This window comes from Mirounga leonina, unplaced genomic scaffold, assembly GCF_011800145.1.
Source record: "Mirounga leonina isolate KUSES-001 unplaced genomic scaffold, KU_Mleo_1.0 Mir_127, whole genome shotgun sequence".
Lineage (NCBI taxonomy): Eukaryota > Metazoa > Chordata > Mammalia > Carnivora > Phocidae > Mirounga > Mirounga leonina.
Genome location: NW_023270316.1, coordinates 73148856 through 73354154, shown reverse-complemented (window position 1 = coordinate 73354154; position 205299 = coordinate 73148856). Strand labels below are relative to the sequence as shown.

At 41.7% G+C, this 205299-nt stretch overlaps 3 protein-coding genes and 2 pseudogenes across 7 annotated transcripts; 4 read left to right on the top strand and 1 right to left on the bottom strand.

Annotated features, from left to right (window-relative positions):
• Positions 1 to 44237: 44237 nt before the first annotated feature.
• On the bottom strand, positions 44238 to 123807 carry LNX2 (ligand of numb-protein X 2). 5 transcript variants are annotated; one of them, XM_035003637.1, is made up of 12 exons: positions 123611 to 123807; positions 116805 to 116954; positions 115378 to 115417; positions 78569 to 79082; positions 67026 to 67273; positions 65596 to 65795; positions 60345 to 60713; positions 56697 to 56837; positions 53056 to 53233; positions 50047 to 50278; positions 47006 to 47164; positions 44238 to 46532 (listed from the first exon to the last, which is right to left on the bottom strand). In XM_035003637.1, exons 4-12 carry the CDS (start codon positions 78973 to 78975, stop codon positions 46397 to 46399), a joined length of 2070 nt encoding a protein of 689 aa, XP_034859528.1. In that variant the 5' UTR covers positions 78976 to 79082; positions 115378 to 115417; positions 116805 to 116954; positions 123611 to 123807; the 3' UTR covers positions 44238 to 46396. The 5 variants fall into 5 exon arrangements, with proteins under 5 accessions (XP_034859528.1, XP_034859530.1, XP_034859531.1 ...); XM_035003639.1 differs by lacking the exon at positions 116805 to 116954; XM_035003640.1 differs by lacking the exons at positions 115378 to 115417; positions 116805 to 116954.
• LOC118009623 lies at positions 70056 to 70924 on the top strand (annotated as a pseudogene).
• LOC118009558 lies at positions 111484 to 112004 on the top strand (annotated as a pseudogene).
• A 1302-nt stretch (positions 123808 to 125109) lies between the features above and the next one.
• On the top strand, positions 125110 to 126830 carry LOC118009559 (DNA-directed RNA polymerases I and III subunit RPAC2). Its single transcript, XM_035003644.1, has 2 exons — positions 125110 to 125295; positions 126253 to 126830. Exons 1-2 carry the CDS (start codon positions 125270 to 125272, stop codon positions 126626 to 126628), a joined length of 402 nt encoding a protein of 133 aa, XP_034859535.1. The 5' UTR covers positions 125110 to 125269; the 3' UTR covers positions 126629 to 126830.
• Positions 125199 to 170093, top strand: LOC118009560 (protein POLR1D-like). Its single transcript, XM_035003645.1, has 3 exons — positions 125199 to 125295; positions 152651 to 152725; positions 168330 to 170093. The coding sequence occupies exons 1-3, from the start codon at positions 125270 to 125272 to the stop codon at positions 168595 to 168597; spliced, it is 369 nt and encodes a 122-aa protein (XP_034859536.1). The 5' UTR covers positions 125199 to 125269; the 3' UTR covers positions 168598 to 170093.
• Positions 170094 to 205299: the final 35206 nt, after the last annotated feature.

Below are 205299 nucleotides of genomic sequence, written 5' to 3'. Positions count from 1 at the left end.
TCTGTGGTGGTATTTTGTGTGGCCACCCGAGCTGACTAAGAGGTGAGATGAGGTGGCATCCTGCATGCTGGCAGAGGCATGTTTCTTTTGGAGGTGGCTGTGCTGAAGGTTCTGGAACCTAGCCCTGAAGTCCATCAGGAAACAAACAGCAGAAGTGTTGTTGCCAAAAGAACAGCTGCGATGTCGCCGGGCTTTGTTCCTAGTTGTGTGGCTCGGAGCTTGGAGTTCCAGCCCTGCCAGAGACCCTGGAGCTACCCAACATCCTTTAACAAGTCTCTTTCCTCTTTCAACACCACTGTGATTTGCACCTTTGAACCCCAGCCAATGTAGTGATTTTCTGGAGAAGCCAGTGTCAGAGAAGACCTGACTATAGTGACTTAACCATGAGAAGTTTGTGTCACGCACCAAGTAGACTTGAGGTGGGGAATCCCCAGTGAGTCCGGTGGCTTCATGAAGGACTCTCCCTGCTCTGTGGTCCTTAGTGTGTGGCCTTGATCCTCATAGCCATGAGGGGCCCTCTGCATCAAGGGTCAGCACACTTCTCCTAAAGGGCCAGAGAGAGGCTTTCGGTCACAGCTGACCCACTCGGCTAGTGTCACACCGAAGTAGCCGCAGACATGCAAACCAAAGGGCATAGCTGTGTTCCAGTGAAACTCCATTTATAAAAACAGGCGTCGGGTGGAACTTGGCCGACAGGCCGCAGTTTGCCTATCCCCTGATCTACAGCTGCGCTCCAGGAGGAAGGAGGAAGAGCAAGGGTCAGCACCGGGTGATGTCTGCTCGGGCTCATCAGCCAGAGCTGCGTCATGGGACCACCTCTAGCCGCAAAGGCAGTTGAAAGACTGAGCATTTGTTAACATGCGCAACCTTCAGGGCCGCGCTTCCCAAATGTCTCATGCCGTGTGATGCATAGAAGGTAACATTTGTGTAGTGTACTTGGTCAAAGCTACTCATGGCCAGAGCACACAGACCAGAGGCCAGAGCTGTCCCAGGGCCCCCGCCGCCACCTCCAGGGCTGGCGGGATCCATTTTTTAGGCACATGTGTAGCTCATTTGCAGATACTGCTTGGAAGGCTCTGCTCGTGAGTTATCCAGGCAAGGAGGAGGGTTGCAAGACGGAGCACCTTCCCTGATCTATGCACAGGCCCAGGGGCTATATCTTTAAGAACCTTGCAAAATGGAAACCCTCAGCCACTGTGGGAAAACTGGTTTTAATCAAATACCTATTTTAATTTTGATCGTAAATATCTTCATAAGTGGAACCACCTTAAAATGTTTTGTGCTATGGTGTGACGCTCTCCCTGTGGTGCTCACCAGGAGGTGGGAGGTGACACTTCAAGCTGTTTCTTCACCAGAAACAAGGACTTCTTTGTGCACTCGGTGAGTGACAGACACCCCAGGACTGGTCCCAAACCACAAAGCTCCATATTTTTGGACCAGTGTGGCTGTTTTAAAAATAATTCCAAACCATACCACAAAGCTCCATATTTTTGGATCAGTGTGGATATTTTAAAAACAATTCCAAACCTTAAAAGTCTTCCCTCCGCCCAGGCCCACCTCCTGGTAGGTCCTCTTTGCTGTTTGGTGCTCAAGTCCCTTGCTCTATTTCCCCTGTGGGCTTCCTCCTTGTACTGGCCCAGTGGGAGCAGGTGTTCCTATACCATAGCTGGAGGCCTCTTTCCTGGCACACCTGTGAGGCGTTCCGCGTGCCTCACCTGTGTTTGCATTTGGCTGCAAATAGTAGAAGTCTTTGTTCAGTGGTGCTTAAGCCAGAAGGATTCGTATTGTTTATTTAACAGGAAGTCAGGAGGTGAGCAGCGTAAGGATTGGTTTGACAACTCAACAATATCATCAAAGACCAGACTCTTTGCTGTCATCCTTAGTAGGTCAGGTGTGCTTTTTCTTTGTGGACACAGCATCGACTTCGCATGACAATGTCCAAAGCATGAAGGAAGAGGATGGGGTTCACGGGTTTTCTCTCCCTCCTCCTCTTTTTTAGAGAAGCCCCCGCTGTATTTCTCCGTATGTCTCATTGGCCACATGTCCAACCTTAGAGAACACGATGGCAAAGAGAAGAGGCGATTGGGAAGAGACCAATCACAAGTCAACCCCCATGACCGAGCAGACCCCACGGACCAGACAAATTGGGGTTCTGTGGGCAAGAAAAAGGAGGAAAGGCTCCTGGGTAGGTAACCAGCAGCACCTTGTCCCTTCAGCGCCGACTTGTTCCTTACAGGTGGACCAAGCTTCCTGAGCTCAGCAGAGGTCCCGTCTTCTGTGTCTTTGTTGTCCCCTCTTGTAGTCCTCTAGAGCGGTCTATCCAAAGGGAGACCAAATAGATGCTTTTAAACACATATTTCTGTTCTTGTGGAATACTACTCAGTCATAAAAGAGACAAATTCCTGATCTACGGAACAACATGGGTGAATGTCAGATGCTGTTGAGTGAAAGAAGCCAGACACAAAGACTCCCACTGCATGATTCCATTTATATGAAGATCTAGGACAAGCAAAAACATTTTAAGGTGAAAAAAATCAGATCAGTGGTTACCTCTGAGGATGTGGGGATTACCCGCAAAGGGATAGGAGGGAGCTTTCTGCAAGAAGGGAGATGGTCTATTTTGTGATAAGGTGTGGGTTACGAGGTGTATCATTGGTCAAAATTGTCCTTCCGAGCTGTGTGCAGTCCAATGTGTATGTTCTGCAGTGAGTAGGGAAGAGAGGGTGAGCATACAGAGGTGAAACAGCAGAAAGTTGCTCATTGTCAGAGCTGGTTGATGGGAACATGAGGTTCATTGTTTTCTTTTCTGTTTATTTTATATTTTGAGTTTTTCAAAATTAGAAAAAAAGCATTTTCTCCTATCTCCTTCATTTCAGTTGGGTCTTTAGGTTGCTTCTCCTCACTCTGAGGCTTCTCTCCAGAAAAGGACCTGGTCAGCTGCTCTTTGCTGCATTCTGGCACGAAGGGTGGGAGCCTGGTGGTCTAACTGGAGGCACCTGGGTCGCTGAGCAGAGGTCCAGGTGCAGACTGCCCCCACCACTCCATGAACTCTGTGGCGTGCACGTGAGGCCTGCAGATGGTTCTAGATTTCCAGAAGAACATCGCCAACCTCTGCTCACTGGGGCTGGGCCAGACCTCGAGCAGGGAACGATGGAGGCCTCTCCCTCAGGATACTGAAGCAAAGCTCTCTAGGAGATGGTAGGACCCATTCCCTACTGAATGCCTACCATGTGCTGTGCGCTTGAGGTTTGATATAAAAACGATCTTGTATTACTCTCATGAATTACCTAAATATCCCCACTTTACAGATGGGGAGACAGAGGCTTGGAGCAGGTTCTGCATGGAGATAATAAAGTGCATGAACTCACTCAAGATACCCAATACCCAGTGTCTCAGGGTCAAAGCCCTCAGCACCGTCCAGGTGACTGACTCACTCTGGCCCTCCAGCTCAGGGACTAATACACTGCAGCTACAGCTGTGGAGGCCACAAACCCCATCCCGTGGTCAGCCAGCCTGTGTGAGGCGAGAAAGTCTGAGCACATTATTGGGTCGAAGTGCCATCCCCCCGAGGAGACCCTTGTATCCGTTTCCTGAGGCTGTTGTAACACATCAACACAAACCAAGTGACTTATCACCACAAAAATGTACTCAGTTACAATTTCAGAGGCCAGAATTTGGAAATCAGTCTCCCTGAGGTGTTGGCAGGGCTAGTTCCTTCTGGAAGGTCCAGAGGAGAATCCGCTTCCTTGCCTTTTCTGGCTCCTGCAGGCTCCTGGCATTCCTTGGCTCTGTCTGCCCATTACTCCAGTCTCTGCTTCTGTCCTAGCATTCCCACCCCTGCCCCTCCACGACTTTGACCTTCTTCCCTCCCTCTTCCAGGATACTTGTTTGTGATTATATTTCAAATAAACCAGAAAAAGCTCCCCATCTCAAGATCTCCAAGTTAGTCACATCTGCAAAGTCCCTTTTGCCATGTAAGGTGACCTTTGCATGTTCCTGGTTTCAGGAACCGTGTAAGGTGACCTTTGCATGTTCCTGGTTTCAGGCCATGAACATCTTGGGGGACCATTATTCAGCCGACCCCACCCAACATCGCCACCAGGACCTGGTGTGAGAGGGCTTAGTGGGCAGGGCCAATATGGAAGCAAACAATTCACTCGAAAATGTAAACTTCAAAATATTATTTGTAAAAGTATGGAAGAGAAAAACCATCCCACTAGTTACCCCTTGAACAAGTTGACAACTATTCTTTTTCCTGTTCTCCCTCCTGTCCTTGGCTAAACGCAGACATACCATCATGTAATTGCTGTCATAAGCTTAATGTGATTTCTGTGCTGCCTTTTTCACTTAATATGTATTTTAAAGTTCTCCATAACCGAGAACATATTTTAGCTTATTCTTCCATGCCAAAGAGGGTGTAGTAACAGACTTCTATAAAATACCAGGGGACTACTGAGATTAACAGGTGTTCCTAGGTGGGATTTACAGCATGCTTCTTTCCCCCAAAGTCAACATCAGGGCCCCGGTCGCTGGTCCCCTGATGCCTCACCTCCAGGACAGCTTAAGATGTTTTCAGTTGACCTCAGAAATATATCTGTCCCCTAACCCCCCTTTTTTTTTTGTCATCTGCAACCCCCTTGCTTTCTGCTGGATGGGAAGGACCTGTGGGAGCCACAAGGATGGTGGGGAAGATGAAAAGAGAAAATGAATGTCTGAGAGGACCCATTGGACAGACACTGACTTGTGTATCATTCCAAATTTATTCCCTCACTCACCCCCACCCAGCAGCTGGGCTCTTAGAAGACAGTGTTGGCTAGACATTCAGGCCTCTCTTATTCTGGAAGGATTTCTTGCTGAAATAGCAGCTGCGGATGCCTCCCACAGAGAAGGGAAAGGCAGCCAGTATGAAAGTTTATTCAATTCCCAGGTCCAAAGGTTATTCTGATTCTGCCATCTTTTCTTTTTAAATCCTATAAAGGTAAAGCAGGAGCAAATTTTACTGTAATAGGAAAAAAAAAAAAACCAACCCTTGGGCCTGTGGTTTCAGTAATTAGCTCAATGTGCTAATGAGAGTCTTCAGGGAGAACAGCATTAATTAATGGGTGAATTTCACTTTAATAAATGTATAGGCAATTTTCTAAATGCAGATGGCAGAGTGCGCTCTGATGGCCCTACCTAGAGCCACTCAATATGGTAAGTGTCTGAGGAAAGTGGTTAATTTGTAAAATGCTTCATGATCCTGATTAGAAGAGAAATAATGCTTATGTTTGCTTTCCAATGTATTATTCATCTCTCCCAGGCTGAGAACCCATCTTTCTCCCACCTCCATGGTGTCCTTTTAGTTGCTCCTATTGTCCTGAGTGGGAAGACACCTCCCTCCCTCCCTCCTGGACGCCCCCCTCCTGAGGGCTTTCTCTCCCAAGACCAGCCCACCATGTCTTTATCTTCCCAATGTCTGAGTACCAGAAAGGGCCAGAATGTAGTCCAGGCAAGATCAACATCACTGTCTCAGCGAAGGAATCTTCTGGGAAATGTGACACGCCCAAGTCATCTTTCTTTAAGAATGATTAGCTAGTTAATGACATTGGAAACCACCAGCCAGCCCTGACAGGGAGCTAAGAGAAGTGAATTCCTCTCTTCTTGTAATTAACCCTCTGGTTGGGTTCATCCTCTTACTTCATGGTCATGTGAACCTGGGCTCCAATTTAAGAACAGGCTTCCAGGCCTTCGGAACTGGCTCTCTCCTCAGAATTTCCTAGGCACGTTCATGGGCACTCCTATGGGGAAGTCACAAGCACGATAAAATTCAACTGCTCTGAATCAATAAACTTGAACACTTGTAAGAAGTCAAAATTCATCACAACCATTATCTTGACAGTAAAATCTCAGCTTAACAAATTCTCTATTAGCTAGAATCAAACTAATTGGAAAGTCCAGTTAAATGGAAATGACTTGGCCTGTGATTCCACGTTTTAAGAGTCAAAACACTAGGGGCGCCTGGGTGACTCAGGCGGTTGGATGTCCAACTCTTGGTTTTGGCTCAGGTCATGATCTCAGGGGTGGTGAGATCCATCCCCGAGTCAGTCTCCAAACTCAGCAGGGAGTCTGCTTGAAGATTCTCTCCCTCCGCCCCTTCCCCAACTTGCATGTGTGTGTCCTTGCTGTCTCTCTCTCTCTCACTCAAAAAAATAAATATTTTTAAAAAATAGAATCAAAACAGGAAACTGCTCCAGGATCATTGCTCACGAAAAAGGGATAAATGACAAGATCACCTGTCTGCACGGGATCAAACTCCTCCCTCACTGGGCATTTCCCACACTCACTGGAGACTGTCACCATCATGGACCCCATAAAGCTGTATTGATATTTGGGAGGTGACTCCGAGGGACAGCAGGAGCCTCAAAACAGAGCCCACCCTGCCCACCTTTGGATGGCATCTCCCGAGGGCGAGGTAAACTGCCACATTCCAGGGACACTTATGTTCATGAGGTGGGATTGCCTCCCCCTCGACCCATGATGAGTAGTAAACTAAGTTAATTGGACATTATGTTCTCATAAATAGATCTGGAATCTAGCACAAAAATCTAGGGCGCCTGGGTGGCTCAGTCGGTTAAGCGTCTGCCTTCGGCTCAGGTCATGATCCCGGGGTCCCAGGATCGAGCTCCGCATAGGGCTCCCTGCTCAGCGGGAGGCCTGCTTCTCCCTCTCCCACTCCCCCTGCTTGTGTTCCTTCTCTGGCTGTCTCTCTCTGTCAAATAAATGGATAAAATCTTAAAAAAAAAAAAAAAATCTAATACAATCACAGAATCTGTACGGTCCCAAAATCACAGGGGTTTTTTTAGGAACAGAAACGGAATGTGGGATTATTGAGTGTTCGCAGCCCACATAAGAAGGGCGAGTCCTGCAAGGGCAAGGGTCCACGCTCAAAGCCAGCCAGGTGGAGCAGAATGAAGCACAGACCCAGCCATCAGCCTACAGATGAAGGCACCAGTCTCGAAACAAGGGGGCGCCAGGATCTGCCTGCTTGCTCTTTCCTCGCCAACCCCTCAGTCTGCACACTTTGACCCGGCCAATTAGTACACTGGCACCATAGCTCTAGGCTTGGCTGGATTCTAGTCTTTGAGTAAATAGGCTGCTAAATTTAGACAAGAGGAGCAGATTTAGCAAAGTCAAGAAACCATCATTGTCATGTCAGGATACACAGCAGCCTTACCAGATGCAATTGCTGTTATCTGCTGGAGATGCCCTCCTAAGTCATGGGCTCTTGGAAGGCAGGAAAACAGTCCCCCCCCCTTTTTTTTAAGGTTTATCTTTTTAGAGGGTGGGGAGCAGAGTCTCCAGCAGACTCCGTGCTGAGTGTGGAGCCTGACACAGGGCTCAATCTCACGACCCTGAGATTACGACCTGAGACAAAATCAAGAGTCAGACACTTAATTAGCTGAGCCCCCCAGGTGCTCCCAACAGTCCCATTTTATAAGCAAGCTGAGAAGAGAAATGCAGAAATGCCTGCCTGACTCCCTTCCATGATATCGGTTATGGAGACTTGGACAGTTTTATAGAATGTGCTTAGAAAATTCTTGCTAAGGGTTAGAAGAAAGAGTGTGTGAAGGGCCAGAGACATAACAACCCCTCCTCACTCCAGCTGGACCCCATTCAGAGGCTCCAGCTGACACCAGGCATGTCCCTTCTTCTCTGCTATGAGAAGGCAAGGACGGCTAACAGTTGGCTTCCATGGCTGAGGCTGTGTCATTGTTTAATGGTCTATTCTGAAAAACCCACTGGCCCACATGAGCACTGAGGGACACTATTTACTGATCCACTCTGAGGGCAGTGTTTGAAAGTGCCAGGGGAATGGTGCCTGGGTGGCTCAGTCCATTGGGTGTGTCTTGGTTTGGGCTCTGGTCATGATCTCAGGGTCGTGGGGTAGAGCTTTGTGTCGGGCTCACACTCAGCACAGAGTCTGTTTGGGATTCTCTCTCCCTCTCCCTCTGCCCCTCACCCCACTCACTCTCTCTAAATAAATAAATAAATAAAATCTTTTAAAAAGGAAAAGAAAAGAAAGGAAGAGGAGAAGAGAAGGGAAAAGAAGAGAAAGAAGAGAAGAAGAGAAGAGAAGAGAAGAGAAGAGAAGAGAAGAAGAGAAGGGAAGAGAAAAAAGATAAGACCAGGGGAATTGCAGAGACCGAGAGACCAAGAATGCAGCCTCAGCTGTGAAGCCGGGTTTATTGTCTGCCCAGTAGGGCTACCGTGGGCCTCCAGTGGAATGATGCGCATACAAGTGCACAGCGCTTGCTTCACGCAAAACGTTCGCTGTGGGCTGGCCAAGAGCTCTTGGCCAGAGATTCAGATTGTTGAGAGCAATTCCGTGTATTTGATTAACAATAACAGTGATATAAGCAGGGCGCCTGGGTGGCTCAGTTGGTTAAGCGACTGCCTTCGGCTCAGGTCATGATCCTGGAGTCCCGGGATCGAGTCCCGCATCGGGCTTCCTGCTCAGCAGGGAGTCTGCTTCTCCTTCTGACCCTCCCCCCTCTCATGTGCTCTCTCTTTCTCATTCTCTCTCTCAAATAAATAAATAAAATCTTTAAAAAAAAAAACAAAAAAACAGTGATATAAGCAGCACAGAGGGCCTGGGAGTCTATCGTAGAAATACGGAAGCAGAGTTCAAAAAGTCAGGCCGATCTCAGGCAGAAGGGTCCTGCAGGTCAATGGGCTGCCGTAAATGGAGCTGTGGCGGGTTGTGACCCTAGGGCTGACCCTAAGGCTCCGTCTTACGTTTCCCGTGGCAGCGAGATAGAGATTGTGGGAGGATACAGACTGCGCACGGGATCCAGGGAGAACTTTTAAGAGTTCTGAAGTTAGAAAGTTTTCCTAAATTTTCCGTCTCGCTCACCTTTATGCCGGACAAGCTCAATCGAGGTCGCGTTCGCTCCTGCTTGTGAGCCCAGCTGTTCAGAGGGAGACGAGACCCAGTGTTGTTCTCTGCCTAGATTTTCACTGGAAGCCTGAGAAGTGAGGATGCCTGTCCTGTGCATGTATGCAGGAGAGTTTAAGTTCATAGTTTAGGTTTTAAAACTGCAATTTGAGCCCATTAGAGAGATTGGGCTGTGCTGACATACACGGGAAACAGTGCATTAGCCTATTTCCTTCCTGTAAAGACCTGTAAAAGCCAGCGTGATGTTTGCAGAATGAGGTTGTCACAGCCAGTAATCGGCTCCGACAGCACCAGGAGCCCTGAAATCAACCAGCCACGGGGTCACAGAGAGCTGGGCTGGCCCAGGGCTGGAGCGAGCCTCCGCACCTGGTCCGGGAGGTGAACCAGCTTATCTTAATACTCACAGAAATCGGATGGGGTCACAATCAGCCCAACTTTATGGACGGGGAAGCTGAGGCTGTCCAAGGTCAAAGGGGAAGGAAGTCCTAGAGCCAGGATGCTGCTAACTCCCATGAGCGGTGGAGGAGGCTCAGAGAGGGAAAGCCTCCCCGGAGAGTCCAGAGCCTCTCAAGCAGGACAGACAGACCCTGCTTGCAATCCCACCTCTGCGCCCACTAGCCACATGGTCTTGGGCATGTTTCTTGACTTGTGTGCCCTTGATTTCCTCATATAAGTCAACTTCCTTCACAGCGCAGTGGGGATGATTAAAACAGACAATGCACAGTGCGCTTAACCCAGCGCCTGGCTCTTGGCCTGTTGAAGGGAAAAAGATCAGGTGTCTCAGAGCCTTCTCCCTGCCACCAATGACCTTGATGAGAAGCTTCAGGCTACCCCAGGACTCTCTGCCACCCACCTCCAGCAACTCTGCACCACCCCATGCACCCTCTCCTCTGCAGGCACACGGCTCAGGAAGCAGCCCCTGGCTCGTTCCCTGGACTTTTTGCCTTTTGGGTCACCCGGCTTCTGATCACGTAGAGGTCATGAAGTGGCCCACCCTTTGGGGACACTTTGAGAATAGTTGATATGATGATTGAGAGAGCTCTGAGCTCTTGGAGGTTAAGGTTTGTCACTATGATGATCACCACTGGGTTAGTGGAGATACTTACTTCACCTTATACCTTCCCCAAGAACCATGTCTTTGAAAAGCAGTATTTGTAATTTTACAAATTGGATGGCCCCATCCCGCTCAGCAGCCCGCCAGGTGACTTTGCAAGTAAGCCAAGGAGGGTCCTGGCCTGGCGTCTCTGGGCCTCCCCAAGGGCAGAATGGGGACATGCCACCTCCTTGAGGGTCCTTCCCTCCTACATCAGCAAATGCCACAGCAACACAGACTCCAGAATCAAAGAGGGATCCCGCAGAAAGTAGCTCTTCCTAAGCTGTCAATGTCCGACGGCACGGCATTCATAGGAAGCCCACTCCCCTCCTCCTCCTGGGTCCATGGCCCGCCTGCATTTCCCCCCAGGTCACCGCAGCCAGAAGACCCACCTTGAGGCTCTTTGCAAGAGCATTTATTTATGGAATGCTGACTCTGTTCTAGGTGCTGTGGAACATAAGGAAATTAGATATTCTCTCTCTCTCATAGGCTGTGGTCACAGAGGGGGAAGAGCAGACCATTTGAGGTGGAAGATGGGGGGCTGGGGGTGGGGAAAGAAGGGAGGGGGGACTGTGATGACTGCAATGTGGGTTTGAAGGGGATGCTGAGGGCCATCTTGCCTTTCTTTTAGGGTCTCAGTGGACCCGTCAGGCAGGAGTTATGCCTTTTCTTAAAGGATTCCCGATTTTGCAGTCCCAACGCTGAATAAGTCTACCAATGACTATGGTTTGCAGTTAATGAATGTAACGGGCCAAGGGATGCTCACGGGGAGAGGGAGCCAGGACCACACGCACGCACACACACGCACACAGTCCCTGCGGATACCTTCACTGGTGCGGAGGAACAAAGTGGTCCTGTAGGAAGGATATGGGTGAGAGAATCCAGATATCAGGGATGGGCTCTCACCTCTGCTACTTGGTCTCTGCTTCTCAGCTGGCCATTGGAAGGCTTCATGTCTACGATCCCTTTTGGCTGATTCTGTATTTTACCCACCTTGGCAGACATGACGTTATGAAGCTGATACAAATCAAAGCTCTTGTGTAAAGGGGTTTCTGAGACGCCTCCAGCATTGCTGGGTACGCTGCACCTGTTCCCCTTTTGGACCTCTTTTTTGTCTCTTCTTAGTAGTTCTATTGTTGCCTGAACTCCTCATGTATTCCGGGGTCTGTGGAGATCCGGCATATGGGCATGAGTCTCATACCTACTGAGAGCCTTTGTGTTTCCTGTGGCAGCACTGAACATCGGCACCCTTGTCCCAGCTGGAAGAGGGGAAGGACAGCTGGGACTGGCCACCAGGCCATTTCTGAGTGGTATCCACAGAACAGTGTGTTCACATTCCCCTAACAGGGGGCCACACGGCCCTGGGAGCACTGAGCGCTCGCCTGAGAGGGCTCCTGAATCCCCCGCCTCTTTATTAACTGAGCCTACACAGCTCCAGGCCGGGCTGCCGCCAGATGCAAAGCTTACAACGCCATGAGGAGCTCACGGGAGCAGGATTACATGACTATTTCTTCTTAATAAATCACTCACTGCCTTGTCAGGGGCCATGATTTCCCACTGATGTCTGATTGAGGGAACGCAGACCTCCGCTGTGGACAGTCTCTGAGTCGTTGGTCCTAGAACATTAACCCGGAGGCAATCAGTGGTACAGCCCTACGGGGGAAATGGGGGCCTTCCATGGTGTGGCTTTGAGCGACTCCGAAATCATGGACCCGAGCACTGGAAGAAGAACACCCAGGTTCAGGCCAGCAAGGTAGTCCTAACACCTCTGCACGGCACCACTCTGGGGGGTCCAAAGATGCAGCCGCCCGAGTCTTGCCCCGCAAGGCTTCCCCCCGGGGAGGGATGCGCTCCAGCGCTGTCCTGTGGGTGATTGTCCAGCTCGTCCGAGGGTGTTCTCTGCAGAGCTTTTCACCTGTGCGGCCTATTATTCTGTCTCGAGCTCCTTTAAATTAAGACAATCCATGTCAGCATGGTCCTGTCATTGTTGCCTTTGGTCTGTTTACTCCCAGCTCTCTTTAGGGAGAAAAAGGCTGGAAACTGCACCCTAATGGCTCAATTAGTCCTAATGCTGCATAGTGTTGACTGTTTAGTTAACACCATATTGTGTACAGAACTAATTGTGGTGAAAGCAAATGAATGGTCAGGAAACAAACAGGCTACTAGAAAATAATTACTTGGAGTGTTTCTCTTTAGTACCTGTGCAGCGGATTTCATTATAGTCAACAGCCTCTAAGCTGCTCGAAATAGTGGTATTTGTCATTTTCATAGAAACTTGATAATGACATTAATTTACCTTAATGGCCTGTTCTATTGTTATAAATAGTAAAATTAGCTTAAATTGTCTTGCTTTTGCTGGTTTTGGATGGCTGCAGAGGGCCCTGAAGCAGCCGACGAGTAGATAATTTGGTGTGCTTGACAGATTTCCAATAATTTGTTATGTGGGGCATGAGTAATGCTAGTACCATTAATGTTCATTTTCCTCTAAATTCATTACTGCCCTTTTCCCTTTTATCTTTTTTAATGTCTGGGCCATTTTTCTATATTTCAAGTGGAGCCACAGAGCCTATTCAGATTCAGCCAGCTATTAACATTCTGCACATAGCGAACATCCTGTAGAAAACAACTCTTTATGAAATGATGAGCCTGGTCGCTATTTATGACAGAAAAACAGACAAAATGGGGGGCTTGCTGGTATCAGGGCCTGGGTATAATTAAGTCAAATGTAATTTTAAAGAAATTTAAATGTTTTCATTTTACGGCAAAGGTAAAACATACTCAAGGGAGACTCGAAGAAGGTGTAAATGCATTAATCACACTCCCACCTCCCGTCCATGTCACTCGTATTTCAACCTCACATGGTATTTTATCAAAGGTTAGCTTGCCACATTCCCTATCTATTCGATTCTAATTAATCCCTAAAAAATGTTACGATTAATTTCATCTCTGCTCACGGATATGTTGCCATACCATCTGGAACCAACATAAAGGCTATTTATCATCAGGAAAACTGCTAGGTTTTAGTTTATTTACTCACAGGTCCCAATCTCTGTCCGTGTTGCCCCAGGGATTGGGAAAGCCCACAGAGTCAGCGGCTTTGGCCTCTCAGCCTTTTCTAAATACAACTTCCCTTCCGTCATGTGATATGAAGCCTACCAAGTAATGGAGAGGCTGATTAGAGCCTTTTATAATTTCAACGATGTACACATTCGGGCTAAAAAACATGAAAAAGTGTGCAATGTTTATCCTGGACAAGGGAGAGACCACAGCAAGTCAAAGCCGCTTTCTTTTGATAACCTTGGGCTGAACGATGGTGAACGCTCAGTGCTTAGAGAATCTTGTTCTTAGCCTGAGTGCCACGGCTCGCCCACCCTACCAGCACCACCACCCCAGGTGAGAACGTCCATGTGGGGTGCAGTGAAAACATAAGCAAGTATGGTGAGAAATAGGCTCTTTTGTCAAAGTTGTTATTCAAATTCCAGTTAGCTAACCATATGGTATAATATTTGTTTCGGGCGTACAATATAGTGATGCAACCCTTCCATACATCACCCGGTGCTCATCACGACAAGTGCCCTCCTGAATCCCCATCACCTATTTCCTCCATCCCCCCCACCTGCCCTCTGGTAACCATCTGTTTGTTCTCTGTAGTTAAAGCCTGTCCCTTGGTTTGCCTCTCTCCCTCTTTCTTTTCCCCTTTGCTTGTTTGTTTTGTTTCTTAAATTCCACATATGAAATGGGCTTTTAGATCAAAAACTGCATCTTTTAAAAAATGAACTTAAACATAAAGAAAAATTGACTTTGTCATGATGTTTTATTCTCAAGATAAGGGAGATGCTCCTTTTGGGACTGTGCAAAACTTCTCCCAGTGCTGATGGTCCCACTGGGCTTGTCAAGGAAAGAAGATGCACTGAATTTTTTTAATGACACCCTGAACACTTCTGTCAAACCAAAAGTCCTCAAATGGTGACTTTCACACTGAAATAGCAAATCAGTGTTTAAGGAACTTTTCCTATTCACGAAACAAAAGTATTTCTTTTTTTCCACTGATACAAACAGATTTTAAAGGCAGCCTGTTCAATAAAATCACCCAAATGTACTCCTGAGTGTATGCCAGGCCCTTCAAACCTTGGGGAGGGATGAAGGATAATGTACTAATAATGTGATGTATCAGAGGGGCAATTCATAAAATATTTATCCTAAAGCAGAAAATGTGTCTGTCTGCCTTGTTCATTTATAAAATAATAGTTTAGGGGAATTAGGTACCAGCTAAATCCCTTAGCCAATGTGGTTGGTTTCACCCAGAGTCCATTAGACTAGGTTATGTATCTGCTAAGGAAGACGCAGCCTGTCAGTGGTGCATAATGGATCATGAAAGATAAATGGAATTAGGCAATTGAATAATTAGAGTAGTGCCCACCGGAGAGGCTCTAAGTAAAGGGCTACAAGGATTTCCATTAGAAACCTCCATTTCAATGGTTAGAAATCCATCTGGGAAAATTTGGCTGGTGCTGCAAGTTAGTGCCTGGTGGGGAACTCAGGGGAAAGAATCTACCCAGGGGGCATCCTGGTACCCAAAAGCCAGTGTTGGGTGATTTAGGAGGGACTTGAGCCCTGCCCCCCTCCCCCAACTAAGTAAGTCTCCCAAGCACTAGATTTGATGGAATTGAACATTTCCCTGGACAGGTGGAAGTCTGATCTGCTCCTCTGTCCTCAAGCCTGGAGCACTCAGCAATCCCTTAGGGAAAGGCTGTGCTATGAATGGTGTATCCTCAGATTGTGCAGTATACAACCTACACAACTGCTCCAGCCCCTTTCAAGGGCCACATCTCCAAAACAGCACAGCACCTGGCAATTAGTGGCTGCTTAACAATACCTGATTAATGAACAGATTACTCTGACCTTAACTGAATCCAATGAGAAACGAGAGAAGACAAATTGCAAACAAAGTTGGCCCCCGGCTTGACAGACAAGGTTAGAAGAATAGGTACGGCTTTCTAGAGATGCATTATGAGAAGAGAATAGTCTCTGGGCCATTGGTAAGAAGGGCAGGATGCATTTCTTCACTCAGCAAGTATGTATTGAGCAGCTACCACGCACCAGGCTGTGTTGAGTGATAGGAATGCAAGGATGGGACACTGACTCCTGTCTCGAGGAGCTTTGAGCGTCCCGTGAGGACATCATACTGGAAGAGAGGATTGTTCCCAGTGTGGGGAGCATGCTGAAGGAGGGCCCAAGGAGTCTAAGCACATGTGTATGCAGTAAAACCCGCACATTCGAGTGCCTGTTTTAATCCGATAGGCTCTAGCTCCATCCTGAACACTATTGCTGGAAGCAAAAAAGGGTTTTGTTCAAGGTGTCCCTACATATAGAGGGAAAAGCAAAGTCACCCGGCCCCAAGCTTGGCGTCTTATTAACCAGGTAACCTTGGGCAAGACTGAACGTCTGCAAGCCCGTGTTATCAACATTCATGGTATTAATAATAGCCAACTCCCAGGGCCCTGGGCACGACGTGAGAGGCGATACACCGAGGGTACTGTGAATGCGAGTGTACTCAGCTCAGCTGTGGTCATCAGCACCTCCCGGAAAGGCAGACAAGTCCCGCAGCTTTCATGCGAGAAACACATATGCATCTTGTCGTACACCGCACACGTTTGAAGTCGGTCATGGGGGCCCTGTTCTAGAGGGGAGGAGACTTCAGAGGGCTCAGGAATGTGCTCTACTTCAATAGCTGGTGACTAATGACGCGGGCAGGACTCAAACTCAGGTCTGCCTGCCCAGCACACAGGCTTTGCTCAGCCACGCCCAACAGGAACATTCTGGCCCCCCTGTGCCAATCCCCTTCAGACGGGATCTCCCGTGCAAATCCCTGCCTTCTTGAGATATTCCGAGGGACAGACGCTCCTGACAGGATGCTGCTGGGACAGGTGTGGGACCAGGCCTGGCTTCAGAGAGCGAACCCCGCCCGCTGGAAGCTTTCTGGGAGGACCCAACAGCCCCCCTGCTGTCCCAGTATTTGCTTTATGGATACCTTTTGCCCAGAGTCTCCCATGAATGATTCAGTACCTCTTAGGTTCTGTTCGATAGAGACATGCTCACATTCCAAGTTTCCTCCATCTTCAGTTCTCCTTGTCCCTTCCCCCCTCCTCCACTGGGCCCTCCCGTCACCACACATACTCCTCTGTCCCCCACCCCGACCCTCCGCTTCCCTGCACCATCGACCATTTGTCTCTTCTCCATCTCCCACGGGGCTCTTCCCCAGCTCCTGCATGGCAGCTTAAACACAGCCTGTCTACCCAATCCTAAAAATGCATTCCCTGAAGGACAATCATTTAGCCCTTCTATTCTGTGGGTCCCTCAGCTGCTGCCCTAACTTCTTTATCTCCCAAGACTGTTGCTTTCTCACGAGAATCTGGTGTCGTTCTGCTCCCCCTGCCTCCCTTTCTGTCCCCTTCAACCTGAAGCATGCCCAGTACTCGGCAGCATCCATTTTTGCTGTGGTTGTTGACGACCTCCTCCTCCAGATCCACTGCCTTCCACCCAGCTGCAACACAGTGGTCCCCGCCATTGTCCCCTCTCCCCCAAAGCTCTCTTCTCCCTCAGCCTCCCTCCGACACCCCTTGGTTCTCCTCTACATGCCTGTCTACAGCTGTATTGACTCCTCTTCCCCCTCCTCCGGCCCTGGAAGATGTGGTATCGCCAGGACTTTGTCCTGTGGCCTCAGTGCTGCGTGCTGGGCAGGGGCAACCTTGTCCACGTGCCATGTCTCCTGATGACTGGTCTGTGTCCAGTTTCCATTGCCCTCAGGCTCTCCCTTCTCGCACTTTCTGGCCTCCTTCTTTCTTTCCCCTCCCAACATTTATTCAGCACCTGCCATGTGTCTGGTCCTGTGCTTGGCTCTGGGTACCAAGAAGGACCAAAGGAGGGTCCACTCTAGTTCCAGACCTGAGTGTGCCTTCTGGCCCGGGAAACATGGGATCACCGAGACACCGCCCGGACCTGCCAAAGCCTCCCCACTTTCCACCTCTCCCTCACACGCCACATCTAATCCACCACCAAACACAATCAACCTTATCTCGGAAGTAATTCCTCCCTCTGTCATTGCCCTCTTGCATTCTTCCCATATTCCCCAAACTTGGACTCCTGCGAAGTCTCCCAACTGGTCTCTCTGCTCCAGCTTCACCCTTCATTCTGTTTTCCACACTCACCGCCCCCCGCCCCGCCAAAAAAACCTTTCTAAAATGTGAAACGCATGATTTGTTACTTCAAACCTATGTGTGTGTGCCTGCCACATGCCAAACATCACTCTGGGGACACAGCGCTAAAGGAGCAGGTGAGGGGTCTGCCCTCACGGACCTTACGGTCTGCTGGAGAGGACACCTTAGTTAGCGGCGGGGGATTTCACAGGGGGAAGTGCTTGTCTGGGAGCCCTCGATGGCGCTGACCAGTTCAAACCCAAACTGCTTACGTGACATCCACGCCCTTCACGATCTAGCCCTGCCTACATTAGGTGAGGTCATCTGCTGCCATCCGTCACTTGTGTCCTTTGCACTCACCACACTCAACATGTCACCATTCCCTGAAAACACCAGGCTCTTCCAAGTTTCTGAACTTAGGTGCACCCTTTTCTGCCAGGAAATTCTCTAATTTTTTTTTTCAATTGTAGTGAACTGCACATAATGTCTAGTTGACCATCTTAAAGACGGTTAAGTGTACAGTTCAAGAGTGTTAAGTACATTTCTGTTGTTGTGTAGCCAATCTCCAGAACGCTTCACCCTGTGAACCTAAAACTCTGTGTCTGTTAAACAACACCTCCCGCCTTCCCTCTCCCCACAGCCCGGGGCGACCACCATTCCGCCTTCCATCCCTACGAACTTGACTACTCCAGGTACCTCATATCGGTGGAAATCATACAGTATTTGTCATTTCATCAAGCGTGACGTCCTCAAGGCTTATTCATGTTGAAGCTTGTGTTGGAATTTCCTTCCTTTTAAAGACTGAATAATATGGCATTGTATGGCTAGACCGCCGTTCGTTTGCCCGTTCGTCTGTGGACACTTGCGTTGCTTCCGCCTCAGTTATTGTGAATAATGGTGCTATGAATGTGGGTGTACAAATACCTCTTCGAGACCCTGCTTTCAGTTCTTTTGGATATATAGCCAGAAGTAGAATTGCTGGATCGTATTCTATCTCTATTTTTAATTTTTTGAGGAACCTCCCCACTGCTTTCCATAGGGCTGCACCATGTTACATCCCCACCAATAGTGCGCAAGGATTCCCATGTTTTCACATCCTCACCAGTATTTGCTATTTTCTGGTTTTTTGATAGTGCCATCCTAATGGGTATGAGGTTGTATCTCACTGTGGTACTACTCATCTTTTTTTTTTTTTAAGATTTTATTTATTTCTTTGAGAGAGAGGAAGAGGGAAAGAATCCCAAGCAGACTGTGCTAAGGGTGGAGCCTTATTTGGAGCTCAATCCCATGACCCTGAGATCATGAGATGAGCTGAAACCAAGAGCTGAGTGCACAAGGGACTGAGCCACTCAGGCACCCCATGGTTCTATTCATCTTTTAAGACCTAGCTTAAACCTCTTCTCTCCTGCCAAAATTCCCCCAGTTTCCCCAAACAGAGTTAGCATCCTGTGCAACCTATGTGCACCATAACACCTGTTCCCGACTCCATCGTGCTTTATGAGGTTCTGTATTTACATGCTTATCTATGTTCCCTGCAGGATTTGAGTTCCTAGATGGTGTCCTATTCAGTCAGTGAGGTGTCCTCAGCAACCAGCACACAAGTGGTACATTACAAATGTTTGTTGAATGAATGAAAGAAATCTGTCACTCATATTTAGCTTAACATTTTTGTTGGTTTACTGGTTTTACTTTTTACAGAGCTATAAGCCTTACATAAATTGCACAGCTCAGTGAAATGTAAGTTTATACTTGTGTAACCATAATCCAGAGCAAGACAGAACATTTCCAGTACCCTAAAAAGTTCCTTTGGGTGTCTTACCAGTCAAATGCCCACTCCCCAGAGTGACTCCTTAGATTTTTTTTTTAACCCTCAATTGCTTTGCCTGTTCTTACATGTCATATAAATGCAATCACCAGGTACTTACTTTTCAGAGTTTTACTCCTTTCACTCAACCAAGTATCTGGAGATTCATCCATGGTGCTGCTTATGTCAACGATTCCTTCCTTTCTCTCACTGAGTAGGATCTCATCGTATGAATATATCATGGTTCATTGAACCATTCCCTTGTTGATGGACACTTGGGTTGTTTCCAGTTTTTGGTTATTGTGATTAAAGCTGTTAAAAATATTCTTGGCCACTGCAAATAAACATGCTGTGTCTTGCACACGTCTTATGAGGGATCTATGCACTCATTTTGTGCTTGGTCATATGCTACATGCATGTGTAGCTTTAGTAGTTCGCAGTTTTCCAAGAGACTGAGTGGATTTACACTCTCCCTGAACAATGTGTGGGAGTTTCCAGTGACTCCCTATCCTCACCTACACTTGATATTGTCAGTCTTCTGATTTCAGCCATTCTGGTGATGGAACACTGCTTTTTCATGATCTTTTATCAAATTTCAGATTTTTTTCTTTGTAGCAAAATTGTGTTTTTATATTGATATTTAAAAATCCATTTGTCACAGTATTTTTCTTTTTAGTGTCAATTCCTTCTGCATTTGAGATAGATATTTACATATTTGTTAGAGTTTTCTTTTCTTTTCCTTTCAGGGCTTTTAAAGCATAACTATTTGAGCAATTAGCTTAAAGCCCTGGCTTTATAATGTGAGAGGAGAAGTAGCAGGGTGTCGGGAGGGCGGACCTGAGACTGGGTGCTTGACCTGGTTCTGCCGCTTAAGTTGCTCTGTGGCTTTGGACAAGTTTATACAGGCTCTTGGTAACTCAGTTTCGTCATCCATGCAATTGGGATGATAATAGGACATGCCTCGTGAAGTTGTTAAATAAGGTCTTGCACTTAGAATAACCCCTGGCACAGAGCTAATACTCATTATGTATTAGGTATTATTGTCACTCAGTTTCGTCAATGACATTTATTAAAAGTTACTTCCTTTCCAATCTTTTATTTTTTTAAGATTTTTAAAAATTTTTATTTATTTGAGAGAGAGAGAGAGAGAGAGAGAGAGAAGGAGAGAGAGGGAGATAGAGCATGGAGGGTGGGGAGGGGCAGAGGGAGAAGGAGAAGCAGATTCCCCGCAGAGCAGGGAGCCCTATGTGGGGCTTGATCCCAGGACCCTGGGACCATGACCTGAGCTGAAGGCAGACAACCCACTGAACCGCCCAGGCACCCCTTTCTCATTTTTTTACTTATTCCAGGTTAATCCTGGGACTTCATGAAGTTTAGGCATATACCTGGAATCTATGCTTTATTTTATTTTATTGGCTGTTTTTTCCTGTTCTTAAGCCAATGTCATACAGCCTTATTGTCATTTGATAATATATTTTATAATTATCTGGGAAGTGAGTTCTCCTGAGCTGCTTTATTTTTCTCCCTCAATGCAATACTCTGGCCAATTTATTTGTCCAGGTGGATTTTTAATATAATTGTTGTGAACATTTTATTTCATTTTTGAGCTCTATCTATAAGGAACTGCAGGAGCTTTTTGATCTTTATCATGGGTGTTGGGGCCGATGGGCCATGCTGCAGATACATCTTCTTTCACAACCTGTATGGGACACCTTGGGCAAGCAACCATCTTCCCGGAGCCACAGAGTCTTCGCCGGTGATGATGACATGGGGTAATAATACTAGCGAGGACTTGTGCGGAAACTCCAGAGCTTCTTTCTTTCTTAAAAATCATATGAGCCGCTGGGTATATGCTCAAAAGAATTGAAAGCAGAGTCACAAAGAGTTATTTGTGGACCCACGTTCATAGCAGTCTTACTCAGAATAGCCCAAGAGGTGAAAGCAACCCAAGTGTCCACAGATGAATGGACAAGCAAAGTGTGGTCTATCCATACAATGGAACGTTATTCAGGCTTAAAAAGCAGCAAAGTTCTGACATGTTCTATAACATGGATGAACCGTGAGGACATCACACTAAATGAAATAAGCCAATCACCCAAAAAGAAATATCATATGATTCCACTTACATGAGGTACCTACAGTAGTCAGATTCATAGAGACAAAAAGCAGAATGGTGGTGGCCAGGGGCTGGGGGTGGAGGGGGGCCCAGGGAGGTATTGCTTAATGGGGACAGAGTTTCAGTTTGGTAAGATGAGAAGTTCTGGATGGTGGTGATGGTTGCAGAACTGTGTGAATGTATTTATTGCCAGTGGAAATGTTGCACTTAAAAATGGCCAAGATGGTAAATTTTGTGTATATTTTTATCACAATTTTAAAAAGAATATTTTAGGGGCGCCTGGGTGGCTCAGTTGGTTGAGCGACTGCCTTCGGCTCAGGTCATGATCCTGGAGTCCCTGGATCGAGTCCCGCATCGGGCTCCCTGCTCGGCAGGGAGTCTGCTTCTCCCTCTGACCCTCCTCCCTCTCATGCTCTCTGTCTCTCATTCTCTCTGTCTCAAATAAATAAATAAATAAAAATCTTAAAAAAAAAAAAGAATATTTTAAAAACATACAAGCTGGAGTTGGCATTCTGGAAACACATCCTTAGCAGATGGGAATTATCAGTACAAAGGAAACATACGCTATGCCCCCAAAACTGTAGTGCTCAAAGTCATTGACAAATGTGGAATTGTGCACATTGTACATCTCCTGATATGCAGTAAAGGGGATAATAATTGCTCCTTTCTTAAGTTGGCAAGTTAAGGGGGAAATCAATCCTTCTACAATCTCCACGGCGGGCGGAGGGGGGGTCGCTGTGGGGGAAGGGGAGACAATACCAGGGGAGAGAAAGGAGGACGCCAAGCCGCAAGTGTGGAATAATCTTATTTATAACATTAATAATAACAAAATTGACAGTGAGTAGTTAGTCTTTGTGCTAAAACATTTTGTAATTGTTATTTTATTTAATATTTGTAGCAACCCATGAGGTAGGAATTATTCCAATTTTCCCAACATGAAAACTGAATTTTCGGGAGGTCAGGGAAGAGAGAAGCGGCAGTGTATTTTGCCGTTCCTGCAAATAGGCTTCTTCACTCTGTGGGGGGAACTGAGGTTGTTATTTCTGGGGGAATTTTCTTATTTTTCCAATCAAAGGGGAGAGAATGGGTTATTCTGCCCCAGGTTCAGTTGGATGGATCCCACTGAAGAACACTGGTGGACCTGTCTTGGGTCACATGTCCTTTCTTGAAGCGATCACTACGGTCAATGGAGATGGAGCAATATGATTGATTGACTCAGTGAGAGAGGAGGCCCTTAAATCAAACACACACCCTTGTCTTGTTCCTGATTTTAAGGGAGATGTGTCTGGTCTATCACCATTAAAAAGCGCCAGTGACAAAAGAAAAGAAACAGGTAAATTGAACTACATCACAGATAAAAAACTGTGCTTCACTATCAAAAAAGTAAAAAGACAACCCACAGAATAGAGGACAGATGTTTGCAAATAGTACATCTGATAAGGGACTTATATCCAGAATATATAAAAGACTCTCACAACTCAACAATAAAAAGACACATAACCCAATTTAAAAATGGGCAAAGGATATGAATACACATTTTTCTGAAAAGGATATACAAATGGCTAATAAACACGTGAAAAGGTGCTCAACATCATGAGTCGTTAGGGTAATGTGGATCAAAACTACAGCGATAGCACTTCACTCCCACTAGAGTGGCTATAATAAAAAAGACAGACAATAACAAATGTTGGCAAGGATGGGAGAAACTGGAACCCTCATATATTGCTTGTGGGAATGCAAAATGGTGCCGCTCTTTTGAAAAGCAGTTTGACAGTTCCTCTAAAAGTTAAACATGGAGTTACCATATGACCCGACAATTTCATTCCTAAGTATTCATCCAGGAGAATTGAACACACGTGTCCACCCAAAAATCTTTACATGAAGATTCAGAGCAGCATTATTCGTAATAGCCGAAGAGGAAACCGTCTACATGCCCATCAGCTGATGAATGGATAAACAAAGTATGGGACATCCATACAATGGAATATTATTCAGCTGTAAAAAGGAATGATGTATTAATACATGCTAAATGGAGGTGAATCTTAAAAATACAATGTTAAGTGCAAGGAACCAGTCATATGAGATTGCATATTGTATGATTCTATTTATACAAAGTGTCCAGGATAGGCAAATCTATAGAGATAAAAAGTAACTTAGTTGTTATCTGGGGAAGCAGAATCGGGGATTGATTGTTAATTGATACAAGGGCTCTTTCTGGGGAGACGAAAATGTTCTGGAATTAAATAGTGGTGATGGTTGCACAACTTTGTGAACACACTAGACTGTACGCTTTAAAAGGACAACTTCTATGATTCGTGAATTTTCTCAATTTAAAAAATTAAAAAACCAATTGGATTTCCATGCATTAGCAATAAACTTAGAAAATATAAAAGTATATTATTTACAATATCAGCAAAAGCATCAAATATGTAGGAATAAATTAACAAAAATAAATTTTTTCTTTTTAGAGAAAAACTTTAAAGGCATTGAGACATTTATTTATTTATTTTTTAAAGATTTTATTTATTTATTTGAGACAGAGAGAATGAGAGAGACAGAGAGCACATGAGAGGGGGGAGGGTCAGAGGGAGAAGCAGGCTCCCCGCCGAGCAGGGAGCCCGATGCGGGACTCAATCCAGAGACTCCAGGATCATGACCTGAGCCGAAGGCAGTCGCTTAACCAACTGAGCCACCCAGGCGCCCAAGACATTTATTTTATTTATTCATTTTAGCGACTTTTTAAAGATTTATTTATTTTATATATAGAGAGAGAGTATGTGCAAGCGGGGGGAGGGGCAGACAAAGAGGGAGAGGGGAAGAAGACTCCCCTCTGAGCAGGGAGCCGGTCTTGGGGCTCTATCTCACGACCCCGCAATCATGACCTGAGCTGAAACCAAGAGTTGGACACTTAACCAACTGAGTCACCAGGCGCCCCTCATTGTAGCGATTTTTAATCAAAGTTTAGGATTACTTTATTCCTGCATCTTCTCAATTGTTTCTTCCTTATATTCGCTCTTTTCATTTCCTCTTGACAAGATTTGACTTTACGTTCAGGGATCTTTGGGGGGTTTTTGTCCAGTTTTGGTCTAGTGTTAACAACCTTGCGAGGATGAATGCCACATGGAAAGTCGTGCCATTGGTCTTCTCCTGCTGCACCTGTTCAGTGTAGAAGACGGAGCTCTTGTAAACCCGGACTATGTTACCAATTTGCTGACCTTCGTGCTGTCTTGCCAAACCTGAATGTCATCATCCTTTTAGATGGGCACGGACTGAACACTACTTCTGCCTCCACTCTTTGGGCAGAGAGGAGACATCCTCTTGCTGCAAATGTGGAAATTGGTATTGAAATGCCCTTTTTGGTTCTTATTCCGGTCAGAAGTCACAAAGGAATTGAACTTCATTTTGGCTGCTGGTGCTTTAACAGTGGTCACAAAAGGGAAGACTTGAGATGTATTTTAAAAGACCAAAATCAATGTAGAAAACATGAAGTTCATGGATAGCAGATATTGACATTGTAAATGCAATATTGTGAGGATGTCAATTCTCTCTGAATAATCTCAATGCAATTGCAATCCAAATCCCAGCAGGCTTATTCAAGGAATTTAGCAAGCTGAATCTAAAATTTTATGTAAGGGTAAAGAACCAAGAAGAGACAAAGAATTCTTGAAGAAGAAAAAAGCAGAAGGACTTTCATATTCAATATAAGGTCTCATTATGCAGCTATTTTTATAGGTGAAAAATGAAACTGGATCTCCATCTGACACCACGCACAAAGTTCAGTCCTCGTGGAAGAAAGGCTGTAATGTGAAAGGGAAAACCTAAATATAGGAAAGCATCCTCATGACAGAGGCACAAGGAAGAACTTCTTAAACAAGTTCCCCAAGGTACTAATTATAAATGAAAAATGCAACTACATTAAAATTAAGAACTCCATTCACCAAAAGACAACACAAAGGGAATTAAGGCAATTTACATGAAACGCATGGTGGTATCCTGCAGGGACTGGCTCCTGAAACAGCAAAAAGACATTGCTGGAAAAACTGGTGGAATCCACAGAAAGTCTTGAGCTTATATTAATAGTAACACATACCAATGTTGGTTTCTTTGTTGTGACAAATGCCCTTGGTAATATAAGATGTGAGCATTAGGGAAAACTGAGTGAAGAGTAGATGGTAATTCTCTATACTATCTTGGCAACTTTGTAAATCTATATTATCCCAAAATAGAGAGTTTATTCACGAGCTGAGCACTGGTTTTTAGAATATATGTAATCAATAAAGGAATAATTTTGGAGAACAATAAAAATTCAGTAAGATATAGTCATGCCATCCAACAATAAAATGGGCCAAAGTCACGAACAACTATCTATCAGAGGAGAAGTAAGTGACAAATAAACTTAAGGCAAGATGACAATCCCATCTTAGGAAGCAGGTAACTGTAAATGAGCACCGCAATACCATCCCATCTCCATCAACCCTCTAGGGAACTCTGCTAGGAGGGAAAATGGTACGGCCACTCAGCAAATAATTTGGAGGGGCAGCAAGTTTTTTTCTAGGTTCATGCTCTATGGTCGCTCTGGCTCTCGCACCATGGTGCCAAGGGGCATCTGGAAGAATGTTCGCAGCAGCACTGCTTAGAATAGACAAAAACCAGTGACAACTGAAATGTGTCCATCCTGGGGAAACGGATAAGTAAATCATGATGAGATCACCCGATGGAATATTATACCATGGTGAAAATGGATGTCTGTCAGCCACATGTAAAAGTAAGGATGACTCTTAGAAGAAATGCTAAATCAAAAAAAGTCTCAGAAAAGCCAACATAGAGTATGATATTTTATGAAGTTCAAATCATTCAAAATTAAACTTCACATTACAAAACTGTAAATAAAAAAACAAGGAGCTGATACAGAGAAAATTTAGGAGACTGGTTACCCCAGGATTAAAGATGAGGCAGGGGGATGGATTCAGGGAGGGATACTCTTGTTCTTGTGACCTTGGTGACATTCTTGGTGAGCTTAGTGACATTCCTGTTCTTAGGCCCGGGTGATGGGTTTGTGGTGTTCATTTTATTATTATGCCTCTATCTTATACGTATTATTTTGTATCTGTTAAATGTTACAGAATCTTTAAAAATAGAAAGATGGGTTAAAAAAAAAAAACAATGGGCAGAGCAGGCATGTTTCCAAAATTTATGAGAACATGTTTTTTAAACTCTAGTCTTTTTAGAGGAAAATGGAATCCTTTAAGGTTTCCAAGAGACAATAGAAGCATCCACATGCCTTCTCAGCTGGAATTTATGCCAAAAATGGAGCAAAGCCTGCTGATCTTAGTTTGTCTAGAGTCAGTTTGTGGGTGGATTACAGGTGCAATGCTGAGTGGCCCCCCAGCAGACCTCCACCTCCCAAGTTTGGTGAGCGCTGCCCCACTGGGGCTCTGGGCCATCCCCACAAAGAGCTTACAGGGAGCAGCAGACCTTGCTGCATGAAGAACATATCCAAGAAAGCCAAAAATGATATGTTTGGAACACATGCAGATCATGTCATGCCCTTTGCCTACCTACATCCGAGGGCTTTCTGTTGGCCCTGGGATAAAGCTCAGCCCAGTTTCGGGCAACGGAGTCCCTTCTCTGGTCCCAGCCCTCTGCAGCCCCAAAGCTGGGTAGCCACACTCTGTCAGTTCTCCCTGAGACTCTTACTTTGAAGTCCCTTTGTCCCTGGAACATGCCCAAGCTCTCCCTTCCCTGGGCTTTTCCACACTCTCTCTGCACGGTCTCCTGCCATTTGCTCTACCCCGATGAGTCCTCCTGACCTATGCAGTCTCCTCAGAGAAGCATTCTGTGAACACTGGACCCCAGTAACCCGTGGCTGCACGTGTCTGTGGGTGCCCCATACTCCTGTCAGCTCCAGTGTCAGTCTTGTTCACCATGGGGACCCCAGCAGTGCCTGATCCATGTGCGCTGGATTAACTGCATATATCGTAAGCATTCCATCCAGATTACAGAGCCGGAAGCAATGAGTGTGTGTAGAGGGCAGAGGGGGAGGGCTTCCAGGAGGAAGTGGCGTGGACTGTTGGGACACATCCATGACTTGTATCAGCTCTCAGTTACCAAGATTTGGCCACACTGCGGGTTGTCCTCGTTGGGTGGGCTGGGTCTCCCTGCAGTGACAGTGGCGCTGGGGAGAAATGAGCCTTCTCTCCAGGCCCAGTTCATTAGCTCTGTCTCTGGGATTCTGGAAGCGGGGAGCTCTCATCTGCCCCATGTGCTCCATCCTTTCCCGGTTCTGGCACAAGGTCACCGTATCCCAGGGGGCCTTCCAGTCTGGAAGGAGCTCTGTGTCGATCTGGAAGGACTCGTGGCCACCTTGTGTTCCAATGGCGGTGCTCTGTCAAACCCAAACCAGAGCTACAGTTTCCCTTCTCAGCCCGGTCAGGCCTGGCGCGCCCACAACAGCAAGTCCCGGGGAGGAAAACCGGCCTAGTTGGGACATCTGTGCGCTCAGGAAGGAAAGGGGCGTATGTGTGTGGAAAGTGCACAAACTCGTGAGCTCTGCATCTGCGAAAACAAGAGAAAGTTCTGTTGTGGCGTTGCCTTCAGGTGTGGTCTTTGTGAAGTCCAGCATACATTTATGGTCTGGGCATTTTTATTTATCAATATTATGTTTACATTTTTTAAATGTTAGAAAAACGTCATGCTCGATTGTCAATCCCCTCTCTAACTTAAAACACATTCAAGAGGTTGGATCGGGGGGATGGTCTGGCTGAAAGTCCTAACTTCATTGACACCAAGGGATGATGGGCTCCCCTGGTTGAGCCGGCAGGTGGCACCTTCCTTGCTCACTGCCTGAGACCCTGCCTTCGGGGAGGGACACACTCCCCAGTCAATGGCAAAAGTAAAGAGGCTTGGCATTTTTCTGTCGAGCCATGGAGCCAGCCCCGGGCCAAGAAACAAAATATGAACTGGGTCTCAGAAGCCCTACGTTGCATGTCCTCTTCCAGTATCTTCTCTTTAAAGTTTTGGAAAACGTCCACTGTAAGGTGAAAGGGGTAAGGAGATTCCTGCACACGGACCACCTGTTTCTTCATGCCCCCAAGTACTACCAAGACACACATTGTCTCAGAGCTCCCTCTGGTCCTTGGGACCGTTTTCCTGCGCCCCACTTAGCTGAATCACCATGCTTAAGATGCTATAAAAATCAGAGAATGTGGGAGTGCCAGAGCTGCGTGGTTCCTTGGAGAGCACCTTGCTCAAGAAACCGTTCTGGACCTCAGTATGAATCTCAAGCAGTGTGGGGCTGGACCTGGGTCCTACCGGCCCCCAACAGCCCACTCTGCATTCAGCGACACCATGCTGACGGCCTGCAGTTGGCCACAGAGGGACTATTTCCACCAGGGGCATCGGCAGATGCTCCCCATCAGGGCTCCCCCTGGCATCCCCAGCCCCCACCCCCCGCCGGGGGCAGGGTACCAGCACCCCACGGACAAGTCGAGCTCCATGCGTGAGTCAGAAATAAATTACCCTTGGCGGAATGTCACTGGGGTGACTCTCGGAACGAGGCTGTGAAGTAACATTTGCTTTTAAACTGAGGTGTGGCTCAGCACGCTCTGCGCTCGGAGGCGTGTTCTCCGGTGTCTGTTTCAGCTAAGTAACAGAAGACATGTTGGCTCAGAAAGAGAGGCTAATTTGCAGGCTGTACCAAGAGACTCTTTATTCACACGTGCTAGCACAGGCGGCTGGCTCCCCAGAGCCCCAGGCCAGGGAGGGGGCCCACTGTGGTGGGGAGACAGCCAGGCAGACTCCCCAGGATGACCTGGCATCCCCAGAGCACTTGTGGGTGTCTCTTGCTGACTTTTGTCAGGAGGCCAAGTAGGCGGCCCTCTGCCAGGAGGAAATCCCATTATGCCTTTGGCCATGGGGCTCTTCACAATCATTGTTTGGCTCATGGGATTCTTACACGGGACCTGTCAAGCAGGTGCCCTGACCAGGCAAGGAAACTGAGGCCGAGTGCAGGAAACGGCTGCCACGGGTCACGTCTGGCTCCAGATTCCCTTTTTCCAGCTTCAGCCCCTGTCCGGCCCAGCTGGTGCTCTGCTCCTGTTCCCTCCTGAGCAACAACAGTACTTACACCATGGGTAAGCCCAGTGCAGGGAAAGGACGGTAGGTAACCAGCCCTGCGGGGAGCGGACGGCGATGGGAATGACCAGAGTGGTGGCTAGCCCTCTGACAGCCCAGCAGTGCTCCCAGCCCTGCAGGAGCCAGCATCGGGGCTCCGGGCTGGAGGAGAAGCCTCCCCACTAAGGACGGACATGCACTTGGCTTCCTTCCCCTTCTTCTTTTTTTTTTTTAATCATCTTAATTGGGACCCCCTTTCCCCTAGGCCTCACCACCCCGTTTCTTATCTGTCAGCCTGTGTGGCGGGCACAGTGAGGACGTGGGGACGACATTGGGCTTGAGATCGGGAGACAGGATCCTGGTCCTGACTCTGCCCAGCTCTGGGAAGTCACTCACCTCTAAACTGGTGGTTGGTCTTCACCTCCTGCTAGGATGCCTCAGTGATCCACAACTCCCCGCTCCTTCCTATCCTGCCCGCCATCCCTCACCGGGGCGCAGCACTCCCGGCCCAAGGCTCCCTTACTATTAGCCAAGTTCCACTAATAAAGGCAACTCCAGCCCAGAAAGTGCAGAGGGACCCCACTGTAGGGACCATCGGTACAGCGAAATGCTCCGTAGAATAGAGCTATTCTCTTGTCCCTAAAACAGTCCCCATTAATAGTGCTTGGAGCTGACTGCCAGGAGGGCCCTACAACAGCTAACTTGGTTCTACACATTCTTTTCTCAGTCAGTGCTACCCTCCTTCTAGAAAGACTGGGAGGCGGAGGAGAAGCCTTTACCCTCGTTGATATGACCTCAAGCACTAATGGCGCTCCAGTACTCTTCCCTCAAATATTCCCCTCCAGAAACCCCTCTGCAAGCCCCAAATGCTACCCAAGGAGCATGGAGGATGAGGCTCGGTCCCTGACAATGCCCCCTTGGTTCCAGTGGCACCAGCCAGAACCTCAGAGTTGGAAGGGTCCTCCGAGGCACCTCGTCCCGCTTCTCCCCCAGTGGAGGGCCCCTCCCTACATCCACCTGGTCTCCACAAGAAACCTTCCAGAGATCTGGCTACATGCTGAAGCGCCTGGCATTGGGAGGAATTCCCCTCACCCTGAGTGCCGATCGGCCTCCCTGTGTTTGCCGAGACCAGCACCAGCTCAGCCCTCCGGAGAGGTGCAGACTACGTCCTCCCTCTTCCAGACGGCAGCCTTGCAAATTTATGAAGACAGCAGGTGTGTGCCCTGGGGTATTTCAGGGTAAACATCTACGGTTTCCTCAATCATACCTCAGATGACAAGGCTCTCAGAGCTGCCTTCTGGACACAGTCTAGATCCCACAAGAACTAGATGCCATGTGCCTAGAACAAAGGACCACGGGGGCCACTCCCTCCCTTTCTGTAGACTCTGCTCCAACTGGGCTAATATAGCTGAAAACTGCCCAAGCCGCGAATGACATGTTAATTCATATGGGATTTGTGGCTGTCTAGAACTTCCAACTCCACCCCCATCTTCTCTTTACGTCTTTAATTATCTGAACTGAAATGAAGCACTTTACCTTTTAAAAGCTTATCCTTTCCCTATCAGCTCATCGGGATCTTTTTCCGGTCCTGATACTCGGTCATCTAACCTATGAGCTCCCCTACGTAGCTTTGTGCCGTTTGGAGGTCATAAGTCACGTGGGGTTACCCCAAAGACAGAGCTCTGCCTCGTGACGTTATAGTCTCTTCTCAGTTGACCCTGGAGCATTGAAAAGTAGTTAATGTCACTTTCCAACTACATCTTAACGGCTCTGAGTGTAATAACATTTATTCCACATCTCAGAAATCTTTTGTTTTTTTAAATCACATTTGCCATGGAGATCGTGCTTGGAGGCCATTTCATCCCCAGTTCGGACAGGCTGGGGTTGGGGAGGTTCTTACTAAAGTGTTTGCACCGAACCTAATGCCCACTACGGCCAAGCCTGTGGGATGTCCATCACCGCCTCTCACTAATTTTTCCAGAATCTTCTACTAGGGTTCTAGGTGCAATGTTTCTATGCCACTTGCTCTCTTCCTAGTGTTTCATGGGTGGATGAAATAAGGCATGAGTGTGAACAGATGCGTATGCAATGTCACAAGGAGACACAATTGTGCCTTCCACAGAGGAATTCCTGAGTGAGGAGAGGCTGAGAAGAATCTTCTCTTATGCGTCTTTCTTTCTTTCTTTTTTTTTTTAAAGATTTTATTTATTTATTTGACAGAGAGAGCACAAGCAGGGAGCGGGAGAGGGAGAAGCAGGCTCCCCGCTGAGCAGGGAGCCCGATGTGGGGCTTGATCCCAGGACCCTGGGATCATGACCTGAGCCTAAGGCAGTTGCTTAACCAATTGAGCCACCCAGGCTCTCCTCTTATGCATCTTTCTTAACATTACTTAAAGTCTTTTCATCTTTATTCTTCTTAGTTTTTTTTTAACCACCAGTGCCCTGACTAACCCAATTTTGAAATTTCTCCCAATGCCTACACCTTCTAAAGATGAGATCTATGCCCATTCCCTCCTAACCCCACCCCTCCCAGAAGCAGGCAATTTGAATTTGGTGGGGAAGGAGTCAAAATTAAAGGTCCTGAGCTGAAGTGTCCCTCAAGTCCCTTCCCAGCCACAGGACCAGGCAGGGGTGGGAAGTGCCAGCTGATGGGGGGAAGAATGGAGACACTCCCATTCTGAGACTGTATCTCCCTCCAGGTGTCTCCAATGGGGAGGGGCTGCCTGGCTGGAGGAGGTATGCTGGGCAAGTTACTTTACTTAATTCTACATCTGTAAAATGTGAATGATAATACTCACTGTGCAGGGTTTGCTTTGCTCTTGGTCAGTAGGCTGGACCCCACTTTTCTCCCTCTCCCGTCCTAGGTTAGTGTCCGTAAAGGACACGCAATCTGGCCGAACATGTTTCTTCCTTGTCAAACGAGATCTCTCGCAGTATTCAACAGCATGTGCTAGACGATTTACCTGAATTCCATTTTCATCAGAGTTGCATGCAGACTGAGGTACAGTTAATCATTTGCGAAGTAGTTCAGTGTTTATTTCAGAGAAACACCTCCTGCACAGGGTGTGCATGAGAAAGGTTTGCATTGTATGAATTATTTTCCCATTTGAAACCCAGAATCTCACTCAAATGGCTTTCCAACCCATATTGTACTGAAGTATCCTGTTTGTTCCATTAACTATTCACAGAGTCAACTGGGGAACCGTTGTTATTAATTTCAATGGAAAGCTAAAATGCAGTTCATTTTCTATAATTGCAGGCCCGCGGTCTAAAGAGCCAGCAAAAGCTTTTAATCTGAGGCATTTTTAGAGGAGTATGATCAGAATTACATTGAACATCTTTTGAAGGTACATAATTATGAAAACCTCAATAACATTGACATTCAAAGAGCCCTATAGCATAGATGCTAAACTCACATGCAGTGAGGAAGCCGGATTGCCGTCTTACTCTTCGTGGAGAAATGCCCACGGGAAGGTCGACAGTGTTTGCACACCTTGCTTTTCTAGCTTTTTCAAGCTATGCGAGCTCTTCATACCACACGGGTGGGGATCTGCCCACTCCTTTCTACACGTAAGATGTTTGTAGCTTCGGAGAACCTGCACCGGGCAGGGGGCTACAAACACCAAGGCGCAAGTAAGGGTGGGCACAACCTCCAGCCACCAGAGGGCGTGAGAAGGCGACACAGCGAACCACGGCTCGTCCGGAGCGCATGCAGGATGCCCCGAGCCCCCCGGGGTTCTGATGCTCGGCTACTCCACTTGGCAGAAAAAGCTAAGCGGTTCCTCCACTTGCTACCTTCCTCCAGACTACTCAGGAGTCACAAGTGTTTGGTCAGGGCTGTCATCCCGTGGGTCGCAATTCCATGAGGATGGAGCCCTGCACCTCCTCGTCCTCCCCTGAAAGGAGAACAGTAACAGAGGGAAGGGGAGTGACCCTGAGCAGCGACCGTGAGCCACCTCGCCCCCACCAGGCAACTTAAACATCATCAGCACCACGACAGGTGGCCCGGAGGCTGTGGGAGACCAGGTGCAGGAGAGATGTCGCTTTCATTCCAAACTGAAGTCCCTTTTACAGACACACCCGCTGCTCGGTACGGGGAGTGCGGGCAAGAGGGAGGCACATCAGCCCTGTTTCAAGTCCACACCGACACCTTCATGGAGTGAGGGTTAGTGTGCTGGGGAAGCAGGGACGAGGGACACAGGCGGCCAGGAAAGGTCGCAGGAGGCAGCTTTGGCAGAGAAGACGTCCAGGGTGCAGGACTTCAGAGAACGGCAGGAACAAACGGAAGAACGGAAGAACGGGGACAAGTCCCAGGGGGAGCAGGCAGGTGGGGTAAAGCGTCAAAGGCGGGTGGGGGAGTGGGTGGCGGGTCCTGTAAGTCGTAAGGCAGACCGAGGAATCTGGGTTCTATTCAGTTGGCCACGAGAAACCGGCGGTGTTTCCAGAGCGTGACACGGTCAGATGTCCGATTTAGGATGCCCACGCTGAGCCTTTGCTGTCACCACAGCTGGCTGGGTGAGAGGGAACAGTTTAACCCCGGTGAAGCAAACACACACGCCCCACCGGTGCTCCTTGCTGCCCCCACAGTCCCTGGGGGGCCACCCTTGTCAGTCTCTTTGAATGAGGGGGAAAATATTAGAGTTCTATTCACTTTTTCCTTAAAACTAAAAAACTTAAACAAATAGTTAAAATACCGGCACTGTCATCCACTCTGCATGTCAAAGACATGTCATGTGGTAGATGAGAAAAGCCATTACAAAGAGGTGATCCTCAAAGAAGGGTGTTGGGGGAACCCTCACCTCTCTATTCATTTTCAATACATTGTGACTTATTGCGGGGGGTGTGTGTGTGTGTCTGGTTAAGGGGACTAAAGATACTATTATTTAATGTTAAGTACACTGAACCTGGAAAGAAGTGATAGGTAGCTTCAGAAAAATCACTGCAAAGAAACCACAGACGACTATATTAGTACCGAAGACACAAGTAGACACAAAGGGGCCGCCGAGACTTCTGCTTCTCCCGGGAAGAGCCCTCATCAACCACCTGGCAAAGAAAGTGGGGAGGGCCTCAGCCCATCTGGCAGGCTCAGGCCACCAGCGTTTATTTTAAAAAGCCAACAAATCCATCATTTCAAGAAAAAGATGCTTTAGCAGTAAGTGGAAACACAATTCTTTTTTTTTTTTTAATTTTCCCCCAGAAGAAATGATGGTATTGGGATAGCGTTTAGAAAATGAGATGTTTGGAAATGTCTTACTGTCATGGCATTTTTGTTGTCGAAAAGGTTAGATTTGGGGCGCCTGGGTGGCTCAGTTGGTTAAGCGACTGCCTTCGGCTCAGGTCATGATCCTGGAGTCCCAGGATCGAGTCCCGCATCGGGCTCCCTGCTTGGCGAGGAGCCTGCTTCTCCCTCTGACCCTCCCCCCTCTCATGCTCTCTGTCTCTCATTCTCTCTCTGTCTCAAATAAATAAATAAAATCTTAAAAAAAAAAAAAAAGGTTAGATTTGTAGTTGCAACCTATCAAAACACTCCTACGTGCACACTTCAGGTTGAAACAGAGTGACCCTGAGCAGTAATTTCTAATTACATGAGAATCTCCTGTACAATGTTTTGAAACCATTTGTCCAAAATGTAAAATTGCAAGAGCTTCTAATTAGCATGCAAAAATAGACTGACATCAGAGGAGATGGAAATTTCCATAGCTGAATTGAAACAACAAACTGTATAATTGGTGGATGGACGCGGAAGTGAGGATGGGGATAAACCGGTCTCAGAGACGTGTGACAGCTGAGTACCAACACAGACGAAATTCTAGAACCAGTTCTTTTTTTTTTTTTTTTTAAGATTTTATTTATTTATTTGACAGAGAGAGAGAGAGAGATAGCGAGAGAGGGAACACAAGCGGGGGGGGGGTGAGAGCGGGAGAAGCAAGCTTTCCGCCGAGCAGGGAGCCCGATGCGGGGCTCGATCCCAGGGTCCTGGGATCATGACCTGAGCCGAAGGCAGATGCTTAATGACTGAGCCACCCAGGTGCCCCTAGAACCAGTTCTTCTAGATACTGTATCACCAAATACAAAATTAAGGTTTAAAAAAGAATGATGTATATCCAATCAGATTATTTTCACTAAAACTTATTAATAAATACTTCGGCTCAGTAGGTAGAGCATGTGACTCCTGATCTTGGGGTTGTGAGTTTGAGCCCCACGTTGGGCGTGGAGATTACTTAAAAAAAATTAAATCAAATCAAAAAATAGTGAGGGAAAAGATTTTTTACACTTTTAATAAACTCAAACCATTTCACTATTTTATCTTTTTCTTCTATTTTCACATTTTGTCTTATAATGAATCTCTATATTAGTTGAGTCATATATATATAAATAATAGATTAATGTATATGTATTGAGGGGGTGAGTGCTCCTAATTCTTTACTGAGGGGATACACAATCTTAAAAGTCTGAAGAAACCTGCTCTGATGAGCAAGCATGGTTTGTGTCCCTTCGCCTCTGGGCAGGCCTGCCCGATCCCCCAGGGCATAGCCATCCCAGAGAAGGGCTATGCAGGCCACTCCTGCCCATCCCCCCCACACCCCCCCCTCCTTTGCTCTTTGTGTTCTTGGTGGGAAGAATCTTGGGTGCCTGCCTGGGGTCCGTGAGGAATGCTCTCAGCTGGGGAGGCTCGTGGAAATTTTAGAATGGAGAAGGCTGTCCTGGACACAGAGATGGGCCGGGAAGAGGCACAGGTGTGGGAGGGGCAGAGAGTCCATGGCTGCTGATGGGACCTGGACCTCCAGCCACCCGCAGCTGACGCATCTCCTGCTGAGGCTCGGCACTGATCTGTGCCTTCTCTGGGGCAGGCACCTTGGAACCCTGAGAAACAGCAAAGCCCTGGCGCCGGGCCTCAAATTGCCCAGAGAACTTTCGCCCAGGTGAGAAGGTACAGTACAAGATAAATAAATAAATAAGAGAACATAAAAAGAGAACCAAAGCTCAGGTGGAGCGCTAATGTGGGCCTTCCCTGGGGGCGGGGGGGGGGCGGGTTTCTGAGGAGCCTGAGAGCCTGAGAGCTGGTGGGAGGGGTGCTGGGGGCAATGTAAGAGGAGCACTGGGGGTAAACTGAGTGGCCCCACAGGGCTGGTGTGGGGGATCAGATATGAAAGAGAAGAGAGAAGGATGGAAATGAAGGAACCAGGGGCTCCCGTGTCCCCCAGGGGGAAAGTACACAGTCAGACCTTTGAAATTCAGCCACAGACACCTTGAAAACCCTGCCAAAATGCAACAGAAAAGAGCTGTGGGAAAGAGATCCAAGATACAAAGAGGGTGTGGTTCAAAGCAGTGTCGTTTTCAGGCTGGGGAAGCAAAAAAGAAACAGAGCAAAGAAAGCAAGGACCAAAGTGAAGGAAATGAGGGATGGACACAAAACAGAGACAGACAGGACGAGGCGGGGGGAGTGGGGGGGGGGAGGAACGCAGTAGGCCGGAAACCCTGGCTGAGGATTCTCTCATGATCTTGGGGTTTTGTTTGCCTGTTTGCTTTCTTCTTGGGGTTTTACTTACACTGAGCTGTGTCAGTCCTTCCCCCGTGTATCCACAAATCACCCGGGCAAGGCCTTGACCAAGAAAGGCACTGATGCTGCCCGCATGGAGCCTACACACACGTGGGCAAAGGAGAGTGTCCGCCGGCTTCTGGCGGAACAGCCCTGAGCCTTGACGGAGAATGCCTTGCTCCTTGTTCCTGCAGGCCAGACCCCCAGTGTAATCAGACCTGCAGGAGCGTGGCCAGCCGGTCCTACCTTGAGAACAGGCATTCTTGTCAACGATACATGATGTTTCTAAGAAGCTCTTTTTCACATTTACTTCTTGACAATAGGAAATCCCATCTATGAATTTACATGAAAATAATCGTGCCTTGAGTATAGTTCTCATCATCAAGTAGCTGGGACAGATCATACCTTCTTTCCAGCAGAAGGAACCCTCCAGGGACGGGCTGATGCAACTCAGGTCTGGCCCGCTGGGCTGCTGCTGGTTCAGTCTTCCCCTTGCTGCCTGGCCACGTCAGATGTCGGATGGTGACAAGGGAAAGGTGACAAATAGGGAGGCAGATGACAGACAGGAAGACGAAGGCAAAGGCCGGGTCAGAGTGCAGATTTCTGATCCCTGGTCGGGGCTCACACAGAAAGCCCAAGGAGATGAACCCTGGCCTGGTATGGATCCAGCATGGTTATCAGTATCAGTGTGGGATGGAATAGAGCTCGGTGGGCTCATCGATCCACCAAGGCTCCGCCCTGGGAACTCAGCTCCCTCTGCCTCAGCTTTCTCGGCCGTGGAACTGGGATGACTGCAGTATTTACTTCGAAAGCTTGTGAGGAGGGAGCAGATAAATGCGTGTGAATAATGCTTGGCATAGAGTCGACTTTCAATAAATGTTAGTTCTTATAATTTCAACTCCATCACAGAAACCAAAGGGATTTTCTTTAGGTGGAGATGCTGTATTGATGGAGTTCTCCAAATCTCTTACTGAATTTCAATGTCAAGTTCTCAAGCTACTGTGTCTGAATCCTGAAGTATACTTGAGAATTTCTGCCAAGATACATAATGTCAGAGCCAGGAGCAGGAATTGAGAGGGCACCTCCGATGAGGTTCCCTGTTCAGAAATTAAAATGGAAATATGAAAGTACACAGCTAAGATCAAGAGGATGGGCTGAAGTAAGCTGGTTGGGCATTACAAACTAAGAATGTCCGTCTTTTTCAAAGTCAAGGATAAGAATAAATCAGAATATAGACTTAACACAGTTTGCAACCTTGCAAAGTTCCTACTCAGTAGAACGTTAACTCCTAGTCTCACCAAAGGTCCAGCAGAGGACAGTGACCCTGTTCCTGAGATGACACTGCAAGCCTCCCAAGGGACAGGGCTGTCCTACTCATTTTCATTGTTTGTTGAATGAACGTTGACTGTGGCACAGCCCTCCTCCTGGGGAGGGCAGATGCAAAAAGAGGAGGGAAGCAGTTCTCTCCCCTAATTTCAGGACGAGCCTGTGCATCAGGGCACAGACGGAGTGTGCTGGGGTAGAGGCTGGTCCTAGGCAGCCGGGTGTGGGTCCTGGTTTCTGCGGTGTATTTGTCCATTTGTCAGTTACATGCAAATAAGTCCCTTAACCCCCCTTTTCTTCATTTATCAAGTGGATATATCTACACCCAACATTGTAAGGTTATTATGAGAATCAAGTGAAAAATTTATGACGAATGCAAAGCGCATGCAAAACGATGTTAGAGGTAGTGAGATAAATGCATGGCGTGGGCATGTTAGTCATTTGTCACTTGCACTCCTTGAAACACGTGTAGAAGATGAGAACCAGCAAACTTGCCTAGGAATTACACCAAAATAGGTAAGCAAAAAGAAGGAAATCTCAATCTTGTGTTTTCCCGTACTGATTTCAAACTACAGAGGTCTGGCTAATGATGGCATTTTTGCTCCCTTCCAAACTTTTTTGTTGCTTTGTTGCTATTGTGCTATTTCTATTATGGAAAATTCAAAGATTCTCTTAATCCCTTCTTTCTTCTTTTCCCTTACTCCCATTTTTCCTTGTTCGCTGGAGTGCTTGCAAGCCCGTCCCAGACATCGTGTCATTTCATCCACAAAGACTCGCACATTCTGCCAAACTTGTTGTGAGAACGGCCCAGAAACTCCTCAGCTGCTCCGCATCCACTCCTTTACCCCTTGGCCTCTGGTCTTCGCAGCCCTACCCCGCTGCGGGATCTATTCTCTTAAAAATCACCAGTGGCGCAATCCAGAGGTGTTCCTCAATTCCCATCGTCGGCTTCTCTGCAGCCTTTACACACTGTTGAACGTTGCACAACACCACGTGTCAGGCGCTATGAGGTGTGTGGGTGGCTGAATAGCCAGACCTCGAAGGAGCTCGCTGCTGCCGAGGGGCACAGCCTGTGCGGGCTGCAGCGGGGGGCAGGGAGCAGTGACCGAAAGGCAAGCACGCGGGAGGGGCCGAGGGGGGCAGACGGGGCAGACGGGCTGGGAGAGGCAGGGGGGAGGTAAGAACTTGGGCGAGCAGCACTGGGGAGCTCTGTGGCAGCTGACATTTGGGCTGGGCTGGCAAGGACTAGCAGGGCTCAGTGGGCTGGGATCAGGCATTCCTGGAGGGGTGGAACAGCATGAGCAGCATCCTGGCCTTGGGAAAGCTTAGCACCATGTTTGGGGAAAGTGAGTCACTTAGGTGATTAAGGTGCATGACAGAACCTGCTGGTTAGTGTACTGTGTTTGGAAAAACACGCACAATACTGAGTGCAAACAGAAGTTTGAGTTCAGAGGAAACTCCCAAAGTAGACAACTCACTCACTTCTAGTCATTCTCGGTGACTCCTGGGGATGCGGAGCCAGTGTCTCTGTGTCTACACGTTAACTATAGCCTATTTCACACTATGTGTCAACCACCTTATACGCGCAGTCTCTCAAACTTGCACCTACCTAGCGAGGTAAGCTCCTTCTTCTCATTTGCTAGATGAGAACACTGAGGAGCTGAGATTAAATGAATTGCTCCAGGTCTTTCAGGCTGGTAAGTGGCAAGCACAGACCCCGGCCTGGTTGGTTCCATCCACCAGGCCATCCAGGTGGCCTCCCGCTAAATTAGTATCACGTGCGCCCCAGCATACATCAGTGCTCTTGTTGCAGAGTGGCAGGAAAGGAGGAGTGGAGGTCCGGCCAGCGTGCCGAGAGCCGATCACGTGGGCACAGCCGGCCCAGGTGAGTGATCACCACCACGTGATCCGGTGGTCTCTAAACAACCCACAGGTGCACAATCCAACGGCAGCAGTGAGCCTGTATTCCGCCTGTGATGCTTTCCCTGACCGCCTCTCTCGCACAGCTCCCTCCCCCTGCATGGCCTCCCATGGCCTCCGTCCACCTGGCTTTTGCTCCTTCCTAGCATTATCACCACCTAAAAGTAAATGATTTCTTCATTTTATTGTTAAGAGATAGCTGGCGACTTTGTCTTGGTAACTGATGGGTTCTGAACCCCTAGCACGGTGCCTGGCATGTAAGCAGATGCTAAATAAATCTTTGTTGAGCGAAAGGAAAAAAAAGTATCAGTATTTTGTGTATTGTGCCTGCCTCATATTCATTTAAATATTAAAGATAACATGAAGAGCTATCCCCCTGAGTGTCTACACTCTAGCTGGGGAGAAAGGCAGGGGCAAACTATTACCGAAAGCAAGCATTTACAATTACAAACGGAGTCATGAGGTCCCTGTCATGGAAGCATTCAAGCAGGGGCTTGATGACCATATTATAGAAGTGATTCCTATATCAGAAAAACACGGATAAGGACTTCCTGACTAAGGTTCTATGATTTGGGGTCAATGGGGGAGGAGACTATCGAGGGTATGGGGACTTGCATGACACAAGGTCATCGCATCCTTTGGAAGGACTTGTAGGTGAGAGGAGACGAGAACTTGTTTTCCTTACACATTCACTAACTCTCCGCAGGGTGAGCTTTGCTGCTGTGAGCACCCCCCTCTCCGCACAGCGCTCGCCTTTGTTAGCACAGGCTGGGACCCCAGGAGCAGGAAGAGAGCCCATGCTGTCCCGAGGGCAGGCAAGACCTGGAGGCTTGCAACATGGAGGAAGAAAAGGGGCACAGAAGGAAGGGGGCAAATCTGCAAAACTGCTCTGGGGTGTCGCTTCCCCGGGAGGGCTGGTGGTGGGAGGGTCGCAGTCATGGGTATGTGACTCAATACCTCCCATGACCTTAGACATTCTTGCAGAGTTGTGGGTGAGAGAAGACTTCCTAATAAAATCTCAGCAAAGATGTCCGTTATTTATTTCTTTTTCTTTTTTTTTTTTTTAAAGATTTTATTTATTTATTTGGCAGAGAGAGACACAGCGAGAGAGGGAACACAAGCAGGGTGAGGGGCAGAGGGAGAAGCAGGCTTCCCGCCGAGCAGGGAGCCCGATGCGGGGCTCGATCCCAGGACCCTGAGCCGAAGGCAGTCGCTTAACGGACTGAGTCACCCAGGCGCCCCTATTTATTTTTTTTTCCAGCTGCCTCCACCCTCAGGACCTTGACACTGGACAACCGTGGCTTCCCTACATCAGAGTCTGAGCAACAGATGTTTCCCACATGACCTCTCCGCAACTAGTGGTCAGTTTTTGGGCAATTCAAGGAAGGGTTGTTGTTGGATACACCCTTAAAACTGAAAACTTTTGAGGAACAAAGCGAACGTACTGGTAGGAATTTGCAAAACAGCCCAACTTCAAAGCATGACGTGCAGGCGAGTCGTTAGGGTTCAAACGGAAATCTTGGAGCGCTCAGCACCTCCGCAGGTCACCCTTCTGGCTGGAGGCCTGCCCTTCTGCTGTGTGCGGGGAGGTGCTACGTCTTCAGGGGCTCCAGTGTACTCCGCACTTCAGCACCTCTCACCTTGGGTGATTTACAGCCCGTAGGCCCTGCGCCTACATGTTCAACTTTACTTCTAAAGAGCTTTTGTGTTGCCGTAGAAATTGCTAGCATCGTTCAGTGGAGATTTACACTGTAAAATGGCCAGAGCTTTCTAATAAGGACCCTGAGGAGTTGAAACCTTCCATTCAGCAGGCAGAGAAGAGAGATTTCAGAGAAGGAGCTCGCTTCCTGACTTCCTGGCCTGTGACCGGGCAGCAGTTCACTCTGCCATGTAACCTACACGGTTTTATCACTGAATAGGGACAAATGGAAGGTGTGAATTATGAAAGATGAAATCAGGCATTACAAAGAGGTGATCCAGAGCCTAGGTGTCATGCACACAGTAGGTGCTAGGTGGACTCTTGTTTACATGACTACATGGGAGAGAGAACTACCAATCACTGGAACGGGCCTGGGTATTCAAGTGCTTAAGGCGACTTGGAAACTGTATACTTCAGATGCAGCTTAGATATCCCACTCTCACTTTTTAAATGTTGACTTAAGATACTCATTCTTTATATAAAGTGCCAAGGTAACTGCAACTCTGTTTAAGCTTTCAAATTCCAAATTAGTTAAGTCTGAATTAATGGGACCTTGATGTATTATCGCATGGGTGCTTTCGGCATGATGTACAGGCTAAAGTACCCTTAGCAGCTGAAATTCAGGTTTGTTAACTTCAAATTTAAACCATCCGCTTATCTGACTAAGGCTTCAAACACTTGAGGAATCATAAAGCAACAGCCTGCTTCAATATACAAAAAGAATGGAAACCAAGGTTGGAAGTTACAGCAATAGAATCTGCAGACCACATTGTCTTTTCGTGAGAAAGCGCAGTAGCTGGTTGGGAGTGTGAGGGCACAGGATCCTGAGAGAATAAACCCTCTAAGTCCTCCGGATTCCCGTCTTTCCACCCACAAGGCCTCCCTAAGCAGCACCAGAGACCCTCTCGTTCTGCTGACCAGCTCAAAAATAAGTGGAGCATATAATTGTCCACACCTGTGCGGGCTGTGCAGAGTGACTTCTGTCCAAAGACGACAGTGCGGAGGGAAGAGCAAGCAACTTTACTGTGGAGACACCCGACACACACTCTACTTATGGGCCAGGTGGACAAGGTCAACACCAACAGCCACAGGTCATGCTGATGGTAGGCAGCCTTGCTGTACATGAGGGGAATGGCACTTTACCTGCAAACGCATCACCCCAGTCTAATCATGAGGGGGGAAGAGCAGACAAATTCCAATAGAGGGCATCCTACAACATCCCCGACCAGTGCTCAACATTGTCAAGGTCCTCCTCAGGAAGGGAAGTCTGAGAAAATGGCCCTGGCATGGGGAGCCCAAGGAGGCGTAACTAGATGTAATGTGGCATCCTGGAGGAGATCCTGGGACAGAAAGGACACCAGGCCTACATTCTCCCTCTAGAATACCCGGGCTCTTCAGAAGATATAGAATCTCTGATATTTAATGTCCAATTTTAAAAACTGCTAGAGACAGTGATAATCAAGCACCTACCTGCAAGTTTTTCTTCTTCCTAGTATGCATCCATGACCATAAAAGTATAGTTTAATAAAACCTTTTAAAAGAGAGGGAAAAAAAGGGCTAGCCCCAGGAGGTTTGTGAAGATTTCCCAAAGAGAGGTAACGCCACTTGAGCCAGGTCAGCCCGCGTAGGCACAGGCGTGGTGGCAGTTCTTAAATGAGGCAAGGAGTGGGGAGGAGAAGTTACGTAAGAGATGGGGGTGGGGGCAGATGGTGAGGGGACTTTCCTGCAGCGCCAAGATCCCTCAACAGTGAAATGCCCGGAGCAATGACCAGAGTTAGGGTTTGTTTTTGTTTTTGTTTTTTTAAGATTTTATTTATTTATTTGACACAGAGAGAGAGAGAGAGAGAGAGAGACAGTGAGAGAGGGAACACAAGCAGGGGGAGTGGGAGAGGGAGAAGCAGGCTTCCCACCGAGCAGGGAGCCCGATGCGGGGCTCGATCCCTGGACCCTGGGATCATGACCTGAGTCGAAGTCAGGCGTGCAACGACTGAGCCACCCAGGCGCCCCTAAAGTTAGGGTTTAGAAAGGCTGCCGATAAGAGTTCAGAGTGAGAGAGAGTGGAGATAGATAAGCGCGTGAGAAAACACAGAGTCGGGGTGCAGAAGTGAGGTTGGGTGCCTTCAGTCTGCAGACTGTGGGAGCCACAGCACCAGGGCATGAGTGGCCTTCAGAATTGCAAGGTGGCATCAGACGGGACTTACAACTCTGAGGGTACTTAGGTCATAGCCATATAAAGGCAGATAGAGGCCTGTGGAGATTCACCCTCACACGGAGGGGAATTCTCTCGAAAGCGGGGAGTATGGGCCGGAGAAAGCTAGATGGGCAGCGTTCAAGCTACGCCTCCCACCCCATATGGCACACCCTGGCCACGCACAGAAGGGCGACTACAGGCGTGTGTGGAAGCAGGACTGAGGGTGTGGGCAGCCTGCTGGGCCATGAACAAACATAAAGATCACGTACTGAGTCAACGTCTGCTGCTTCAGAAAAGAGACAATATCACTAGTATGGAAGGATGACTTTTATTTCCATCCTAAATGATGATCACACCATTATTTAAACACATTTGAAAAATCCTGAAATAATTTAAACCGAAGGCACAGAACAAATCAAAATATTTGAACTATTTACGTTAAGATGAGAAAATTCAAATATTTCAACAGTAACAATAAATTATGAACAAGTTTCCATCACCAAATATCATTCTGACCAAAAACTATCATGTTTTGTAATAAAACCAAATTAGCTTAAGCTGAGTCTGAGATTTCCATGATAAAAATAAAGTCGAAAAAAGTGTCTTCTTTCAAAATACTCATTTTATCCCCAGGTTCAATGTAAGTATTTTATATACAACAAAGTAGCCATTGGGATATTTGTTGATGGATGGCCACGCCCCAAGAAATGATACATTCTTACAAAATGTTTAAAAAAATAGCAAAGTAGGATATAAAATTTCTATTTGGGGAGCAGGAAAAAAAAAACTTGTTCCACATCAATTAGAATATCAAAGCATTTCAATACCAAATTGCTTCAAAAGCCAATCACGTAACAGTAATATACTGTATGGGGCATTCCACTGCATCTTGGTTATATGTTGGCCGTACAGTGTAGCTAAGGGGTTGGACAAATCAGTAGCAATTACTATTGCCATTTCTTATTTATTCAAAAGCGGTATGTTTAAAAAAAAAAAAAAATCACTAAAAAACTAACAGGAATAATCGGTGACATGCTGCAGACACAATAAGCCCCAGCAATACAACTGCCAGTTTGAAAACAAAGTGGTCATGCTTCATAATATACTGTAGTGTTTTGGAAATACATTCTCTGATAATCAATACCATTTATTACAGAGGGCACTTGTCAAGGAGCTCAGATTCTGAACTAGGTTTCTAAGTGAAACTCTTTTCAAGTATGCGTAACATTAAGAAGGTAAAGAAATTTTGATTTTATTCGCTTCTTTATGCGTTCTTCCAAGGGGCAATCAAGTGGAATGAAGGACTAACAAAATGGGCTGGCTGTAGTTTTCAAAAGCATTTAGAAAAATAAGAAATAGCCTCGTGACCAAGAACTGACTGAAAGATATTAACATCTAAAACCTACTATTTTAGATAAAAATCCAGGACTTTCCAGTCTTTTTCTTGAAATAATTAAGTTCACAAGAAATAATGGGGAAAAAATAAGGATTTCTAGAACACTGAAGGCTCTTCTCGGAATGAAATAAAAAAAGTACACCTTCTCCTACACTGAGCCGCGATATAGGTGAATGTGTGTGGAATAGCAACACGGTTTTATCTTTAGTTTAACTACAGAAATCACAAAAAGCATGTCCAGCCAAGACTGCTGATAAGTACAATACAGACTCTAGAAAATGAATTTTAGCAAAATCTGCTTCAAAATTTCCCTGCATAACAAAACATTCCTTTGGAAAGGAATCTTTAATGCTTCTGGACTTCTGCAAGCAAGTGTGGCTTTTACCATCTCCAGCACTAAACTATAATTACCTCCCAAATGCCTCTGTCAATGGAAAACGTGACCTTTGATTATCTAGTATTCTAATTAATGGTACATTATTTTTTAAAAAGCTCTTTAGTAGTGTCAGACTTCCTTAAGAAATTAAAGGGGACACCAAACAGTCAGAAATACCACTTTATAAACAGTATGAAGTTCTGAAACGTTGGCACTGATGGGGAGAAAACGGGAAAGGGCTACAGCTAAACGAAGATGTATCCATTCGTGGCACTGGCCGCAACAGGGGCAGCGAGGGCCACAGCCATGGGCTCCACCGGCTCCCGCGCTCGGGCACCCGGCTCACTCTGTGATTCGGCCGGGAAAACCAAGGACCACCCCAAGCCCTCTAAGCCAGCTGGCTGGACCGCAGCCCGCGCACACTTCTTTCATTATTTTAGGTCACATTCTGACAACGGAGAGTCTGAATTTTGAAAACACGAGCTTATAAGGGTTAGTGGAAGACCAAGCTCAAAGAAACGTGGCTAACTGGAGGAAAGCCGTTTTACTAATAACAAAAGGACAATCTCAGTGGTTTTGGGCCCTGCAAACATCAGCTGTGTCTGTAGCTCCTAAGCAGAAACACAATCCAACGAAAGGGGTTTCTTTCCAAAGCCTAAAAAAGGAAGATGTTCGACTCACAACCGATTTCAAATCCTACACCAGGCTTCCAGGCCAGCAGGTAACTGTCAGAGTGACTTTGTTCCTCTGCTCCTTCAACATGGGAACTAGTGCGGAGTGGCTCATGCCCACCGTTGACAGGCCGTTGACGGCTACGATCATATCTCCACATCTGGCCAAAGACAAACAGAAATGGACTGTTAACTATCTTCATGCGATTAGAAAACATTATCCTAATGGAGATTTGTCTAGCATGAAATTCACAGTTTCACTTAATCATCAGCTGTCAATGGTGAGGGTGTATTTTCTACTTTGCAAGACATCTGGGGCTATTTTTAAGCAGCAAGATAGTCAAAGTGATGCTTCAGTAGAGATCTGGCCGGCACATTGTTTCTGTAAAGGGCCAGTTAGTAAACAAGTATTTCAGCCTTTGTGAACCGCATGGCCTCCATCACAATGACTCAACATCACCACTGTGGCTCACAGGCAGCCATGGAGGATGTGTAAGCAGATGAATGCAGCCATGTTCCGGGAAAACTTGATTGACGAGGAAGGACAAAGGCTGGGTTTGGAGCTGACCCCTGGTCAAGATTGTGTCCATCACAATAAACATAAATCACATTATCTGATTATCACAAGACTCACTTTAATCTTCCATCATAATAAGCAGGAGTCCCCAAGACGATGGTTTTAATGAAGAAAGGCTGATTGGTGTGGTTCTCTTCATATCCACCAACAATACTAAAGCCCCAACTTCCCAAGTAGCTTCTTCGTAAAACGATATCATGGCAGCTATGAAGGGCACTACAACGAACACAAAGATCCAGAACTAGTTAGTGTGGAGGCCTTTACACCCTGTTCACCTTTGTTGTTGTAACTCCATACTGATCACTGCGGGGAAACGAAAAAGGGCTACTTTATTTCCTTCTGAACACATTACTCTGACAACCCATTTTCTAGCACAGACTCAGTCCAAGGTAGACTGGAATTTCTCCAACATTTTCCGGTCTTCTTTTCCCAAGTGAACACACACACACACACACACACACACAGAGCTAAACACACCTGGTTACAGGTTACACCACAGAAAGTCGTATAAAATGATTCTGTGCCTACGTTTGCCCCCTGCACTGTCAACAATGTCCTCAATTCGGATATCCGTCTGTATCTACAGAGTTTGTATCTACAAAACAGTGGTACAGAAGGGATCCAGTCTGGCTAATCTCAGCACTCAAATGAAAGAAAGATAGAAAACTTTCTTTTTAATCTATGCGAGGAGTTATTTGTTGTTCTTTCCTCCTTCCCTTAAAATGCACTCATTTTAAGGGAGATGATTGACAAAATAGAGAACTCAATCTAGAAAACACTAATGAAAATCACCTCTTCCTTTCCCCCTTCCCTTTTTTATTTTTAACCAGGGACACTGAGACGCTTCAGTTAAAATGCCACTGTCAGTTGGAGGATGTGACACATTAGAGCTTGATGAATAAAAACTTAAAAATAAAAATAGAAAAAAAACCCCACCTAAATGATATAGAAAAAATATCTCTTTATATGAAAGAAGTATCTTTCATTTTTAGATGAAATTGGATCTAGTCATCTAAGGCAAGGTTTCCTGCTTTTAATCTATTAAAAAGATTTCTTAATAAAGCCAATTCTGTAAGCGATATATGAAATGCTAGAACTTTTAATCTGGTCCAGTTTCTTAGCTCACCAGTAAGAAAGGGCTTTTAAAAAGGCTTCTGGCATAGAGCAGGGTCAAAGGCATCAGCCTGGTATTTTAGAGACGATATAGGTTATTTTCATGATTCTGAATCTTCTGCAAAAAACAATCAAAACAACACAACACAAAACAAGTAACTGTTTTGTCTGGTACGGCCCTAGCCAACTGCAGAGGAAGAACCTCCCTTTTCAGAAAGAGCAGAGCTGCTACCGTATGTGATGTGAAACCTGCTTAAAGGAGGTTTCTGACACGTGGCCCTTCTGACATGTGGTTGTGAATACAGGTCTGCACACAACAGAAGACCCCCAAGACTCCACAGAATAGTGACCGTTGACTGACAGATACTCTTTTGATATGGGTGGACCCCAAAATTGATTTTATTCTCCTGTGTATTTTTCATCTGAAATATTCATTAGTCTTCCTGGTACACCCGAAAATGCTCTGAAGACAAGAGGTAAAGTGCTAACCGCAAAGCTAGCCTGGAAGACGAGGTAATGAGAACCAGAGAGGGAGCCCCAGCGCGGCACAGCGCCAGGGTCTGCCTGGCCACCAGCAGCGGTGCGCATGTGCGCGGCCACTGCGCAGCAGGGGAGACCACTTCTCACCCACTGGTGTGGGAGGGGGCCTTCCTGACACGCTAGGTTTCAAGGGACAGGTCAATGTATTGGGCTGCGTACTTAACAAGATAAATGAGTTCCCTCTGATGGCTGACACCTCACCATTAGGTAGCACGTCTGCAGTTTCTTAGCAACCATTTGAATCGATCCCTACAGGTCCCTGAGACATGAAGTCTATTACAGTTTTAGGCCTTTTTAGTCTTTTTCAACCAAGAGGACAAGTCAGAAAGTTAGATGACTGACAAATGAATTCCACTCATCCTTGCTTTCTCTGCTATTCTTTATGTGAAAGTACTTTTCTTTAGTAAATCATATAGAACTATACAACTGCTAGTTATTACAAATTACATCCAAATGAAGCTAGATGGCTCAGAAACTGGCATTCCTACTGTGTATTTTTATTTTAAAAAATCAGTCATTTTCATACTTGGCTCAAGAGTCAAAATGTTTCATCATAGTTCAGTTTTAGGATTCCTCTACACATTAAGAATCTAAAGTGATCTGGAAACAAAGACAGTAATACACATTCTTCCTATCTCAATACCAAATTACACAACCCTCAGGAGGTTGCACTTTCAGGACCAGACAATGACCAATTGCAGAATGTCTTGGCAGGTGACAGTCCCGAAGCAGTGAACTCTTCACTAAGGTGGTGAGGGGCACCTATTCTTGAACACCAATGGTTTCGCTTAAACGTCCAATAAAAACCGAGTTTTACATCCTGCCTTTTTAGGGAGAGTTAAAAAGATTAAGAAAGGGGTTTTGGAAAAGCTTCTGGAGTAGGGAAAGGCCCCACACTTTGACCTGGTTTTTCTGGTGAAAAGTGCACATGAAGTCTAAGCACGTATCAGAATGCATGGTGGTAAATGACAGCTTTTCTAAAGCAAGAGACTGCACATGGCTGGTCCACTTGAGAACCGTAATAGGAATGGACAGAACGGCTTTATTCATTTTTACAAACAGATACAATAAGTCTTCTTAGCCTAGTTCTTATTATTAAACTTACCTTAACTTACCTTTATTTTTTAAGAATGTTTTAATTTTTTAAAAATTAAAAAAAAATTTTTTTTTTTTTAAATTCACGACCCTGAGATCAAGACCTGGGCTGAGATCCAGAGTTGGATGCTTAACTGACTGATCCACCTAGGCACCCCTTAAATTTACCTTTTAAAATATAATATTCTAAGAAAAAAATACCATTTTCTTTTGTAACTTGATACGCCATTGCCACTTTTATCTCTGACCAGGGCCTTTTTCCCCCCTGGATGAGTGAATTTACCGTGTTACACACTGAGAAAGGTTGTCACTACGATTATTCCATGAAACCACCAAAACGTTGTCAGTACCTTGGAAGCCCAAGCCACATGACCCATGATGGGGACCAGGTGGCATCATATTCATTCTCACTGAAGGTGCCGGGCTGCTCTTCGGTGGCCTGGGATGCCTCCTCAACAATCTGGACCTCAAGTGCTTTCAGGACAACAGCAGGGGATGCGGCACTGGCTTTCAGCATAGCAACGGCCTCACTATGACTTAAATTGGTCAAATCAATGCCATTGATATTCAGCAATATATCACCTGTCCAAATGAACAAGAAAAATGAGATGAGCTACCAAGTCATTATCTTCCCTGTACATCCTGTTATTTGTAATTTTTTCACTTCTCTGTCATTGTTACGATACCGAGGGAAAATCCAATTCATGGAAAACATTCCAAAACAACTCAAAACTTTAAGATAATTTCATCATATATAGGAAAAAGTGTAGCTTGAGGCACTGTGATTCGACAGGAAGTCCAAATCATTAGACCTAGTTTTGCTATGTGTAGGACCTGGGCATGTTCACTTCTCTTCTTTGGGCTTCAGTGATTTCTATAGTTCTTTTCTGCTCAAAAATTATTTGATCCTTTGCTCTTAGAAATGAATTTGTAATATATCCTGTCTTATAGTTACGCAGTTTTATACATAAAGATAGCCCTACATAGTTTGCTCAGCGCGAACATATAAGAATACTTAAAGAGAAGAGATCCTTGGGCCTACACAAAGAAATGAAACTTGTGATTTGAACATCTTCTCTTGCTTGAGGAAGAGAAAAAAGTGTTTGTTGCCCTGCCAAGTAATATAATAAAAAAAGGGCAATGAGGATTATATAAAAGGTTAGGAAGGAAAAGATTAGTTTTGTAGGTACCAAGAAAGTCTATGGAAAGTCCTTCTCTCCCAATTCATCACTGATTTTTCAGATTATGAAAACAAAACATTCTCATTGCAGAAAACCTGGAAAACAAATAAAATTACCCTAAATTCCACAATTGGGCAAATAACATTTAAAAAAAAAAAATAGCCTTATGAAGGTATAATTCATTCCACTCATTTTAAAGTATACAATTTTTGGTTTCTAGTACAAACACATTGTTGTGTAACCGTCACACATCATTTTTAGATCCCTCCCCCCAAGAACCCTGTATTCATTAGCAGTCACTTCCCATCTCACTGCGCACCCCCCGCCCCCAGTCCTGAGCAAACTTGAACTATTCTACTTTATGTCTCTACAGATTTGCCTATTCTGGACATTTCATATAAATGCAACCAAACATGGTCTTTTGTGACTGGCTTCTTTCACTTAGCATAATCTTTTCAAGGTTTATCCATATAGTAGCTTGTGTTAATACTTCATTCCTTTTTTTTTTAAATACTTCACCCCTTTTTATGGCCAAATAACATCCATTGCATGGACATAATAATACACTGTGTTGATCCATCCATCAGGTAGTGGACATATGGATGATTTCTACTTTTTGACTATTATGAAAAATAATGTATAAGTTTTTGGGTGAGATGTACATTTTCATCTCTCTAGGAACAGAATTGCTGGGTCATGTGGTGACCCTGTTTTTAACTTTTTGAGGAACCGCTAAACTATTACCCAAAACAGTTGGACCATTTTATGTTCCCACTGGCAATGTCTGAGAGTTTCAATTTCTCCACATCTTTGCTAATATTACAATATTACTGTCTTTTTTATTATGTTCATCCTACTGTGTATGAAGTGGTTTTGATGTGCATTTTCCTAATATCTAATGACACTGAGCATCTTTTCATGTGATTTTTGGCTGTTTGTGTATCTTCTTTGGAGTAATGTCTATTCAGATCCTTTGCTCATTTAAAAACTGGATTGTCTTTTTTATTACCGAATTGTAAGAATTCTTTATGTACTCTAGGGCGCCTGGGTGGCTCAGTCGGTTAAGCGACTGCCTTCGGCTCAGGTCATGATCCTGGAGTCCCTGGATCAAGTCCCGCATTGGGCTCCCTGCTCGGCGGGGAGCCTGCTTCTCCCTCTGACCCTCCCCCCTCTCATGTGCTCTCTCTCTCTCTCATTCTGTCTCAAATAAATGAATAAAATCTTAAAAAAAAAAAAAAAGAATTCTTTATGTACTCTAGATAGGAGTCCTTTGTTAGATATAATGATTTGCAAATACATTCTTCCATTCTGTGGGTTATCTTTTCACTTTCACTATCTTTTTGCTTTCTTGTGGTGTCCTCGGTAGCACAAAAATTTGTGATTTTGATGAAGTCCAGTTTATCTATTTTCTTTTTTGTGTTGCATGTGTCTTGATGTCATATCTAAGAAAACCACCGACTAATCCATTACCTAATCCAAGGTCATGAGGATTTATGCTCGTGTTTTTCTAAAAGTCTTAGCTCTTACTTTTAGGTCTTGGATCCACTCTAAGTTAATTTTTATACATGATGGGAGGTAGGGATCCAACTTCATTCTTAGAAAAATAGCTTTTAAGACTCACTTTCCCATAGGAACAAACCAAGTGTATGGAGAATGCTCTTTTCACTACTACCACCCCTACCTCTACAAATTGTACAGTACTGGTGGGGGTAGGGGGGGCAGGGAATGTGAAATTATGAGTGAGTTAATCCCTAAAACTACGCCTTTTTATTAAGATTGTCTTCCACTCTACCTCTTCTGTGAGACCCCTCCTACATAGGTACTTTATCATATAAGTAACATCTGTTATTTTAGTGAGATAGTCCTTCAGAGTATCCAGTCTGCCAGGATATGGGAAGCGTTAATCTTTTAGAGGGTCTTTTCCAACATAAAATAACCCAATGATCTGAGTAAACATTAGAAAATAATGGAGACCTCATCAAACTGCAGCAACTTTCCTTCACATTAGGCCTTTTCCTAACCTTATAGAGGGGTTTACACTTACATATGGAAGGGACATTTTAAAGGATTAAAAAAAGTCCTGTTTAACAGCAAATTTTGTAGATACTTGTTATTTTTTAAAACATGAACTGAATGAAGGGAGAAGAGGTAGCGAAACTGGTCCTGACCCTATCTTACCTCGCTTGATGCGGCCATCACGAGCAAGGCAGCCATGAGGTGGCACACTGGTCACAAAGATGGGCAGTTCACCACTCTTACTTCCTCTGCCCCCAGCCACTGTCATTCCCAGGGACTCGTGTGGTTCCTTCTTTACAGTAATGTGTTTTTCTTGGCATGTAACACACTGGGTAAGATCCTAACACATGAGAGGAAAATTTATTGGATAATACATAATACATAGCTGAAGTAAAGTAAAGTAAACTGAAGGAAAAAGTACCATGGCAATGATAAAGTCATTTTTAAAATCACTTACTATATAAGTAATACACAGTTCTTCATGGTGCAAACACGACACCAAACACTGGGGATCACAATCTCAAACTTTGGACTGCTGTATTTTCATATGACTATTTATGGAACGGAAAAAACTCAGGACTGTTGACATATGGAAGTCAAAATAAAATAAGCACATCATTTGTATAATTATCTTGGGCTCCAAGATATGATCAATTCTACGAAAGTAAATAATGAATTTATTCTGAATGCATTCTGATTCTGAAGACAAGCCAATTAATTTTATTTCCATCTCTCTCTTCCATTCTTTGAAAGAAATGTTGACAGAATAGAACAAAAGTAAAGTGAGGATTTCATTAACTGCCAGAAAAAAGCTACAGATCTATCTTCTGTTTCTTAATCATGAGGATTATCAGAATGCTCAATCATGAAACAGGTGCAAATTGATCTTCAAAACCTTCATGGAAAGCTATAAGGATATGAGATAACTGAATTTTTTCATTAATGAAGAGAAAAAATTCCCAACAAACTATGCTCTCAGGAAAAAGCAATTTTTACTGACAGTTATTGTTGCTACTTATGGAGACACTCCTAGAAAAAAAGGAGAATTTAAAACATCACCTTTCTTTTTAATTAGAATGCAATAAAAAACAAGGTGTACATATGCAATATCAACATTAAAACAGCAATAGTAACTATCATGTATTGAAGATTTACTATATGTGTAAAGCGAATGGCTTTACATGCATTATTTCATTTTAATCTTCACAATGGTCCTGAATGTAAATCCTATTGTTGGCCCCATTTTACAGATGAGGGAACAGCCTTAGAAAGGCTGTTTTGTGATTTGCCCCACACTATACAGCTATATGTGACTACACTCGGATTTGAACTGATTCAAGTTAAAAAAATTATATACGCACGCATATATAGTATGTGTATATACATATACATGTATTCATATATGGTTTCTGTATGTGCATACAGCACGATGCACTACGTATATACTGGTTATATGCATCCACACTACAAGGGCACTAACCCCTTAAATGTAACATGGAAGTTAATGTCTCAAAAGGTTCCTAACACTTATCAACTATAAGAGCATATTACAGATAATAACTATTAACACGATTAACAATATCAACAATAGAACTAGATGAATTCTATTTATAGAACTATAACATTTCCTTTAGTGACACTACTTCAGAGCGGACAGGTACCTGTCTGTTAATCAAGCCCTGGAGCTGTAGGTGCACCTGCTCTTCTCTGGTCCTGGAACCTATACTCTTAAAATTTTATTAAGGGAACTACTTATAGTCAACAGCCTAGAGTTCCTAGAATTTTGACCTCATAGAAAACCTGTAAACAGCTAAAGGCGGTATGCTAGCCTTATGACATCTATGTTAGCATCCTTCAAAATTGGGCAAGACCCACGTTATTATGAAGACAATCCAGGTAAACTCAGTGGTGAGTACATTTATTTCAACAGTTTTGGCTGTCAGGTATTTAATCAATTAGAGGTGGTTGTTTTATTCCTCTATATGGCTGAGATGTATGCATCTTAGCCAAACTTCACAGATTACACTTGGTACACTTCACGGAAACTTCTAAGGGCTAAACACTGTATGAATGTTTATCCAAGCAGTTATGCAGAGGCTTAGTAGTAGACTAACGTGCACTTTAATTTTTAACAATGATTATCCTCTGAACAGGCTCTTTTGGTGAATCTGTGTTTGTTTTCCCTAGGAGACCTTTATTTTTCTAAATCAGGACTTGGCATAACAAATGCTATATGTTAACATTAAATTGTTAAATTAATGCTTAAAAGTACATTTCATGTGGTTGTTCCAACCAATCAGGTTTGTAGAGTACCTAGAATAAGAATTCAGCATTGCTATTTAAAACACTGCCACATAAAATTAAAGAATAAGAATTAGTAAAAAGAAAAATATATGTGCCTAAAACAAATAAAATGAGATAAACAGTTCTCTATATGAATGTTGAAATGATTAGTTTTTAAAATGTCTTAAAATTATAGTGTCTTCGGACACCCATATTTCAAATTACTGTAGAATTCATTGATATAAAAGATTCAATGATCAACTTTTGCCTTACATTATAATTCTTTAGGAATATGTATATATACGTAACTTGCAAAGCAAGGACCAGCTATATGAACAACTCCTATTCAAATTCCTTTTCGAAACAATAACTGCTTTTCATAGCCATCATTGTGAAAGGAAAATTAGAGGTTTCCTTCACACATTTCATCTTCTGTTCAAAAATAAGAACAAGTTTGTGGTTATAATTTCTTAGAAGTATTAAGTGAACCAAAGACCAGTGACAAGTCTATACTTCAGCTCAGAAAACCAGATAAACCCAATGGGCCGAAAACACTTGTGCCTTTAAGCGATGCTTTCTTGGGCACCTGTGACATTCCAGAGGTACTCTCTCAAATTGTACTTACATTAAGAATCCACTTTAAGCTAAATATGAGCTTCTAAAGTCATTCTCCTTAAGTAAAATTAAATTGCTTTACTACATAAAAACTTATTTATTGGTCTACTTAAAAACTATAGGAAGTTTCCTGTGTGCAATTTTCACACAGTTGGTAAACAGCATTGTTTTAAAATGTCTGGCCTAGTGGAAGTTGAGTTCAAATGAAAGATCAAATGAAGGAAATAATACTGAGAACACAGTAAAGTACCCCTGTTTTTTGATTTCTACTGATTTCTACATCTGAAGTGAGACAGCATCAAAATTCTTAGCATAGATAAATGACCCAGGAATATATTATAAAAGTAGTGCAATAGTAAAGATGCAGCAAAAAGCTCAACATAAGGGAATTTAAAATGATTTAGGGTAGTATTCCTATAAGCTATAACGTAAAGAGAAATGCTTTACATGCTTTGCATGTACCCTATCAGAATGTATGATTTATGCTTAATATTCACATAGAGAATTCTGTTGTTGTGGGCAACCTGCCCAACTGCTAAGTATGGACTTGTCGATCATTGTCTTCGTTATGCTTTTACAATCACATAACCAATTGTTGCATTTGAATGAGCAAACCAAGATAAATCCCACTTTAAAGGAGGACCAAACAAAGAAGTTCTTCTAGAAGACCAAATACTTCTCATCCATCACCTGGCAGAGGGAACTTCTTATTAAGAAACCACCCCTACTGGCTGAGGAACTGAGACCGTACAGTGACTCCCCAGGCAGCCCAATCCACATTTCACCTCCCAAACACTTGAGTGCACCTTTTCCAACAGAGTAACAGCCCTCATTTAAATCTTACCAGCTTGTAACAAGGACCCTTGAGGGTAGATGAATGAAAACATGCAAACACAACGCCTCACCTTATGTGAGCTGGGTCTGTTGTTATACAGCGGCTGTGCATGATGCTGGCTGCTACTCTGAGCTCCTGCGTCTCGGACAGGGTTACCAGGCTGGGATTTCCCTGGTCTAGCAATTGTTAAATCCACCCTCTCTCCACTAGCCTAGAGAAAACACACATACATAACCACCAGTCATTAATAATGCTTCTCACTTAGAAAATTATAGGGAGTGTAATTTTCAGTGCACTTTCATCACTGTACCAGAGCCTCACCTGAGTGGTGACTGCAGGCACCTGCTGGGTGTGGGCGGGGAGGGAGTTCATTTCAGGAGCTTTAAAACTTCTGCAGTTAAAACACCCACACACAGGCCTCTTGGGTAGGCCTTGCCTAACCCTGGAAATACCAAGGACATAACCAAAGCAAAGCAGTCAAAGGGTAACTGAAGGGTAACTGTCTTTCCGTACTTCTTTCCCCTGCAAGACTGACCTTGGCACTGAGAGAAAGAGAGCAAAGGAAAGAAGATAAAAGGAAGAACTGATTCAAAACTGGATTAGAACCCTTTGTGACTTCTGAAATAAATTCCAGGGTGGCTGCTTTGAGAGTGATAATCAATGAAACTATGTACAGCTTTGTTTCTGCTTGCTACAGGTTTAAATTAAAAATAGGATATCAGCTTAAACAGTCCTGAAAAGAATGATAACAAAGGTCCTGTAAAAGGAGATTAGTATTTATATACACTGCATACTGTGTGCGTATATATATCACACGCGTGCACACACACATAAATGTTATGTTAAATTATTTTAGAGGTTATGACTACCACCTTGAATTTAGAGGTCCATTATCTGTATTTATAGATCTATATCTGAAACACAGACTCACATCTATTGTATTTTTTAAAGCTATTTTATCTTTGCTTTTAATGTACAGCCCTGATCTATTTGATGCTAATTCTTGGTCATGACTACAAGTTCTCAAGTCTACTATTATTCCTACGGTAAAATCTGACAGCCTGCTTTCAAGAAGCTGTGGTGGAAAGTAGAACCCTCCCCCATGATTATAGTCAATACTGTTAAGAAAGCACTCCCTTTTCAGTTCTCAAGTTGGAAAATGAGTGAAAACCAATTTTTTTAAAAGATTTTATTTATTTATTTGAGAGAGAGAGAGAAAGAGCAGGGTGGAGGGACAGAGGGAGAGGGAGAAGGCAGCTCCCCGCTGAGCAAGGAGCCCAATGTGGGGCTCGATCCCAGGAGTGACCTGAGCCGAAGGCAGCCGCTTAACCGACTGAGCCACCCAGGGGCCCAAGTGATAACCAATCTTAAGGCCCTATTAAAAATCATTTACTTATTCAAGCATTTCATTAAACCAGTTTCAGATAATTCTTCAAAATAACTGAAAGAGTAACACTTCACATGTGGCCAGAGTCTGGGGACTTGATCTAACGGGTAAATGCCAAAGTAGAACATTTAGAATCCTGATATTTGAGATCCTGACACTTCCAATTATTAGATCACACAGTGTGAAGGGTGAGGAGCCCCTTTGTGATCTCATTTCAATGTACAGAATTGTTTGCTTTATTGCGTTAACACTCACCACCACCAAATACTCTATAATCAGTAATTCAGCTTTGTTGGAAGGCCGCTGCTTATGCAAACCCATTAACATTAACAAACAAATCCCTGATCTTTCTTGATTTCCTGAAAGACAAAACTCTGGGCATGTGATGGAAGTGGACATATAAGCTTTAAACGATGGTTCTACATTTCGGTTTAGGCTAGTTTTAAATAGACAGCACATCTAACACTTCAGGGTTTCAAATACAACAAAAGAATTCTGTTAAAGTCAAGATTTTGAAAAATGCAGGATGCCTAAATGACAATACCTGTATTTCATAAAAAAGTGGCATGCCCTATTGCTGGGAGTATATATTGGTATGATCTTTCTAGAGGGAAGTTTAGCAAAATGTCTTAAACTTGAAAACAAAACATTGAAGTCGGTCAACAGGGGAATGATTAAATAAGTTTTAGTACAACATGCCTACTATACAGCTCTATCACGATGAGTCTATTTTCAAGGTAAGAAGTCCACAACACTCCTGATGTAAAGAAAGGTTGGCAAACTGAGAATGTGCAAGATGCACGTGTCAGTATCTATGTAAATATGTACCTATTTATTTGCAGGCCTGTACAGAAAAATGTAACAATGTTCTCCAAAACATTAACGTCACTTTCTTATGAAGTTTAGATTGAATGTGATTTTAACTTTATTTTCTGTATTTTGTCTTCATTAGACATCCAGTACATGTTACTTTTAGAATCTAAAACAGTAAGATTTAGTTTTTTTCACAAAGAAACTTGAGCAATATATTTGATATTATATATATTATAAGGAATCTGTATCCTATTTTTTTAAACCTCAAGTCTGTGACATGAGACCAATGCCTGAATCTCCCTCCTAATGCAATATGGCTACTGGGTGTGTGGGGGGGGGTGTGTGTGCGTGCACGCGCGCAAGTGTGTGTGTATGTGTTCTTATGGTTATAATGAACCAAAAATTTGTGAAAAGGAGTAAGTTAAATGGGATTGAGATTGGGTTTTCTTACACAGTAGCTTAAATCTTGTTATTCAATTCTGTCTACTACACACATTTCTCAGTGACTATCAACCTACTTTAATTCCTGATGCTCGATTATGTTAATGCTTGATTTCCTTTATGTAAGAGTGTTTTCTTGTGTTTACTTAAAAAAACAAAACAAAAAACCACACACATCTTTGTTTCAACTTTATCACCGTAGGAGATACCCATATCGTTAAATGCTGTGGCAGGTTACAGAACCAGAAGATCTGCTCTGGATGATTTTCTACTTTATCTATATTAATGCTCTTATTGAAAAAAAATTTTTTTTCCAATAATAACAGTATATATACTGTTGAGAACACAAGTTACGATGTGTTTGAAATGCTCTGAATGCTTTATAAAAAAGGTGGGGCGCCTGGGTGGCTCAGTTGGTTGAGCGACTGCCTTCGGCTCAGGTCATGATCCTGGAGTCCCGGGATCAAGTCCTGCATCGGGCTCCCCCTGCTCTGCAGGGAGTCTGCTTCTCCCTCTGACCCTCCTCCCTCTCATGCTCTCTGTCTCTCATTCTCTCTGTCTCAAAATAAATAAATAAAAATCTTTAAAAAAAAAAAAAAGGCACTATAAAGAGTTATTCTTAATAAAAAATTATTTTCCCCCACTTGGATGGAGCTGAAGCAGAGAGGGAAATCTTTGTAAGATTTACAAGTAAGTAAGTACTTGTAAGTACTTACAAGTAAGAACTTTGGAGCCACAGCTCCTTCAAGCTTCGCTTATCTCACCTGTTAAATGTGGACAGCCCCGTTTTTATGTCCGGGCCTAGGCGGAGCCCAGGGAGCAAATGAAAAACCCATGTGAAAATGTAGAGCCTTCACTGTATGTAAAGAGCAAGGCTGAACGTCCATAGGGATACAGTTTTCCAGAAAGGATTCTACCTGCAATGAAGTTATACTATTGTGCATTTTGAAGGATTTCGGAGCCATGTTTGGCTTCCCCATGAAATATCAAATATCCCGGGGACTCTCATGTTATGAAAACAGACATCGATATACGGTAATAAAGGCTGAGCATTTGGAAAGAACATCTGGCGTGTACCTGAATGATCTGGGCGGCAAGCTCAGGGGTCCCATGCTTCAGGTCATGTCCATTGATGGCGAGCACTCGGTCATTGCTGCTCAGCCTTCCGTCCTGTGCAGCCAGCCCCCCCTCCAACAGGTCAAGAATAAAAACGCCTGCCTCATCGGTCCTTCGTACGAGTTTAATGCCAAGCTGTTCACCAGAGTCCCGTTTGTGAAGGACCACGTGGAAGACCTCTTCCCGTGGAGAGCTCCCATCGGGGTGGCTGTACGTCCGGTTCCCAAAGCGCCTCTCTCGCAGCACGGTAAGGTGCAGCGTGGTGCAGGGCTGGGAGAGGGCGGCTCTGGCATAGTTGTGAGATACATTGCTGATGTTACAGTTGTTGACCTGGAAGACAAGAATTATGACCGAAGTGTGACGATCTTTTATTTTCTCAACTTGTAGAAATGTTTATATACTATTTCCAAAAGAAACTAACTTTGGAAAAGGACACACAGTCATTATTTACAAAGAAAAGCACTCCAAAGATGTTTTACAATACACAGTTCCTAAGCTTCACTCACAATGACTAGCATGAAGTAGAGAACGGCAGTTAGCATCTCAGGCTTCAGTGATAGTGTTGAATCAGAGTCCTTGGTTCTGCCACGTGCTAGTGGGACGGATGTCTGAGTGTCCCCTCAGAGGTGAGATGGGTTTACTCTCCACTTCACGGGACCAGGAGGAGAATGCAGAGACAGCAACAGCATATGGCAAGGGCTAATAAAATACTAGTTCTAGTAGAACAGAAACTGAAGTTCTATTGGATTGAAGTGGCTTTTCCAAATGAAAAACACTTAAGCTGGAAAAAATACACTGAGTTTTATTTTAAGGACATTCCAGATACACAACCTGATCTCAGATCAGTGATTTTTTACTTCAAAGAAAAGCAGGTAATTACAGTTTCACTCTTAAGTGTTCAGCACTCAAGTGTAATATCTAATACAATAAACGTAACTCAGTACTCACAGAACATTTATTTACTAAACCTTATGGCCCTGAAATGAGTACAGTGACTGACCTTGGACATGTAACATCACTAAGAAAATACACCCAGCTTCCATTATTCATCTAGTCAGAGGAAGGGGTTGGCACAATTCTTAGTATTTATCACAATTAGAATTCCTCTCTTCATCTGTCTGAAACAACAGTGAGGGGGAAATCAACATTCTCTGAGCATTGGTTATGTGGCAGGCTCTGGGTTAGGTGTTTGTGGTCACCCAAATCCTTCAATCTTTTTCACATGAATCTATGTTAAGGAAGGCCTTCCCCCTTCCTATTCATCTAGGGTTGACAGTTTTGAGCACTACTAACTTGAATTTTGTTGATTTGGGCCTGTTGACATCTTTTAAAATTCAGGCATCAACTATCATAGCTATCACACACAGACTTGCTATTCTCCCAAGTTTGCAACATCTGTGCATTTGGTCGCCATCCAAATCCTTGATTAAAAAGTTGAATAACACAGGGTCAAGAACAGAACTTCAAGGTGGCTCCTAAAAAACCAGCCTGACATGGATCTGTTAGTCAAAACTCATCATTTCTGGTTATTCAGCTAAAAAGCCACTTATCTCTAGGGTTTTATTTTTCTATCTTAAATTCTCATCTATCAAATGACTTTACAAACATCTGGCCGAAATCCAGCAATAGCCATGTGCAAGTATGTAGCTTCATATCATCTCTGTGATGTGGGTTGTGGAATATCCTACAATTAGAAGATTTTCCCTTCACAAATGTGTGGTTGCCAGTGAAACTCAGAGAAAGCAGAGACCAAATAAAATACTGTTGCTAGATTTTGTAAAAATAGCACCAACATAGTAAACTCTACCAAATCTTTAGCTAAATATATTTTGTACCAATGCAGTCAAGACATGACTGCAATTCTTTTCCTTCAAAACCAAAAGGGAATAAATCACTGACAACTCAGATCACACTGAAAATACCTACTCTTTTTTTTTTAAGTATTATGTATGTTAATTACCATACATTACATCATTAGTTTTTGATGTAGTGTCCCATGATTCATTGTTTGTGCATAACACCCAGTGCTCCATTCAGTACATGCCCTCCTCAATACCCATCACCAGGTTAACCCATCCTCCCAACCCCCTCCCCTCTAGAACCCTCAGTTTGTTTGAAAATACCTACTCTTAATAATGTTCTAAAATTTATATTATTTTTAATAGTGATATTGATGTAATCTCTTAGAGTATTTCTCTTCAAACTGCTCAAAATGCTGCACAGCAAAAGGCCCTGAGGGTATATGGTTCTCCTTTTCAAAGAAGTTATTTAATAGAATAACGTGTGTGTGTGTGTGTGTGTGTGTATCAGGTGGGAAAACCAAAGCTACACACTGTTACTGCATTTAGTTTGCTAAACTAAAAGCACAAGCTAGCTAGCTCTTTGGTCTGTAATTAAACCATTTTAATGACTCTAAGGTATTTTCAAATTGGCTCACAGTATTATTTATGCAGCTTATACGAAGTGGAAGATAACCCGGCAGTAAAAAAACACCAAGTAGCCTTCTTTCCAAGTGTTTCCTTTTGAATGACCATAAATACTTCATATTTGGACAAGTGGTGTGGCTTTACTTATTGGCTCCAGCATACCAGCCAAAGGCCAATGAGAAGTCAGGCCCACAACAGGAGAGACCCTTTGTGAATTCACTAATCAGGTTATGTGCTCATAGTTTTCTTATCAATTTGAAATCATTAAACTTGATTTTAGATTGCCATTGTTAGAGTTATTAATATGTATGCCTCCATAAACAATAATAATGCACTGGAATTACTACAATGCAGATTTATAGCTTTGAGCTAATTCCCCAAATTACAGCCAACAATTTCAGATAATTAGATTTTTATTTGAGGTATATGGATTCAGTTATGTTATTAAACAATTCTCCAGAGCAGACTGGTAAAAAAGCCTACAGACGAAATATATTAGCAAACAAAACCCAAAAACTGACCTCAATTATACTCAAAGAGATGCAAATAAGAACAAAGCATTTATTTTTACCTTTAAAATTCAGAAAAAGAATGAGAAATGTGTAAAAATGTTAATATCCAATGCCGGCACACTGCTGGTAGCAAAGAACAAAACACACAAAAATAAATGTATACTCAAATTATAGCCAGAAAGGCCAGAAGTGGAGGAAAAAAGAACACTATGTAAGCTGCAGAAAGGGCAATCTGGTTCTTTTGGTCTTGGCCACCAGGGTGTCAAAATACAGGGTAAGGTGTCCAGAGAGCTGTGCCAACCTCAGAGTACTAATATAATAAAATGACATCAAATACAGTAATGCCGTAAATAGCTAGCTATGCTTGGATCAGAAAATGGATTTTATATAAGCTGGATTAGTTAGGCTTCCTGTATTCTCCTATTTCCTCTTAGGATTTAGTAAAGAACAAAACACTGGAAGTTCGGTCTGTGTCAGCCAGACTAAGTGCAATGAAGGAGGGGAGTGTTGAAGCGGAAATAAAATACTGCAAGAGGCAGAACACAGATGGGAATGCAAAGCCAGGAGCCCCGAAAGGAAAGGTCAATCCTTGCTGCTCTGGGAACTTAGTCTGTCTTTTTTCCCCATCTGGACATTTCTTTTGAAGAGCTAAAAATCCTAGAGGTTCTAAGTTTTGTTTTGATGAAGGAGACAGCTATTCCCGACAGGATATTATATCCAAATCCACTCTTTTATTGATTCAGCAAGTACTTCCTGGGCACCTACTGCAGGCACAGCACAGTGGGAGGTCTGTACCATAATATGTACCATTAAGGTGGCGGCAATCGCCATAGAAAGACAGTGCATTTGACTACTTCTCTGTGACTGATGATGTGTGAGGTGGTGAAGGGAAAAGCAAGGAATGTTGTGGGCACCTAAAGTGAGGAGAGGTCTGAACCGGTGAAAATGGCAGGGTGGGGCTTTCAGGATGAAGGTGGCGAAGCTGCAGCACAGTGGGGACAGGCTGGAACGTGGGAATAAGCTGTCTGGAGAGAAGCAAGGAGATCGCTAGGTCCGCTTTCTCTGCTAGATTATAAATTCCATGAGTGCAGGGGCTGCTTTCTGCGCTTAATTATATCCTCAGCTCCGAGCACCATGCCTATAACGTTTCAGCAGTACACAAATGGCTATGGCTGAAAGAAAAAGCAAGGGTTGAGGTTGAGGTGACAGACCACAGATGACCCGATTAGATTAATCAGTCTAGACTTGATCCTCTGGTCAAATCTTCCCAAGGAAAGCAGAGTCACAGATGTATTAATCTGGCAAGGGTCGCGCCGGAGTTCAGAGCAGAGAGCAGGGAGGCAGGGGTGTTGATTCTGCTGGGTTAGACGTGAAGCAGTGAGGGCGCAGACCAGAGGTGGCTGGGAAAACGGAAGGGGTGAATACCAACAGACCGTGGGGAAGGACTGAACGGTGAAAGAGGCAAGAAGTCCTTGAGCTTGGGTTCCTAGAAGACACCTTTTCTCATTCATGACTATTTCTTCTCTCCTAAATATCCATTTTTTTTTTAACTTCAAGTATCACACTTATCTGGGTCGTATATGCAGGCCAATTTTCACATAAACTCTCGTCCTATATAGGAAAATTCTGGCCATCCCCACCCCCTCAGTGTCAACATGCCCTCTAATATAACAGCATCGTGTCGTAAGCTAGATCTTTTGTTGGAGTAGCTTTTTCTCCTTAAAGAGTAGAGGGAGAGGGTAGCATCAAGGGTTAGTGCAGAGTCAGATCTCTTTGAGAGTCACAGCCAACGAGAGGTGGCCATGATTTCTCAATTCTACCTTAAGTTCAATGGTGTAAGTTTTAAGTCACTTGTGCTGCATGATCTGTCTTTTCTAGATTACAGTCATCAGTGGAGAGAAGGGTAAGTTAGACAATGAAGCTAACGGATGGTACACTGGACTAGGGATACAGCCAAGGGGACAAGAGAATTTAGCAGTGAAGGTGGCCCTGAAATAGCCAACCAAGCCAGGAAGAATCCAGCTGGCCCAAAGAGCCAAGCACTGAAGCTACACGTGGGATCAAATTTAAGATAGGGAGAAAAAAAATACATTCCATGTGCTTGGGGAAGTAGAGGAGAAATTACAGATAAATTCTGATCTGTTTTGCATATAAAAAACAGTAAAACTTACCTTTATATAATTCAGATTCTGCAGTACCACAATTTCCTAAGTTTTAAATTTATGAATAAGAGCAAAAAAGATGCAAGTTAACAAAATAATTTAAAATTGATACCTGAAGAATCTGGTCTCCAGCAAGGAGTCTTCCGTCTCTGGCGATTACCCCATCCCGATAGACTTCCTGGATAACAATGTTAATCAGTGGCGTTTCATTGCCGCCCACAATGCTAATTCCTAACTGAATATAAGGATTAGACCGGTGAATTTCAATCGTGGTAATTTCGCCTTCCGGTAAACTAACTGGCTGTTGCGTAGCTGCCAAGTTAAAAATGAGAGAGAGAAAAATAGATGGAAAGAAAAACGTTTTATATTTTGATGATCTTCAGGTAAGTAAGTTATCATCTATCATTAGTTATCAACTTATGTTAATAGATGATTAATAACAAAGCAATACCACTGGATAAGAAAAACAGAATGACAAAAAACATCTATAGGTTAAGATTACCAAAACATTTCCTCTTCTAAAGGTGATCAGTAAATAATCAACAAATAACCACTATGTATCAGATCACTAGGGATGACACAGTGACCTGATAAAGAAAAATACAGACAATGTCATCTTGTTCTAATTGATCAGAGAAAGTTTGACCCATGAAACAACTGTAAATAATGCAAGGCAGTACATTAAAAAAAAAAAAAAAAAAAGACGAACTCTGTGGTATACAATCACCATAGTGGTTGACAAAGTAACCACATTAAGCTCTAAGGAGAGGAGGGTCTAGATCTGAGCATTAGGAGATGGAAAAAGTGTTATAGCCGTGGTCGGGAAAACTTGGATTTGTAGCAAAATTTCGAATGTTCATAAGAGAAAATCATATTTAAAAGTAAGACGTAGGGCCAACTATCAAGATATGCCCAAGATCTATGACTACAGACTCTCTGCCTATTTGCTGGTGGGTCGTGCAGACCGATCAGTGGCTGCTACCAAGGACAGCAATAGTCAGAAGCATGGCCGTGGAGTCAGACACCCACGCAGCCATTTCCTGGCTCTCGGACTATGACCATTGATTTCTCAAGACTCAGTCTCCTCACCGTTAAAAGAATCCACTACTGGTACAAGCATTTAATCAGTTAATATATGTCAAGTGCTTGGCACAGTGCCTGAAAGAATAAGCACCTAGGCTGAGGTATTACTTTTGTTGTTCTCGATGTTGTGGATTTCTTAGTCAAGAAGCAACAGGCTTCAAAACAAACAAGCAGCAGCCTATTAATGGCCAGTGAATTCATGGACTACAACGGAAGAGGGGCAGGGGGGAGGATAACCAGCCTCGGGGTAAGATTCACCTTCTGTTTCTAAACTGGAAACTGTTAGAACTGTACACTTAAAGGGTGAATATGCAGTATGTGAAGCCTATCTCAATAAAATTATTTTCTGCAGAGGAAAAAAAAACGCATGTCGGGAAAGTAATAGGGAGTAGTGGGAAGAAAGGAAATGTCTGATTTGCAAACAGAGATGAAAGCCAAAGCAAGGTGAAGAGCACATACTGTCAGTGGCTGCGTTCTCCTCGAAGGCGGGATTGTCCAGGCCAGGCTCCTCAGTCCACGCAGGAAGAGACGCCGACGTCACATTGCGCTCAGCAGGCTCCGTGCCTGTCCCTGAACAGTCCGTTTCAGGTGATAAAGTACCTGGTAGATCTATTATAGTGGTTCCGTTTTCATTCTCAATCTCTGTCTGAGTTTTACCAGTTTTCCTCCTCTCTAGGGCAAGTCTCCGATGAGAAGCTCCAGGACATCTAGAAAGAGACCATCAGGTGGTTCCCAGATGATTTGAAAGGAAAAATGACTAATAGCTTGTGCTACAACAACAGAATAGCCATGGCTTCGAAGCAAAACTCACCAAGAGGTAATCCACAAGTAGTACGTAATTCTGATTTTAACCTCTGCTCAAACGAAGTTCCTACCACACTGCAGAGCTAATTTAAAACAAGGCATAAGGCACAGTGGCTTTGTGCGTATTTTAAAGAATACTTCAATAAAAAACTGTATTCAGATATATACTAGTACTAGAAATATACCAGTACCAATATTTGCTACACTGCAAATATTATTCTGACATTCTGATTACATAACCCTCTTTTCACAGGTGAAACGGCTTAACCACAGGAGTGGAAACAGCAGACTTCTTCCACAACGGGCTCTTGCATCCCGACTTGACCTTGAGTGACACTGTGTCTTTCCGCTCTCACGGCCAAGGATACACGTTCATTTATTAGTGAGTAGCAATACTCACTAAGCTCTGCCACTTGCAGGAAAGCATGGCCAAGGCCCAAGAGGTTGCGTACAGTGGGTGGTGGTCTTGCATCTAGCGCTGCAGACTTCATTCAATGACAATATCTTTAAAAATCTAAAATTTCATTAAAAATTAAGTACAGGATTAAATTCAATGAAAACTGAAAGCTATCCCTTAACTGTAAAAGTAATATATTTCCCCTCACAAACTAAGATAAGCTGTGGGTTTCAAGTTCTTCAGAAAGATCATTATAGAATTTCTTTATTCAGTTTTTTCTCATTCCTTGTTTTCTCATCGCCTTGTTAAGAAAGGGGACAACTGATGTTTCCTTCTACACTGTTGTGCAGTACTCCAGGAAATGTTCCTGCAAGGACCTGACGAGTATCTTGGAAAATTGTATCTCTGAGAAAAATGATTTTTGTCAAGTAAGCAGATTTAATGAGAAATGCATTTTTAAAATATTTCATTCAATAAAAAAGTGGTGACAAAAACTGGATCATAAAAAAATATTTGAGACTAAAGATATAGGTAAAGATTCAATTCCCCAAATGCATATCACACACTGGTATCCACATGGGTGGGTAACAGCTAGTCTTTGATAGGGAGATGGACTAGGAACAGGAAGCGGGAAGGAAACACAAGCAGAATGTGCACAGCTGGGAAAGAGCCTAGCTAACATCTTATGCAAGAATAAATTTAAAAAGGGAAACCTGAAGTTGTTAGAGAAAGGTAAAGAAACAGGTGTACTTCCATCCCAATGGGACAGCAAACTGCTAAGAGGGACTAAATAAAGGTATTTAATTGATATCACGTAGAAATATGGAAGAACGTGCTCATCCAGCACTCGAGGAAGGTTACAGAGAGCTGTGCAACACCCACCTTTAAACAGATGGGCTAGCTGCTCAGAGACAGAACAACTAGCCAGGAGGAGACCATGACAGAAAGACCTCAAACTAAAAAAAGGAGGCTACAAAAAGAGTGTCTACAAAGTGTCTACAAAGAAAAAGTGGCCAGTAGTGTAAATGCCACAGAAGAGGCCAATAAGGTAAAGAGCAAAGAGCGTTTCTCTGATTTGGCGGTTAAAAGGTCATGGTAACCTTAGAGAGAACACTTTCGGGGATGAGCGCAGAAGCCCAGACTACAGTACAAGCATTTCTGTTCACAGAGTGTATGCCTTCTATAAAAACTGCACACTAAAACTTACCGGGCTTGAGGGAAAACGAGGATTGGGACAGATGATTCAAAACCTGGGCATCTAGGGAATGGCTGCTAATGGGTATGGGCTTTCTCTTTGAAAATGTTCTAAAAATTCGGTGATGATGGCTGCATGCTTCAGTGAATATACTAAAAGCCATTGACTTGCACATCTTAAAAATAGGTGAATTTCACGGTAGGTGAAATATACCTCAAAAGAACTATTTTTTAAAAGACTGTTAGGGAATGAGTAAATCAGAGCAGGCCTGGAGCCACAGACAGCTCAAAGCCATCGTTCCTCCAGTCTGTAAACACTTGGAAGTGAAAGAGAAAGGAAGAATCATTTTTTGAGTGTCTAATCTGTGCCAGCCACTGTGGAAAGACCTCTATCTACCATATTTCATTGAATCCTCACAACCACTCTGTTATCCCTATTTGACAGATGGGAAACTTGACACTTGACTAATAAGGCAACATCACACAGCTGTTAAGTTGAAGAGTCAAAATCCAAATAAACTCAGATCTGATACCAAAGACATCTGCTCTTTCCACTACATCATGCTAAATTCATTCTTTGTTTTCTTAAAGATTATTTATTTATTTGAGAGAGAGAGAGAGAGAGCAGGGGAGAGGCAGAGAGAGCAGGGAAGGGGCAGAGAGAGAGGGAGAGAGAAACTTTAGCAGACTTCTGTGCTGAGCGTGGAGCCTGATGCGGGGTTTGATCCCAGGACCCTGAGATCATGATCTGAGCCGAAACCAAGAGTTGGAAACTTAATTGACTGAGCCACCCAGGCACCCCTTTGCTAAATTCATTCTTATGGCGTTCTTTTTCTAGGCCAAAGTGAATTTGTTCCACAAAGTGGTGTCCAGAAGCACAATCAGAGAGTATGAGAATGAGAAAGTCCTGAGTGAAAATTAAAAAGCAAACAAAAATCACAAACAACAAAACTGATGCATCCTTTTAAATGGAGCATTTAGTAAAAACACCACAAACCTCAACTGGCATCAGGGGTTAACTTGGCTTATTAGAGCAGGTAGGTCAATGTAGCAGGAGGCTAGTATAGAAAATATTAACAATGAATAGAACCAGGATGGCTGGTAATCACTGGAGGACTGGTGGCAGGGGGCGCAGAGCTCCGGTGTCTGGTTGTGGGTGGGAACTGAAACCGCACTGCTACCAACAAGACCTTGAAAGCTGCACGTTACCAGTCTTGAAGGGGGCCACACTGCGGCCCGCGAGCCATAACAAACCAGTCAATTACTCGTAGTTTGAGGACTCTGACAGCAGTGACGATTTTGTTTCTGCAACTGCACCTTGAAATAAGAAGCCCAGAACAACACCAGAGGAGTTAAGAACTAGAAACACCAAAACCTAACACCGAAGAGTCTCCAGAAAGAAGACATTCCATTACCAGAGAAAACCCCTAGAGAAGGATGGCTTTGGATGAAAAGCTCTGCCAGAGAGACGTGGAGTCATACTGGATCTATCAGTGAAGCAACTCCAACAGTCACCGTGCATGTGGAGGAAGCTCAAGATAAAAGCAAAGGAAAATGGGCAACAGTGAACAGAACAATGAAGACGTCTCCCCACATCTCCAACTGCTGTGTAACCAGTGATTATTTAGATCTGGGTGAGATTCCAGAGGAAGGGGATTTTCACGGTGTTCCCGGAAAAGAAAAGCAGCAGTGCATGCCAGGGTACGATAGAGGAAGACCCACAGTGGCGGGGGCAGGGCGAATGACTCTGAACTAGACTCTGCAACCGGTGAAGAGTCTGAGGGCGATTCTGATTTTAGTGAGAGTGAAGACATGATGTAGATTTCCCTATGAGAAAGAGTAAAGTTAAAGAAATTAAGAAGAAGTGAAGATAAAATCCCCAGTTGAAAAAAAAAAAAAGAAAGCTAAGTCCAAGGGTAGTACGTTGAAGGCCCGTAGGAAACCATCACAAATAGTCTGTTAGCAGGAAGCAGAAACCCAGGTGGGTCCCACCAGTGGTGTGCAGAAGTAGCAACAACAGAAGGAGCCCAGGTGCAGGAGTGCCTGCTAAGGCTCCAGATCAGTCCCCACCTTGGCTTGTACAGATTAGCAGGAGTTAAACCTCTGCATCCAAAGGCAGCCAGGAGCTGAGTGTGGTAGTAAAGAAATGTTTCATTAAGAGAATCAGTTTTACAAGTGTTTATACTTGATGTGTGTTTCTGTTTACGGAGGGTATCTAAAATAAAGGAATCCTTTAACGTCATATATATGACCTCTGCCCGTTCTGTGATAATGTTCTCTGAAGCTATTCAATACTTTGATAAGAGACTTGTTTACAAGAATTATACTGTAATATCATTTCCTTCTGAAGAACATATTCTATTTTTCTTATGATTGGTAAGTCATTGTCATTAAGTGGTTGTCAGTTTGACATGGAAGAAGTCCACATTACATGATGTTCTTTTCTAGTAACATGAAGTTCCTTTCTAGCTTGGTCTAATTTATGGTACCTTAACTTGAACTGTTTAGAGTTTATCTAGGAAAAAGGAAACATTCCCATTTTTTTCCAGGGGACACTTCTGAAATCTTACTTAAGTTACATTGCCAATTTTGTTGCAAAGGTGTTTCATATTTTAGCCACATATTTTTATAGAAAGAATTCAGAATTATTTTACACATTAAAATGGTTGCTCTAAATGGCATGTGTCTCCTACTTAGAAGTGAAGGTTTACTGTATAACAAATAGAATGTAATGACATTTTATAAAGCTCTCATTGTCAAAACCTTTAATAAAAGCGAAAAGGTTTTGATACACTCTTTTCCTTGATACCATTGTATCCATGTCTGTTATATGATTAAATGAAAGCTTTGGGGGAAAGAAAGGAATAAAAATAGAAAAGAAATGCATGCAACATCTAATTAGATCAGAGTAAGCATGTGCTGACACAATGCAGGCGGAAGGGGCGCTCTGAGACAGTGGGACCTGTTCTACAAAAAAACACAAAGGACACTGTGACCTGCCATGCGCTGAGGGCCATACCACCCTATGGAGGTATCTCTATATGCTGGTGTGTCTTTTAACTGTCTTAAATAAAACCAAAAGGCTCTTACAGCAAGCAGAGCCAACCTTTCCTTTCCTTTCCTGCTGAAGGTTTTATACCTCTATTCCCACTATTCTGGCTCTCTTTAGGAAGAAAATTACATTGAACTAACTTGATTTAAGATATAGTAGCATCCAATTAAAAGAAAGAAAGAAAAAGGTATAGTAGCATCATTTCCTGATACAACAATGATTCTAGGAAACATGCAGTGTAACAGAACACACTGTATCATTAGTACTGGTGGTGGTGTGGGTGGTGGTGGTGGTGGCAGCAGAATTTAAAAAAAAAATGATTACAGTAAGTACCAGCACAATGCCCAGGTACTTAATGAAACTCAAAAGAACATGAGCATCTTAAAACCAAGAAAAATGATAAAAATTGTTACGAATTAAAATATTCAAAAATCAATTCAAGTACTATCAGTGAAAATGGTAGATTAAGAATGTCTGTGGAGCTAGAGTGTATTATGCTAAGCGAAATAAGTCAGTCAGAGAAAGATAAATACTGTATGATTTCACTCATGTGGACTTTAAGAACAAAACAGATAAATATAGGGGAAGGGAAAAAAAGAGAAGGAGGCAAACCATAGGAGACGTTAACAATAGAGAACAAACTGAGGGTTGATGGAGAGAGGTGAGCAGGGGGGATGGGTTAAATGGGTGATGGGGATTAAGGAAGGCACTTGTTGTGTTGAGCACTGGATGTTATATGTAAGTGATGAATCACTAAATTGTACTCCTGAAACCATTATTACACTATAGGCTAATTAACTAGAATTTAAATAAAAAAATAAAAAATAAATAGGTGATGGGTATTAAAGAGGGCACTTGTGATAAGCACAGGGTGCTGTACTGAAGTGCTGAATCACTATATTGTACACCTGACACTAAAATTATACTGTATGTTAACTAACTAGAATTTAAATAAAAATGCACAAAAAAGAATGTCTGAAAATCCTCTCCTCCATAAAGCAATGAGAACTCTGGCAAAATTCACTGGAACCAACTATTTCTGAGCTCTGGAAATTAGTCAAAGTTCTGCAGCAATCTGGAGTGCATTTATTCAAAGAAAATGGTGGAATCTCAGTAGGAACAGTATGCCCAGAGAGCTTATTAAAAATGTCTAGCGTTCAATATAAAATTAAGTAACATGCAAAGAAACAAGGAAGTATGGCCCATATATAGGAAAAAAATAGCAGAAACCATCCCTGTGGAAGCCTAGACATTGGCCTTAGCAGACAATGCCTTAAATCAGGCATTACAAATATGTTCAAAGAATAGACAAAATCTTTCCTAAAGAAGTAAAGGAAAACATAAGAGTGATGTCTCACCAAATAAAAATGTCAACAAAAAAATTTAAGTTATAGTAAAGAACCAAATAGAAATTCTTGAGTTTAAAAGTATAATAAATAAAATGAATTCACAGCAGATTTGAACAGGCAGAAGAAAGAATCCATGAATTTGAAGATAGGTCAATTGAGATTATCCAGTCTGAGGAATAGAAAGAAAAACAATGAAAAAAAAAAAAAAGGACAGAACCTCAAGGACCTCTGAGATACTATCAAGAGTATTACTAGTAGTATGCAGAATTGGAGTCCCACAAAAAGTCAGAGAGAAGAGGGCAGAAACAATATTTGAAGACATAATGACCAAAATCTTGCTGAAGTTGATGAATCTTGAAAGCAGCAAGAGAAAAGTACCTCATATCACATACATCTCATCCTCAAAAAGACTGACAACTGATTTCTCTTCAGAAACCATGGATGCTAGGAGGCTATAGATAACACAAAGTGCTAAAACAAACACTGTCCACCAAGAAGCCTATGTCTAGAAAAACCATCCTTCAAAAACAGGAGAAATGAAGACAGTCCCAGATGAAGACTTTGTTACTATCAGACCTGCCCTACAAAAAAACACGAAAGGAAGTCTTCCAGGCTGCTATGGAAGGAACTTAGTACCTCATACCCACACGAAGAACTGAAGAGCACTGATAAGGGTAACTATATAAACATAAAAGCATAAAAGTAGTTTTTGGTTCATAACTACTTTTTTGTCCTATCTGATTTAAAAGACAACTGCACAAAGAAATAATTATAATTGTTTTGATGGGCAAATGATGCATAAAGATGTAATTTGTAAAACAATAACAGCACAAAAAATGGGGAAGGAACAGAGCTATCTATGAGCTGAGTTTTTATACTCTAGTGAAATTAAGTTTGTATTAATCTGAACTAGACTGTTATAAATTAAGATGTTAATTATAATCCCCGGGGCAACCACTAAGAAAACAATTAAAAAATATATATATATGAACAGAAATGACAAAGGAATTAAAAGGGAATACTAGAAAATACACATTAACACAAAAGAAGTAACAGAAAAACAGAGAAACAAAAAAAATGACAGAATAGCAAAATGGCAGACATAAATCCTGCCTGATCAGTAATTACACCAAATACAAATAAATACTCCAATTTTACAGTGATGAAAGGTTCGATCTATCAAGAAGCTGTTAACAATTATAAACATAACTAACAACAGACCCTCAAAGTCCATGAAGGAAAAAATGACAGAATTAAAGGAGAAATAGACAATTCAACAATAGTTTAGGACTTCAATACCACACTTACAATAATGAATTGAACAAACCGACAAGAACAGGAAAAGAGAGACTTTAATAACACTACAAATCAACCAGACCCAATGGACATCTGTAGAATAGTCCACCCATCAATAGCAGAAAACACATTCTTCTTCAGTATACATGGAGCATTTTCTAAGGGTAGACCATGTGCTAGGTCATAAAAAAAGCCTCAATTAAATTTAAAGGACTGAATTACACACAGCATGTTCTCTAATCACAATTAATTAAAAATGGATCAAAGACTATAAAAGTCTTAGAAGAAAACAGGTGTAAGTCTTTGTGACCTTGGATTAGGCAGTGATTTCTTGGCCATGACACCAAAAGCATAAGCAAACAAAGAAAACACAGAGAAACTGGACTTCATAAGATTAAACCCGTCTGTCCTTCAAAGGGCATAGGAAAGTGAAAGGACAATCAACAGAACAAGAGAAAATATTTGCAAATCATATATTTAATAAAGCTCTAGTATCCAAAATATATACAGGATGCTTACAACTTACAAAAACAAACAACCCATTATAAAAATGGACTACTGAAGGGGCGCCTGGGTGGCTCAGTCGTTAAGTGTCTGCCTTCGGCTCAGGTCATGATCTCAGGGTCCTGGGATCGAGCCCCGCATAAGGCTCCCTGATTGGCGGGAAGCCTGCTTCTCCCTCTCCCACTCCCCCTGCTTGTGTTCCCTCTCTCGCTGTGTCTCTCTCTGTCAAATAAATAAATAAATCTTTAAAAAAAAAAAAAATGGACTACTGATGCTGAGCATTCATTCACGTGCTTATTGTCCATTTAAATAATCTTCTTTGGAGAAATATCTATTCAAATTCTTTGCCCATTTAAAATTGTGGATTACTTGCTTTTTTGTTAGAGTTGTAAAAATTCTTTTTATATTCTGAATACTCTCATCAGGTATATGATTTGCAAATATATATCTGCTTTTTACATTATACATAAGAAAAGTATACTGGTAAGAATGTTCCAAACACAAACCCAAGCCAAAGGCAGATGCTTAACCGACTGAGCCCCCCAGGTGCCCCTGAAATTCTATGAATTTTAATGAAACTTATCAATTTCTATCAGATGAGTGAGACTGTGTGCAGAGATGGCACAGTCAGAATAATCATATTCTGTGACTCATGGTACCACTCAGTAGCCTGTGTTGGTTTTAAAACATGGCTGCAAATGTTTGACCCCCTCCCATCACAAAGTGAAGCCCAGGTTCCCTCTCCCATTGAATCTGAGTGGATTGCTTCAAACACAGTGACATAAGGGATGCTATGTGACTTCAAGGCTAGTTCATACAAAGCCATGCAGATTCTGCCTTATTCACTGGAACACTGAATGCCACGTAAAAACTTTAAATACCCTGAGGCTGCCATGCTGGAAAGGCCACCTGTAGGCTCTCCTAGCTGAGCCGGTGCCTCTGGTTATCTCCATCAGGGTGCCAGACATGTGAATGAAGAAGCCATCTCAGAAGTAGATTCTCCAGTTCCAAATGCTGTAGTCCCTGGCTTTCAGTTCTTCCCTGCTGTGGCCCAGATAACACATAACAGGGACAAGTCATCCCTGCTGTGCCCTGAATTCTTGACTCACAGAATCCATGAGCAGAATCAAATGCTTGTTTTATGTCACTATATTTGGGATGGTTAGTTTCTCAGCAACCGATAACCAGAACATAGGTTAACAATTTAATTGAAGAAACATTAGCTGAGTGTCAGTTTTGGGCAAAGGGATGCAAAGACTAGTAAAGACAATATACAACCCAGCATTAGATTCTAATTTGCTCTCAGCTTGCAGAGACTACGTAACATCAACATTTTTAACTGAGAAACTAGAGAAAGGTCAGGCTGTTCCACCCATGTCTGTTCCGATGGGATATAAAAATTATACTCTATAATTTGCCTTTTTATTTTTCATAGTCAATAATCACTCTTAGCTGTTTATATCAAGCAAGTCACTTACCTTTTCAAATCATCCACCTTTTTCAATTGTTCACTTTTTCAATCATTCACTATACAGGCCTAAGATGTTTTGGAAATGATTGAATGAGTAGCTCAAATATTAACAAGCTTACTTGGAAAATGGAACTTGCAACTGGGCATGACTGCTTAGCCTTTATCAACCTACAAATGAAAGAAGTTTGCTGTCCCCAAGTTTTTACATCACCAACATAAACTGCTTGATCCAAAATACTAATGATACTTCAATTACATATTAAATTCTTGTAGGCATTTTAGTTAAGTGAATGTTCCTAAAAATTTGTGCAACATTTACCTCACTGCTCTCAAAATAATTGGTAACTGAACATTACCATAATTGGTAACGAGACTTTGTTCAGTTCTTCTGACATCCTATAACTGATGTTCATAAGAGTCACAGAAGAAAACTATCCCCTAAAAAGAATAGTCCAACTGAGAGAAATAAGGCAAGCCTAAGATATTCCTCAACCTCAGTAAGTAGGCCCCACCCAGAAGACCACATTCACAAGTCCAGCGTCGATTTGCACCAGGTCTCTGCTGTCGTGCTCAGATCCTACACCTGCTGGTGACTGAGGACACACGGAAACCTAAGGCCACATGCACTTTCACAAGTCTCTGTACCTACCCTACACGTTTTCTTACCTCCTACTAGACAACACAGCTTAGATTTAAACCTTTTCTATAAATCTTCCTGTTTCTGACGATGTAATAACATCTTGTTCTTTCTCAAATATCTTAACAATTTCTAATGAGTATCCTTGTTTTCTAACACTGATATTTAGGAACAGAAGGACCACATATACTCATGTCTATAGGAAACTTACTACCACAGAGTAGTAGGGAACATGATTTGACCTGTGGTCAAGTCAGCGCGATATATTAGAATGGTAAGTAAGAATATTAGAAGTTTAGGCCTAACTATACCATTAACTAGCTCTAAATCTTTGTGATTCAGTTTCCTGATTTGTAAAGTGAGGGGATAAGATTAGATAATCCCCGGCAATTCTATGATACCCCATATATTGTACTGTGAATTTTTTCACAGCAATCCCACCTTTCTACTGCACAAGTGGCTGAACTCTGAAATCTAGAAATCAACACATTTATTTCTGTCATATTATATGATTCTTCATACATAAAACATAAGAGATGTATTTTAACCCTTCCTAAGGGTATAAATAATTCTAAAACTCAAGTCTTTCACCAAAGTCAAATTATAAAACTCACTAATCAGCTCAATAAATTACTTGACCTTTTAAAATGCTTTGTTAGAACAAAAGTCTCCATTGAATGCTTTAAGGTGTCTAACCCCTAGTTCTTAGTCAGTCTAGTCCTTGAACACATATTCTTTATAAGATCCTAGCAAATAAAATCATGTACCCTCATTTCCATATTGCAACAAAATTACCATTTGTACTGTTTGCATAATATCCCATGGAGTTGATGTACTATGGTAGTTTTAACCCTTCCCTACTGTTAATTAGATCGACTCTGATTTATTGAACGATGCACAATGCTGCAGTGAACACACCTTTATACATAATTTTTCCTTCTTTTGGATTATTTCCTTAGGGTAATAAGCTACATAAAAGGATATTCACATTCACAATTTTTGAAACAAACTGCCAAACTGCCTTGGAAAAAAGTCTATCCCTATACCCTGCTGCCCATATGAATGTAACAGCTTCATATCATACCAGCAAAAATTAATAGGTACTTCTTCACTGAAGTTTTTGTATCTACGTTTTTGAGAAATTATCATGTAAAATACTGTTCCACACAACTTATTTATTGTCTCTCTTGTATTTGATTTGTCCATTTACTTACTGATGCCTTGATACTATAAGTTTTTGTCTGACCAACCTTTTTATAAAACCTAGCATTTCTCTTTCCTTCATATTTTTTGCTTACCTGTTTTTAAGATGTGCTTCCAGATCACAGCGTTGCATGACATCTTGGCACACTGAAGAAAATGGACACAACACTAATAATTTGTCCAGAAGCTTATGAACTAGAATACTAGACTTCTTACACAACTTAAAGTGGAGTCTTTTCCGGTCCAATGGACAGAAGTCCTTCTCCTGTAAGAAGTTTCTGAGGCACTTGCAGCAGAACGTATGTCCACAGGGGGTGTCTAGTGGCTGCAACAGAGGCTGAAGGCAAATATGGCAGACCAGGTCGTCATCTACTTCATTCTGGTAATTGTATAAGTGGTTCTCTCTTGTCCAGTGCTGCTGGCCACATTCAAAACACAGAGGATTGAAGGAGGAGGAGGAGGTCTGCTCCACAGACACCATCTCATCACTTGCGGTTCCCATTCTGAGTCAACCAAAGCAGTTTCTGTATCCTCATACGTTAGACTTCCACTTCAGGTATGGTTTCCTTTAACGGGCACTGATGTATTTGACTAAAATCAAGGTTTGTTCTAGATAAACAAAACAAATCAAAAATGTAATTAATATCAATCAAGGGGGGTTAAAAGTTATCAATATAGAATCACTAGTTAACTTCTTTTTTAGGTAAAAGATAAAATAAAATTTAGACCAGGTGATAAATTAGTCATAAAAACCTAACTAATTTGCTAGCTGGCTAAGCTACTTGGCTGCATTGCCAAGTTCTTGGTGAAAAAAGAACTTGTGATTAAAAGCAAAAGATGCTGCATATGGTGTGACATAAGAAAGAATCAATCTGTTTTACTGACTGAAATCCTCCAATACTTCACTGCTCAATGGTAGTTTTTAAAGCCAATTAATCTACATAGCATGCTAATAATGCAAATTGAGGTATATTATGCAATACATTTGCATCTGTCATCCCAGTCATGGTTCTTTGCTTCTGATTTTATGCATTTACATTGCTATACCCGTGTCTTTGAAATGTTGTCTCAAGGATAATTCAGTATCTATTTAAAAAATGACCTTCGCCCTGTACTATATTTGGAAAAAATGGATTTCAAAATATGTATGATTTAAATATTCTCTATCTAGCACAGATTATAGAAAGATAAACTACACAGCATATACAAATAACATCTGTGCAAGCTCCATAAAGTGCAATACTATTTTAAGGCATTAAAGGAAAAAGCCCACTGTAATTCAATTAAATCAGTAAGATGTGTTATAAATAACAATTCCACCTCATATTATTCCACACTTTGATCTGTTCTTGCTTGCTCAAAACAGCAATTTGTGTGTGCGTGTATGTCTGTCTCCTCTCCAACTATAAGACTCTCAGAACAGCCTCTCCAGTTTAGTGCAAGGCTAGCAAGGAATGCTCCCCTCCAGTTCCCCCAGAAGCACCAGGGGTTAAAAATCAACTCCAGAGGCAGCAGCTGTCTATATCTGCTCTTCTGTAAATATTTATAGTCTCTAGTATGTGCTAAACATTGAACAAGGAGACAGGAGAGGTAGGGAGAGGATACTTAAGAAAACCTATCATTAAAATTCAATGTACTCCAAGAAAGCCATGTGCAGGAGGCTATTATGTGAATACAGAGAAAGATGAGGAGAACTGGCATCTAACTCAAGTTTGGCTTTATAGCTGGAAATACTTTCAAAAGGGGAAAAACATGCACTGCTGAGTTGTGACAGGGTGTGTCGGTCAAACGGAAGCAGACAAGGGCCCCTGTGCGGAATCTCAGGGGCTTCAGAGCACCTGGCACACTCAGGGAGTATGCAGCAGGTCAAAATATCCGAGGCACAACGTACTCAGGGTACCGATATCATCAAACCTGGGTCTCCCTGCCACAAGAACAGAGAGGGTAGGATACCATGTCAATGCTCCCAACATCTGTTTCAATGAGAAAATTCTCCTCCCATCACACATACGTATTTATTATTTTATTTATTTGGAGTTTTTATTAGAAAAACAATATTAACATTTTAACAAAGTCAACAAGAAGTGCCATGAATTACGAGCAGGTGGGACAGGATTCAGATGGGATGGCTGACCTTCGATAAACTGTTTTTAAAAACTACTTAATAAAATAACAACAGCAGCAGCCTGTGATCTAAACTCCTATCAGTACCAACATTAAGAGAGCAAATGCTTCTTGTATTTTGTAACTTACAAGGCTTGTTCTTTACCCTCTGGGCATCGTAACTTTTCAAACATCAGTGCAAGATATGTGAGATTAAGAAGAGAAACAGCATTTATCCCACACAGACAGACTAGGTATTTTAATACAGAATGCCTTCAGACTCTTATTCCCCACCCAATTAGCAAGAAAATTCACATATCCTTTGCTCTTCTTTCTTTGTGATAGTGTTTATTCTAATTTTTCTTTTCGTCAAAAAAAAATACTGCAATTCTAGCCTCCCACATAATGACTAAGAAAGCATTTCTCTTAAGACTATTATGTTTTAGCTCTTTTTTAAATCTCTAAATAACTTTTAGTTTATTTTCATTTTATCACAAAATCTTTCCATGAGGAAAAATAACACGTTCCCATTTAAAATACCAAATAACAACTAACTGCATTATCTTCCACCCCCGAAATACCTCTGTTACCATGAAACAAACATTAAGGGACAAATTCTCATGTGTAGATCACTAGCATGTGCATGTAAGTACGATTAAAGAACTGCAAGGCTGTATAGCATAAGTACTTAAGAGCACATACTCTGGAGCCAGTCTGTGAGGGTTCAAATCTTCGCTCTGTCACTTACTAGCTTTGTAACCTTACTAAACGTCTGTTTCCTTCTCATATGTAAAATGGGGGTAATCATAGTGCCTATTTCAAAGGTTTGATATAAAGAATAAATGAACGTATAAAATAAAAAATGAGTGTATAAAATAGTGCCTGGCACATAATAGGTGCTATATAAGTATTAGCTATTATTACCATTATTAAAGATAAAGAAACAAAAGTTCAGACAGATGTTACGATTTGTATAAAGCCAAACAACTTATAATTACTTGGTAAGAGATAAGGAAATCTAGTTCTTTCTTGCTTCAAAATTACTCAATAGTAAATTAAGTAATTATAAGAAAGAGGAGACGTATTTCATGAAAGCCTTGGTTGTATGAATTTTGTAAGGACCAAAGGCAGCCTGATCCTGTCTTTCTAACCCCTAAACCCATCCCTCTACTCCCAACCCAGGCAGATGATTTCATTCCTTCTTAGTGTACAAGTCTAAATCAACACCTAATACTACTTCTCATACTAAACTGTGAGCTCCTTAAGAGCTGGACCCTCTCACAGAAGAGCAGCTCAGTAAATGCTGAATGACCACATAGGTGACAATTTACTTGTGTACTCTTACTACATTTAGGCGGCCAGAAGTACACCTATGTTTATAGGAGGATATGCCCATGTTTATATATAATTTTGATTTCAGATATTCTATGAGCAAAATCTGAAATATTAAAATACAAGTTAAATAAGCAAGTCTTAAATATTTTTCATAATATAAAGGTAAAATGTAGTATAATGTGTATCTTTACAAACTACATTGTCTGTTTAGATAATATTCCACTAATAGTAGATATGGAAGTTATTAAATTGGCTGAGAATATTACAACACATTTTATTATTTTTTTAAAGATTTTATTTATTCACTTGAGAGAGAGAGAGAGAAAGAGAGAGCAAGCTAGCAAGCAAGCATGCAAGCATGCACAATTGGGGGAGAGGCAGAGGCAGAGGAAGAAGCAGACTCCCCGCTAAGCAGGGAGCCCACCACAGGGCTGGATCCCAGGACCCAGAGATACGACCTGAGCCGAAGGCAGATGCTTAACCATCTGAGCCACCCAGGTGCCCCGTTCAACACGGGGCAAAGATATTTAAATAATATCTTGAAAAATAGCCAGTACAATAGAAAGGGAGTAAGAAGACACTGTTTTCTACCTAACTCTAGTTATGAGTAACAGGCTTGCTCCTCCTGGTTTATGAGATAAGAATACCCTGTTGCATCATAGAGACTCTCAGGAAGAGCTATGGTTTTTCATAGTTAGTTTGCAAATTCCAAAACTATATATTATTCAGATCATTTCTCTTGGGTTGTTTTGTTTTTTAAGATTTATTTATTTATTTGAGAGAGAGAGTGCACAAGAGAGCAGGGGGAGAGGGAGAGAGAGAATCTTATACAGACTCCCTGCTGAGTGTGGAGCCCGACTAGGGGCTCAATCTCACCACCGTGAGATCATGACCTGAGCCAAAATCAAGTCAGTCGCTTAACCAACTGTGCCACCCAGGCGCCCCCTTCAGGTTATTTTTAATTCAGATTGAAGGTGTCCTCACGGTCCCTAACCCTGGAGATCCAGCTCAGAAAAAAGGCCATGAGCTAAAGATTCCCACCAAAGTATGGTTAGATGGGAAACCCCTAGGGTTCCTTTGACTCATCAACATCAAGAGTCTCAGGCTACTCTCTCAAGTGTCCTCCTGGCAAATTCCTACTCAAACTCTACTTGCTCTGTAGAACCCATCAGCCTCCCTCCTACTCTTGGGTACATCTCCCTTCCCTTATGCTCTTGCTGCTCTTTACACATACCTTCGTTTCAGCAATTACTACATTTGCCTACTTGCTTATCTGTCATTGCAGCTCTTTGAAGGTAAAGATAACATCTTCTTTATCTTTTGTATTCCCCATTCTTGGCACATAAAAATTTTTTTTTGTTCTCAGGCTCATACTTGAGCCTGAAATGTTTCAGAGTCCTGAAATGTATAATATCACTATATAAACAGATAGGAGAAAATCTTGCAATTTATGGCACTGCAAAGCAGTCGATATACTGGACCTTGCTCTATGATAACAAAGAATGAGACGTAACTTCCTTTAGTCTTCAGAAGTCTGAGAATTTTAAAGTTATTTTTTTACTTGATATCAATACAAGAAAACTCTCTTACTGTATATGTTACACATCAGCTTTGATAGTACCTTTGTATAAAGCAATGGATGTCAAACTTTTACACCTAATGATCCCTTTATCCACTCTGGACAAGTTTGGCAGTTCCTTAAAAAACTGGCATGCAACTACCATACAATTCAGCTACTACACTCCTGGATATTTATTCCAAAGTGAAAGTCACGCATAAACCTACAGCTTTATTTGCAATGGCCCCAAACTAGAAACAACCCAGACGACCTTCAATGGGTGAGTGGGTAAACAAATCATGGTACATCTGTACTGTAGAATAGTACTCAGCAATAAAAAAGAATGAATGATTATTGCTACACACAACCTGGATGAATCTCCAGAGAATTATGCTGAGTGAAAAAAGCCAATCCTAAAAGGCTGCCTACTACACTATTCCATTTAGAGAACATTCCTGAAATGACAATGGAATTAATTGTTTAAATATTCATTTGTTAATGAAACAATAAACCCATTACATGCCAGGATTTTTATGAAAAATAACATTTCTTTTTCCAAAATAAAAATACAGTGAGAAGAGAGGCCATTGTTTTACATCTTTGTAAACCTGGAGTCTCAACTCTGCTTGTTTTCAATCTGCTGTGAGATCACATGTATCTTCTGGAAACTCCACTGGGCACTCATGAGAGAACGACAGTGAGAAAGGCAGATAATGTCTTAGCATTAATGGGAAAACAGTTTTGACCTTGTGGACCCAACAGAAGAGAATAAGGGACCCTGAGTCACACTTTGAGAAAAACTGGTACAGAGCACTAAAGGGTTCTGATACCCTTTTTTCACAAGAAGTACCAGTAATAACTAACACTACTTTTAAAAAAGACAAAAACTGAAAAAGGTAAAATGTTGAGATGAGCCTGTACTGAAGAAGTCTGTCTTTCCTGGAATAAAGTTCTTTCCCCTACTGGAAGAAGCACGTCTAGGTATTTAGCTGTATAGAAATAGCGTGCTAGATTACAGTCTTAAATAAATTCTATTCCTTTTTTTTTTTTTTAAGATTTTATTTATTTATCTAATAGAGAGAGAGCGTGCACAAGCAGGGGAAGCAGGAGAGGGAGAAGCAGGGAGCCCGATGCGGGGCTCGATCCCAGGACCCTGGGATCATGACCTGAGCCATGACCTTAACCAGCTGAGCCACCCAGGTGCCCCAAATAACTTCTATTTTTAATCAAAACTTATTTCCTATTGCATGTCACTAAGAAAACTACCAAAGAGCAGTTTCCAACAATTCCACATATATAATTCTCTCATTTTTCTACATAAAACTGTAATTCAGCACACTTAACTACTTGTCTATCCCTTCTCATGGTGTTTGAAAAACCATTTTAAAATTCTTAAGATGCTACTTGTAGTAACATGTACCCTACTTAATAATCTAGACAATTAGTAAGCTAAGCAAAAAATGCTAGAAGCTATGAAACTTAGGCTCTAAGCTCTACGCCAGCTGGGTAACTAGGTCACTATGCAATTAACTCTTTCATTCACCAAATGTTTATCCAATGTCTGCTACGTGGTAGTGTATCATATATATTCTGGTGCCTTGGCTTCCTGTGTATAAACTATCAGCTTTGCCTAAATACTAATTGATCTCTCTCTCTCTCTCTCTCTCTCTCTCTCTCTCTCTCACACACACACACACACACGGAGTTAAATGTAGTTCTAAAATTTACGATTCTTTCTTTTTAAATTTAATGAAACACTCAGTGATATGTCATATTTACCTGTCAGTCCGAACATTTGTTGTTGTTTTTGGTAACTTCAAGATTTAAATATTCTACAAAATGGAGGTTAAATTGTGGTGAGCAGAGAAATAACCAATCTGAAATGTCCTTCTACCTTTAATCTTCTAATTTTGAACCACTAAGCTATGATGAAAAACTTTTTTAAATGCAAAAGGATAAAGGCCAAAATCAAATTGCATTACCTTCCCATGTCTCAGAGGTTCAGACAGTGATACTAAAGCTGTATTTTTAAAAAATCATACTATATTATGTTACCTTAGAGTAATTTAACAATAGAATTGATATAAAACTATTTCGAAAAAGAAACATACCATATGGAATGCTAAACATGTCTAGACAGCTAAGTATCCAGACAAACCTCTGCCAATAATTAAAGACCTCTGTGGGAAGAACTTTATTCCAGGAAAGACAGGCTCCCGCAGCACGTGGTTTCTTCCCAACAGCACTCCTCACCAGCCAGCTATGTTGGGGCAATTTTTAATGTCTTAGAGAGTGTCACAAATTCCTAGGTGTTGCATATACCTAAAAGATACAGGGCTGGTGGTGAGAGAGAACTACAGTTTTCACTGGTTCGGTTTTATTGCAGAGGTTTACCTGCTGGCTATCATTTAAATGCTTCTATTACATTCAAAGGCAAGGGTTCTCATCTTAATAAATTAAATCATCTGTTTTCTTCTAAAGGATGAAAACTTTAACTTCTTGCACAGTACATATAGAAAACATTTGTTTCCAAGTGATAAGTTCTTAATTTTAAGGTCTTTTAAAAAATCTCTAGTTTCAATGATTGTAGATCACAATTCCTCCACTAACTCAATTATCCAAGGGAGTGAAAAGCATCGAAAGAGCCCCTAGAGTTAGTTTGTAGAATTTGAGACCTGGGTTCAAAATTTGGCCCTGCCCCTCCCTCCCTCACTAGCAATGTGACATTGTGATGTGCACAGCACTTAAATGTCCATAAATCTCAATTTCCTTATGTGTAAAATAACAATGGTTTCTTGCTTACACACAGGATTAATGTGAAGCTAAAAACGTCACATGGTTGGAAAGAAAAAGAAAGTACAACAGGGAAGACAGTACTGGGAGAAGGGCAGTTTTTTAAGTGGGGTGATCAGGAAAAAGCTCACTGTCAAGGGACACTTCACTTAAAACCAAAAGGAGTAACTAGAAAGCCACACAGGTACCTGGTATAAAAATGTTTGTTCCAGACAGGTGCAATAGTAAGTATAAAGGCCTGGAGGAGAGAATGTGCCTGGTGTGTTCACTGAACAGTAAAGTGGCCAGTGTGGAAGAAATGCACAAAGCAGAGGGAAGAAAACAAGTCAGAGCGGTAATAGGGGCTAACTAAATCTTGGCAGGGCTTATAGAACTTTGGCTTTTACTTTAAGTACCTTAACAGGATCACCGTGTCTGTTGTGCTGAGAACACGGTGAAGGGGGCAAAAGCAGAAGCAATTAGGAGCCTACTGAAATAGTCCAAGCAAGAGAGGACGGTTGAAAGAACCAGTTGGGCATGGCTGAGATCATGAGAGGAGACTCAATTCTCGATGTATTTTGAAGACAGACCAATATGATCTGCTGATGAATAAAATGTGTGCATGGGCTGATGGTGGAGGGGGGGAAGTCATAGATGATCCCAAGGTTTTTGGTCTAAACTAGAAAAACAGAATTAACATAACCGAGATGCAAAAGTGTATCAGAGAGTAGGTTAAATGGCTCTGCTCAAGTTTGGACATCTTAAGATTGAAATGACTATCGGATCTCCAAGTAGAGACCCTGAGCAGGCAGGGAAATATACAAGCCCAGTTCAAGGGAGAGGACTGAGCTGGTCATATAAATTTAGGAAGCATCAGTGTGGAAAGGAAAAGTGTATAGATAGGAAAAGATCACCAAAGGAGAGAGGATGAGTATAAGCAGAAGAGAGGTCAGGGGACTGAGCCTTGAGACAGTCCAACATTATAAAGTCTATGAGATAAGACGGGACCAAGCTAAGGCGGAGTGGACACTGTGGTAGGAAGAAAATTAGGAGAGTACTGTGTGCAGAAACCAAATAAAGTGCTTCAAGGGGGAGAGAAGAACTGACTGTGTTAAATCCTACAGGCAAGTAAAATAAGATTAAGACTGAGAAATAAGCCTTGGATTTAGCAACATGGAATTCACCAGTGACCTTGATCTAGAGTTTTGGTGGAATGAGAGGAAAAGCTTCCTGGAAAGAGTTCAAGAGAGAATTGGAAGAGAGGAATTTGAGCACAGACAATTCTTTGGAGAAATTATGCCATATGGAAAAGGGGGAAATCTTGAATTCTGGGAGGAATTGAGACTATCAGAGGTCAAAGCAAACCCCCCCACACTTTAACAAAACAACATTTTTCCCCTCCACATGTTCAAGTTTATTATTGTATTTATATACATCCTTAATTCCTTTCTTCTTGCAACAGATCTCCCCATTCCCTGTCTGAAGGCGAATTCCCCACCCCTGACCTGGGCTCAGTGTCCCATACCTTTTGGCAACCTCTGTCATGTTTCCTATCTTTCTTCAATCTCTCTCCCCTCCACATGAAGTTCATGTCTTGACAGCTTTAAAAATGAAAACAAAAGATTTGTCTACAATTATTACCCTTTCCCCCACCTTCGTTTCAATATTTCTGACATGTAAGACCATCAGTGCAGTCTCCAATTCTTTACCCAAAGGGCTTCCATCTCCATCAGCCTAAGACTGGTTTTGTTGTGGCCAGAACTAACTGCCAAATCTCACCGTCACTTCTCAGTTCCAGCTTCTGCTTTACTTCCAAAATTCTGACTCCTACCAGCAATGTGTAAGCATGCTAACATCTCCCAAACTGTTCTAATCCTGGTTAATTTTATTCTTTTTAATATTTATAAATCTGACCATTGAAAATACAAGTGTAATATCTAATTTTTCCTTTAGTTTGCATCTCTTTGACTCTATATGATTATTATACTTATTTCTCTTGTGCACCGCTATATCCTTGGCCCATTTTTTTTCTATTGTAGTGTTTTTCTTGACATGAACTTAATATATTGAGGATCAAAGCTCTTTATCAGATTATAATTTTTCCCCAGGCATCCTGTGTGCCTGTGTGTCCACTGACATAGAAAAGTCCATTTTCATGTAATTGAATACATTCATTTGTTCCTTGAAAAATTCTTCCACTACTCTGCTCTTCCATAACAAGATGATAAAGATGTGCCTCTATTTTCTTTATTTGTATAGTTTTTAATAAAGTGATTATCACATTGTTTTGGTCAGTATATGAGAACAGATCTACCTTTATTTTTCTCCCAATAGGTATTACATAATTGTCCCAGTTCCCATATATCTGACTCACACTGATGTTCAAAAACCATGTCATTATTTCCTTCTAAATGATCCTAGTACAGCACTTCCTAATGGCACTTCTAGACTCACAGCACCCTATAACTAGAACCAGAGATAATCCTGTTTCTTTCTCACTCTCTTCCTCATTTTCCACACCCAGTCAACAAGTTCCCACCAACTCCCCCTCCAGAACATGTTACTTGTGTCTTCTACCCTCCATCTATCCCACTACTACTCCCAAATTAGACTGCAGTTATTTGTTGCACCTGTTCTTTTAGCCATCACTCAAAAGGGTTTCCAGGCATGCTCCTCCTCTCCTAGCTACCCTTTACAACACTAGCATCCCCAAAACAGTGATATTATTTTCTTCACATTCTTCTGCAGCCCCCAATTGCTTCTACAAAAGGAAAGCCAAATTCTTCAACCTGGCACTTAAACCTTCCAGATCTGGCTCCTCCAGTTTCATTTCCTGACACAATTCTACACATTCCACCCTTTGGCTATGCCAAACTACTTACAACTTCCTGACCACAGCATGCTAGTCCCTCTGCTTGGAATGTCCTCTCCTACCTTGTTGGTCTGCAGATCCCCTGTCCATTTAATGGCCAGCTCAAGTGAACCCTCTGGCTACAAAGCTATTTCTCATCCACCCAAACGAAATCACTCATTCTGTCCCTTGAGCCACCATTTTATTATTATTTCATTACGCCCCTCACTGCTGTAGTGCGCAATCACTTGCTCAGATGTGTCTTCCCTACTGGGCATCCCTTAAAAGCCAGGCAGCATGTCTTACATTATTCATAGGCCCAGCATCTTGTAGCATGCCTGACACAACACGTGGTTAATAACAATCTCAAGAATGAAAGAGAAATTGAACAAATGAGTCCTCCGCTTTCACTTGCCTCACCAAATCTGGATTCTAGCTCTAGAATTTTTATTCCCACTGCCTCTGTTCTAAATCAGGTTCCTGTTACTTCTTGATTACCTCTTGTCTCTCGTTTCACCTCCCCATCACAAAAGGTGATCTCATGACAAACAACTACGATTCTATCATTTCCCCCCAGGGGGGAAAAATCTGTTAATAGAAGAAAGGCCAAGTATCTTAAAAGGATATGTCTGACTCTTATTCCCACCTCTAAGGCTCCAAACCCTGTGTTCTGGCCAGAGGCTGCTTCCAACCACTCCCTGAACATAGACCTCATACCACTCTGTTTCCAGGGACTGCTGGTTTGTCACTCTCCTCTGATAATATCTTCCTGAGTCTCTCCTTCCTTTTTCTCCCTACACTGTCCCTCTGCACCCCCAATATTATACTCCCATTACTCTTCCCACCAATTTCCTAGGCTTATTCCCTGTTACATACTTATCTTCTTAAACAGAAAATATTAACCATAAGTTTTTATCTAAAGATTATTATATATATATATACCCATGATTCTTCCACATAAAGCATTACAGTTGAGTCAATATGTTAGTTTTTCTGTCACCTCCCTTAATGTTTGCCACCTAATGGCACTTCTAGACTCCCAGCACCCTGTAACTAGAACCAGAGAATGTTTCTCTCTCTCTCTCTCTGTCAGATACAATACACACACACACACACACATAGTTTGTTGCTGCTAATCTGCTCTAGGCTGGGCATTCCCATATCCAAACTTGTTAGGAACTTGGAGCCAGGAGCTGGGCTTGGTGAGGCTTGGAAAAAAAATCACAAAGTGTGTGGCTTCCATGAAGCAAATTGGACACAAATGGTTATGGTGCTCGCCAGTCTTTTTCATGTCTGGTATTTCACCATTCAAGGTGGCTTCCTTAAAAATGAACTCTAAATGAGAGTACCCGATGGAGTAAAAAGTACTAAGATTGGTCAGGACTCTAGCCGATCTCAAGAGTGACCCAGCACAGTTGAGTTACCAGAGCTGCGTTATAGCCTTGCCAACGTAAAAACTCAACTGGATTTGTTTACTCAAGAATGGTTGGTTCTCTCTCTACCCCTCCTGCTCATGCTCTCTCTAATCAATAAATAAAATCTTTAAAGAAAAAAAAAAAACAAGCAGAAGAATGGTTGGTTCCAGTGAACTAAATCACCTTATCCAAATGTGTAAGTAGGTCATTCATAAACCAAAATGTCATCTTAAAGTATCACGTGAAATGTAACTGCCAAACAGATCAGGTGTAAGGGAGCAAATTTTCACTTGTTTGGTGAGCCTCTCCCTCTGAATTTTATATATATGGACATATATCTTATCTGGAATACATACATATGTATACCCCTTTGATGGTGTTTACCAAGATGGCATCACAATGCATCTCCTCAGCTTACCTTTATAACATTTTACACTTTACCAATTTACAGGTTTTACTTATAAATTTTTCCTATGAGGGGCGCCTGTGTGGCACAGTTGGTTTAAGCATCAGAATCTTAGGTTTGGCTCAGGTTGTGATCTCAGGGCCCTGAGACTGAGCTCTGAGTGGGGCTCCGTGCTTAGCAGGGAGTCTGCTTGAGACTCTCCCTCCCTCTCCCTTCCCCCCACTCGCATGCACTCTCTCTCTCTCAAATAAATCTTTAAAAAAAATTTACTATGAGATTTACCATTTTCAGATACAATATAGGGAGAGGAATTATGGGGAAATGAAAAAAATCAAATCATACTGTAGAATAGGGTTACTTCTGGAACATTTTTTGTAGAGTATTCTTAAATATGGGATGTAGATTCTTGTTCAATTTCTCAAAGACTAACAGTTCTTGAACATGTTCTTAAATTGTGCGATTTTTTTGTCCTGTTGGGGCTTCTAATTTAAGATAAATATTATGAGAAGCTTTTGAAAATTGGCAATAATTACCATTAGATAGTTCAATGGTTTTATCATTAATATTAAGAGACCTATAGACAGAGACAATTTAAGAAACAAGAGATTTCACAATTCTTATTGGTTCCTATATCCTAGTCCTAAGTAACACCTCCACAAAAATCTAATGGTCTTGTTGAAAAAAAACCTTGAAATTTAAAATAATTAATATATATACACACATACACATATATGCTACTATTTGACATAGTCATTTTCTACTCCAACATCTTGTACTGTTGCTTCTTTCTTCAAATTTATTTATTAAGAGAGTGGACTTAAAATTTTTTACTTTAAAATAGCTATCTGTTGCTTAGTAGTCCAATATGAGAACTTATCCTGTTTCTAGAAGCCATCTGATTGAATCTGAATTAATCTATGAACTATTCCACATACACATACATAAATCTTAACACTTTCAGAAAAGAAAACCATAAATTAGGATAGATGTTCAGCATAAGCTAATACAAAATAATTAAGAAGAACAACAGTTTTTCTACAATTATGGAGCCTTATACTATTTCTCTCGATGTACTAAATATATTCAGAGTTCATCATAACACCTTAGAAATGTTTCTTCACTTTTAAGAATGCCTAAAGTGTTTTGACCAGTAGGAAACCTAGTTTAGGGAATATGAAAAATATCCTTAATTCCCATGTTTTTTTACTTAAATACAGAAATTTAAAAATTACACTTTCCTTTAAATTTAAATGAATTCACATAAATAATTAAGCAATTATAAGTTACCAATTACCTTATATTTACAACATTTCTTGTTATTAAGTACATCTTAACATATGGTATAAACAGCTCAGCACCATATGCTTATTAATCTTCTGAATGATGACTATGTCCTTCTAGCTATATTTCTGCAGTGGCTGGAGACATACAATAATACATATGAAAAGCATTGTGTTGCAACGTATGTATTATGTATGTGGGGGAGTAAAATGTACAATATGTAAAATATTATTTCACCATATAACAACTTATAGTCAGGCTTAGTCAAATTACATTAAGGATATGCATACTATTTTTAAAGTAGATGAAACGCTATTAACTACTCAACTGTAAACAGCAAATATTAGCTGTAGTGCGCTTAATAATTGAAAAGGGCAGTTAGATGAGTCAGTCTTTATACCATATAATTTACAAATGCCCCAGACTTCTAATACCAAATTTCGAAGTTAAAGGAGCAATGAAAAAGATATTACCGAGTATATTAACTTCTGATAGAAAAGGAGTTAATGTAAGTTAATTATGGATTTTAAAAATATTTTCCCTTAAGCACTATCATCTTCTATCATCGCCTACGCAATTGCCTTTATTTTTTTGGCAGGGGCTGGGGGGGGGGGGGAATAAGTATGTTTATCATTTAAAAATATTGACTTAAAAATTTTAAAGCCATATATTATTCTAATTTACATCAGTGAATTATAAATCATTGGCAAACTGGTCAAATAAAAAAATGGCTACATTAGACTTAATATATTTGTCCTTTAACTTAAAACATAACATACAGAACATTAAAAGCAGTACTAACTGGGATGGGGATCACAGGTGACTACTTTCTTCTTATGCTTACCTATATTTTCAAAGTTTTCTAAAATGGCCATGTACAACTCGTATAATAAAAATCAAGTTCATTTGTTTATTTAAGAAGCAATACATACTCTCCGAATTAACAAAATAGTGTGTGAAATTGATAAATGAAGGGAAAGAAAGAAAAAGAGGACCTACATAGGGATGGGGCATGTGAGAACAGGTCCCTACCTTCTTAGCAAGTTCTAAGGTTCCCTACAATTCAATGGTGGGAGCATGACATGGATGGAGTATAAAGATCTTCAGGATCTCTTTGGCATTATTATTTCTTTTCATATGCTAAATATAAATGTCTGGATTAAACTTTCTTAAAAATGGGAGGATTTCGGTAACATATCCCAAGGAGGTGTTAAAGGGGACTGGTTAGACCAAGAGGATTCCAGAGGAAGGGGATCAAATAAAACAGCAACTTCTGTTACAGGAAGCTTCCCATCTCCGTAAATGCACTCACTCAGGGACTACCACCCCCATGAAGCCAGGCATGTGAATCTGAACAGGACCTATCCTTCCATGCCTCCCAGGATAAATAACTGTGGAGGCCCAGAATTCGGCCAAACCCCTGTGGAAATTAGTGAAGGGAAAGTTCACTAAATAGAGTGGGGAGGCTAGAAGTAGGAGCCATACCACTCAACGATCAATTACAGGAAGAACCGTCAATTACAGACTACAACAAAAGAATCCTTAACAGGAAAGACTCACCAATTACAGGCCCCAACAGGAAAAGATGGACATTGCATCTCCTACAAGGAATCAGCTGCCCCTGGCAACTCAACCAATGAGAAACCATCATCACCCTGAACTCTTGCTTTTCTCCAAGGGACTTTTGTTCAAAACAACCCCTCCCAACTTCCTCCTTCTTCTCCATAAAATAACATTCCTCTCCTTTGTGGGGCTTGCCTATTGTTTAGCCAAACCTTGCATGTCCTACATTAAAATTCACTGCTATTCCCAAATAAATTCATTTTTGCTGTTAAAGTAACTTTTATTTATAAGGTTAACACACATAAATAAGTACAGAAAGAGTTCATTCAGTTGTATCTAGTCTTTTTGCATGAAAAGGGCTTATTAGCCTGTAGAATTCTACCTGTGAAGAAGTCCCAAGGACCAAAGGGTCCTATTTTGACCCTCTCCATCCCAACGAAGAGCTTAATAATCTAACAGTGTTTGATCAACTCAAAACCAGTAAGCCTAGTTATTCCCTGCCCCTATAGTCCTCTATACTCGACCAACTAACTTTTACATCTCAGGTATCACTGCAACCCCCTACTATTACTATTCTTGGACCATTCATTTAGTGCCCATCCCAGAGATCCAATGACCCATAATTTGCTCCCTCCCCACAAATCCTCTTCAAATACAGGTTTCCCCCACTATCTGAGAGCAGAGCATTCCAATGAAATCTATTGCTAAGTTGAAATGACATAAAGCAAAGAAGCAATCACCATTAATTTATATGGAAAAAATTTTGAGCATTCCCAGACCCCAAAAATAACCTCTCTTAAGCTTTTCTGATACCTTAGGACACATCCTGCCAACAGATGCACAAAATAAATGGAGACAAAGCACAGATGCTCACAGACACAGTTCAAAGCTGTAGTGGCTTGATGGCAAGACGCTGAGCGCAGCTCTCCAGGAAGGGCTGTGGGGCCGCTCTGGCCACTCTGGCCAACCCGGATGTGCGCTGCCTCTGTTCACTGCAAAACAAACACTGAAGGCTGTTTTTGCTTTTGGGTTTTTTTGGTTTTTTTGGTTTTTTTGTAAAAGCAAAAATCCTCTTTGGATTTCTTTCAATTAGTGAAAACAGGTACTACTGTAGGTCCTTTAAAAAAGCAAAGTGGCAGAACACACACTTTTGAAAAGCAGGGACACCTGTAATTTTGCCTGTGTAACTACTCTTAATAATAAAATATACACATATATAAAATACCTGAGAGCTTCAGTTAAGCATGAGAGCCAGTTTTTCAAACGTAGAGGTGTTAAAATGGTGGCTGCCTATTTTATTGAGTTAAATAATTCTACCAACATACAGAAAACAAGGAAATTTATGGCTTTTGAGAAATTTACTCATCTTTTCAAAATATTATCTCAGGATATTGCTTCTGAATGGATTTAGAATTTCACGGCCATAGATATTATACTGTAGCCTTTAATGTAATTTTTAATTACATTAATTACATTCATCTTTAATATATTAAATTGCACCCCATGAATACTTACTGAATGTCCAGGATGTGCTAGGCTGGGAACTAGGCAAATAAAATTGAGTACCTAATACACAATTCTATTAATTGAACACATTTATGTCTCCATTTTCAACCTGTGTATTTAACAACAGTTTTTAAGAGAACAAATTTGATCAAAATTGGAAATAATAACAAAAGAAAAATTCATTTTAATTTGTGGCTCTTGGCAGATAAAATGTTTTCAATGTACATTCTCTTCATTTTAATTCATTTCACTGGAATTTGAAAAGCAGATAGAGGCACACGGTAAATGCCCATAAAAGGAAATCCTTGGCTTAGAGAACAATCTGAAAGCAGGTCAGAAATCCATTACACAAAAATAAATATTTTCAACTAAATATGACTTAGATAATTATTTGTACTTAGAAATTGTGAGGGTGACTTTTAATCTACATGAGTACTGAAGTATCCAGTTCACAGAGTTTACAGATTCATTAGTTAGCTAGATGAACTTTACTTCTAAAAACAAATTCTAACAGAAAATATGGTAAAATGGAAAGGACCCGCTGGAGGGACATTAAACTTAGAGGTGGGGCCAGCCCTCAGATCAATGCTATGTCATAAATTTTATATCTTAATCTTTTCTCTCATCTATGTCCTTCCCTTTCTCTATTTCAATATTACATTCTCTACCCTTACCTGCCTTTTCTTTTTTAAACAAAACCTACGGTAATAAATCTCAATAAACTGGTTTGGATACGATTTATGAAAATTTATATACTACCTTGTTTAAGGACATTTGTTATATACAGAAGACAAAATGAAATATTAAAGGAACAAATATTTAATTAATTTAAGATACTGCCAAAGAAAGATATCTGAGTGGAGCTGACTTAACAAGGAGATTTTCCCATACCCCCATTATCACAAGACATGGATAGATGCCTCTTTGTAAAGTTTAACCTGCTGGCATGAGAGTCTCTAACAGAGGGATTCAGACCTTCCTCCCCTAACTAAATATGCATTTTCCCCTCAAAAATGATCAGGCTTCCTGTCAGCCTTCCTGTTTTTTCCATTATCAATAGTAAAACTCTCTATCATTAGATAGATTATTGCTGGAGGGAAATGATGTGAATAGGCCTGCATGTTGGGGAGAGGACTATGGCAGCAGGTTTGGTACAGGTGAGGAGGTATGGCAATAATGCAAGAAGGCAAAACAGGAAGTTCCTGCAATGGTCAAGATGAATGGTAGTGAGAACTTGAACTAATATAATGAGTAGGAATAATCAAACGAGGGGTGGATTTGAGCAACACTGTAGGATGTTCAAATAATAAAGAGAGAAACAAGAGGGCAAGGGGTCAGCATATCAAAACCAGCACAGATATATCAAAAAAAGAGCTGTAAGTGAACTTTCCTCATATTTCCCACCAAAATACAACTACTTTCCCTATAATTCAAGATTAGTTTCTCAATCATAAATATAAGAATTTCCTGATATTTCCTAAAGCCCAAATTTAATAACCCATTTACTATCGTACTGTGATTTATCCTCTGTGGAGAAATAAAATGCCTTGCAAGATTTACAAAAAATGCCCATCGTCTGGAGGAGTTGTGTCTCAGGCTCTAACCTTCTGCTTTGAAGAACAAAGGCACTGGGCTAGACAATCAGCAAAGCTTCTTCCAGCTCAAACATTCCAGCATAGCACTGGGCAGGGAGTCGGAGGAGCTTAGAGGAAGGAAGTCTCGCCACTGTTCAAAAGTAAAACACAAAACAGCTATGGTCAACACCTATGGCCCACCCTGTCTGAAACATCGATGCCCAGTTAGCTAAGGAAAAACACAGTGTAGCCAGAAAAAAATTGAGACGCAGGCAACTAAAATGAGAACCAGTGAAAAGAACAAGACCATGGGAGAGGACAAAATATTAGGATGTTTGTTGTTAGACAACGGCCATAGGACTGATACCATGAAGAGACAAAGGGTGTAAATTAAACAGGGATTAACTCATGAGAGCAATTTTAAAATATAAAAGGAATGACTGAGGAGATAATTATAATCGCTGATATGTACTAAACTGAGATGGGGAATGAACAGATTTAATCCTCATGAGTTTGATACATCATTAGCAGCAGCAACCTCATTTTTCAGATGAGGAAGCTGAAAGTAAGAAACATTAAGTAACTTGCCCAAGATGCCAAAGCTAATAACTGAGTGAACATGATTCAAATCAGGCAGTCTGAGTCCAGAGCCATAATTTTGTAAGTACATACACTTACAAAATAAATATGTAGAGGTTGCACAAGCCAAAATATGCACAAACTCATATATGTTCATATAAATAAATGGATGATAGACCTGCAGGGAAATTATTTACCCTCTGTTGTTAGTTAGCATTGTAGAGGCTCACTTCCAGAAGAAAATAGATACTGCTATTTGTATAAAAGGGCCAAAATACTAGAGAGACCTCATATTTTTAGTCTCAAGGGAATTTCCAGCAATTTTGCATTTTCATTTTTATGTTTACTGTGATAAAATGGGGCCTTCAAAATCAACATTCCTCTTTAATTCACAAAATCCAAATAACTTTTTGCTTCTGCATTCAAGATCAAAATCAATTTGAATGAACATAAAACTGTATAGCATCTCAACTTTTGAGCTGTCCATCAATCTCTAAAAGCTTCTTGGAAAACATTCACTTATATTTGCCACGGGACATAAAGTTTTTACAAAGTTCTGAATGTAACCTTCATATATAAAAGGTCATATAAAAAATGTTTTAACCATGCTTACAGCTTTCTTCCTGGGCCTTTAAGGTATAAAAGGAAACTTTATGCTTCTTCACTGCAACAATGCTGTCACCCAAGGCCATCTACTATTACCTCATAAATCAATGTCTCAAGATCTGGAATCCCACCTGTTTTTTCTTGTCAGTGGCTCTGAGTTATAGAAGTAGTTTTGGATATAAATGCCTCTATCTCTACTAGCATCCTCAATGCAAAATGAACTTTTTGTTTTTTCCCAAAGATTTTATTTATTTGAGAGAGAGAGAGAGAGAGCACGCACACAAGTGGGCAGAGGGGCAGAGGGAGAGGGAGAAACAGACTCCCTGCTGAGCAGGGAGCCAGGCTCAGGTCATGATCCCAGGGTCTTGGGATCAGGCCCTGAGTCGAAGGCAGACGTTTAACTGATTGAGCCACCCAGGCACCCCAACGATCCTAACTTATGATTCCTAATAAGAGAGGTTCACTTATATTACAGACAATATAATTATGTTCTAACCATGTAAAGGTTTATTAGTAATACTTATTAACAAAGCATTCATTAGGAAAGAAAATCAGTAAGTGATAGACAGTAGGATGAAAACAAACAACAAAGTTATCTAGCAAAAACAGAACAGCATTCATGCTTACCAACACCTAGAGGTCAGCAGCAAACTATTTTAATGGAAAGGAAGACCTTCAAAAGAATACTGGAAAAAAGTGAATATTGAACAACTCTCCCTCAAATTAAATTTTTATACTTTGGTTCTCAAACTCAAGAAACCTCTATCTGAAAATTTAAATTTCTGTGTCTTGGTTAACAATGGCAGCAGCAAATATCACCTACAGAGTATTATAGTAACCCCAACAAGCTTGGTTGTCATTTCCATGGAAACAGTCCAAATTAAGAAAACCTAACAGTAAAACATAATGTATTTTAAAAAACAAAACACTTTGTTTTTCCCTTCAGTTAACTAACATGGCATATAACAGGTACATAAATTAAGCACTAGAAAGTTCAGGATGCATTCAACAAACATTTGCTAGTTATATGCTGCGTGCCAGGCACTGTGCTAGGGGAGAGGGTTACTGTGGAGAGATAAACAGACAGTCCTTGCCCTCACAGATCTTAATCTAGTACAAAGGTCTCAATTAGCCAGCGACACAAATATACATAAAACAATAAAAATACATGATATATCTTTAGAAGAGCCTAACAAGGAAGTTCAAAGTAAAGCTTCCCTGAGAATGTGACATTTTAGCTGATATTTGAGGAAGGTCAACTGAAAAGTCCTCAGAGAGCATGAGGAAAAGCTGGGAAGACTGCAGGGGTGCGAGCAGTTCACAAGGCGCTAGGGACAATGTTAAGGATTTATATGTTTGTTCTATAAACAAAGAGAAAATATTGAAGGGTTCTAAGGACAATGACGAGATGAGATCTGTAATTTCAAAAACTTATTCTGGATATATCGTGAAACAAGAATTAAGGGGAAGTTTGAAAGAATGGAGGGAGTCCAGTTAAAAAACCATGAGAGTAGTCTGAGAGAAAAAAAAGAACTTGAATTAAGACGCTAGCGATATAGAGAGAGGATGATTATCAGGAGGCAGATAAGGACTGAAGAGACTCCCACATTATATTATACCTACAAGATAAGGAGCCACAAAAGGAAAACTATCTGGGAGGAGGTCGCATCCTTCATAGAATGATAAAACAAAACACATACCTGGTTGTTTCAAAGACACCATAACAGACTCAAAATCAAACCCAAGATCATTTCCACCAAAATTTGGTCCTCCACTGGAGAATGGGCTCACTAGCACTCACCATATAGGCACGTAAGCCAGAAACTCAGAAGTAACCTTTGATATTACCCTCTCCCTTACCTCCCACACCTAACCCTGTATAAAGTCCTACCAATTATACTCTGCATAATTCTGCTCTGACTTCACTCTCCAACTTTTACTTCTTCCACAGTCCTCAGTGATTTCACTTCTCTATTCCACAGATTCTCTATTTGTTCCTTTAAAGTGTCATGCCCTGTTTTGACTCAAGGCCTTTGTAAATGTTCCATCTGCCTGTAATATGTAATACTGTAATACTCCTTCTCACTATCCTCTCCTAGATAACTCCTTGTTTTTTAAAATGTGGTGTCTAAAAAAAAAAAAATGTTCCATATGGCACTCAAGACTAAGACAGATCCCCTATTACCTGGTCTTAAACACCCTTGTGTTTCCCTCTTAGTACTTATCACAGCAATTATTTATCTGTATGATTATTTAATACGTCTCCCCCACCAGAATGGAAGCTCTGTGAGTGCTGGGCTCGTGCTCTGTTCAGCATTACAGCCTTAGCACCAAACACACCACCTAGCACACAGGAGAAGATATTTTTTAAATCTGTCATTAATTCAAAATTACTGATAAATTACCCAGGATATATAAAGGAGAGAAAGAATTTAGGCTAGGTTTACATATCTGTATGAGAATGGAAAGTGTATTTAACAGGAGTAAGATAGTCTTTTCCCTCAAAGAACTTCCAATCTAACCAGCAGACAACCATTATACAAGCAAAATACACATACATAGAGACATAGAGGCCTAAATGGAAGATCATACACTAAGTAAAGAAGCCCCTAAGCAACACTACTTATAGATACAAACTAAATGAGCGTCTCTGTAAGATTCTTCCAGTTGCAAGTGATAGAAAATCTGACTGAAACTGGCATAAATAAAAAAACAAAAACAAACAAACAAAAAAACAAGTCAGGTGACTGGACTTAGGACTCTCTCTCACTCGCTTCCTCTGGACACACAGGCTGTATGAACCTGAAGTTGGGAAACTTTTTACCACTCCTTTCCTCTTCCCCATCAGTTAAAGAAAAAACAAAAAGGCATTATATAAACAACATGCAATAAACTCCCAGAGAAACCACACAACTTATAATAATCTATCTAAAGACATTGCCACTCAGTCCCACTTTTTTCTTTTCTTTCTTTTTGTGAGGTGGGGAGGGGCAAAGGGAGAAAGAGAATCCAGAGGAGGCTCCATGACGCAGATCTCAATCCTACAACCCTGAGATCATGACCAACCCAAAACCAAGAGTTGGAATCTTAACCAACTGAACCACCCAGGCGCCCCCCACTCTTTAAAAAAAAAAAAAAAAGGAAAACTCTGACAACAAGCCCAAAGAAAGACAATTGTATTAATGAGCTAAAATTACTTCTCTATACTCTGACTCCTCAAATAAGGCTATGATTTAGTATAATTAAAAATATAGAATAAATATCACGGAAGCAAAGAGAAATAAAGTTTATATAACAAATCATGCATGAAAAAACAGGCCATAAATAGTTCCACTATCAATTAATATTTTTCCAACAATTTACTATGAAAGTTTTCTAAGCTTAACATTTTTTACAGTGAATGCCTATATCTTGCAAGTCTACCATTAACATTTTATACATTTGCTTTATCTCATATCTACCCATCCTTCCCTCCATCTTATTTTCAGGTACTTCAAAGTATAATGCAGAAGTCAGTACACTTCTCTCTAAATATTACAGCATAGATTATCATTAACTGAAGTTTGATATTTGTTGATATTTTTGAGGTAAAATTATTATTTGTGCATTGTTTGAAGTGTATATTCACTGAGTTTCTGACAATTGCATACATCTACATAACACAAACCTCTATTAAGATATGGGACATAATCATCACCCCAGAAAGTTCCTTCATATCCCTTCCCAACCACTGCCCTGATTTTTTTACAATAGATTAGTTTTGCTTTTTATAGAATATCATATAAATGGAAACACAGAGTATGTACTCTATTGTGTAAGACTTCTTTTACACAGCACCCAAGTTGTGGTATGTATTTAGCAGTCTGTTTCTTCTCATCCCTCAGCAGTATCCCACTTTATCATGCTGCTTATTGGTGGACAACTGGGCTGTTTCCAGCTTTTGGTGATTATAAATAAAAGCTTCTATGAATATTCTTGTACAAATCTATGAGCATATGTTTGGGTAAATACCTGAGAGTGGAAGGCTTGGGACCCAAGACAGGTATATGCTTGGTTTTATTTAAACACACAGAGGGGTGCCTGGGTGGCTCAGTTGGTTGAGCGTCCAACTCTTGACTTTGGCTCAGGGCATGATCTCCTGGTAATGGGATGGACCCCAGTGTCAGGCTCTGTGCTCAGCATGGAGTCTGCTTCAGATTTTCTCTCCTTCTTGCCCACTCACTCTCTCAAATAAATAAATTAAATATTAAGAAAAAATAAAATAAACACACACACACACACACAAACTGCCAGATCTTTCCCAAAGTGATCGTACCATTTTAGGCTCCCACCAAGAATATACGAGTGGTTGCTCCATATCCTTGCCAACATTTGATATTGTCAGCCATTTTAGTGTTAGCCATTGTGTCGTATGTGATTAGTTAACACTTTACTTTTGAGTTGCAATGATTTGAGACTATAATAGCACAAGAATAACTGAGAGGTTACATAAAATATAGGACAATATTAAGAAAAATTACAATATTATAAATTTTATATAGAACTTTTACATAAACCTTTTTCTACTTTCTAGAAGTCACATGATTGAAAGTATACTTTCTTCTATAAATTTTAATTTAATTTTAATGTATTTTTTATTCTAATTCTAGTAGTTAACATACAGTGTTATATTAGCTTTAGGTGTACAATATGATTCAATTCTATACATTACTCAATGCTCATTGTGATACTGTACTCTTAATTCCCTTCACCTATTTCACTCATTCCTCTACCTTTAGTAACCATGAGTTTGTTCTCTATATTTAAGAGTTAATTTTTTACTTTCTCTTTTTTTTTGTTTTGTTTCTTAAATTCCGCATGAATGAAATTATATATTTGTCTTCCTCTGATTGACATATTCCACTTAGCATTATACCCTCTAGATCCATCCATGCTGTTGCAAATTACAAGATTTTGTTCTTTTTCATGGATGAGTAATATTCCATCACACACACACACACACACACAATCTTCTTTATCCATTTACCTATTGATGGACGCTTGGGCTGCTTCCATTAATTTGGCCATTGTAAATAATGCTGCAATAAACATGGGGGTCTATAGATCTTTTCAAATTAGTGTTTTTGAATTCTTTGGGTAAATACTCACTAGAAAATACACTTCCATTTAGTTGTCTTAGGAAACAATTATGCTGTCATATATTAGCACTTTTACTTAGGAAACTGGAGTCAAAATACTAACTTTTCTTTCTGCTCATCTCCTACTACTTAATAACTTCAACAATTCATGGCTCACCTAACAAGCCATAATTCAGGATTAATAATATGAATTGAAACACGTTTGTTAAACAGAATATTGCCCAAGTCTTCCTTTAAAACATAACTCCTGTTTTCTATTACTAAAAGAATGTCTTCACCTTTCCCAACATAATTCCATTTTGGAATTGTAGTTAATGTCTTTCAATTAAGTTCTAGGGGGACAAGAATAGCATCTGATGCCAACCCTTTAAAATAAAAACAGGGCACCTGGGTGGCTCAGTTGGTTAAGCGACTGCCTTCGGCTCAGGTCATGATCCTGGAGTCCCTGGATCGAGTCCCGCATCAGGCTCCCTGCTCGGCAGGGAGTCTGCTTCTCCCTCTGACCCTCCCCCCTCTCATGTGCTCTCTCTCATTCTCTCTCTCTCAAATAAATAAATAAAATCTTTAAAAAAAAAATTAAATAAATAAAATAAAATAAAAACAAATACACACCTTGGTACAATTGCATATTCTGAATTACCTTGTAAAAAGAGCATGACTATCCTAGAAGCAAGAGCACATCATTACTTGGATATATTATGACCATTTCCCATAGGATATGCCTATGTACGTGACGCCATTATAGAACTCAGTATATGATTATCCCAGTTAGTAAACTGCCATCCATCTGCCGATGACAAAGAAATACTAACAACAGCGGCTTGTGGAATCCACCAGCAATGCTTGAACAGGTGACCAGCTTCAGAAATGGCGAGATTGCTCTTTTTATGCATTTGTTCCTGCACGTATATACCAAGCAGCAGCCAGAGCCTACACAGCTATTTTTTTATTTTCCTTCTACACAAATGCCAGCAATGGGGCACAAAGTTTTAAGAAATGCTTCCTGACTAGCCTAATGTCACTACACCATACAGTGGCAAATAAGCTTTTGTTCAGTGAAAGAAAATGACAACTCAAATATCCTTCCACCAGAAACTAGATGTCCAATTGCAATTTTAATACACACATATCTTATTAGTACCACTCTGCAAAGCACAGATTTGTTTCTCTTACGTTTTCTGAAATGTTTTCCTTACTAAAAAAATACATAATATAAAAAGAAAAAGCACAGAGTTAACCACTTTTGGCATGCTATGCTACCGGACAGGCAAGGAGAGCAAGCCCGGCCAGGGGAGCCGTACACGGGGCAAAGTCAACTGCACACACAGTGCAAATGCTCTTCAGCTAATGACTACTCTATAGGGCCACCCAAAACTGAATGTGTTCTGCAAAATGAATTGTTTTCTCAACTTTGGTCTCTCTTGCTGCTTTTTATTTCAACAGTCATCATCCGTATGACTACCAAAGGTATGCATATAATAGTGCTGAAAATGAAGGATAAGTATCTCCCTAACTTTAAGTGAAACCTTTACTATATAGGCTGAGGCACTTTCAAGGAAACAGTGGGTAAAGAATAAGAAACAAGTGAGTAAGGAGGAATTAGGGGACGTCTTTGGAGACTGTGAAAAATTATCATCAATCTCACCATAAGTTTCACTGCAGATTAGGAAAACTGCCCAACAATAATAAATGGGGACAAGAACAAACAGGTATATACCTGGTAGAAGAAATTACACATCATATTTTTCTTACTCTTGCTTGTCTATTTTCCAGATTTTCTATGAATATCTATTATCTAGTGTTCTACCATTTAAGTATTTTAATAATATTAAAGTAAAAAAACTCTATTATTCCACAAATAAAACTTTTTAAAAAAAAGAAAGCCTAACACTCCAAGGGTCACTATGAAGAACATTAAGCTATGAAAATGTGACTCTTTTTTGTAGTAACCTATTTCTTATGCTTGCACCTAAACTGCCATTTTTTAAATCAAATTTTAATGCGGAGGTTGGGGGGGGGGCAATTCCTTGTCCAAAAACACCATACAGAATAAATACACAAACCGTGCAGGTAAACATCTCACTAAGTATCGTTATGAGAAAGATTTGATAAAACAAGATAAAATCAGAGTCCTTTTACTGATAGCTCATTACAAAAGTCAAGGTAAATACACTTTTTAGGTGCCAATCTCGGAAAAGAAGCAATTACTATCTCCCAAAAAAACAAAAGTCCAGGACCAGATGGTATCACTGGTACATTCTTCTGAACATTCGAAGAAAAGTTAATACCAATCTCAACTCTTCCAAAAAACAGAAGAGGATGGAACACTTCCAAACTCATTTTATGAGGCCAGTATTACCCTGATAGCAAAACCAGACAAGGACACCACAAGAAAAGAAAATTAGAGGACAATATCCCCAATAAACATAGATGCAAAAATCCTCAGCAAAATATCAGCAAACCAAATTAAACAACACATTAAAAAAATTATACATCATGTTCAAAGGGGATTTATTCCAGGTATGTTAGGATGGCTCAACTCTACAAATCAATCAATGTGATAGATCATTTAAATAAAATGAAGGGTAAAAATCACCTGATCATCTCAACAGATTCAGAAAACGCACGTGACAAAATTCAATATCCATTTATGATAAAAACCTTCAACAAAGGGAATATAGAAAGAATGCACCTCACCATAATAAAGGCCATACATGACAAGTCCACAGCTAACATCACACTCAGCAATGAAAAGCTGTAAGCTTTTTCCTCTAAAATCAGAAACAAAACAAAGATGCCCATTCTCGCCACTTTTATCCAACACAGTATTGAAATCCTGGCGAAAGCAGTTAGGCAAGGAAAAAAAAAAAGCCCCCAAATTGAAGTGAAGAAGTAAAAACTGTCACTAAATGCAGATGACATGATATTTTATATATAAAACCTTAAAGACTTCACCAGGAAACTGTCAGAATAAGCAAAATCAATAAAGTGACAGGATATAAAATCAATGACAAAAACCTGTTTTGTTTCTATATACTAATAATGAACTATCAAGGAGACATTAAGAAAACAATCCCATTTATAATTGTATCAGAAAAAATAAAATATCTAGGAATAAATTAAACTAAGGAGATGAAAGCCCAGATACAACTAAAACTGTAAGAAACTGATGAAACAAACACACAAATAAATGAAAAAATATTCAATGCTTATAGATTAGAAGAATATTGTTAAAATGGCCATACCACCCAAAGTGACATACAGATTCAATGTAATCCCTATTGAAATTCCAATGCCATTTTTTCATAGAAATAGAACAAACAATCCTAAAATTTGTAACCACAAAAAATCCTGAATAGCCACAGCAATCTTGAGAAAGGAAAAAGCTGGAGGAATCGCACTTCCTGATTTTAAACGATATTACAAGGCTACAGTAATCAAAACAGTATGGTACTAGCTTAAAAACAGACAGGTAGATGAATGGAACAATATAGGGGGCCCAGAAATAAACCCACGCATATATGGCCAATTACTTAACGACAAATGAGCCAAGTATATACAACAGGGAAAGGACAGTCTCTTCAGTAAGTGCTGTCGGCTAATAAGACAGCCAAATGCGAAAGAATGCAGATGAACCACTGTCTTACAGCATACACAAAAATTAACTCAAAATGAATTAAAGACTGGAACATTAGATCTGAAATTCTACAACTCTTAGAAGAAAACATAGGTGGTAAGCTCCCTGACATTTGTCTTGGTGATGATTTTTTGGATCTGACACCAAAAGTAATGGTAACAAAAGCAAAAATAAACAAGTGGGACTATATCAAACTAAAAAGCTTCTGCACAGCAAAGGAAACCACCAACAGAATGAAAACATAACCTATGGAATGGGGAAAAAATCTTTGTAAATCATGTATCTGATAAGCAGTTAATAACTAAAATTATATAAAGAACTCCTAACAACTCAATAGCAAAAAAACCAAACAATCCAATTTAAAAATGGGCAGAAGATCTGAATAGAAATTTTTCCAAAGATGACATATAGATGGCCACAGACACATGAAAAGATGCTCAACATCACTAATCATCAGGGAAATGCAAATAAAAAACACAATGAGATACTACTTTACACCTGTTGGAATGGCTAATATCAAAAAGATAAAAAATAGCAAGTACTGGCAAGAATGTGGAGAAAAGGGAACCCTTGTGCACGGTTGGTGGCAATGTATACTGGTGCAGCCACCGTGGAACAATATGGAGGTTCCTCAAAAAATTAAAAATAGGAATACCATATGATACAGCAATTCTACCTCTGGGTATTTTTTTTTTTTTTTTTAGATTTTATTTATTTATTTGACAGCGAGAGAGGGAACACAAGCAGAGGGAGTGGGAGAGGGAGAAGCAGGCTTCCCGCTGAGCAGGGAGCCCGATGCGGGGCTTGATCCCAGGACTCTGGGATCATGACCTGAGCCAAAGGCAGACGCTTAACGACTGAGCCACCCAGGGGTCCCTACTAACACTAATTTGAAACTATATATGCACCCCATGTTCACTGCAGTATTATTTATGATAGTCAAGGTATGGAAATAATCTAAGTATCCACTTAAGGATGAAGGGATAAAGAAAATGTGTGGGCACGTGTGCGCGCACACACACACACACAGGAATACTATTCAGCCATAAAAAAGAATGAAATCTTGCCATTTGCAACAACATGGATGGACCCTGAGAGTATTATGCTAAGTGAAATAAATCAAAAACAAATACTGTATGATCTCACTTATAAGTCAGCAATCAACTTTTCTCTTTCAGGTTTTAGAATTAAAACCACAATTTCTGTAAAATCATTCAACTGCATTATAGCAAAACAATCCCGCTTAGTTTCTTTTGAAAAATCATCTCATTATGAGTCCTAGAATAGGCCTATGACCTTTTTACACTTGAACTACCTCTTCTTTGGTCAACTATATGGTTGAAACAAAAATGATCTATGAAATACTCCACCAAAAAGGAAAAAACAATTAGGGCTCTATCAGAACTCTATCTTTTCAGAGAAACAACTTAGTAAAGAGTAATGGCTTTTAGATCAAATAAGTATGATTTCCAATCACAGGTAACCCCTTAACCTTGTCCAAATCATATATTAGCTATGAAACTTTCTGAACTCCAGTTCCTTCAATGCAAAGTGGTGACCTCATGGGATTACTGTCACACTTAACAGCTGAATGAAAATTTAAAGCTCCCAGCAGAGTGACAGCTAGAGTAGTCACTCAGATGGCAGTTATTATAATGATTAATATTGGCAGTTCTACTATTCTGCCCATTATGTTTCACAGCCAAAGGGAAGGCAGTTTAACAGTGAAAAAATTAAAGCCTCTAGGGTGATACACTTAAACTACTGAAAACAATTTACTTTTTTGTCCCTCCAGATCAATATCATATTCTAATTGGACTCAAGGAAAAGACCACCTTTCCCCTTCCCCTTTTTAGAATAAAATGGATGCACTCAACACTTCTCAAAATGAAAGCTATCCTAAGAGTGCCCACTACAAACATGAATACAGTAAAGGTACAACCTGCAGAATTGATCAACACTGTAAAATGCACCAAGACATTTCTGGTGCATTAGCAAGAAGATTTGTTAAACAATTATTAATTCAGCGTAATTTGTACTACAATATTCCCTAATAACCAAGCTTTTTAGCAAAATTTAAAATGAACTAAATAGATATTCTTCCATGGTTGTACTGTATTTGCTAGATCAAAGGAACCTAGTAAAAAAGTTATCATCAAGATGACTAAATTTTTATTATGTTTAGCTACCCCTTTAAAAAAGCATAAACAACAGAGTCATGATTTATAATTTTAAAAAAAGGTCAGATAATCCTTTTTTCTATAATTGTAACCAGCTGAGGAAACCCCTGCAGGGTAATACGTGTTCTTCAAGAGATAAACCTTTTTTTAAGGTAATACAATTCAGGTGAGATCAGCAAACAAATCAAAAACTGAATTTCAAAAAGAATAAATTAAAACAAATTCTGAGCTAATTTAAATCAAGATACAGAACAGTATGTATGTATTTATTATTATTTTTAATCCGAGGGGCTTGAACTCAGGACCCTGAGATTGAGACCTGAGCTGAAATCAAGAGTCAGACACTTAACTAAGTCACCCAAGCACCCCAAAAACAGTATGTGTTTAAAAACATCTGTCCATTATAGATCCACACATGAACTTTTATGCACAAAATATGTCTAGAGGAATATACTACTACTAACTACTACTACTAACAATAGTCCACTCTGAAGGAACTGAGTGGCTGGGACACAGGAGTGGGAGTGAGGCTTGTTTTTCATAAAATATCTATTTGTGCAGATTGACTTTTTCTTAAAGTTCATTTATTTATTTTTCAGTGATCTTTACACCCAGTGTAGAGCTCAAACTCATGACCCGAGATCAAGAGTCGCATGCTCTTCCAACTGAGCCAGCCAGGTGCCCCTGGGCAGATTGACTTATATGTGTATGGAAGTATACCATGGCAGGAGCATGTACGAAAGGAAATAAAGTAGAACACAGCCAAGCTTGGCTATGATTATACATGACTAAAATTAAAAAGCAAAGTAAGCCAACAAGACATGGTCATCGAAAAGCACAATATTATGAAGCACTAAAAATGAAGTGTTGTGCCCAAGTGTTGTGCTTTTTCTTCATTGTCTCATCTCTTTGTTTCACAAATAAGTAAAACACAAGCCTAAATATTAAGAATTGTATTTATCGGCAAAGTGAGTGCATACCATAAAGATGGGAGAAATGCAGTTACCACATAATAAAAATAGTAAGAATTTTGTTGCAAGACACGTACACAGTTTATACCTATTCTATTCAAACTCATTGAAATGTCCCGTGTTGTAACACACTTCCAAGAATCAAGTTAACATACAACTGTAATAACACCCACAAAGATAGGCACATTTGTGTTTTCTTGTATTCACTTCCACTACTGCTGCTTAAGGGAAATCTGCCGTTGCATTCTTTGTTTCTAAAAATGTACCACAATGTCAACTGATGAGTCATGAGTCACACTCCAAATTCTTATGTACCAAAGAAAGCAGGGCACAAGTCTTACACATCAACTGTAGAGATGTTTAACCAGCTAAGTTACAAGTCAAGAGTTCTTTATAAGATGACACAGATCATAGTTTTTTGAAGAAATATGAGAAACCTGACAATAAAACTGCGAATTCCGTTAAGGACTGATAAAATCATTTGCCCTTGTTCCCTCCTAATAATTGGTAGGGTTTGTTTTTGTTAACTCAGAACATACGAATAGTAAGTACTGCTGAGATACTGACAGGTACAAACTCAACAAACTCTCAGCTTCATGAAAAGACAAATTATCTGAGAAATGACTTGCCAGATGCCTTGCTTCTCCTCTAAATTCCTTCCTACTTTTGCTGTTTAGCAATTTCACTGAGTAAGAAACCTCCAGGGAAGGATAAGGCAAAGGGCAGGAACCAGAGATGCCACTATTTGTTTCTCTTTGGCAGTATTAATTAAAAGTTCTCCTGGTTGGGCGCCTGGGTGGCTCAGTTGGTTAAGCAACTGCCTTCGGCTCAGGTCATGATCCTGGAGTCCCGGGATCGAGTCCCGCATCGGGCTCCCTGCTCGGCAGGGAGTCTGCTTCTCCCTCTGACCCTCCTCCCTCTCATGCTCTCTGTCTCTCATTCTCTCTCTCTCAAATAAATAAATAAAATCTTTTAAAAAAATAAAATAAAAAATAAAAGTTCTCCTGGTGAAGAAGACAGACTAATGGCTGAAAGGAAATGTGAGGACCAGCTGTAGACTTTAGTCACCAGTATAACAGACTATTAAGATCTGACCGCATCATCTTATTTTCTTCCTGGCATGTCATTATCCTTTTCATTAATCTGCTTACCTGTTTATTGTTTCTCTCTCCTCCCCGCCCCCACAGCATGTAACCTCCTTAAGAACAGGGATCCCACTTGTCTTGTTCACTGCTATATTGTTGCCATCTAGAACAGCCTGGCACATAACAGGTATTCAATAAAGAGCCAGCGTTGGGGTGGGGGGGGATACATAATCATTACTTAACTATCTCAGGCCCTGCACAATCACAAATACACTGAAATTATTTTTCACTGGAGACTATTCTTTACCTATAATGTATAATAATAATTCCACTACTGCCTTGCCACAAGATTCTATGCCTAAGTTTTACTATTTAAATATCATATTTGGATCTTGCTCTTGCCATGTGCTGTTGTTGGAGGACCCTCCCTGCTTCAGATTTACCCACAGCATGAATCAAGAAAAGTTAGCCAAACTTCAGGCTCAGGTCCGGATAGGGGACAAGGGTACAGCTCGCAGAAAGAAGAAGGTGGTACATAGAACAGCTACAGCTGATGACAAAAAACTTCAGAGTTCTCAAAAAAACTGGCTGTGAATAATATAGCTGGTATTGAAGAGGTGAACATGATTAAAGATGATGGGACAGTTATTCATTTCAACAACATTTCAACAAAGTCCAAGCTTCCCTTTCTGCTAACACCTTTGCACTTACTGGTTATGCAGAAGCCAAACCAATCACAGAAATGCTTCCTGGAATATTAAGTCAGCTTGGTGCTGACAGCTTAACAAGTTTTAGGAAGTTAGCTGTACAGTTCCCTCGGTAAGTGTTGCATAGCAAAGCACCAAAACCAGAAGACACTGATGAAGAGGATGATGATGTTCCAGATCTCGTAGAAAATTTTGATGGGGCATCAAAGAATGAAGCTAACTAAAATTTTTTCTGGAGTTTGGAAGCTGGCATGGACTAGATTTAACAAATCAGCTATGTGGTTCCAAACTTTTACAGACATGGAGAACATCAACTGTTACTAGTTCAGTAATATAAATATTTTGTATATTAATAATGCTGTTTGTTCAGCATTTTTTGGTCATTTGATTTTGCATTTTGCACTTCCTCCCAGGATCTATTCTTTTGGTCAAAATATGACGTATCGGTGCAGTTTGAGGATGTTTTGGTGTTTGATTCTCAGTTTTCTGTTTTGTTTTTTTGTTGGGGTATTTTTGGTGTGTGTATGTTTATGTATGTGTGTGGGTATGTGTGTATACAGTGGAGAGCAAATTGGAAAACAGTTCTATTATCCTCCTTCTTCCCCCAGTAGAAAATAAAACAAATCTTTACATTTGGAAAAAATAAAATAAATATCATATCTGTCTCAAAATATAATAATTGTGATAAAACTATTACCTGACTAGTCTCAATTTCTGAGAACAAGAACTTTTATAATTCACTTTCATATCCCAAATATGTAGAATGGTACACAAGTACAGATATTCAAATACGTGAACAAATGAGTTTAAAAGAATTTTAACTGGGGCGCCTGGGTGGCTCAGTCGTTAAGCGTCTGCCTACGGCTCAGGTCATGATCCCAGGGTCCTGGGATCGAGCCCCGCATCGGGCTCCCCCGCTCGGCAGGAAGCCTGCTTCTCCCTCTCCCACTCCCCCTGCTTGTGTTCCTGCTCTCGCTATCTCTGTCTCTGTCAAATAAATAAATAAAATCTGTAAAAAAAAAAAAAAAAAAAAAAAGAATTTTAACTGGTGGCATTATTAGCCATTTTCTATTTTCTTTGCATAGTTTAGGATTTCCTAAATTTTCTACACCTAGCATTCCTGTAATTAAAAAAAATACAGTGTTAGAAGAAAAAAGGAAACCACTGTACCCTTATGCCCCAATGTTCTTGATAATGTATGCAACAAGGCAAATCAAACAGATTTACTGTTTGCTTCCTAAGAGTTATCAGATAGAAAAATATTCTTTAAAAAAGAAATACTGCGATATTAAAAATGAATTTGAAATATTTTTAAGAACATTAAGCTTTATCTTCCAGAAAGATATCCTTTCATAAACCCTAGTATACTTCAAGAGTAATTTCTTTGTTTTTTATCTTTTTATTTTATGTTTTTTTAAGATTTTATTTATTTATTTGACAGAGAGAGACACAGCGAGAGAGGGAATACAAGCAGGGGGAGTGGGAGAGGGAGAAGCAGGCTTCCCGCCAAGCAGGGAGCCTGATGCGGCCCGATCCCAGGACCTGGAATCATGACTTGAGCCGAAGGCAGACGCCCAATGACTGAGCCACCCAGGCGCCCCTCTTTGTTTTTTATTAACAGAACTATTTTCCTTTCAAATAACCAAAAGAGTAATTTGTTATGGAGACATAAGGAATGCTGTACTATGAATAAACATTTTAAGAACTACTTAATAATCTACTTTGCTTTCTCCAGCACCAACTTTGATTTATTGCCTCTGGTGAACCCAAACTATACTAAAGAAAATTCAGTCACACTGTCATATTTAGAAAGACTAAAAAATCATACTGAACAGCTTCATAACACGTAAACCCTTTACAATAAAAAAAAATTAACACAATATACATTAGTTCAAAGTTAATTTTGATGTTTAATAGATTTTATCATCCTTCTATATCCTGCAAAATGGATTCACTGAAATTTTTAGTCCTTTCTGTAAATAGCTGCCATCTATTTAAAAAAAATCCAGACTCACAGAATAAATCTTGAAAGCTTTCTTACTGTTATTATATGCCTTTCAAAGGTAGAAAAATCATTCAAATGTGTTGACAAATGTACTCAATATACCAGGAAAAAGAAAAGGTCAGAAACCCAGAAAAATTATTTTTAATTTTTTAATAAACTCTGAAATTAGTCTATTGAAGTCTCAATTAATGTATCTCATCTATAATGAAAGCACAAAGCCTAAAATTAGAGAAATTAATGAGGCTAACAAATATTTCATATGAGATTTAATTGCTATGGATACTTTTGAAATCTTTTTAAATGGCCCTGACAGAATGGCCTTAAAAGTTATGCTCAGCAACTGACCACATGCATTACATATTTGTAATGAAGGGGCACAAAATGCAATCACCTGCACTCTGATAACTTGGCTTCTTCCCAATCATTTTATGTTTCAGTTTCAGCTAACCCTAGACTACTGATTGTTTCCATATTGGTGTCTCACAACTGTCAGAAACAAAAAGGACAGAGAAACTCACACTAGAATGTATTACTAAGTATCATTTGAGAACTGTGTCCTAGCCTAATTACTGTCATCAGTCCCTCCAAATTAAATTATTCCATATATTTCAGCCCTTTTCCTCTTGTTTCCATAAGCAAAGTCTAAGAAATTTTGTTTGGACCCTTATCTTACACCATATTCAAACACTGACTTAGGTAGACTAAAGAACTGAAACTATAAAACTCCTAGAAGAAAACAGGGGGTAAGCTTCATGACACTGGATTTGGCAAGGATTTTTTTTTTGGCAAGGATTTCTTGACTACAACACCCAAATTATGAGCAACAAAAATAGACGACAGGACACACAATCACCTATATCACATCAAAGGACACAATTAACAAAGTGAAAAAGCAACTTAAGGAACAGGCGAAATATCTGCAAATAATGTACCCAATAAATGGTTAATAACTAGACTACATAAAGAACTTGTACTAATCAACAACAAAAATCAAATAGTCCAATTAAAAAATGGGCCAGGACTTGAATAGACATTTCTCCAAAGATGATCTACAAATGGCCAACAAACATAATGAGAAGATGCTCAATATTACTAATCATCAGAGAAATGCAAATCAAAAGCACAATGAGTTATCACTTCATACCCATTAAGATGGCTATAATCAAAAGCTACAATCAAAAAATAGAATAACAAGTGTTGGTGAGGATGTGGAGAAATTGGAATCCTTGTATACCACTGGTGAGATTGTAAAATGGTGCAGCCTCTATGGAAAAGAGTATAAGGGTTCTAAATAAATTAAAAACAGAATGGCCATATGACCCAGCAATCCCACTTTTGGTATTTAAAGAACCAGAATCCGAAAGAGTTGAAAGCAGGTGTCAAAAAGATATTTGCACATCCATGTTCATTGCAGCACTATTTGTAATAGCCAAGAGGTAGAGGCAACCCAAATGCCCATCAACAGATGGACGAATAAGCAAAATGTGGTATATACATACAATGGAATATTATTAAGCCTTAAAAAGGAAGAAACCCTGCCACATACTATAATAACATGGATGAACCTTCAGGTCATTATACTAGTGAAATAAACCAGTTACAAAAAGACAAATACTGTATGATTCTACTTACATGAGGTATCTGAAGTAATCAAATACATAGAAACCAGGCCCTAAGGGAAAGAGGAAACAGGGAGCTTTATTTAGTGGGTATAGTCTTAGTTTTGTAAGATGAAAAAGTTCTGGACATCTGTTGTACAACAATATGAATATACTTAACACTACTGTACACTTAAAAATGGTTAGGATGATAAATTTTGTTATATATTTTTTACCATAATAAAAACTGAAGCAGTGTAAAATACTTTTGTTAAATTATCATTTTTTATAAGGATTTTTTATTCATTTATTTTGACAGAGAGAGACAAAGCAAGAGAGGGAACAAAGCAGGGGTAGTGGGAGAGGGAGAAGCAGGCTTCCCGTGGAGCTGGGAACCCGATGCGGGGCTTGATCCCAGGACCCTGGGATCACGACCTGAGCCAAGGCAGATGCATAACGACTGAGCCACCCAGGAGCCCCTAAATTATTATTTTGATAAGATTCTTTTTACTTTACTTTAACCACTGAACATTTAGTGTCTGCATTGAGATATGCTTTAAGTGTAAAATATAACCAGATTCCAAATACTTAATAAGAAAAAAATGTCAAATACCTTACTTTTAGGTTGACTACATGTTAACACATTTTTAATATATTGCTTTAAATGAAATATAATGTTAAACTAAAAAACTATTGTGTTATTCTGTAAGAAGAATAACTAGAGGGGAATGTAGGGTCAGTGGAGCTTTGTTTTAAAGGTTTAAAAAGACTGGAGCATATTTAGGCTGGTACAGAAAAGCCAGCAGGGGGAAAGAGATTATAAACACAGATGGGAGTTAACTAACAAAAGCCTCTCCTGAGAGAGACTCTGAAGGATGGGATCAAGAGCACTGTGTGGAAAAGCTAGCCTTCCACAGATCTGAAATGTACATACATAAGCGGGTAAGGGAAAGGACAGAAACCTGAGAAATCAAATCAGATCATCATTAAGTGACCAGATTACTTACAGACTATAGAAATGGGGCTTGGACAAAAGGGTTTGTCAGTAATGAAGGTCTGGAATAACCCATGAGTGATGAAGAACACGTTCCTTATTTAGGGCCAATAAGGCCTCTATGATCTGGCCCTGCCTTCCTCCCTGGCCTGATCCCAGGCCTCTCTCTCCCAGCTCCCTCATTCATCTTCTCACCCTCCTTCAAAAGGCCATCCACCTGACTGCTTTTCTTTTCTTTTTCTTTTTTTTAAGAGTTTATTTATTTATTTGACGGAGAGAGAGCACACAAGCAGGGGGAGCGGCAGGCAGGGGGAGAAGGAGAAGCAGGCTCCCCGAGGAGCAGGGAGCCCGATGTGGGGCTCGATCCCAGGACCCTGGGATCATGACCTGAGCCGAAGGCAGATGCTTAATGGACTGAGCCACCCAGGCGCACCCCCCCAGCACTTCTTCTTTTGAGGAGAGTTTACCTGTGTAACACCTACTCAGCCAGGTATCTGTTCAAAGACAACTTCCTCAGGGAAGGTTTCAGGGACACGGAGCTCCCCAGAGACTAGTTCCCCTCACCAGTGCTACCTCACAGAAATAGGGTATGCTCCACACAGGTCATTTTAAATGTTCTTGTAGCCACATGAAACAAAACAAGAAACAAGTGAATGAGTTAATATTCTATTTAACCCAATATACCCAGAATTTATCATCTTATTTCAACATGTAAATATAAAAATTGAGATATTTTATCTCATGCTGATGCTAAATCTTCAGAATCTGGTGTGTACTTCACACTTATAGCACATCTCAATTCAGACTAGCCTCATTTGCGGGCACCTGGGGGGCTCAGTCAATTAAGTGTCCGACTCCTGGTTTCAGCTCAGGTCATGGTCTCAGAGTCATGGGATTGAGCCCCAAGTCAAGCCTGAGTCCAGCCCCGAGTAGGGCTCCATGCTCAGCAAGGTGGCTGCTTGAGATGCTTTCCCTCTCCCTCTCCTCCTTCTGCCCCTCCCTTCCCTCGCGGTATACACTCCCTCTCTCTGAAATCAACCAATCAGTAAAATCTTAAAGAAAACCAACCAACAAGAAGACTAGCCTCATTTCGACAGCCACGTGTGACTACAGTATTGGACAACATAGCCCTATACTATTTCTCCAGAGCACTTTGTTACTATAGTGGGTTTTATTACTTGATGAATGTCTATCTCGCCGGGAATGTACGCACTATTAGGATACCCCAGTGTTCTTAGCTCAGTGTCAGAGCACTCCGTAGGTGCCACATAAATATAACTGACTGGGGGAAATGGTAGGGAGGGGTTGTTTGAGAGACAATTAATTACCTGCATCTCGGGCCTGGCCTTTCACTGGTGTTACCAGAGCAACTCCGGAGAAAAGGCAGAGTTAATCAGAACAGGGATATTATCTGGCAGACACAGCACAAAAACAAGTTCAAGAGAGGCAGAGGTACCAGTAAAAGCATATTCCAGGTGCTTAACAAGGGCTGGATAGGGAAGACGACCTCGAGGCCAACAGATGTTAAAACAACAGGGAAGGGGAGGTGGGGTGGAATTAAGACATAGGCAAGCTGTCTCTGTCAAGAAGAAGGGCACTGTAATAGAAAGTGTGGGTGGGAGAAAGCGGGAAGGACAGGGTAGGAAGCTGGGGTCAGAGAACTGGATATATAAACTCAGGATTTCTGATGTGAAAAATTTGGAGGCATGTTAAAATACAGTGGAAGTGAAGATCACTGGAGGTGAGCAAAGGTACTAGAAGTGAAAGGCATTAGCCACCCTGCTTGGAATGACTAACTCCTTGACTGAATGTCTTTTAAGATTTTCAGCTGTACAAAGGCAGGGACAGTCTTTCATGGTCCACACAGCCCAGTGTTGATCACATCAAGTATGCTTACACGAATACAATTCAAAGCTCAAACATTAAAATCATGTGGAAGAAAAGTGGCAATGGTCACAACAATGAAGATGTAAGTGAAGGACTCCAATTTATTTGTTCAATATTTATGTAGTTTGATTGAACAGTATTAAGAATTCTGAATGATGCATTAATTTTTTAGATTGGTAGCCAAACTCTTAATTTGGGGGGTGGGGGATAGGAGGGCGGAGGAAAGGGTATAAATATTTCCCAGACTTACTTTACTTTTATCTATAAAACAAAGTAATAGCCAACAGAACCTTTAGAAGCTTTATTATAGTCAAGTACACCTTATTTTTGTGAGAGATACAGGTCCTCATAACTTGGTTATAAACATTTCTTACAATGGCTCCTATTACACACTTTAGGGCAATTTGTTATTTAAAAGAACTCTAAGATTACTGTTTCAATAAAGAGAAAAAATTAAAACCTCATTTGTTTTACATATGGAAGTGGTATGCTTTTTAAGTGGACACATGACTGTTTATAGCATATTTATATATATATAAAAGCACATCTATACTTGTGTGTATATTGTATATAGCTTTACTGGCTTATTGCCTATTTCCTGCACTTTTTTTCTATTTCTCATTTCTCTTACCCAGTCCAATTTTGAGCAAAAATAATTTTTCCCCCAAATAATTTCTCCACTGAGGGATTCTGATTGTCAGAAGTAATAGTACTAAACCTCAAGGCTGGAAAGATAAAGGTGTAAGCTATGTTTAAACCCTCTGCCCAAAAGACTTCTACTATTTTTTCAGCTTTTCTAATCAAGCAAGACTTCCAGAGTTTTGCTAATAACCGAGAGGACAAAGTTATGACACAGCTATTGTCTGTTCAACTCTGAACCAAACAATAACCCTGCCTAAGTCTGTTCCTCCCACCACACCCCTCACAGCTGTCAAAGGAAAATGTGAAAAAGGAGGGAATCATGTAAATAATTACAGTAGTAGGTACTACAGTCACTGAATTGGAAGAGCCATAAATTCTATTATAGTTGCTATATCTTCCTGTGGGTACATGAAGCGCTTTAGGCTTCCTTGCTGGCTCAATTCTCTTTTGTTTTCCCTCTGACCAACGACTGTTCCAAAGATTCAGAGAAATCTGTGAGCCAAGACTGATCAAAGCCAACGGATCCATTTCATTCATTCATGCATACATTACTATTTATGATTCTAAGCACTTGGGCATTTTTCAGTGAACAAAACTGATATGATCCCTGCTCACTTGAAGCATTCTCTCTAAAGAACAGATCCTACGATACCTGCTTAAAAGCATACTAACCAGATGATAATTTATTATCATGATGTATATTATGAGCACTTGCTTTTTAAAAAATTTCCTTCAAATTTTCATTAGACTAATATGCAAAATAGCCATTTCTTTTAACTCCAACCAACCAAAAACTTACATAATCACAGATTTTTCTACTGTTTTGTACTTCCAGGGGAAGAGACATAGGAGAGGAAACTGAAAGGGATTTTCTTTGTAAATCTCCCAGGCCCCATAATGGAGTCCTTTTGGGCCTGGCCAAGTCTTTTACAACCATAATTCGACATGCAAGATTTGCATATATATATGTGTGTGTACGTACACACATATATACAACAGATATATGTATATGTGTGTGTATATATATCTACACACATATGTATGTATATATATATCTTGCATGTCAAATCATATATATTACACACACATATATAAATACATATATCTTTTTTTCAACCAACACTGCTTCCTGAGTGGAACCTTCGAAACAAGACCTTTGATTCTTCTAGAAACCTTGTTGGATTTTGATACAGGAAAGTGGGCCTGGAGTGAATTTTAGCCCCATAAGCACGGAAAAGTTAAATGACACTGCAGAGTAAAAAATAATTTAATTTGGGGGGCAATCAGAAAGGAAAGAAAGAGGAGGGGGAGAAGAGCACAGAGCCAACTAGATTATGAACCCGGAGCTCCCCTGTGATGGTGGCCAAAATGCATTTTAAGGATAGAGATGCCTAATACTCAACATAAACACTGCTGGCACTGCTGTATTACAAACCTCTTCTTTGCCTCCCCTTTCCTCAAATCTTCCAAAAAGCTAACCACAGGGGCACCTGGGTGGCTCAGTCGGTTAATTGTCTGCCTTTGGCTTGGGTCATGATCCCAGGGTCCTGGGATCGAGACCCACGTCAGGCTCCCTCTTCTCCCTCTGCCCCTTCCCCTGCTTGTGTGCACTCTCTCTCTCTCTCTCTCTCAAATAAATAAATAAAATCTTAAAAAAAAAAAAAAGCTAACAATATCCACAAAGGCTTTATACAAACTCTTTGTTTCCTCTTTTCCATTCTTTCCTAGCTCCTGCCCAGCACATCTATCCAACATCTTCATCACAGACATCTCAACCATTCATTAGCACTTCACTGGATTGGTCCAAAACTAATTATCTTCTCTTCCCCATTTCTACCTTCAGTTGCTTTTAATCACTCCTTTTCATATCTTCCAACATTCTACTAGCTCATTAATGTCATCATCACTAAAGGAACAACTAATATTTACTCAGTACTTGTAACATGCTAGGTACTCTGCCAAGGGCATTTTATGCGTAATTTCATTTGATCCTCAAACCCTACTAGACAGGTACTATGATCATTTCCTAAATATTAGGAAACCAAAGCTCAGGATGGTACTTCTACAGGTAAACAATGGAATTCAACTTTTGTACTGACTTCACAGCCAGTTTAACCAGTACACTCCAATGCCTCAAGTCAAAAAACCTAGGAATCATCCTCTCATTAATCATATCTAGTCACTTACCTAGTCTAACCAAATATACCTCCTCAATGCCATATCAGCTCTACCTCCGCTGCCTTTACACAGAATAACAACCAGCATCTAGCAAGTCCTCACTATATGCCAAGCACTATTCTTTTTTGAAGATTTATTTATTTATCTGAGAAAGCGAGAGCGCGCGCGCACATGAGCAAGTTGAGAGAGGGGAAAAGGGAGAGAGAATCCTTAAGCAGACTCCCCACTAAGCACAGAGCCTGCCTCTGGGCCCCATCTCAGGACCCTGAGCAGAAACTGAGAGTCCGATGCTTAACCAACTGAGCCACCCAGGTGCCCCATGACATTCTATTTAAAATTAGCAGCTTTGGGGATGCCGGGGTGGGACAGTCGGTTGAGCATCTGGCTCTTGGTTTTGGCTCAGGTCATGATCTCAGGGTCATGAGATCTAGCCCAGCGCAAGCCTCCCTGCTCTGTTTCAAGTGGGCTTGGAATTCTCTCTCTCCCTCTCCCACTCCCACCTGCTCCCCACTCACCCTCTCTCTCTAAAATAAATAAAATCTTTTGAAAAAATTAAAATAAAATTAGCAGCTGTGTATCACTAAGTAGATAAAGCCCAATTTTCTTAGTTTGGCACACAAAATCCTCCATGTTTCTGTCCAAGTCAGTTCAACAAGTATTTGAGTGCCTACTGCAATCAAGGCAAAGGGCTAAGTGCTCTGAAATGAATAATACACCAACCCCTGACCACTATTCCAACCCCAAACAATGCGCCCCTCAGCCAGAGTAACTACATGTGGATCTCATAATGCAACACCCTACATGTTAGTCCCTTTGCCTAGAATGTACTGCAAAAATTCCACAGCAGTCTGAAGAGTTAAGTGCCTAGATGAGGTCCTCCCTAGCAAACTCCAGGCAGAAATGCGCCCTTTTCTAAGTCCCCACAGCATTTTATTCAACTTACTTTCAGGTAGCTAATGGAACAAGTATGGATCGCTTCCAAATAAGACTATGATCACCTCTGGGGAAAGAACTGACCCTTGCCATCAATGTCTGGGCATGCAGCAGGCAACAGGCACTCTACTACATGCTGAATAAATAAATAATGAAAATGTTCTAACTTTATGAGAAGAAAGAAACAAGATACATAATTGGGAGTGTTAACACACAAGTGGGCCAAATTAAAAGTAGTGTTACTGTACTTTGGTCCTGATTTGGACTACATTTTACTCCTCTGGGAAAACTCACATGTGGGACTTGGACAAACAAAAAGGCCAAACTTTGTTTTTCATGGCTCAAAAAAGCTTGGACAGGCCAGAAAGGATACCAGATCAAACAAAGTCCATTTTCTGAACGGTTGTGGAGATGGGAATCAAACCTGTCAGAGAAAATAAAACTGATCTACTGAGATCCAACTTCATCAGCGCTGCATCACACTACATGCAAGGGAAAAAAAAAAATTTTAGGGGCGCCTGGGTGGCTCAGATGGTTAAGCGTCTGCCTTCGGCTCAGGCCACGATCCCGGAGTCCTGGGATCGAGTCCCGCATCGGGCTCCCTGCTGGGCGGGGAGCCTGCTTCTCTCCCTCTGCCTCTGCCTCTCTCTCTCTCTCTCTGACTTTCATGAATAAATAAAAAAAAGAAAGAAAGAAAAAATTTTTAAATCGGTCCTGGGAAGAAAGCCAATTGACATTTAAATAAGTACTACTGCTGCAAGAACGTGAAATTCTTAAAGTGAAGGCAGTTCCTATAAACCAGGGCTCGCAACTGGTTCCTCCTGCCACTGCTTTACACTCACCTTCGTTTCTGGTTTCTGTGATTTAAGGAGAAACATCTATACAGTTAAGTCCATGCCTCAGTGTACTGTAGCCCCTGGTAGATAAGAACGTCTTGATTCCTAACCTTAACAGCGAACTGAAATATCAGAAGAAACACTACCTATGCCAAAAGTCCTTGTTTGAAACATACGGCATGAAGCTTTGAAAGCGAGTGAGGTCCTTCCTGAATGGTGCTTTGTGTGCAACTGCTTCCAAATCGAGATCCATATTTTGAAATTACCTCCTTGAAGACCTGAGATCTCCCACCTCTCCAGCCTCAAGGGAAAGGTCAGAATTCATAGGCAACAGGCTGGAACGTTGGGTATCTCCCTATTCCTTTCCTGGAGGACAAGATCCGATGTAAGGTAGCTAGTGCCGCTCTCATTTACAACACACACACAGGAAATAAGAAACTCATCCCCACCTCTTCCCTCCTGGCAAAAGCAAACGACGCAAAGAGCAGCAACACTGTGGCCGGAACCACCAAATGGTAACAGCCGGGGGCCTCCCGCCTCTCCCAGGCGCCTGGCCGGCGGCGGGCACCCGGCTCAGGACAGCCCGTCCCTCCCTCCCCGGACCAGCGCGGCCAGCCCCACAGCGGGGCCGGGTCTACGTCCCCCACAGTCCCGGCGAGCGAGCAGCAGAGCTGCGGAGGTCTGCCGCCTCCCCCGGCTCGGCGCTGCCCCACACCCCGCCGACGCTCGCACCTGAGGCGGCTGCCCGGGACCCGCGACAGGGCGCGGGGCCAGGCGGGCAGGGCAAAGTTACTCACTGGGAAAGCGCGGCCGCCCGGGGCGCGCACCGGCTCCCAGCGCCGCAGCCCAGCGCCAGGTCCGCTCTCCGCGGCCCGCTGAGGGAGCGGGGAGCCAGCCGGCCTCGGCTCCGCCGGGAAACGCCGCCGCCGCTGCCACCACCGCGGATCTCCTGGCAAGAAGTAAACTCCGGCCAAGACTTCACTTCTCAACCGCCCCTGCTGCCTTCCCGGGGGCGAGCGCCGGGGCCGAGCCGCCCAACCCGACACGCACCTGGGCCAACCGGCTGCAGCACGGGGCGGGGAAAGAGGCGGGCCAGAGAGCGGCTCCACCTATCCGAGAGCTCAGGGGGAGGGCCAGGCCGGGGCCGTCACTCCCGGGTTAGAGTGAGCCCACTCCGCCCCTCGCCGCCTGCCCTCCCCCACGCGATCTCGGCTGTCCCTCCCGCCCGCCTGATCCCCCCGCGCCGCAGAAGACACGCTCGAGAAGTGGATCGGCGCTCACCGCAGACCGCCGCAAGGAGAGGGGAACAGCTGGGGGAGGCAGTGAACATCTAGGGGAATCGGGTTGGGGGTAAGAGAACAGGTGGCGCAGGAAAGCAGAAATATAGGTGTGTTGGGGCGAGAGGACTCTGGGGCAAGGTGCAGGGACGGGGACTGACCCGGCTGAAAAGGGCGAGGAGAGTAGGGGGTTGAGGACGGGGGAAGGGGGTTTTTAGCGAAGAACACCTTAGGCGACGGAGAGAGGAGAGGTACGAAGGAAAAAGGAGGGCGGGGAGCGAGTCCGGGTGGTGAAAGGTTGCCGAGGCGGGGGCAGAGGCACCTGGGAACAAAGGTGAGAGGGAGGTTCCGCAGGTGGGGAGGTTTAAGCCAAAAGGGTAAAAGGAAAAGGAAGTCCAGAGCAAGGAGTACGTACGTCTTACAGGTGTAGAAAAGATTCTAGGACAGAAAGGAAGGGGGAAGAAGAGCAGTTTCCTCCAAGCTCTCGCTCTTCCCCGCAAAGATAAAAACGAAGGTTTATTTTGACCCATTTGAGGTGTGCAGCTGCAAGATCGCGGATGACAAACACAATCTTAAATTCATCCTTTTCTGTTGTGAAATTCATCAAGGTGTATTGATCAACTATAGTTTAAACCTGTCATTCCCTGAACACCCGCCCCCCCCGCCAGGCTTGGGGTCCCGCCAGAGTAACACCGTGCCCCATGGGTCAAGCGGCATGTCTGAAAGAGGTGTGATTCCGCCCTAAGAAGGAAAGTGATTTGGGGGCCGCAGGTAAAGCCCCGCCCCCTTCGCCATCACCTGGCGGAAGGTGCCAAGGGCTGAACGCAAGCGCCCACAGGCGGGTCTCGGCCTTGATGTGAACCGGGAGACCTACCCCACCTGTCCTGGCTAGCTCAGCAGGCGGACTGGCTCCGGGTGCTCCAGGTGAGCAAGTCCAGCCTGGCCACCGCCCTCCTCGCGCCGAGAGCCTGGCCTGTGGGCGGGGCCTCCGGGCCGAACGTACACGCCCCGCCCAGCGGCTGGGCCTCGCCGCGCCGCTGCGGCTCCTCCTTCCTCCTTCCGTCCTCGGCTCCTTCCGTCCGTCGTTCCTTCCTTCCTGCTTCGCCTGCACGTTTCGCGGTATGGGTTAGCGCCTCCGATCCGCCAGCACCACTTGAGGATCCCGGAAGCCGCCCCGCGATGGAAGAGGACCAGGAGCTGGAGAGGTAACGGCCGTGGAGGCGGGTGGGCGGTGGGGGCGGGCGGGAGGAGCAGGCCGCGCCCTGCGCCGGGAGCGGGTGGCCGAGGGGCCGGTGGCCGATCGGGGCCTCCGCCTCCGCGGCGCGGTCGGGCCCGGCCCGGCAGCGAGGGCCTGGCTGGGAGGACAGGGGAGGAGAGAGAAGTGGGCGCCTGAGCGGGGAGAAGGGGCCCCGACTGGGAAGGGAGGGGAGGACATATGGATGTATATGAGTAGAGGCGCTCCGTACAACTAGGTGTCTTGGAGGGAGCACACGTTATGAGGCCGGAGTTAAGTCCCTAAACTGCCCACCCGAGTGAGAACAGCAGGAGTAAATAAAACTGAGGTAAGACCACGCACCAGGCCTCCGATCGCCGAGTGCTGGTATTGGTGCGTTCTGTCAGGCCTAAGCCCCTGTAACTGTGGCCCAACCTAACTCTGTAGATTGCTAATAAAGCGACTCTGTGCGCTCAGTTCTTTCTCCCTCCTGCTTGATTGACACTTCTCAGAATTTCCATTCTAGTTTATCCCCTACAAATGGAAACCATAGTGGGGCCTGCGCGATGATAATCTGCAGTCCCAATTTTTCAGATTTGTTTTTTGTATGCCTTTAAATACCCTTTCATTCTCTAGCAGAGCCCACCCTATTCTAATCCTATCCCTTTCTCGTGATTCTACCGAAAGAATATTTTAGGAAACATTTAAGTTTGTGCCCTTGTGGCCATGTGGACGGTCAAATGGAGTAGGGAAAAACTGGAGGCAATAATTAAATATTTACTGATAGAATGTGTGGAGGCAGGAAAATAAGGGGCTAATACAAATAATTCTATGTAATTGGAATGCATTAGAGTAATATGTTACAATTGTGATACAGTAAATGAAAAGAAAAGCTAGTTACAAAACTATATTCAGTATGATCTCATTTTTATAAAAAATATGTGTGTAGAAAAATATCTGGATTGAAGACCTCAATGGCTGAAGGCGAGAGGAAGACAGCCCTGGAAATGGTCCAGGCAGCTGGAACAGATAGACACTGTGTGACATTTGTATTGCACGAGGAGGACCATACCCTAGGAAATTCTCTTCGTTACATGATCATGAAGAACCCGGAAGTGGAATTTTGTGGTTACACTACAACCCATCCTTCAGAGAGCAAAATTAATTTACGCATTCAGACTCGAGGTGCTCTTCCAGCTGTTGAGCCATTTCAGAGAGGCTTGAATGAGCTCATGAATGTCTGCCAACATGTGCTTGACAAGTTTGAGGCCAGCATAAAGGAATATAAGGATCAAAAAGCAAGCAGAAATGAATCCACATTCTAGTCCCTTATGCACTATACGGGGAGGACTATCCTCTAGGATATTCTCTTCGTGATCTTGCAAAACCCAGAAGTAGAAGTTTGTGATTACAACACGATCTGTCCTTCAGAAAGGCGTGCTTCTAGCTATGACCCATTACAGCTGTTGGAATCCCTGCAAGAACCTTTGTACTCATCTAATAAATTCCCTCTTTTATTTAAACTAATTTGAGTGGTTTCTGTTGCTTCATCTGGAAGATTGACTGTTTCAGGGGGTTTTTGTTTGTTTTTTTTTTTCTTTTAATTAAGCCAACAGTGAAAGTAAGAAAGCTAGAAGAAAATTAGAGGCCTAGACAAGGGCTTTGATCAAGGGAATTCAAAAGAATATGCATTCATGGCTGTGATTGGGGGAGAGGGAGAGATGCAATAGAGCATGACCCCAGATACACTGTGGTTGGTTGAAAGAAAGAAAGAAAGGTGGAAGTGGGAGGAGGATTTAGCTTCTTGCTAGATATTTTTTAGTAAATCATGAGAGAATTACATCTTTTACTACGACTGGTAGGTTGGGCAAGGGTGGGGAAGAACTTGAAAGAATTGTGAGAATTCTGGTTTCACAGGAGAGTTAGGTAGGATCTAGCTCCATCTTTGTGGTGGCATATTATAGGATAGGTGCCAGTTTACTGCTTTAATTTCAGGACACTAATAAAATATTTTGCCAGAAAGGACCTAAGTAGGTCCAGAGAGTTTATATTATAAAAGGAGAAAGCTGGCATGACCAGGTAACATCTTCAGTCCTTATGTGGGTATCTAAGTATAGCCCACGGTTACGATAAGGATGGGGAAAACGAAATTTCCGTGTTGGGAAAAGATTTTTTTTAAACTTAAAATATTAGTGAACCACTTCTGAGCTGTCTTATTAATCTCATCAACCTTGTCTTATATTTGTCCTACCCCAACTTGGCTCTTAATTCATCCTAAATCTTTTGTCAACTTTGAACCTGAGCATCCCACCCCAGCACTCTGTGCTTTGGGGCCTTTGTTTTTGCTGTTCCATATTCCTGGAACACCCTTACTCTGCTCTGCCCTAGGGTACGTAAGAACTTAAGGTCAGACTCCCACCCTAGTTTGGGCACTTGTATGTGCTTTCATTTTACTCCTGCGTTTCCCGGTCTTGGATTTACTATGCTATTGTTAGTGCTTATATTGTCTACCCACTATACTGACTTGCAGCACGATGCCTGATGGGTAGTAGACAATTAGAAAATACTAGCTAAATCCATGTCGGTAGTTATGGCATATAACCTTTTATTCACTCCAATCAGACCTCCTCCTCCTAGTCTGGCCTAGAACCTATATCTCCTGCACTCAACTTCTTTGGATAAATATATTTCTGTATTTATTGAGCACCTGGTATATACCAGGCCCTGGGATGGAACAGTATTGGATGAGACACAGGTCTTGTTCTCCTAGAGCATACATACAGGAGTGAGTTGTTTTTTTGTTTTTGTTTTTGTTTTTTTGAAACTTGGAATTCTGTGAAAACATACAGGGTCAAGATAGAAAACATGAGAGGGCAATCAGCTTGTGGTATGGAAGTCAGGGAAGCTCTTCCAAAGATTACAGGAAGAGAAGGAGCTAACTGCAAAAAGGAGAATGTGTTTTGGTGGAATAGCTGTGCAAAGGTCTTGAGGCGATGGTCTGAGGAATTAAAGATACTGAAAGATTTGCTTATCTGTAGCATGGTAAGCAAGAAGGGCGTAGGCTATGGATTCGGTGAGAAGAGAGTTGGGGTGGTAAGGGGTTTGGATTTTAAGTACAGTGGGAATGACATCTGAATACTTTGAGTACAGTGAAGGGATGAATTCGAGAGGAACTCTTAAGAGTGTCATTGGCCTGGAAGGGCAGCAAGCTAGTGATGGACAAAAGAAGGTTGATTTGAAATATATTTTAGAACTGAATTGGTACAGAATTGGTAAACCTCAGGAATTGGATATGGAAGGCGAGGAGACATGACTCCCACTTAGTTTTGGGGCCAAAGTACTGAAACAGGAAGCTTAAGGGGAAAAATAGGTTGGAAAGTGGAAAAGGTAACTGGAATCAAAAGTTCCATTTTGAATGTGGTAGACAGTGGATATGTGAGTTGGAGGCCATGCACAACATCTAAGCTATAGAGAAACTTTGTGAGTTCTTGCCATCAAAATGATGTAAATCCATAAAAACGAGTGTGATAAAAGAAGCAGGCCCAAGACTAAGCCCTTGGAAAGCTCAGCATTAAAAGTTAGGTATAAAAGTAGCAACCAGTGAGGTGTAGAAAGTAGAGTTGTGGAAGCCAGTCCTTTCAGAGAGGGAAAAATGATGTTGAATGAGACACATGGGGACAGAAGAGTGTTGATTGGCATTAACAAGGAGGTTGTTGGGCACTGGGCATATTAGTTTAGGCCTGAGAAGGCTAAACATGAGCACTCATTGTATAGAAAAAGGGCTTAGTTTGGGTTTTCCAATCAAGAAAATACACTGTAGGGCATTGGAGAGTTAAATGTTAGTGGGAGCAGGGATGAGGGAAGGTCAAAGTCATAGTGCTAGGATAGGGAGTGTTCTAGAGTGATTTGAAAGAGATTCTGGAAAGCCAGTGTCAGTTGCAAGGAAATTAGCACTTGAAGATGTAAGGAAGACCTAAGGGGATAGGTGGGAAAGGATCAAAAATTTCTTTGCCTCATCTAAAATTTTGCCTCTGAGTATTCCTTGTGGGGATGGTAAACAGGATTATTTAAGTGAAGTTTAATACCTCTGAACCAAGACCTTCAGGAGATGAAAGCAAAGCTTAATTAGTGGACATAGAGGTGTAGGATGATGATAGTAGACTGAAGTAATTAATAGCAGTACAGTGGGAAATGCACCCATTGGTGACTACCACCACAGCTCATGGCTTCATTGCTCTTAAAGAGGATTTATCATCACTGATAATGTGGCTTGCTGGCTTGAATCTGTTTAGAATGGCCATAAACTCAGAGGTTCATACAAAACAACTTCAGAAGACAGATGGGGGAAGGAAGAAAGTGAGGGCAGGGCAGGCAGGATAACCAAGAGTCAAGTATGAGTGGAAGGAATTTTCATGAAGTCTGTGGAACCTGAGGGAAGACTGAATTGGTCTATAAAAGGGTGAGGGACATAAATAGGAGTCAAATGTATTTATATAAACTGAAAACTTGATCAGTACCTCTGATTTGCTCTCTAATAGCTTTTCACTCTAAATAAACTAGTATTAATGATTTAAAATTAGAAATCTTGTTCAGCTGTAAAGCACTATGCCTTTGAAGAGCCAATCATTAAATAAAATGATTACATACCAAAGGCTTTTAATATATACTAATTTGAGTACTTGCGCAGCACTTTCTATTTTCAAAGCACATTACAAACTAATTATTTATAAATTGCATATAGCTGTAACATGTAAGTGCTCTAAATAGTTGGTATAACACACAGGTGCCTACAAAATCTCTGTAGTGATTTAAAAAAAAAATGTCTACACAAAAAGTAGACCATTTAGTACCATTCTGACCAAAGAGTGTCTTGCATTTCAAGAAATAAAGCATATCAAGTTTTATGGCACACCGTTCCCCACCCTTCTTTGTCTCCTTGAAACATTAAGATTGTAGATAGTCCTCAGATCACTAGACAAGAGTCATCTTTTTGGTTAGCATAATTTAAAGTCCGAGACCATCTCTGTAACATCCCTCAGACTGGGCTCCTAGGAAGTATACCCAAATCCACCAGTCTGCTTTCAAATATTTATAAAGACCCCAAATCCAGTGCTTTTGTCCTCAGATTCTTGGGTTTTTGTTTTTGTTTTTTCTTTTTGAAACTTTGTCAACTGTCTTGGTACAATTACTGTGTGGTCTTCAATTTTTTTGAATGACTTCCTTCTGTACCTAGATTATTGGATCTCTTCACAGCAAATGTGAACCTAGTAGGAGCACAGCCCTAAGAAATGGAAAAGATAACAATACAATATGGGTCTGTCAGAAAAAGCCTTGTGCGGTTTTGGAGAGAGGGCAGACAACAGTTATACATGTGAAAAAGAAAACAAATTGTATTTATGATAAAGTGTCCTCTAACGTACAGTGTTGAGTAAGTCTCTCAGACCAGGATGGGTGAGAGATGCTTGTGAAACAAGGATTGTTCCATGAGCATCTACTCTGCCAGCCACTGTCCTAGGCACCATAGAGAACAAATAAGATGGGTAGAGTCTGCCTTCCAGTAACTCATTGAGTATTAAAGTTGGCAGACTTGTAAAATAAATGCAGTATTCCAGGATAAATCGTTTTCTCTTTCCCAGTGTAAAGGAGCTAGTAAAGATTCCTGAGCTAGGGAATGCCCCAAAGTTTTTAATTTTTTTTTTCTTATCCCTTGCCTGTACAGAATGGATAAGTGGAAAGAAGCATTGTAAGACAGTAGTGTGTTCGGCGGCATTGATAACAGTCCAGGTGTAATGTAAGGAGGGTGTAAGTGTAGGAATGGAGCTAGGAGGATGGATACACAAAACCGCTAAATAAGAATCAAAATACTTGGAGACAGAGTCTTTGTAGGAGTAAAGGTAAAAGAAGGATTGAAAATGGTCCCATATCCCTGTCTTTTACCCCTTTGTTTTTCCACCACTCCCTCACAATGAAAACCAGTATGGCAGGATTTACCATCTCCTCACCTCCCCAACCTGTCCTTGCTTCTCAGTGTCCATGCATGCAACCACCCTCCTCTCCTTCCCTCACCCACATCAGAATTCACAGGTTTAACAAGGCTGGGAATCCAGGGCTGCAAGTGGGAAGATGGAGGGTCAGGACACTGAGCTGGATCTTGATCTTGCCGCTGTCTGCCCTCAACCAGTTGCTCTCCTCAAAGGCAACATTTCATTCATTCATATTCATTCCATAAATATTATTGCAGGTACAATTTAGGTAGTAGGAATATAGCAGAGAACAAACTGCCCCACAAGCAGTTTATTTTCTAACAGCAGATATATAAAATACATAAATACATGATGTGATTTAAGGGTGGTGGTATAAATGGGAAGTAAAAGAAGGATGGGGATAGGAAGGGTGAGAGATTGAGTAGTTAGGGCAGGCCTTTCAGAGAAGTTGACATTTGAGCAGAGAAATAAAAGAGAGACCAAGGACATGTGAGACCATACCCAGAATTTTCTAAAAACAGATTATTCAACAATGCAAAAGCAAAATTACAAACCTTTTTTTTTAATATTTTACTTTTTTTTTTTTAAGATTTTATTTATTCATTTGAGACACAGAGATAGAGCATGAGCAGGGGGAGAGGCAGAGGGAGAGAGAGAAGCAGGCTCCCCGCTGAGGCAAGAGCCCAATGTGGGGCTCGATCCCCGGACCCTGGGATCATGACCTGAGCTGAAGGCAGATGCTTAACCATCTGAGCCACCCAGGCGCCCCTACAAACCTTTTTAAAGGAATAAACTTTTAGCACTGTGTGTATGTGTTTGTGTGTGTGTCATTCTTAATCTGTGCCTAAAATTATATCATTTATCTTTAATCTGTGTATGTATTTATAATATATAGTAAAGAATAATTATAGTAAAGAATACCAAGTTACTGGGACAGTAGGATATTGTAAGAGTTTTAGTTTGGCTAGTATATGTAGGGGTGTTGATTTTAATGGGCACTTTTTTCTTTTTCTTTTTCCTTTTTTTTTTTTTTTTTTAAGGAAAGTATATCTTAGGAGCAGAAATTGATGCACTTGGGATCCTGAATATCTTAGCGTATGAGTTCAGAGGTTGCAGTGTTGGAATCACACTTCCTGGGTCTTGTATTGGCTGTAGAGTTTTTAGCTATGTGACCTTGGACAAGCTGTTTGACCTCTTTGTGCCTGGGCTTCCTCATCTGTAAAATTGAGATGACAATAATACTTGTCATATAGAGATATTATAACTATTAATTTAGATAATATTTTCAGAGTTCATAGGATAGTATCTGGTCCATAGAGTATGCTCTTAATCAGTGTTAGTTATTAATGTTATTATAATATCATGAATTGTGTCGAACAAGCTGGTTTCATTCATATTTCTTCCAAGTGAAAACTTGAAGGCAAAAGACCTGTTATTTTTGTTTCCTCTAGCCCAGGGCAGCACTGTAATAGAAATTTGTGGACCCCTGTATGAAAGGTTATCAGTCTGCTACAGCCATTGCTTTTAAGAATGATATTTTAAAATAACATTCCTACTTATAGAATATAGGTAAAGATCAAAGAGAAATTGATTGTGTTTCTCCTCTTTTCACAAAGAAATTAAGATGGAACATTCATAATCTTTCCTAAGCTTCAAGACAAAGGTTAAGCAGGAAGGAAAGCAAGTTCTATAGCAGATGGCCACCTGTCTTGGTGCTAGGTATCTGAATTTTGATAGGAAGCCAGGCTAAGCATAAAATTGCATGAAATAGAATATATTGATATTGTATCTAATAGTACTAATCCTTGGTAGATTCCATATTTGTTATGCAAGACATTTACTATATATCAAAGAGAAGAGCTGCCTGTGTTTTTCTAAGTTTACCAAGCCATCTGGGTCAGACCTCAAAAAAATTGTAGATAATGCCTCAACCAATTCTATTAAAAGGGTTCCACAAGAAAATCAAACTCCTAGAGCATGTAGCAGATGGAGACTGCACTATTGGCTTGAACAACAGTTTGGGGTTTGGAGTTTTTTTCTTTCTTTCTTTTTTTTCTTTTTCAAGGGTGAAAGAGGCTTTCTTTCTGGGGCCTCTTTTTCAAGGTAGTACTATATAGAGGTGAAGGATAAGGACTCTGAAGTTAGAAGCCTGGTTTAAATCTCGGCTCTACCACTTTCTAACTCATAAATACAGGATAGTGTCTTAACATTTCTGACCCTCAGTTTCCTTATCTATAAAATACCAACTTTATAGGGTTATTGTGGAGAATGAGGGAAATAAAGCACTTAGCACAATTCCTAGTGTAAATACTCAAATATTAGCTATTACTATTGTTGTTGTATTGGTCATTGTTTAAGCCAATTAGTGGTGATTAGCATAGTGGCCTTCATAGTATTGGTTGGGTCTCATTATCCGTGGGAGACCTCAAAGCTGCCTTGTACCAACTGGTCTCTGGCTTTCCACATCCATCACCTGTGACCCTCTGCCCCACTGGCCTCAGTTCTTTCATATCTACCTAGCTGGTTCCCCTTTCAGAGCCTTGGCACTTGCCCTTTACTTCCCTAGACTCCCTTCCCTAAATCTTCTTATGGCCTGTCTCTTTTCAAGGTCATTTACTCAGAGAAACATCCTTGACCACTGTGTTACTTATTCATTGCTGTATAACAAATTGTCCTAAAACTTAGTGCTGAAAACAAAAAACATTTCCTACAGTTTCTGTGGGTCATGAATCTGGTTAGAGCTTAGCCAGATAAATCTGACTCACAGGCTGCAATCAAGGTGTCATCTGGCTGCAGTCCTCTCGAGGCTGGAATGGGTGGATGATTTGCTCCGAAGCTCACTCACCTGGGACTGCCTCCTGCCATGGTATCTGGCTTCCCCCAGAGTAAGTGATCCAGGAAGTAGAGAACTCAAGATGGAAACCACAGTCTTTTTATACCTTAATCTCAGAAGTGACATCTGCCATTTATTTCTGCCCTATTCTGTTTGTTAGAAGCAAGTTACTAAGTCCAGCCCACACTGAAGGTGGGATTATACAAGGGTATGAATAGCAGGAGGTGGAGATCCTTAGGACCATCCTAGAGGCTACTTAACCACAACTGCCTTCTCTAAAACAGCCTGTGCACCTGCATACAAACCTCCATCATTTTCTGTCCAGGACCTGCTTCATTCTTCATAGTACTCATCGCTACCCGACCTTGTATTGTGTATTTATCTGTTGTCTAACTCCACTTGAATATAGGCTCCCTGAGGGCAACGGCTTTGTCCTTGTTTGCCTTTGTATTCCCAGCACTTGAAATCATTCAGGCACATATAGGCATCCATTAATATTTATTCAGTAAATGAATGACCATGTATGATTGAATGTCAGTGTCCGTGTGACTGCCACAATAGGGAGGAAAAACTGCGCAGAAGGACTGAAGATTCGTAGTGACATTATATTGTACGCTCATCAGCTGACATTTGCATACTCAGAGCCACTGCAGTAACAAGCCTTTAAGAAAAAAAAATTCTTAGGGCGCCTGGCTGGCTCAGTCAGTAGAGTATTGCAACTCTTGATTTCAGGGTCTTGAGTTCGAGCCCCACATTAAGCAGAGAGATTACTTAAAAAAGGAAGGAAGGAAAGAAGAGAGAGAAAGAGAAACAAAGAAAAGGAAAGAAAAGAAGGAAGGAAAGGGAGGGAGGGAGGAAGGAAGGAAGAAAGGAAAGAGAGAGAGAAAGAAAAAAAAGAAAAAAAGGTTCTTGAGTGAGGCAAGGAAGCATGCCTATCCTGTGACTTCGATGGGAAGAAGAGCTGAAGTGATTAACATCTTAGCCGAAATAAGGGTGGTTGTACTTTATAACCTATTTCATTTATGTCTTCTCCCTCTCCCTAAGAGCCTTTGATATTGCCAATCCTTGCCACCTTTTCCAAGCTACATTTATCTTTCTCCTATTGGTCTAAAAGAAATATCTCCCACTTGAGGGTGATCAAAGGACATTTTTATTTTGCAGTATTGGAAGGGTGGTCCTGATTATCCTTGAGATCTTGTGTCCACAGAATTCTCCTGGGGCCAAAGTTGTAGGATCATTGTTGTGGGTACTGTGAGATAGAATTCAAAGGGTTTGCTTTTAAGGTATGCTGTTTTGTTGATACCAAATACTATATCCGTTTCCTGATTGGCTGTCTGATAAACCTGTGCCCTTATTACAAATAGCATTGCTTTGGCAAAATACAGAATATGGGCATTTTTTTTTTCCAGCCACTATTTCAAGTCCTGCTATGTGCTAGGTACTAGGGGTGCAAAGATGTATCTCATTTGGTTCCTGAGCTATGTATTACTGAAGTCCTGAAGGAAAGGTATCGGTTCTTCTAATTCTTCCATCTTGTTTAAAATTGTGGCCCCTCCTCCAACACTCTGACCCTCAGCATTTTCTTTATATAGCACTTAATGCCTTATGACACATATAGAATTTACCTATATATTGCATATATTCTATATTGCCTTTTCCTCCGCGCCCCCTTACCCCAGTCACCACCACTATCACCTAAGCTCCATAAGGGCAGAGGTCTTGTCTGAATGCTCACTGCTGTATCTGTAGACCCTGGCCCATAGTGGATGCTCAAAAAACATTTATCAAATGAATAAATAGAAGATCGACTCTGTATTTTTTTTCATTGACTAGTCTAAGAGCTTAATTTTAATTTGAAAGGTTAAAATAACTATCCTATAAGCTTTGGGATTGTCAGGGAGGAGACAGACAAACCTAGGAATTCATTTAGGCAAAAGATGCCCATGAACAGAGGAGGCAAAGGTAGACTGCCAAAGGGGTAGCCTGCACAGTGGGAACGAAGTGGATCTCATGAATGAATCTACCAGGTGGTAGGTGGGTCCATAAAGGTCACCTAAGCTAAAAAGAGCTGGTCGTGTTATTTATACACATCTAAGAAGGAAAGGCTTTGGATCTGGAAGGCCAAATTGGCAAGTGAGTGCATCTTACATTAATGCGAACTGACCCCCAAGGCAGCCACTGTTGGTTTCAAGAGCATATGCTCTACCTTATATACCTACTGCATGGTTTCAGATTTAGGGAGTTCACAGGTTAATATTTCCCAAAATAAAATCTAATAGGGTGAACTACGTAGGATTGCTTAGGTTTTCTTTTGCCATTGAAAATGAACTTTCCCTTACATTGATGGAAAATTGTCAGAAATCTCAGTCTCTCTATGGCCTGATAGCACGTGAAGCCTTCCAGTGTGTGTTTTCCAGTACCACCAAGCAATGAACTCCATTCCGTTTTGACACCTTCTACCTGAATACAGCATCAGAGTTCACTGGTTTGGGGCTTAAGTGCCACAGACTGTGCACCCTTGCCTCACCCCACTTGAAATGCCAATCATGAGTCCAAATTATTGCCTGTGCTTCTGACCTGCTGGCTATAAATTGGAGGCCCCTACAACTCCCTACTCAATTTGCTAGAGCAGCTCACAGAACTCAGAGAAACATTTACTTAGGTTTATCCGTTTATTACAAGGGATGTAGAGGAACAGCTAGATGAAGAGGTACCGTAGTGTAAGGTATGTGGGTCGCGTGTGGAGTTTCCATTTCCTCTCTCTCCCTGGATCTTCACATGTTCACCAGTCCGGAAGCTCTCTGAAACCTCTCCTTTGGGTATTCGAGGAGACTTCATTAGGCATGATTAAATCCTTGGCCTTTGGTGACGGCTTAATTTCCAGCTCCTCTCCCTGCCCCAGGGGTCTGGGGGTAGGACAACCAGCCCCCATTTTTAGTTGACCTAAGGGCTTTCTAAAAGTCACCTCCCTAACAAAAGACACCTTTATTGCTCTCTTCATTTAGGAAATTCCAGGGTTTTAGGGGCTCTTTGCCTGGAACAGATAAAGACCAAATATTTATTTAATATAAATCACAGTATCACAAGGCCAAAACAAAGAATAAATGGACCATTGTATAATTTGACGCCTGGTGTGCCATTTTTATTACATTAGCTCTACAATAAGATGAGGAGATTCTTGCCGTTTTCCCTTGGATCCTCATGAACAGCTCTTAATTTCTCACCACCATACTTGCTAAGTTATATATGGGATCTCAGAATCAATTTTAACTGGAACTCAGATTTCAAGTTCAGGTCGTTGACATGCCGTAACTAAAATTATTTCAGATCTGGTTTGTTTGCTTACTCTGTTCTGCATACTTACACATAAATCCTGGGGCTTGGAATACTTAACAGGATTTTTATTCCAAAGCGATTAATCTAAAATATAAATGGTAAGCATCAATTATCATTTCATTCCCTGAAAATGAAGAATAAAGAGTATAATCATCATGTTCTTTGTGTGTCGGAGTAAATGCGATGGATTTATGTTCTGCATCAGATTTTATAATCTAAGCTTTCTGGACTTAGTCCTACAAATTTATTGCTGTTTGTTTCTTTATTTACATGGCAAAGATTGTACTTTGTTCTTAAATGGATGGAGAAAATTGGAATGTCTGATTAGACACTATTCTGCTGAAAATGTCTGTCTTTTGAAGTGTCAGCCTACAGGTGTGTCCCTGCCTGCTGCCCAGACTTGCAGCAAGCACGCCAAGGGTTCCCTTCTATTTTCTTGCTCTAATAAATTGGTCCCCATCGGAGAGCAATGTGCTTCAGAACAAGCCAGGACAGGAGGAAGCCAACTGGGCTTATCCCTAGCCAGAAGCAGACAGCCAAGCAGACACGTAACTGTGACTGTAAAGTAAGTTGATTGATTTGCCTAGCCACGTGGGAAAACCAGTTTACTTTTCCTTCAAGGTAGAGAGTGTTTTTCCCATTTACAGGAAAGGAAACTGAGGCCCGGAGAAGTAACCAGACTAAGGGTATACGGCTAGTATGTGGGTATGACGCAAGACAGCCTGATTCCTCAGGCTCAGCTTCTCATGTCCGTGATGATGCCCATGTTACCTCCCTCAGGTACATAGGAAGATAACAAAGCTTTGTCAGAGCATATGCTCCAAAGAGTTCAATTTGAGGGAAAAACTGTGGACCAGTAATTCTTGTTTATTTCCAAGTTCAGGCTGAAACATGATGGAAATGAGGCTGCTCTTTGTATATCTTAACCATGAAAAGAGTCAGTGAGTTAGAGAGTATCTGGTTAGGAAACCAGATAGGGATTTCCTAATACTTGGTTGGTGAAAATACCATTTTCCATCTTGTTAAACTTCATCGGCATTATCTTTACATTCATTTTAACTGTTTAATCCATGTTGTACCAAAGCAGCACTTCATCATCCTGAAAGTGTAGAAAATATCTTCACAGATCAAGTAAATTAAGGGTGTGTGTTAGTTGAAAGGACTCTGGATGTGGAGTCAGAAAGGTCTGGGGGGGAGAATCAGGTGTACCCCTTACCAGTTGACCTTGGACAAGTCAGCCCTAGTTACCTAACAAAAAGGAAACAATAACTTCAAGGGTTCTTCTGAGGGTCAGTGAGATAATTTATTATGTTGTTAATCATTATGCCCATGATAGATACTATTACATAATATTTGTGTGTTTTAGTTAACACAATTATCAATACTATATAGCCATTTTTTTAACTTCTTAAAATAACACCTTATATTTGTTCAGTGCTTTATAGTTACAAAGTAATTATATGTATGATTGTATTTGATCCCCATAAGAATTCTGAAAGATCAGTAGAGGTATCTTTATTTTACAGATACGTAACCAAGATCACAAGATCACTGAGCCTAGTAAGTGGCAGGACTGGGACACATCCTTTTCTCTACTCGGTTGTAGCTGCTTTGTCATTTTCTTAAGGAGACTTGAACATGTCTTTGATTGAGATCTAGAAAGTAAGAACGGCATAATCCCTCTCTGAAAAGCATCAAGAGATGGAGTAGGGAAGGTAAAAAGATAGAACAATTACTTGGAAATTCCATTTAATCTAGGTCTTTCAGGTAAGAAACCCTGCTCCGAAGCTTGAACTATCCAGAATGTGTGTTTTTGTATTGTACACATTAACTAGGAAGTTACCCACCTGCCCATATTGCCTGGAGCAGACCTAGTTCAAGAATGAAAGCAATGAACTGTTTGAAAAGCTGAAGAACTGGACCACTCACTGGCTTTCTTTTTATACATAGGATGGGGGCTTTTGTATAATTTGTTTCTGATCACGTATTTCATGGGTTCTGGCTGTTTGAGGTCTTTCCCTTCCAACTGGTTCTCCGCTGTCTCCCTGTTAGCCCTTTAAAATCTCACTCAGTCTCACCAGAGGACTTGGTTAGCTCTGTCAAGCAGGCTGATTATTCTGATATCAAGTACATTGTACACAGGGAATCTCCTCTGGCTATATATAGGAAGATAGAATTTCCTTTATGTTATTTGGACCGATATAATCCTTCCACTTTTCATCAAAACAGAAATAATACAAGGGATAAAAATGAACATTCTGGAAGCTTTTCTTTACAGAATAAAAATGGAGATACTGAGATTAAAAAATACTTTGTTTTGCCAAATTCAGATCCTTAAGGGAACTACATTGTCCCTCCCAAGAAACATCAATACAAAGAAAGCCCCTTATATCTCTCATCTTTCTCATTCCTCACAATGCATCTGCAAGCTAGGACTTAATCTCATTTTACAGAGGGAAACACACTCAGAAGGTGTATAACTTGCCCTCGAACACCCAGCTGGCTGGTGGACCTGGCTCCCATTATACCACACTGTTTTCCAACATAAAACACGGGTTTGAATATTAAAAGGTTCTGATCTATCATGCTTTGAAGTTAATAATTTGGGTAATTTTTATGTAGGTTTTCGTTTTTATATGATTAGGCAGTCATAGTAAATTACTTAAAGAAACATTTGCCAGGCCGAGTGAGTTCCAGTTGTACCACTCCTGAATCCAGCCAGGACTAAGTTTCCCAAAAGCCCTTGCTGGGCAGGGTTTGCTTCCTGCATGTGTTTCAGAACACAATTGTGGACATACTGTAGCACTGGGATGGTGTTAGTGCTGCTCTTTGCAGTGTTGGTCTCTAAAGGTAATGATCCTGGGCGAAAATATCATAATTATATGTCTATCCCCTTATATTTCCTACCAGGATGATGGAGAAATGCCATCTTAGGTTGGGGAGGTGGGGGGAGAGAAACACTGATAATTTTGAGTTAAATTTTCAAAAACAAAAGGTAACTATTTAGTTTTTCATTTTGGTTTCTTTCCTTCCATATTATAGTAAAAAAAAAAAAAGAGCCCTGTAAATATTTGGACTTGAGGCCTCTCTGGAAACACTGTTTAGGAATTAATATAGAAATTTAGTGTATGGCCCAATTTCTATCAAGCAAATGCTAAGGGAGAATTGTGAATTTGGGGGTTTTGATATTTCAAGTGAGATGTGGAATTAGGTTCTGAGCCTTTGTATTGAGAACACAGTGCCCTTTTCTGTAAGCGTAAGTGTACATCAGACGTTGGGAGCAGGCCAGATTATGCTGTTTAGATAATCAGCACGATATATCTCTCTCAGAATTTTCCCCTCCAGTCTCAATTGGATACCTGTTCCATTTTTAACACAGTTCTAAACTCTCCACTAGCATTGCTCCAGCCAGTGAAACAGCAGCTGCTGCCCCATCCCTAAGGACGGATTACATGTCAGTAATACACACAAGGACTCTAGTAGGTGCAGCTACTTAAAAGCATAGCAGTAATAAAGGGACAGGACAAGTTGTGTTTAAGGTTTTTGACATTTATCTGTAAAATGCATAGTGAAACATTTGCTCCAGAGCATGCTTTCCTATTTCCCTTCTTGGTTAGATCATCACATGCAAGTCATTTATAGGTCTGAATAATGAAGTGTTACTTCAGAGTTGACTAGATCTTGAGTGTCCTGTAGCTGGCTGGTGCCCAAATCACCAGTTGTATCACCCTGAATGGATCCTTTCCTTTGGCTGTTGATCTGTTGTTTGTATGGTACGATACGAACCTAAAGCTTGGGTTAGCCGGCGATGGAATTGCCTCTGCTTTGGGCATTTCTCCTGCAGCACTTAGCCCTCCTGTGCTGGTTGGCTCCTACCCTTTGGGTATCTCCGCAGCCTTTCTGGTGCCGCCTCCTGAGCTGTTTGTCTCACCATCTGGAGGAACGTGTTTGCATTGCAGTGGAGCTCCGTACCTTCTGCGAGCTGCAAGGGAAGCCTCTCGGGGGGCTTTAGAAGGAAGTATAAAACCTTACTTGCACAGTTGTGCGGTTTGGGCTGACTTGTTTAGGGAAGCCATCTAAGTTGAGTACTTTGAACTTCTTAAAAGGTTTTCTTCAGAGGGATACTACTCCCAAAGTTAGGTTCATATGTGTGCCTACCTGCTTAATTCCATTAACCGCTACATTATAGAAATAATGGAATTTTCCCCCCGTGCACTTGTATGTACAATAGCCAAGAATTTTTTAAATTGGAAAATGGGATTGAAAATTGCCCTGTTTTACTTAAATTCATTGTTATATAAATTAACGCCTGAAAGACAACTTGAAATGCTGGAGGGTTTGTAAAGAGTCTAGAACATAGTGATTGGTTTCAATAAATTATTTTTGTATGGTACATTCTTGTACCTAATTACCGATGTAGAAAATATTGTCTGTGTGTATGTGTACTTTTTTTTCCCCCCAGAAACTCTCTGCCAGTTTTGTAGGGGAAACTACTGTATCTCTCAAAGTATTCTTTGATACCTAGTGTGAAAGATAAGAGAACATGGGCGGTCAAGAGGAGGCCCAGGGTTGGCAGTCCACAGGCGTGAGGGAAGCACACTCGTCTGGATGGGTTCCTCTCTTCCATGGGCTCTTCATCATATCTTGCCTCTGTAGGCTGGGCTCTGCCTTGCACCGAGAGGCCCGGGGTGGTCACTGAGCCTGTGTTGGTGCCTATGAAGTGCAGGCTTTCTCTTCCTCTCAACTCACTGTGCATTGCTGGATTTCTAAGAATTAGATGTATCAATAGGTTTTCTTCCTGTCCAATTTCTAAAAATTGCTTAATTCAATTGACAGGTAAATTTTTTATCTTGAAATGCTACTTCAAGAGAATAGTTGCGAAGGTGTGTTTTAAAATGAAAACACTTTTTAAAGATCATGAAATGATTAGGAAATCCTACACATTCTGGAACTTTCTGTCTTCATTTTTTCCATTCCTTGGTGCTTGGCTGTAAGTATGGTTCATGATCATGTGTTGACTTGAACACTGAGATCTACAAGAAGGGGGCAGCTGATTTTCCAGCAGGTTACTGCGGCCTGCATAATGGAAGGAGAGAGCTTCAGCGGGGCCCACCAGGCTTTCTGCTGAGGAAGCATTGTCTAGGACAGTCTGCAGAGCCCTGCAGACCGCTTGTGTGAAATGGAGCTCCGTTAGGATTCAGACAAGTGATTTCCAGACCTCGCTTGTGGTGAGGTGGAGTCTCTGGTATGCACTGTCTTACCAAAGGACAGCATGCCAAACTTCAACCCTCGCTGAAGAAAGCTGTGCAGGCACACTTTAGAGGCTTTATACTGTCATTTTTTCTTTCGTACAACTGTTGTGGCTTGCTTTCTTTTTTGCATTTTGAATAACTATTTGGTGAGAGTTTGAATTTTATTTTATATTTTGGCTTTTGTGGCTTTCCGCTAGGTTTTCCTCTCCTTTACCAAATTCAGGCAGCTGCCATGTTAGGTTTTCTTTGCTTTCATACTGGCTCCCTTCCACGGCCATCTTTCTAGACGTTAAACACTTTTTTTCTTGCAGTTTTCTTTTCATCAGCTTCAAAGCATCTGTTCTCTTAAGGAGATAACAAAATGCTTTCCTTGCTTAAAAGAGCTCAATAATAATTTTGACCTTAGATTCTCTGGATTTATTTCTCCCTACTAATATTTCAGCATGCATAGATTTGCCCTACCGAAAAGATAATGCTGCTGTTCTTAGTAGAATTCATGGGCTTTTCTAGAAAAGTTAGAGTTTACTGTTTTCTAAGTTCATCCTCCACTATTCCCACCCCATCGCCACAAAGTTTTTTTAGTAAGAGATGCTTTTCTCCATAACATAAAATTTACCATGGCACATGTAATTAGGTCTTATGATATAAACTGGAAATGAATCCCTGTATGTTCTGCATGTGGCTCCTTAATCAGGATTTGAGAATAAATATCTGTAAAAGATACTTAACTACTTTGAAAATGAGGTCATTTCCTTTTGAGCCATTCCTATGGCGAAGCGTCTTATGACCTGAGTAATAAGGTTTTCCTCTAGGAGCTAAACTAGTAAGAGGCAGCCCACATATTAACTATTAACTGAAGCGTTCATCTCTCTATAAGAACCCACACTCGGAAGTCACCATACTATAACGGAAGTTGTAGAGATCTGAGAATGTCAAAGTCGAGGTAGAGGGTCTGAAGGGTTACCTTCACTACAACAGTTCTTGTCAACTGAATACAAATCAATACAGTAAAATATTACTACCTTCCCTTAAATGCCTCTCTCTCACTAGACTGAGCTTCTTGAGGGTTGGGAGCGTGCCTTCTAATAGAGCAGCGTAAGCGTTAACTAAGATCCTGGGCCCCAGAGTTCACATCCCAGGGTCATCCCCATCGCTTACTGACTCTTGTGGCTCTTTTCCTTACTTTCTCCTTACCTCTTTCTCAGTACACTAGCCATTACATAGAGGAGTTGTGAGGATTGGTGAAAGATACATGGTATGTAGGTACTTTTGCCGGTATTACATTTCATCCTAACCCCAGAGGTGCAAGTTAAGTGCCTATTATATCAATATTCAAAGGACACTTTCCTTGAACTGGGCAGGAAGGCAGCCCCATATATCACAAACACACAAAGGTCCCTCTGTCACTAGGCATCTGGCACTCAGTGCAGTTTGTAACCCGGGAAACACCCCCGTCATGTTTTGACCTGCATCTTCGAGTGGAGATTGGTGGGTTGTACCACTGTTGACGTTGAGGCAGATACTGCTGTACAGGAAGGACTGGAGCTGCAGAAGGGGCTAGAAGAGAAAAGACACATTAGGTTGTTGAACCACCTCGGCATGGATGCAGTGGATTGTACCAAAAGAAGATGTTTCCCGGAAGTGCTGTGCTTCCATTTCCCTGCTTGTTTTAGGATTTCACTTCATGGCTCTGCAGGTTCTGCAGTATTAGGAATGGTTCTACATGGAGGCTGAATGACATTTGCAATGTTAAACCATATTACTTGTATATATGTAAATATGTAGGTTTATATAGAGCATACAAGAAGTTCAGTAGTAATTCATTCATCATTTTATTATTTTACAGGGAAATTTTAAAATATTCAGAACTTGGGTTTTCACCTTTTTATGTTGAAGGTAATTAACCTTTTGGCAAATATATTAAAATTTCATCCACACTAAATGCAGTTACATATTGTTTTTTAATACTTTAGATTATTAGAACATAGTAGGACACAATTTATGTTCCTAGAACATAATTTATGGGGGCCTCTGGGTGGCTCAGTTGCTTGAACGTCTGCCTTCAGCTCAGGTCATGATCTCGGGGTCCTAGGATCGAGCCCCACATTCTCTCTTGCTTTCTCTCTCTCTCAAATAAATAAATAAAATCTTTGTAAAAAAAATAATAACTTATGTAAAAATCTTGATTTTAACAGTATAGTGATTTTGCCAAAATCAAAGCAAGAAAATAAATCTTATGGAATAAATACATAATATATGAACGTATATCTTTCTCTATCTTTCTGTATATATCCAAATATTACCAACTCATAAACAGAATTATCAGTGTGTGCAGTAAGTTAATACTATCATCTCTGGTATTTTGCTGACTTTCAGTCATTTAAAAAAACATAGCTTTTCACATGTTTTTTATTTTTATTGTAATGAAGGTATATTTAAAATGGTAGGAGGAATGAATATATTTAATAGCTTTTAGCTGATTTTATAACTTGTAAATATTTCGAAATATGGTCTGTGGGACTTTATTTGTCCCTCGGTGGGCCTGTGAGAAAGGAGTGGTAGTAACATCTGGTGTGGAGCAAACAGGAGATGAGGAAAGTTCTGCAGAGAAGGTAATACGTGATCTGGATGTCTGGTGACAAGGATGTGGCTGGCGTGCACAGCGGTTGGAGCAGAGAGTGTGGCCTGAGCAGAGCTCCACCCTGTAATAGCAGATAAAGTGCCGCTGTTGGGCTGGGTGTCCCAGCCAAACTGGGCTTCTGGACTCACAAAGCTAAGGCCCAAGAACGTGGTAATCCCAGCGGGCACGTCATGTCTGGCAAGGCCTCAGGGAGCCAGGCCAGGAAGCTCCCACTGCGGTCTCCGTTAGCTTGCTCAGATTCCCAACACCGAGTACTTTTATTTCAAAGCGCAATTAGCATCTCCACTAAGAGATGGAGTTTAGAGAATGCGAACAGAGAGGAATGAAGTAGGCTTTGCCCATTCGCATAATGATGCAAAAGAATGATATTAGAAGCCAAACAAAGGTCATTTATCTGTGGTAGCACACAAAGGAAAAAGTGTTTTCTAGATAGGAAAGCTTGCTGAGATTTTCAAGCAGCCCTAGAGGATGAAAGACCTCCATCCTGACGAGAAAGATTCCAGCTGTGCCTCATTCTGAGCACTGACGCGGCATCTTCGGTCCACGTCTAGGCGTTCCCACTATGGTCTGATACTCCACATGGCACCCAGGCTACAGTGCTGGTGTGCCCCTGTTCCCGTCTGGCCGCCGCAGGGGGGGCTCAAGTTGCCCACGGCCATGGGCTCCTGTCATTGCATTTCTTTGCCCTGTGACACGTGATCTCACTGTTGTGTCTTCATCATCCTTGTCTCGTCTCTTCCATCTCCCCCAGCATCTCCTCCTCTGGCTACAGGTACAGTATTTTTACTTTTAAATCCTTGCGTTGTTGTCCTGTCCCACTCACACCCAGAACCATTCATTCCCCAAATCTTAACTGAGGACCAACCGTGTGCCAGACATAGGGAAAACTAGAGTGAAAAAGACCAACGTCCTGACCTCTAGGAGTTTGGCCAAGTAAAAAACACCTATCCTATGTCTTGTGCTTCTGATCAGAACACCCCGATCAAAATGAAATACTTTATCCTCATAACAACCTTGTAGGGTTATGATCATCAAAGTAAAAAGCAATCCGTGTTTGATTTTTCCAGCACTGCTTAAAATACCACCTCCTTCTTATTTTCTGGTCTATGTTGGCATGAAATCATCAAGTTTTGTTAATCCTGCATTCAAATTCATGCTCCTCCATTGACCTCTGGTGTTTTATCACCATAAGTTGTTTTTAAAAACGAAGCAACTTTTCTCATATCTCCCCCTGTTATGTTATAAATATATACTGAGGCTCCCTCCCCACATTCCCCTAAGTAATCCAATATTTATTTCTGATGTACACATACAGGTCTTTATTTGATATACAGTCCCTACTGTAAGCCTCTATAGGGAAGGGCCTTGCTCACCATATAAATCATATTACAGAGCATGTGCTTGATAGAGGTTGGCCAAATTTAACATAATCTACAGAATTAACTTCTTGTGCTTCCAGCTTTTAACTATAAATAATTCTTTCCGTTTCCCAAATGATCTCAATGTTCCTAATGAATTTTACCTTTGAAATCCTTATCCACAATTTGATTTTTCTTACCTTTCTTTACAGCAGATAGGTGAACCCAGACAATTTGATGTTTTCTGAAATTAAATAAGGATGGCCTGAATTTCTTCATCTATATCTATAATAAAATTACCGAATAATACAGAACCCACACTTTGTCCTATGGTTTCTGCCAATCCATGTGGTCACTGATTATGAGCCTGTAGGCAGATGTCCAGCAGTGATCCGAATCATCTGTCCCTATTTTTTTATCAGAGTGTTCTGTGGTCTGACATCAAATCCTTACTGAAGATCAAGCAAATTGTTCCTTTTTTTTTTTCTTCAAAACTTCCCACTCCATGGGAAGACACTGAGATAGCTATAGTAGAGTTGCTTTTAAATTTTGCCCAGCGCCCTGCTGTGTGTGGACAGCCGGGCATGAGCTGGTGGCCTTCCGCACTGATGATTGGCGGGGCCTGGCAGGGGCCTTCCGGTCAGCAGCAGCCAATGGCGCTGCGCTGGTTTCTGCCCATCTTCCGAGTCTTTGCGCTTGTCACCAGGTTATGCTTGTTTGAACACAAGGCCCTCGGCTAGTCTTACTCGACTTATTTGAACCGCTTTTCCCATCCATCACGTGACAGGTACTGTACACTCAGTTGATCAAAGGTACCTTTTTTCGTCATCTTTTTTTTTTTGAACTCTAATGATACATACAGAAAAGTGTATGCATCCTGAGTGCACAGCCTGGTAAGCAGAGCGAGTGCACTGAGTCACCAGCACTGCGATCGCAAAACGGAACGTTAGCAGCGCGACAGAAACCGCTTCGGACTCTCTCTGTCCTTCTCTTACCTGTGGGTTTTTTTTTTTTTTTTTTTGAACAACTACTTGATGTTTAGCTTTTCTGATTTTATTCCTTTATTTTTTTAAAAGATTTTTTTTTTTTTTTTTGAGACAGAGAGAATGAGAGAGAGAGAGCACATGAGAGGGGGGAGGGTCAGAGGGAGAAGCAGACCCCCCGCCGAGCAGGGAGCCCGATGCGGGACTCGATCCCGGGACTCCAGGATCATGACCTGAGCCGAAGGCAGTCGCTCAACCAACTGAGCCACCCAGGCGCCCCTGATTTTATTCCTTTAAAGATCTCATTTTCTCATGTTCTCCACTATTTAATTTGCCACCTGTCAGTCTCTGTTGTTTGATTTCAGTTGCCTTGGTTTTCTCCCTCCCCTTCCTGTATACTGATGGAGTTAGTTCACTCGGTTGATTTATGTGAGGAAAAAAACACAGACCCAGATAACTCAAAACTAATGTGCTCGACTTTGGATTTTAAGATGATTTTGCACCAGATTTGCATTCCCACTTGGCTTCTATTTCAGCTGCTATTATCATCCGTTTACGTTCCTTAAGCACGTGCCAGCTGGCTAATGGAATGAACAGGCCGTCCTGCGGAAGCCCAGCGAGGCTGGAAGACTGGGTGGAGCCCATAGACAAGTGGATGGTGGAAAACCAAACTGCAGTTGGTTCCTGTGCCCAGAACGGTCTGCTTAATGAGCTGGCTTTCTTTCTAAGTGTTTATTCTAATATAATGAATTTGTTTTACAAAGAAAGCTTTAGGATGTTGAAGAATCTCAGTATCAAAATTACCCAGAACTAAATTTGTGTCTGAATAATTGTTTACTTGCTCAAGTTCTCTGCGCTTAGTGCTTCCATATCCTCCTGCTGCTTGCTTTTCTTGTATTTTAATGCAGCTTACACTTCGTTTCATCCTCTCGTTAAATAACGATCTTGTTTCCTGAGGTTGATGTTTCATAATCTTTGATGATTTAAGCCTCTGGGATAATGTGCAGTAGAAGCTGGCTTTGCTTCTTCCTTACCCAAGAATCATTAGCAAGTCTTCCAGGAAAAACAATAGAGGCCACAGTAAGTAGCCCAAAGAACTACCTGACTTTCTATTCTTCTCCCCTGAATTTCGAAGCTGGTGTTGTTATTTCGAGGCCAGAAGGCACGATTGCTAGGAATCGTTCTTTTCCTGTTTGGAAGTAAAGCCCTGCAGACGGAGCTCAGGCAGGAGAATTCGGGGTGGGAGGTGGTAGCAAATGCTCAACATTCTTCAGGCAAAATAGCGCAGAGTCCTTCCTTCCTCTGCCTCTCGCCTGTCCGGTTCTCCGAGTGAGTGCGGACTCAGCGGCAGCTCTGTTCAGCCTCCCTCCTCCCCTTCATTTTATTTTTTGCCTTTAATGATAAAGCGGAAACAATTCCTCAGCATTTGCTGTGCACACGTTTGTAGAGAAGATAGGTGGTAGAACCGAATCGGAAGCTCAGAGGATATGTAGCCTTAAACACGTGCAGGGGCTGTTTTGTTTGTCGGATTCTTCTCCCTCCTCTCCCCTTGCCCTGCTCCATGTCCCCCTCTCCTGCCCCTTCATCCCCTCTCCCCCTCCCCTACTCCCTGTTGTCCTCCCCCGCCTCCTCTCTCCCTCCCAGTCCCCTCTCCCCTCTCCTCCTCCAGGATCACTAGCAGTGCTGCCTTGGGCAAGTTAGGCAGGGTATTCACTTTCCTCATCTGTAAACTAGTTGCCATAACTATGTTTTCCTGTTCAAATAGGACAGCACTTTGCCAAAGGTAAAGCTCCATGCCAATGTTCGTTAGTGTTAACCCAATTACAAATACCAAACGTCTTGGGAGTGGGGTCCCACCTCCCATGCTTGCTGGGGACTGAGCGTGCCCCACCCCCAACCCACCACCCCCCTCCACCTCTTCGGTCACAAGTGAATTCCTTCTACCCCGGCAGCCTTTCTCATACCTATACCTTCTTTTCTCTTTGGTGGTGGTTGTAAGTCAGATCTCTGAAATCATGGCAGAGAAAGTTAATGATAGTGCTGGAGAGGGTTTTACATGAATCAAAACTATATAAAAATCAACTTCTGGGGCACCTGGGTTGGTTGGGCATTTACCTTCTGCTGGGGTCATGGTCCCAGGATCCTGGGATAGAGCCTCTGGGGAGCTTGCTTCTCCCTCTCCCTCCGCTGCTCCCCCTGCTTGTGCGCTCTCTCTCTGTCAAATTAAAAAAAAAAAATCAACATCAAAAAAAAAAAAAATCAACATCAAACTCTTGAAGGTGCCTAGAATATGGGCTCGGGATCTCTGCAAGGTCTGGGACTGAGTATTGTTTTCTGCAGATGTGCAGCATTTCAACTGTATTATGACACAAATGGGCTTTTTGTGGGCTGGTCCAAGAGAGCTAGGTAAACATTTTAACATGGGTTTTATGGGAAAATACATTCTAGTGTATTTGTGACTGATGGACAGTTTGTTCATAATTGGGGAACTGCCCAAACAAGCTTTTTCCCTTAAGATTTTTTAACTTTCTATTGTCAGAAGAGATCTAAGTATGGGTGGATCTAAGTATAATGGATTCCTGTTTTTATTTAGAAACTACCACATTTACTGATGGGAAGGGGGAGGAGGTGTATTTAGAATATTTTTACGCTTTGATTTTTTAACTTACATCTGTGAGGGTGAAAAAGGATCTTTGGAGCTAGATAGGATACATTTTTCCTTAAATACTGGATGAGACAAAGGCCTCAGATCACATCAATGGGATGTATTATTATTGTAAAGAGATGGGAGAAAGAATATGTAGGGACCAAGGGCAGGCTGCCCCAAGATGGGCCACTTTGCATAAAGATTATTTTGAATTCATCAAAACCCAGCAGATGCAAGAAAAAAAGCTCTCTGCCTCCCCCTCAGCTGCCTAAATTTACTTTGGAAAGGAGAGCCTGTACCAGGAAGAGAGCTATTAACAGAGATTTTACCTAAGAAACTGATCTACATAATAGGGAAACCTCTTTTTCCAAACATCTCCTCTCACCTTCCTGCTAATGGCCTTCCTCCCCTTTGTATCCTCAGGCCCTGCCCCTCTCCTTAGCTCATTCATGTTGCCTGACTGTCTTTGCAATTTCTTGTCTCTATGGATTCCCCTTCTGTACACTATTAAATTTTATTTTCTCCTGTTAATCTGTCTTATGTCAGTTTGGTGAAGTTCAGCTCGAGGGGACCATAGTGCGGAGGAGGGTCTGTGATGATCTGTGGTAAGCAGATGCACTTACCTATTCCTGATGCCAGGGGGCTGGGCTGTGAAACACAGTCTGACTGAACAAGTCCAGGGGGTCAGAGGGCACATCAGTTGGTCAGTGTTTGGTTCTTTGCTGACCTGGTCAAGTGGGCTCTCCAGGATGGAGCAGAAAGTGTCCAGCTGCTGAGTCAGCTGAAAAGACATTTTTTTTTTTTTAAAGAGCTCACTGTCAATGGGAGTTTATTTAAAAATGTGTAAATTATACAAAAATAGCCAGATAGATTTGTTGAAGATCAAGAGGGTGGTGAAATAGTTTGACAGCATACTAAATAGAAATGTGGAGGTAAATACCAGGAGAAACAGATTTTTGTTAAGGGTTGAAATTAGGGTTTTTTTTGGTGAGTAGAGAAGGATGATGTAGAGGACTGCTGCATTTTATTATAAGTCTTTAAATAATATTTGCTTTTTTAAGCTATGTGCTTTGATAAAATAAGAATCATTATAAAATATTCATAAATGTTCACATCATTTGAGGATTATGTAAATTGTATCTACAATAGTGCTATAATAGCATAATTAAATGTTTTTATATAGAATCAATGTAAAATTACCAGTTTCAGAATTTGGTGATTGGATACATAGTTCTGTCTTTGGGCTGTATTTGTTTCCAACTTTATACCTCTCTTAACTTGAGTAATTATATATCATAAGTAATAGTAAAGTCAGGAATGATCGTCTTCTATTTTACTACCCATAGCACCTGGCACAGTACCTTGGACATAGTAAAATCTCAGAATATGGTTGATAAATACATTTTCTGGAATTTTTTTTTCAATATCTTTCTAAAAATTGCATAAATAACACAGATTCACTCTAGAAAAAATAGAAAAGCAAACAAAAAAAATTAAAAATCACCCAGAAACTCATCCTACCATCTTGATAACGCCCCTCCAAATGTTTTCTTATGTAATATATACATGCAAATAAATTTGAAATAAAAATTATCCAGGGGTGCCTGGGCAGCGCAGTCAGTTGAGTGGTTGAGTGTCTGCCTTTGACTCAGGTCACGATCTTGGGGTCCTGGGATGAAGTCCTACATGGGGTTCCCTTACTTGGCAGGGAGTCAGCTTCTCCCTCTCCCTCTGAGCCGCCCCCCCTTGTGTGCACATGTGCACGCAAGCTCTCTCTCTCTGTCTCAAATATATAAAATCTTTAAAAAAATTATCCAATACACACTGTACCCATGTTCTTAAGATACTTAAGTAGAATTTTTAAGTGAACAGGTATGTATTATTTTGAAGGTTCTTTATCATGTTGCCAAATTGTCCTCCAGAAATGTTATATCAGTTTCAGTCCCCATTAATAGAACAAAGAGTATTCATTTCTCTCACTAACTTAGGGGCAGAAACATACTTATCCTTGTTGGGTTCATTATTATTTCTTAGAATAATAATACATTTGCAGGTTTTAAATATGGATATAGCTTGTCATTTTGTCTTTAATTTTCAGTGTTTTTCCCCTTCATATAAAAAGGTTTTTTTTAATGTTATTTATATGTTCAAAACCTATCAACCATGTTTTTTAAATTTTAAAAATTTCTCCCCAATTTTGAAATTGTATGCTTCGAAAGCTGTTCATTCTGCAAGATCATATATGTGGAAAGAACTGATTTTTCAGAAGTTAGTGGAGTGATTACCTCTCAAATCTCTTTTTCTCCCCATCAGGAAAGCAATTGAAGAACTGCTTAAAGAGGCAAAACGTGGGAAAACAAGAGCAGAAACCATGGGACCTATGGGTTGGTAAGTTCTTGAGTAATCTTCCTTAAAGCAATATTAAAGAGAAAGTCTTGACTGGAGGTGTGGATATGTAAATCTTTTAGCAGCCAGAGGGAATATAAAACTGTGGTGGTGGAGGAAATCACCCAGAGGTGAGCAGGGGAGTGGGAGCCCTGCTGAGGGCCAGCACTGGAGGAGCTCTGAGACCCTGAAGAAGAGGGCAAGGGGCATGGAAAGGAGAGTAGCCCTTAAGGGGTCTTTAAGATCCCTTAAGTCCTTAAGATCCCCAGGAGACATGACTACCTTTGACTGCCCAAAGGCACCGTGTGAGAGTGATATTATATCAGTGTCCATTGTTTAAGGATCTCTGTTTTAATTATAGTCCTTAGTAAATTGAAATTTCTTTTTAAAATTCTACTTGTAAGTATTTTGATTATGTGACAGTTCAGCTGTGTAGAACTAAAGTTTGCCTTTACAGTTTCTACATATAAAACAGAGCTCTAAAACTTAAAGTTTAGAAACAAAGGAAAAATTTAACCTTAAGAATTTAATTTTAAACATTTTTAAGCTTTACTTTAGCAGTAACACATGCATTCAATAAATATGCTGATTTTAGATCTTTTATCTAGAATGTAGAACCCAATACAGTGGAGAATTATGGGTAATGAAAAAGAGTAAGATGTAAAAATGAGATAGGAGTAGAAACTAGGCTTCAGAATATACCTCATTCTGTAGATTTGACTCTTAGAACCATGCACATGGTTTACATAAAAATATAAAGCAAAGTTAAACAGAGGGAAAAGGCAATCCTTAAAAATAAAGCAAAATAAAGCAAATAGACCTAAAAAGCCATTTAGTGGATGGCTTAGCTGCACATAAAGGAACTCCTTCATGTGATCTGAAATTGGACTCTATATCCAAAAGAACTACCAAGAAACCTTAAATTGTTTTCAGTCATCGTATTGTCAACAATACTGATGTTTTTCTGAAACTATTATATAACAGAATAAAGCAAAGTAAATATTTATATGTTGTAAATACCCAGATCTCCAGTGTCAAAGAGATAAAGATATAAAATCAAAGTAAAAACATATAATCCTACATTTGAATTGGAAATAACAGTACAAAGCCATGCTAGATTTTCTCTTTAAAAAAGAAAAGCTTTTTCCAGCTCTGTTCATGGGAAAGTGTTAGAAATGATGACCACCCACTCAGTAGCAGTGAGTGCCCCTGGCATCCAGATTGTTCTATATAAATACCATTTGTCACTGAAAGAAGACCAAGAACCTTAGAGAAATAACTGACTGCAGATCCGAGGTAGTGCCTGGAGTTCACCAGACAGCAAGTTAGAGGTCACCATCCCCAGGACTGCCCTCACTTCTTACACCAGCTACAAATTCAGGAGGTTCCCCACAGTACCCTCAGCTTCCTTAAGTCACTGATGAATTCATACAATTTACAGAAAACTATGATACTGACAATTACCGTTTATTACAGGGAAAGGATACAGATTAAAATCAGACCTAATAAGAGGCTTATATTAAGGGCATTGTCTGAGAGGGTTCCAAACATGAAGCTTCTGTTGTCCTCCCCCCATGGAGTCGGGACACATTACCCACCCAGCTTATCAGGGAAGCTCACCCAGGCCTTGGTATTCAAAGTTTTTATTGGGATTCCATTACTTAGGCATGATTGATTGATTGTTCACATAGTTGATCTCAGTCTCCAGGTTGACCAAGACTACCTGACTCAAAGCTCCCACCCTAAATCACATGATTGGGTTTTTTTTTTTTTTTTTGTGGGGCGTGGGGGGCATGGTCAGCTCTTACTCTAAGACCATCAAGTGGGGCCTGTCCCATCCTAAGATCCAAACAAAGACATTTCCGTCAGGTGTGACATTACCTCCCAGAATTGAGATTACCTCCCAGAAGCCAGACCTCTCTGTGTGTAAGGCCAAACTCTTACTACACAGGCAAGAAATGTGTAAGAGGATCCAGAAAGTGATGTCAGAAAGACTTAGGAAACAACCTGAAAGACTTCCCACCAGATGGGATAATTTGATCACCAAGAAGAATAAAGCTATAATGATTGAGATACCTAAAATATGTTAAAATCCATAAAGTCATAATGATAATCACAACAAGAAGCTTAATGATCCCTTTTGGAGAATGCTATGGAACCAAATCATTATTCATAAAATTGGCAAGTAGAGAAGAAAAATAAAACATTTATCCTGTTCCCTGTACAAATTATACCTCAGAGTTACCAAATAATTGGTGAAAGAGAACTTCCTTGTAGAACTGTCTATTAAATGTACAAGGACTACAGAATAAGATCATCATTTGAATTCTTAGCAACGCAATAAGAAAACAATCTGATTTAAAAATGGACAAAAGATTTGAACAAACACTTCACTGAAAATGATATAGGATTGGCCAATCAGCATATGAAGAGATGCTCAAAACATTAGTTACCAGGAAAATGCAAATTAAAACCATAGTTAGTTACCACTATACATGCACTAAAATATCTAAAATTAAAAAAGACTGACAGTACCAAATAAGGATGAGGATGTAAAACAATTAGAATGCTCACACATTGTTGGCAGAAATGAAAATGATACAGCCATTTTGAAAAATAGCTGGCTGTTTCTTATACATTTGCCATAGAGAGTTCTTCTAACCAATTACCAGAGAATTGAAAACTTAAGCCTACATAAAAATCTGGACAGTAATATGCACAGCACTTCTATTCATGACAAAACTGGAAACAACCCAAATGTCCACTAACTGATAAATGGATAAACAAATTGAGGTTCTAGCCATACATTCAGTGCTACTCCACAACAAAGAGGAACAGAAGCAGACAAACTGCATGAATGAATCTCAGGGACACCCTGGTAAGGGAAAGAAGCCAGACACAAAACCTTACACAGTGTGGGACGCCTGGGTGGCTCAGTCGGTTAAGCGTCTGCCTTCGGCTCAGGTCATGATCCCAGGGTCCTGGGATCGAGTCCCGCATCGGGCTCCCTGCTCCGCAGGGAGCCTGCTTCTCCCTCTGCCTCTGTCTCTCTCTCTGTCTTTCATGAATAAATAAATAAAATCTTTAAAAAAAAAAAACAAAACCTTACACAGTGTAAGATTCCATTTATGTGGCATTCTAGAAAACCCAGAACTGTAGGGACCAGAAAGCAGATCATTGGTTGCCAGGAAGTGGGGGCAGAAAGAAGGGATTTACTGCAGAACTCTGTGGGTGACAGAAACAGTCTGCATCTTGATTGATGTGGTAATTACATGACTTTGTACATTTGTCGAAACTCTTCACACTGTTACTTAAAAAGGATAAACTTTATTCTGTATGAATTATACCTCGTAAACCTGATTTTAAAATAAGAAGAATGTCCTCATTTTCAATCCCTAAGGACACACTGGTCCTAGGCGAAGGTCACTGGCTACTAACCTGACCAGATGAGGAGTTGCTGGGGACAGTTCTGGGACAGGACAGGCTGACCACACCTGAACTCACTAACCCATCTCCGGCCATGAAAAGATGCAGTAGGAAGAGCACGCCACCATTTCTGGGATATCCTTGTCAAAAGATTGGACCCAAATCTGATAAGATCTCCAATTAGAACTACTAGTTCGCAGGAAGTACCGAGGGCGGAGGAACACATTAACTGACACCATAGGGATATAATCACAAAAATCCAGTATGTGGGGAACTCTACAGGACAAACAACCCAGTTTCTTTAACAAATAAATTGCAGAGAAAAGAAGGAGGGGTATCCTATGAACTAATAGATTTGAGACACAGCAAATAAAATGTATATTTTATTTGGATGCTTATCCAAATTAACTATAAAAAGACATTTATGAAATAATTGGAGTATTTGATGATATTAAGGAATTAATGTGGATTTTTTAGGTGTGATAATGGTTTTGCTATTATTTCATTTTTTAAAGCTATTGTCTTTCAGAAATTCATTCTGATGTATTTATGGATAAAGTGATAAAAAATGAAATAATCCAGTGCGAGTCAATCTGTATGTAACATATGTATGTAATCATCTTAGATTCAATAAAATACCCTCCTCGTGGAAAGATAGTTATACAGCTTTGGTGAGATAAGATGTCAGGAAGCATTCGGCATTTTTCCTGTCATGCAACAGTCGGTCAGTGTTAGTTAGATCTGTTCTTACCTTCTTACCAGCCCTCCTCTGTCCTTTACAGAGAGAAAGGTGCCTCTACTCAGGTGAATCAAATTAGTACAAATTTGGTTAGTGGGGCAGGCTGCTTAGGTGTTCAGTATAAGGCTCAAATCTATTAGTTCATAGGATACCCCTCCTTCTTAGGTCTTCAGTATAAGACTGCGATCAGGTTGAACATAGCCACGGGCCCAATCCAATACCATGTGTGAAAGAATCAGTGTAGAGCTAAATCATGAATTCATGGCTTGGCAAGTGAATAAGAAAATGTCAGTCAGCGTTCTTGCAATGTTAGGAGTGCTCAAGGAGATCAGTTGCTTCTAGGCAGCTCTCCGGATGGAAGTCATTTATCCTGACAATCTTTCTGCCCCTTACTGGCTTAGTAGAACTTTCTGATAGTGAGAGAACTAGTTTATCAGTGTCAGCTCTGTTTCCCCTGGAGAGAGTTACCACATGTACAGGTTGTCTTGACATTTGTAGAAGTACTGATGTGCGCGTTGAGCATTATATCCGGAAGGTCGGCAGTTGCACAAAGTTGTCGAGGACCCAGGTCTCTTCCAGTTTTCCACATCTCCCAGCCATAGGGTGTGATGCTTTTCCACTTGGCCCAGTATGGTGGCAGCCATTCAATCCCATTTCAGTTAGCAGAAGGGAAGAAAAGGAGAAGGAAGACGCGCCTCCCCTCCCAGAAGTTGCCTACACCGTTTCTACATATACGCCATTGGTCAGAATTTCCTTTCATGTCTTCACCCAGCTCAGCTACAAGGTCAGGAGTTCAGTCTTTTTTTCCCCCAGGAAGTCATGTGCCAGACAAATATCTGGGGTTCTTTTACTGTAGAAGAAAGGAAGAACGGATATTCGGGGACAACTGGCAGCCTCTTCCCATGAAGGAGGGAGAAGCATGTTGAAAAGGGAGTAAAAGATGGCAGGCCAAATAAAGCATTCCAGACTGAGAAGAGGCAGATCCTGGGAGAACAATATGTGAAACTTCCAAGTTCCCATTATTCTATAGGATAAGAATTCCTGCTGACATGGCTATTTTCCTCAATTGTCTTGTAATGGTGGTCCCCCGACTTTTTGGTTTTAGGGTCCAACTCTTAAAAACTATTGACCACAAAGAACTTTTTTAATGTGGATTATCAGTATTTACTGTATTTGAAATTAAAACTGAGCAATTTTAAAGGATTTATTTATTAATACATTTAAAATAATAAGCCTATTACATGTTAAAGGAAATAATATACCTTTTATAAAAATAACTGTATTCACAGAAAAAATACTGCGTTAAAGCAATATTGTTTAATATTTTTGCAAACCTCCTTCATGCCTGGCTTATAAAAGACACCTAGAATTTCATGTATGCTTCTACAGTCTGTTGTTTTGATTGAAGTATATGAAGACAATTCAACCTCACACCAATATATATTTGGAAAAGGAAGAAGTATTTCAATAGTCTTTCCAGAAAATTATGGTATCCTTTAATCCTTCATCAAAACTTTGCAAATAACCTCGAAGAGTGGTAGTTTCTTAACATTCTTTTTAATAATGTAGACTTTTCATGTTCTGCTATAATAAAATCCCTTCATCTACCTTGCACCTTGACTGGATCGTCTCCTCATAGATGATTTTATAACATCATGCATTGGTCATCTCAAAAATGTTGGTTCACTGAATCATCCTCCAAATGTTAACACATTTCATTATATAATATTAAAAGAATACATTTGTAAATATCACCACTAATCTCATCCGAAAAGTCTTTTAAATGTTGGGAACTTGTCAAGTGCACAGTTTTCCAAAAGTCTAATTTTCTTTCACTTGAAAACTCAGGTTTTATCATTGCCAGTGAAAACTGTGAGTTATTTTCCTTGAAGTGTCAGGCTCACTCACATCTGAATAACCAGCTAGTTCACTTGCAAGTCAAACATTCACACAGGTTCTCTTCCTTGAGGCAGTTTTTGGTTCAGCACACCCGGACAGATACGGGCTATGCAAACGGATCTAGCTGAAGGACAGCCATGACTTGCGTCTGCTCCCTGGTGCTGAGACAAAGAACATCTTCCCCATCATGCTCATCCTGGGAGGATAACTGGTTTTCCATCTGTTTCTCTGTGTGTGTGTGTGTGTGTGTGTAAATAAAAGCTTTTAACTACTAATCCAGTGGTTCCCAAACTTATCTGCACATTTGAAATCATCTGGGAAGCTTCCCAAAATACTAATGTCTGTGTCCCACTATCAAAGATTATTAGTTTGGGGGGCGCCTGGGTGGCTCAGTTGGTTAAGCAACTGCCTTCGGCTCAGGTCATGATCCTGGAGTCCCGGGATCGAGTCCCGCATCGGGCTCCCTGCTCGGCAGGGAGTCTGCTTCTCCCTCTGATCCTCCCCCTCTCATGCTCTCTGTCTCCCATTCTCTCTCTCAGATAAATAAATAAAAAATCTTTAAAAAAAAAAATTATTAGTTTGGGTATGGCCTGCGCTTTGGGGTTTTAAAAAGATACCCAGGTGATTCTAAAGTGCACACAAATTTGAAAACCACTGTAACAATCCCTATATATTATAAAGAATGAAACCAACCTGCTCTGCAGAATTCAGAGCATTCCCACACCTCTCCCAGGGGCAGACGGCTCTATAGCACTCGGGTAGCCAGATGCTCAGCCACGGGAGTTCCAAGTTCCATCCCTGTCAACACACCTTCTTGGACAGATCTTAAAGGAGTAGACAATCTGTTGCTTCCTAGTGGGCCATGGTCTGTTTTTCTAAGCATCTAGGAGAACTTTGTATTTGCTTTAAAGTTTAAAATAGAACTAGAGTGCCATTTTTTTTCCTCCTGGATATTCCATGAAAAGATCTTAGTGAGGTAGTTGAGCCATTGCCAGAAAGAGATTGCTGAACTAAAGTAAATGCCATGGAATGCCATTTTTTATTTTATAAAGAAAGAGACCATTTGGTGCTCTGTATTTCCATGGATGTATTTCAGCAAAAGAATCTCTTCAGAAGCTGTTCTTATCAGAGGCCTCAAGGGAGCTGAAATATGGGCCCATATGACTTCCTTTTAGTCAACATAAAGGAATTTATAAGCACAAATTTCAGAAATTCGTCCAGCTTCATTGTCCACAAAGCTGTTTCTATTCTAGTCACTTTCACATCAGCTGATCTGTAGCCCAATGTAATTTTTTAGTCCAATGCTTGCAGAACCTCAGCCTTATACTTGGAAAGGCTTATATTCTGGTATGAAAAGTTACAAAGATGGAGTTTGACAGAAAATGAAAATTCAGTTTTTCTAACCCAGTTTTAAGGCAAATGGCATTTTGGGGTGCTTTTCTGTTTGGTGTGGTGGTCACTCCGGTGATAAGGGGAAAAATCACGTACATTGTTCTTCCATTGTGTGTCATCCGCTTGTTGGTTATTTCTCGAGTCTTTATGCAGGCATTTTTTTTTTTTAATTCATTTGACTGAGCACCAGTAAGTATATTAAAAGGCCAGGCTCAGTGGGGTGCCTGGGTGGCTCAGTCGTTAAGCGTCTGCCTTCGGCTCAGGTCATGATCTCAGGGTCCTGGGATCGAGCCCCGCATCGGGCTCCCTGCTCTGCGGGAAGCCTGCTTCTCCCTCTCCCCCTCCCCCTGCTGTGTTCCCTCTCTCGCTGTGTCTCTCTCTGTCAAATAAATAAATAAAATCTTAAAAAAAAAAAAAAGAGGCCAGGCTCAGGCAGCAGTAAAAAAGACTCCCTGTCCTGGCCTTAAAGTTGTTAATCCATTGGTGGATATGGACAAGTGAGCAGGTGAGCACAATGCAGCGTACTAGAACAAGCAGGCGGGCAAGGGAGGGCTCCCATTTCAGAATAGACTCATGGACGAGGCTCTTGGCAGTATTTCAGGGCCCAGAGATCGAAAGCCTTTACAGCTAAAGAACATGGGGCCCAGAGGGGTTTCCTAAGGCCCCAGCTAGCTAATTGCTGCTGAATGGATCATCATTTACTCTCTCGTCCCCCACGTAATGCTCCGTGTACTGCACCACCTCTCTTCCATGTGTTACTTCCCGATAGCGCACAGGCATGTCCGTGCCCCCTGCCCCCAGCTTCCCACATGCCTTTCAGATCCAGTCATGAAAGGGAATCAGAGAGCCCTGTGTGTGTTAGCACTGGATCATATCGCTATGGAAATAATGTGTGCCTCTACGGGAGTAGGAGGCCGAGGACGACAGCCTTGTCGTCTCTCTCAGGACACCACCATTCACACAGCTGCTTCTGGGCTTTATCTTCACACATCCTCTGTTCCTCTTGCTGGTCTGCTAAAGAGCACAAGTACGCAGACAGATAGCCTGGGATTTATCTTTGCTGCAGGACCCAGCCTAATGCCTTACATATGCAAGATTCTCAGACCTTTAAACATCAATAGTATATGTATATACGTACAAACGTGTCAACTATCGCACATTACTTTTGGGTATAGCGTTGGGGACCGACTACACTGAAAAGCTGCCTTGGGCCTCAGGACTGTTGTCCACAGAGTAATTAAGGACTAAGAGTTGAGTAATGGCGGTGACTTGTCACACTCTAGAAGAATTTCCTGGGCAGCCGCATGCTGCGGCATTGGATTGTCAGATTACAAACCGCAAGCGCCACGGGTGGTTGTGGTTGTGGCAGCATTAAACAACAAAATGAGTTGCAATCAACCACAGCCCCAAGATGAAAAATATTACTTTACCCTTGTCTCGTGGAGTGTTTGGGGTGCAGTCGTGCCTTTTTCTCCGGGCGTTCTTTTGTACTCCCATCCGTGATAGTGCAAAGGAACGGACAGAATGGAGATACAGTGCTGCTTGCCAGTGCAGTGTGGAATAAAGGAGTGAACTGGAGAGCATCCCATGGAAACTTGCTCCTGTGATCCCAAGGCCTCTATTTCCCTCACCACAAAAATAAGAATCATAATTTCCCAGTGCCTGTTGTACTTCACAACTCTGCAAATCCAGTGCGTGTAGGGAGTTTTCTGCCCTTGTCCCAGCCTTGTCCTGTCGGTGACTCTCCACTTGACATTGCATACAGACCTGCTGCTTGGTGCCCTGCCGGATGAAGCAGCCTTGGCAGCAGGCGTGCCGACAGGCTCTTCACCCGTGGTTTCTTTGCCTCGCTGCTCTGGTGATTGGCCACCTGGTTCCACTGCAGCGGGTCTTTGTCTCTCTCTGCTCCGTCTTCCCCATCTGGGATGGTGTTGGGAGGGTGGACTTTGGCATCAGACCCCCTGATTCCAATCCTCCTAGCTTGGGATCTCAGATAACTTGCTTTTCTTCTCCTGTCTGCTCATAAAGTGCTGGATGGTTGGAGAAATGGAACAAGGTGACATCAGTGATGCCATGGCATGGGCCATTACTTCATGGAAGTCAGTGTTAGCAGTGTTATGATTCCCATTGGCTAGTGATTGTGTACCACTATCTGATGGGTCATACTCACGGAACTATTTTAGAATCCAAAAGTGGCAGGTCTAGGGCACCCGGGTGGCTCAGTCAAGCGTCCAGCTCTTGGTTTCGGCTCAGGTGATCTCAGGATCCTGAGTTCGAGCCCCACGTCAGGCTCCAAGCTCACCAGTCTGCTTGAGATTCTCTGCCCCTCCCCCACCTGTCTCTCTAAAATAAATAACATCTTCTTTTTAAAAAGTGGCAGGTCTGACTCTGTAGCATGCTAGATATTACTACTTCTATCCTTCAGCAGTAAAGACAAAAACTGTTAAAACCAGAAAGAAAAAAAAAATCACATATCTCATCCCCTTTCTGTTCTCTAAGTTTGTTTACAGTCTACTGTTTTTCCTAAGTCAAGGATGATAACTGCAAGGAGGAAGTGCCTTATTTTTACACATTATGTTATATCGTGTGCCCACTCAAAAAGAGAGAGAGATGAAAAGCTTACAACTCCAGCCTCAGTCAGTCCGCAAGTCTCTCCAATGGCAGATTGTCTAGAAATCCACCTCTCCTGGGGCATGCAGAAGCCTTCACAGCTTCTGAGCTGACAGCTTTGGAAGTGAAGTGAAGTGCTTCCCTTTTAAAGTTTACCAGAGCCAGGATGTCAGAGCTGTTGTGGGTACTCTTCCAATGCAGCTGTAAGCGGTCTCATTATACTTCGAGTTTTATATCCCTTTATGCTAAAATCAGCTCCTCCCACATGAGCTAGTATACTTTTCTAAAACCAAAAATAAAAACAACTGGCCAGGGTGAGAAAGCGGACACTGTGTTGGTCAGAGCCGCAGACGGGGAAGCAGCCGCTCCGTCTGGTGGCCCCTTCAGTCCCCAACCCCGGAAGCATGTCTTGGGACATAGCTAGTGACGTTATATGGTGCAAATGCCACAGCCTGTGCTCTCGCTCCAGGGCTCAGGTTTTACCTCAGCGCAGATACGAAAAGCCCTGGAATGGTGGGTACCCAATGCTAGCTTATCATGTCATCTCAAGTATGGGGGGAAATGGTACCAAGGAAGAGCTGAGAAACAAGACAGAGATCAATGAAATGAATTTTCTTTTTTTTTTAAGATTTGATTGATTGATTGATTGATTGATTGTTGGGGAGGGGTAAAGGAAGAGGGAGAGAGAATCACAAGCAGACTCCTCGCCAAGTGCAGAGCCCAGTGCGGGGCTCGATCTTACAACCCAGAGACCATGATCCCAGCCGAAATCAAGAGTCAGGTGTTCAACTAACTGATCCACCGAGGTGCCCCAGAATTGAATTTTCTAATGGGATGAATGAGAGGAGAGTAATTTTCTAAAGGCTTAACATGCAGAACACGAGCAGAGAAGTTTAAAACTGGGACAGACTTCGGAAATCATCTACATCCTCAGCCTACAGTGTTACATCTGAAGAGCATCTACAGAGCTTACACAGTATTAGGAAATGCAAATTATAACCTCAAGTAAAACTTCCAGGTATAGAAGTCTAAACATTTGAAGTACCAAACTTTTTTTCTTTTAAACAATTTTATTTATTTGACAGAGAGAGAGCACAGGTAGGGGAAGCAGCAGGCAGAGGGAGAGGGAGAAGCAGGCTCCCCGCTGAGCAGGGAGCCCGACGTGGGGCTCGATCCCAGGACCCTGAGATCATGGCCTGAGCCGAAGGCAGACACCCAACTGACTGAGCCACCCAGGTTCTCCACAAAAACTTTTTTTTTAAGATTTTTTATTTGAGAGAGAGAGAGTGCACATGTGCATGAGCAGGAGAAGAAACAAAGGGAGAGAATATCCAACTCCCACCGAGCACCAGCCTGCCACTGGGCTCCATCCCACCAGCCTTGAGACCAGGAACTGAGCCAAAACCAAGAATCGGAAGCTTAATCAACGGAGCCACCCACGTGCCCTGAAATACCAAAACTTTTTAATTTTAACCATTTTTATGAAAATTTCTATAAAATCCCATTAACTTTTTCTTGATGGCTCAGGTTTTGTTTTTAATTTTTTTTTCATTGAGAAACACCAGATAGCCTGCTCTGTTCTTGATTAGCTTCTTATCTCAGGTGATTTGAGACTTTAGGATGTTATCTTGAGTTGCTATCAAGGAGAAATCCCTGCTATGTTAACTAATGTGCTATATATATTCTTTTTCATGAAGAGAGAGTGAATAATAATAATAATATAGGTCCACAATCCCTTGTTTAAAACCCTTGAATCCCTCTGTTTCTTTTTTCTTTTTTTTTTTTTTAAGATTTTATTTATTTATCTGAGAGAGAGAGAGAGAGAACGAGAGACAGAAGGCATGAGAGGGAGGAGGGTCAGAGGGAGAAGCAGACTCCCCGCTGAGCAGGGAGCCCGATGCGGGACTCGATCCCGGGACTCCAGGATCATGACCTGAGCCGAAGGCAGTCGCTTAACCAACTGAGCCACCCAGGCGCCCCTGAATCCCTCTGTTTCTAAGTTGAGATATCTTCACATTTTAGAAAGGTACGTGAGCACATCCAGTGTGCACTACGAACGCCCCCAGGGCTACTTGTTCAACACATCATCATTTCTGCCCCCACACATACGCGTATACTAAATGGGATAGAGACTAGACATAAATAGCCCAGTGTCAGGTTAGGCCAGGTTTTGCTGTCAGACGAGTTTGTTTCAACATCATATAAAAAACCTGATTTTCGGGCGCCTGGGTGGCTCAGTTGGTTAAGCAACTGCCTTCGGCTCAGGTCATGATCCTGGAGTCCCTGGATCGAGTCCCGCATCGGGCTCCCTGCTCGGCAGGGAGTCTGCTTCTCCCTCTGACCCTCCTCCCTCTCATGCTCTCTCTATCTCATTCTCTCTCAAATGAATAAATAAAATCTTTAAAAAAAAAATCTGATTTTCAAAGGTTTTAACATTTTGGAATCGTGGATGAGAAATTATAGACCCATTGGTAACATTTATTGAAGATTTACCATGCGCCAGGTACTGTGCTAAGTGCTTTATGCGTTATCTCAATAAATCCTCCCAATAGGTCAATACGTCTATTACTCCTGTTTAAAAATGGGGAAAACTGATGCACAGGGGAGTTAAGTAACTTGCCCGTGGTCACACAGCTAATTTGTAGAGCTAGGATAGAACCCAGAGCTAACATGTACCAAATGCTTGTTATGTATTAGTATTATTCTAAGCACTCACTCATTTGATCTGCAAGCATTCCGTTAAGATAGTCACTGTTATTATCCCACATTTAACAGATAAGAAGCAATGGGGAGACTATAGAACATGCCCAAGGTTCAATCTGATAGATCATGTGATTTCAGAGCATGTGTTCTCAGCTGGTACCATGTTGTAGGAGTCTGTAGAAATGAAACAACCGGCTTCAAGGTTCAGTCAAATGAGTTCCCACACTGAAGGCTAGAGTGGTTCTCTCCCAGCGGATTTCCTCAAACGTCAGCAGCACTGTTAGACTCCTTATACTGTGATATTTTCACTGCGGATTTTATAGTTTCCATATATGGAATCATTTACTACACGTACCTCCACATCTGCTTGCAACTGGCCCTCTATCTCATTGTCCTGCCCTACTTATTACGAGTATAAATAAGCACTTACTCTCATTTCTAAAGCATGTCCTGGCATGTTCGGGAGACGTCACTCTCAGCACCCCCCACCCCCACCACGTAAACCAAATTCTGTCCCAGCTGCCCTTGACTCTGCACCTGGAATAGACTCTTAGGCACGACCAACATTAAAAATCCCATCTCTAATGTTAAAAAAGAGACGTAAAGGCCACTTTTCTTGTGGCTTGATTCTAGACCAAAGTCCTCTCATTCTCGGAACAGCTCTTTTGGGGGCTGTGTTGAGTGAGTGGGCCACACTAGCTGCTGGAAGCTCGCAGCTGTCCCCTCCGGCGCGACCCCCACTCTCTCAGCAGGAACTCCGCTGGGTCTCTAGCAGAAGAGCTTTGTTCTCCTCGGACGAGCATATATGGTGGTAAAGATGATCTTCCGTGGAATATAGCAAAATAGAGCGGAATTCACCAGGAGTTACCAAAGGGTTTGTTTTGATGATTGTCCCATCAGGCAATACTCGCCTTTCCTCATTTGTCTAATCCAGAGAAGAACTGACCCGTTTTGCCAGCACTGAGCTGGCCCACTCCCAGGAAAAGACCCCAGAATGCTTCTGGAGCTGGCTGCCCATGGCCTCCCAGAGCCAAGAGACACACGTGGTCCGTTTACTCGTACAGACGATTCTGCCCCTGCGCTAAGCACAGGGCCACAGTTGGCAAAGAGGGGCACGCTCGGCTCTTTACATTCCGCGCTGAGGGGCCCTTTTGTCCTGCCGACCAGCCGTATCGTGCTCTTTGGTGGCATCGGTGTGTCGACACCAATGACGGCAGAGCAGGGCGGCCTGTCATCGATGCTGCCCAGATTGCGCACTGCGACCTGACGCCCGGGTGGCTCTGCCTTAGGACTACTGGGCACATCACGCTGGTCCGTGTGCTTCTCTGGAAGCTCCATGAAGCCCCCTGGGGCTCCAGGGAGCTATGTGGTGTTGTGCCCCCAGGACGTCACATCTTTGTCACTGCTTTTCTTCTTTGCTCCTCATCTCATGCACTGTGGCTTCTAAACTCCAGCGCTGTAAGAAAAACAAAACAAAAACTCCACCTCTAAGTGTTCCCGCTGGTCCTACTGCACTCCACTGCCCTTTCTCTCTGCGTTTCTTTTTCTCCTTGTTCTAGTATTTTCCCTCGTCGCTTCTCCTAGCCTAAGCATGACGCACGCACTGCCCATCGAGTGCCTACAGCACTTTTGATTCTTCTCAGATGTTTTCTCTGTCCGTGTAGACACAAGAACTGCTTATTTGCTACCGGAGACATTTTCTTTTATCTTTCTCCATATTTTACTCCCAGATTCGATGCCATTTTTGGTTGCTTGAGCCGGTCTGACCTCCGCGTAAGTGGCACGAGGCTGATGTCTGCTCATATTTCACCGATAGGGTACTAGACTATAAAATCACTGTGGTGGGGCGCTGGTGGATTGATTTTGAAGTATTGTGTGGGATTCTCTTTTTTATCAAAGTTTGACACAAAGATGGAGATTATAGAATCCTACATTCATTTTTGCTTAATGCTGGCTGCTCTGAGTAACATGATTTTGGGGATCAGCATCCTCCTCATCCCTTCACCCCCCTCATGTGACAGACAGCTGAAGGCCAAGAGAAATATGCAGGTTCTCATCTGTGTGGGGTTTTCTTCCCCAAAATGAAAGCTTTATGCAGTTGAAAAAGAAAACTACTGTAGTATATACCTAAGCATGTAAAATAATACTTTAGTTACATCCTGTCTCTTGGGTGAACTTGAATCACCAGCTGCTTAAATATACCCCATACAGAAACTGACCCAGAGGGTTGGCCTACATGAAGTGCTCCCCAACAGAACACACACTAGAGGCCTGACATGGAACGTGTCAGAGATTCTTTTAAAGGTAAAATGTGATTATGGCATTTTTATGGATTCTTTGGATAATTTTTATTTCTGGAGTAGAGCATTTAGCCCCAGCATCCAAGATATGGCAAGAGATACTTCTTTTGTTCCTCGGAGAGGGACTAAACTTTACTCTTTGGTAATTAAAAACAAGCCACGATCAATTTAGCTCAAAACGCAGATTATAGTCAAATCCGGGCATTTATTATTCAACGGGAAAATGGAAGTGATTCCGTTCTTTCACGTTGTGGCCAATACCTGCGCATACAAAGCTATAGGAAAGTTAGTGCCAAGAAGGAAGAAAGGGGTGAAGTATTCAGATAAGGTCCAGCTCGGTCATCCCCGGAATTTCAGGCGTCTTGCCTTTCCCCCCTTGTACTCAGAGTTTACACTAGGTGGCATGCAAGGAAAGCCGAACACATTCAGAAACTTGATTCTGTGGACACAGAATTCTTTGGCACAGACCCGTGACCGGTGGGTGCAGCTCTGGAGCAAGCTATTCGGTTTGAGAATGTTCTCTTTTTTCCCTCCCCAGGATGAAGTGTCCTCTCGCTGGGACAAATAAAAGATTCCTCCTTAACACAATTAAGAACACGCTGCCCTCCCATAAAGAGCAAGACCCTGAGCAAAAAGAGGGCAGCAAGGAAGCCGCGGAAAGCCAGAGCCAGAAAGAAGAGAAACGGAAGAAGCACAGAGCCCACCCCTACAAACACAGCTTCCAGGCCCGGGGCCCCGGCAGCCGCTCTCCGTGCAAGAAGTGCAGCAAGCAGCAGAAGGACGAGACGCGCTCCAACAGGCGATGAGGCGGGCCCCAGCCGCCAGCGCTGCTTCCTCTGGGCCGGGGGTGTGCAGACGAGCCTGTGAGCACAGGCCTTGAGCTGCAGAGCGAGCACCGAGGAGGGACTTTCATGGTCGGTCCTTTGCTGTTGTGACAAGGAAATGAGTCCACGGGGACTTGCCCTGAAGGTGTTGGAGCACGTTTCAGCTCCTTCAGCCGGGCGTCCTCCTATACACGTGTCCTGTTTTCATTCTCTCTTGTTTGGAAGTTGGTTTCAAAATAAACCTAAGACTTTGAGTTTTCAGAGATTGTTACTACTAGTTCCAATTTTTTTTTTTTTTTGGATGTATTACAATTGTGGTCGTCTCTCCAATTTTCTCCAAAAAATAAAACCCTTGTAAATCCTATACGTTATCTTTTTGGATGATGAATTTAAAATTCAGAAGTCATCCGACCGGTAACCACAGTCAGGAGAAGAGGTAGCCCTTCAGGGGCTAGAAATTTACCATGAAACTCTCTGTTTTGTTTTCCTGTAAGTGAGCAATGTAGGAAATTCTCAAAATGGCTTTGAATTTAGTGTTCCATATCAGTAACCAGAGGTTAAAAAATTGGCCCTGTGGTTTCCTTGTGCATTCTCAAACTCACTCCTAAGATAGAACAACTTTTCTATATTTAATTTTGGGGGGAATATGTAAGTTTTAAGTGGTGCTTTAAAAAGAACCCTTAAAGTTAAAATTAATGTAAGTATTTTAGTGCTATGTCTTATTTAGCTACAGACTATAATACCACTCAGTATAGTTGTTTCAGAAATCTTAATTTTAAATAAAAGTGTGTTTACAACGCCTTTTTCTGTTTTTTTCAATATGGATGTGTGTCTGTTTTAACGTATAATTACAAACCTTTCAAACCTGTATTCTTCCTTTCGTACTCAGGAAAATGTCACCAAGTACCCTCTTCCCCGGTCCACAAAAGGAAGAAGAATTTGTCTCTCTGTCCCCACCCCTCCCAATTTTCCAAAGCGTCTAAGCTTATGCCTGGCTGCTCCCAGATAATCACTCACCACAGCCTGCTCCCTGCTTCCTGGCAGCCAAGAAAAGCCCTTTCTAAATGTTAGAAAGGAGCACATCCGAAAAGTTAGCTTCGGGGTGTTTATAAACTAGAATAGACCAAGTCCTGGCTTTGCCCATCAAGCCGCTGGCCACACCCTCAGTCTGCTCTGAGCTAAAAGCTCAGGAGTGACAAACCCCAGGCTTTGTCACTTGACCCACCGGCCTCCCCCGCCCCCGAAGACCCCAGGGCCTCATCCTGTGACTTTATAACAACACAGCAACACACTTTGCTTTCAAACATACAAAAGGAATAGTTTGGTTCATAGGACTTTATCCAAATCCATTTATGCATTAGCTTACGCTGTTTGTGCTAAATTTGGAATGTTTTGTATTTAAATACTAGAAATAGCATAGTCATGAGTTTTTGAAAATTCTTGTTATAATTAAGTAAAATAAAGTTGGATTGTATCAATTGTCTGTTCGTGTTTAGAGCAAACTGCCAAGTTCATTATTCTTTAAAAGAAAATGATTATAATGAGTACATTCTAATACTTAACAGAAGCCCCTGTAGCCTCCTCGTACTGAACCTTATTTGTGTTCAAGTACGAGTGTTCTGCAGGATCACTTTCCCTTTAAAAGGAATTGTTCTGCTTCTGAAAACTATCAGAATCTTTTAAAACTTTGCTCAAGAGCAGCCATGGTTTCCTGTACATAAACGTCAAGAGCAAATTATCCGTTCTTATTCCCCATCTTGACAGTGGATGTTGGCGAAGGTCTTGGTCCTGAGATCTCACCTGCACCAGCCACGTCCTGCGTCTGCACCTACTGTGCAAGCCCCCCCGAGAGCTTCCTCGGCCTCAGTACTGTCTGCCCTCCTGTATGAGGGTCTGTGGAGCTCACACAGCCCAGCAGAGGAGGTCGAGGAGGTGAATGCAGCCGACCTCTGCTGTTGGCTGGCTGTGGGGCCCTAGCTGGTGGCTTCTCTGGACTGCGTCTTCCCCACCTGGGAACCAAGCTGTTTGGACTGAGTCCCTAATTTAGCAGTAAGTAGAGAGGGAAGTACCGAGTGCTTAGCCCTCAGTTTTAGGAACTGCGTTTCATGCTTCCTTTAGAAAGCTACAAGACTTGAACACAAGTGGGACTTAGCAGAATTCATTTTCTGCTTTACTGGGTTTCAGAAAGTATGGTCTCTGAGAAATGTAAACCAAAATCAATGGTCTCCGCTGTGGCTGGTAACCTGTTAGTGTTAGTCCTTCCAAATGGCCCACGCGTCATGGGGAGGGAGCCAGAGCAGATGGTTTTACTTAGAGCAGGCTGAGTACTGAAGAACACTTCCTCAGGTCTGATTCTGGAAGGTGGCTGTGGAATTTTGAATTTGCCTGTGCTTTTTTTTTTCCCAGGTGGGTTGAGGTGGTACAGATCCGCCTCAAATCTACTGGTAGAATTTGTCATTCCTTCATGGATTATCCATGTGACTTAGCATGGCACTTATATTTTTATATTTATATAATTCCTGTCACTCCTAGAGGACATGCCATTGTCTTTGGATCATAAAGAGTATCTGGCCCATAATCAGAGCTTGTTTAATAAACATGACATGCGGTGAATTCCTGATGAAGTGAAGCCTCACACTCCCTTAAGGAGTGCTAACCTTGTAAGTATTCTCACCAGGAGGCGTAGGTCGGCTATACTGAAACTGTGTGGACCATAATGCTTATTGGGTATCACCTGTGGGCCAAACATATTAGGCCTTTTTTCCCCAGCTTTATTGAGATATAGTTAACATATAACTCTGCATCAGTTGAAGATATAAAATGTGGTGATTTGATGTAAGTATATATTGTGAAATGATTACAATTAGGTAAACTAACACATTACCACACAGTTAGCTTTTTGTGTGAGTAGTGAGAACATTTAAGATAGGCCTTCACCTGTGTCCACACAGTCACCTCAACCCTATGAAGAAGGTGCTATTATGCCCATTTTATAAATAAGGAAACAGGACAGTTTGCCCAAGGTCTCAGAGCTGGGAGGTGGCAGGAATGCTGTCTGAAGCCACCACTGTCTGAATCTACAAACCTATATTCTTTCCAGAACTTTCTGCCAATCCGAACCCGAACTCAGCTCCCTCAAAACACAGGACTAGGATGTCTTGGTGTAGAATGGGCCAAGGATTCCCTACTTAAGAGCATAAAAACTTATGTAACTAATGCATTTTATTTTATTAAGATTTTATTCATTTATTTGACAGAGAGAGACCGCGAGAGAGGGAACACAAGCAGGGGGAGTGGGAGAGGGAGAAGCAGGCTCCCCACAGAGCAGGGGGCCTGATGCGGGGCTCGATCCCAGGACGCTGGGACCATGACCTGAGCTGAAGGCAGATGCTTAACAACTAAGCCACCCTGGCGCCCCTAGCTAATGCATTTTACTGGTTACAGTGTACTCCTGGTGACCAGACTGGGCGAGGGCCACCCAAGGAATGCCAGCTGGGCCAGGGTTTCCATGCAGGCCAGCTTCAACAGCCATCGAAATCCAAGAGGAAAACTCTTACAATTCTCTGGTTAAATGGTGAAGTGGCGGCTGATGGAATACCTGAGGGAAATTAAACGCCACGTGAAGGAAAGATTTTAAGCTATTTCATATTTAGCCTCTGCTTTTTTCCATCCGCAAGAATTGCCAGATTTTGGAGTTAAGAAATCTTAGTGTCAAGGCCTCTTTGGTACCTTAAATAATAACATCCTATGACCCACGGAGTGTGTGCTCCCCCCACCTCAACCACCTTGGAAAGCGTGTCAAAAGGTATTGGAATAAGCCCTGCCCTTGTCTGAGGCTCAATAATGAGAAGGCTAGTTTGCTCACATTCCCAGGTTTTTTTAAAAGACTGCTAAGAAGCATGAACTCACACCCATGCGGACACAGAAAAGGAAGCAAATTAGTTAATCTACATTAAACTGCCAACACAACATAGTAAGCAGAATTCAGAGGAATTTTATAAACAAATAATTTTGATCTGGGTTACCATGCTATAAATCTCAGCAGAAGGCCCTGGGCATTATCATGAAAAGGCCAATAATAAACAGATTTGGGAGCATCATTAATAGTTGAGCTATTCTCCCCTCTATCTAGCCCTATAACTTTTGCTTTTGCTTTTCATGACTTACGAAAATTCCCTATGTGCAACATGAACTCCAAATATAACATCCTTATGAAATACCTGACAGACATTTGGCTCCACCAGGTAGATGTATAGCACATCTTCAGTGGTTGTCCGGCATCCTTCCTAAATGTTTTTTTTTTTCTCATTACTTCCTCAGGTGTAGTTCCTTCAGGACGAACTAGTATATACTGCCCAGTTACAAGCCTCTATTTACTCCAAGTTACAGCCCTGTCTGATGGGTAGTCTTTCAAAGCTCAGGGCTGATTTACAAACGAAAAACTGCAAGACTGATTTTTAATCCTATAGCCTACATGAAGAACGAGCCATTCACTCACTCACTCACTCATTCTGTAAGAGAGATAAGCAGATGTGACAAGCACATGCTGGGCCCAGATTAGAACAATCGAACTCCTGGCCTCAAAATCTTCTAAGCCATGTTCGTGTCCACCAAATTTAAAGGTAGAGAGTATTTGTGCAGCACCATACCTGCTTTTCAAAAATTTTTTTTGCCCTGCCTGCTGGTATTCCAGTTTTCCATATTTGGGAAGCAATTGGTGGTAGGTCATCAGCACAAAAACAAAACAGAAGCATTCATTTTCAATTTTTTTTAAGTCAAAATTTTCATTTTGCTGAGTCCTAAAAATATGCATTATTCTAGTGAATATATTTAGTGAATCTCAAAAATATGTGTGTGAATCTCAAAAATAAACACAGAAGGCAATACATAATATATAACCAGATCATGTAAAACTATTAGAAACACACTAAGAACATGATAAAAAATTATGAATAGATTATATGTTCCCAGAAAATACAAACATCCAAGAAGCATATGAAAAGTGTCTAATTCACCAGTAAAGAAAAGAATGCAAATTAAAATGATTTTTTCTTTTTTCCAAAATAGCTGGGTTTTGGGGTTTTTTTTAAAGTAATTCTGCTGGGGCGCCTGGGTGGCTCAGTTGGTTAAGCCTCTGCCTTTGGCTCAGGTTATGATCCCAGGGTCCTGGGATTGAGCCCCACACCTGCAGAGCAGCGAGCTTGTTTCTCCCTCTCCCTGTGCCTGCCACTCCCCCTGCTTGTGCTCTCTCTCTCTCTCTCTGACAAATGAATAAATAAAATCTTAAGAAAAAGAATTTAAAAACAAATTCAGTGGAGAAAGAGTCTTTCCAACAAATAGGTCAGATCTGAAACATTAGATATCAATAGATTAAAAAAAATCTAAAATTAAAAATATTGACCATATCAAATGTTAGTGAGGATGTGGACCAATTGCAGCTCCCACCCACTGATCATGGGATTGTGAAATTGTACAACCACTCTGTAAAACAGTTTGACATGTTCTTAAAAAGTTAAACATACACTTAACCATATGGTCCAATCATTCCACTCCTAGGTATTTTACCCAAGAGAAATGAAGTCATATGTCCATACCAAGACTTATTCACGAATGTTCCTAGCATCTCTGTTTGCATTAGTCAGAAACTAGAAACAACCCAAATATGGATCAAAAGGTAAGCAAATAGTCAAATTATGATATAGAATATCATACACAATACACAATGGAATACTATTCAGCAATTACAATAAGTCAATATTGATTCATGTAAGAACATGAATCACATGGATGAATGAATCTCAAAAATTATGCTGTCAAAGAAGTCAGACCAAAAAAAAAAAAAAAAGAGTACATAATTCTTGCTTCCATTTATCTAAAGTTATAGAAAATGTAAATACCTATAATGACAGAAAGCAGATCAGTGCTTTCCTGAGGGTGGTGATAGTAAAGTGAGGGACAGATGTACATGGATAAGACAGAATAGGGAAATGTTAGAGGTGATGGATATATGCATTACCTTGATTCTCATGCAAAATTTTCTAACAAGCAATAAAAGTCGTATTTAAGAGAAATCTTGGCATCTTCATCCTTAGAATTCTTTGTTAGAAAAATCTGCATACAGGAAATATCAAAGGGAGTAGTTTGATATCTATTTCATTTTAGTTTTTTTCCCCTGATAACATTTTTAAATAGCTATATGGAGGTATAATTGACATATAACAAGCTTCACATACTTAAAGTGTAAAACTTTGTAAGTTTTACTTATGTAAACACCTGTAAAATCATTACTACAGTCAAGTTAATGAACATGTCTATCATCCCTAGCATTTCCTCCTTTTCCCCTGTCCAAGTACATCTGTCCCTTGCTTTAAAATCACTACCCCCAGGAAACTACCAATCTGAGCTAAAACATGAGTTTTAAATAAGTTCCAGAGTCTCATAATACCAGAAATTTCTAGTTTGCAAAAAAAACCCCACAAAAAACAAAACTCCTCATTATACCAAGAACGAGCAAGATCTCAAACTGAATGAAAAAGACAATCAATAGATGCCAACATCAAGATAACATAGGTATTAGAACCATCCTAAAGATTTTAAAGCAATCATTATAAAAATGCTTCAACAAACAATTTTAAACACTCTCATAACAAATGAAAAAATAGAACATCTCATCAAAGAAATAGAAGGTATAAATAAATACATTAAAATAAAAAAATTAAAATGGAAAAATACATTAAAATCAAAAAAATTAAAAACTTAATGATGGACTCTACAGCAGAGTGGAGGAGACAGAAGAAAAAGTTAGCTAACTGTAAGCTAAAACAATACAAATCATCCAATCTGAACACCAAAGAGAAAACCCTAAAGGAAATGAACAGAGCCTCCATTAATTAATTAATGGAATTTCACAAAGAGAAGAGAAAGATGATAGGGGTGAAAAAGTACTTGAAGAAATAATGGGTGAGGGCACCTGGGTGGCTCAGTCATTAGGCATCTGCCTTTGGCTCAGGTCATGATCCAGGGGACCTGGGAGCAAGCCCTGTGTTGGGCTCCTTGCTCGGCGGGGAGCCTGCTTCTCCCCCTCCCATTTCCCTGCTTGTGTTCCCTCTCTCTCTGTCTCTCTCTGTGTCAAATAAATAAATAAAATCTTAAAAAAAATAATAATAATGGTTGAAAACACCCCAATTGGGCAAAAGATAAAAACTTAGATTCAAGAAGCTGAATGAATCCAAAATAAGAAAACAAAAAAATCCACAGCCAGACACATGATAGTCAAACTTCTGAAATCTAAAGGCTAATAAAAAACCTTGAAGCAGCTATAGAGAAATAACACTTTACCTATAAAGGTAAAACAATTAATGACAGTGGATTTCTCATCAGAAACTGTGGAGGCCAGAAATATCACCACATATTGCAGATGCTGGAGGAAAAAATAACAGTCAACCCAGAATCTTATATCCAGCAAAAATATCCTTCAGGAATGAAGGGGAAATCAAGATACTCTCAGAGGAGGAAAGAAAAAACACTAAGAGGATTTGTTGTTAGAAGATCTACCCTAGGGCGCCTGGGTGGCTCAGTCGGTTAAGCGACTGCCTTCGCCTCAGGTCATGATCCTGGAGTCCCTGGATTGAGTCCCACATCGGGCTCCCTGCTCTGCAGGGAGTCTGCTTCTCCCTCTGACCCTCCTCCCTCTCATGCTCTCTGTCTCTCATTCTCTCTCTCTCAAATAAATAAATAAAATCTTAAAAAAAAAAAAAAAGAAGATCTACCCTAAAAAAATAACTTAAGTTCTCAAAATAGAAAGGAAATTATAAAAAAAGGAATATTTGAACATAAGAACAATGTAAAGAGTAAAAATTATGGGTAAATACACTACATTTGCTCTCTCCTCTTGAGTTTTCTAAATTATGCTTGATAGCTGGAGAAAAAATTTGAACACTGCCTGATGCAGTTCTAAAGGTAAGTAGAGTAAATATTTAAAACAATTATACTATAGGCAGGTGCTATCCCTATACCATAGCATTTGTGCATAGCATAGTGCATTCTCCCCCTCTACTATCATTCCCTTGGGGAAAACCAAAGACAATATATTCCACATTGGGTCCAGTAAATGTCACTGGGTCCAGTATACTCAGAGGAAAGAAAGAGAATACAATATCTGAAAAAAAAAAAAAAAACAAAAAAACCACAGTTATATTATAAATGGAGAAAAATGAAGGGATGTAAAGGAGGTTATGACACTTCACTGGAACTGGTAAAATAATGATATTAGCAGACTGGTAAGTTATGTATATATAATGTAATACCCAGAGCAACCTCTAAAAAAGTTATGCAAAGAGATACAGTATATAAATCAAAATGGCATTTTGTTTTATTATTTTTTTTTAAGATTTTGCTTATTTGATAGAGAATGAGAGAGAGATTGATTGGGAGAGAGAGAACAAGCAGGGGGAATGGCAAAGGGAGAGGAGGAAGCAGGCTCTTCACTGAGCAGGGAGACCAATGCAGGGCTTGATCCCAAGACCCTGGGATCATGCCCTGAGTCAAAGGCAGACACTTAATTGACTGAACCACCCAGGCACCCCCAAAATGGCATTTTAAAAAATGCTCAAATAACCCACAGGGAGGTGGTAAAAAGCAAAGAGAAATGAAAAACGGACCAAACATAAAACAAAAAATCTAAGACTTAAGCCCTAACATATAAATACTTATACTGTAGCACAATCCATTAAATGAAAAATTGATGTTAGGCTTCATCAAAATTGAAAACTTTTACTCTGCAAAAGACCGTGTTAAAAGGTTGAAAAGACAAGTTAAAATCTAGGAAAAAATATTTGCAAACAACATATCCAAAAGGATTAGTATTAGTATTACATAAAGAACTCTCAAAACTCAAAGGTGGAAAAATCCCAATCAAATTAGAAAATGGGCAAAGGATATGAACAGACATTTCAATGAAGAGGACAGACAGATGCCTAGTAAGCACATGAAAAAATGTTCAACATCATTCCATTCAGGAAATGCCAATTAAAGCCACAATGAGATATTACTGCACACCTATCAGAATGGCTAAAATTAAAAATAGCACCGAATGCTGTCAGGGATGTGAAGAAGATGGATAAACCCATACACTGCTGGTGGGAAAGTAAAGCCCACTTTGGAAAACAATTTGGCAGTTTCTTTCTTTCTTTCTTTCTTTCTTTTTTTTTTTTTTTGATTTATTTATTTATTTATTTTAGAGAGAGAGAGAATGTGAATGGGAGAAAGGGCAGAGGGAGAGGGAGAGAATTCTCAAGCAGAGTCCCCACTGAGCACAGAGCCCAACACAGGGCTCAAGATCATGACCTGAGCCAAAATCAAGAGTCAGCCACTTAACCAATTGAGCCACCCAGGCGCCCCAACTTGACAGTTTCTTAAAACACTAAACATACTACTACTATAAAACCCAGTGATTGCACTTCTGGGCATTTGTCCCACAGAAATAAAGACTATATTCTCACAAAAACCTGTACAAGAATATTTATAGCAGCTTTATTCATAATAGCCAACAACAGGAAACAACCCAGATGTCCTTCAATGAGTGAATGGTTAAACATAGGGCTGTATATCCATACCATGGAATTCTACTCAGAAATAAAAAGGAACAAACTGTCAAACTTGAAACAATCTAGAAAGTTATCCATATTCTTTGAAGACAACATCTCCATTAATTTTTTAGATATAATGGCTATTCATCAATTCATGACATACATTCATTCATTTGTTCAACAAATACATAAAGAGCAACTGCTGTGTGTCAGTCATTACTCCAGGTGCTGGGGACAGAGTGGTAAATGACACAGATATAATCTGTGTCCTCATAAAATGTACATTCTAACAAAGAGAGACAGTCTGTAAATAAGTAGACAAAAATAAGCAAAAACAATGTCAGATAATTGTAAGTTTTTTAAAATGCAATAAATCCAAGTAATAAGATAAAGCATCAGGATGTATAAGGGTTATTTTTAGAAAGAGGGATCAGGGAAAACCTTTGTGGCATTTTTGCCACAAAAGGTGGCATTTAAAAAATATATATTTTAGGGGCACCTGGGTGGCGTATGCCTTTGGCTCAGGTCATGATCCCAGGGTCCTAGGATTGAGCCCCGCATCGGGCTTCCTGCTGGGCGGGGAGCCTGCTTCTCCCTCTCCCCCCCCCCCACCCCTGCCCTGCTTGTGTTCCCTCTCGCTGTCTCTCTCTCTGTCAAATAAATAAATAAAATCTTAAATATATATATATATATATATTTTTTTTTTTTTGAGAGAGAGAGAGAGCACAAACGGCGGGGGGGAGGCAGCAGAGGGAGAGATTGAAAAGCAGGCTCCCCACTGAGCAGGGAGCCCAATGATGTGGGGCTCTATCCCATGACCTTGGGATCATGACCTGAGCCAAAGGCAGATGCTCAACTGACTGAGCCACCCAGGAGCCCCAAAAGGTGGTGTTTTTGTTAAGATGTGATTATGCAGAAGGAGCCAGCATGTGAAGATCTGGAGGAAGAAGATTCCAGGCAGAGGTAACGCAAAGGCAAAGACCCCAGGGGCAGGAAATCACTTGGGAGCTGGAGGAACAGAAGGATGGACAGTGTGGATGGAATCAGCAAGGGAAAGTTAGTAGCAGGTAAGGTGAGAGGGGAAGATAGTGAATGGATCACACCAAGCCTTGTCAGAGTGGTAAGGAGTTTGTACTTCACTACTAGAGTACAGAAATTACTGAAGAGTTTAAACAGGAGAGTGAAATGAAGTTGTTTACAGATTAAAAGTCTACTCTGTCTGCCAAGTGAGGAATGGACAATAGGATAAAGAGGGGAAACAGAGAAACCATTTAGGAGATCATCGAAGGTTAGAAGTATAATGATTTTGACATTGTGATAACAATGGATATGGACAGAATGTGATTTGGAAGGAGCACTAAATTTTCTGATGTATTAGATATGAGGTGAGGGAAAAAGGAGAATCAAGAATGATTTCTAGGATTATGACATGGGCAGTTGGGTGAATGGTGGTGCCATTTGCTGAGATTCAGAAGACTAGAACAGAAAAGAGTTTGGGGTTGACAAAAAGCTAGGTTTAGAAATGTTAAATTTGGGATTTATATTAACATCAGGTTCCCCAAGGCCAGTTGCTTCTGCATCTATCTTTTCACTGGTTACTTCTCCTACAAACACATTAATCTCTGCCCTATCTTAAAAGTCTAGGGAGAGTCCCTGGTGCTTGGCTAAAGTGAACACAAGGGGTTTTTGTTTGGTTGGGTTTTTCTTTCTTTCTTTCTTAAGGCATAAGTGGGAATTGTGGCTTTATATATGGTGCCAATCGGGTGATAATGCTCTGAAAGTGTGGGATTCTATTTTTTCTAGTTTCCTAAAGTGGAAGCTTATATTAGTGACTTAAGATCTTTGTTTCCCTCCTTTTTTTTTTTAACCTTTTTATGTGTTTGTCCTAGAATTTGCAAAATACATTTACAACTAATCTAAATCCACTTGCAAATAACATTATATCACTTCAAGGGTAATCCAAGTATATTATAAAAAGTATTCTCAATTTCCCCTCATCTCTTATAGTTTTGCTGTCATTTATTTCATGTATCCATGAGCTATAATCATGGAATACATTGTTGCTATTAGTATTTTGAACATACTATTACATGTTAGATCAATTAAGAGTAAAAAAATAAAGTATTTTATTTTACATCATTTATTCCTTCTCTATCATTCTTCTTTTATGTTTCTGACCTACATCATTTTCCTTCTTTCTGAAGAACTTCTTTTAACATCTTGCAAGGCAGGTCTATTGATGACAAATTCCCTCAAGTTTTGTTTGTCTGAGAAGGTTTTTATCCTTCACTTTTGAAGGGGAATTTTACTGAATACAGAATTCTAGGTCGGTGGAGGTTTTCTTTCTTTCAACACTTTGAATATTTCACTCTATTCTATCCTTGCTTGCATGGTTTCTGAAGAGAAGTCTGATATAAGTCTTATCCTTGTTCCTCTATAGCTAAGGTTTTATTTTTCTCTGGTTTCTTTTGAGGTTTTCCCTTTGTCTTTGATTTTCCACACTTTGAATTTGATATGCCTAGGTGTAGGTTTTTTAGTGTTCATCTTCCTTGGTATCTCTAAAGTTTCCTGGATCTGCAGTTTGGTGCTCTTATTAATTTCAGGATATTCTCAGTCATTATTGCTTCAAATATTTCTTCTGTTCCTTTCTTTATTCTCCTTCTAGTATTCCCATTATGTATATGTGACACCTTTTGGAATTGTCCCACAGTTCCTCGATATTCTGTTTTATGTTTTTAATTCTTTTTTTTTTTTCTCTCTTTGCATTTCAGTTTTGAAAGTTCCTACTGACATTTCTTCAAGCTCACTGATTCTTTCCTTGGCTGTGTCCAGTCTACCAATGAGAACCCTTCAAAGGCATTCTTCATTTTTTTTGGTGTTCTTTTTATTCTTTCTTAGTGTTTCCATCTCTCTGCTTATATTACCCTTCCATTCTTACATACTGTTCACTATTTCCATTGGCACCCTAAGGATATTCATCATAGTTGTTTTAAATTTCCAGTCTGATAATTCCAACATGTTTGCCATAACTGAGTCTTGTTCAGATGTTTGCTCTGTCTCTCCAAACCATGCTTTTTATCTTTTAATATGCCCTGTAATTTTTTGTTGAAAGCCAGACATAATGTACTGGGTAAAAGGAACTGAGGCTTTTAGTGTGAGGTTTTATGTTTATCTGTTTAGGAGTGAGATTGTGTTTCATGTTTGTTGTATTTGTAGGTGTCTGGGGGTAAAATTTCCTCTGTTTTTTTTGTTGTTGTTGTTGTTGTTGTTTTTCCTCTTCTTTTATCTTTGGTCTTCTCTAGAGACTCCTTAAATAAGGTTTGGGGTGTGTAGTTATTTCTGTTGTAATCTTGTTATTATACAGGAACCCTATTGATGTGGTGGTAAGCTAAGAAGGGAGAGGAAGTTTCTATACTTGTATGATTAAGTTTCAGTCTTTCAGTGATCCTGTGCCCCTGGGCTGTGACATTCACAAATGCTACTCAGTTCTGTTTTGTTTTTTGTTTGTTCTGTTTTCAAGAGTTACACCGGATGGCTAGGGAGTCTAGAGTTGGGTATTTCCCTTTCCCCAGGTTGGTTAGGCTCTGGCAAAACTTCAGTTGGGTTAGGCTCTGGTAAAATAGTTTCTCTTGAAGAAGGTCTTCCTAAGAAGAACAAAATGCTCTGGGCATTTTTTGGAAGGGCTACTTTTCCTCTCCTTCTGCCAGAAGCACAAGGAGATTTTTCTCCAATCTTCACTGTGAGAACATGATAGTAAACACTCAAAAATGTAAGTACTCCCCTAAGACTGGGCTCCTTGAGTTTTAAATCTCACATAAGTGTCCACATAGAGTCTTCAGCAATTTTTCAAAAACACATTAAATTTTTCTACTCTGCTACTGGTCTTAACAGAGGTTTCTGCTCCTGGCCTTTTGCTGTGGTAAGCTGAGACTCTCTGTATCTACCTGTCTTCTCTCCAAATTTGAGGCCGTGGTTTGCTCCATGACCTCAGTTCTCTAATGGATCTAAGAAGAATTGCTGATTTTCAGTTTGTTCAGCTTTTTCTCTTTTTGTAAAGGTAAGAGTAATGAGTTCCAAATTTTTACATGCCAGAACAGAAACTCATATATTGTATTTTCATTATTATTTAGTTCAAAACAATTTCTAATTTTCCTTCTGGTTTCTTCTTTGATTCTAGGTTACTTAGGAGAGTATTGTTTAATTTCCAAATATTTGAGCCTTAATCAATTGCCGATTAATCATAATATGGTTATAGAACATACTCTACTATTTTCTATTATTTCAGTAAAAAGAGGGAAAGTATACTAATTCTGTGGACAGTTTGTTTAGTCATAAGAGACATATTTGTGATATATGTCTATTGTTTAGTATTTTATTTTAATTTTTATTTTTTTAAGATTTATATATTTAATCTAGAGAGAGAGAGAAAGTGTGACCATGGAGAAGGACAGAGGGAGAGGGAGACAAGCAGACTCCCTGCTGAGCTGGGAGCCTGATGTGGGGCTCAATCCCAGGACCCTAAGATCATGACCTGAACTAAAATCAAGAGCTGGACACTTAACCAACTGAGCCACATAGGCACCCCTCATTGTTTAGGATTTTAAAGAGTCAAGTGTTAATCATTGTTAATCATTGATAAATAACACATTTCAATAAGCATTCAATAAAAACATAGTACATACTTATCAGGAATGACATAGACCATTCTGCTGTAGTAGTCTTGTTAGATGGTTTGCAGAGAACTCAGTTGCTATAGCTGGAGAAAATTGCAATGGTTTTGTTAACTCTGTGCCCAGAACTGGTGTTTTCAGATCTATATGTGGCAGAGAAGTATTATAACAAGTTCTTTTTAGTACTTCAGGTAAGTGTATTGAGACTTTTAGAAAAGCCAGTCTATGGTTATCTTGGTAAATGTATCATGCAGACTTTTAGAGGATATAATACTCTATAAATATGTAGTAGAGACACATTATTAGTTAAAACATAGTAATAGTATTGATCAAATTGTACCTTTACTGACTTTTTTGCCTAATTGGTCTATCAATTTCTCATAGAATAGTATTTAAATCCTCTACTATGATTTTTTAAATTGTCTATGTCTTCCTTTAATTCTGTACATTTTTGCTTCATGTATCTTGTATCTCCTTCCCAGAATTATCCTTTGGTATCATTTTCTCTGAGACTGAATTAATTCTTTTGGCATTTCTTATAGTGTAGATCTGGTCTAATGAATTTGCTTAGTTCTCCTATATCTGAAAATATCTTTACTTCAACTTTATTCTTAAGGAATATTTTCAATAGATACATAATTTTGGGTTGGCAGTCTTTTTCCATTGATTTTTTTTTCTAAAGGTTTTATTTATTTATTTGAGAGAGAGCATGAGTGAGAGAGTGAAAGAGCATGAGCAGGAGGGAAGGGCAGAGGGAGAAGCAGGCTCCGATGCGGGACTTGATCCCAGGATGCTGGGCTCATAACCTGAGCTAAAGGCAGCTGCTTAACCAACTGAGCAACCCAGGCACCCCTTCCCATTGATTTTTAAAGCTTTATTGAGATATGATTGGTAAATTACATATATTTTAAGGTAGAATTTGATATTATTCATCATATATTTATACCTGTGAAACTCACTCCACAATCAAGATAATGAGCACATCCATTACAACCAAAAATATCCTCATGTCCCTTTTAATCCATCATTCTACCCTTCCCCATACTCTCTATCCACAGACAACCACTCATATCCTTTCTAGAACTATAGATTAACTTTTCATAACTATAACTATAAATTGCATTTCTAGAATTTCATATGAATGAGGTCATATAATCTGTTCTTTTTTCTGGTCTGGATTTTTTCACTCAGCATAATTATTTTGAGATTCATCCATGTTGTGGTGTACAACAGTTCATTAATTTTATTTCTAAGTAGTAGCCATTTTATTTCCAAGCTGTATACTAAGTAAAGTATACTTTCTTTTTTTTATTTATATCTTTTTATTTTTCTTATGTTTTATTATTATTTCTTGTTTTTTAAATTTTATTATGTTATGTTAATCACCATACATTACATCATTAGTTTTTGGTGTAGTGTTCCATGATTCATTGTTTGCATATAACACCCAGTGCTCCATTCAATACGTGCCCTCTTTAATACCCATCACCAGGCTAACCCATCCCCCCACACCCCTTCCCCTCTAGAACCCTCAGTTTGTTTCTCAGAGTCCATAGTCTCTCATGGTTCGTCTCCCCCTCCGATTCCCCCCCTTCATTTTTCCCTTCCTACTATCTTCTTTTTTTTTTTAACATATAATGTATTATTTGTTTCAGAGGTACAGGTCTGTGATTCTTACACAATTCACAGCACTCACCAGAGCACATACCCTCCCCAATGTCTATCACCCAGATACCCCATCCCTCCCACCCCCCACCACTCCAGCAACTCTCGGTTTGTTTCCTGAGCTTAAGAATTCCTCATATCAGTGAGATCATATGATACATGTCTTTCTTTGGTTGACTTATTTCGCTCAGCATAATACCCTCCAGTTCCATCCACGTCATTGCAAATGGCAAGATTTCATCCCTTTTGATGGCTGCATAATATTCCATTATATATATATATACCACATCTTCTTTATCCATTCATCTGTCGATGCACCTCTAGGCTCTTTCTATAGTTTGGCTATTGTGGACATTGCTGCTATAAACATCAGGGTACATGTACCCCTTAGGATCCCTACATTTGTGTCTTTGGGGTAAATACCCAGTAGTGCAATTGCTGGGTCATATGGTAGCTCTATTTTCAACTTTTTGAGGAACCTCCATACAGCCACTCATGTAGACTGGAGCAGGGCAGTCACCCAAAGGAAACAGGAGTAGTAGAGAGGCCTGCCACATGTAGGGCACACTTACATACAGGATTTAGACATCCTTCCAGAAAGTGGTCGCTTTTCTGTTCAGAGAGTTGCTGCTATTCTTTTCTTCAATCTCCTGTTGAGTTCATAGGTGTTCAGAATGGTTTGATCCCTATCTAGCTGAATTCCTGGGACCAGACGAAATTTAGGTCTCCTAATCCTCTGCCATCTTGCTCTTCCCTCAAAGTATGCTTTATTTCTAAGTAGTATCTAAGTAGTACTAAGTAGATACTTAGTATCTAAGTACTATACTATATTATAGTAGATACTATAAATTGTTTATAGGCACCTATTGATGGCTATGTAGACATTTCCAGATTTTGGTTATTACAAACAAAACTGCTATGAGAAATCATATGCATGTCTTTGCAAGGATATATGCTTACATTTCCCTTAGAAAAACATATAGTAGATGATTGTTTACATTTTTTAAGAAATAGCGAAGCTGATTTCAAAACCATTGTGCCATTTTACAGTCTCACCATCAGTGTATGACAGCTTCTTTGCTCCACAGTTTCACTAACACTTGATATATAAGTCCTTTTAAGGTCAGCCATGAGATTTAGCCATGAAATTCTATATTTCTAGAATATAAATACACAATTGGGTTTGTATATTGGTCTTATGTCTTGTAACCTTGCTAAAATAAAATCACTTACTAGTTCTAGTAGGGTTTTTGTTTTGTTTTGTATGTTCAGTAGGATTTTCTACATAGATGATCATGTCATCTGCAAATAAAGACAGTTTTAATTCTTTCTTTCCCATCTCAGTGCTTTCTATTCACCTTTCTTGCCCTATTGCACTGGCCAGAACCTCCAGTATAATGTTGAATAGAAGGGAGAACAGACATACTTTTTGTGTTTCTACACTTAGGAAAGCATTCGGCATTTCACCAGGAAGTGTGATGTTAGCTATATTTTTGTAGATGCCTTTTATCAGTTTGAGGAATTTTTTCTACTTATAGTTTGCTGAGAGTTTTTAAAATCTGAAATGAAAGTTAGATTTTGTCAAATGCTTTTTCTGAATTTATTGAGATAATTAAGTTTTTTCTTTTCTTTTTTGGTTTGTTACTATGATGGATTAAATAAATTGATTATTGCATGTTAAACCAATCAGGCATACCTGGGAAATCTTTACTTAGTCTTGATATTTTATCCTTGTTATATATTGTTGGATTTGATTTGTTAAAATTTTTAGATTATTTTGCATTTATTTTTTTAAAGATTTTATTTATTTATTTGTCAGAGAGATACAGAGAGCATACAAGCAGGGGGAGCAGCAGGCAGAGGGAGAAACAGGCTCCCCGCTGAGCAAGGAGCCTGATGCAGGACTTGATCCCAGGACCTTGGGATCACGACCTGACCCAGGCATCCCTAGATTATTTTGCATTTATGTTCATGGAGGATACTGGTCTGTAGTTTTTTTGTAATGTCTTTGTCTGGTTTGGGTAATAAGGTAATGCTAGAATCATAGAATGGGTGGGAAAGGAGTCCCTCTTTTTAAATTTTTGGAAAGAGGGCTCCTGGGTGGCTCAGTCGGTTAAGCGTCTGCCTTCAGCTCACATCATGATCCTGGGGTCCTGGGATTGAATCCCGCATCGGGCTCCCTGCTCTGTGGGGAGCCTGCTTCTCCTTCTGCCTCTCTCTCTCTTTATCTCATGAATAAATAAATAAAATCTTAAAAAAATAAAATAATTTTTCTGAAAGAATCTGTATAGAACTTGTTATCTCCTCAAATACATCAATGAAGCCATTTTGACCTGCAGGGTTTTTTTGTGGCAAGTTTTTTAACTAAAAGCTCAACTTATTTAATAGATACAAGGACATTCAAGTTAAATATTTCTTCCTGAATGAACTTTGGTAGTTTGTTGAATTTATTGGCTTGATGTCATTTATAATATTCCTTAATTATACTTTTAATATCTGTACAACCTGTAATGTGTCACTTCTCTCATTCTTGATATGGGCAATTTATGTCTCCTCTCTTTTTCATCTGATCAGTCTAGGCTAGAACTTTATCTATTTTCTTGATCTTCTAAAAGAAGCACACTACTCCACTCCTGGCTTCCACCATCACACTGCCTTCTCCTTTTCTGTGGTCTACTCTCCTCCTGCCTCTGTTATAAGGACTCCTGTGATTATATTTAGGGCCCATCTGGATAATCCAGGATAAGTTACCCCTCTCAAGATCTTTAACATAGTCACATCTGCAAAGTCTGTCCTGCCATATAAAGTAAAACTCACAGGTTCCAAGGATAAAGATCTGGATATCTTTGGGGGCTAATATTCACCTTATCATAGCTCTTTTAAATAGGTGCAATGACATTTTATGTAGAATTGTGTATCTTAGGGGTGCCTGGTGGCTCAGTTGGTTAAGCTTCTGCCTCTGGCTTGTGTCATGATTCCAGGGTCCTGGGATCAAGCCTCACATCAGGCTCCCCGCTCAGTGGGGAGCCTGCTTCTCCCTCTGCCTAAGGCTCTGCCTACTTGTGCTCTCTCTCTGTCAAATAAATAAATAAAATCTTTAAAAAATTTTTTAAACTTTCTAGAATTGTGTATCTTGCTTTTTTTCACTTATCATAATTTATTAGGAATGATTTGTCCGTCATGACTGGGCTTCAGAGTGATAGAAAAGGTTTGTTCTTTTTTTTTTTTTTTTTTTTTTTTAAGAGAGAGAGTGAGGCAGGGAGAGGGAGAGAGAGAATCTTAAGCAGACTTCATGCCCAGCATGGGGCCCAACGTAGGGCTCTATCTCATGACCCTAAGATCATGACCTGAGCCAAAATCAAGAGTTGGCTGCTGGTGCCTGGGTGGCTCAGTCGATTAAGCATCCAACTCTTTTCTCTTTTTTTTTTAAGATTTTATTTATTTATTCAACAGAGAGAGATAGCAAGAACAGGAACACAAGCAGGGCGAGTGGGAGAGGGAGAAGCAGGCTTCCTGCTGAGCAGGGAGTCCGATGTGGGGCTCGATCCCAGAACCATGGGATCATGACCTGAGCCGAAGACAGATGCTTAACGACTGAGCCACCCAGGCACCCCTTGCATCCAATTCTTGATTTTGGCTCAGGTCATGATCTCAGGGTCGTGAAATAGAGCCCCACCTTGGGCCCTATGCTGGGAGTGAAGTTTGCTTAAAATTTCTCTCTCTCTCCTTCTCCCTCTGCCCCTCCCTGCCTCACTCTCTTTAAAATAAATAAATAAATAAATAAAATTCAATTTAAAAAATTAATGCCCTGTATAAGGTAAAAGTAGGAATCTTGGAATTATTTGTGAAAGCATAGGAATCCTATAAAAGGAGACCACACGCTTATGCTGGAGATCATCTTCATCTGGCCTAGGAGGGTCTAACATGAAAGTAAAGTATAAAACAAGAAAGGTAACTTACAACATTGAATTAATTAGTAGCTAAACACACATTTGTTGAGCATTTACTATGGGAAGGCATGATAACAGGTATAGAGAGAGGTAGGAATGAGTAGAGGGACAAACAAGAGTGAAAAAAAGATGATTAAGACAAGGTCCCAGCTCTCAGTGTCCTACATTTGAGGAGATAAGTTCAGAAATGATGCACAGAAAGCAAAATAAGCTAAGTGCTAGAAAAGAGGTTTCCATATATAGAAGAGGGAGGGATCATGGAGAGCAGGAAAAGTTTCGTGAAAAGAATCAATATTTAGTCTGGGGTTTGAATTTAAGCCTTTTCAAATGTTTACAACAGAATCATAAACATAAAGTTGACCATGTATCCTTTCAAACACAGAAGTCCCTAAAATGTGGGGCCCGTCATGATAATTTTACCACAAGAAGAATGTCAAGATGATTTCCTCAGTTGTATCAACGTTAAGCTGCTTCTTGACAGCCAAACATAGAAGCAATGTCAAGAACTTCTCAGGGGTGAAAAAGGAGAAGAAAGCTAGTAGGCGACTGGCAAGATTGGAGGAAAATGTCAGGAGTGGCTTCCCAGGGATTGCCTTGGCTGAACCAGAGCTGTGTTTCCCGGAATCCCCTTCCAGTATGATTCCAGGTTAGGGTTGGCCACGGGGAACTTTGGTGACCTGAAAGATGAAAGTCAGCAGCATCCGTTAAACTCAAGATTATTGCAAGGTACAGGTACTGCTGCAGCTCATGCGCATGGTTGATGTGCCAGCCCCCTAGAGGCCAGACTTCCTCCTCAGCAGTTCTGATTGCCGGGCAGGCACAGGTTCGCCTCAGTAAGAAGAATGCCAGCTTCTTCTGCCGGTCACCCATGCCCGACAGGAAGGAGGTGGTGGAGACAGATGTGGGTTCCAGTTTGTCCTTGTGGGTTCTGATTTATCCTTGCAGGTCCTGGTTGGGCTTGCTCTATCTGGGTTTTTTCCAGAGCGCCAGCCCTGCTGACTTACAGCAACTGTATGCCCACCACCAGACAACAGAGGCAAGAGACTTCCACAGACATCTGCACCAGCTCTCACAACCGTGAAAAGTTGAATGCCTACAAAAGTTCCTTATTCTGTATCACTTGTCATGGTTCTGCTTACCCAACTGAACCCTGAGCGATGCGATGCAGTCTGCTGCCATGATTCTGTCTGATTAAAGAAAGATGCCTTTTCCATTACTTTGGGGGAAAAAAAACCAAGAGATTGTTTACTTTACAAATTTATAGCACTATCAGCAAGTAAATGGTTCTTTCCTATTACTGGTATTTTCTCGCACGAAATAAGTCCTAAGGACCTCAAACTGTGAAATCTAACCTCTTGATAAACATAGCTACTGGATTTTCTTTTCAGATTTTGCAAAAATTCAAGACTTTTAATAAGTCAACCCACAAGCAAAGTATGACATTGGTTTTAATCTCAAATTATTTTTATTTAGTTAAATCTCCCCTTTTTCTCCCCCCTCTTTAGAAAGCCACTTGAAAAATCCCATTTGACAAGGGATATTATTACAGTGTGTAATGCCCAACATCAGGGCAAGACTTTTTTTTTTCTCTTTTGTAAAATCAATTTGAGTTATTTACAATGAACTTAAAAACCATGAACTTTAATGAAAAAGCTTGACAGGTTTGATGTATGATAGACTAAAGTTTCAAAAAAAAAACCAGAAAAAGATTTTTTCTTTTTGGCCATGGAATAAAAACAGGGGTCTGGCCACTCAGAGTCACTTCTAAGAGAGTAGAGAAATAGAGTTGCCCGGTGATTATAAAATTTCTGCAGAAAACTAGTTAACAAAGGAGATGTAAATGTTTTTCCATCAATGGAATAATGTAGCAGGAGGGGGTTGCATTTTTCCCAACAAATAGAATCGTTGTTTTGTGTGTGTTTGTCTGCAAGCTAGTTACTGATTACAGCACTTATTTTATTTCATCAGAGTAGCTCCTAATAATTATTTTTCAGGGGAACCACAAAAGAGGTAAGGTGTGGGACATCCTTGCAGAAGAGTCTGGATTCGGCCACTGATGGCCCAAGGAACAAGACGTTTGTCAACACACTCCTTCATGCCTTCTGCTGCCTCTGCAGCCTTGTTCCTTGCTTTGTGAATGCTTCCCAGTGCTTGTAAGCAGTTTCTCAAACATAATCTTCAACCGGGTGTTTACTTGGACCACTGACTGTTGATTTAGAAGGAGCTCCTTTTTCAAAGGAAATCCATCCACTTTTCCTGTGTCTAAAAGGCAAGAGAGAATAATTGTGTCATGGCACCCAGCCCTGTGTGTTTAGAACTTTGAAATGATCACAAAATTACTTTTCCCCTTTCATTTATTTTCCTCTTAAATCCTGTTTTACAGTAATCATTCAAATGACTTTGCTACATGGTCAGCTAAATAATAGCTTTAGGAGGCTGGCTATTTTAAAGAGGGGAGTCTAAATAGCCACTTCTCGGTGCAAACCTCTTAAAAGTATTTGTTTAATGAACGAGAAATGTCTGGAATAGGAATGAAAATGTGTCAAAAATACAATTGCATTTTCTGAAGCCCTTTTATGCAAGAAAATGTAGATTTTATTCCTCGCTTGTAACTTTTTTCAAGATTGTATTTGTAATTGTCTCTTTGCATGCAATGAAGAGGAAAAGAACAGGGCAAGATGAGAAAGGAAAACATCTTTTTAAATTATTAGTGACATCTACCAAATGACTTATTAATTAATAGGAAGTCATTGACTTTGCAATATAAATACCCAATTTTTTATTATTTATTATTATTTTTTTAAATTTTTTTAGTTGGGAGAAACTTTAGACCCTGTATTCTGTCCCTTTCCTAAATTCTTTGACTCTGTGAAGTGCCTTCTTTGTGATGACTTCATTCTTTGGCTGAGTTTAATATTTGGACTACAGAAGGAATAAAACTTGGTTTAGTCTAAATTAGGTTGGAGTGTTCCTTTAACTTGGTAGTTCCTGTTCAACAGCAACCCTTCCTCAAACAATGGCAACAATATCACACAACTGGGAGACTGGGTGAGAAGGTCCTTTTTAGTTGGGCTTGGGAAGAGGAGGGCTCAGGGAGCCCTTCAGTTGCTGAACTGACTGACTCACAAGTACAATGGTGTCCAAGACGCTGGTAGAGCTGGATGTACTCAGATATATTCGGGAGGAATTAAAATAATTGACTACCTCTGTCATTTAAACATTGGATTAAAAAATACTTATACTCCTCTGTTTGGAAAATGTCAGTATGTAGGAAGAATGCCGGAGTTAGAAAATCCCTACTTGGCAGTAATTGTTTCGGTTAAGAATCATCGATGGAGTCTGAAGTCCGTGGGCAAAAGTCACCTGAGAAAAAAAGACACAAACTGTCCGTGACTCATAATGGCTCAACTTACGATTTTTTTACCTTAATGATGCAAAAGTGATATGCATTCAGTGAAAACCATACTTCAAATTTTGGATTTGGAGGCCTTCCCAGGCTAGCTGTTTGCCGCCGATCCTCTGATGCTGGGTGGCAGCAGCAACTCCAAGCCACCAAGATCAACAACCCCCACACACTGACAACCACTCTGTACCCAGACAATCATTCTGTTTTCCACTTTCAGTACAGCACTCAATCAATTACACGAGATATTCAACACTTTATTATAAAATAGGCTTTGTGTTTGATGATTTTGTGCGATGTAAGAGTTCTGAGCACATCTAAGGTGGGCTAGCCTAAGCTATGATGTTCAGTAGGTCGGGTGTATTAAATGTATTTTCCACTTAAATATTTTGAACTTACGATGGGTTTATCAGGATGTAGTCCCATTGTAAGTCGAGGAAAATCTGTATTTGCACCTTTCCAAATATCTCCCCATCAGATACTTAAGTACAAAAGGGAACACAATTAAATTTCCAGTGGATAAACCTGGCCTCACCACCTGAACTGAAGGTTAAAGTTAACATTATCGGGCGCCTGGGTGGCTCAGTCAGTTAAGCGTCTGCCTTCGGCTCAGGTCATGATCCCAGGGTCCTGGGATTGAGTCCTGCCTCGGGCTCCCTGCTCATCAGGGAGTCTCCCTCTCCCTCTGCCTCTTTCCCCGGCTTGTGCTCTCTCTCTTTCTCACTCTCTCTCAAATAAATAAAATCTTTAAAAAACCCATTAATTTCCTACATATTAGGTGCTATATTACATTCATACCTTATAAATGAATACTTTGAAAAATCTTCCTGAATTTTTGGAGTTAAGATATCTAAATCCCAGCAAGGCTTTGATACGGAACAAGCTGGGTCCCAGACATACCAGCTCATCCATCTTCTGTGTATTATTCCCCACCCTGGGGACAGAGTGCCAACAGAGAAAGAGCCTACACTTTGAAGCGAGACAAACCTAGTTCTGAATTCCAGCTTTAGTACTTCCTGTGATAACTTGGACAAATGATCTTGCTGAGCCACTTTTCTAACCTGGAAAATAAGGATAATGCTTACTCCTCAGACTTACTGCAAGGATTAAATAATGCAGATAAAATATTCAGCATAGAATATGATACAAAGTACAAAGGCAATATTAGTTCTTTCTTTTTTTCCTATTCTCTTATAATCCATTACTGGAACAATTTATATGTCAAATTAACATGCAATAACCTTCCCGTTGGGTGGTAGGTTCATGAATGATTGCTACATTATTAAATTTTTTTTAAAAGATTTTATTTATTTATTTGACAGAGAGAGACAGCCAGAGAGAGAACACAAGCAGGACAAGTGGGAGAGGGAGAAGCAGGCTTCCCGCTGAGCAGGGAGCCCGGACGTGGGACTCGATCCCAGGACCCTGGGATCATGACCTGAGCCGAAGGCAGACGCTTAACGACTGAGCCACCCAGGCGCCCCATACATTATTAAATTTTGATTGATTAATTAATTGAAGCAGGCCATGAGTGGATAATAATGAGTGTATTTTGAACTCTGGATTATGATTAGTAGAAGTCGGTGTACCTGATGTCCAACATAAAATTACACATGGATATGTGTTCAATCAGTACTCCTTCATCCTGAAAATTGAGCATATATATTAAAAAGTTTAAAAAAAAAAAAAAGCTTTTTGAAATTTTGCAAGGCTGGGAAAGCATAGCTCCAGGAATTTCCATGTAAAAAGCTGACATGGATTAAGCATATACAAAACCTTACAAGAAGTGAATAAGTACATGAAAGTTCAGTGCCTGGTGTAAAAATTGAATTTCATCTATTTTTGGAAGGCATTTGGAAGGCACAACCATGAGTCCAGTAAACTAACAGGATGGGAGTTATAGTCATTCATTCATTCAGTCAGTCAGTCAACAAAAATTACTGAGTACCTATTATGTGACAAACCTGTTCTCCAGAGATTGGAGCCTAGACCATGGACTTGGGCATGGTGGAGGTCACCGGTAAGCTTGATGAGAACAGCATCAATGGACAGATGAAGATGAAAGCCTGATTGGGGAAGTTTAAAGAGAAAATATGAGCTAAAAAAGTAAGGACAGTGAGTATTGAACACTTGAGGATTGCCCCAAAGGAAAGCCAAAATGTTGGGTTATAGTTGGAAGAAACATGGAGTCAAATAATTTCTCTTTAAGGTCAATGATATCACAGCATATTTGTACGTTAAAGGGAATTGCCCAGGAGGAAAGGAGAAATTGATTATGCACGAGAGAAAAGAAAGAAGCTTCAGAGATGAGACCTTAAAAGGTGAGAGGGAGAGGACGTCTGGTACAAGGGGAAGAATAGGCTGATCCTACAGAAGTCAAAGCCACTGGGAGGTTGGAGGGAAAAGGGAGGAAAGAGCCTGGCAAGGTCAAAAAGGAGTGTGGGAAGAAAAAGTTTCCATTCAAGAGACAGAGTGAAAGCAGTGTCCCTAGGAGAAAGCCAGGCTTCAGTTACAGCAAGAAGATGACTTCATCAGTTATGAATCAATTTAGTGCGGCATGATTGAACTTTAACAAAATTGAAAGAGAATATATATAATAGAATAGAAAATATAAGAGCATAGCTCATAACTTTAGATAAACGTTGTTCTGTAAATTCTTTTGTCTCATTTGTGTATGTGAGTGTGTGTGTGTGTGTGTGTACTAGATATAGATATAAAATGTATTCCATCGTGCAGGTTGGAATGAAAAAAGCTCAAAAGCCACATGGCATGAGGTGACTACAGAACCCTATGGAGGTAAGACTCTTCATGGTGATGGATGAACTGGCTGGTTTGGACATAAGAACGAAAGTGAGGCATGATGGGATTAATGCCATTGATTGTAGGGGAAACTGAGTCCTAAAGCCCCTGGCTCTGGTAGCTTGTCAGGGCTTGTCCCTCACCTGGGCCCAAGTTCATGTGACAGCTTTAGCATCTGATCGAGTAGCACCAGCAAAAGGTGGCAGGCTCCTGGCATCTAGTCAGTTCTGCAGGGTGGGGAATGCCTCTTTTGCAGCTCAGGCAGCTGTTTTGGGAGCATGAGGTACACCCAGGTACTGGAGGGTTTGTTTAGGTGGAATGAGGCTGGTAGAGATTTGCTTAGTCCAAGAAATCTTCATGGAGAAAAGGTGATCTCAAGAACCGAAGGTGAAATAATCTGTGGCCTTGGCAACACTGAATTCTCAAGACATGCTTGGCTCAACGTCATCATGATTATTTAGAGAGAGAAATACCCAGGAATAGCAGCAACATAGATACACTGATTCATATTTCCAATCTATTAAATTCAAGGTTGACTTTATGCTAATCTTGTATGGCAAGCTGGGTATTTTAGTTCTACTAGTCAGAATTCACTGGAAAGAGATCGTGACCATGAATTCAACCTCCATAAATATAAGGTTTTAAGAAGTGACACAACATGAGGCTTGGTCCAAAGCTCTACTTTTACAAACAGTGGTCTCAGCTCATTGTTGGTCACAAAGAGGACCAACAGGACTTGTAGATGATTCAGGGCAAACCCATCCCTAATAATGAAGTTACCAAAAAAAAAAAATTAGCATCATCTTTGTATATGAAAGTCAACACATTATGGAATTTCCTTCTTTGAAGGAAAGGTAGTAAATCCATTAGTAATGCTTAAAGGTTTCCCACAGCTAAAAGACAGAAAGTCTAGTGAAAAGACTAGCTTCTGCCCATTCTACCGGAAGTATTCATCACCGTAAATAATACCTCCCACCTACGTGGTCCTCTGCATACTGTAACGTGTGTATGTATGGGGTGTTCACGTGTCTCAGTTCCTTAGGTTTTCATGACCACACTCAGAGACAGACTTCACAGATGACTGAGGTTAGGCTCGGTGAGGGTCATCCATCACTCAGTGAGTCTGTATGACTGTCATGTGTCGTGTCACGTGTGAGGTGTCATTCTGCGTGGTGGGGTTTCGGCGGTGAACAGAGAGAAGTGCCACCAACTTCTCTGGACCTTCTCAGGACACGCTGGAGTGGGAGGACTCGCCCCAGGCTCCCAGGCGAGAACATGCTCAGGGCAGATCCCAGCCCCGTCCTCTCACTCTGTTTCCAGGGCTCCTCCCTCCCTGCCTCCGCATGGATGTTGGGAAAAATGGACATCAAATCCTGGGATACTTCTCTGACTTACACAGTGCTTTCCCCCCTATGAAGATATAAAAGGAAAATGGCTTCCCCTTTCCCACAAAGAGATAGGAATTGCAGATTAAAATCCTCATTTTGCAAAGCTTACAAGTCATTTTTTTTTTTCCCATGACAGAAAAATAAGAGAATGGGACTCGAATGCTTTCTTGCTTTACTGTTTTCATCCATTACATTTTTCCTGAAGTTAGCGATACTGCGATATTCATGTGCATTTAGAGCACATACCCATCCCACTGTTTTGATATGGTCTCAGTCCCAGACACTTACAAACCTTCCCCTGTGGACAGTTGACAGTCATGCACGTAGACATCCAAGTCTTTGCCATGGCCTCTGAGGGCAGCTATAGACAGATGAAGACAGAGGACCCGACTCGCGGTCATGCTTTGCTATATAACATCCCACTGCAAAAACGTTTCACAGGACAGCATAAAACAGTGACGATTAAAACATGTATTCCAGAGCCAAGATGTCCACCAAGCTGGAGAACAGCAACTAACTTATGGTTTTGCATCTCAAGCTGGGCGGGGGACTGGGAAGACGTTGGGGCGTGTGCTGATTCGGGTCCATCTGAGCCATTTTCTTCATTTGTGCCTAATTAGTACAAACTTCCCCAAAGGAGCTAAGGTTCACTAAGGCTTTTCACTGGCAGGGGAGGGAGTATGGAGAGAGAACTGGTGGAGGGAAGCCTGACAGTGAATTGTTCAAACTGTATCTCTGTTCAGTGTGTCAAATACATTCTTCAGGCAGGTGTTCGGATTCACAGGCTCTTTAGAGAGAATTTAGCAGCCCCAGGAATATATTGGTTAAGAAGAAGAAAGGAGGGGTGGGAGGGGGGAACACACAGCATCAGCTGCTTGGAGGGAAAAAGCTAATCGGAGAAACTTCTCTGCCGAGAGGTGCAGCTGTCAAAGCAATAAGGTAAATGAGTCTCAGACTAAAATGGATTTTGCAGTAGAACTGTGTTCTCTGATAAATAGAGGAGATTGAACTCCAGCGCCATCCTGCTATTCCTTGGTAATGCCCCATTTGGGCGCCGACTGGGTGGTCTTAAGCCCACTGCCACCCTGGCTACCCCGGCCACACCAATCAAGGCCCCACAGCTGAGACCCTGGCTGACCTGCCTCAGGAGCCTTTTTCAAACTCCGATTCACTCATTTGTGTGGGATGCTTTTTTTGCTACTTTATTTATGGGATTACATAAATGAGCCATTAAAAATGTAAATCTTCAGAACAGTGGAATAATACAGATTTAAACAATAAGCTGGGGGCGGTACAGTACAGAAACAGGCCCGCACCCGCTATCGCCCCATCGTGACTATGGCAACAATAGGGGGCGAAGGCAGGGACAGAGGGGAGAGAAATAAAACATCCCCGCATTGTGGCAGTCATTGGCACCAGAGAAAGATTAGGGTGGTTTTTTTTTATTTTTTTAAAGGAGTATTAGAACAATAATGAAGATGTGCCATTATAATCAACAAAGGAGTGGGGCATCCCTCACACAGCGCGGGCAGGACAATCAAGCACACCACAGATTTGAGAAGTTGATCCCACCTCGTGGCCAAGTATTTAACCCTTTTGTGGCTTTATGCAGAAGCAAAGAAGAGAAAGAAAAGAAAAGGGAATCCTCATCCTTATCTGGTTATGATCACTTGAGGGTTAAGTTCCCCCCCCCCCCTTCTACATGTGAATTCTAAAGGATCCTCTCACCCGGGGAGTCGGGGAGTCAGCAAATGCTGCTATCTTTCTGCACCGAGCCGGCCCGCCCCCCGCTGATGGGGAGCAGGGGCAACACGGGGCGGGCGGCCCGGCTACCTGGTGACCCGGGGGCCGGGGCAGGAGAGGAGGCCGTGCCGAGCCGCGCCTGGGAGTCAAGGTCCTGCCGCTGTACAGGGCGGGCGACAGCTCGGACCCTGACCCCGGGAGGGGGAGGGCACCGGGCACCAAGCGCAGCGGCAGCCGGCGGAGGAAGGCCCAGCCAGGGTGCAGGCCAGAGCTGCAAACACAGGCGCCCCCACGGCCGGCCGCAGCAGCCCTATGCACGGTGGCCAGAAGGTGAAAGCAAGCCGGGTCGTGGAGGAAGGAATAAATAAAATGCGGTCATCACACAACCAAATACGATTCGGCTTTAAAAAGGGAAGGAATTCTGACACGTGCTATAACGTGGATGAACCTTGAGGACATTGTGCCAAGTGACATAGCTAGTTCCAAAGGACAAAGACTTTATGATTCCACTTACATGAAGTACCTAGAGTAGTAAAATTCACAGAAATGGAAAGTAGAATTTGGGGAGTTGGCGGGGGGCTTCCCTGAAAGCCACAGTAAAGGTCAGTGTCTTGACTTGGCTCCAATTTAGGATCACAGGCTTGTGCTTGGCAGCGGAAGCTTTTGTAGACGTGAAATCTAACGCAGACCCTGATCATAGAGTGGGGCTCTCCCCATTCAGCCTTCCCTCAGCACGGGCTCCCCCAAACTGCAGTGGACCCTCAGGTCCCCGACAAGGTTGAAAATCACTGCCCTCTGCTAAGGTCCCCACACCTGCCTTTGCCGTGACCATCCTGCTGTTCTGTCATATAAAGGGTCAGCATATTTTTTTTTTACGATTTTATTTATTTGACAGAGAGCACAAGCAGGGGGAGCGGCGGGCAGAGGGAGAAGCAGGCTCCCCACTGAGCAAGGAGCCTGATACGGGGCTCAATCCCAGAACCCTGGGATCACGACCTGAGCTGAAGGCAGAGGCTTAACCCACTGAGCCACCCAGGCGTCCCGAGGGTCAGCATATTGATGAAGGCGCCATAGAGAATTTGCAGCATGGAGGGTGAGGGGAGGGGTAGCTGAAAGGGTTTCTATTCAGAAAGAATAGGCTTGCCTGTAAGTCCAGGTGAGACTCTCCCACCCTTGCTGCCCAGACACCCCTGCCAGCAAGTGGAGGCAAGGAGCCATTTCCTCTTACAGTGACGTCATTAGTACCCACAGCCTGGAGAGTCCAGGTGCGCCGGGTTACAATTACAGCTGCCTCTGGTCAACGGAGATCAGACAGGTCTGAGCTCTGCGTGCTGGTCTCCGCCAGAGCTGCTTGTGGCTGTTTATCTTGTTGCTTCTCTGGCTCTATTCCCCACCCCCCAGATTTACCCTTTGCATCTACCTTCCTCATTTGCTTCTTCCCCCACCATGGTTTCAGAAACCTCCAGCTACTACCCCAAAGAAGTGGCTTCACTCTTTACAAGGTACGATCATTTGCTTCCCAAAGCCAATCCAGGTCGGAGAGACAAGGCCCCATTCACAGCTCCTTTGGGAGGCGGTGGGGAGGAAAGGTACAAACTGAACGACCCCTCCCCAAATTCCTCTTCTGATCACAGAATTCTTAGAATTTCAAACCTATTAAGGAGAGTCTATGACAACCTTCCAGAGAACAGGTTCTCAAACTTTGCAGCATATTGGAATCATCTAGAGGACATTAAAAAATATTGGGTCCTGGGTCCAGTCTCCAGAGATTCTGATTTAATCAGCCTGTGGTGTGACTGGGGTATCAGGAGTTTATTAAAGCTCCCCCAGTTAATTGTAGTGTGCTGCCAGGACTGAGAACCCCAGAATTGTCAAAACTTGTAAAGCGCCTTGACCTCAGATGTCATAGCCACTGGTCCATCACCATTTAGGACAGCTGGGCACAGTGTTGCAGAGGGGTCTAGAAATCAGGCAGAGTGGGGAAAACCATATTTTTTTCTCCTTCAAATAGGAAATGGATATGGACATCGTCTTTCTCTTACAGTGCGCGCTGTGGAGAAGCGCAAGAAAGGCCTGGGCGAGTAGCTGTTATGTCTAGAGATGATCTCAACAGGAATAAGAGGTGGCCATCTGGCAGCTGGAAGGCTCCCAGAGGGTTGGAAGCAGCCGTGTTGCTGGATGCATTCACCTGTTCATTTAACAAACATTTGCTGAGTGATTACTGTCTTATTGGCTCTTTGCTCAGCCCTGGAGATAGAGCAGAGAACAATCTTCCCTCACGGAGCTTGCATTCTAGCGAGGGGCACAGAGATTATACAAGCAAGGACCCAAATCGTTATTGAAATGATAATTTCTGGCAGCGCCTGGGTGTCTCAGTCAGTTGAGCGTCCGACCCTGGATTTTGGCTCAGGTCATGATCTCAGGGTCGTGAGGTCAAGCCTGGTGCTGGGCATGGAGCCTGCATAAGATTCTCTCTCTTCCTCTGCCCCTCCGCACCCCGTGCATGTGTGTGGCCACTCTGTCTCAAAACGAAATAATAAAATAAAAATAAATAATGATTTATTTTAAAATAAATGATAATTACATAACTAAATAATTAAATAAATGATAATTCCTGTAAGCGCTAGGCCGGCTGTTGAGCTAGTGAGTCACAGGGTTGTGTCTACACCTAACTCCCTGTCCCGTCCTCCCTCCCACAACCTGGACTCATCCTGAGCACAGAGTAAGACTTGTTACACGACACTGAATTCATGGGGTCAAATTCTGTTGTTAGCTGACGTGAATTTACCAATTAAGAATTAAACTCAGGGGCGCCTGCGTGGCTCAGTCATTAAGCGTCTGCCTTCGGCTCAGGTCATAGTCCCGGGGTCCTGGGATCGAGCCCCGCATCGGGCTCCCTGCTCAGCAGGAAGCCTGCTTCTCCCTCTCCCACTCCCCCTGCTCGTGTTCCCTTTCTCACTGTCACTCTCTTTGTCAAATAAATAAAAATTAAAAAAAAAAAAAGAATTAGGCTTCAATAGGTTGATCTCTTAAGAATTGCTTCTCCAGTACTCAAGTTGGGAAAGAAGACTTTTGGTGATAGGATGTTAGAAGTGTGTGAAATGATATCTTCTGCCAGGGCCCTGCAGAGTAGGACTGATCTAGCTAGGCTAACAGAAGAAAATCTGAACTAACAAAAGCTATTATAACACAACGCAACAACAACTCAGCAAAAATATTGCTTATGCTGTACCCATGAGTGCCAAGGAGGCTCTGCATAGGGAAATGAGGTGTGTGTGTGTGGGGGGGGTGAGTGGGTGGCGTGGGGCACTGGGAGGACAGGACATGTGAGGAGGACAGACAGAGAGAGATGCGTTAATTGGACAAGAAAGGCTGAGTCCAGCTCCCCCCCACTTGCTGCTCGTCCCTTCCCGGCCAGTGGCCGCCATTGGCTTTGGCACCGCTCGGTCCCACCGCTGTTCCCAAGGCTTCCCCATAGCTGCAGGAATGTGGTCCTGTCCAAAGCTCTTGCCCGAGGCCCCGTCCAAAAGATGCTCTTATACTCACAGAGTGTACTATATATATACATATGTATATGTATATATCTCATACACTGTATATATACTATACTCCTATACTCACATCACATAGATGGGACGGTTCACAGGGACTCAACACATTTTCAAACTGCAGATAGCAAAGGAGAGGCTGTGCTTAGGAGTGACCGTAGTTCATCCTCTGTCATTTAAATGAGTTCAGGGAAGCCAGGCTACCAAAATTCCACGGACATTTTCTATCTAGTTTTAGAATGCAATGTTTTCTTTTTTTTTTTTTCTTTTTTTTTTTTAAAGATTTTATTTATTTATTTGAGAGAGAGAGAATGAGAGAGAGCATGTACATGAGAGGGGGGAGAGTCAGAGGGAGAAGCAGACTCCCTGCCGAGCAGGGAGCCCGATGCGGGACTCGATCCAGGGACTCCAGGATCATGACCTGAGCCGAAGGCAGTCGCTTAACCAACTGAGCCACCCAGGCGCCCAAGAATGCAATGTTTTCTTTATTGGACTTAAAAGGGCAGATTGGGAGTCTTTTGAGGGCAGATACTTTGATTAATATTTTTATTCCAGTAACAAAGTAGCTTGCTTATAAAAGGCATTTGATAAATCTTTGCTACACAAATTAAATGATTTACTTACTCAGAAAACTTTGGGGGGAAAACTAAGGAATATTCCAACTATCTGAATTCTTTATTTCTAAAAAGCCTAGATCGCCATGCTTTTGTACGTTTGCTTTCATCTACCTAGAATACTTTTCTCCATCACTACTGTCCTCTCTTCCTCCGCAATGATCCAAATTCCAAGCTGGTTGTCGATGAGTGATGTTCTTCCTGTCTTCACGGCCAGACACTCCCTCTACCCTTCAACACACTCCACTCATTGGCGCCAGGTTGCTATGAAGTGTCTTCTTGTTTAGCTGTCTCCTCGCTTCCAGAGTCTCTGGGCTATTTTTATCTTTGGACTCAGTGCCTAGCACTGTGCTACGATGAGTCTATAAAGTTTCTGCATACGTGGATGAGTGACTGAAGAAATATCTATCAATTAGTGCGTGTGCAGTTAAAAATTAATTTCAGAATCCCATTGGTTCTTAGGTAAAGAAATTATTGGAGAGTTTACTTTTTATAAGTGTTGCCCATCCATTTTGGTTCCAAGTGAATTTTGAATACATGAATGGATAAAATTACTAGGATAATAAAAATAATTAGCACGTGATGGTACTTACCATGTGTCAAACTCATCTCTAAGTACTTTAGATACAGAAAATTTTCTACTCCAGACTTTCTGCCTGACATACTATAGTCTGGATATATTGTGCGTGTGCAAGCACATGCACATGCACCGTGCACACACACACACCTTCTGGTGAGTGGAATCTTGATTTTCTATCATTGCCAAAATATATTAATATACAATCATTTGTTATATACAATTATATATATCAATATACAATCAAACATATTAATATACGATGCAAAAATCAAAACCATCATGTTCAGGAAGAAAAGTTTCCCTGCCTAATTCTATCGCTTGTGCTGATAGAATGACTTCTCTGTGAATTAGGTAACTTTGAAAGGGCTGGAAAACACACACCGTGGGGCTTGAAGGAAGATGGTTTCCATTGACATCGGACCGACTAATGCTTTTCAATCTTACTTTCTGCCAGCTGTGGTAAGGAGGGGAGGATAGACTAACTCGTCCAAGCTCCATGCCCAGAAACAAATATTTTAATGTCCTAAATGTTTTTACATGTCGAGAGCCATGGAAACTCCCCGACTGTGAAAGTCACCCTCTCTGGTTCTTTTCATTTCCAGGTTAGGGGAGCACTGCTGAGTGAGGCTGAACTCACAGGGTCAAATCCCTGTTGGCCGAATGATCTACAAACTGAGAACCGGTTGATTTCTTTTTTTTTTTTTTTTAAAGATTTTATTTATTTATTTGAGAGAGAGAATGAGAGAGAGAGAGAGAGAGCATGAGAAGGGGGAGGGTCAGGGGGAGAAGCAGACTCCCCGCCGAGCAGGGAGCCCGATGTGGGACTCGATCCCGGGACTCCAGGATCATGACCTGAGCCGAAGGCAGTCGCTTAACCGACTGAGCCACCCAGGCGCCCGGAACCGGTTGATTTCTTATTGCTTCTCCAGTTTTTTCAGCCGGGAAGGGGAGACTTTTGGTGATATGATATGAAACACGGTATGTTATGCCGGATTTAGTAAATCTACTGCTGCAGCTGCTGCTGGTGAATCAAAACGAAGGGGGAGAAGGGAAGGAGGGGGAGGAGAAGAGCTAGCCAGCGCTGTTGTTCACGCGTCTGCATCACACCGCGTTTTCTGGTCAACGTGGTGACAACGCTGATTCTTTCTCTTAATGCCAGTGAGACCATGGAACTGGGGAGCGTTCCGAAAGAGGACGGCCATTTGGTCTTTTGTGCCAAATCGGGCATTTTCACCTGGGTGACGCCTTGTGCTTTTATTCATTTTTCTGGACTCTGAGCACTTGGCAAGCAAAACAAGAATTCGGAGCTGTCGGGTTTTTTGTTGTTGTTGTTTTGGTGGTTTTTGTTTTTTTTTTTAAGTGACTTCAGCGGGAGCTCTGCCCCTTTCCCACTGAAAAATTCAGACTGATGTTTTTAGCTGTTTACCCAAAAACGAATAAGCAAAACCCAGTGACAACATCACCGCTTCTTTCATTATCGTTCACTATTTCGACGCTATCAACATTTTTTAAAGTTGGCATCAATTCATCTCCTATATTTTGCCTTCTTTTTTTTTTTTAAAAAAAAGGACTAACGCCCACTAACAAGTTTAAAAGAGATGATACAAACAAAGCAGGCTTTTTCCTCCTCGTGAACTGTGTATATAATTACTTGAATCATGTTGAATTTCACCCATATGCTGGGGAAGGAAAAAAAAAACAGCAAAAAATAACTACTGTGAATTCAAACTGCAAGTGAATGGAACCGGCCTCATTCATAAATGTCATATGAAGCTTTGGTTAAAAAGGCAAGTCTGTCATTCCAGGGACAGCAGCTGTTGTTATGTTGAACAAAATGTATACAAATGGGTATTATTTTAAAGTGAAATGCTTAATTTCAGGCCTAACAAGCACACTGTCCCCTGTGTAGCCCCGTGTCACCCGAGCCGTGATCTCCAGTAGAGGGCTTGATTGCACAGGAAATGAAGCTCACGGGCTGCGGCCGGCCGGACCAGCAAACACACTGGCAATGTTTGAGTTACTATGGCAATCACAAAATAGGAAAGCCTTTTCTTCTTTTCCCCATCTCTGCATGCAGCCGCAGTCTGCTCCTGAATAGGCCACATCTGCAAAAAGTTTTAACACGGTACTCAGATAAAGAAAAGGATCCCCCAAATGGGCACTGACCCGTCTCAAAAAATGTTGCAGATTTTACATACAAGAATTGGGGAGCCAGGCCACTCTGCACAGGTTATGTCATAATGCAAACACAAAGGGATAAAAGCGCATGAAGGCTTTGGCTGTCAGATATTGAGAGGAAGGAACAGCAGAAGTAAATGACAGCTTAAATGCAGATGTAAGGAGAGAAGTCAAAGATGGGTGACAGAAAGTTACTGGTCAATGAATAAGGGAGAAATTTCAAACACACAAAAAAACAGACAAAAGGGTAAAATACAATAAAATCTATCTATAGAGATTTACTGAGAAAACCCCCAAAGCATATTTAGCCAATCTTGGAACCATGAAACCCTGTGAAACCAACACATGGCCCTTTAGACGGGGTCTTTGTAGACTTTTTGCATCCCACCACTGTCTCCATGCAACTTCTCAACGGGCCCAGGAGGCTCTCACACAATGCTGGGGCCCCCCGAGGACTGATATCTCAGACACAGCTCAGAAAAATGGATGTTTTCTCATTTAAAAAATAGATAGATAGATAGATAGATAGATAGATAGATAGATAGATAGATAGATAGAT

Bases quoted from the DNA above. Each gene is read 5' to 3' on its own strand.
- LOC118009559 (XM_035003644.1), top strand. From the start codon at position 125,270: ATGGAAGAGGACCAGGAGCTGGAGAG. The intron at 125,296-126,252 runs GTAACGGCCGTG...ATATGTGTGTAG, and splicing joins GAGGACCAGGAGCTGGAGAG to AAAAATATCTGGATTGAAGA.
- LOC118009560 (XM_035003645.1), top strand. From the start codon at position 125,270: ATGGAAGAGGACCAGGAGCTGGAGAG. The intron at 125,296-152,650 runs GTAACGGCCGTG...TCTCCCCATCAG, and splicing joins GAGGACCAGGAGCTGGAGAG to GAAAGCAATTGAAGAACTGC. The intron at 152,726-168,329 runs GTAAGTTCTTGA...TTCCCTCCCCAG, and splicing joins ACCATGGGACCTATGGGTTG to GATGAAGTGTCCTCTCGCTG.
- LNX2 (XM_035003637.1), bottom strand. From the start codon at position 78,975: ATGGGAACCGCAAGTGATGAGATGGTGTCTGTGGAGCAGACCTCCTCC. The intron at 65,796-67,025 runs GTATGTGCTCTT...TTAACTTGGCAG, and splicing joins GGAGAACGCAGCCACTGACA to CTACGCAACAGCCAGTTAGT. The intron at 50,279-53,055 runs GTAAGATAGGGT...TCATTTGGACAG, and splicing joins TGATGGCCGCATCAAGCGAG to GTGATATATTGCTGAATATC.